Source organism: Sceloporus occidentalis, unplaced genomic scaffold (genome assembly GCF_023333645.1).
Source record: "Sceloporus occidentalis isolate IW3139 unplaced genomic scaffold, rSceOcc1.0.p SCAF_2, whole genome shotgun sequence".
Lineage (NCBI taxonomy): Eukaryota > Metazoa > Chordata > Lepidosauria > Squamata > Phrynosomatidae > Sceloporus > Sceloporus occidentalis.
This window is the reverse complement of record NW_028316982.1, coordinates 271,674,007-271,961,110: the sequence shown is the minus strand read 5'-3', so window position 1 is coordinate 271,961,110 and position 287,104 is coordinate 271,674,007. Positions and strand designations below refer to the sequence as shown.

General features: G+C 43.1%; 3 protein-coding genes across 17 annotated transcripts; 1 reads left to right on the top strand and 2 right to left on the bottom strand.

Annotated features, from left to right (window-relative positions):
* Nucleotides 1-6,618: 6,618 nt before the first annotated feature.
* ATG16L2 (autophagy related 16 like 2) lies at nucleotides 6,619-67,222 on the bottom strand. 4 transcript variants are annotated; one of them, XM_089513110.1, is made up of 18 exons: nucleotides 67,100-67,222; nucleotides 54,112-54,205; nucleotides 49,885-49,993; nucleotides 48,488-48,561; nucleotides 47,409-47,651; nucleotides 43,938-44,003; nucleotides 42,639-42,734; nucleotides 41,067-41,129; nucleotides 35,125-35,233; nucleotides 29,690-29,795; nucleotides 28,964-29,034; nucleotides 25,867-25,938; nucleotides 16,824-16,944; nucleotides 16,570-16,675; nucleotides 15,607-15,756; nucleotides 13,100-13,147; nucleotides 10,844-10,945; nucleotides 6,619-8,143 (listed from the first exon to the last, which is right to left on the bottom strand). In XM_089513110.1, exons 1-18 carry the CDS (start codon nucleotides 67,206-67,208, stop codon nucleotides 8,056-8,058), a joined length of 1,827 nt encoding a protein of 608 aa, XP_089369236.1. In that variant the 5' UTR covers nucleotides 67,209-67,222; the 3' UTR covers nucleotides 6,619-8,055. The 4 variants fall into 4 exon arrangements, with proteins under 4 accessions (XP_089369236.1, XP_089369237.1, XP_089369240.1 ...); XM_089513111.1 differs by lacking the exon at nucleotides 67,100-67,222 and adding an exon at nucleotides 59,124-59,193; XM_089513114.1 differs by lacking the exon at nucleotides 67,100-67,222 and adding an exon at nucleotides 58,890-59,006.
* Nucleotides 67,223-72,808: 5,586 nt separating this feature from the next.
* On the bottom strand, nucleotides 72,809-130,517 carry LOC149320191 (disintegrin and metalloproteinase domain-containing protein 21-like). Of its 6 annotated transcripts, none has more exons than XM_089513099.1 (24): nucleotides 130,477-130,517; nucleotides 126,563-126,648; nucleotides 125,641-125,702; nucleotides 124,459-124,537; nucleotides 121,879-121,955; nucleotides 119,104-119,305; nucleotides 117,379-117,447; nucleotides 116,611-116,682; nucleotides 115,235-115,407; nucleotides 112,912-112,990; nucleotides 106,089-106,246; nucleotides 103,246-103,411; nucleotides 100,928-101,005; nucleotides 96,451-96,513; nucleotides 95,410-95,478; nucleotides 93,526-93,615; nucleotides 88,665-88,857; nucleotides 82,953-83,058; nucleotides 81,464-81,647; nucleotides 78,952-79,029; nucleotides 77,138-77,249; nucleotides 75,215-75,314; nucleotides 75,006-75,054; nucleotides 72,809-73,027 (listed from the first exon to the last, which is right to left on the bottom strand). In XM_089513099.1, exons 3-24 carry the CDS (start codon nucleotides 125,676-125,678, stop codon nucleotides 72,956-72,958), a joined length of 2,307 nt encoding a protein of 768 aa, XP_089369225.1. In that variant the 5' UTR covers nucleotides 125,679-125,702; nucleotides 126,563-126,648; nucleotides 130,477-130,517; the 3' UTR covers nucleotides 72,809-72,955. The 6 variants fall into 6 exon arrangements, with proteins under 6 accessions (XP_089369225.1, XP_089369222.1, XP_089369227.1 ...); XM_089513096.1 differs by lacking the exon at nucleotides 130,477-130,517 and adding an exon at nucleotides 128,105-128,248; XM_089513101.1 differs by lacking the exons at nucleotides 88,665-88,857; nucleotides 93,526-93,615; nucleotides 130,477-130,517 and adding exons at nucleotides 95,024-95,066; nucleotides 128,105-128,248.
* A 107-nt stretch (nucleotides 130,518-130,624) lies between these two features.
* LOC149320190 (solute carrier organic anion transporter family member 2B1-like) lies at nucleotides 130,625-274,914 on the top strand. Of its 7 annotated transcripts, none has more exons than XM_089513104.1 (16): nucleotides 130,625-130,914; nucleotides 133,297-133,602; nucleotides 187,332-187,417; nucleotides 194,830-194,967; nucleotides 195,099-195,261; nucleotides 212,827-213,039; nucleotides 217,681-217,779; nucleotides 224,261-224,391; nucleotides 247,791-247,902; nucleotides 254,403-254,567; nucleotides 262,353-262,542; nucleotides 264,247-264,406; nucleotides 267,016-267,185; nucleotides 268,629-268,693; nucleotides 272,737-272,857; nucleotides 274,506-274,734. In XM_089513104.1, the coding sequence occupies exons 3-16, from the start codon at nucleotides 187,355-187,357 to the stop codon at nucleotides 274,651-274,653; spliced, it is 1,938 nt and encodes a 645-aa protein (XP_089369230.1). In that variant the 5' UTR covers nucleotides 130,625-130,914; nucleotides 133,297-133,602; nucleotides 187,332-187,354; the 3' UTR covers nucleotides 274,654-274,734. The 7 variants fall into 7 exon arrangements, with proteins under 7 accessions (XP_089369230.1, XP_089369233.1, XP_089369229.1 ...); XM_089513107.1 differs by having other exon boundaries at nucleotides 133,291-133,602; nucleotides 267,079-267,185; XM_089513103.1 differs by having other exon boundaries at nucleotides 133,291-133,602.
* The last annotated feature ends 12,190 nt before the right edge of the window (nucleotides 274,915-287,104 follow it).

The following is a 287,104-nucleotide window of genomic DNA, read 5'->3' as shown; positions in this document are numbered from 1 at the left end:
TCCCTCCCTCATTCTATTCCCTCCTCCATAGAACTATAGAATGATAGAGTTGGGAGAGACCCCAAGGGCCCTGATCCTGTCCAACCCCCTTCTGCCATGCAGGAACTCTCCACCAAAGCATCCCCAACAGATGGCCATCCAGCATCTCTCTGCTTAAAGCCCTCCAAAGAAGGAGACTCCACCAAAATCTCTGAGTGTTCCTCTGTCCAACAGCCCTTACTCTCAGGAAGTTCCTCCTAATGTTGAGCTGGAATCTCTTTTCCTGGAGCTTGCATCTATTGTTCCGGGTCCTGTTCTCTGGAGCAGCAGAAAACAAGCTTGCTCCCTCCTCAATATGGCATCCCTTCAACTATTTAAACAGGGCTATCATATCACCTCTTTGATGCTTTGATTGAGATTTCCTGCATGGCAGGAAAGGGTTGGACTAGATGGCCCTTAGGGTCTCCTCCAACTCTATGATTCTGTGATTCATGGCATTCCTACTTTTGTGGAACTGTTGCACTCCTAACCCCAACAAAAACTGAGGTCTGACTTTATGCCCAAATACGTGGCTGCCCCTGAACGCATAGCGCCAAAATGAATGAGCTGTTAAGTCGCTAGCCCTCATTGCTACTCGCATGGAGCATTGGGCAGACAGTGTCTCTTGTGAATGTCTGCAATTGCAGATTCCTGCTGAGAATGCAGGAAAACGTGTCTCAAGGCCCAGCTGCAGGGTCTGTCTCAGGATTTCTTCATCTGTCAGCTCTTCTGGGAAGACTTCCAAGTGAAGAGCTGGGTAAAAAAGCTTTAAATAAATAAGATATAAGAGAATTGTCCCTGGAGGCTCTTCAGGGGGTTAGGAGATCAATGGACAGCTCCTGGAGGGTTGATTCAGTCTGTAAATGGGGCTGTTCTGTGATTTAAACCTCTCGATCATCAGTCACTGGGCTCCAAAGAGAATCCCAAGCCAAAAATGGAGAAGGGGAAATAAAACAGGTCTTTGCCCCAAGAGGCTTACAATCCAGATTTCTCATGCCAGGGATACAGCAGAGAGAGATGATGGGAGGAACAAGTCGAGAGGTAAATACGGTGGCAATGCGTAGAGGGGTCACATTTCAGTTCAATATTTCAATGTTAGTGGGAGTGTGAAGTCAAAGGCTTTCATGGCCAGCATCCATAGATTTATGTGGGTTTTTGGGGCTCTGTGGCCATGTTCTAGAAGAGTTTATTCCTGACGTTTCACCTGCATCTCTGGCTGGCATCTTCATGGAAGAGAGTTGGGTGTATGTGTATGTGTCTACACACACACACACACTGTGTGACCCAACTTTCTTCCATGCCAGCATTCTCTGAAGATGCCAGCCAGAAATGCAGGCAAAATGTCAGGAATAAATTCTTCTAAAACATGGCCACAGAGCCCCAAAAACCCACATAAATCTTTAGTGGGGGTGGATTTTAAAGAGAAAAGACAATGGTCCAAGCATGGAAGGCCACAAGGGAGATGAGATGCTCTACAGCTCCACATATTAGCCCTCATGTGATTTTTACATGCTTTGTTTTAAGCAATTTCATTAGGTTTTGATTCACTTGAAGTCCTCAGGAAAGGCTTTTCAACCAAACAACAGGACAATCCACACTGCACACTTACAGGAGTTTGATTCCACTTTAAATGCCATGGCTCCATCCTATGGAACCCTGGCATGTGTAGTTTGGTGAGGAACTACAGCATTAAAGGCTGTTTGGTGAGAATTCTAAGTTCCACACGAAACTACACATCCCATGATTCTATAGAAGGATAATAGACTCCTAGAATTAGAAGAGACCCCAATGACCATCCTAGTCCAATCCCACTGTGCCATTCAGGAACTCACAATTGAAGCACCTGAGAGGTGGCCATCCAGCCTCTGTTTAAAGGCCTCCAAAGGAGAATCCAGCATCCTCTGAGGGAGTGTGTTCCACAGTCCAATAGTTTTTACCATCAGGAAGTTCTTCCTAAGGTTTAGGTGGAACCTCTTTTTCTGTAGCTTGCATCCATTGTTCCAGGTCCTATTCTCTGGAGCAGCAGAAAACAAGCTTGCTCCATCTTCAGTGTGACACCCTTTCAAATACTTAAACAGGGCTACCATATCACCTTTTGACTTTCTCCTCTCCCAACTAAACCTACCCACCTCCCTAAGTCTCTCCTCAAAGGTCTTGGCAATTTCCAGACCTTCCACCATGTTGGCCACCCTCCTTTGGCCACCCTCCAACTTGTCCACATCCTTCTTGGATGATGGTGCCCACAACTGGACACATAGGATGGCGCCACGGTGATTAAAGTGGTATCAGTGTGCAGTAACTGCAGTGTGGGTTTTCCTTCGGACCTCAAAATCCCTTTGTAGTTCCTCAGACCTCTACTGGGGCCCATTCTTGACTAATGCTGCCCTCCCAATGGTACAGTTCCACCATGGTGGCTTTCACTCATCTACTCAGAGCTTCTTCTATGCTGCCTTCCACTAGGTTGCTTAGAACTTCCACATCACCAGTGTCTGCTCAACTAGCTGGATCTGGGTGACACAATTTAAAAAAGATGTTGAGAAACTGGAGCCATGTGTCCAAAGGAGGGCGACCAAAACCATGCACTATGAGGAAAGACTTAGGCAGAAGAGACGGTTAAGAGGTGATATGGCAGCCCTGTTTAAGTATTTGAAGGGATGTCAAACTGAGGAGGGAGCAAGCTTGTTTTCTGCTGCCCTGGAGACTAGGTCACAGAAGAATTGAGTAAAGCTACAGGGAAAGAGATTCCACCTCAACATTAGGAGGAACCTGCTGACAGTAAGAGTTGTTCAACATTGGAAGGAACTCTTGGAGAATAGTGGCGTCTCCTTTGGAGGTCTTTAAACAGAGGCTAGATGGCCATCTGTCGGCTATGCTTTGATTGAGAGTTCCTGCATGGCAGAATGGGGTTGGACTGGATGGCCCTTGAGGTCTCTTCCAACTCTATGATTCTATGATCTGGATCTTAAAACTAATGCTTTGTGCCAGTCACCTCCATTTCCAAAAAAACCCCTGTGCCATTCTCTGGGCTCTCAATTGCGTAGGTACAGCTCACTGGATGTCTCTGATGTGCCTATGCTCCTTTACCCCAGCATTATCCCTATATATCCAGAATGCACATATCAGACTAAGCAAATCTCTATCTAGACACTTTTCCTTTAGAGACGGTGCCTTATTCTTTTGCTTGTTTGATTCGGCCTTCTTTGCATCCGCACACTCCATTTCAGTTTATGCTGATGTCAAAGCAGGCAGGGAAAGAGGCGTGTATTATGATCTATGAATTAGCTCAAAGGCTACGGGAAAAGCTTGGCCTCTTGATGCCACGGGGGAAGTGCTGATGTGGTGCTGACCCCCGCCATAGGAAAACTTAATTGCAGAGAAAAAGCTATGACTTCATGCCAAGACAAGGAGCGGTAAGAGCCCTCTGGGTACCAAGGTGACTCATAACCAATAACTATTGTGTTAGACAATCTATGCCCTGCTTCCCCTGCCTCTGTCTGTAGGCTGTGGATGAAATCTCATTTGCAAATGTGTTCTTAATGTGTTCACCCTAAATCTGGCTATTAGTGGACCAGCAAAACTGGAGACACCATATAAATGTCTGACATATATAATGCCTTCTTGGCATGCTACACATATTAGAACACTGGTTAACACACCAGCCTCATGAGGATGCTCTTAGCCAGTTTATCACATCTCTTTTCAGGTTCCCAGCCTGCAAACACTATGTTTGAAAACTCTTTCTAGTATTCATCCTTCACCTGGCCTTAGGCAACTTCCCTCAATGACCATTGTTCAAACTGAATTTGTCACCTTATCAGCAGACCCACAGGTTTTGCATTTCCATGGCTATTTATCCAGCTTGATTATAAAAGTCCTTCTTGGGTACCAGTTCACTCCATGTATCTGAGGAAGTAGACTTAGGGGCTGGACAGATCTTCTCTAAAAGGGGGCTCTGTGCCTCCCATGGAAGCGCTGGCTTGAGGATGAGGCAACTGCATGCCACACCCCCAACCCAGCAGGTCCGCAGCGCAAAAAGAAGCCACAAAAAGCAGCTTCTTTTTGCGTCGCAGAAAGGGCGCCATAGCCGTCCCTGCCATGGCTCTTTGGTGCAACCATCTTCACAATGCGACAAACACGTGGTGTGATGCTGCTCACCATGTGGTGGGGTGCATGGCGTGATGCCGACATGACGCTGGGATGGGGGTGGGTGGCATGCAGTCGCCATGCCCCCACTCTGCCCTCATGCCAGTGTTACTTGCTAGTCTGTTGAGGGCCTCAGGGGCTCAATAGATGGCCTCTAAGAGGCAGCTCCATGCCGCCTCTTTCCTTGCTGGATTGGGGCCGCAGCAACCACACAATGCAGCTCCAATCTGGCCTTTCTGCAGTGCCAAAAAGAAGCCACAAAAAGCAGCTCCTTTTTGCGCTATGGAAAGGGCGCCCTAGCTACCATATGTAAGCACATGTAAGCGCTGCGCCAAAGATGGGTGTGACGCCGGCCGCCATCTGTTTGTTAGAACACCACTATATTAAATGAAACCACAACAATAGTTACAACTCATCCAGAGTGGTCTAAAGGATGAGTTCTTGCAATACAACTATTTGGATTTTGCTGGTTGTTGCCTCAACTCATTCCCTTCTTTCTGTTGGCTGTTTGTAGCAATTTCTTGCTTCTCACCTGGGCTTTTTCAAAATTGTTTATTGTTTTAATACTGTGGGATTTTCCCTTTTTTCCTTAAGAGTGTAAAAGTGTCATTGCACTGATGCATGGCCAGGGGTTGGACTGGATGGCCCTTGTGGTCTCTTCCAACTTTACAATTCTATGATTCGATGAACTATAATGCTATTTAAAAACAGAGAGAGGGGGCAGGAGATAGTAGGGTACCTTTCTGAGCTGAAATGTCTTGGAATTATAAAAACATCTACTCCAGAGCGGCAGTAAAATGTTGCAGCCAGTGCTGGGATTCATCAGGAAATCATAGAATCATAGAATTGTAGAGTTGGAAGAGACCACTAGGGCCATCCAGTCCAGCCCCCTGCCATGCAGGAAATCCAAATCAAAGCATCCCTGACAGATGGCCATGTTCCTCCATAGCAGGGAGTTGGGCAGCATAAACTTTGTGGTCTCTTCCAACTCTATGATTCTAAGGGACAATAGAAATATCATTTGGAATTTTGTTTTTAAATTCTCAAGTACTACAGCAACAAATATTGCAACCTTCAGCAACTTCCATTATATTTGCCTGTTTGGGGAAAGTATATATGTTTCCCAAACATACTTCACCAGTGTATTCACTGGCATCTTGCTGACTTCATTAGCTAAAAAATCTCAACCGCTCTTTTTATTAGTTTCATAGGTGCTGAGCAGGCTGCCCCTTTCAGCGCTGGATTGGGGCCGCGGCAACTACATGCCGTGGCCCCAATCTGGCATTTCTGTGGCACAGAGGAGCTGCAAAAAGTGCTTCCTTTTTGCACTGTGGAAAGGGTTCCTTTGCCGCCACAGCAGCACCTTCTGGCACTCATTTTGGATGAAGCACCAAAGGAGCGCTGTGACGCCCCCCCCCATGCAGTTGAGCACACAGCGTGACGGTGGCATCAGGGCAACATTGGAGCATCCGTCATGTGGACACCATGCCCACATTCTGCCCTGAGGCTGGCGTCTAATGCTGGTCTGTACAACCCTAGTCTCTAAGGAGTTTAACAGACAAGGGAAATTGGAAGTATAATCCAATGGCAATCTGAATGCAATCATGGGGTTTAACGTTATTGCGTGATAACCCACTACAGGTAAATTTGGGCAATGGGAAGTCAGTCCAAACACAATCATGGGGTTTCACATTATTGTGTGATAGACTGCCACATGCAAATTTGGGCAATAGCATGCTATTTTTGGGCAATGGGAAGTCAGTTTGAACGCAATACACATTCACGTAATTGCGTTAAACTAGCGACTTTAAGTGAATGCGTTCTGGCCCCACTTTCTTTTCATTCAAATTTAAGAGAAATTCCTGCCATTTGATAAACTCCTAAGAATACAGGTTTGGAGGGATGTAGCAGATCATGGTGCAATTTCAGAAACCAAAAGGGTCCTTAGCAAGCTTTCCATGAGATCACAGAGCAGAGTGTTAGAACTGGTTTCACTTCACTGGAACTAGCAGGTTAGATTAGGTGAAATACACCCAGATGACAGAGCTTGGCTCTCCATGCTCAGGGGGTTTTGACTCACTACTCTCAAGCAGATCATACATTGCAGCTGCCATGGTTGAAAAGGTTGAAAAGAATTAAGATACAGTACAGAACACCTGGAACACAAACCTTGCAGGGAAAGCTCAAAAGAACTGGATTTCCTTGCAAAAAGGCTAAGGAGGAACAGATCTGCTAGATTTACATTTCGGACTACAGCTCCAGTGGGTTGGCTTGGGGGTCCTAAGAGCTATAACTTTTCCAAGTTCCCAGGAGGAAACCACTTTTGGGAGAAAGTGAAGCACAGTAAGTCTACTTTGGCGTTCATAGGGAGAATGTGGCCAGTCAGCAATGGTCAGCAAAGAGGAAATGCAAAATGACACGAGGAACTTTGTATCACGCTCTTTCCCAGTGGTCAGCCTGTGGTCAACAGAGTGTCCTCCACCCCCAAATAATGATGTTGGCCAAGCCCAGACCAAAGGATATCTTCCTTTATTAAAAACATGGCATTGTGACCATTGTATGTGCCACATTTTCTAAAACACCTGGGTGGAGCACACAGTCCAAACAGGTTTAAAGTTATATATAAAAAGAAGTCATCGCAGCTCCTTGCATAGGCCTGCTGGGTGCACTGAAAGATCAGCCAACCATTTGGAAAAAAGACCAGCTGTGCCCACAAAACAGAGTTTCAGAACAAATCCAGAACATCCCTTTTGTCTTCCTCACCTAAAAAATGGGAACTTGATCAAGAATTGGAGAAATGCTCACCCTTCAAGGAACTTGGCTTCTTGGAGAAGACACAGGACCTTCTGTCGTGGCACTTGAACTATGATCTATTGCCACAGATGGTATCTCGAGTCTATAACCATGCAGGATGAACAAGGCATGCAGAGCAGAGGAAGAGAGACTGAGGGTTTGATAAAACAGAACCATGAGCCAAAACTGGCCCATAAATTTGGGGGGGAGGGGGTCTCTTCCCATACATGGGCTGGATTCCTAGGGGTTAGTCCTAATTAGAGCAGATCCCTTACATCCATTGTACATCATTGTTCATCAAAATTGATGCAACAGGTCTGATTTAATCCACATTATCTCCTCCTCCCTCCCTCCCTCCCATTCTGGTTAGGCTGCAAGTGTGACTGGCCTATAAACACCCCAAGAGTGTTTCCTGGCAAACCAGGAATCTGAATGTGAGCCTTTCATCTCCAAGTGCCTGGTTCTAACCACTGCACAACACTGTTTCCAGCTACATTCCCTTGGGCTGATAATGAGGAAAAGTAGGAGGCAGTCAGAAAAATACAATACAGGTGTATATGATTCAGTCAAGAAGGCCATGCCTGCCCTGAGTCTGCAAGACCCAAGCAGGGTTGTTAATAACAGTCTTTGGGAGCTTTCTCACTCAGAGGGGCACTTTCAGTCAAAATTGACTAGACAGCAATAAACAACAACATGACAGCCTGTCACTCCTGAATTTGTCTAGTTCTCTTGCAAAAGGATCTAAGCTGCCATACAATGCTTGAGAGATTCCCTGTGGTTAAAGACCCCAAACTATTTTCTGCTTTGTAAGCAGTCCTTCTGCATTGGTGGAGGCCTCTTCTGACTAGGTTCCAGTCTGCAAGGCCCTGCACCAGAGAGCTCTGTCCATATTTTGGGGGGGTACCAACATGAGGACCAAAATCTACGTCCAATTGCCTACAAGACGACTCAGCTTCTCCTGCAACCGCAAGTTTCTGATGTTCATTGACACCTACAGTGCTGAGCACAGCAAAAGACACTGACAGGCCAGTCTGGAGAGGCAAAAGCCTGTGAGGAAGGAAGCCTGGAAACCTCGTCCATTCGGAGTCTGTAAAGTTGGTGCTATCTCCACAAAACCACCTTCCTGCAACGGTCCACACTCCCCACGTATGTTCCAGAGGAACCCCAAGCCACAGCATTCACAGGAGACCTGCAGTGGAAGGAAGAGAGAAGAGGGAAGAGGCATAATCCGTGGTGTAGGACTGTCAAACTTTCTGCAAAATTCATACTCCTCTTGTGAATCTGATTGGCCACCATATGAACAGACTGATGCTTTTTCAGGGAGCTGGAGCATGTTCAAAGGAGGGCCACCAAAATAGTGGTCTGGAAACCATGCCCTATATGGAACAACTTAGGAAGCTAGATATGTTTAGCCTGGAGAAGAGAAGGTTAAGAGGTATATGATAGCCCTGTTTAAATACTTGAAGGGATGTCACATTGAGGAGGGAGCAAGCTTGTTTTCTGCTGCTCCAGAGAACAGGACCCAATAGAGCAATGGATGCAAGCTACAGGAAAAGAGATTCCAGCTCAGGATTAGGTAGAACTTCCTGATAGTAGGGGCTATTTGACAGTGGAAGACATTCCCTCAGAGAGTAGTGGAGTCTCCTTCTTTGGAGGTCTTTAAGCAGAGGCTGGATGGCCATCTGTTGGGTATGCTTTGATTGAGAGTTCCTGCATGGCAGGGGGCTGGACTGGATGGCCCTTGTGATCTCTTCCAACTTTAGGATTCTATGATTCTATGACTATTTCATTCTTGGAACAAAGACAAATCAGGACAGTAACTTTCACTCCAATACAAAACAGCAACTATTTTGCTACAGTATTCACCTCTCATTTGACTGTCCCAAAGTGTTGTTGGATCATAGAGTAGGAAGGGTTCCTAAGAGCCATCCAGTCCAACCCTCTACCTTTCAATTTACACAGCTAAAACTCTCTTGATAGATATGCCCATCCAACCTGTTGGACCTCCAAAGATGGAAAGACCATCATCCACGGAGGCAGTCTGCTCCACTGTTGAACAGCTCTTACCATCAAAATGATCTTTCCAATACATAGGTGGAATCTCTTTTCTTGTAATTAGAATCCATTGGCTTCTATCCTTGCCTCTGGAGCAGTACAAAATAAGCAGGCTCCACCTTCTACATGGCATTCCTTTTGATACTTAAAGATGGTTGAATCATTTCACTTATCAGCCTTCCTATATTCATGCTAAACATATACAGCTCCCTTAGTTGTTCCTCATAAAGCTTGTTTTCCAGATCTTGGATCAACTTGGTCGCTCTTGTCTGGACACCTTCCAGCTTGTCAATATCCTTCTTGAATGGTGATTCCCAGACGTGGGCACATTAATCCAGGTGATGTCTGACCAAAGCAGAAGACAGTACAGTCGGCCCTTCTTATACACGGATTTTTTACACACGGATTTAAGCATACACGGTTTGAAAATGTTCCAAAAAAGTATAAATTTACCTTGATGTTCCATTTTTTTATTAGGGACACCATTTTGCTATGTCATTATACTTAATGGGACTTGAGCATACACGGATTTTGTTATACACGGGGGATCTTGGAACCAAACCCCAGCGTATAACAAGGATCCACTGTATCTCCACTCCTTCGCCTAATCTAGACACAGTGCTCCTATTGATACAGCCTAGAATTGCAATGGCTTTTTTAGCCACTGCATCACATGGAAGAATTATTCTGCACAGAAAAGCATGGTGTTGTTTGGCTTTTTTTGCTGTTGTTGTTGCAAAATCTCCATTTTCTGCAGGGGAGAGACGTTTTCTGTGCAGGGAACCCATTACCTGTGCAGAAAATAGAAGGGTCACCCCCATGGAATAATTGCTTTGCAACACTTTGGGATATTCAAATTCCAGGAGAAACCTATGTAAAATTCTCCCTGGTCTATGTCTCCTCCTCACTGGGTTTCTGTCTGGCTTCCTGTTGGGAAACTTGTTTTTAAAGGTTGGAACAAAAAATTATTAATATTCTTTCCATCCCTAAGGCTGGACTAAATGAATCTTGAGGTCCCAAAAGTACAACTCTGTGATTCATGCATCTTCTCTTTGTTTTTCTGCTTCTCCTGCACTACTCAGATTCCTTGGGCAGGCCTAAGACAGGGTGATGTGCACCCAGTTCCCCTCCCAATAGAGCGAGATGCTTGTTCTACATTATAAGGAACATTATAAAAGACAATTAGGTATCCATTTAAGTTCTTCCTCTGGCACTGCAATCAATGATTTCCAGAGCTTTGAACTGCATTATAGTTAAATTAACAATGGTAAGATATACAGTAGTGTTTTGTACTCGTCAATAGTGCAGTAACTATTGGTGACATATGCCAGCACTGCTTAAAAATAAGGAACTGAAAGTCAGCTGACAGGCAATCAAAACTCTCTCTCTCTCTCTCTCTCTCTCTCTCTCTGTGTATGTGTGTGTGTACGTCAGAGACAAAAGGTGGGTTGTCTTGACATATTTCACAACTCTCTGACCCAAACACGGTTTTGACCTGTTCTGGCAAGTTTGTTAATTTTGAAGGGGTGTCACACTGAGGATGGAGCAAGCTTGTTTTCTGCTTCTCCAGAGACTAGAACACGGAACAATGGATACAAGCTACAGGAAAAGAGATTCCAGCTCAACATTCGGAGGAACCTCCTGAGAGTAAGGGCTGTTCAACAGAGGAACACAGTCCCTTGGAGAGTGGTGGAGTCCTTGGAGGTCTTTAAACAGAGACTGGATGACCATCTGTCGAGGATGCTTTGATTGTGAGTTCCTGCATGGTAGGGGGTTGGACTGGATGGCCCTTGGGGTCTTTTCCAACTCTTCAATTCTATGATTCTATGATTACCTATGCACTCCAGCCAAAGTGGTCTCCAGCTTGCCCGTTTCCATGTTCCAGATGAAGAGGGTACCATCTGCAGATCCAACCATGGCGTAGCTCTTATCAGGGCTGGAACCAGAGAAAATAATAATAATAATAATAATAATTTTTATTTCTATCTTCCCGCCTCTCCCCATGGATCGAAGCGGGATCACAACAAGGTTAAAATCACAAAGTTAAAAATTACAACAACATTAAAACCACAATAAAATAAAAACATAAACCTAAAAAACATCAAATCTAAAAACAATAGCATCCATCAATCAAGGGGTCAGCTGGACTTTTTCCATACTAATGATCTTCATAGGATCATTATGAAGGACAGGACATTAGCCAGGAATCCAATCCAGGCCTCAGATGGACAAGCAACCCCAACTGTAGCCTTTTGGGGAAAACTATGGAAACACAAGAACCTACAATAACATTGCAGAGTACTCAGAATGCCCGAGGTCCAGTCCCTGACATCAAGTGCACCAGATGATGGGGAAAAAACCTCTCTCACTCCACCTAAGTCCGTAAAGAGCCAATACCACCCACAGCAAATGATGAGCTAGCCTTTTGGAGCTGAACATCTCCTGAAACATCTGGGAGACCAAAGTTGGAGTGGTTAAGCAGAAGAGGAGCAACTATTCTCCTTGCTGCATCCATTCCCATGATGGGAATTGTAGCCCAATGAATCCAGGGGGCACCTAGATGGGAGAAGCTGATTTAGATATAGTTGGGGAATGCTGATTTGGTACAGTTGGGAAAAGCTGATTTAGATACAGCTGATGTAGATGCCCTTAGCCATGGTTTTGCTCTCTAGGGTTTCAGTTACCCACAGTCAATCATGGTCTGAAAACATTATTATCATAGATTTCAGTACTATCTGCAGTTTCAGTCATCCATTGAGGGTCTTGGAATATATCTCCCGCAGATAAAGGACAATTGTATGATTGGCTCTCCAGATCCACAGAATCCTTATCCACGGATTCAATCACCCACAGCTTGAAAATGTTTTTTTTTAAATATATAAATTTCAAAAAGCAAACCTTGATTTTGCCATTTTATATAAGAGACACCATTTTACTCTGCCATTGTATTTAATGGGATGTGAGCATCCACAGATTTTGGTTTCCTTGGGAGACAAGGAACCAAACCCCAGAAGATACCAAGGGCCTATTGTATTAGCATAACTTGTTCTCTATGGAGTTTGTCACACGGGGGACAATGGGAAGTATAAATGGCGATTAACCTACTATAATCTTGCAACTGTGCTAATAGTTTTCACACAATGTCGAAGCAAAACATGATTAAAGTGCCATTAACCCATGAATAACCAGGCAAGAAACAGCAGCAAATCATTCACAGGATTTTCCTGTGAATGACTTTTTGCTGTTTATTGCCTGGTTATTCCCTGGTTATTCATAGGATAATGGCTCTTATATTAATCTCACTTTAATCACATTTTAATGTCAATTGCATGATTTTCTCGGGTTAATCATAGAATCATAGAGTCGGAAGAGATCCCAAGGGCCATCCAGTCCAACCCCCTTCTGCCATGCAGGAACTCTCAACCAAAGTATCCCCGACAGATGGCTATCTAGCCTTTGCTTAAAGACCTCCAAAGGAGGAGACTCCACTGTTCTCCAAGGGAGTGTCTTCCACTGTCGAACAGCTCTTACTGTCAGGAAGTTCCTCCTAATGTTGAGGTGGAGTCTCTTTTCCTGGAGCTTGCATCCATTGTTCCGTCTTCTAGTCTCTGGAGCAGCAGAAAACAAGCTTGCTCCCTCCTCAATATGGCATCCCTTCAAGTATTTAAACAGGGCTATCATATCACCTCCTAACTTTCTCTTCTCCAGGCTAAACATCCCCAGCTCCCTAAGTCGTTCCTCATAGGACTTTATGGTTTCCAGACCCTTCATCATTTTAGTCGCCCTCCTTTGGACACACTCCCATTTCTCAATGCCTTTTTTGAATTCTGGTGCCCAGAACTGGACACAATATACCAGATGGGGCCTGACCAGAGCAGAATAGAGTGGCACTATTACTTCTCTTGACCTAGACACTATACTTTTATTGATGCAGCCTAAAATTGCATTGGCCTTTTTAGCTGCCGCATCACACTGTTGAATCACTGTTTAAACTCCACGTTTTCCCCCGTGTGATAAACTCCTATGATGGAAAAGGATCTTGTAGCACCTTTGAGACTACCACGTTTTCCATGAGTTGTCAGACCCTCACCTGAACACTGCTTTGGTCCCATCTGAACCGCACTTGAATCCCTCAGCCCTGTGGAAAAAGGGACAGTGAGCCAAGAAAGTGCTTCAATCAAAGCGTGGGAAAGTTACTTTTTTGGATGGCAACTCCCCAGTCACAAGAACCTCTGCTCCAAAGAATAATTTTTAGAAATTCTAGAAAAAAATCAAACAATCAAAACAGAAAATGCTTTAAAAAACAAAACAAAAACCCTGCCTCATAAATCATGCCCAGCAAGACAAATTATTTTTCTTCTTTTTGCATTGAGAATAGAATTTTTTAAAAATTACAGTCCTTACAGCACTACAAAAAGCTTGGGTCCAACTCATTACATTCTTTATTAGATTCAGACTTTTAAAATCTGGAGAAGATTTTCCAGATCTTAGTTTAAAAAAAATAACTGGAGGTAAAACAATCTAGTTCACTCAGCTCTCCCAAGTAGGAGAGAAAGGATATTTGAAAATATTTTAAAATGGTTGAAAAATGTGTTTCCTAAGCATCAGGAAACTCTGGCGAAGAGAATCCTGGAATGATGGAATCTTTCTTTCAGATTCAGTCCCCACTCTGATCCTAGGTGACTTTAATATCCACTTTGATGATTCCAATAACCCTACAACGTCTCGCTTCAACTCTCTCCTGGCTTCTTTTAGCCTCCAACCACATTCCAACTCTTCAACTCATTCTCTCGGTCACTGTCTTGACCTGGTTCTTGCTGCAAACTGCGCCATTTCTGACTACCTGGCACTTGACTTTCCACTATCTGATCATCATTTAATCTCCTTTGCTCTCACTTATACTCCACCTCCTCATCACACTGTTCAACGCTATCTTCGGTCTGTTAACTCTAACCATCTTGGTCAGACCCTGGATTCATCTCTCTCTTCCCTAAATCTTGGGGACTCTGCTGACTCAGCAATGTCTTTATTTAACTACACTCTTTCCTCGACTCTTGACCACTTTGCCCCTGTCTCTGTACGCACTTCTTCCTCTAAGACTAGGCCTCAGCCCTGGCTTACCCCCATCATTAAGTTTCTCCAGTCCTGCTCTAGAGCAGCCGAACGTCTTTGGAGAAAGTCCAAACAGTGGGCTGACTTTATTCATTACAAATTTGTTCTTTCTTCCTTCTCATGCGCCCTCTCTATGGCAAAACAAAATTATTACAAATCATTGATCTCTGCCAATGAGAGGCGCCCGCAGTGTTTGTTCTCCACCTTCAACTCTTTGCTTAAACCTCCCTCTCCTCCTGTCTCTTCATCATTCTCTCCTAATGACTTTGCTAATTATTTCATCTCAAAGATTACCACTATTCGCTCTGAGATAGTCCCTCCTGATTCTTCTTCTGCTCATAATCTTCTATTGCCCTCGCCTAACAAATTTTCTGTGTTTCCTCCTGCTTCCTTGGATGAACTCTCTACACTTCTGAACTCTTCCAAACCTGCAACTTGTTCTCTTGACCCAATTCCTACTCGTCTTCTAATCTCTATAGCTCCTTCTTTTCTGCCCTCGCTTCTCCATATCTTCAATCTCTCTCTCTCTACAGGCTCCTTCCCTTTGGACTTCAAACATGCTCTCATTTCCCCAATTCTGAAAAAACCTTCTCTTGACCCCTTCTCTCTGTCTAGCTATCGTCCGATTTCTCTTCTTCCCTTTCTTTCTAAAGTTTTGGAATGGGTTGTTTATTCTCGCTGTCTTGAGTTTCTTGAAGCCAACTCCATTCTTGATCCCTTTCAGTCTGGTTTCCGCCCAAGGCATTCTACAGAGACAACTCTCACTAAGATCTCAAATGACCTTTTACAGGCCAAGGCTAATGGCCTTTACTCTTTTCTCATCCTTCTTGATCTGTCTGCAGCCTTTGACACCGTTGATCACTGTCTCCTAGTTGACATAGTTTCTGACCTTGGGTTCTCAGACTCTGTTCTCGACTGGTTTAGATCTTATTTGTCTGGCAGATCTTTTGCAGTGGTAACAGGTGGTCAGACTTCTTCTCCTGTTCCCTTATCTGTTGGAGTTCCCCAGGGCTCTGTTCTGGGTCCCCTTCTGTTTTCTCTCTACACACTGTCCTTAGGAAAACTCATTAGCTCTTTTGGTTTTTCCTACCATCTGTATGCCGATGACACTCAGTTGTATCTTTCCACCCCCGACCTTTCTCCAAGGCTTGAACAGCAAGTTTCGTCTTGCCTCACAGCTGTCTCGCAGTGGATGCGCCATCGGCGTTTGAAGCTCAACATGTCCAAGATGGAGCTTCTTGTCTTTCCTCCTAAGTCCACCCTTCAACACTTCTTTTCTGTCTCTGTGGACAACATTTCTATTCGATTTTGCTATCCATGTGGGGTCCTTGAACCAAACCCCAGCAGATACTGAGGTCCCACTGTATTTGCTTTGTGCAGGAATGCTATTAGTAAAAAGATTACAGCCCTACCCTCAAGGCAAAACCCAACTGGCTGCTGGTCTACCTCAGTGGCTCAACAATGCAACAGCTCCCAGCTCATCACCTGAACACTTGTCGGATGTTGTGCATGCGGAGGTCAATGACTTTAAGGGCGTTATCTCGGGAGCAGCTCAGGAGGTGCATTTGGTCAGGACTGATGCTCAGGGAGGTGACTGTGCCTTCCACAGGGATCACCTGGGTACAGCGGACATCCCTGGAGAAGGAGATAGGAGGAGAAACGTCATGCTTTATTAAGTTGGTAAAAGAAACAGCAATACAACAACAACATTCATTCATGAAACCTCTATACATTTTGTAATTTTTTGGAACCCGCCTCGATCCGAATGGGAGAGGTGGGCTAAAATTATTATTATTATTATTATTATTGAACAAATAAACAGAGAAACTAAAAAACAAAACAAAAAACAACAGTAGAGACAAAGGCAAAAAAAAATTGAAGCATACATACGCACATCTATAACGCGACTGTGACAATATTTAACATGCTACTTAACAAACTAAAAAATAGACTTCCTTTGTTCTTGGTTTTTTCACAACACCACCAAACATGATAGAAATATCCTATTTCTTTCCCACATTTCCAGCATTCATTACCTGTTTTTTTACACATTTTAGATAACTTTAGACAACTGTGAAACTTAATGCTTTAGGAGGAGAGAAACTTTATGCATTAAAATATTTATATCTTATTTTTGCTTCCCAAGATCTCATGGTGAAACATAATAACATCAGTTTAAGAGAATCATATAATCTTAGAGCCACAGAGGACTCTAATAGCCATCTAATCCAGCCGCAAGCCACAAAGGAATCCACAGATAAAGTCTGCCTGCAAGACGCCCATCCAACTTCTGCTGAAACACCTCCAAAAATGGAGAGTCCATTCCACAGTCAAACAACTATTATAATAAAAAGTTCTTCTAAACATTTGGGTGAGATCTCTTTTCTTCAAGTCTGAATCCACTGGTTTGAGCAACACATATCTATGTCCAGCAGCTTGTTGGCTCACCTGCTGTCCCAGAAACGGATTGTCTTGTCATGATGTCCACTGACAATGATGGTATCACAGCACACAAGGTCATTGCAGTACGAGAGGACATCAATGGTTCGGGAGCCTGCCAGAAGGACAGGGACACATGTGTCAGGGAGAGGAAATGGGTCTATAAGGAACGTTTAGCACTATGCTATAATTCTGCCTTACAGTGTGGCTGCCTTGCCAGATCAGGGTCCCCTTCCCACCTTAGAGGCAGCCCTGCCACTTACAAGCCCCCTTGCTCAGATCCCACTCCTTCACAGTCCTGTCTCGGCTGCCTGTCACAGCCTGGTGCCGGGTGGACCTGAACTTGGCAGCCGTCACTTTGTCCGTGTGGCCGGTGAGAATCTCCTAGACAAACAATCAGAGATATTAAGAAAAGGCTCCTTTTTCATTTAAGAAGCAGAATCATAGAATCATAGAATCATAGAGTTGGAAGAGACCACAAGGGCCATCCAGTCCAACCCCCTGCCATGCAGGAAATCCAAATCAAAGCATCCCCAACAGATAGCCATCTAGCCTCTGCTTAAAGACCTCCGGGGGAGTTTGTTCCACTGTCGAACAGCCCTTACTGTTCTTCCTAATGTTGAGGTGGAATCTCTTTTCCTGTAGCTTGCATCCATTGTTCCGGGTCCTGTTCTCTGGAGCAGCAGAAAACAAGCTTGCTCCCTCCTCAATGTGACATCCTTTCAAATATTTAAACAGGGCTATCATATCACCTCTTAACCTTCTTTTCTCCAGGCTAAACATCCCCAGCTCCCTGAGTCGTTCCTCATAGGGCATGGTTTCCAGACCTTTCACCATTTTAGTCGCCCTCCTCTGGACACATGGCTCCAGTTTCTCAATGTCCTTTTTGAATTGTGGTGCCCAGAACTGGACACAATATTCCAGGTGGGGCCTGACCAAAGCAGAATACAGTGGCACTATTACTTCTCTTGATCTAGACACTATACTTTTATTGATGCAGCCTAGAATTGCATTGGCCTTTTTAGCTGCCGCATCACACTGTTGACTCATGTTCAACTTATGGTCTACTTGGACTCCTAGATCTCTTTCACATGTACTTTCATTCAGCAATGTGTCTCCCATCCTATATCTGTGCATTTCATTTTTCTGCCCTAAGTGCAGTACCTTACATTTCTCTGTGTTGAATTTCATTTTGTTAGCTTTTGCCCAGCTTTCTAGTCTATTCAGGTCATTTTGAATCTTGATCCTGTCCTCTGGGGTATTAGCTATTCCCCCTAATTTGGTGTAATCTGCAAATTTGATAAGTATGCTCCCAATTCTGTCATCCAGGTCATTGATAAAGATGTTGAATAGCACTGGTCCCAGGACAGAGCCCTGTGGGACCCCACTGGTCACTTCTCTCCAGGATGAAAAGGAGCCATTGTTGAGCACCCTTTGGGTTCGGCCGGTCAACCAATTACAGATCCATTTAACAGTTACTTTGTCTAGCCCACATTTTACAAGCTTGTTTGCAAGAATATCATGGGAAACCTTGTCAAAGGCCTTACTGAAATCAAGATATACTATATCCACAGCATTCCCTTCATCTACCAAGATGGTAATTTTATCAGAGAAAGAGATTAGATTTGTCTGGCATGACTTCTTTCTCTGAAACCCATGTTGACTTTTTGTGATTATGGCATTGCTTTCTAGATGTTCACAGACTCTCTGTTTAATGATCTGCTCTAGAATCTTTCCTTGTATTGATGTCAGACTGACTGGATGATAATTGTTGGGATCCTTTTTCTTCCCCTTTTTGAAGATGGGGACAACGTTTGCCCTCCTCCAGTCTGCTGGGACTTCTCCTGTTCTCTAGGAGTTCTCAAAGATTATTGCCAATGGCTCCGATATTACATTTGCCAGTTCCTTTAGTACCCTTGGATGTAGTTCATCTGGTCCTGGAGACTTAAATTCATTTAGATTAACAAGGTTTTCCTCTACTATCTCTTTACTTATTCTGTGCTGAAATTCCCGTATTCTGTCCTCTGCTCCATTATCCTCAGGTTGAGCACCCTTTGCCTTTTCTGAGAAGACTGAGGCAAAGAAGGTGTTGAGTAATTCTGCCTTTTCTCTGTCTTCTGTTAGCATTTTGCCATCTTCTCCATGCAGTGGCCCTATCGTTTCCTTCTTCTTCCTTTTGCTGCGGACATATCCAAAAAGCCCTTTTTGTTGTTCTTAACCTCTCTAGCAAGCCTGAGTTCATTCTGCGCTTTAGCTTTTCTGACTTTACCCCTACACATGCCTGCTATTTCTTTGAATTCCTTTTTTGTGATTTCCCCCTTTTTCCATTTCTTATACATGTTCCGTTTCAAACTTAGCTCGGTTGAAAGTTCCTTAGTCATCCATCCTGGTTTCTTGAGACTTCTCCCATTTTTCTTTCTCACTGGAACTGTTTGAAATTGTGCCTTCAGTATCTCTCTTTTGAGAAACTCCCATCCGGCCTGAACTCCCTTCCCTTTAGTATTTCTGACCACGGGATCACCCTTAATACTTCTCTAAGTTTACTGAAATCCGCTCTCCTAAAGTCTAGGATGCGTGTCTGACTCTGCCTGGCTTCTCCTCTCCATTGTATAACAAACTCCAGGACAACATGGTCACTTCCACCTAAGGATCCCACCACTTGCACCCCATTAACCAAGTCATCCTTGTTGGTTAGGATCAGATCCAAAATAGCTGACCCCCTTGTTGCCTCTTCCACCTTTTGGACCATGAAATAGTCTTCCAGGCAAGTGAGGAATTTGCTAGACCTTGAGGATCTGGCTGAGTTTGACTTCCAAGAAATATCAGGGTAGCTGAAGTCGCCCATCACTACTACATCTCTCTTTTCTGACTGTGTGGTCAGAAGGTGGCAAACATCCATTGGAACCTAGAAAAGAAACTGGAGACACATCTGAAGATTATCAAAAGCATACCCTCCAACCATCCCAGTTGAGCAGAGTCACTCCCAATTAATCCTCTGTCATTCCACTTTTTAGCTGTTTTTTAAACGTCTCAGTTTCTCCCTCTTCCTCCCACTTTCCCTCTTTGTTCTCTGTTTACTTCAGTTGCTGCAGACTAAGCTCAAAATGCAAAAGGAGTTTGCACTCAATTGACTCAGCAGAGGAGAGGAGGGAACAGAATTTTTTCCTATCCTGGAAGCTCAAGCAAAAGCAAACCGCTGCAGCCTTTCCTAGCCTAATTCATTAAAATTGGTTAAAACAGCCAAAGTGGTTTCAAGGACTGAATATCTTATGAGCCATGAGGGATGTGACAAAAGCTCATTGTGCTTCATTAAACATATGTGATTTTGGTTTTCTCAATGCTATTTACAAGCTCCGAAATTTGGCACCTGCTCAACCAAGGTGTGAGAATTTGCAGATATTTCATTTGCAAAAGAAGTAATGAGGCAGGCACTTCATGGGAAAATCAATGTTCAAACATTTTTTGTTTATGCAATAAAAGTGTCAGTGCCTCAGCCATTCATTTTAATTGTGTGAGTCTCAGTCAAAGCAATCTGAATTACTTCACTGGGCTGCAGGAGGGGAGAGGGAGAAGAAGGAATTTCTAAAGATAAACACAGACCATTTTTCCTTGTTTGATACTGTGGAAAGGTAAGACAGCTGAGTGTTTTATGGCCCTCTCCAGCCACCACACAAAAAAATCATTATAACTTCAGATCATAGAGGTTTATGTATTCCTGGAAACCATGTCTTTCTTAGGGAGCTGGGGATGTTTAGCTTGGAAAAGAGATGGTTAAGAGGTGATATGACAGCCTTGATTAAATATTTGAAGGGCTGCCATATTGAGGATGGAGCAAGCTGGTTTTCTACTGCTCCAGAGAATAGGACCCGGAGCAATGGATGCAAGTTGCAGGAAAAGAGATTCCAGCTCAACATTAGGAGGAACTTCCTGACAGTAAGGGCTGTTCGAGAGTGGAACATACTCCCTCAGAGATTTTGATGGAGTCTATTTCTTTGGAGGTCTTTAAGCGGAGGCTGGGTGGCCATCTGCCGGGAATGCTTTGATTGAGAGTTCCTGCATAGCATGGGGTTGGACTGGATGGCCCTTGGGGTCTCTGCCAAGTCTATGATTCTATGTGTGTTTCAAGTGCAGCTGACATTATACATAAGCATGCACAGCAACAGCAGTATCACCTAGATAATGTGATATTCCCTATTTTAATTGTATTAGTCTCAGGGCTGAAACAGATGGTCCTTTTGCATCACCATCCGGGCAGCTTCAGTGTGCAGCGTTTATATGCTGTACATCTTGAAGCTGCCCTGAAGCCACCTTTGCTTACGTGTGGGTGGCTTCAACACACTCCACCAGCACACCATTTATGTGCCACACGCCACTGGAGCATCTTAAAACTGGCTTCCGGCCATGGTAGGGTGGGAAAAGCCGGCTTTGCCGCTCTTTTTTTGGCCAGGGAAAAGGTGGATTGGGGCTGTGGCATATGTTTGCCATGTCTCCTATCAGTCTTTGAAAGCTGCCCTTTCTGCCAGTCTGCTTTGTCCCTCAGTCATGAAAATTTGAATTACTTCACTGGGCTGAAGGAGGGGAGAGGGAATTCCATTCTAAAGATAAACACAGGCAATTGTTCCCTGTTAGACACTGCAGAGTTTTATGGTCCACACCACTAATTGCAAGAAGAGTTAGCGAGGGAAAGACAACAGAGTTTTTTATAGCCCTCATTCTTTGGGAATTTGTTCTCTGTGAGGGGTGACCCTGTTAAAATATCTTGCTCTCCACATGAGCAAGAAGAGTAATAAAAATTCCCCTGTCAGGAATGAGAAGAGCTCTCTGAAAATGCCAGCCACAGATGCAGGTGAAACATCTGGAATAAATTCTTCTAGAACATGGCTTCACAGCCCGGAAAACCTGCAAAAACCTATAGAACCTTTGGAAAGTTTGCAAGCTATTTATAAACGTAAAAGATGGACAGCAACAAAAAAAGTCAAGAGTGTGAAAAAACAACTTATTTAAAATGCAGTGCTGGACAAGTAAATAATAGACAAATAAATGGGTCTCGCGAGCAAATCAAACCTGAACTTTCAATAAAAACCAAAAAGACTAAACTGAGTCAATCATATTTGGACATATCATGAGATGATGCAACTTACTGCCAAGTAAAGTGGAAGGCAGTAAGAAAAGAGGAAAACTGTATTATAGGTGGATTGACTCCATGAAAGAAGCCATAGCATGTCGAAATGCATCTGAGGAAGTAGATTCTAGTTTGCAGAAGTTAATGCTACCAACTTCTTTTCTCCTGTTAGTATCAAAGGCGCTGCTGGGTCCCTTTGCATACTTATTTTTCAGATATGGCTATGTCTTTGAAAGGCTGCGCTGAGTTTGCAAGACCTGAACATGGTTGTTAATACCACAGTCTCTCGGAGGTCTCTCATTCCTTGTGTTTTTAATAAATGTTTTAATTGTAATTTGTTTAATCCTGTTTTAAGGGGGGGAATTTGGGACATAAATTTGTAAATGTGGATTTTAACATGTTGTAGCCGCTTTGATTGTCTTGTCACAGAAAAGCGGGATATAAATAAAAGTTTTATTTATTTATTTTTATTTCCTAGGGTTGTCCTACATTGAAGCCAACTTGGCAGCACATAACAAAAACCAGGCAGTTTCTGGGGATGTCTCAATGTACAAGAAAAGCAAGAACAAAAGGAGGGGGGAATAAAAGAAGAGAGAATGAAAGAGAAAGGGCACACACTTGACACATTCCAAGTTTGGGAACTTTACTTGGTTCACACAAACAAGAACACTTGAAGTTGAAAGGGCAGAATTCCAGGGACAAGAATGTAAACTATTTCAAAGACAGGGGTAAGCAGAAGCTCAGAGCGGGTAAGGATTGCAATTAAGTCTGCCAAATGTGATGGTCCGGGAATGTTGTCCAACTTGGGGCACTGCCAAGAGCAAACTTCATCATGACCCAATGTTTGATCTGGCCCCAGTAAACACATATACAAATCTGCCTTCTTTCATCTGATTCTTAACACTCCAGCACCCACAGTCTTCTATAAGATATTTCTCAGCATACAAAAGGCCCTGGTTATTTCTTATCTGACTAATCTTTTAAACAGGCTTGGGAAGAACCCAGCTTGGCTCCAAAGTCTAATCAGAGCTTGGGAAAGTTATTATTCTTATTAAGCAAGCAAAAGATCCTTGCAAATGGCTGCAAGAGAGAAATGAATGCCCAGCTCCACAACAAATGATTGCAAGAGTTCAGGCCTGGTTATGGGGCAGAAACAGCCTCGGTCAATCTGCTGGATGAGCTACACTGGGAGCTGGACAGGAAAGTGGGGCTTTGATAGTGCAGTTGGATCTCTCAATGTTATCACAGTATCTTGTTGGGCTGTTTAGCTGATAAGGGGCACTGTGATGCAGTGGTTCCAGTTCTTTTTTGGCTGGATATCCCCAGATGATGGGGCTGGGGGGGGGGGGGAATCTGTTCTTTTGTGTTTTGACCATTAGCCTGTGGGGTTCTACAGAACTCAGTACTGTCTCCTATGCTTTCTATCATCTTCATGAAGCTACTGGGGGTTACTATCCAGAATTTGGGAGCCAGGTGTCATCAGTATCCTGTTGACAGCAGTGCTCCCTCTTTCTTATAACAGATACTGACTCTTATCTCTGTTTTATACGCCAAGGAAACTGTGGATTTCCTGGATTGCTGTCTAGGTGCAACAAAAGGACTGGATGAGGATGAACAAACTGAGCTTTAGTCCAGACTTCATCTGGAATCCACTGTCCAGTTCTGGGCACAACAATTCAAGAGGGATGTGGACAAGCTGGAGTGTGTCCACAGGGCGGCAACCAAAATGATGAAAGGTCTGGAAACCATCAAACCTATGACAAGTGGCTTAGGGAGCTGGGTATGTTTAGCGTGGAAAAGAGAAGGTTAAGGATTGCCATGATAGCCCTGTTTAAATATTTGAAGGGATGTCATACTGAAGATGGAGCAAGCTTATTTTCTGCTGCTCCAGAGAATAGGTCAAGGAACAATGGATTCAAACTACAAGAAAAGAGAAAAGAGATTCCATCTCAGCATTAAGAGGAACTTCCTACAGTAAGAGCTGTTTGACAGGAATATATAATCTTGGAGAGTGGTGGAGTCTCCTTCTTTGGAGGTCTTTAAACAGAAGCTGGATGTCCATTTATCGGGTGTACTTTGATGGTGAGTTCCTGCATGGCAGAAGGAGAGGTAGGACTGGATATCCCTTGAGGTCTCTTTCAAGTCTGTAATTCTATGATTCTATGAAATATTTGAAGGGATGTCATACTGAAGATGGAGCAAGCTTATTTTCTGCTGCTCCAGAGAATAGGTCAAGGAACAATGGATTCAAACTACAAGAAAAGAGAAAAGAGATTCCATCTCAGCATTAAGAGGAACTTCCTACAGTAAGAGCTGTTTGACAGGAATATATAATCTTGGAGAGTGGTGGAGTCTCCTTCTTTGGAGGTCTTTAAACAGAAGCTGGATGTCCATTTATCGGGTGTACTTTGATGGTGAGTTCCTGCATGGCAGAAGGAGAGGTAGGACTGGATATCCCTTGAGGTCTCTTTCAAGTCTGTAATTCTATGATTCTATGAAATATTTGAAGGGATGTCATACTGAGGATGCAGGAAGCTTGTTTTCTGCTAGGAACACAGGGGAATGGATTCAAACTACAGGAAGAGATTCCACCTAAACATTAGGAAGAACTTCTTGATGGTAAGAGCTGCTTGCCAATAGAACATGTTGCCTTGGAGAGTGATGGAGTCTTCTTTTTGGGAGGTTTCTAATAAAGGCTGGATAGCCATTTGTCCAGAGTGCTTTAATGGTATCTTCCTGCATGGCAGAATGCAGTTGGACTGGGTGACCCTTTGGGTCTTATCCAACTCTTAAGATTTTCTGATTATGATCCAGGCAAGTGCTATTGGTCATTAGGAAAGCTAATCTAGGACTGACAATGCATTCTGTTTTTCATAGGCGTGCATTCCCTCTGAAATACCAGCTTCATATATTGCCATGCTCTTGGATTCCAGGAAGACCAAGTGGCTTCAGTGGTCCAGGAATGCCTTTGCCTGTCTTCAGTTGGCACACCAGCTGTGCCCTTTCCTAGGGAAGGCAGACCTGGATAAAGTGGTTCATGCCAGTCAGATTACTGTAATTCACTCAATGTATAACTGCCTTTGAAGACTGCTTGGAAGCTACAGCTAGGGCAAAATGCTGCAGCCACGTGTGCAATTCAGAGACCACATAATGCTGGTCTTACAAGAATGGAACTGGCTTCCCTCTTGCTTCTGAGGTCAATTTAAGGTGCTGATCTTGATCTGTACAGCCCTACATGACTTGGGGGCCAGGGTATCTTAAAGACTACCTCCTCCCACATGAGCCTGCCCAAATTCTAAGATCATAGCTGAAGCCCTGTTATGTATCCCACCATCTCATGAGGCTAGGTAAAGGTAAAGGTAAAGGTAAAGGTTTCCCTTGACATGAATGTCTAGTTGTAACTGACTGTAGAGGTCGGTGCTCATCTCCGTTACTAAGCTGAAGAATCAGCATTGCCTGAGAACTACTCCAGTGATCATGTGGAACACTGTTACCTTCCCACTGAAGTGGTACCTATTTATCTACTTGTATTTGAATGCTTTCGAAATGCTAGGTTGGCAGAATCTGGGACTAGTGGTGAGAGCTCATCCCATCATGTGGCACTTGGGCCTCAAACTGCCAGCCTTCCGATCATCACAATTGGCATCTTAACCACTAAGCCACTGCATCCCTATCATGAGGCTAGGCTGGTAAGAATCCATGACAGGGCTTTCCCTGTGCCAGCATCCCAACGGTGGAACTCCCTTCTAAGGGAGGTCAGTTTGGCTCCATCCCTTCTGAGTTTCTGCTGGTCAGGGAAACTGCACTGTTTTGCAGCGTCTTAGCCTCTTTAAATCAGGGGTGTCTGCTCTGGCTGTGGGTTTTTTTTTTTAAAGTTTGTCTGGTTTTATGAACTGCTTTTAGTTGGTCTCTACATTAAATATGTCTTTAAATACCTATTTAAAGACATTAAATATGTTTTTATGGTTTTTACCTATTTAAAGACATTAAATAGGTCTTTTTAATCTATGGTGCACTGCCTCAAGGTCCACAATGGGTTGAGACACAGTGAAGGAATAAAGAAATAAAACAAATAAAAGAGAATTTGATGTCCAATTCCCTGAGGCAACATATCAAACTAGTCCCTTCTCACTCTCATCTTCCTCCACACCCCTCACCAAATTGATAATCCTGGATGAACTCACCTTGAATTGGCAATCGCCCATCTTCCACAGCTGAGCAGCATTGTTGTACGTAGCAGCCAAGACGTGACAACCCTGGCAGGGGGACAAGAGACTACCGTAAATGAGTCATGAAGCAGACCAGTGCTGGTGGTGATCCACTCTGCCTTGCCTTATCATGGGAACTGTGCCTTCCAAGCCCTTATAGTTTTAAAACTGGTCCTAACTGGGAGCAAGAGGATGGGGAGTTTGGGGCAAGGGAGGGTGAAAGAGGTGTGGTTCCTCCACCTCTGGCTCTAAGGCCCTACCTGCATGGGCCAAATAAACCAGCCCCCCCCCTCCCCAATCCTCTTGGCAGGGAGTGCCCAAAGCCTGAGTCTGGTGAAAACAGATAGAAAAATGTCCAGCCCATTCAGTGCCAAACCTGGAGAATACTCCACTTGGAATACATTTAAAAACTAATTTGCTGGATGTTCCTGGAAGATCCAAATCCTTCCATTCCAATGCCAGGGAGGTGTTTGAAATGTGGTGCACTTGCCACATAGAATCATAGAATCCTAGATTTGGAAGAGACCACAGGGGTCATCCAGTGCAACCACCAGAGAAGGAGATTTCACCACATTCAAAGGCAGCATCTTCCACCATCAAACAGCTTTTACCATTAGGAAGTTCTTCCAAATGTTGAGGTGGACTATCTTTTCCTGAACCCATTACTCCATGTACTAGTCTCTAGAGCAGCAGAAAACAAGCTTGATCCATCCTCACTATGACCTCCCTTTCAAATATTTAAACATGGGTATCATGTCAATACTTAGCCTTCTTTTTTCCAGGCTAAACATACCCAGCTCCCTAAGCCACTCCTCATAGTGCTTGTTGGCTTTTGGACTTTTCACCATTTTGGCTGCCCTCCTCTGGACACTCTCCAGCTTGTCCACATCCTTCTAGAATTGTGGTGCCCAGAAATGGACATATTATTCCAGGTGATGTCCAACCAAAGCAGAATGGAGTAGTACTATTCCTTCCCTCAGTCTAGACACTATACTCCTATTGAGGACAGAATGAGGTGCCCAGCCATGTCACCAATGCTGGGTGCCTCATTCTGAGGTCAGGAGGAATGAGAGACTCACCAGCCCTCTCCCAGGTGACATAGTGGGATGTGCATGCGAACAGCCATCCAGTGTCACAACAAGGGAAGATCAGGGCAGATCCAGGGCTAGCATACTCTGGGCTGCCCCTCTCTCATAACTGAAATTAGCTCTTATCTCTGTTTTACAGCTGATGCCAAGGAGGTTGTGGATGTCCTGAGCTACTGTCTGGACACAACAAAGGAATGAATGTGGACGCATACACTGAGGCTCAGTTCAGACATCATGGGGGCGCTGCTGGTCAGTAGGAAAGCTAACTTGGGACTGAGATCACAGCCTGTTCTGCATTGCATTTCACTCCCTCTGAAAGATTAAGTTCATACCTTGGGGTGCTCTTCGACTCCTAGAAGGCCAACTGGCTTCGGTGGCAAAGGCAAGCCTTTACCTGGCTTCTGTTGGCACACCAGTTTTGCTGTTTACTAGGAAGGGCAGACTTGGCTACAGTGATTCATGCCTTAAAATTACCTCCCAATTAGATTACTGTGGTGATGATGATGATGATGATGATGATGATGATGATGATGATGATGATATATTTATATTCTGCCTTTTCCCAAGGCAACCAAGGTGGATTACAACTCTATGTGTTGCTTCCCTTGACGACTGCTTGGAAGCTACCGAGATAATGCAGCAGCCAGACTGTTGTCATGTGTGTGGGACTAAGGGTCTGAAAGTTCAGTGGCTTAGGCTTGTTAATCTGTGTTTAGCTAGAGTTCCTTCCAATTCATTGTTTGGTCACCTTAGGTTCTCAAGGTTGTAAACAAGTGTATTGTATAACACAGTATTATGCAGCAAAGTGCAGGCCCTGCGTATTTTTTGAGGCTTTCGAGGAAGGAACATGTACACACACACACACACACACACAATTTTCAAGACAGTGCTCTCTTCCTGAGATTCCTCCTCCGTCTCTGAGGAGCAGAGAAGAAATCAAGGCCAGTCCCTGACATCTGGAAACTTGACCAGCAATAAATCCTTGCAACAGGACCAGAGGTGGGGAGCAACTAGGCTGTTCCTAAATTCTGCTTGTGAGGAAAATTACCTTTTTGGACTATTCCTCAGCCAAAAGATTCTGGGAGGTACAGTCCAAAAGAACATCACATTGAGCTGACATAAACAATAGACAGGTTTCCAAACCAGGAACTGACCCTCTCAATCAAGTTATCAAAACATATCATGTATGGACGCCCTCCACTTAGGGATGGATGGGTGATGGAAAGTTTCCTTTCTGCCTTTCCTCCAATTGCCTCCACTATTTTGTTTAACTTTTCAAGACCTCGGATCGTCCTGCTAATGAGCTCCGGATGTTCACAAGTTTAGCCTCCAGCCTTTCTCCTGCCAGGTGGCTGCAGCTGCTTAGCAAACCATCACCACACTGGTTCCTCTTCTTTCCAGCCTCACTGTGGAAGGAGAAACAGAGTGTGTGTGTTGTGTGATGTTCACTGCAAAGAGCCAGTGTTGTGTTGATCTGGTAATGACTTTTGGGTACAGCTCTGCACTGACCTCTGGTGCCCACATAGAGGAAACGTCGCTTCCAAACTTGCTCTCCGAGGTCATGTACATACCAGACATGTATAGCACTTATTACGATTTTAGCTCCAGGGGAATAGCAGGCCACACTCTCTTAGCTTCAGAGAAAGGTCATGGCAGACCTTTTCTAAACAAATCTACCCAAGAAAACCCATTTTTAGATTCATCTTAAGGTTTCTGTATGTGGGAAACGACTCAAAGACACACAACAACATGTGGTGGTAGGACCAGACCTCCCAAGTCACCTTCTAGCATCCCATAGTTGTGCACTCCTGGTATAAACAAAGATATAATGGAATAGGCAGCATCAGGTATTCATATGAACAGAGGTTTCCTCCCTCTGCCAAGGAAATCCTTTCCACACCTCCCACCATGAGCAGAGTGTGCATCTCCTCCTAGTTGGCCTAAGCAGTGTTCACAAACAGCACTGACCCTCCTCTCACACTCACCGATGGGTCAAACTCCACACTGGTGATGCTTCCATTGGCCCCTTCCAAGCTCTGCATGTTTTCCAGGTGACCTGAAGGAGGACATCAAACAGAAGACCTAGGGTGAGCCCACCAACTGCCTTCTCCAACCCCAATAAAAGCAGCAGAAGTTATAAATGAGTCCTTGAAGGGCAATGAGTACCACTCAATCCTTAAATGTCAGCCAAGATTGGTATTGTTTTATTGTTATCGTTTACAATTATGTTTACAATTATGATCGGAGTGTGGTGGTGCCTCTATGAACGAGAGGCCTCTAAGAGACCTGGTCACCAACAGCCAATTTGCAAACCCAGGGTTGTGGCTTCCTTGGCTGAGTCTATACACCTGTAATGTAGCCTTGCCTTTTTTCCTCCTCCCTTCTAACTTTCCAAGCATCATTGCTTTTTCTACTGAGTCATGACATGAGGAAGGTAATGGCAAACTTCATCTGAATGAATTTTGCCAAGTGAAAACTATTTTTTATAACCAGCATAGTGTACTGGTTTGAGTATACATTAGGACTTCAAGAGACTAAGAAAGTCCTCTGATAGAGTTTGCCATAAGTCAGAAGAAATCTGAAAGTTCGTAACAAGAACATAGGTGGAAGATAGCTGGGGAAAACTCTCAATGCTTTTAGACATTCAAAGCTTCCTTCTGCTGTTGTGAGTTAAGGCAAAGAGCAGGTCGTATCTTAGGGCATGAGCTTACCTGCAACCACATTCCAGAGTCTGATGCGTCTGTCCGTCCCACCAGTCGCCAGCATGCCTGAATTGGGACTGAACTTGATGGCATTGATCTCAGATGCATGAGCTTCCTAGAGAGGGAAGAGAAGAAGAAGGAAGGGATGCTATGGTCAGTCCAGGAGTTTCAGCTCCTGAAGACTCATACAGTTGGAAGACATCCCAAAGGGCTATCCAGTACAACCCCTGCCATGCAGGAAGACAAAACCAAAGCACCCCGGACAAATGGCCATCCTCTAAAGAAGATTCCACCACGAAGGAAGCATCTTCCACTGTTGGACAGCTCTTTACTCTCGGGAGGTTCTTCCTAAGGTTTGGGTGGAATCTCTTTTCCTGTAGCTTACATCCATTGCTCTATGTCCTAGTCTCTGGGCAGCAGAAAACAAGCCTGCCCCATCCTCAATATGACATCCCCTCAAATATTTAAACATGGTCATCATGTCTCCTCTTAACTTCCTCTTTACCAGGCAAAACATATCCAGCTCCCTAAACTGCTCCTCAGAGGGCTTGGGGGTTTCCAGACCTTTTGCCATTTGGTTACCCTCCTCTGGACATGTTCCAGCTTCAAAACATCCTTCTTGAATTGTAGTGTCCAGAATTGGACACAGTATTCCTGGTGAGGTCTGACAAAGCAGAATAGAGGTAGTATCGCTTCCCTCAATCTAGATATGATATTCCTATGAAGTTTTGAATTACATTGGCTTTTTTAGCTGTCACATCACACTGATGACTCATGTTCAGCTTAAGGTCTCTTAAGACTCCTAGAATCCCTTTCGCATGTACTGTAGTTCTGCTAGTGTGAACCATTATCCCAAACCCCATCTTCCCAACTATTCTTTTCTTTCTTTCTTTCTTTCTTTCTTTCTTTCTTTTGTTAGAGATGCAATTCTTCATTAATTTTATTCTTGAAGGAAGCACCAAGTCAGCAATTTTCTTTCTGGTGTGAGAAAGTCTTTGAAAACTGCAGTTTTTGAGGACTATTTGCAGTTAATGATTTATTCTGTGCAAAAATGTTTCTTTGTTTTTGCACAGGAAACAATATTTACTGCACAGAATCAACTGTTTCTTGCTCAGAAATTGCTGTTGATCAGTAAAACCATGTAGGAATTTAGCACAGAAATAATTCTTACACAGCAAAGATTCTTGACAGTCAACGTTCTCTCTCTTCAGGGTTTTCCAACATTTGATAAACATGATTTTTGGTTATTTTTATATATATACTTTTTATTCCTATTCTGTTCCCAGAATGTTTGGAGAAAACAACCAGGAAAGGACTAGATGTTCAAATTCTTGTGCAAGATGGCTAATAGGTGTAGAATGAAGATCTACAACCAGCATCCTGTTAGTGACACACATGGTTGCACTATGCAAGGAGATTTTGTACACAATGATACAACAGTCATAACCACCTGCCAGCAACACAAACAGGGTTCCACATATGGATTTATCATACATGGGGTACAGGTTGAGTCTCTCTTAATTAAAATTCTGAAAGGTGAAATATTCCAAAAACCCAAACTTTTTTCATGGGTGGCTGAGAGAGTGACACCTTTGCTTTCTGACAGTTCAGTGTACACAAACTTTGTTTCATGCACAAAACTATTATAAAATATTGTGTAAAATTACCTTTAGGCTATGTGTATAAGGTGTATAGGAAACATAAATGAATTTCATGCTTAGACTTGGGTCCCATCTCCAAGGAATCTCATTATGTATATGCCAATATTCCAAAATCTAAAACATATCTGGTCCTAAGCATTTCAAATAAGGGAGACTTAACCTGTAGTACAATAAAATACAAAAAGCAGCTTGCGCCATGAAGGCACAGTACACATTGCAATTGTGCAATGGGATCTCAGCCATGCGCACTGACCATTCATCCACTTATGTTGCATATTGTTGGTATTTAGTAAAAGTGTTATGTTATCCAAGCGCAACGTAACTCTGCCGGTGGATATTTATGCTACACTGAAGAGATGGAGGATCTCAAACTGTGCCAGAATTGTGCAACCGCTGAAAATGAGATTGGGTTCAGACTAACGGAAGCAATGTGCACTTAGATGCACAGTAATTTATGTAAGATATTTATACCATGCCTTTCCCCATAATGGTATAAAACAGCTGGTGAACAAGAAACACAACAGATGATTAAAAAATACATATCCACAGTAACCAAGCAGAGCAGCAGGCAGAGAAATAAACATAGTGAAATGAGCACAAACATATCATAAAAGAACTTATAAATAAACCACCCAAAGGAATAACACTGGACAAAGGGTAACAAACAGGCATTTTAAAGCCTTTCTCAACAGAAGGTTTTCAGATTATGGAGGAAGGCGAAGATGGAGAGGGATGCTAGATCTCGCAAGGGGAGGAACTCTCAAAGTACGGCTGAATCTGCCAACAAGGCTTCTCCCTTGCTCTATTCAGATCAAACCTGAGTGAGTCTGGACTTGAAGGCTGAGGTCTATCAATTGGATAAACAAAACAACAAAAGGGTTCTGGCAAAAACTATAAGGGAACAACAGCACCCTGGAGCAAAAAAACAATGTAATGTCTAAAAGGGTAAAATTACCCCACTGAAAGATCTAAAAATGCTAAGGGTGAATAGAATATTAAAAATACAAAACCAGAGAAACTAAACCCTGGTGAAAAGCCAATAAAACCACCGAAAGGGTGAAGAAAAGCCCCCTCTATTTTTTTCTTTTGGCAATTATAAACAATACTAATAATAAAAACCAAAAGGCCAGAGGCGTTTCGACCGACGTCTTCTTCAGTGGAAGAAGCTTTTGAATTCAGCAAAGTCACTTTGTACATAGCTTCACAGCAATAAATGGTATCTATCCATTCAAGCCCCCAAAACACACATCTTGGAAGCTTTAATTTTGAGGTACTCATTCCCCCATAAATTCCTAGGCAATGAGACTATCTTGGCTGAAGGACTCAGGGAATTGTAGTCTAAATAATAACTTCTCCAAGTTCTTGACTGGACTAGGCAGCCAATAAGATGCCCCACTTCTTACTCTGTGACTATATAACACACTGGTGGGAATTGTGTAACCTTCCAGATGTTGTTGGACTGCTATTCCTAGCATTCCTTTCCAGGAGTGGGCAACCATTGAGGGCTTGGCATTAAAAAAATAAAAGATCGTTTTTCATATATACTTGAACAAATTTTGGAGTGCATCCGTTTTTATGCCTATGGGGCCCTGTGTTGTTGCTGTTATTGTGGGCCTTCAAGTTGTTTCTGACTTATGATAAACCTAAGGCAAACCTATCATGGGGCTGAGAGTGCGTGATTCACTCCAGTTCACCCATTGAGTTTCCATGACCGAGCAGGGATTCAAACCCTGCTCTCCAGAGTCAGTCCAACACTCAAACCACTACACTATGCTGGCTCTCCACATGTGGCCCATCCCTGCTTTATGGACTAGGGCTGGGCTCTGTAATATTCTCAGCCACAATAAAATATAACTTCCAAGGGAGTAAGTCACATTAGTTTGTTGCAGCAAAGACAATAATGAGCCTTGTGTCACCTTAAGGCGGAACAGATTTACAGAGGTGTCTCCTTTTCTGAACTGGGGTTCTCTTCATGAGATGCATAAATTATTGTCCTTTATTGACCGGTGAACATATATGTGGGCATCCAAATTCAGAAAAGATCATTCAATTAGGACTCAATTAGGATTCAATTAGGAGATATTCCCAAATGGTTTCTGTTGTTTGTTGTTGTGTGCCTCCAAGACATTTTTGACTAACAGTAACTCTAAGGTCCTGACAGTAAGGGCTGTTTGACAGCAGAAGATGCTCCCTTGGAGAGTGGTGGAGTCTCCTTCTTTGGCGGTCTTTAAATAGAGGCTAGATGGCTGTCTGTCAGGGATGCTTTGATTGAGAGTTCCTGCATGGCAGAATGGGGTTGGACTGGGTGGCCCTTGGGGTCTCTTCCAACTCTGTGATTCTAAGGTGAACCGATCATAGGGTTTACTAGACAAGACTCATTCAGAGGGGGTTTGCCATTACCTTCGCCTGTGGTAGAGAGTGTTTCTTGCCTAAGGACTCCAAGGGGGCTTCTATGGCTCAACAGGTATTCGAGTCCTGCTCTCTGAAGTCCAATGCTCAAACCACTATGCCACACTGGCTCTCTCATTTACAACTTATAGCAAACCTAAGACGAACCTGTCAAGAGATTTTCTTGACAACATTTGTTAAGAAAGCAGTTTGCCTTTGCCTTCTTCTTAGGCTGAGAGAATGCGACTTGGGTTTCCATGGCCAAGAAGGGATTTGAACCCTATTCTCTAGAGTCGAAAATTCAAACCATTACACCATGTTGGCTCTTGAAGCTGTTGTTCTCTCTCTTGAAGTCAACTCTGACTTGTTGGCAGTGAACCATCCCCACCACAAGGCTGAAAGAGTGTGACCTGGGTTTCCATGGCTCAGTGGGGATTCGAACCCTGCTCTCCCAGACTCCTTGTCCTACACTCAAACCTTGTGGGCTCTTTTTCCTAGTTAACTGATCACTCACTCAGCAAGTGGCAAATTTTAAAACCTGGCAATTTTAAACCAGACTTCTCATCTATGCAGTTTTAATATGAGTTCTCAAGTTTACGAGTTTACAAGTTTCTTTATTGCTAAAAGCTTGAAGCCATCAGAATTCAATATAGTTAAGGTAAAATACAAACAAACTACAATAACAGCAGTAAATTTAAAATAGAACACAGGTAACAAGAAAGCGACACAAATATATGTATATATACAAGTACCAAAATACAAAATCATCTTAATAGAATCTATCTATCTATCTATCTATCTATCTATCTATCTATCTATCTATCATCTATGTATCTGCTTCCTTTCTCCCACAAGGGACCTAAAAGCTCCCAGATCAGGTAACATGTGTTAAAAGATATACTATGTATTAATAGATGCAATTTTAATATATTTATTCCATCATACTATAGTGATATTTTATGACTAACAGTTTGATTTAATGTGAAGTCAAAGGCTTTTATGGCCAGCATCCATAGATTTTTGTGGGGTTTTCAGGGTATGTGGCCATGTTCAATAAGAGTTTGTTCCTGACATTTTGCCAGCATCTGTGGCTGGCATCTTCACAGAAATTTCTCTGAAGATGCCAGCCAGAGATGCTGGCGAAACATCAGGAACAAACTCTTCTAGAACATGGCCACAGAACCAGAAAAACCCACATTTTTTATTTAAGTATTTATGTGGCCCATTTGCGTAGTTTTAACATGCATTCAACATGCTGGAATGGTCTGTTGACTGCAATAAAGTACCAGTTTGAAAGCTCTGGGAAATAACGGCCACTATTAGAATCTTAGGAAATACAAGAAGGACATCAAAGAGTGAACAGTTGAGGCGGCAGTTCTGGAATCTCTGATTTACCTGTACGTCACTCACTCCGGAAGGGAGGCAGGCCGCCATGCAACAGGGAAGGCTGCAATACCGGTCCTCCGACACGCTGCTGATGGAGTTCCCCCGTTTCAGCCTGAAACTAGCCAGAGCAAGGGAAAAGCTTGGTAATACAGTCATGCCTCAGGAATATAATTATTGGTCTGCTTTTGGACTTCTTGGTTTGATCCTTGGTGCTTGCTCATAACCACACACACACACTCCTTTCTGTCCCAGTTCCTTCCATTGCTTCTTGATTCAATGGAATTATTTTATTTATTTATTTATTTACCCATATATACATACATACTTATATACTATAAGTTGACCTCATGTATAAGTCGAAGGCATATTTTGGGGCCAAAATGATGGATTCTGCTATGACCCCTGGATAAGTCAAGGGTAAAACTTAGGGGCATGTAACAAAGGATCTAAAGGATGAAGCAAAGCAAAACAATGTCAAAGAACTTACAAAATTCCAGCAGACATAACTCTTTGTGCTTATTCTTATGGCTGGATGGATGAGAGAGTAGAAGGGGTCAGTGCTTCACATATTATACTCTTGCTTTTCACCAGGAGATGGTTCCGTCTTTTAAATAAGAGTTACGATACAATATTTACACTGACGATGGATAAGTCAACTCAAGTTATTTTTGGTCAAATTTTTGACCTAAATTTCTAGACTTGTACATGAGTATATACAGTATTTATTTTTATATGCCACCTTTCTCCCAGAGTGGAACTCAAGGAGGCTCACCATTATACTTATGCTTAAGAGCAATTAAGGGTTTTTTTATTATTTTTTTACCTTTATTTTGGTATAAAAAATCCATCACATAAAACATTTACACAAACATGTATAGGTCTAAACATTTTAGACAAAAAAATTGACCCAAGAACCCTGCATCAAGTTATCTACTGGTCAAAGTACTGTATTTAACCATTCCCTGGTGAAAAGCAAGAGTGTAATTTGTATTGGAAGCCCCATCTATTCTCTCACCCATCCAGCCTTTAGGATGAGCATAAACAGTTGTGCCTGCTGGAATCTTGTAAGTTTCTTTAGCATTGTTTTCCTTTGCTTCATCCTTTAGATCAGCGTGTTTTGGACTCTCAAAACCCTCAGCCAGCTTGGCCAACAGTCAGGAATTCTGGGAGCTGAAGTCCAAAACATCTGGAAGACCAAAGGTTGGGAATCATTATTTTTGGCCCAGTACAGACCGCCAGTTTGCGGCAGCCTGGGGCCAATTCTAGGGTTCCGGAACGTATGGATGGCGCCATCTTTACGCAGCGCTGTCCATACGGGGTTGCGTGCAGGTCGCAAGCGGGCACTGCATCCGCACCTCTTGGCGCCGCATTTGCATCCTGGACACATCACAGTGCGCCAATAGCGCACTGATGACAGTGTTCCTGCGCTCCCAGAAGAACCCGTTATTTCCAGGTTCTTTTTGGTCCGGAGGGACACTGCGCGGTTTGAGTGCTGCAGTGTCCTTCTGCAGGAAAACTGGGTGCCTCCAGCCCACCCTTTTGAGGCGGTCTGGAGAGCCCCATAATTCTTTTTACATGCCCCTAAGTTTTCTCTTTGACCTATCCAGAGGTCATATCAAAATCCCTAATTTTGCCCCCAAAACCTGCCCTCGACATATACATGAGGTCGACTTATAGTAAATTTCCAACGTTCTTGTTCAATATTATTTAGTATAATGTAATAAATTCTTTTTGTATAAGTATCATCATCCTTATCTTCCCTTATTAACTACCTTTATTCCTTACCTTTACACTTCCCTTTGTAATCTAGTGTGCAAAATAAAACATTTCTAATTGTTTCCATTTATGACTTCAAATTTCTAAAACCCAAAGATTTTTTTTCTTTTTCATTTGTCAGATTATAGCTCATACATTTCCTTATCTAGACCAAAAAAATACAATCACACTTATTACAGGGAAGGTTTTTAATGAAGATGTATGTTTTTTCTGTTGTTAACTTTGGTATGTTTTCAAATCAGTTTTACGGTGTTTTAAATGTGGTGTTTTTACAATATGTCTTCAATTGTTTGCTGCCTTGGATCTCGTTCTGGGAGAACGGTGGCATATTAATAAAGTAAAGTAAGTAAGTATATTTTGCTGGGATTTCAGAATCAAGCAACCTTATGGCTATTAATAATATTGTTGCTCTTGTCAGTATTAGCAGCAGCTTTATTTACAAGACTCCATCCTCCTCTTCCAAATTAAATGCTTACAATATAATTAAAAATATACAAAGGCACAACATTAAAACAGAACCAAGCTGTTGGGGATGTTAAAAACTATTTAAAACATGAACTTGTTTAAAAGGATTTTTTTAAAAAGCAGTGGAAAAACAGTCCAGTTTAAAGCCACACAGCAGCCTCTTCAAGCCCTTACTTTAAAAACCTTTTAGTTTTTAAAAACGTTCACAATAAAGAAGCCTTTGCTTGCAATGCCAACAGAAGGACAGCAAGGAAAGGGCCATTCTGGCCGTTCTAGGCTCAGTCTGCATTGCAGAATTAATGTAGTTTGATGCTGCTTTTTTTTCCCTCATGAAATAATTTACATTCGCTCCAGATCACCTTAGTATACATATAATTTGCTTCATTCCATTCACATAACCGTTATGAGCTTTTAAATTGTCTCCAACTTTGACTTAAGATCTGCTTCACCTATTCGTGGTCTTTTCTTATTATCGCACAATTTCGCAACCTCCTTCCATTTACCTTCATATTGTTGGACTGTTTTATTATTTACATGCATTGATAGAGTATCTAGAATTCCTAAGTCGTTCAGTTTTAAGATCCATTCATCTACTGTTGGTATTGCGTTTAATTTCCGATATTTCGCATAGATCATCCAGACGGCAGTGATCATATAAAACAAAACACTCATTTTGTCCTGTATCAAGTTATCAGATATTACGTCTGTTATATTTAACAGGAAGAGTTCGGGTCTTAATGGTATTTTTTTTAAGTGAATATAACGTTCCTATGAATTTCTTCCCAAATTCTTTTTTGCTTATCTCACTGTCACCACAAATGATATAATGTTTACATTTCCAACAATTTTTTTAGCATGTTTACCTATATTTGCTATCTTAACTGGAGTTAGGTACTATCTATAAAAATTTTGTAGTAATTCTCCTTTAGATTACTACATTTTGTAAAGTGTAGATTCCTCTTCCAAACATTTTCCCAACTGGAAAGGGGTATTTCATTGCCTATATTTTGTGCCCATTTAATTATGCTTGTCTTAACTGTTTCTTCATGTACTTCCTATTCTAGCATATGAAATTTTCTTGATTAGTCTTCTTCTATCCCCCATTGTTATTTTGTCAAATCTGGTCTTTTCGATGTAAAGTCGAAGGCTTTCATGGCCGGCATCCATAGTGTTTTGTGGGATTTTTGGGCTCTGTGGCCATGTTCCAGCAGAGTTTCCTTCTGACGTTTGTCTTGAGGATGCCAGTTGCCACAGATGCTGGCGAAACGTCAGAAGGAAACTCTGCTGGAACATGGCCACAGAGCCTGAAAAGCCCACAAAAAACTTTGGTCTTTTCACTTTCTATACCTTGATCTCCGATGTCTTTTATTCAATCCTCTTTTATTTGCCAATATTGTAACCAGTTGAGTCCTGGGTCTTCTTTCAAGATTTCATTACTTGCTTTAAGTTTATCTATCCCTTCTGGTCTTGTTAGGATCTTTTCATAACTTAGCCATTTTCCTGTAGTATCTTTTTCTTTTTTATGAAAAGCCCATCTTGGAACTTTCCTGTATAAATATTTCTTATATGTGTTCCAAATGATTAAGAGTGCTCTTCTTATGAAGTTTTGATTAAAGCCTTTATTGTATTTGCTAGTTTCCTAACCAGAATAGGCATGCCAGCCTTGTTCCATCTTGCAACTTTCTATTTCTAGATTCTTATTATTATCTAGGTTAATCCAGTCTCTTATCCAGATCATTGCAGAAGCATTGTGGTATATTTCTAGATTGGGCAGTCCCAGGCCTCCTCTTGCCATAAACCTCTGCATAGCTTTGTATTTTATCCTGGGTCTCTTCCCTTGTCAAACAAAATTAGAGATGTCTTTTCTCCAGCAGTTGCATGGATGTTTATTAGTTATAATGGGAAGTGTTTGGAAAAGAAATAGCATCCAGGGTAACACATTCATTTTTCTTGTTGCAATTCTTCCTAGTAATGTTAACTGTTGTTTCTTCCACCTTCCCAAGTCAATCTTAATAGATTTTCAAACTTCTCTATAGTAATTCTTATACAAATCCACGTTGTTCTTTGTCAAATCCTAGATATTTAATTTTGTCTACCAATTGGAAATCTGTTATATTTTCTAATTCTTCTTCCCCTCTCCTAGAAAGATTTTTAGTTAGGATGCCACTCTTATTTTTGTTGACACTAAATCCTGCTAAACTCCCAAATTTCTCCAACATTTCTTCTAATCTATGTATAGTTTTCTTTGGATTCTCCAGGAAGACTACCAGGTCGTCCGCAAAGGCCCAAATCTTGTAACTGAATTTACCTATTTCTAAACCTTGAAGTTTAGAATCATTCCTTATTTGGTTATTTAAGTACTTCGATCACCAATATAAACAGTAAAGGCAATAGAGGACAACCCTGATGTGTACCTTTATTGATTTAATTAGATTAGTTTTTCCCCATTCACAATTATTCCTGTGTATTGTTTGTTGTAGATATTGTTTATCCAATTTGCAAGTCTTCCTCTGATTCCACACACCTTTATCAATATCTCTAGAAAATCCCAATTTACGTTGTCGAATGTCCAAGGATACCATCCCTAGCTTCCTTACTTTATTAATTTTGAAAACATCCATCACATTTAACACCAGCCTAATGCTATCCTTTAGATGTCTCCCTGGAAGGAATCCAGCTTGGTCCTCTTGAATCAATACAGAAATATAGAAAGCACTTTCTTTAGTTGTTCTGCTAGCATAGAAGTGTAAAACTTATAATCCAGATTTAGAAGTGAAACTGGACAGTAAAATTCCTATTTGTTCCAAATCTTTGTTTTCTTTTGGGATTAGAGTTGTTGTTGAGTGGTTCCAACATAATCAATTGCTTGTATTGTTGTTAAGAGTGGTGGAAAGAGTTCTTCTTTAAACGTCTTATAGATTTTTGCCATTAAACCATCAGGTCCGGGCGCTTTGTTGTTCTTTACCTTATTTATTGTTCTATCTGGTTCCTCCGATGTTACTGGAGAGTTTCAATTCTTTAATTATTGTTCTGTAATTAGAAGTCCCACTTCCTTCTTTATATATTCCTTCTTATTTACTCTCTTCTCTTGTGTTGATTCTTCTGATATATATAATCTCTGAAAGTATTCTGTAACCATCTGTTTTATTCTTTCTTGTTGCGTAAATTCTATGTTATTGTCTTTTAATTTCAATATCATCTTTTTTTCTTTTTCTCTTCTGAGTGAGCCATCTTCCTACTTTATTCGCGTTTTCAAAGTCGTGATATCTTGGTATTTGTAATTATATCTAAGACTTCTTGTATCATGTTTTCGTTAATCTTGTTCTTGATTAATTGAAGATCTTTGAATGCCTTAGGATCATTGGGTTTACTTTTGAAGTTTGATGTGCTTTGACTGTCATGGCACAATGCTATGGAATTCTGGGACTTGTAGTTCTCTCTGATATTTATCCTTCTCTGTCGGAGAACTCTGGGGCCACAGTAAACTACAAATCCCAGGATTCCATAGGATGGAGCCATGACAATTAAAGCGGTGTCAAACAGCATTAATTCTGCAGTATGGCAGCAACCTCAGAGACCTTTGTTCCCTCATCACATTCCTGAAAAGGGAGGAAAGCCAGCTCACACAGCAAACTTCAAGCAAAAGAAAAAGAGAGATCCAAACCATGCTGAGGCAACTAACTGACTACAAAGCTGAACAACCGACTTACTCAAACAAACCCTTGAAAACATCCACATATCTGGTGAGGGTCATGGAGGTGGCGGATGCGGATCTAGATGAGAAGGCAAATGGAAAAGACGGTGAAAACATGAATGGAAAAATGAAAGGAGGGGGAGGAGGTGGAGGAATTGTGGTGGAGGGTGAGGACAGGGGCACAGTCAGTGTGTTAGCGGATCTGGAGGGTGACCATCAGTGCTTTGCTACAGGTATAGGTTGAGCCTCCCTTATCTGGATAGTGACCCCTTTGCTTTCTGATGGTTCAGCATGCACAAACATAGGATCTTATCACACGGGGGAAATCAGGGGTTTAAACACCAATTATCCCGTGCAAAATGTGATATCGCAATTAAGATTTTCACACACATTGCTATTAAACAGGCAATAAACGGCAACAAATCATTTTCAGGATTTCCCCGTGAATTATTTGTTGCTGTTTATTGCCTGTTTAATAGCGACGCCTTGTGGAACACATTGTGATATCGTGTTTTGCATGAGATAATCATTGCTCAAACCCCTAATTTTGCCTGATTTCCCCAGTGTGGTAAGGTCCTTAGTTTCACACACAAAATCGTTAAAAATATTGTGTATAAAATTACCTTCAGGCTATTTGTACAAGGTGTATGTGAAACGGAAATGAGTTTCATGTTTACACTTGGGTCCCATCCCCAAGAAATTTCATTGTGTATATGCAAATATTAAAAAATCTGAAAGAATCCCAAAAGCTTTTGTTCCTGAGAATTTGGGATAAGGGAGATTCAACATGAACAAATAATGGACCCTTCTGAACATTATGGATTCTAGATGAACCACTTTGCAGGCCAGAAAGCAAATAATTCTATCTCTGCACTGAAGCTGAAAATTAAGACGCACATTGCTGGAGTCTCAGTCTGTGGGAGAAAGGCAGGGTTTACAGTGATGACAATTACACCCAAAATCCATTTGGACCAGTTATCTTATTGCCCTGTGTGGTCAACCATTTGCATCTGGGATGCCTACCAGCAGGGTACAGATGTAGTATCTCCCTCCCTTGTCACCTGCATTCACAGATGCTCCCTTGCCACTGTCATCTGCAGACAGACGTCACTGAATATGGAGGTTCCATAAAACCATCATGACCAATAACCACAGATTGTCCACCTCTTTCTCCTCTAACTCCTCCTAACCACTTAAATGTTGGCCAAAAACCTTTACTGTGCTTGAGTAGTGTAAATCTGTGTTTATGTAGTCATGTAGTGGTTGCAATGCACCCCATCTTCTGCTGAACCGCAACATTATGCAACCAATTGCGTATCTGCTTTTTGTCCTATTTTGTAATGGGAAATACACAGTGGCTGCTTCTGATTCCACAACCTCATCATGCATACGAGAGGACAGGTACCATTTGACCATTCACCATTATGTGACCCTGATTCCCAGTGATGGGCAACTACAGAAGAGGGCAATTCAGAATCTACAGGAAGAAAACCATGAGATTAAGAAGAGAAAACAATCAATTCTGAAGGCAACTTTCCAATCTAGGACAGCCACAAATATTCTTCTCCCTCTTTGGTTAGCATCTTACCTAAAGGGTCTTTTCCTTAACCTTTCACCATTCTGCTCTTCAGGAACATCTGTGGTTTCCATCTTCTGCTTATCTGCCTTCACAACTTCTGGATATCTACCAGGGAGAAAACACAAAGTAGATTTGAAAGTGCAGCAACAGAGCACTGTATAAATATCTACCCACCCAATGACTTTCCCACTGGTTAAACAGCAATTGAATAGTGTGATCCTAAGGCAAAGGTATCACCTATGATAATCCTAAGGCAAAGTTATCACTGGGTTTACTGGACAGTATTTCTTCAGAGGGGCTTCCTCTGGGGCTGAGAAAGTGTGACCCAAGCTCACCCAAGCAATTTCCATGGGCAGGTGGGAATTTGAACCCTAATCTCTAGAGCTGTAGTCCAATGCTGAAACCACCTACTTGTTTGAGCATTAGACTACAGCTCTGGAGACCAGGGTTCAAATCCCCACTTGGAAATGGAAACTGATTGGGTGAGCTTGGGTCAAACTTTCTCAACCTCAGAGGAAGGTCATGGCAAACCTCCTCTGAACAAATTCTGCCCAATAACCCCTGTGATAGCATTGCCTTAGGATTGTCCTAAGTCAGTAGGGCCACTCCTTTGTGCTTTGATCAGGCCTTATTTGCAGGAGTCCTGTGTCCACTTCTGAACTCCACAGGTCAAGAGGATATTAAAAGCCAGAATGTGTCCATAAAAAAGCAACTAAGATGGTGAAAGGTCTGGAAGCCAAGACTTATGAGGAATGACTTAGGGAGCTGGGTATGCTTAGCCTGGACAGGAAAAGACAAGTGACATGATAGCCTTCTTTAAATATCTGAGGTGTGGTCAAGTAGAAGATGAAACAAGTTTATTTTCTGCTTCTCCAGAGACTAAACATACCCAGCATTTTAAGTCACTCCTCTGAGGGATTTATGTTTTCCAGACGCTTCACCATTTTGGTCATCCTCCTCTGGACTAGCTCTAGCTTCTCAACATACTTCTTGAATCATGGTGCCTAGAACTGGGTACAATATTCCAGGTTACACATACAAACATCTTTGTGGCCAAGCCCCCAAAAAACCTAGCTTCAGTTTTCCCTTCGTTGTTGCTGTTATCATTGTTGTCATGTGCTGTTGAATTAGCTTGACTCATGGGGACCCTATGAAAGAAAGACTTCCAAGAGATCATGTTCTTAATAGGCTACAGTTGTCCCTTTGCTCAAAGGGGAGTAGGAGAGTGAAGCAAAGAACAAGGGGAGGACGGGGGAGAACCAAACACCAGCCCTTTGCTGTTCATCCAGGCCTGAGTGTGGGACTTACACCTTCACGCTGACCCTCGTCTTGGTTGCCTTCTTCAGCTCCTGGGAGACCCTGGCGTGCTTTGCTCTGCAAGAAGAGGAAGAAGATTGTGAGAAAGACTTGCTTTCCATCCACCCTCTGTTTGGTCGGCTCACGCAGGTCCTTTGCAGGATGACTGTAGCCGTGCATATTGCTTAATAATAATAATAATAATAATAATAATAATAATAATAATAATAATATTAATAATAATAATACTGATAAAGAATAATGAAACATCATTACGATAGTCATTATCAACTTCAAAGTCTACCAGAGCAGCAAAAGGTAGGACACAGCTTAGGTCCAGACTATGTGAAAGGCCCATCTCCTTGTACCTCCATATTCTCTATTCTCTGATATTTGCGGATTTGATTATTCACGGATTTGATTAATATGTTCTCTCTAGGAATATCTAGGTCCTCCAGTACAACTCTATGGTCAACTTTAACTAAAAGTTGCACTGAAAGACTTAAGAGATTCCTATAGAGAATACTCTACTAGAGAGAATACTAGAGAGGCATTTGTAGCTCCTCCAGAGCAGTTCTATGGTCAGTGTGTGTTGGACACTGACCATAGAGTTGCACTGGAGGACCTAGAGATTCCTAGACAGGTGTCCTGTCAGGTAAAAACATTTGTCTTATTTGCAGTTTTTCCAGATTCACAGGGGTCTTGTGCCCCTAATCCTAGTGAATATGGAGGAACAAGTGTAGTCTCTTTTGATACTGACAGGCTGTTGTCACAAATAGCCAGCAGGGGTCACTGCAGCCAATGACTTCAGCCATTTTAGGCTCACTTTTACTCAAATCCTCCTCTAGAGTATTGGGAAAGTTACATTTTTGGAGTACAGCTCCCAGAAATCCCCCCCCCAGCTGGGGCGTCTGACAGCTGTGGTCCAAAAAAGTAACTTTTTCAAGCTCTACATTCCTCCACTTGCTTGGCACTCAAATTCAGGACCACTTCCCAGAGATTTAGAATAAGCAACCTTGGGGTCCCTTGAACCGTTTTCAGAATTCTTCCCAGGGTCACCAGATGCCCTCCTTTTCCAGGACACGTCCTACATTTCAACCTTCTATCCAAGAGGAATTTCAAAATATCCTCCATTTTCAGCCTGACTCAGAAGCATCCATTTACATTTATATGAGTGCTTTTAGCTTTTACTTAGTGAGTGAGGTCCTACATTTTTTCTTGAATGTCCTACAACCTTGTCCTGGGTGCGTGTAGGAATGCTGAAATGCAATAGTGCAAGAGACTGCAATTCAAAAATCTTAATGTGCAATTCCATTTTGAGCCCTGGCACTCTAGCCTGTCAAAACAACCAGGCTGCTGCCACAATGCAGAATTAATGCATTTTGGCACTGCTTTAACAGCCATGGCTCCATCCTATTGACTCCTGGGATTTGTAGTTTGTTGCAGCACCCAAAGCTCTCTGATAGTATGCTTCTGCCAGAACATTGACCACAGAGTCATAAATAAATAAATAAATAAATAAATAAATAAAAGTTTTATTTTTATACCGCCCTTCTTGCAATCAGGGCGGTGTACAACACCATAAAAAACATAATACAAAGCACACACCATATAAACATTTACAATTAAAATCACATTAAAAACCAATTCTGGCCAGCTTGCCACTGCTGTCAGAGGGGGGAAGACTAACTGGAGCCTGTGTCCGGGAATGCTATTTTGAACAAGAAGGTCTTTAATTCCTTCTTGAACTGGGCCAGGGAGGTGGCCGAACGTAGCTCTCCGGGCAGCGAATTCCAGAGGGTCGGGGCCGAGGTGGTGAAGGTCCTCCTAGATGTGGAGACCAGTCTTGCCCCTGGGACCCTCAATAGCTGCTGCCCGGATGTTCTGAGTGTGCGGGGCGGATTATATGGGGAGAGGCGGTCCTCTAGGTATCCTGGGCCCAAGCCATTTAGGGCTTTATAGGTTATAACCAACACCTTGTATTGTGCCCGGAAACGAATAGGCAGCCAGTGCAGATCTTTAAGCACTGGTGTTATATGACTGGCCCTGGGTATGCCAGTGACCAGTCTGGCTGCCATATTCTGCACCAGTTGTAGCTTCCAGGTTTGGTACAAGGGTTGCCCCATGTAGAGCGCGTTGCAGAAGTCCAATCGAGAGATTACCAGAGCATGTACTACCGTTTCAAGGTCCCTCTGGCCCAGGTAGGGACGCAGCTGGCGAATCAGCTGAAGCTGATAACAGGTGCTCCTGACCGTCGCATCCACCTGAGATGTAAGGTGGAGCGACGGACGAGTCAAGGAGCACCCCCAGACTGCGTACCGAGTCCTTCACGGGAAGCGTGATCCCGTTCAGGACAGGTGGAACCACCGCCATCCCCGGGCCAGGAGAACCTATCACGAGTACCTCCGTTTTCTCTGGATTCAGACTGAGTTGGTTTTCCCTCATCCAGCCCATTACCGACTCCAGACAGGCCACGAGAGGAGAGTCATGCTGGAGAACCTAGAGATGCCTAGAGAAGTTTTCTTCCCAGGCATTTTTCTTAGGTTCTCCGGTGCAACTCTATGGTCAACTTCTGGCATAAAGTGCCTGGGACGCTGTGCAAACGCAACTAAGGATTCCAGCTCACCATTATAGGAATAATATGAACTAGCATAATGCGGGGTCCTACTATGGTATACTGTGCTTTTATAACGTACGACGTTTGAAAGGTAATTAAACTGTTTCAAAAGCTATAAAAATAGTTCATTAAAAAATATACAGCCTCCAATCTGGAGATTATATAGAATGATAGAATCTTAGAGTTGGAAGAAACCTCAAAAGTCATCCAGTCCAAGCCAGTTCTGCCATACAAGAAGACACACTCCCTGTGACAGATGGCCATCCAGGATCTGTTAAAAAACCTCCAAAGAAGCTCCAAAAAACCTCCATTGAGGAAGTGTGTTCCACTGTCGAACAGCCCTTACTGTCAGGAAGGTCCTCCTAATGTTGAGGCGGAATCTCTTTTCCTGTAGCTTGCATCCATTGTTCTCTGTTCTAGTCTCTGGAGCAGCAGAAAACAAGCATGCTCCCTCCTCAATACAATGCCCCTTCAAATACTTTAACAGAGCGATCATATCACCTCTTAACCTTCTCTTCTACAAGCTAAACATCCCCAGCTCCCTAAGTCTTTCTTCATAAGGCTTCATGGTTTACACACCCTTCACCATTTTAGTCACCCTCTGGATACACTCCAGCTTCTCAACATCCTTTTTGAATTGTGGTACTCACAACTGAACAAAGGATTATTCTAGGTGAGGCCTGACCAAAGCTGAATAGTCTGGGATTGTGACTTCCCTTGATCAAAAAACTGTACTTCTATTGATGCAGCCAAGGATCATATTGGCTTTTTTAGCTGCTGCATCACTTTTGACTCATGTTCAACTTGTTTCTACCAAGGCAGGTTGTCTCTGCCTTCCCCTTTTGTGCTCAGGAGAGACCACCTACCTCTCAATCCTCTCGTTTTCGTGTTGGGCAGCATCTGCCTTCCCTTGCATGAGGCATCTGAGTAGCTCTACGCTTCTCTCGGCCGCCCGACGAAATTCCCCCTCTTGGTGCCCGTAATGCTGGCGCAGCGTATCGTACTCCTCTTTCAGGGTGGCGTTCTTGCGGTTCAGCTCCTCCACTTGGCCCCGGAGATGATACTGCTTGGCCTCCAGGTCACTGAGCTCTCCTTCCAAGTAGGCCAACCTGAAACAGATCAAACCAAGGGTTTTAGCCTTCCCAGTCTGGTTCTGTCTGGTTCCCACTGGCCATGCTGGCTGAGGGCGTCTGGGAAATGTTGTCTCAAAAAGTAATGTTTCTAAGCTTTGCCTTAAGCTCATCTTGTGTTCATATCAGAGTGTGAGAATTTGGGTTTGTTTTTTGTTGTTGTTGTTAAATTCCTCTAAACATTCTGTAGACTGCTTCGTCTCTAATAGCTTCTAAATCTTGATTGAAAACTCGCTTTCCAAAGCATTTGGAATTACAGTTAAATATTGCAAGCATGTTGTAAAACTCTAGAGACCAGAATTCAAATCTCTGCTTGGCCACAGAAACCCACTGGGTGACCTTGGGTGGGTCGCACTCTCTCAGCCTCAGAGGAATGCAAAAGCAAACCCCTCTGAACAAATCATGGCAAGAAAACCTTGTGATAGGGTCGCCTGAGAGTCTCTGTAAGTGGGAAACGATTTGAAGGCAAACAACAACATGTTTTATTTTATAATCTTGTTTTATAATCTTGAATATTTTGATATATGTATTTACCAGCTTACTTTATATACTATTGCATTCTCTTGAAAAAACAAGGTACATAAAATATGTTTTCTACACAGGCATTTTTGCTCCACACAATCATTCCTCCACGACACTTCGGGGTGTTTGAATACAGGAAGAAAACTGTGAAAAAAGCCTCACAGTTCTATGATTCTTCTGTACAGGGTTCCTGGATTCTTGGAAAACCTGTTTTTCAATGCAGAAACAAATAATTGCAAATGTTCTTTCCGTCTCTGTCGTGAGGTCACACTAACCACACAGAGAAACTTTACCTGTCCTGCTGCTCCTCCAAGGTGGCATCTTTTGCTCTGAGGAGCATGTTCCGCTCATAGATCTTGTACGCCAGCTGAAAAAGAACAGAGAAATTTCACCTCAGTCATTTTTAGGTAATGGGATTGTTGTTCATGACAGAACTGCAGAATGTTTTGAGGCATTTTAAAAATGGTTCTGGAAAACATGAAGGCAACAGGGCAAAAATAGTGATTTTTTTTCTCTCTCTCATGCACAAGGGGAAATCCCCAAAATGCATCCATAGTGTTCAATTAAGTGAAGTTTGAAGTGGTCCAGGGCAGTGGCAGTAGGGTCACTGAGTATCACCCAGCACAGGGGATGGGGCTTCTGTGGGATAGGACCAAAAGAGCATGCCCCCTCATCTCACTGCTACATGGCGCTCTACTCATGAATAGAATGGCACACGGCAGGGGTGCATCGTGCACTCTCCCTCTCATGAGTACAACAATGCATGGCAGAAGGGGGTGCGCTGAGCTGGGTGTCATCCCTCTTCTGCAGTGTCACCTGGTGCAGTCCATCCTCCCCACACTCACCTTATGATGCCACTGTTTTTGGATATGACTTCTTTAACAGAAAATTTGGTATCAGAGGAAAAAATAACACGGAAAGAATATGGATAGGTTCCAAGCAGTTCAACATGTTGCAGCAAAATTTTTAAGCAAAAGAAGCATAGAATCATAGATTTTGAAAAGACCTCAAGTGCCATCCAATGCAACCCCATTGTGCCATGCAGAATCCAAGCACTCCCGACAGATGTCCATCCAGCCTCTGTTTAAAGACCTCCAAAGAAGGAGATTCCACCACTCTCTGGGGGACAGTGTTTCACTGTTGAACAGCTCTTACTGTCAGAAGGTTCCCTAATATTGAGACGGAATCTCTTTTCCTGTAACTTGCATCCATTGTTCTGGGTCATATTCTCTGGAGCAGCAGAAAAAAAGCTTGCTCCCTCCTCAATGTGATACCCCTTCAAATATTTAAACAGGGCAATCATCGACTGGGTGTCGCCCGGTGCTATACACACCCACACTTATGATGTCACTGTTCCTGGATATGACTTCTTTAATGGAAAATTTGGTATCAGAGGAAGAAATAACAAGGAAAGAATATGGATAGGTTCCAAACAATTCAATATGTTTCTGAAAATATTTTATTCAAAAGAAAGATGAACACATTCAATGCAATAACATGATCAAATAAGGCTTGCATAGGTAAAGAAAAGTGTTTAAAACTTCTAGAGACAGCCAGGGGTGGTGGGTGAGGCAGGCACACCTATCTGCTTTCCCCTTTTCTCTTTTGATGTCCCCACATGCTCAATAAGGGATTTTGGAATGTACCTTGCCTGTTGTAGTTAAACAGGCAAAACTATAGTCCAGCTCACCTCTCCATTGATGCTCTCCATTTGCAACCTGTGGCCCTCATGGCTCCTCTTCAGGCTCACCAGCACTTCCGTCGAGCCCAAGGGGCCACCGGAAAACTCTTCCGCAACTCTGCAAGCGAAGCAGCAAATTTCAGAGCAGCAATCAGAAGGCTTCTGAGTCACAAATGGAAAGGATGTTCAAAAATATTTAGGCAATTGTTGAAAAACATTCATGCATCCATTCAATTAAAATTTAAGCATATGCCCTGGGCCATTGCTATCTGCTCGGCTTTGGTTCCACGATGCCCCCATGGATACCAAAATCCATGGATGCTCAAGTCCCATTTCATATAATGCACAGTAAACTGGTGTCCCTTATACAAAATGGGAAAACTGTGGTTTGCTTTTCAGAAATAATGTGTTTTTGGAATATTTTCAAGCCGTGGATGCTTGAATCCATGGATAGGAAATCCATGGATATGGAGGGCTGGCTGTATTTTTACTCTCGAGAAGCCCAGACAAGATGAATCTAAGGGCTCATTCCCATTTACATTTAAACTGTCTTGGGATTCGCCTTTGCTCCGTGTTGGTAAATCGAGTCCAAACGGTCAGTCGTTCCCACTATGAAAGCAAATCTTTTTTCATTATGTCCTTGTAATCACTTATTTTTTGCCACGATTGTCATCCCCACCAGTTTGTGCTGCTTCAAAATGCACGTCAATCATCTCTGCGTCATTAGTGACATAAACGACAGCCGGGGCTCTGGGTGGGAAGAGGGTGCTCTCAGGCACTGGGCCTCTTGGCTGGGCATCACTCAGGAGGTGCTTCCCCCAAAGAGGTGCTCAGGAGCACAGTACTAAAACCCTCAATGGGCTCCATGGCATTTATAGATTTTTAATAAATAAATAAATTGATTGAAGATTTGATTCATTGGCCTTTGCAAGTAGTTGCAAAATCAATCGAATCGTCCATTAATTTAATTTTTTAAAAAAATGCACCCATAGGTCTTAGCACAAGCACAAAGACAGTGGTGAGAGAGGGGGCAAATGGTGGATCTCCCAAAAACTGAGGAGGGATGGTAAACAGCCCTCTGCCATTAGTACCTCCCTTCCAGAATGATGCAATTCAGATCCGTCATTCCCACTTGTTGAACACGCTTCAGAATCAATTATTTTCAAAAGAACCACCAAAGAACTAGTGTCAGGAAGGAGCGGGTTTTTTGAATTGCCTCGCTTCATTGCGATTGAAACCGATCACAGTAGGATCAGAACTGGTTTCAAATGGGAACGGCAATCATATAAACCGACTGGCAATTCGCTTTAAAGCATAGTGGGAACGAGTCCTAGAACTGATGAGAATCTTGACAGGTTTGGAGACATGGTGAAACATTATAAAAAGGGACAAGATGCAATTTGGGGCAAAACCATTAGGAGTTTTTTTAAAAAAAATATGGGGCACAAAAATAGCCATAGGACCCCACTTTCTCCATAGAGTTTCATAGAATCATAGAATCAGAGTTGGAAGAGACCGCAAGGGCCATCCAGTCCAACCCCCTGCCATGCAGGAACTCATAATCAAAGCATCTCTAACAGATGGCCATCCAGCCTCTGTTTAAGGACCTCCAAAGAAGGAGACTCCACTACATTCTGAGGAAAGAGTGTGTTCCACTGTCGAACAGCTCTTACTCTCAGGAAGGTCCTCCTAATGTTGAGGTGGAATCTCTTTTCCTGCAGCTTGCATCCATTGTTTGGGTGAATCCCTGGTAGCTACCACTGATGCTTGCCAATTCTATGGACTATTTAGTGGACTATGGATTTTGTATTCCATTTTAGGGAAAATGGAGAACTTGTATGGCAATTTGAGTTTCCTAAGGCATCAGCCTTTGCATAGGGGAAAAAATATTTAAATATCAAAAAAAATTAAAGCCAAGCCTGTTAGAGTCCAGCTTTAAATCAGCAGAGTAGCAGAAAACATTTCCTTGTCTAACTATGCTTCCGTATGAACTGAGTCTCACTCAAAACCAACACAAGCAACTTGTAGTTCAAACAAAAGTTTACTAATGGCTTTCATCTCTATATACATAGAGGCTATATCCTAATTTAGCTAATGAATAGTTCAAGTTGAGAACAAATATTTATCTCATAGAATCATAGAGTTGGAAGAGACCACAAGGGCCATCCAGTCCAACCCTCTGCCATGCAGGAACTCTCAATCAAAGCATCCCCAACCAGACCACCATCTTCTCAAAGAAAGTTGATGGAGAAAGAAGATAGGGGACCAACAGGCCAGGAGAAAATCTTTGGAAGTGTGCGTCCCAAAAGAGAGAGTGACCTAAGTCACATGGTTAGTTTGAATGAGGGGGCAGTTACATGCAGGAAATCCCTATCTATATAAAGAGGGGGAGAAATACAAAACTCATCCAACAGAATTTTACGAAAGACCCCAATTCTCCTGTATGAAATCATGAAAAACTCTGGGAAATATAGCCTTATGAACAGCCTGATCCCAAGCCAGGATGTCAAGATGTTCAACAACAATGTCAGGAGTTATTTTTCCCCAAGGGAAGAAGGGGAAATGGCTTTTCAGCCTCAGCTGAGTAGCCACTGCAAAAAGAATGAAATCAGTAGTTGTGTAAGAAGGCTATGCAAAGGCTAAAACAAGCACTAGAATACCATGAACTGTGAAAAACAATGTGAAACACAGAAGCATGAGTTATTTGCCAGAATACGAAGCAGTAATATTTTTCATAGCCTAGGGAGGAGTGGCAGGAAGACTGGCATAAAATTAATTTAGACCCTGAAACTCATGTGATGAACGTTTGACAAACTTCTCCAAATGTGGAACTGGTTGCCTGGGTGGAGTTAAGGAGGCATGCCACCTTATAACTTTCACTAGAGTTCCCAAATGCCCTAATCCTGCTCTTCCTCCTCCTTTTCCTCCTTCAGCCAATTTTAAAATAAAGACTGGAATCCTGCTGGTATCCTAACCCTGTGTAAGTCTCTTTTCAGGTGCTGTTTTGGGCCATTATGCAATGGACATATTCACATCATGATTGCATAAGTGGAATTCCAGAGGTCTAAACGTTTTCTTGTATTGTTAACACAATTTTATTTATTAACAATTTAATTTAATTAAAAATTAACAATTTTATTGTTAACCCATTTGACACCGAGTTGGCTTTGACATATGGTGACCCTATGAATGAAAGAACTCCAAAAGTCCTGGTCAGTTCTGGTCAACAAAATTCAAAAATGATGTTGACAAATTGGACCATGTCCAAAGGAGGACCATCAAAATGATGAAGGGTCTGGAAACCATGCCTTATAAGGAAAGACTTAGGGAGTTGGGTACATTTAGCTTGGAGAAGAGATGGTTAAGAGGTGATATGATAGCACTGTTTAAATTGATGTGAAGGGACATCACATTGCGGATTGAGCAAGCTTGTTTTCTGCTGCTCCAGAGAATAGGACCTGCAACAATTGATTCAAGATGCAGGAAAAACAATTCCACCTAAATATTAGGACAATAACAGCTGCTAGACAGTGGAATCCACTTCTTTGGAGAATGGTGGAGTCTCCTTCTTTGGAGGTTTTTAAACAGAGGCTGGATGGCCTTGCAGTGTTTTTTGACTGTGAGTTCCTGCATGGCAGATTCGGGTTGGACTGGATGGCCCTTGCAGTCTCTTCCAGCTCTGTGATTCTACAATTCTATGAAAAAAAATCATCTGAAGGACAATGCACATAGGGCATGGTTTCCAGACTCTTCATCATTTTAGTCGCCCTCCTTTGGACATGCTCCAGTTTCTCAACATCCTTTTTGAATTATGGTGTCCAAAACTGGACATAGTGTTATTCCAAGTTAGGCCTGACTAAGGCAGAATACAGTGGCACTATTTCTTCCCTTGATTTAGACACTATACTTCTGATGCAGCCTAGAATCGCATTGGCCTTGTTAGCTGCTGCTGTTGACTCATGTTCAACTTGTAGTCTACTAGGACATCTAGATCCCTTTCACACATCGTCTCCTTAAGCCAGGTGTCCCCCATTCTATATCTGTGCATTTCATTTTCGTGGCATTTCTCTGTGTTGAAATTCATTTTGTTAGCTTTGGCCCACTGTTCTAATCCATTGAGGTCATTTTGAATCTTGATCCTGTCCTCTGGGGTATTAGCTACTCCTCCTGTAGCTAATAGCTCCTGGTTTTCCTTTGAGCATCTAGAGAGGGAGAAAATCTGTATTTTTTTAATACCTGGGAAGGGAGGGTCCTGCCTGGTTTTCCAAAGATTTGGCTTGTAGCTTTGCAGTAAAATTGTCCCAGCTGGATGTTTCCAAGAGTTTGTTATCTGCAAGGAAAGAAAGACAGCAGAGGCTAAACAGCAGAAGGCACAATGAAATATCCTCAGATCAGCTAATTCTACTCATCTACTGCTGACATGTCTGACTGAGTCTCCTTTATCCAGAATTCCAAAATTCAAAATATTCCAAAAACCAAAACTTTTTGCATGGGCCACTGAGATACTGACACTTTTGCTTCCTTCCACAGACTTTGTTTCATGCACAAAATTATTTAAAATATTGTATAAAATTGCATTCATGCGAGGTGTATACGGCTGCCTCCACACTGCAGGAATAATCCAGTTTTACACCACATTAACTGTCATGGCTCAAAAACTACTGAATTCTGGGAATTGTGGTTTGTTGTGGCACCAGAGCTCTCTGACAGAGAAAACTAAATATTTCACAAAACTACATTTCCCCAAATTCCACAGCATGGAGCCATAGCTATTAAAGTGGTGTCAAACTAGATTATTTCTGCAGTGTGGATGCAGCCTAAGAAACATAAATGAATTTCATGTTTTGGGCCCCATCTCCAAGATATTTCATTCTGTACGGATAATGAATGCTGTGGCCCCATGCTATGGAATCCTGGGATTTGTAGTCTGTTGAGACACCAGAGCTCTCTGACAGAAATGCCTCCCACAACTACAATTCCCAGAATTCCATCACACAGAGCCATGGCAGTTAAAGCGGTGTCAAACTTCTAAAACGTTTGCCCCTTTAATCATACATTCTTTTATAGTCTCTTGTTCCAATTCATATTTTAGTAACATCTGATATAGTTTGGAAATTCCGTAATTATTATCTTTACAAATTCATCTTCTGCTTTCCCTGTTCCTAATATTTTCGTATCTTGATCAAATCTTTCTTTTAAACGTCAGTATAAAAACCATTTACAGTGTTGCCATTCATCAATCAATTCTGTTTCTGTCTTCATTATCCTTTGATCATGTACAATTTTAGTTATGTCAGTAGGCCATTTGTCACAGTGCATCTTTTCATTTTTAAAGAGAGCTCCATTTACGGATGCCCACACTGGCATTTTATTACAACACTACACTGTTTTTATCTCCATCCATACTCTTAATAAAGATTGTCTTACAAAGTGACTGCCGAATTCTTTGTAACTTTTAACTTGTCATAAAACATGTATCCATGAAATGCATATATGAGTCCTGTACTTTCCAAATTTAATATTTTATTCTTCTTCAGTATTATCCAATTCAGTGCGGATGCAGCAAAAGGGTAGAAATGTTTGAAACGCCTTGCACTAGATTTCATCTTTTGGGGGACACAACTCTAATTTTATTTCAGATATAGGATGGGGGACCTGGCTTAACAAAACAACATGTGAAAGGGATCTAGGAGTCTTGTAGACCACAAATTGAACATGAGTCAACAGTGCGATGCGGCAGCTAAAAAGACCATTGTGATACTAGGCTGCATCAATAGAAGTATAGTGTCTAGATCAAGAGAAGTAATAGTGCCGCTCTATTCTGCTTTGGTCAGGGCCCAGGGCCCACCTGGAATAATGTGTACAGTTCTGGGCACCACAATTCAAAAAGGATGTGGGCGAATTGGAACATGTCCAAAGGAGGGTGATCAAAATGGTGAAGGGTCTAGAAACCATGCCTTATGGGGAGAGACATAGGGAGCTGGGTATGTTTAGCCTGGAGGAGAGACGGTTAAGGGGTGATATGACAGCCCTATTCAAACATTTGAAGGGATATCGTATTGGGGATGAAGCTTGTTTTCTGCTGCTGTAGAGAATAGGATCCAGAGCAATGGATGCAAACTACAGGAAAAAAGATTCCACTTCAACATTAGGAGGAACTTCCTGACAGTAAGAGCTGCTGAACAGTGGAAGACATTCCCTTGGAGAGCGGTGGCGTCTGCGTCTTTGGAAACCTTTAGACAAGAGGCTGGATGGCCATCTGTCGGGGGTGCCTTGACTGTGTATTCCTGCATGGCAGAATGAGGTTGGAATGGATGGCCCTTGGAGTCTCTTCCAACTCTATAATGATACTGTTTCAATGATTTTCTAGCAGAGCCTTTCTTTGACACTAGTAGTTATTTCAGGCCTGCTGCGCAACCTTTCTCTATCACGGTTGCCATGGTGACACACACTCATCCCTTCCTAATCTAGAAGAGGGTTAAGTAGGCCGCACTGACTCCAGCCTTTCAGGCCCATAGTTGCCATGGCAACACACAGTCATCCTATTCTAGAAAAGGGTTGAGTAGGCCGCATTGACTCCAGCCTTTCAGGCCCACAGTTGCCATGGCAACACACACTCATCCTAATCTAGAAAAGGGTTGAGTAGGCCGCACTGATTCCAGCCTTTCAGGCCCACAGTTGCTATGGCAACACACACTCATCCTTTCCTAATCTATAAGAGGGTTGAGTAGGCTGCACTGATTCAAGACTTTCAAGCCCATGGTTGCCATCGCAACAAGGGCAGTCAGGCTCAAGGAGGAAAGGGAACAAGGGTTCTTAGTGAAGGAGGCATAGGCTGCAAAAGCATAAATCTGGGTTTTTGGAGGAGAAAAAGAGGAATTTAGCTTCTTAGGGTAGAAAAACAGACACAGAAATACACAAACAAAAGCATTTAAACAACAGTTTGATGGAGGGAACACATTTGTTGCAGATTGCAAGCCTGAGGGCAGGGAACCGTCCAATTAAAAAGATTGTATGTACAGCGCTGTGTAAATTTACAGCGCTTTATAAATAAAGGTTAATACACTCGTCCCCCGGGTTACGAAATTAATTCGTTCCGGCGCCATTTTCGTAACCCGGAAGTCTTTCGTTAGCCGAATCCCCATAGGCGCTAATGGGGAAAAGCCGCGTTTTGGTGCGAAATAGCGCCGAAAAGCACCAAAACTTTTTTCGCAAGCCGGGGAAACCTTCGTAACCCGGAAATAATTAATTAATGATTTTTTTTCGTAACCCGAAAAATTCGTAACGCGGCGCGTTCGTATCCCGGGGGACGAGTGTAATAATAATAATGATCCCTGCTGAAAAAAGTAGACACAACATGGCATTAAAACTGACAACGCAACAGACCTAAGAAATAAAAATATATATATGACACATTTATGTACGAACTGATATTTCCTAGAGCTTTTTCTGCAATGGCTTAAATATGAGTCCCTATACAGAGAGGGGAGGGTATGGCTGCATCTGCATTGCAGAATTAATGAAGTTTGATACCGCTTTAACTGCCATGACTCTATGTCAATGGCATCTTTGGATTTGTAGTTTATTGTGGCCACAGAGCTCTCCGACAGAGAAGGCTCAAAGTCTCACTGAACTATTGTTCCCAGAATCCCCTAGCTGCATCGAGCCAGAGCAGTTAAAGCGGTCTAAAACTGGATTATTTTTGCAGTGTGTTTTGGACCATAATACACATTCTAGGGGCTTTAATGTCAGATTCCTGCACTAACTGGGGTTAAGCTAGATAATAAAATAATAAAATAATAATAAAAAGATGGCCCTTAGGGTCCCTATGAAGGCGGAAGAGGAGAGCAATCTCTGGCATACAAATTTTCAGAAAAGATAGTCTAGGACTGAAACCGATTAGAACAAACTAATCAGTATCTCTAAATCCGCTCAAAGGCGAAATCAGCACATAAATCCCCCCGGAGTTGTTTGCTGTGGCTTTTGTTTTCACAAAATAGTCCTTTCACGCGGTTTAATTTCTTGACAAAGTTCCTTTCATTGATCTGCAAATTTGTCCAGCACAAATTAGGGTTGCTCTGAATTGGCAGGAAAAGAAAGAGGCTCACATTGTCCTTTTTTCATCAGCTGGGAGGGAGAAAAATAACATTTTGGATGTGAATGCAAGTCCGATTTCATGCTTTTAAATTAATTGCTGTTTTCAGAGTTTGAGAATTATACAGAAGAGCCAAGGAAATGGAAGGAGGACGGAAAGGAAACAAGAATATGCATCCTTTCCAAGTGTCCTGATTTGGCAAAGAATGTCCCAATTAATCCTCTGCCATCCCACTTTTCTAACTGCCTTTAAAATGTCCCACTTTCTCCTCCTCCCACGTTCCCCTTTTGTCTTAGGCTTACTTCCATTGCTGCAAACGGAGTTCAAAATGCAAAAGTAGCTTGCAGTCAAAAAAAACGGAGAGGGGGGAAAAGATGCAGACCTTTCCCTTCCCCTTTCCATTTTGTTCACCCTCCTCTGGACACGCTCCAGTTTGTTAGCATTTATTTTGAATTCTGGTGATGAGAACTAGACACAGGAATATTCTAGGTGAAGGCTGACCAAAGCAGAATAGAGTGGGACTAATACTTCCCTTGATCTAGACACTATACAGTTGTCTCTCCCAATTCACCCAGTATTGGAAAACTGCAAATATTCAAGCCCCCATTGAAAATAATGGCACTGCGCTCCCGTGTGGCCTCCCCCCATGCACACCATGGGCACTTGCATCATTTTGTCCCTCTGGGCCTCCTCTCCTGTCTGTGGAAATTCAAGACTGTGAATGGGAGGATGACTGTACTTCTATTGATGCAGCCTAAAATTGCATTGGCCTTTTTAGTTGCCACATCACACTGTTGACTCATGTTCAACTTGTGGTCTACTTGGACTCCCAGATCCCTTTCCAAGCCATCTTGTTAAGCCAGGTGTCCCCCCATCCTATAGCTGTGCATTTCATTTTTTTTCTCCCTAAGTGTAGTACCTTGCATTTCTCATCTGAAGACAAACTGGATCTGAAAGGCGGGATTGTGCCTTGCTAGTGGGATTTAAAATTTATGTCCTGGACTGAATCTCCCTGTACCCACATGGCCAGAAGGAGGTATGAAATACCCTCCATTCCATCTGAACTGAGGGCAATAAGCACAACATCTTGACAAAATGCACACCTCTGACTAACATGGTTATATGTTTCCCCCTTCTGTATGATTTGTAATACCTTTGCCTAATGAAGAAGCCAGTGGAACTTCGAAAGCTTGCAACATATGAGTTTTGTACATTTTGGCTGGTCCAATAAAGGTATCACTCTTTTCTGGATTTTGGATATTATTGTACTTTGCATTTCTCCCACCTGAAAGTCGTTTTTTGGCTTAGGGTCATATTTCTCTTCCTCTTAGTTTTTACAAAAAATAAAACCTTACATAATCAAATAAAACGTTAACCAGACTCTAAGGCTTGGCCGTGGGTAGGTAAGAGGGAGAACCTTATGCCAGATCATGACCAACAGTATTTTTTCAGAAACAAAAACGCATTTCGTATCTTCAACCCAAAGCAAACCAAAGTCCTTAAACTGCCTTCCCATAAAGACAAATAAAATACAAGAAAAGCCTCAGCAACAAACAAGGACTCTGTTCGCAGTCTGGGGGTGCTCCTGGACTCGTTGCTCCACCTTATATCTCAGGTGGATGTGATGGTCAGGAGCACTTGTTATCAGCTTCGGCTGATACGCCAGCTGCAACCCTACCTGGGCCGGGGGGACCTTGAAACGGTGGTACATGCTCTGCTAACCTCTCGGTTGGATTTCTGTAATGCGCTCTACATGGGGCAACCTTTGTACCAAACCGGGAAGCTTCAATTAGTGCACTATATGGCAGCAAGGCTGGTCACTGGTAGCTCCAGGACCAGCCATATAACACCTATTTTGCAAGATCTAAATTGGCATTCACTTCCATTCACTTCCGGGCGCAATACAAGGTGTTGGTTATCACCTATAAAGCCCTAAATGGCTTGGGCCCAGGGTACTTGGAGGACCGCCTCTCCCCATATAATCCGCCCTGCACTCTTAGATCGGTCGGGAAGCAATTGCTAAGGGTTCCCAAGACGAGATATATCTCGTCTTCTCAAAGGGCATTTTCTGTCTCGGCCCCACAGACCTGGAACTCCCTTCCCGACAACCTCCACTCTGTCACCTCCCTTGACCAGTTCAGGAAGGAACTTAAGACCTATCTCTTCCAACAAGCTTTCCCCCATGTGTCTTGACATCTGTTTTCTCCCCCGTTATACAGTTGCTATTCGGCTAGTTTGTTTCTCTGGTTTTATTTTTGGAAATTGTATATGTTTTATTTGGGATGCTTTTTATGATGTTTTTAACTTGGTATGTTTTATATTGTATACTGTTTGATGTATCCATGTTGTAACCCGCTTTGATCTTTGGAAAAGCGGGCTAGAAATAAACAGTATTATTGTTGTTGTTGTTATTATTATTATTATTATTATTATTATTATTAAGCTCCAGCTCACTGTAACCACAAAAACCAAAGAAAGATTACTACATCGTCCGAAAGTGAAACCTGGCCATTTTAATACAAGTAGGGAGTGCATATTCTGTACTGTACAAATAATGCAGTTGGACATCAGTTTAAGTGCTGCAACTCCATCCTTTGGGATCCTGGGATTTGCAGTTTTACAAGATCTTCAGTCTTCTCTGCCAAAGCATGCATCCATAGGATGGAAATAATTCCCAAAAGCACCATTCTGAGTGTGACTAAGGAGCAGGATTTTATATTTATATGAGAGTTTTTGGCCTTTTAAGCTTTTATTTGGTGGTTCCTACATTTTTTTTCATGTTGTACATATTGTTGTGTCCTCTTTTGCAGCCATCTGGTCACCCTGACCTTGCCTTCCTCTGAAGCTGAGAGAGAATGCGACTTGCCCAGAGTCACCAAGTGGTTTTCAAGGCTGAGCGAGGATTCAAATCCTGGCCTCCTAGAATCCTAGTCCAACACTAAAACCGCTGGGCCATGCTGACTGGAAGTTGTGTTGCCAGGTCACAAACTGGAGGAGGACTTCTATAACTATAATTTCTGTGTCGTTGTTGGGTGCCTTCCAGTTGCTTCTGACATATGGCGACCCTAAGTCAAATCTGTCATGGGGCTTTCTGGGGCCAAGAAAGTGGAACTTGCCCAAGGTCACCCTGTCGGTTTCATGTCTGAGCCAATATTCGAACCCTGGTCTCCTGAGTCCTAGTCTGCCAACCACTACACCACACTATTGCTTTTTAGCTGGCTGTGAAAAACAAGCAAGTGTGGTGTAGTGACTTCAGCATTGGACTAGGACTCTGGAGACCAGGGTTTGAATCCCGGCCTGGCTATGCAAACCCACTGGGTGACCCTGGGCAAGTTACACTCTCTCAGCCTCAAAGGAATGCAATGGCAAACCCCCTCTGAAGAAACTTTCCAATAAAATAGGCTCACCGTAAGTCAGAAATGACTTGAAGGCATACAACAACACAAGGCACACCTGCTAAAATTCTCTCTCATGCAGAACCCTTAGAGGCAGAGGAGCCCCCTCCAAGCATTAATGGGACATTCCCATTGCCATGTATTGTCCCCTGTTGCCCACTCATTCTTTTGCTTAGCTTTGACTTTACTCCAGCTGACCTCATGCATTAATACTCATAAGAAACCCCCGCAGATCCAATCAATGCACTAATTGCAGAAGCGATAATGTCATTTGCGGGACTTTCGGCGCATGTAATCTTTTCCATGTTGGCAGAACAAAGAGGCCTTTGAAGATGTGCATTACTGAACACAAGAGAGTCAAGAAGAGCCAACCAGATCAGAGCCAGAGCAAAGATTTTAATCACAGACCTCCTGCGGTTTCACTTTGGCTAATTAGCAGCAGCCTCTTTGGGAAAGCGGTGCTTTTGGAGAACAGGGGGGCACCTCTTTCTTGACGTTACTTGCTTCCCTCTTGACACTTCAGCCTTTTTTCCCAGCAAGGAGGCAACAAGAGCAGAATGCCATCTACACTGCAAGAAGGAGGATGCCAAGCTTGGGAAATTTACCCTATATGCTATACATTGACCTCATGTATAAGTCGAGGGCAAGTTTGGGGGCAAAATTATGGATTTTGCTAGGACCTGTGAATTGGTCAAGGGTAAAGTTTAGGGGCATATAGCAAAGGATCTAAAGGATGAAGCAAAGCAAAACAATGTAATAGACTTACAAAATCCCAGCAGACCTAACTCTTTGTGCTCACTCTTTAAGGCTGGATGGATCGGTGCTTTCGGGACAGATTATACTCTTGCTTTTCACCAAGGAACGGTTCCTTCTTATACATAAGAGTTAAGACAAAGTACTTGCATTGACCCATGGATAAGTTGACTCAAATTTTTGGGGTCAATTTTTTGACCTAAATTTCTAGATATATACATGAGTATATACAGAACCTTTGGGGGCTACACCTCTCAAAATCCCCTCTCCATGTACATTTACAGGGGGTTGGACTGGATAGCCCTTGCTGTCTCTTCCAACTCTATGATTCTATGATACTTTGTGGTCATTATTTACGGTCAAGCCGAGTTTGACTTATAGCAGCCCTATGAATGAGAAACCTCCGAGAGCCCCCTTCTCATCACTGCCTTTACTCAGGTCTTGCAAACTGAAGGTAGTGACCATGCATCATTCACTGAATCCTCCATCTGTCCTCCTCTTTTCCCATTGGCATCACCCAGTGCAACAATTCATGATGCCATCCTCCCACTGATTTCCTCCCACACAACACCATACAGGATCCTTACTCATAGAATCATAGAATCATAGAGTTGGAAGAGACCGCAAGGGCCATCCAGTCCAAGCCCATTCTGCCATGCAGGAACTCTCAATCAAAGCATCCCTGACAGGTGGCCATCCAGCCTCTGCTTAAAGACTTCCAAGGAGGGACACTCCACCACTCTCTGAGAAAGTGTGTTCCACTGTCGAACAGCCCTTACTGTCAGGAAGTTCCTCTTAATGTTGAGGTGGAATCTCTTTTCCTGGAGCTTGCATCCCTTGTTCCAGGTCCTGTTCTCTGGAGCAGCAGAAAACAAGCTTGCTCCCTCTTCAATATGACATCCCTTTAAATATTTAAACAAGGCTATCATATCACCTCTTTACCTTCTCTTCTCCAGGCTAAACATCCCCAGCTCCCTAAGTAATTCCTCATAGGGCATGGTTTCCAGACCTTTCACCATTCTAGTCGCGCTCCTTTGGACACGCTCCAGTTTATCAACATCCTTTTTAAATTGTGGTGCCCAGAACTGGACACAATATTCCAGGTGAGGACTGACCAGAGCAGAATACAGTGGCACTATTACTTCTCTTGATCTAGACACTATACTTTTATTGATGCAGCCTAAAATTGCATTGGCCTTGTTAGCTGCTGCATCACACTGTTGACTCATGTTCAATTTGTGATCCACTATCACTCCCAGATTCCCTTCACACGTATAAGTCTCCTTAAGCGAGGTGTTCCCCATCCTATATTTGTGCATTTCATTTTTCCGCCCTAAGTGCAGTACCTTACATTTCTCTGCATTGAATTTAATTTTGTTAGCTTTGGCCCAACTTTCCTATCTATTAAGGTCATTTTGAATTTTGATCCTGTCCTCTGGGATATTAGCTATTCCTCCTAATTTGGTGTCATCTGCAAATTTGATAAGTATGCCCCATTGTGTCCTCCAAGTCATTGATAAAGATGTTGAAGAGCACTGGGCCCAGGACCGACCCCTGTGGGACCCCAATGGATGGGACCCACTTCTTTCCAGGATGAAGAAGAACCATTGCTGAACACCCTTTGGGTTCGGCCGGTCAATGAATTACGTACTATTCCACCTAACAGCTGCATTGTCTAGCCCACATTCTACTAGCTTGTTTGCAAGAATAATTCATTTTGTTAGTTTTGGCCCAGCTTTCTAATTTATTAAGGTCACTTCGAATTCTGATCCTGTCCTCTGGAGTATTAGCTATTCTTCCTAATGTGGTGTCATCTGCAAATTTGATAAGCATGCCTTTGATTCCTTCACCCATGTCATTGATAAAGATGTTAAGCAACTGAACCTGCACTGGGTGCTGCGTGTCCAGTGACTTTGCCTTCAGTGTGACTGAGCTCCTCACAAGATTATACATGACATATTTGTCTCAAAACGGAGTGCCGCTTCCTTCCTACTTTGGGGAAGGTGCTCAAACAAAGCTGTTGTGGTTTTTACCAGCCCTGCAACTCTATTTGCATCGTGCCGTGGAAAGTTTCCAGATCACATAGTTTAGAGTTTCTACAGCTTGGGAAATATTACTTTTAGATAGTACATCTCCCAGATTCCTGCACCCAGTGTCACCCAATTTCTTCTACAAAGGTTGGGCTTCCTTTATTATTATTATTATTCCTTTGAGCTCTTCCTCCTGAGCCGAGGTTGAGATTCTACCTCAACATTTGGACGAACTTCCTGACAGTAAGAGCTGTTTGACAGTGGAACATACTTCCTCAGTGGAGTGGTGGAGTCTCCTTGCTTGGAGGTCTTTAAGCAGAGGCTGGATGGCCATCTGTCAATGGAGATGCTTTGATTGGGATTTCCTGCATGGCAGAACAATGGGGTTGGACTGGATGGCCATTGGGGTCTCTTCCAACTCTAGGATTCTATGGCTTTAGGCAAGTCACACACTCTCAGCCTCAGGAGAAGGCAATGGCAAACCCCCTCTTAACAAACCATGCCCTGTGAGGAGAGGCTTAGGGAGCTGGGTATGTTTAGCCTGGAGAAGAGAAAATTAAGGGAGGACATGATCATCATATTTGAAGAGATACCATATTGAGGATCATAGGTGCGTTACAGACCACCCAGAAGGGGCAGTCTCGCGCCGCTGCTGTGTTGCAGCGTTCGGGAACCGCAGCAGCCAAACGGCACGGTTCCCGGACGCTGCAAAGGAGCACGAAAATCGCGCTCCTTCCTGCATCCCGGAAGAGACGCCGCAAGTGATGAAGCGCACACTCGCGGTGTCATTTCCGGGGTGCAACGTGCAGACGCAGTGCATCCGCTACGTCAAGATGGCGGTGGCTGTGTGGAACGGCCGCCGCCATTTCGTACGGACTTAGTCAGGGTTAGGGGCATCTGGAAAAGACACCCCTTTCTAACCCTAGCACGGACTGAGTCCATCCTAGGGTGCCCATCTGTAACGGGCCATAGAATCATAGAGTTGGAAGAGATCACAAGGACCATCCAGTCCAACCCTATTCTGCCATGCAGGAATTCACAATCAAAGCATGTGGCCATCCAGCCTCTGTTTGAAGACCTCTAAGGAAGGAGACTCCACTACACTCCGAGGGAGTTTGTTCCACTGTCGAAAAGCCCTTACTGTCAGGAAGTTCCTCCTAATGTTGAGGTGGAATCTCTTTTCCTGGAGCTTGCATCCATTGTTCCAGATCCTGTTCTCTGGAGCAGCAGAAAACAAGCTTGCTCCCTCCTCAATGTGACATCCTTTCAAATATTTAAACAGGGCTATCAAATCACCTCTTAACCTTCTCTTCTCCAAGCTAAACATCCCCAACTCCCTAAGTCGTTCCTCACAGGGCATGGAGCAAGCTTGTTTTCTGCTGCTCCAGAGAACAGGACCCAGAACAATGGATGCAAGCTGCAGGAAAAGAGATTCTACCTAAACCTAAGAAGGAGCTTTGTGACAGTAAGGGATGTTCGACAGTGGAAGATGCTTCCTCAGAGTGTTTTGGGGTCTCTTTGTTTGTAGGTCTTTAAGCAGAGGCTGGATGGCCATCTGTCACAGGGAATGCTTTGATTGAAAGTTCCTGCATGGCAGAATGGGATTGGACTGGATGGACCTTGGGGTCTCTTCCAACTCTATGATTCCATGATCCTGACTCAAAAACCAATGTATCTGGTGTTATTTGCATTACCTTAGATGACTGATATCAGAGTGTGGTGGAATTGCCTTCTTTGGAGGTTTTTCAACAGATGCGAGATGGCCATCTTTCGGGAGGGCTTGGGAGGTGCCTTCCTGCATGGCAGAAGAGGGTCGGTCTGGGTGACCTTTGGGGGTCCCTTCTAACTCTATGATTCTAAGTGAGAAAACAAGTGTGGAGCTCAGGAGCAAGAGGTCAAAGAGAAGTCCAAACTATTCATTTCTAAAGGATCAGCAATGTCCCCAAGAGCCCTACAAACTCCCTCGCCGAGAGTCCGGAGAGGCCAAACAGGACAGACTGCATTCAATGACAGGAACACAGAAACCTGGTCTTTAATACACATTCATCTTTAGGGTGCCTCAGAACTGCTCTTGTTGGCTGCAACTGTCGTCCTCATCATCATCATCATCATCATCATTTCTTCCCAACTTTTCCTCAGTCTAAGACTCCAGACATCTTGTTGTTGTTGTTGTTGTTGTGTGCCTTCAAGTCATTTCTGACTCATGGTGACCCCAAGGCAAACCTATCCTGGGGTTTACTTGTCAAGGTTTGTTCAGAGGGGTTTTTCCATTGCCTTTTACAAGGCTGAGAGAGTGTGACTTGCCCAAGAGAATTGTACCCTGGCCTCCAGAGTCACAGTCCAATGCTCAAACCATTATGCCACTATGCCACTATGGCTTCCAATAAAATAAAATGGCATAACAAGTCACCCCCCCCCCCCCAAGATCTATGGGAAAGCTTTCAATAAGAAATCAATATTATTAATTAATAATAATAATAATAAACCAATAAGACTGTCAGAAGAAATAACACTCTTAAAGGGGATGCCCTTAAGGGTCTTTCTTCCCTCCAGACCCTCACAAGTGCCCCCTAAGGTCTGTGGGAAAACTTTCAATAAGAAATCAGTATTATTAAAATGATAATAATAAACTGATATGACTGTTGGAAGAAATAACACTCTTAAAGGGGATACCTTTAAGTGTCTTTCTTCCCTCACAGACTCCCCCCCAGTTCTATGGGAAAGCCTTCCATAAGAAATCAATATTAATTAATTAATGTATATGATTTTCAGAGGAAGCAATGCCCTTAAAGGGGACCCTCTGGAGTGCCTTGCCTCCAGTCCCTGCAAAGGAGTCACCAGCCAGCCAGGGCTTGGGAGGCTTCCCCAGCAGCAGCAAGGCCTCCCTCCCTTTGGGCCTGGGGTCCGTGGTGCCTCTGGGCCTGTGCAGAGTGCCCTGCTGCTGTACTCACAGGCCTCCATCAGCTGCTGGAAAAGGCCCTTCTGGCTCCGGTCGCGGCGCTGCAGTTCCCTGGCAATGTGCTCCCTCCAGCAGCAGCCCCTTCTGCTCCCTCCAGCCATGGCTCCTGCTGCTGCTGCTGCCGCTGCCTGGAGGACAAAGGGCGGGCACAAGGGAGGGGACTCCCCGTGACGTCACGGGAGGGGAGGGGCCCGGAGAGGGGATTCCCCGGGGGGCGGGGCCTCGCCAGCAACAGGGAAATAGGTACTTGGAATTAAAGGCTATGGGGTTTTGCATTGGGTTTTCTTTGGGAAGGGATACCCTGGTTTGGCCAATTCTTTCCTCTGAAATATTGCCTAACAGCCCCTGGGTTCCCTTGGCGGTCTCCCATCCGGGGACTAACCAGGACTGGCCCTGCTTAGCTTCCAAAATCAGATGGGGCCTAGTTCCTTGTATGTGTATGTCTTTCTGCCTTCAAGTCACCTGTTGATCTTATAGGACTTTCTTAGGGAAGGGGTCCTCAGAGGGGCTTTGGCCAGTTCTTTCCTCTGAAATAATGCCTAACAGCCCCGGGATCCCTTGGGGGACTCCCATCCAAGGACTAACCAGGACTGACCTTGCTTAGCTTTAGTTCCTTGTATCTGTATGTCTTTCTACCTTCAAGTCACCTGTTCACTTATAGAGACCCCATTAATGTCATCGGGTTTTCTTAGGGAAGAAAAGGTGGTTTTGCCAGCTCCTTCCCCTGAAACAAAGACCGGTCTCCCATCTCAGGACTAACTATGGCTGAGCCTGCTTATCTTCCAAACTGAAATGGGGCCTAGTTCCTTGTAGGTGTGTGACTTTGTACCTCCACATCACCTGTTGATCTCATAGGATTTTCTTAGAGAAGGGATCTTTAGAGGTGACTTTGCCAGTTCTTTCCTCTGAAATATTGCCCAACAGCACCTGGGATCCCTTGACATTCTCCCATCTGAGGACTAAGCACGGCTGACCCTGCTTAGCTTCGAAACTCAGATAGGACTTAGTTCCTTGTATGTCTTTGTACCTTCAAGTCACCTGTCGGCCCCATAAATCTCATAGGGTTTTCTTAGGGAAGGGATGCTCAGAGGTGGATTGGCCAGATCCTTCTTCTGGAATAGAGCTCACAGTACTTGGTGTTCCTTGGTGGTCTCCCATCTCAGGATCCACCAGGACTGACCTTGTTTAGCTTCCAAGATCCGACAGGAATGGATACGATGGAACCTTTAGAATCATAGCATCATAGAGTTGGAAGAGACCACAAGGGCCATCCAGTCCAACCCCCTTCAGCCATGCAGGAACTCTCAGTCAAAGCATCTCTGAAACATTGCAATCCAGCTTCTGCTTTAACACCTCCAAGGAAGGAGACTCTACCAAAACCTCCTTTGAGGGAGTGTATTCCACTGTCAAACAGCCCTTACTGTCAGGAAGTTCCTCCTAATGTTGAGGTGGAATCTCTTTTCCTGGAGCTTGCATCCATTGCTCTGGGTCCTGGTCTCTGGAGCAGCAGAAAATAAGCTTGCTCCCTGCTCAGTATGACATCCATTCATATATTTAAGCAGGACTTTCATATCACCTCTTAGCCTTCTCTTCTCCAGGTTAAACATCCCCAGCTCCCTAAGGCATTCCTCATAGGGCTTCATGGTTTCATGTCCTTCATCATTTGAGTGGCCCTCCTTTGGACACATGGCCCCACTTTCTCAATGTCCTTTTTGAATTGTGGTGCCTAGAACTGGACACAATATTCCAGGTGGGGTCTGGCCAAAGCAGAATAGAGAGGCACTTCCCTTGATCTAGACACTATACTTCTATTGATGCAGCCTAAAATTGCATTGACCTTGTTAGCTGCCGCATCACACTTGTAATGTTGAAGGCTTTCATGGCTGGCATCCATAGTTTTTTGTGGTTTTTTCGGGCTATGTGGCCATGTTCTAGAAGAGTTTATTCTTGATGTTTCACCAGCATCTGTGGCTGGCATCTTCAGAGAAACAGATGCTGGCGAAATGTCAGGAATAAACCCTTTTAGAACATGGCCACATAGCCTGAAAAACCCACAAAAAACTATGTACCTTTAGGATATTTAGACCCTATATTCTACGTGTCTGTGCCTTCGAGGTGCAGGATGTATGTTTAGCATGGATAAGAGAAGGTTAAGAGGTGATATGATAGACCTGTTTAAGTATTTGAAGGGATGTCATGTTGAGGAGGGAGCAAGCTTGTTTTCTGCTGCTCCAGGGAATAGGAGACAATGGAACAATGGATGCAAGCTCCAGGAAAAGAGATTCCAGCTCAACATTAGGAAGAACCTCCTGATGGTAAGAGATGTTCAACAGTGGATGACACTTCCCCCTTGGAGAGTAGTGGAGTCTCCTTCTTTGGAGGTCTTTAAACAGAGGCTGGATGTCCATCTGTCTCAGGGAGGGCTTGGTTTGGGTCTTCCTGCATGGCCAAAGTGGGGTGGACTGGATGTCCATTGGGGTCTTTTCCAATTCTAGGGTTCTACGGAACTTTTTTGAAAGGTTCTTTCTGATGCACTCATTGCACACAAGCACACAGAGTCTACTTTTGGGCTCTAGAAAGGCTTTCAAAGCAGTTGTGCGTGGCAACACTGACACCTGGTGGCCAACAGAGGCCACATCACACTACACAGTTAATGCTCCATAGAATCATAATAAAGTTGGAAGAGACTGCAAGGACCATCCAGTCCAAACCCCTTCTGCCATGCAGGAACTCTCAGTCAAAGCATCCCCAACAGATGGCCATCCAGCCTCTGCTTAAAGACCTCCAAGGAAGGAGACTCCACTACACTCCGAGGAAGGAGTGTGTTCCACTGTCAAACAGCCCTTACTGTCAGGAAGTTCCTCCTAATGTTGAGCTGTAATATCCATGATTTCACTTTAAATGTCAAATTAGATCTTTCTTGGGGAATCTTGGGATTTGCAGTTGGGAGGCACTGAGGATTCTCACCCAGAAGAATTCCCACTCTACAAGCCTCAGGATCCCACAGGATGCAGTCATGGCAGTTAAGGTGGAATGTAACACTATACTTGTGTAGTGTGATGGGACCCCTTGACAAATGCTCCAGGGTCTTTTTTTTTTGGGGGGGGGGTGTTGTTTTAATTTTGTCCTGTTAGTCCTTTTCAAGGACAATCGCTACTCTGAATGTATACAAGCTGGAGCATTTCCAGAGGAGGGTGACTAGAATGGTGGAGGGTCTTGAAGCCATTCCTTATGAGGAAAGACGTGGGGAGCTGGGTATGTTTAGCCTGGGGAAGAGACGGCTAAGAGGTGATACAATAGCCCTGTTAAAATACCTGAAGGTATGTCATATTCAGGAGGGAGCAAGCTTGTTTTCTGCTGCTCCAGAGAATAGTACCTGGAACAATGGATGCAAGCTTCAGGAAAGGAGATTCCACCTCAACATCAGTAGGAAATTCCTGACATTAAGAGCTGTTAGACAGTGGAATACAGTTACTCAATGGAGAATGATGGAGTCTCCTTCTTTGGGGGACTTTAAACAGAGGTTGGATGGCCATCAGTTGGGGATGCTTTGATTGAGAGTTCCTGCATGGCAGAATGGGGTTGGACTGGATGGCCCTTGTGGCCTCTTCCAACTCTACGATTCTATCCATTGAGTAAAATGTGAATCATTAAGTCTTCAGCAGGACCAAGAGCCTTGTCATATGAGAAAAGAAAGTCGAGATGGAGCAGGAGAGCACCAGTTTTCTCTGTGCCTCTTTCTATGTTGTTGTAGCACTTCTCTTCCCAAGGGAGACAGTCATGATAGCATGTCTTTTGTTGCACTGGAAAAATCAGTTTGTCAAAAGGCACACTTTTACAAGCATCTCCTTCAGGAAGAGGATAGAAGTGCAACATCATTGTCATGCAGACAGGCACAGAGTAAGCCAGTTTGGGCTTTCCCCCCCCTCATGTGATAGGCTCCAAAAGTGCTATATGCCAATTCTTAGCACTGGAATTATGGGAGAAGGAGCCATTTGGGAAGTCACTTACCCAACCTTGTGCCCAGGCAGCAACATATCAACGAACCCCTGCCTACTACGAGGGGCTTCAAAACATCCTGGGATGTGGCTGAAGGGCATGAATGATGGGTGATGGGGGCCGGGTGGGCAGTTGCTCCACTTTGCACACAAGAGGAAAGCTGAGATCCAACTTACCTACAAGGTTGCCTTCTTTGTACAGTCAGGTCCTCTCTGGCGGACATTTACTCCGGTCAGCCAGGACTGTTGACAGGTTGGCAACTGTCAACCAAAGGAGTTTTATTTCAGCCGCCCCTAGACTGTGGAATGACCTGTCGGAAGAGATTTGACAGATGAATTCGCTGAATTTGAATTTAAAAGGGCATTAAAGACTAGTCTCTTCTGGCAGGCTTATCTTGACATTTTAAAATTTTAGATGTGGATTGTCTTAATATGTGTACATTTTAAATTGATGTGTGTTTTAACTGATGTATTTTAACTGATGTTGTTTGTTAATGGTTATTGTCCCCAGCCTCGATCCATGGGGAGAGGTGGATAAGAAGACTCATTCCTTATTCTTCCGCTAGATTCAGAAAAAAGGGCTTGTCTTAATGTACATTAAAATCCAGGATGTCCTGGATTTTCCAGATTCACAACAACCCTTGGGCTTGTTTATGCTACCGTATGTACTTGACTATAAGTCAACCTCATGTATAGGTCAAGGGCAAGTTTGGGGGGCAAAACTATGGATTTTGATATGCCCTGTGGATAAGTCAAGGGCAAAACATAGGGGCAGGTGACAAAGGATGCAAATGGTGAAGCAAAGAAAAACGATGCCAAAGAAGTTACGAATTCCAGCAGGCATAAATCTAAAGAGGGTTAGTGATTCTTTTCTGTGCTCCAAGGAGGGAATAAGATCTCACCTTTCACCACCCTGGTTCCTTTATTTTTCTTTTTTCATTTGATTTAAGTACAATACTTACATTGATAAATAACCCAGGTTTTTGGGTCAATTTTTTGTCTAAAATTTCTAGACTTATATACATGAGTATATACAGTATTAAAAATGACAGTGAGGCTATTTGCAGCAAATTTGGATTAAGCAGCCACACGTTCCCCACATTCAGAGGTTGCATCGGTGTAAAACCAGCAGCCTTCCATGCATTATTTCCGGCTTCAGGACACCCATATTTTTTCTTACCTTTCAGTCAAGGATGTGAGATGTGGAAAGTGCCAGTAAAGGCAAACACATACACTTATATGTGTATAAATACAGCAACCTTTAAAACAAAAAAGTCCTGTCTTAGGGATTCATCACTTCCTATTCCTCCCCTGCTGCCAACATGGATCCACCGGTCATTATTGCACATCTGGATTTTCCTGGAATATCTGGAGAAAACCATGCCCCCCCCCCCCCAAACTATTCACAAAGTAAGCCCTCAGGTGCCAAAACACCCGGCTAATTCCTGATATGGACAAGAACATTGTATGTCCAAATCATTGCCAATTCATAGTGAGTGAGGCTTCTTCAAACAGTGTAGACAAACCCAAAGTAGGGGAAATTGGTTTTAAAAACAAGCCAACCTCTGTGAATCCTGAAACCTGGGTGGAAGATAAAATAGGTATCTTCCTACAAGTCACACTGGGAGCTCCTACCTGGGAACTCTGAAAACAGAAGAGGCCCATGAAAAAGGCAAACAAGTGCAGCGGTTCAAGGAGGAAGAGTGTTTTATTGGGAAACAGGAGAGACAAAGCAAGGAAACAGAATGCTTTTTAAAAGAGTACCACAGGGAAACAGAAAAGCCATAGGTGGGACTGAATGCCTTCTGCTTGGAAGCTCTGGTTGTGATTATTCAGGTATCAAAAGCGTTCTATTTTGTTGTGGGAGAAGTCAAGTCCAGTTTCCCCTCCTTGGGTTTCAGTGATGGGGCCCCAATGGACTCCTGGAAGAGAAGAAATTCAGCTCTTAGCCTCTCGCAGGGGGCACTCAGAGGGTACCTTATATACTTGGCTATAAGTCAACCTCATGTATAAGTCAAGGACAGGTTTGGGGGCCAAAATTATGGATTCTGATATGACTCATGGATATGTCGAGGGTAACACTTAGGGGCATGAAATGAAGAATGTAAAGGAAAGGAAAACAATACCAAAAACCCTACAGACAGAACTATTTATGCTTGTAGTAAAGGCTGGATGGATGAGAGTGTAGAAGAGGGTCAGTGCTTCCACAGCAGATTAAACTTTTTTTGTTCACCTGGGGATAGTTGCATATACAGATATATATGTGTACACACACACACATGAGTAAAAGTATAGTACTTACATTGACCCGTAGATAAGTTGACTCAGTTTTTTGGGGTCAGTTTTTTAATCTAAATGTTTAGACTTATACATGAGTATATACAGTAATTTAGTGGGCAACAAATTGCCTTCTTAAGTGTTGGAAGCATCGTCTGCACTGCTGGGATTTCCCCCTCCCCACTTTGTCTCCTCCCAAAAGAACTTGCATTTCTTGTTGCATAACACTGAGAATCTGCAGAGCCGCATTGCGCATGGCATAATAGGAGTGCACCTCCATTCTGTTTGATTAACTTTTCTCTGATCTGGTTTGTTCTTTATTCCTCTCATTAAATTACTTAGGTGGGTATTTTAGCAATGCTAAAATTAAACTCTGGATTAAGAGTGGGCACAATTTGCCTTAAGACTGTAAGAACAAAAAACAGCACTTCTGGATCATTTCACAGGTGGCCTCTAGTCCACCATTCTGTTTAGAGTCGCTTCCTCATTTAAGGCTCTATCTGCATGGGCCAAATAAAAAAATCCCCCCACCTCTGTTTCCAGAGGGATGAGTCTGGGCAACTCAGGGCCCAAACTGCAGTTCTGGTGTGAACTCTCTGGGTGACATCTGGCCAGCTCAGCACTGAACCTGCCATATACACATTTTAAAAATCACCGTTTTGCTCTGGATCTCCCCAGAAGATCCAGAGCCCTTCACTGCGACACCAGGTGGCTGTTTATCCCATAGTTCCTGGACATCGGTTCCCTGCATGCAACTGAGGAAGTAGACCAAGTCTACAAAAGCTTTGGTCCTTCCTGGGCACCAGCTCACTACATGCCTCTGAGAAAGCAGACAAAGGGGCTTAACAGACCACTCCTAAGGAGTGGCCTGCAGCTGCCCCTTTTAGCGTCAGATCGGGGCCGTGGCAACTACATGCCGCAGCCCTGACCTGGCTTTTTCGCAGTGCAAAAAGGAGCCGCAAAAACAGCTCCTTTTTGCGCCACAGAAAGGGTACCATAGCTGTCGCTGCTGTGGCTTTTTGGCACTCCTTTGGCACTGCATCATCTGGATGCAATGCCAGAGCAGTGCCATGATGCCACCCACCAAACAAAACAAACAAGCTTCATTTATATACCGCTTCATACCGCCTAAGCAGTGTCTAAGCAGTTTACAACTGTAAGCTAATTTCCCCCCAACTATCTTGGTACTCATTTTAGCTCCCTCCTCGGAAGGATGCAAGCCTGAGTCAAGCTTGAGCCCTTTTGCTGGTCTTGAACTCGCAACCTTGTGGTTTTGAGTGAGTGGCTGCAGGACAGGCATTTAATCACTGTGCCACCAGGGCTCCTATTTAACCACTGCGCCACCCACTGGCACGGGGAAGGAGTTGGGGTGTGCGTTGTGTGTACACCACTGCCCCATTCCGCTCCAATGCCAGCCTTAATGGCTGGTCTGTCGAGACTGCAAGTCTACAAAAGCTTAGACTACAACATCTTTTACTCAGTTAGTCTCAAAGGTACTACTACAAGATCCCTTTGTAGACTGATATTCCAGACTAATACAGCTATGTCCTGTAATCTACCCTCATGGTTTGGAAGTGACATAGAATTAAGACCTTCTACAATAAAAGGCTTTCTGCAACTTACTGTATTGGCTGAATCTGCTGACATTTTTTTCTGGGTCACTTCAGCAAACCTATCGGTGCAAAGTGCAAAGATGTTAGAAGACCTTCAGTGTGGTTCAGCCTTCCAGGCAAGGCCTGAATCATTGCCATCCCTTATCCAGGGGTCTAAAACAAGGGATGCCATCAATGACTTGATCGTCGGATATCCTGGTGAAGGGGAAGTTGACTTACCAAGCCCCCAACTGCTTTTTCTTAAAGGTGGCAGCAAGGCCCAGCATGAAAACCACCAACCCAGCCAGAGTGACAAATCCAATGATGCGGCTTATAGGATCTGGAGGGCGAGAAAGGGAAGTAACAGTTTTGCACCCAGAACCTGAAGGTATAAAGTAGTGTCAGGATGCCAGGCAGTCATTATCTCATGCACAAAAATGCTATGGTGAGGAGTGGGTGGCAGGTCCTGTTGGCTCTCTTCTGTCCTGCCTGATGTACAGTGACAAAAACAAAAACTTTAGGCCCACCAGAGATGCCAACTTACAGCACTGTCTGAGGTAAACACTCTCAGAAGTATTGTATATACTCGATTATAAATTGACCTCATGTATAAATCAAGGTCAGGTTTTGGGGCTAGAATGATGAATTTTGATATGACCCATATATAAGTCTAGGGTAAAATTTAGGAACATGTGACAAAGAATCTATAGGATGTTGCAAAGGAAAATGATGCCAAAGAACTTAACAAAGTTCCAGCACTGTTGATTCATGTTCAACTTGTAGTCTACCAGGACTCCTAGATCCCTTTCACACGTATAAGTCTTCGTAAGCCAGGTGTCCCCCATCCTATATCTATGCATTTCATTTTTTGCCCTAAGTGCAGTACATGTGCCCTGTGTCTCGGTGCACTTATAAAGAAGGTGCCTAAAGGGTATCATCTGCTGCCACTTATCATGATGCAATCTCTACTGCAAGCCTTTGCATCATGTCCAGTGCTGTGACTTAGCAATGTCAGCCATACAAAATATTTTAACCACTGTTTAAGAGAACATTGTTCCAACAGATCCTCCATGTCTTTTTTGAAATTTGGCTCCTCTCCTGCCCTCTTAGGGGAGCTTATGGCTTTTGGAGAAACCATGCAAACTGTTGAGGTGACTTGGTGAAGAAATGGAGGAAGGAAGAAGGAATGCCCTGGACACAAAACATCACTGTAGCGTAAAGCAGATGTTTCAAAATTTGCACACACACACACAATAACTGTACATCTTAAAAACTTGGAGAAATATTTGTAATTATTTAAAAATATTACCCATACTTACTATATCCTGGATGCTCAAAAAATTACAATTATACAATTATAAATGTTTATTATAAGCCTAATCCATCCTGCTTAGATACTGGATGACTCTTTGGTAATAGGATAATTACTCTTGGTCATCACAGGTATATTTGTTTGATTATTATTTTACAATATGGTGTGTTCATATGTGAATTAGATACTCATTTTACTATATTCTCAATTTTTAGCTTCGCTTTACCACTGAGGAAGATGTATGTTGAAACGTGTTTGGATGTTAAGATATTTTCTCTTTTCCATGCATATTTGCACAGTGTATTGCATTGTTTATACACTGTATATTTTGATATAAGGAAATTCTTTGTCATTGCAATATTTGAATGTATTTTAGACGTTAAAATTATTTTTATTTTGTTAACGATTTTTCCTAGACCTTTCTGTTTCTTTTGTTGATTTATTTTAGGTTTAGGTTATCGCCTTGTTGTTTTGATCGGGATATAAATAAAGACAGCCAATATGTTGACATGGTTTGCATGTGGAACTAGGACTCTGGGAAGTCAGGGTTCAAACCCTGCTCTGCCACAGAAACCCACTGGATGACTTTGGGCAAGTCATACTCTCTCAGCCTTACAGGAAGGCACTGACAAACCTCCTCTGAAGAAATCTGGCCAAGAAAACCCTAAGAGAAGGTTGAAGACATATCGATAATAAAGATAAATAATAATAATGGCTCATCAACCATTGAAGCACAAGGCAGAGAGTCCTCGGATCTGACAAGGGCATTGCCCCAAGATACAGAGCTAAATTACCAGGACAGCAGCTGGCAAAGCCCAGTGGAGGCAATGCCAACGGGGGATACAACTTACCCCCATAAGCGGAAGGGGGGCCGCTGTCAATGCTTCCTCCATATCCCTTGCCAGCACAGAAAGGAGGGGCCCATCCATAAGTGCAATGGCAGTTTCCGTTGTTATTACATACCTGCAAAAACACCAAACAGGACAGCAAATAACTTAGAGCAGCAAAGTGTCAGACAAGACCTTGGTGAGAATGGTAAGCGGCAGATGGAGATTAGAAGGGAGCCAAACATGCTAGGTAGTTATTCCTCTCCACTCTCCAAGTAGAAAGAGGTGAAACCTTTGAGAACTGCTGAGAACAAAACAGGACTTTTGGTGGATGGTTCTACCTCCTTTGAATGGTTCCTGAAGCATCTTTAATCTGCCACTGCAGGTGGAAAGAGAAATACAGCTGGGATGACACTCTGTATGTCTGTATTTCTTTTAAAAAACAAACAAACAAGAAATCTGCAAATAAACTGAAGGCACTAGACCTTGTCTGATCTTGGAAGCTGAGCAGTCAGACCTGGTTAGTACTTGGATAGGTGATTGCCAGGGAATCCCTGGTGCTGTAGGCTCTGTTTCTGAGGAAGGAACTGTTTAAATACTTGAAGGGATGTCACAATGAGGAGGGAGCTAACTTGTTTTCTGCCGCTCCAGAGAACAAGACTTGGGACAATGGATGCAAGCTACAGCAAAAGAGATTCCAGCTCAACATTAGGAGGAAATTCCTTATAGTAAGAACTGTTCAACAGGGGAAGATGCTCCCTCAGAGAGTGATGGAATCTCCTTCTTTGGGGGTCTTTAAACAGAGGCTGGGTGGCCATCTGCTGGGTATGCTTTGACTGAGATTTCCTGCATGGCAGAATGGGGTTGGACTGGATGGCCCTTGGGGTCTCTTCCAACTCTATGGTTCTATGAACTGGCAAAACCATCTCTGAGGATTTCTTGCCTAAAAAAACCCTAGGAAACTAATGGGGTCATCATAAATTAACAAGTGGCTTGAAGGCACATACATGCAGCCTAAATACCCTAAAAGTGCCAGTTTGCCTCTGATCTTGGAAGCTAAGCAGGGTCAGTCCTGGTCAGTACTTGGATGGGAGACTGCCAACAAATAGCAGGACTTGTAGGCTGTATTTCAGAGGAAGGAACTGGCCAAACTACCTTTGAGTATTCCTGGCCTAAGAAAACTTTAGGAAATTCATGTGATCACTATAGGTCAACAGGCAATTTGAAGGTGTGCGCACAGACACACACACACAGCACAATGCAACAGCTATGCCAAATTCATTCATTCATTTGTTTATTTATTCATTCATTTATTCATAGGGAGCCCTAGTCCTGCAGCCAGAAGGTTGTGAGTTCAATCCCAGACTAGGCTCCAAGGTGGACTCAGCCTTCCATCCTTTGGTAGGTTGGTCAAATGAGTCTCCAGCTTCTTGGGGGCAGTTGGCTTACACACATTGTAAACCGCTTCGGGAGTGCTAGTTCATTGATAAGTGGTATAGAAATGTACTTGCTATTCCTACTGCTGTTGATTCATCCATCCATACATTCATCCTGCTTTTCTCCCAAGACAGGATTCAAGGTGGCTTACAATAATTTTAAAAAGATTAGCCTAAAACATTAGTTTACAAAAGTTAAAAGAAGAATTAACCAATGATATATTTTTTAAAAGAAAATTATTAAAAACAGTTAAAAACACTTAAAACATGTGTGAATCCTTTCACACCAGTCACAGAATCAAACTCTCTGTGCCTAATCTCAGTGACTACCCTCCTGAGCCAAAGGCCAATGCTACACTGACCCTTCCAGGTCTCAAGGGTTGGCATCCTTTCATTGCTTACCCCATGGTTGTTGCATTTTGAGAAATCGCAATTGTAATCCAGAACTGCCAGGTCAACGCAGGATCGGTTTAAACATATCTAGAGGAAGAGGCACAAGACATTAATTGTGTACAGTGCATTGGCAGTGGGCAAAGCCCGAATCCTAATAATTTGCAAAATGCCAGCTCTGGTAAATACTCCCAGGCCGAGTTCAGGCAAGTATTATCCCCTGCCTGAATGGGAGGGGGTTTTCTGGATGCAGGATAACTTTGTTTCTCTTGGGCTTTGCCTCAGAAATGACATACTGTATATACTCAGCTATAAGTCAACCTCATGTATAAGTTGAGGGCAGGTTTTGGGATCAAAATTAATAGATTTTTCATATGACCTGTTGTTAAGTTGATGGTAAAACCTGGAGGCATACAACAAAGGATCTAAATGATGAAGCAAAGGAAAATGATGCCAAAGAAATCTGGCAGGCATAACTGTTTGGGCTTGCCTTAAAGCCTGGATGGAAGAGAGAGTAAAGGGGTCAGTGCTTCCAAGACACATCTCACTCTTCTCTTTCACCAGCGGATGGTTAGTTTTTTAAAATAAGAGTTAAAATACAGTATTTACATTGACCCATCAATGCGCTTGTAGAAAGTGTGGGATGAGTCCTTCCTGAATCGTTGTTCGTGAAGAAAAGCCAGAGAGACATTGACCCATGGATAAGTCGACCCAGGTTTTGGGGAGGGGTGTCAATTTTTTTACTACAATGTGTAGACTTATACATGAGTGTATACAGTAGTTACAGCTTCAGACTGCCCCACACTAGGAATATAAAAACACAATTTTTCCAATCCTTAATTTAAAAAAAACCAAATATTTATTATGTATTACAAATATTATTTATTTATTTATTTATTTTGAAAAAAGGTATCTTGACCTATCAATGACAGAATTCAGATACATAGCCATGATAGCCTGCAATATCAGTATGCAAAAGGACAATGCATACACACAAAAAAGGCATCTAAGGAAACAGATCTACGGTAAGTCTACAAAAGGTTATGCTACCACTTCTTTCACAGTTAGTTTCAAAGGCGATGCAAGATTCCTTTGCATATTGTCCTGTCAGGTCACTCTGTTGAAAAAATAGTCAACTGCTCTGTGACTTTTAACCTTTCGGGAATTTTGTCTGTGAAAAATTCATTCAAAAACAGTGCCTTTTACACAAAATGCATGTTTTGTGCAAAAAAGGTCATTGTATGCAAAAGACGAAGATGAAAGAGAAGGAAAGAAAGAGCACAGAAGCTGTTATCATTTGGCTGGGAAAGGAGAAAATGTTCATTTTATTTTATTTTTACCCCACCTTTCCCCTTGTAGAACATCCAAGGTGTCTTACAAGCATTTAAAAAATGGGATACAGCTAAAACATTATTTATACAAAAGTAGAAAAAATAATAATTAAAGAACAGTTCAGTTAAAACTTGATAATTAAAACAATATAAAAAAGCACAGGTAAGCACAGCTAAGATGTAATTTTTAACCATACCCTGTTTTTTAAATGCTGAGGGCCACCTTGGATCCTGTATAGAGGAAGGCGAGATACAACATGCAAGTTGAGAAAGGAAGCTAAAAACGCAACCGCATTAAAACCCAAAAGGGCTGGCAAAAGGAAAGGGGAAAGGGGGCTAACCAAACCTCCTGCGGGAGAGAATTCCCCAATTGGGGAGCAGTCACTGAGAATGGCCTGCCTCCTGTGTCCTCACCAAGATGGTGGTGGGATCGAGAGTGAGCCTTCCCTTGAAGATCTTAAAACTCAAGCATTCTCATACAGAGAGATACAGCCTTTTAGATAGTGTAGAATCAAGCTGGATAAGGCCATAAAGGTTTATAACCAGCACTCTGAATTCTGCCCAATGAAGTTGTTCCCATGAAGTGGTGACCAGCCCCAGTCAACAGCCTGGCTGGAGCACTTGGCACCTGGCAGCTCCGCATAGAGTACGTTACAGTACTCCAACCGAGATGTAACCAAGGCCTTTGTTACCGTAGCCAGGTCTTTTAACACATTTTGTTCCAGCACATGAGAACAAATAGTGTAGATTTATACCCCTACCTCAGAAGCCATATCATCTGCCCCATACACTCAGGTCCTTCAAGGGGCATTTACTTTAACTGGCCAGAGCTAGAGGGGTACCCAGAGGAGCTTTTCATCAGCCGCCCCTAGACCGAGGAGTGACCTGCCAGAAGAGATTGGACAGCTAAATACGCTGTTTGGATTTAAAACGGCGTTAAAGACCTATCTCCTCTGGCAGGCCTACCCAGTCGATTTTAAACCATGAATTTTAAATGGATATATTTTAAACTTTTTGTCTGGATGATTTTAAGGTGTCCGAGGTCTATGTGTTTTAATCTATGCTGTACCCTGCATCAAGTCTTGGGTAAAAAATGATGATGATGATGATGATGATGATGATGAGTATTAATAATTAGCTTTAGATGCCACAATCATGTGGCATAGCTGCCTGCAGGCAAGGAATCCAGTTACCTTGTCCGCACCGCAGGTGGTTCCATCTTTCACGGCTCCCAGGTCATAAGAATCCTGACCGAGGTGAAATTCTGTCCCCCAGCACAAGGTACCTTCCACTGGAGTCTGGACTACTCCCTGTCCGGTTGACATTTTTGGAATTCTTTTAATATTAATGCATTGCAGCCGTCCGCAAAGGACATCTCTGAAGAGAAGAACAAAGAGATAAAAACGTGTATCTCCTTCATTCTATCTTGACAGCTGCTGGAGGCTACGTAGGGATCCAAATGGGGAAGAAGCATGGCTTGGCTAATTCACAATTGTCAAATCAACAATGAGAATTGTGGTTCTGGGCACCATAATTCAAGAGGGATGTTGACAAGCTGCAGCATGTCTAGAGGAGGGTAACTGAAAAGGGGCAAGGTCTGGAAACTGCCAAGCCCTAAGGGGAGCGACTTAGGGAGCTGGATATGTTTAGTTTGGGAAAGAGGAGTTTAAGGGGTGACATGATAGTCCTGTTAAAATATTTGAACAGGTGTCATATTGAGGATGGAGCAAGCTTGTTTTCTGCTGCTCCAGAGAATAAGGCACAGAGCAATGGATGCAAAATACAAGAAAAGAGATTCCACCAAAACATTAGGAAGAACGTCTTGAAAATAAGAGCTTTTTGATAATGAGATATGCAGCCTCTGAGTATAGCTGAGTCTCTTTCTTTGGAGGTTTTTAAACAAAGGCTGGACAGCCATCTGTCACAGGGAGCACTTGGATTGTGTCTTCTGCATGGCAGAATATTACTAGGGAGAGGTGGCTGATTCCAGGTTAACTGTGAAGCTATGTCCATTGCTTCTTAACTAGACTGGGGATATCATTTGCCTTGTATGTTCTGAATTACAGGTTGAGTCTCTCTTATCCAAAATCCAAAATGGTCTACATGGATGACTGAGATGGTGACTCCTTTGCTTTCTCATGGTTCAATGTACACAAACATGGTTTCATGCACAAAATTATTAAAAATATTATATGTAAAATTACCTTCAGGCTATCTTTAGTGGAAGTATATGGATCAAAAATTTGTGGATGCTCAAGTCTCATTACAGACAGTCAGCTTTCTATATTCACGGATTTTTTTTATCCACGGATTCAAGCATCCATGGCTGGAAAATATTTTTAAAAATATATAAATTCCAAAAAGCAAAACATGGTTTTGCCAATTTATATAAAGCACACCATTTTATTATGCCATTTCATTTAATGGGATGTGAATATCCATGCGTTTTTGTATCCACAGGAGAGTTCTGGAACCAAACCCCAGCAGATACCAAGGGTCCACTGTAGATGCGGGTATGATAGTAACTGGCTGCTTAGCCAGATGTCTCCAGTACTCAACAGGCAGACAGACATGAAGCACAGCAACCCCCAGTCCTTCTCTCTTTTGCAAGCCAGTTTGTCCCAGTCCTCTGAGAAATGAGGCGCTTAAGCAAGTGGATGAGGCACCCCAGGCCCAACCTACTCTTCATTGCACTTTCTGTATGTCTCGCCGTCCCCACCGCAGTTGCCACTCTGATCTCCTCGCATGTTCAGCTCTTTGAAGCAGCTCAATGGGGCTTGTTGGGCATCTGGTGAGAGAAAGATGAGGAGGAAGGAATGAAAAAGAGAAGTGGGCAAGGAAAAAATAAATATAGATGGCCCTCCCTATTCACAGATTCTCCATCCACAGATTCCACCATCCACGGCTTGAAAATATTTAAAAACAATAATTCTAGAAAGCAGACCTTGATTTTGCCATTTCATATAAGGGACGCTATTTTATGACCCCATCGTATTTAATGGGACTTGAGCATCCACAGATTTTGGTATCCATGGGGGGTCCTGGAACCAAACCTCGGCGGATACTGAGGGACCGCGGCACATGGATTTTGGTAAATTCTTATCACAACTGCACTGAGTTCTCAGTTCATCTGGACTGTCCAAATTGGATAGCTTTGGTTTGGAGAGGGCCGATTGTAAAATAAAGGCATGTGAAAAAATTGTACTGGGAGAAAGGCAGGATATAGAATGAATTAATGAATGCAGAGCATTCAGGTCTACTGGGTGCAGACAAATCATTAAAACAACCGGTTGGCTGACACTGTGCCTCTGGCTTGAGAAATCTCTGCTTTTCCTGATCCTTGAGGCCATATAAGTTGTATTTTTCAGCTTTTCTTTCTTTCTTTCTTTCCCTGTAAAGCAGAGGGTTAGGTAATGCACATTAGCCAGACATCTCCAGAATAATTACATGCCTAATGTGATGAAAGCAAAAAATGTATTTCAGCACTTAAGCCAGAATGGCTTACAAGTTAATAATAATAATAATAATAATAATAATAATAATATTTGTTTGTATACCGCCCTATGGGAAACCAATCCGGGCGGTTGACAACAGTAAAGTATAAAATACAACAATTAAAAACACTTTATCCCTCCCCCTTTAAGACAGTATTAAACAGTATAACATATTAAAAACACAATATCAAAGCATAAAAACAACAATTAAAAACTAAAACCCCTGATATCCCTCTGTTGATCCTCAACCATCACTAAGATGGGGCCACGGGAGGAATGAGGGAATCAGGGAACCTGGGCTGGGATGGTTAATCTGGAAAGGCCTGCCGGAAGAGATCCGTCTTGACAGCTTTTTTAAAGCTGTCTAATGATGTCAACTGACGGATCTCATCTGGCAGGTCGTTCCAGAGTTTGGGGGCGACAGCAGAGAACGCCCTCTGGGAGGTTGCTGCAAGCCTAGATTTTAGAGGCTGCAGTAAGTTCTTCCCAGAGGACCGGAGAGCGCGGGGAGGATTGTACGGGAGGAGGCGGTCCCTGAGATAGCTTGGACCCAAGCCATTTAGGGCTTTAAAGGTGATAACCAACACCTTGTACTGGGCCCGGAAGCTGATAGGCAGCCAGTGGAGGGACCTCAAAACCGGAGTAATGTGGTCCCTCCTAGATGTTCCTGAGACAAGCCTGGCTGCCATGTTTTGAACCAGCTGTAATTTCCGAGTCAAGCACAGGGGTAGCCCCATGTAGAGTGCATTACAGAAGTCAAGGCGTGAGGTTACCAGCGCGTGCACAACCGTCTCGAGATCCCTTACTTCCAGAAAAGGGCGCAGCTGGCGTATCCGCCGAAGCTGATAACAGGCACTCCTGACCGTCGCATTTTCCTGATTTGTCATCAGGAGCGACGAGTCAAGAAGTACCCCCAGACTGTGAACACAGTCGCTGGAGGAGAGTGTGACCCCATCCAGGACTGGAGGTTGCAACCCAATTCTTGGTTTTAGGGCCACTACCATGAGCACCTCCGTCTTGTCTGGATTCAGTTTCAATCTGTTTTTCCTCATCCAGCCCATTACCACCTGAAGACATTCATTGAGAGAAGAGATGCCATCAGAATTCGAGGCCGAGGAACGAGATACGGAGAAATAGATTTGGGTGTCATCAGCGTACTGATAACACCCAGCACCATGACTCCGTATTATCTCACCCAGCGGCTTCATATAGATGTTAAATAACATCGAGGACAAAATAGCCCCCTGAGGAACCCCACAAGTGAGGTACCTCTTACTGGAGCTACAGTCCCCGAGTAGCACCCTCTGAGACCTGCCCGAGAGGAAGGACCGGAACCACTGCAAAGCAGTGCCCCCGATACCTAACCCTCTCAGGTGGTCTAAGAGGATGCCGTGATCTATAGTATCGAAAGCCGCTGAGAGGTCTAAGAGCACCAACAGGGTCACACTCCCCCTGTCAATGCTCAGACGCAGATCGTCGGTCAAGGCAACCATGGCAGTCTCAACCCCAAAGCCTGTCCTAAAGCCGGTTTGAAATGGGTCTAGATAATCGGTTTCATCCGAGACAGCTTGGAGCTGAAGGGCAACCGTCCTCTCGATCACCTTGCTCAAAAATGGCAGCAATGACACCGGCCTATAATTTCTCATATCCAGGGGGTCTAGGGAAGGTTTTTTCAGGAGTGGCCTAACCGCCGCTTCCTTTAAACAAGATGGAATATGTCCTTCCCTGAAGGATGCACCGATGATATCCGTAAGGAATCTCATCAATGCATCCCCCCCCCCCCCGGACGGCCAGACATGATGGGCAAGGGTCGAGAGGGCAAGTTGTCTTCCTCACCTTACCAAGCAGCTTGTCCACGTCATCAGTACTCACAGATTGGAACTGATCCAGTATGACTACATCACTGGACGCCTCACCTGTCGACTCTGTTTCAACGGTGGCATCTAGGTCGACTCTTATCTGAGAGATTTTGTCTGCAAAGAAGTTGTTAAACACGTCACAGCAGGCCGTCGTTGGGTTAAGTAAGGGATTTGGCGCAGGGGGCACCTGCGTCATTTCCCTCACCACCTTAAACAGCTCTGCTGGACAGGACTCTGCAGACGCAATACATGCAGAGGAGAAGGCTCTCTTCGCTGCACGTATTGCCTCCTGATAGGAACGAAGAAAGTTCCTATGGCGAGTTCTGTCGGATAAGAGTCGAGTCTTCTGCCACCTGCACTCTAGCCGTCGTCCAAACCACTTCATCTTCCTCAGCTCTGGCGTGAACCAGGGCCTCCGATTTGGGGCGGGGTGGCAAGGGCGCTTGGGAGCGATCGTGTCGATAGCCCTGTTAAGATCGGTGTTCCAGGTATTGACCAGAGCATCGACAGGATCACCGGCATTCCCAACCAGTAAACCCTCTAAGGCTGTCTGGAATCCAATGGGCTCCATCAGCCTTCAAGGGCGGACCATTCTAATGGGTCCGCCACCCCCGGTGGGGCAGATATTGGCTCTAAGTTTCGTCTTGACCAGGAAATGATCCGTCCATGACAATGCGGAGGTACTTACCACCTCCGCCCACGGATATTCCTGTTCCGTACTGAAGACCGCATCGAGTGTATGACCTGCACAATGTGTGGGCCCTTTGACCAATTGGGATAGGCCCATGTTTGTCATGGTCTCCATGAACTCCCGAGCTGCACCTGTTAAACTGGTCTCGAGCGGGATGTTGAAGTCCCCCAAAACTAAAAGTCTGGGGGTCTCCAACAACAGCTCAGAGACCAGCTGTGTCAGCTCGGTCAGGGAGTCTGCCAGACAACAGGGTGGCCGGTAGACTAGCAAAATCCCCAAACTATCCCTGGTCTTCAGGCTAAGGCCCAGCTGGATGCCATTGGAGTTACATGAATGTGTGCAAGCACAGTTTTCATTAGGTAAACAGCCACAAGTGAGGCTAAGCAGATGAGGACCACAAAGGCCACAGCAAATAGGGTGGGGAAGCTTAAATCTCTTCCTTCCTAACCTGAGCCAAACAAAAATTGTCCCTTTAAGTGAGAGAAGGAAAGACTATTTGCAAAATAGTAGAAAAAATGTGTTGTTTGAATGCTGAGAAACCCTAATGAGAAGACTCTTCGACTGATGAGAACCGCTGTAGTATGGGGTTCATTCTGCACAAAATGTGCATGTGGCTCTTTTGTGAAGAAAATATTTTATCTGCAGGAAGCAGTATTTTCTGTACGGAAACTAATATTTCAGCACAGAAATATAAATTTCTGAACACAAAATGTAACTTCCTATGCAAAAAATGTTATAATTGGAGATTTGTTCTATGTAAAATTGGCACGTGGTTAATTTGCATAGAAAACAGTATTTTCTTTGCAGAAAGCAGCATTTTCTGCACAGGAATTGATATTTCTGCATTGGAATATTATTTTCCATGCAGAAAATTCTGTTTGCTGCACAAAACAACGACATGCAAATTTTGCGTAGAATACATCCCAAATTGTAATTAGCCTGTGAAAACTGCACAGTTTTCAAAGATTCTCCCAATAGGAAGGAAATTGCTGAATTTACTCATTGCTACACTGGAGGAGAAATTTAATGAAGAATTACATCCCTACTTCGAAGTTGGTACCCCATTGAAAGACCCTGTTTGTTGGATTGGAACAGAAGCCACAAAGAAATCATTTTTATTGGCACCCCAGCAGGAAAAGTATGACTTAAACTTCCCTTCCTCTCTCAGTTCTGAGGTTCCTTATGTTTCCACACAAGTGTCTGCTCAAGACAACAATAACACATAAATGTTGTCCAACTAAATTCAAAAAATTAATGTCTAGCATGCTCAGCCAGCATGGTGTACTGGTTTGAACATTGGACTAGGACTCTGGAGACTAGGGTTTGAATCCGGGTTTGGCCATGTAAATATACTGAGTGACCTTAGGTAAGTCACACTTTCTCACCTTCTGAGGATAGATATGGCAAACCCCCTCTGACAAAACTTGCCAAGAAAACGCCATGATAGGTTCAGCTTGGGGTCACCTATGTCAGAAATGAACTGAAGGTACACAACAACAACAACAACATGGTCCTTTAAATGATAGGATCACCTAATCTGCTTGACCACTGACCCATGTTCTGACTTTCATGCTGGACAGCTGGGGTGGGAATCATGCCACCTTCCAGATGTTATCAGACTTCAAATCCCCAGCATTATTATTATTAAGATGATTATGATTATGATTATGATTTTATTTATATATCACTGTACATTCCTCACCTCCAGCTTTTCTGGTTGAAGTAGATGGGGCCTGCAGTCCAACAGCATCTGGAAGGCTACATGTGTCCCACTCTTGGTTTACATTAATCTTACTCTACCCGCAAGATGAGCTGGAAGGTGGCTGGACCTAAGGAGAGACCACACTCCAGGATCTTTCTGAGGAGCTACAGATACAGTGGGGCCTTGTTATTCACTGTTGTTTTGGTTCCAGGAGCCCCCATGGATACCACAATTAGTGGATGTTGCAGTCCCCTTAAATACATTGGATAATAAATGGTGCCCCTTTTCTTAAAATCACAAAACCAAGGTTTGCATTTTGGAATTTATCATTTTTTTGAATATTTACAAGCTATGGATGCTTGAATCAGTGGGCACAGAGGGCCCACAGCACTGGATCCCATGGGAAGGGGAAAGGCCCCCTCAAAGATCTCAGGCCAAAGGTATCTACAGTAGGTCAAGGAGTCCTCCTAATGGAGCGATGCTTCTTCACTTAGATATCAAGAGCACAAGCTAACCTTATTCACTGTGGGATGGGATATGCTAAAACTGGATACGGGGTTCCCAAGGTGCTCTTTGCGTTAGGTGAGACCCCACAGGAGTTAGGAATGGCAGACTATATAGTTTTATAAAGAGAGATGCCAGTCCTGCCTTTGCCAAAGAGAGCAATGCAGTGCTTGTGGAGGTTCAGGCAGTCCCCAAGGAAACAACTGTTGCCATCACTGCAGGGCATCCCATCCTGCTTATACAGATCCGGCGGACACTCGGCAGAAGTCCCATTGCAATACTCAGGAAGGTCACACTCCGACATGGCTTCTCGGCACACCGTTCCCTCTTCGGAAAACTGCAAGGGGAAACCAACAACAGAGACCATGATTCTGAGCGCTCTCAAACAGCAAAATGCAACAGTTGATGATTTTTAGGTGGTGCTAGGAATATCCCCACACACATACACTTTAACACGGCAGCCCCCAAGGCCCCTATGGTTCCACCTTGCCCCCCATGAAACCAAAGTGGGCTCTGAAAAAGTGCAAGTCCTTGTAATATTGCGTCTTGCTGGTTGTTATTGCCTCTGCACCCACTCATCCTGTTTGTTGGGGGAGGGGAGGCATATGTAGAGAGTTTTTGGATTTGCACCCAGATTTTTTCAAACACACGCGCACACGCGCGTGTTTCTGTGTGTAGGCCTAGTTTGCTAAGGTGTTCCTGTAGTTGGAAGGGCAGCTTTTCTCCTTCCCAATTTTTCAAATTGTATTTCTCAGGGGTTATTCACACGCTGTTGTTTTTTAGCATGACTATGTGAATAGTCTCACTTGCACTGTCAGGTTCTCCTTGATGTTCTGTTGTTTGCTATATTTTGTTTCTATAGAGGTATAGTGAATACTGATGTTGTCCCTCCACATTTGCGGCTTTGACTTTTGCGGATTTATTTGCGGTTTTGATTAATGCATTCTCTCTAGGAATCTCTAGGTCCTACAGAGGAACTCTGCCAGAGATTGATCATAGAGTTGGAGTGGAGAACCTAGAAGTGCCTAGAGAAAACACTTCTCTAGGCATTTGTAGTTACTCCAGCATGATTCTATGGTCAGTTCTGACAGATGTTGACCATAGAGTTGCACTGGAGGACTTAGAGATTCCTAGAGTGATGTTCTCTCGGGCAAAAGGAATAGTGGGTTTTTTTATTTGCAGTTTTCCCACATTCACGGGGGTAAAAAATTTGAGAACCACTGCTAGACTGCATCAATGAGATGGCACCCAGCGGTTGTGGAGGGACCACTGTAGTTGAATTTATTATTGTTCTTGTTGAAATGGTTTTGGTGCTGGAATGGGAATGGGAGGCAGGGCTGGTGGATGGAAAGAGATAGACAAGCTTCAAGGTTGCTCTCTTGGGAACGTTATAAGGAGAAGGGAATATGAGAAGCGGGAGGGGGGGGTAGGTTATAGGCTTGTTGGTAGGTCTTTGAAACCAGTTCTGGCAAACACTTGTCTATCATGCTGAGCTGCTCAATAAATCCTTTCTGGTTTACCCATGAAGCCTGGTTATTGAGTAAAGGGGTGTACAGACCGGCACTTTATGCCAGCAAGCTCCCGACCTAGGGCTGCAGTAGGGCTGAATGTTCACATGTTCAGAGCCCTACTGCCACCTTCTGGCCGCCATCTTGGCACACGCCTGTCCAGACGGGGCACGCCATGATGACATCCCTTGTGTGCAGCACCCAAACTTTGCTGCGCATAAGGGGCATAATAGCGCCCCTTGTATGGCACTAGGGAACTTATGGCACCCCTTGTATGGCACAAATAGAAGCTGCATTTCATGGGTCCTTTTTACACGGGGTTGGGGATGTGGCATGTGGTTGCTGCGTCCCCAACTCAGTGTTTCCAGGGGCGGCATAGAGCCACCCAAACCGGGCTGTCTGTACAGCCCCTAGGTTAGAGACGGGGCCATCACATACTCATTCCAGGTTGTTATTCACACTATGGGACTCCTTCTCTCTGAGTTCTGTTGCTCACATGCATCAGCACTCAAATAAAGATGGAGTAGATGATGCGAATGCATTCAAAGCACATTCAAGGCATCCAGAGTTTTATCCCGGTTTCACTCGGGTCTATTCCCATCAGTTATTCACACAGCTGAAAATCCTAATCTTTTAGGAAAACTCGGGAACAAATCCGATATTGATTATCCTGGGTGAAGTGGGGTTTTTGGCAGCCCCCCTCAAACTTAATCAGATGCATCTGAAGTGCATGTGAAAAACAAAAGTTCAGCCCTGATTTTACCTGGATTATTTTCACCATCTGAATAACCCCTTACAGTTACAGTTTTATAGTTCATAATTGCCATCTCACTGATGCACTGTTGCAGTGGTTCTCAAACTATTTACCCTTGTGACCCTCTTTACATCTACATAATAATAATAATAATAATAATAATAATAATAATAGTTTATTCTTATATACCGCTATTCCTTATACAAGATCATAGCGGTGTACAGTTAAAAACAACATTAAAACAAGAAGAATAACGATAAAAACATCAATATCAACATCTAAGACCATATAAAAACATCAATTCCCGCAAAATACCAAGTCAATAAAACAACAGAATAATACAACTCAACTCATTGGGGAAAAGCTTGGCGGAAGAGGAAAGTTTTTAACATCTTCTTAAATCCCTCAAGGGAGGTGAGGGTGCGGAGCTCGATGGGCAGGGTATTCCATAGTCTAGGGGCTGAGGTAGAAAACGCCCTCTGTGTTGCACTATAATGTGCACTCGGAATAGACAGAAGATGTTTCCCGCCCGACCTGAGAGTGCGGGGCGGATTATACGGGGAGAGGCGGTCCTCCAAGTACCCTGGGCCCAAGCCATTTAGGGCTTTATAGGCAATAACCAACATCTTGTATTGCGCTCGGTAGCGAATGGGCAGCCAATGGAGGTCTTTCAACACAGGTGTTATATGACTGGCCCTGGGGCATCCAGTGACCAGTCTAGCAGCCATATTCTGCACCAATTGTAGCTTCCGAGTTTAGTACAAGGGTTGCCCCATGTAGAGCGCATTACAGAAATCCAAACGAGAGGTTACCAGAGCATGTACCACGGTTTCAAGGTCAGCCCAGCCCAGGTAGGGACGCAGCTGGCGTATCAGCTGAAGCTGATAACAGGAGCTCCTGACCGTCATGTCCACCTGAGATGTAAGGTGGAGCGACGAGTCCAGAAGCACCCCCAGACTGCGAACTGTGTCCTTCATGGGGAGCGTGACCCCATTCAGGACAGGTGGAACAATTTCCTTCCCCGGACCAGGAGAACCTATCACCAGTACTTCCATTTTCTCCGGATTCAAACTGAGTCTGTTTTCCCTCATCCAGCCCATTACTGACTCCAAACAGGCATTTAGAGGAGAGATGCCATCCTTAGTCACTGCATCAGTCGGAGACACAGAGAAGACTATTTGGGTGTCATCAGCGTACTGATAACACCGCGCCCCGTGTCTCCGGATGATCTCTCCCAGCAGCTTCATGTAAATGTTGAATAGCATGGGGAACAAAATCGCTCCTTGAGGGACCCCAGATGTAAGGGCCCTCTTTTCGGAGTGACAGTCCCCCAGTTCCACCATCTGGAATCTACCCGAGAGGTAGGAACGGAACCACTGCAAAGCAGTGCCCCCGATACCCAATTCCCTCAGGCGATCCAGAAGGATACCATGGTTGATGGTATCGAAGGCCGCTGAGATGTCTAAGAGCACTAACAGGGACACGCTACCCCTGTCCATGCCCAGACGGAGGTCATCGACTAAGGCGACCATGTCAGTCTCAACTCCATAGCCCGCCCAGAAGCCAGTTTGAAATGGGTCCAGAAAATCAGCCTCATCCAAGATCCCCTGGAGCTGGAAGGCAACTGCCCTCTCGATCACCTTCCCCAGAAATGGTAACAGCGAGACAGGCCGATAATTGTTCCGAATTAGGGGGTCTAGGGAGGGCTTTTTCAACAAAGGTTTTACTATGGCCGTCTTCAGAGTAGATGGAAACTTCCCTTCCCTAAGAGATGAATTAATGATGCGGTGTAACATCTCTGTAACAACCGCTCCCCCTTGAGTTGTTAACCATGAAGGGCAGGGATCAAGAGAACAAGTCGTCTTCCTAACGCTCCGAAGGATCTTGTCCACATCCTCAGTACTAACAGACTCAAATTGATCCAGTATAACCAAGTCCACGGAAGCTCTGGATGCCTCTACTCTAGGATCTGAACTAACACTGGCGGCGAGATCAGCTCTTATCCGAGAGATTTTATCCGCGAAGAAGTTGTTAAACTCGTCACAGCAGGCCTTGGATGGTTCCAAAATATGGTTCAGGGCGGGAGGGAGTTGAGTGAGCAGGCATCCCCCCCCCCCCCGGCTTGGCATAAGAACATGAATAAAAATACACTTGTCCCTCCATACTCACTAGGGTTAGGGTCACAAGACCCCCATGAACATGGAAAAACTGCAAATAACAAAACACCATGTTTTTACCTGAGAGGACACCTTTCTAGGAATCTCTAGGTCCTCCAGTACATCTCTGTGGTCAATGTCTGACAGACACTGACCATAGAATTGCGCTGGAGGAGCTACAAAGGCCTAGTAGAATAGTCTCTCTAGGAATCTCAGTGCAACTTTTAGTTAAAGTTGACCACAGAGTTGCACTGAAGGACCTAGATATTTCTAGAGAACATATTAATCAAATCTGTGAATAATCAAATCCGTGAATAATCAAATCTGCAAATGTGTATTTTCTTGTTTAGTGTGCATATTTTTGTTCACCCATTAATGTATATTCATATACAGTATTAATAGGGAAATTGTATTTTTATAAGGAAATGGTTCTCCTTCTCCTCCTCCTCCTTTTCCCTCAGACAGAGGTTCCAAGCACCTTCCTTGCCTTTCCCTTCCCCACCAGGACAGAAACAAATTGGGAAGTGTAGGAGGAGGAGAAGGGATCAGGGCCTCCAGTTCTTGCTTCTACCCCCCTTTTATCATACCTTACATTTCTCACAGCAAGATCCGTAAAGGCAGTCAATGTCTGGTTTACTTTTACAGTTCTCTTGGCAACAACCATTCCTTCTGCAGTCCTGCGGATGAAGAGAGTGTCATGGTACAAATACCTGACCTATGAATGCTGCCATGTAAATAACATTTCTAGCATTAAAAGCGAAGCACAGAGTTGGAAGGAATTTCAGAGGTTTTTTAGTCCGGTGTGAAAATCCACTGTGTAAAATCAGAGAGGGAAAGGATCTCAAAAATGGCATTAGCACTGCCACTATGTCTGTAGGTTTACTACAATCACTACGAAGTTTATTGCACCCATTTTCCCCACCATTATGGGCACGGGAAGGTGATGCTTGTGGGTGCGTGCAGCCAAGAAAAAACAGATTTTATCGCACACCAAAGAGATCTCAAAAAGGCCCCATTCCGGCGCCCAGCACCAGGCCGTCCCCATTCAGTGCTGAGGAGCACCATTTTTTTCTGGTGGACAACCTTTGTGAAGCAACTCTTTTATAGGAATGATGCCAGCTCTCCATGCTAGCATTGATCATTGCCTGCAACAGTATGATAATGAGATGTAGATTATGCACCTCCGCCTTCTCAAAGATTAATTTCCTACCTGGGGTCTTCTAGGAGAAAGTAAATGGGAAGCTGAAAACAGTAACAAAAATTTTACAGTTTTAAAGCCCTGGTGGCGCAATAGTTAAATGCCGGTCCTGCAGCCAAAATGTTGTGAGTTCGATCCTGAGGGTCTCCAAGGTTGACTCAGCCTTCCATCCTTTCGTAGGTTGGTAAAATGAGTCCCCAGCTTGTTGGGGACAATTAGCTTACAGATTGTAAACCACTTAGAGAGTGCTGAGTTCCCTATGAAGTGGAATAGGAATGTAAGGTGCTATTGCTATTGCTATTGCTAAAGCGCTATGTTTACTTGGGCTGCAGGCTAGGCGCTTTTGGCCTCATCGCATTTTTGGATATTTGCTTCCAACGTTTTGTGAAAAACTGTGCAGAGATTTTGGTGTTACATGCCAGCCGTTCATCCCTCTAGGCAGAGTGAATGCTTCGTTCTGACAAGTCTGGTTTTGAATCCATATGCATTTAGCCATCTCTGTAGTGCTGAAGTAGTTGCCGCCTCTTGTTTTGTTTTTTCCTTAGGGGCTCTCATCTTTTAACAGCTGCATGACAAATGGTAGTTTTCAAAGCTCATGCAAAAATAATAACAAGGAAGTCTTAAGGGTGCTTCCACGTTTCTTTTTTCTTTCCTCCTTTTATGGCAAATGGTGTCAACCTCTCCAAACTAAATTTATTTATAAAATAGCAAAATCAAGGTTTGGTTTTTGGATATATTTTAAAAATATTTTCATGCAGTGGATGATTGAGTCCGTGGATATGGAGGGCTGGCTGGATTTCTCTGTAAAGTTGACAGAATTTGAGAATTTTTAATTTTTTTTTAAAAAAAACCCTGAATGGTAGAAAGTGAAACCAAGAAATACCTACCCGTAATGTACTCTGTGGCTTCATTCTTACTGGTTACTCCTGACTATAACAGAGATGCTGAATCAGACAGAGGGATGTCCCATGCATTCAGTGAGTCTATTCTAATTGGGACAAATAATAGGGTTCCAGCCTGTATGATTCTCAGGGCAGGGACCTGTAATTTTACTCCCAAAGGTCAGGATAAGAAAGTGAAAGTGGTTGTGGCCCACATTATTTATATCCGCCTCTTTTGCAGATCATATTTTAATATCATATAATATTATAATCATTTTTAATTGAGGAACAGTAAAAGGCTTGACTAAGCTTACATTTCTAGTAAGAGATATTCTACATTTTAAAATTATACTCGTAATCAAGAGTTATTTTTAATTTAATCCATAACTTACACTGAGCTGCCGGAGTGTGTGGGTTTTGACATTTCTTAATGTACCACTATCCCTTGGTTCACCTTGTGCCTGTTCAAGAAAGAAAGCAAAGAAAGATGGATGTACAGCATTTTCCATATCACCTACTTTTACAATTAATCATAACAAAGGTTATTCTTTTGTATGTGAAAATTTCATTTGCACAAAATTCAATTTTTTTTGCACAAAATCCATTTTTGTACAAAACTATGTTGGTGCAAGATGCAATGTGCAAAACCTATTTTGTACAAATCCACTTTTTGCACAAAACATATTTTTGCACAAGAAACATTACATTTTGTGCATTTTTTCTTCAAAAAAAACCTTTTTGCAATTTTTTTTTGCACAAATGAAATTTCCAGAAAAATTTCCCTCACAATAAAAAAAATCATTGAAATTCATGAAAATGTCTGAAAACATTTAGTCCCTTGGAAATGCTGGAGACAAGTGTTAGTCAGTGCCGACAATTCAGAGTGAGATGGACCAAGGTTCAGATTCAGTATAAGGCAGCTTCCTCTGTATAGTTTCTATAAATCAAAATAGTGCACTTGCTCTTAAAAAGCGGGGAAGGATACAGAGGTCAAGTTGTGATTTAAGTGATATTTTACTCCTTAATGATCAAAGTTTTAAAGTTTTCATAATGCTGCATGCAAGATATATTCAGCTGGAACTAACTAGTGACTGTTTACAGACCAAATGGAAAATTAAAGCTGTAACTATATGTACAATACTTTGTAATATATAAATTATGCTGTTGGTATACATGAAAAACAACAGTTGATTTTAGTTAGGAGACAATACAAGATGCACCAGTTTGTGATGGGATCCCTCACAGCCATGATTGGTAGCATCACAACAGTTCTGGAATGGAAGGTTAGTCCAGCTTGGTAATATATTAAAATGTATAAAGAAACAAATACAGTTATAGAGTTAGATGAGTTGAAAAGAGCAGCAAGCATCCCCCAAAAGCATCCAATTAAATACAAAATATACCATTTTAACAGTATTTTATTAACAACTTACAGCCATGTCTTCAGAGTTTGAGCTGTCTGAAAACAAATATTTTTCCTCACTTCCTTGGAGCACCTGTTTTAAATGTAATAAAAACATTAAAAAAAATTTCCTTTGCTTGATCCCCACATTAACCACTGCTGCTAGCAGTTTAATGCCTACCTAACTCGTGTCTGTCTTCTAACCATTCAGTAATTCTATATACAAGTTGAAGCTCCTTTATCCAGAATTTTGAAATGCTCCAAAATCCAAAATTGTCCACATTGGTGGCTGAGATAGGGATGCCGCTGTTTTCTTCTTTGGGATCTTTGTGACTCACACAAATGGGAACCCTGCACCTGCACAGTGCACCGTTTGGAAACTTCTAGGGTGTTATAGAAGCATTTGGGATTTTTTTATTTACAGTATTTAGCCTATACCTGCCCACCTCCCGCAGCCTTATACAGAGGGCTTCCCACTGAAACCACCAATTCCTTTTCGTTCTCTGATGCAGCAGCATTGATGTCCAGTGTACATAAACTTTGTCTCATGCACAAAATTATTATAAACATTATGTATAAAACTGTGGGCCTGAGGCATACGTCCTACTCTCTCTTCGTTGTAAAAGATTACTCTACAAGGAAAGGTATGCTGTTTCTATGATTTTCACAATGGTTGTGGAGCAACATCTAAAACATGTGCCACGGTTGTATTTTTATCTAGTTACCATAGGCCCCTCATACGACACATTTATAATACTATGAGCCCACTTTAACTGCCTTGGCTGCCTCTTCTGGAATCTTGGGTTCTCCAGTTTGATGAGGGACCAAATTCTGACTATCCCTCCCTGAACTGCAAATCCCAGGATCCACAAGATGTTGCCGTGGCAGTTAAAGTGGAATCATGGAGCTCTAACTCTGCAATGTGAAAATAGCCTACCTTTTCAAACTGTCAAAAAGCCGAGCTTTATAGCTTGTGTATACATGAAAAATAAAAAGCACAACATGCCAATAAAACAATGGCAATAAAACAGGTCAGTTCAAAGTCAAATAAAGCCACTGACAAGTGGAAAAGAATAAACCTCTAAAAGCAGTCTCAAAAATGCCTGCAGAAATAAAACAAAGTTTGTTTGCCTTAACTCTTCTAAGGAGACCATCAGCACTTAAAAGATATGCTAGCAGAGTCACAAGCAGCTCTGAAGACCTTTTCACAAGTAAGATCACAGAACTGTCAAGTGGGAAGGGGTCCCAGAGGCCATCCAATCCAACCCCCTGCTCATTGCAGGGTCACCAGCAAAAGCATTCCCAGCAGGGAGCTGGCCAGCTTCTTTTTGAAGACACCCAGAGAAGGAGACTTCCACACTTAGGATGGGAAAATGAAATGGATATAGGATGGGGGACACACGTTGAACATGAGTCAAGAGTGCGGTGCAGCAGCTAAAAAAGCCAATGAAATTTTAGGCTGCATCAATAGAAGTAATGTGTATAGAGCAAGAGAAGTAATACTAGTGCTACTGCATTCTGCCTTGGTCAGGCCTCACCTGGAATAATCCTTTATCCAGTTCTGGCCAAAACAATTCAAAAAGGATGTTGAGAAACTGGAGCATGTCCAAAGGAGGGCCACCAAAATGGTGAAGGTCCTGGGAACTATGCCTTATGAGGAAAGACTTATTTATGTTTAGCCTGGGAAAGAGACGGTTAAGAGGTGATATGATAGCCCTGTTTAAGTATTTGAAGGAGTGTCACATTGAGGAGGGAGCAAGCTTGTTTTCTGGTGCTCCAGATACTAGGTCCCAGAACAATGGGTACAAGCTCAACATTAGGAGGAACGTCCTGACAGTAAGGGCTGTTCGACAGTGGAACACACTCCCTCAGAGATTTTGGTGGAGTCTCCTTCTTTGGAGGTCTTTAAGCAGAGGCTGGATGGCCATCTGGCAATGGAGATGCTTTGATTTGGATTTCCTGCATGGCAGAATGGGGTTGGACTGGATGGCCCCTGTGGTCTCTTCCAATTCTATGATACTATGATTCTATGAGACCTTACCATCTCTCTAGTCCAGGGGTAGGCAACCCTTTTGAGCCGGGGGCTGGGTTGCTGTCCCTCAGACAACTGGGGGGCCGAAGCCAAAAAATAAATAATTAAATATTTTTTAAAAAATCAAATAAATAAATAAACCGGGACAAATGTAGGACAACATTTTCAAATGGAGGGCACTTTTTAAATAAAAAATAGAGGACACGCGAAAAAATTTGCTAATTTTTAAAAAAATGTTAAGATAAATGCATGTTTCTGAGGCTTCTATAGACAATTGACCCACCATGCCCCTCGCGCGAGACGCCAAAGGCCCCGGTGGCAATCGGCAGCAGGACCAGGCTGGGGCCGGTCCCAAGGCCTCGCCAGGCCGCATCCGGCCCGCGGGCCGGAGGTTGCCTACCCCTGCTCTAGTCAATTGGTTCCCCTGAGCAACTATCCTCACTCTCAAGACGTTCCTTCTAATGTTCAATCGAAACTCACCCTCTGGTAACTTCACACCATTAGGCTGGGTCCTACCCTCCGGGGCAGCAGAGAATAAACCTCCTCTTGAGGTATTTAGAATATAGAAATAGCAAAATGCTGGAAAACAAGAATCTTATGAACAGATGACTGCTGGAAAAGACTATGGCATATCTGATTGTTGGAAAAGCTATCATATAACATTAGGTTCTGTGATAGACAGAAAAAACCCAATACTTTTGAAGAGGATTGGTCTATCTTCATTGAATACGTTAACAGCAAAATACAACAGCTGAGACCTCCACCTCACCAAGCCGTCTTTTGGAAAGATGTGCCGGATCTTGGCCCTTCGCCTCCTGGAGATGAAAACCTCATAGATCTCCCAAGGCACTGTCCCCTTAGTAGAACTGGATAAATTCTTTTTGCTCATTTTAAGAGTATCACAGACAGTGATTACTCACAGAGGCTTGCTAATTTGCACCCAAAACCTGTTGTTTGCTTGTACACATGTTTTGTTGTTTACTTTGTTATTATGAAATGTCTTCAATAAAATATAATTAGGGGAAAAAGAAGAGGATGTAAATACAGTTTGCCCTTTCTTTATGCGGGGGATCTGTTCCGGATTCCCCTGCGTAAAACAAATACCGCCTATGCTCGAGCCCCATTTAAATGAATGGAGCTCATGCACGTGGCGGCGTGGTGGCGTGGCGCACACCCCATTTGTTTCTATGGGATGCGCTGCCCCTTCTCCCCACGCGGCGTTCAGATATACTGAGTTCTCTTTCTTTGGGTCCTCCCTTTTTGGTCATGTTTGAGGCAGAGGAATCCTTAGTTGAGTTTACAAACAAAATTAAATTTACAAAAAAACTGAATAACCCTATCCACAGATTATTACATCATAAGATTTTTATTTTACTTTGCTCCACAAGTTCATAAAGACTTTTATTGAATTATTAGCTTCATGGTATTTCCCCAGACATGTGCTTTGCTGTAGTGACTTGAAAACCACAGCAGACTGTGGCTGCATCTACACTACACATAAAATGGATACAAGACAATTAATGTGGTCTCAAACTGCATTATTTCTGAATTGTGGCAGCAGCCTAATTATTGTATAAGTTTGAATCCCATTGAGGAAGAAAGGAGGGATACAAATCTTTGAAATAAATAAATAGAAATAAATTGTGGCTCAGGGCTCCCAGAGACTCTGGTCTGTCAGAGTAGGAGACAGAAATGTTTTTCTCTTTCGAAATAAGGTTGGATCTGTGATTCATAGAATCATAGAATAGAATCACAGAATCAGAGTTGGAAGAGACCACAAGGCCATCCAGTCCAATCCCATTCTGCCATGCAGGAACTCACAATCAAAGCACCATCCAGCCTCTGTTTAAAGACCTCCAAAGATGGAGACTCCACCAAAATCTCTGTGGGAGTGTGTTCCCATCTCGAACAGCTCTTATGATCAGGAAGGTTCTCCTAATGTTTAGGTAGAATCTATTCTCCTGTAGCTTTCATCTATTGTTCTGGGTCCTATTCTGTGGAGCAGCAGAAAACAAGCTTGCTCCATCCTCAATATGACATTCTTTCAAATATTTAAACAGGGCTATCATATCACCTCTTAACCTTCTCTTCTCCAGGCTACACATCCCCAACTCCCTAAATCTTTCCTCATAAAGCCTGGTTTCCAGACTCTTCATCATCTTAGTCGCCCTCCTCTGGACATGCTCCAGTTTCTCAACATCCCTTTTGAATTGTGGTGCCCAGAACTGGACCCAGGATTATTCCAGGTGAGGCCTGACCAAAGCAGAATAGAGTGGCACTATGACTTTGATCACAGTATACCTCTATTGATGCAGCCTAGATTCATCATGCCTGGCTTTCTAATCTTTCCTGATATGGCTAGAAGAAGCAACTCCACCTCACATCCCTCACCACCACCACCGCCACCAGAACACATGTTATTCTGAAAGCCTACTTTGAGAGGAGTGCAGGTCTCACAATTCTTTTATCCACTTACTTGATTCTGTTGACTTTTGTGTGAAAGTTTTGCACCGGGTAGCAAGAATAAACTTAGGATGCCTGCTCCTTCTATATCCTGATAAAGCGAAGGGAAAAAAATAGGTTGAGTGCCCTACTTACCAGTTCCTTAGTGGTTTCCTAACAGCCCTGAGCAACTTGTTAAAATATAATATTGTGGCTGAGGGAGACATTTTATGCCTGTGATTTTCTAAAGTCTTACTTCTTGGAAACACAGGCAGCATGAAAGAGCAGCAGGTTGTGGCCTCAACCAGGTGAATAAATGAGAGGATCTGTGCCTGTGGCAGGGCTGAATGCTGGTGCTTTTCCATTTGATGAAGAGATGGTTAGGGAATGACATGAAAGCCCTGTTTAAATATACAAAAGGACATCATATTGGGGGTGGAGGAAGGTTGAGACTAAGAGACTAAGACATGGAGCAATGGATTCATACTACAGGAAAAGAGATTCCACCTAAACATTAGGAAGAACTTTCTGATGATAAGAGCTGTTCAACAGTGGAAGACGTTGCTGCCTTAAGAGTGGTGGACTCTCCTTCTTTGGAGGTTTCTAAACAAATGTTGGATGGCCATCTGTCAGGGGTGCTTTGATTGTATCTCTTTGCATGGCAGAATGGGGTTAGACTGGATGGCCCTTGTGGTCTCTTCCAACTCTAGGATTCTGTGAGTCTATGGTCACTGTTTACGAACCTAACAAAATCAAAAGTAATGACCATGGAGAATCTAAACAAATTCAGCCTAGACAATGAAGAAATAGAAATAGTAAAAGAGTTCTCATACCTGGAATCAAACATTATAGCAATAACAAGTACCGCTTATCACTTATCAGTGCATTTAAGCACTCCCTAAGCTAATTGCCCCCAACAAACTGGGTTCTCATTTTAGCAACCTCAGAAGGATGCCAGGCTGAGTCGAGCCTGAGCCCCTGGATGGGATTGAAATCACAACCTTATGGTTTGTGAGTGAGTGCCTGCAGTACAACAATTGTGCCCCCAGGAATCAAAAATTGATAGGAATGGGGATTGTAACCAGAAAATCAGAAGAAGATTAAGAATGGGGGGGGGGGGGGGGGAGGGAGGCGTGAAAGAACTAGAAAGCATTCTAAAATGCAAAGATATACAACTGAGCATAAAAGTTAGGATCACACAAGCTATTATATTCCCTATTGCCATGTCTGGATGTGAGAACTGGAGAGTTAAAAAACAAGATGTGAGGCTGGAGGAAAGTGCTGAGGATATCATGGATGGGCAAAAAAACCAACAAATGGATCCTAGAGTCAATTAAGCCAAAAATCTCCCTGGAAGCTAAGATGACAAAACTCAGGCTGTCATACTTTGGCCACATCATGAGAAGCCATGACTCACTGGAGAAAACAATAATGCTAGAAAATGTGGAGGGAAGCAGAAAGAGAGGAAGGCCACATGCCAGATGGATGGACTCTATTAAGGAGGTCACAATATGTGTTTGAAGGAACTAAGCAGAGCAATGGAAAATAGGGAGTCTTGGAGATGTCTCACCCACAGGGTTACCATAGGTTGAGATCAACTTGAGGTATTTAACAAAAACAAATATGGTCACTGGCAGTGAGTGTTTGCCAAACAGCCAGGACAGCAGTGCAAACTCAACTACTTTGGCTGCTGCCTCTGTTACTAACTGACTGCATAATGAATGAATGAATCCACCTCATCATCTATGGGGATCCCAGAGCCTCCCTGATCTACTTGCTTGGAAATCTTCAGACTCTCAAACTGGGGAGCGTTTGGAAATGAGCTCCTTCTGCTTTTATCTCCCAATACGGGAACCAAAATGGAGAGGAGTTATTTAAAGCCTTAGAAGATTTTGCAGGAAACTATGATATTTCTGCATGATACAGGAGCTCAGACAGGGATTATTTTGCATTCCAAACAAATAGCTGAGAGCAGTTGCATGCCCTCCAACTGTCCTGGTTTGGCAGGGACAATCCCAATTTTTAATCCTGTCATCCCACTTTTTCAGCTGCTTTAAAAGTGTCCCAGTTCCTCTCTCCTCCCATTTCCCTGCTTTGTTCTCAGCTTCCTTCAACTGCTACAAATTGATTTAAAAGTGCAAGAGCTGTTTGCACTTAACTCTGCGGGGGAAGAGGAAAGGCAGGGTGGGATCTTGCCCTTCCTAGGAGGCCCAGGCAAAAGTAATCTGCTACAACCTATCTCAACGTATTCTTCCTCATTCATAACTTTTGCCATCTTGACCACATTCTGATTTTCCCCAGCCACAGGAGACCCAGTTTTTACATATGAAATGTTGGAAGATATGTAATCACCTCAGCAACACCACAGTCGCAGTCCTCATCCTCTTCGGTGATTCCATTTCCGCACACCTTTCCCTTGAATATTTTGGTAGGCATGTCAAGCAAACATTCTTTTCCTGGCTTTCGTATCATCTCATAATATACCTCCTGGCTGCAGTTGCTCAGTCTTGCACATTGTCTGAAACACGATAAATTATTATTCAACACAGTGCAATTGTTTAGGGTTTTTAAAAATTTATTACAGCCATTACCTTGTAGGATAGAAATCCTTCTAAGGGGGCGTACAACAAAGCATAAAAACAACAATAAATAGATTATTCGGGAGAACATAACTATAAATAACATTAAAACATTTGATAAAATGCATAAAACTTTTCTCTACTTGTATTCTCTGTTCTTAACAGCATGCGGTAGCTTGTGGTTGGCACCAATACCACTAGTCAAAGACAAGGGGTTTGTTCACACTGTAAAAACAATGCAGTTTGGCACCACTTTTAAGTGCTGTAGCTCCATCCTATTGAATCCTGGGATTTGTAGTTTTACAAGGGCTTTAGTCTTCTCTGCCAAAGCATGCTGGTGCCTCACAAAACTCACAAATCCCAGGATTCTGTAGGATGGAGCTGTGGCAGTTATAGGGGTGTCAAACTGTATTATTTCTACAGTGTAGATGTACCCAAATACAGTCTGACTCCTGAGCCATAGGATTCTAGCTCAGCAGCCAAATGCATGCTCTACACCCAGAATTCCAGGGCTGGGAAAGATTCCCTCTCTAAAACATTGCAGAAGTGCTGCAGCCACTGAGTGAGAAGGACTAAGGTTCTGAATTAGCAGAAGGCATCTCTCCCCCCCCCCCCCCCAATTCCTAATGACTGTCCCTGCCTTTACTTGTTACAGAGAAATAAGAGATTTGGGATATGTTGATGGATCTGTTAGCTCCCATCTGAACTTGGAAGCTAAGCAGGTTCACACCTGGTTAGTACTTGGGTAGGAGATTGTCAATGACTCTCAGGTTCTGTAGGCTACATTTCAGAGGAAGGAACTGGTAAAACCACCTCTTGAGTACTTTTCACTTAATACCCTAGAAATTCATAGGATCACCAAAAGTCAACAGACAATTTGAAGGCATGCACACAAGTGCACACATACAAAGGATCTGTTCAGCCCATCTTATGTACACAAATGTTCAGGCAGTCATAAATCTGTTAGTCTTAAAGGTGTCATACGACTCTTTGCTGTTCATCTAATGAGGTATCAGAACTCCTGCTTGCAGCCTGTCCTCTGGTTACTTCAAATGCTAATGCTGTGACTTCTCTGTGTTTTAAAACTGTCACTTGTTGAAGTCCTCTGCCATTTACAATTATTTCTTTAAAATGATTTAATAACTTATATGATTAATAATGGGACTTTTTGGTTTGGTCCTCCCCCAAAGATAACCTGCAATGGAGCTTAGGGCTGTCAGGGGCTCCTCATTGAGGCTAGATCAGTATCCACATCCCTATACCTGCTTGAGTTGAAAGAGGGAAACGTACAATAAGAGCAGATAATTATCAAAAAGTGATCTTACCCCAAGTCTAGCCCTGTAGATAACCTTTGATGTCAATTTAATATTAAAAAGGGATGTTTGAGGCAGGTAGTTGAGAGGACACCTCTAGTGCAGGAAGCTAGCCATGCAATAGATCCATGCCATAGATCCTGTTGGCTCACCATAGGGGAAGCTCACAGGCACTTAGCTAGGATAGATCATAATCCCTTTACATAGGAGTGTGATGTGAAGGGTACTTGCCAGAAAGATGGGAATCAAAGGACACTTCCCCCAGGAGAAGACACCTCTTTGTGTGAAACACATACATTGAGTGCCCTGTCATTTTCACCCATCTCTGACCTGAATAGACTTGAAAGCTGGGCCAAAGCTAACAAAATGAAATTCAACACGGAGAAATGTAAGGTACTGCATGTTGGGCAGAAAAATAAAATGCACAGATATAGGATTATGGGGGACACCTGGCTGAATGAAACTACATGTGAAAGGGATCTAGGAGTCCAAGTAGACCACAAGTTGAACATGAGTCAACAGTGCGATGTGGCAGCTAAAAAGTTCAATGCAATTTTAGGCTGCATCAATAGAAGTATAGTGTCTAGATCAAAAGAAGTAATAGTGCCACTCTATTCTGCTTTGGTCAGGCCCCACCTAGAATATTGTGTCCAGTTCTGGGCACCACAATTTAAAAAGGATGTTGAAAAACTGGAGCGTGTCCAAAGGAGGGCGACTAAAATGATGACGGGTCTGGAAACCATGCCCTATGAGGAACGACTCAGGGAGCTGGGGATGTTTAGCCTGGAGAAAAGATGATTAAGAGGTGATACGATAGCCCTGTTTAAATATTTGAAGGGATGTCATATTGAGGAGGGAGCAAGCTTGTTTTCTGCTGCTCCAGAGAACAGGACCTGGAGAAATGGATGCAAGTTACAGGAAAAGAGATTCCACCTCAACATTAGGAAGAACTTCCTGACAGTAAGGGCTGTTCAACAGTGGAACAAACTCCCTTGGAGTGTAGTGGAGTCTCCTTCTTTGGAGGTCTTTAAACAGAGGCTAGATGGCCATCTGTCAGGGATGCTTTGATCTGGATTTCCTGCATGGCAGGGGATTGGACTGGATGGCCCTTGTGGTCTTTTCCAACTCTATGATTCTATGAAATTAATTTCCCCACTGAATACAATTTGTGGGTGCCCTCCTGGGCCCCTGGCATTTATGACAACAAGAAGTTACCATTTGAAGGCCAGAATGCAATCCATGTTCATCCATTGCCTTCCCAAAACTCAGTAGAATTTAAAAATCAAAATAGACCTGTACTCACCGAGTATCTTTGCTCACCATAAGACAGCTGCCACGCCTGCTGCAGTTACAATCGCAGCCCTGGGCTAAATTGCTTGGGGTATCATCATGGGGAAAGCCAAGTGAATGACCCAGCTGATGTGCCATGACTTCAGCATCATTTCTCAGGTCAAGATACGTCTGCATGCAAGGAGACAAAGGAAAAAAGGCATTCGGGTGAAAAGAATGTTAACTATCTGGTATACTTTCAACAAATGCATACTTGTGATTCCAGGGTGGTGAGAAAACACAAACTGAAAAGACTGCTGGAGAGCACCACTCACAGTCATCCAGTTCTTATATACCACTTCATAAAAGAAGACCTCAGAGGCTGGGGTCCTATAAACACACTGTGCTTGGACCAATAGCTGGGCATTTTTGTTGTAAGCAGCAGAAAGGGAGCTGAACAAGGGCAGGCAAAAAGTGGGGCAACCATGGGGCACATGCTCCTGACAGAGACCAGAGCTGCTTATAACTTCAGTGCCAACCTTTGTGGGGATTCTTGGAGTTCAGCATGTTGGAAATGATGACTTGGGACATTGCCCACTCCTGATTTAAAACCTTCCCCTCTGCCAATTTACTGAGTTAAATAATACTTCCCTGTCACCAAGCTATCACCCTACCAATGGAAGAAGGAGACAACAACAACAACAACAATGCATAACTCCCCCAGGAAGCTTGGCCTGGCAGAAGCAATTTAGACCAAGAAAAATGATGGCCTCCCTTGCAGGGCCCTGTGGCATTTCAGCTGGGCAATTTGGCTCAGGTTTCCTGATCAAGATGCCTCAAAGTACTTTTGCAATGACTGAAAAAATAATCTACAACCTAGCTCTTATTTTAGTTTTTTATTTATTTTGTGATTTGTTTCCTCAATTTATATATAGATGAATGTTCAAGCCAGCAAAGAGGAATCTATCACTGTCATTCTTGCTGAATTTTGCTGTTTCTAAGCTGCATTCTTGGTCTGTTTCAATTGTGCAACTTATTGTGAGTTTACTTTTGTTCGGTTATGTGCATTTCAGGATGCATTTCCAAGTGTAGCCCCCTTTTTGTATGCATTTTCTAACATTCACATCCCTCTATGCTTTTTTTTTTTTTTTTGCACTAAATAATGGGTGTCTGTGCACAATTTTCAAATATATGCATTTTTAGTTGTGTGTATTCCTGAAACGTACAAATGGTTTGGTATGCTCTCCCTCCCTTCCTTTCTTCTGCGAACCTCACAAATGCAAAGGTTCCCAAGGCAAGATGCATTATGCTCTACTGTTAGTCTTAGGAAATCGAATTTTTTGTTTACAACTATATAGCTAAGAAATTTCTCTTCCATCCCTAGTGACTGATAAATACTGTGCAAGCAATGCCACTGGATAAAAAGTCCTCTGGCATACCAATTATATATATATACACACACACACACACACACACACACACACACACACAAATGTATATTTGGCACAGTGAGTACCGCAGTCCCATGACTGTAGTTCGTGGATACAGTCATACTGATGTAACACCTAGCAGCTTTTGTGCAGCTTGAATACATAATGATATGTACTCTAGCCATGGATTCAGAAAGACAGAGGCTACGTTCTATAATAAATAATAAAGGAGTTGCAGGATATCTTGCAACTGTCCCTGGTCAACATTCTAAACTTCTTGATCTAGAATGTGGACTGGGCACAGTTACAGGTCATTATATTATTCTTTTGTTATAGAAGCTCCCCTGGTTGATAATCTGCTTCCCAGAACCACTAAAAGTGCATGTTATGACATATAAAGTCCTCTCTGACTTGGGACCAAGCTGTCTAAACAAGAGCAACCCCCCAAGAAAACCTGCCTGGGTTAAACCATATTGATGGAAAGACCCTTCTCTGCTCCCACCATCATTGGATGGAAACATGTCTGCTGGGAATCCAGGAAAGGATTTTCATGGCATCTCATTCCTCTTCTTATTCAAACAGGCCTTTGGCAGGTAAGCTAGGTTGCTCTTGGGAAAGGAGTTGACTAATTGGGTGTTGTTATTTCTTTTTATTGGCATCTTTTAAACCGCGTTTTCTCTTTTTCTGTTCTAATTGTACTTCTTAGGGAGCTGGGCATGTTTAGCCTGAGGAAGAGAAGGTTCAGGGATGACATCTGAAAGGATGTCAAGTAAGGTTGGAGTAGGCTTGTTTTCTGCTGCTCCAGAGACTAGGACACAGAGAAATGGGTTCAAGTGACAGGAAAAGAGATTCCACCTAAACATTATGAAGAACTTCCTGATGGTAGGAGCTGTTTGACAGTGGAATATGCTGCCTCAGAGGCTAGTGGAGTCTCTTTCTTTATAGGTTTTTAAACAGTGTCTGGACAGCCATCTGTCCCAGGGAGGGCTTGGATGGTGTCTTCTTGCATGGACAAAGAGGGTTGGATTAGATGGCCTTTGGGATCTCTTCCCACTCCATGATTCTATTCTGATGCATGTTGCACATCTGCATACAAAATCCAGTCTGGTAAGATTATAAGATGGTCAAGACAAAATCCTCATCGCTATGTGCATGAGTGGGTCTGTGCCAGGCTCTTCCTATACTTCTCTACACTCACTTCTCTCACAGCAAAGACCAAGAAAAAGGGCTTCAAAATAAACCACATGATATGTGCATGAGTGAGTCTAGCTTGTTCCTGACCACAGATTCATCAAAAATCAGTTGAACACGACTGCATAGATTGGCTCAAAATTTTGAAATATAGGGATGTGTTTATTTCACCTGTCACAAAGCTAAGTGACAATGTTGTTGTTGTTGTTGTTATTATTATTAACCTTTATTTATAAAGCGCTGTAAATTTACACAGCGCTGTACATACAATCTTTTAATTAGACAGTTCCCTGCCCTGAGGCTTACAATCTAAAAAGACACAACACAAAAGGAGAAGGGAGTGGTGGAGGGGAAGGGGATCAGGTCAAGCAGTTCTTCTCTACCTCCGAAGCCTGGACCAAGGCAGATGGACTGGAGGGACCAAGGCAGATGTTGGCATGGATGTGGAATGAAGGGTATTTATATACACATGTGGTGGGAATGCTCCTTTGTTCAGGAGTTTTGGACAGAAATTAAGAAGCAGGTAAATATAATAACAGGAACAGAGGTACAATTAAATAAAGAAAATGGTGTAACTCTTAATTTAGAGGAAATGAACTTGAAGAGGAATGAAAGATATGTGTTATAACAAATATTAAAAGCTGCCCATGCAGTTTTCAGCGAGTTACACACTGCCATTTCGTACGTAATGAATACGTACTAGGGTTAGGAAAGGGCGGTGCTTCCGCACCCCCCTAACCCTAGTACGTATTCTGTACGTACAATATGGCGGTGGCCGTTCCACACGGCCACCGCCATATTTATGTATTGGACGCTGTGCGTCCACACGTGTCGCGGCATCTATGACGTCACGAGTGCGCCCCAGCGCCTCGCGACATCATAGAGGCGCCGCTTAAAGAAGCTCCATTTTGGAGCTTCTTTTTCGGTCCATGCGGGAGCCGCGCGGTGTGGCTGCTGCGGCTCCCGCACGGAGCAAGCGGCGGCGGTGGCAGACCGCCGCAAAGCGGTGGTCTGTAACCCGCCTTCGTTTTAGAGTGAAAAAAGAAATCAAATTGGGACAAGATTTATTTGTTAAAGTATGCAAAAGAATATATATTGGTTGATTTCCTTAGAGAAAGACGATTAAAATATAGTGCACAAAGTAATAAAGTGAAGTTGAAGGCTTTAATGGCTGGCATCCATGGTTTTTTGTTGTTTTTTCGGGCTCTGTGGCCATATTCTAGCAGAGATTCTTTCTGATGTTTCACCAACATCTGTGGCTGTCATCTTCAGAGAATGCTTTGCCTGGAAAAATTGGGTGTATATATACTGTGTGAGCCTGGGAATGCAGGAGTGGTTTGCCTGTGTCTTGTTCTGTGCTGATGGCTGGCCTCAGCCTGGGAGGCTAATGCAAATGAGGTTTAATGTCTGCTAATTGGTGATCATTATCTGCTGGGAAAGCCCCGGACTCTGAATGGTTTCCCATTTGCATTTGCTGAGTCCTGATTTTGCTGTTCCTCAGGACTGGTAGTCAAATTTTGTTGACTTTAAGGGTTTCTTCTTTTCAGTTGAAATTATCCAGATGTTGAAAACCAAAGTAATAAGGGATCATGGAAAGATAAAAATGGAGAATTGTGACTGTGAACATAAATGGGCAAACTGGGTATGAAGATGTGCAAAATATGACTAATGAGATATTCCATATCTCTTAACCAGGTGATAAACTTCTGTTTCCCATTTGTGCAGGGGGATTAAAACATAAATAAATGTATATTATTACCATGTATTAAGATTTTATAAAAAAGGTTATTATAATCATGCACACTAATTCAGCAAGCCCTTCCCACATATTTTTGGAATGGACACTGAAATTGCTTTATGTGCATGCCTAAAATGTAATGCATAAAGACACTATCATACCAGGGAGTTCCGATTAATCCTCTGGCATCCCACTTTTTGTCTGCTTTTTAAATGGCCCCAGTCCTCTTTCCTTCTCCCACTTTCCCCTTTGTCCTCAGCTTACATCAGTTGACACAATCTGACTTCAAGTTGCCAAAGTCATTTGCACTCATTTAAGCCAGCAGAGGTAAAAGAAGAAGAGAGAGTGGAATCTTGCCTTTCTCAGTAGGGTAAGGCAAAAGCAAACTGCTGCAGACTTTTCTACCCTGTATGCTCTTCATTGTTAATAATTTTTACCATCTTTATTATACTTTTATTTTGCTTGGCCACATATGTCTCAATTTTCATATCTGAAATTTGGAGGTGCTAGCACACCCAGCATATCCTGCATTATTTTGGCATACAAATATTTTGTTATATTTTGTTATAACAGCAGTTACATAGAGGCCCAAAAGCATCAAACTGGAAAGGTCATAATAATGACCTTTAAGTGAACTTCTCATTAGTGGTCACACAGATCTGAGGGCATGTGGAAAAGACCCATGCAACTTAATGGCTATGAGTATTGCTGCTTCCCCACCCCATGCTATGTGCATTTCCTCTTGAAGGTCAAAGACAAAATAAATCTGTTAGCCTAAAACAGTAAGCCAATCTCCCTGTTAGCCTCCATTGTATTTCTCAACACCTCTTGCCCCAAACTCCCTGGCGTTGTCCTGATTTTATTACTGCTTGATTAAATCAATGCCACTTCTATCAACCAAAAATATTCCTCTTGCAACTCTGAAGCTAAAAGCATCAGCCAGCTGGGAATCCATTGTTTCCAGAATTTCTGAAAATCAATTCAATTTGGCTGAAGAGCGGGGTATAAGTAAATAAATATTATTATTATTAAATTCAGCCCATAAATATGCCCACATGGGAACTCCCGCTTTGGTCTAGTTTGGAATCAGACAGAAACTCAGTACAGTTCAGACTTGTCCTCTCAGTATTGCTGTCTTTAAAAAAAAAAGGGTAAAGATTCATAGAGTTGGAAGAGACCACAAAGGCCATCCAGTCCAACCCCCTGCCATGCAGAATGTAATTGACAGGGAGCTAGGACTTATTAAGATCACGGATCAAGGATGCAATACTGAAAAGGTATTATTGTACCACACAGCAGCCAACTGAGTCCCATTAACTTCCAGCTTTCCCCCAGATTGGAGCCTGGCTTCTGGAACTGGTAAGCATTGCCCACTGTAATCCTTTAATTTGCTATCCACTTTGTTGTTGTAAACCACGTTTGAGTCAATCTCGACTCATGGCAACCCTGTGGATGAGACATCTGCTATCCACTACCATCTTTTATATCTTAGTTCGTGTGTGTGTGTGTGTGTGTGTGTCTAAATAAATAAATAAATAAATAAATAAATATATCCCGCCTCTCCCTTCTGGGATCTAGGAGGGTAACAACAGTCCAATGAAACAGATATACAGACAATAATAAAATTTCCCTAATCCCCTTAACCCTCCCTCCTTCTGCTAGAATTACACATAAACATCAAGATACAATACAATATCCCTAGTACAGTGTACTTAATTACAAATTTGACACAGGTCGAATTATTCCAAGAGACCATCAGGAGAGGATCAATTTGGTTAATTCAGCTGAAGGTTAGTCTGGAAAGGCCCGCCTGTAAGCACTTTATGTGAATGTTGACATGCCACTAGTTGTTCAGGTAATAAAACTGAGTTGTACTTAGCACTCTGGAGTTCTTGTTTTTCGGAACTGTATCCTGGCTAGAGGTACCATGGCCCTCTCGCTGCTGAATTACTGCACTAAATTAATTTCCCCATTGCATACAATTAGCGGGTACCCTCCTGGGACGCTAGGTTTTTGGGTAACAGAGGGCATGCAATCACTTCTAAAATCACTTCCACATTTCCTTAGCTCAAACACCCTCTCTGGAACTGGCATTTGCCCCATGTGGAAAATTTACTGGCTCACTAGTGGTACATCTAATTTTGCCTTTATGTATGGGAGAAGAGGAACAAAACAGAAAAAGATTTTTAATGGGGAAAAGAGGTACAAAAATACCTCCTCAGGACTGCATCCTTGATTTTCATCAGTCCCTGGTCCCTCTCAATTACATTATTTGCCTTTTTTTTAAGTGAGCCAATATCAGTTTCCATTTCCCAAGGTGATATATAGTTTTACCCAGCTAGGAACACAGCTCTGGAGGGTCTGCAGCTTAAGAATATATTTGACATGGTCATAATTATACAGGTATACCCTCAAAATATTTACACAGAGCCCCTCCAAGCAGTCAAGTAATTCTTAACATTACTGACAAACGTATAAATAGACTGATAATCACCTACACGCATAGCAGACACGGAAAGATGATTGTAATGGCAAATGCGGTCTCCCCATGACAGTCCAGAAGGATGTCCTTTAGCCCTACAGGAATAAAGAGAAGATACTACAAGTTAGGTTTCATGGCAATAAATAAATAGGTATGGAAATATTTAGTTGATCTGCACATCTTTGTTGTTATATATGTTCTTATCTGTACAGGTAAACTAAATTGTGGTTTAGTGAAAATGGACTGGGAATCCTAGAAAACAAACAAAAAAAGCAAAAACTGGAGAGCGTTCAGTGGCATCCACAGAAGGAACAAAAGAAAAAGGCCTTAAAGTTCCACACTTATCAAATCTGGGCTGACAGCCCCCCAGTCCCCCCCCATGCCATTTCTTTTGCTTCTTAAAATGTTCTCAGCTCTTTCTACAAATCCATAATGGAAACTATGCATGATAAACACAGCTTCTCCAACCACCTTGGCTTGACAACAGTAGATGTGAAAGGGATTTAGGAGTCTTAGGCGGGTTACAAACGTGCACAAAGTACACGCTCTATGCGTACTAGGGTTAGAAAGGGACGTGCTAGGGTTAGGAAGGGTCTTACCTTCCTAACCGGCCCTGTCCCTAGTATGCGCGGAGCGCGTAGTAAATGGCGGCGCCTGTCCACACGGGGCTGCCATGTTGTCATCTCGGATGCACAGCGTCCGGACGTCGCGCGGTGGAAGTGATGCCGTGAGTGCGCACCTCACAGCACCACTTCTGGGTGCCAAGAAGAAGCGCCATTTCGACGCTTCTTTTTAGCTGCACCAGGAAGCCTCGCGGTCTGGACGCTGGGGCTTCTCAGCGCAGTTAATGACGGCGGCAGCAAACCGCCCACTTTAGGGCGGTCTGTAACGCACCACAATAGACCACTAGCTGATGAGGGTCAAGAGTGTGATACACAAGCTAAAAAAGCCAATATGATTCTAGGGTGCATGAATAGGAGTGTAGGGAAGTAATAGTGCTACTGTATTCTGCTTTAGTCAGGGCCTCACCTGGAATAATATTGTGTCCAGTTCTGGGCCAAGAAGGATGTGGACAAGATGCAGGGTGTCCAGAGGAGGACGACCAAAATAGTGAAAGGTCTAGAAACCACCAAGCTCTATGAGAAGCAGCTGAGAATGTTTAGTTGGGGAAGAGAAGGTTAAGAGGGGACATGATAGCCATGTTTAAATATTGGAAGGGATGTCACATTGAGGATGGATAAAGCTTGTTTTCTGCTGCTCCAGAGAATAGCACTCGGAGCAATGGATTCAAGCTACAGGAAAAGAGATTCCACCTCAACCTTAGGAGGAACTTCCTGACAATAAGAGCTGTTTAACAGTGGAAGATGCTGCCTGGGAGAGTGGTGGAGTCTTCTTCTCTGGAGGTTTCCAAACAGAGGCTGGATAGTCATCTGTCACAGTGGCCCAGTGCATACTGACAATAAGGGCCAATTCTAGGGTTAGGGTCCGTGTGGCAACCACACGGTCCCTAACCCTAGAACGTAATGGTGGCATAACAATGGCGGGGCCCTGTGTACACAGGTGCCACCATTGTTACATAAGCGCTGCGTGCTGTCTGCACGTTGCTGCACAGCACTTTTATAACAAGTGCACTAGTGGCGCATTTCTTACGCTGTCCCTGGGCTTTAAAAGAACCTGCTTTTTGTGGGTTCATTTTCCTCCACAGGGAAGCCACGTGGTTAGGCAGTTGCGGCTTCCCTCCAGAGGAAAAACCCTCGGTGGTCTGTACTAGTGAATGCTTTGATTGTGCCTTTTTGCATAGCAGAATGGTGATGGATCGTATGGCCCTTGGGGTCTCTTCTAGCAATGATTCTATGAGTCTCCTGGGCATGCACATTGTGTCATTTCTGGCTGTGCTATAGTGCTACAATCATAGAGTGGTTCTGGGAAGGACTGTGTCCCAGTAATCGTAATAAGCTATTTTAATATGGTTTAATGGTGTTAAATGCCAGTTCTGATGCAGAAATTGGTGGACAAGTCCTCAGTTACTGTGAATATTTCCTTGCAACATAAGGATGAAGTCTCTTGCCTGATCTGCCTCTATACATCAGGAGCTGGTTCTGACTGCAACCATAGACTTCAATATTAACATCTGGAGCTTAAAAGGCCTGGGAGTGACCCCCTCCCCTGTTTTTCATAGAGACTGGGTACTTTGAGACTGAGCATTGGTGGTGAGAAAAAAGCTCATCTTGGGGTGTCACCAACCCTTAAGCCTGCCAAATTCTCACGATGTACAGAGAAACAAAACTAAACCAAGGAAGAAAGCTATTTCTTTCAAAAGGGAAATTCTGGAGTCTTACGTAATTATGCCAGCATGGTCAAAATGTACATGATGCTGAAGCTGGTTACGGGCAAATTTGTAAAATGCATCCAAAGTTATGGCAAGGCTTTTAGTACCAATTGTTATGTAGTCTCTCTCGCTCCACAGCTCCAGGCCTACCAAATAAACATGAAGGTCTATTGGCAAATATATCTGAAAAGAGAAACATACACAATTATCTACTTACAAAGCACAGGTCTGTTGTCAGGGTGCTCTCATTTTGTTCTAGCGTGTTCATTTTCTCTATATGGTAGACATATTGCAGGCACAGGAAACTGCAATGCAGTATTGGTACAACATCAACTTTGAAATGATGACAAGAATGTCCCAAGAACCAGGTGGTGTCTGCCTAGGAAGCAAATCCCCTATTCAGGTGCCAACTGTATTCACAACATAAGGCTGTTCCACACCAAATCTGTCCTATCCTTCCCTTAAACTGGGTTTTAAAAAGTTATCTTTTGCTCCGGATTTTATGGAAAAACCAAGAACAGTTCGTAGCAATGCTGGACAGCTGTCTACACCTGCATCCCTGCTGTATCACCCAGAGCCAGTGCTGCTGGCACAAGATGCTCCCTCTCAGGTCACAAAAAGGTGGTCAACCATGTAATAGAAGCTGGGCACCTTGTTTTTGACCTCAGAGGGAGCGGCTTCCTCCAGCAGCAGCACCGGACGAAACAGTGTGGGCATGTGTGTAGACAGCTGCCTGGCATTGCTACAAAGTGCCCAGGTAATGCCAGGACGTCATGGCAGCTCTGGGGTAGACAAGCCCTAAGATTCTATGAACTGTGCCTTATAACCTGCTGGGAAAATGTCCAAACTAGTAAGGGTTCCACCGCCCAGTAGCATCACTGGAGGGGTGCACGGCGGTGCAGACCGTAGCAGATTTGTTCAGCTGAGGTTTGCCATTGCTTTCCCCTGAGGCTGAGAGAGTATGACTCACCCAGGGTGATCCAGTGGGTTTCATGGCCAAGCGAGGATCAAACCCTGGTCTCCAGCGTTGTAGTCCAACACTCAAACCACTGCACCACACTGGGCCTACCCATTTTGTGAGCCTCCTTGGGTCCCTTTTGGGACAAATGTGGCAAACAAATTAAAACAAACAAACAAACAAACAAACAAACGAATGAATAACTATCCAGTGCACCCTCCCCCCCAAAAATAGTTGGGGCAAAGGGTAACTATCCATCACTGTCTATTTATCTATCTGTCTAGGAGAGGCACAACAAATAGGCTAATCTCCATCTGTGGCGATGTTAAATCAACTACACTGCAATCAAACCCATTTTAAATGGGTTCCAGTAGTCATTTTTGTGTCCTTTTTTCCAAAACAACCTTCATAAAGGGTCTCATACTCACAGCATGAACGGCTGACATCATATTGAGGATTATCAACACCAACAGCGTCTCATTGTGCCCATGGGCAATAAACTAGGGGGAAGGAAAATAAAGACTATCAGTTCGGTCTGAAATAGTACAGAAGTAGCCCAATATACAGTGCATTGCAAAAGTCTATCCTAGAGGTCACCAGCACGTTCACTACTGTCTTTAGGTCTTCCTACTTAAGGGAGAGGCACATCTGGCATATCAGCCAAACCACTGCATAAAACATGAATTGCTTTTAGGTCAGAACGTGGTGCCCAGTCTCAGTCATATGGCTGGAAACCTCCTTCTGACCTCACAGCAAATGATTCGTCATGGCACCAGCCATGTTAGAAGCCACAGTGGGACAACTTGTAAACAGCTGCCTGGCATTGCTATGGAGGGGTCTGGATCTTCCAGGAAGATCAGGAGAAAAGGTGAGTTATTTTACTCCATGCGAAAGGTAGGGTATACCCCAGGCTTGGTGTTGAATTGGCTGGACATTGTCTGGACCATTCGTACCAGAACCGGGGGTTGGGCTCTGCCTTGTCCAATTCCCCGCTGAGGATATTTTATTTGGCACATACAGACAGAGCCCAAGTAACAGCAACAGAACAGTAATACTGTGTAAAACATCTGATTGCTCTTAGTTTGTCAAGGAGAATTTATTTGTATCCAAATCTAAAAAAACAGATTTCTAACTGCCAATATGTTATATTCTCACTTCAAGCTAGAAGTTTGATTGCTTATGTGCATTACATTTACCGTGCTTTTGTCAACAACAAGATAATACTCCAGATATCTGGTCTCTGTAGCGGGTTCAAGGCCACCTGCCTGGAACAAAGCACACGTAAAATAGAAGTTCATAGAACAGGTCATGTTAGAAATGGACCATAAAGTACAGTGCATCCTTGCCTTATGCGGGGATCCATTCTGGACCCCTCCACGTAAGGCAAATCGCACATATGCCTGAGCCCCATTGAAAATAACGGGGCTCATGTGTGACACGCACATGCCCCGTAAAAGGTGCTCGCGTACGATGCAGACGCAGTGTACTCTTTTCTAGTACACGCTATGCCAACCCACAAAAAAATTAAACCTATACTTGTTGTTTGTTATTGTTAACTTCCTCAGGTTGCCTCCGACCCATAGCAAACCCTTGGATGAGACATCTCCAAGACCCCCCTGTCCTTCACTGCCCTGATTAGTTCTTGCAGTCTTATTATTTATTATTATTTATGTATGGTATTTATACCCCGCCCTTCAGCCCTAATGGCTCTCAGAGCGGCTTGCAATTATTATTTTTAATTAGACGGTTCCCTGCCCTCAGGCTTACAATCTAAAAGACACGATACAAAAGGAGAAGGGAATGGTGGTGGGAAAGGGGATGAAGTCCAGTGGTTCTTCTCTCCCTCTGATACCTGGACCAAGGCAGATGGACTGGAGGGAGGGCTCTTCTTCTTCAGGCTAGCCCTGATGGGGCTGGGCCTGCCTGGTCATTCCCTCTCAGGTCAGAGGATGGCAGTTATGGAGGGAGGTTATATCTTATGCCAGTGTCCTCCCTATTGAGCCTATCCTTCTGGCATGTGGTCTTCCTTTCCTTCTGCCTTCTATCTTTCCTAGGCCTCATACCCACTACCTTTTAAACTGGATCGCAATTCGGTTTGAACCGGTTCAAATGACCCTGGTTCCCACTTAAATTGATTCACTGAAGCGATTCACTGAGGTTGTCCATGCACCAGACCCATTTAACCTACGTCTTTTTTCCACATTTTTTTTCACCAAATCAATTCAACGCAAGTGTGAACCAGAAGTGGATTGTAAAAGATTCAAATTTGCCCTTCAGCCGACTGGAGCCAAATCATTTTGAATTGATTCATTCGTGAATGCGAACCACAAGTGAGTTATTTTGATGCAAGAAAATGACAGAAAATGGGACTGGGGCAAGTGTAATATAAACTACATCACTAATGACCTCAGAACTAGCAAGCCATAGTGGCAGTGGACATGTCACGTGGCCCAGCAGGATGCCCATGCAGACAGATGCCATACCACAGAAACAGAAGGCCAGGGGGAAAACAAAGGGTAAAGTGGAGAAAAACAGGGCAGCTATGGGGACAGGATATTCTGGACTACCCCTAGAGCAGGGGTTCCCAACCTGTGCTCCCTTAGTGCTCCATGTGCATTTCCTAGGTGTTCCATGGCCGCTCCAAGAAAATTACAATCTATCCCACCTTCCCCTTCCCTCCCTCTGTCCTCCATGTAACACTACTCCTAAACACCATTAACTTGTAAGGCATAGGGTAGGCCTCTTAGGGACTTTGCCATAGAAACTGATTCTTAAAAAGGACTCCGTGAGTCAAAAAGGTGGGGAGCCCCTGCCCTAGAGTATCTTGGCAAATGCAGACAAGGCCCTGGACTCTTTGACAAATCTCAGTAGCACCTTAAATTCTGGATTCAGCAAAGACAACCAGAAAAGCCGCTACTTACTCCCCTGTTGGAAGGAAGCGGGCTGTCAGGATTCACCATTCTCACTTGGCCATCTTCACTTGTCAAATTGGCACCGTCTTCCACGACGCCTTGGCAGGGTTGGTGCTCCCTCGGGGTCTTTCGATAAATATGGTGTTGAAATGTGGGAGAATTCTCAATAGGTTCAATTTCATATCTTAGAGTCCCGATTTGCACATGTCCCCTAGGAGGTGGAAAAGCCAAAACACGGACTTATGGACAACCAGATGGTAAATGCAATCACCCAAGGCCACTGCATGAGCCCGCTCCCCCAGACTGAACCTCTTCCAAATACATTGCAATCCACTTGCTTCTAGCCCAAGCTAAATAACTTGGTGTCACTGGCAAATTTGGCCACCTGAGTGCCCACTTTAAAATTTGGTGTCTTACAAAAACATTGAACAGCACTGATTTCAGTGCAAATCCTGGAGGGTCCCCAGTGCTCACACCCCTGTGGTCCAAGAACTGGCCATTTATTTCTCCTCTCTGCTTCTTCTTCTTTTTCATCCCAAAGAGGACCTCTCCTCTTATCCCATAACTCAAGGCGGGCAACTGGGGAAGGGGAGCTGCATTTGTTATTTATCAATTTGTTATTATTTTATATATATAATTCCAAAAGGGCAGCGAGGCAGGATTTACCTTGGCAGGATGCAAGTTTATTTTTTTCAGGAAGGCCTTATCCTTCTTTAAGTCTGATAAACCTGTCTTTAATAACACTTTTATCTGTCATAATAACTTGCATTATTGTTTTATTTTCAGAAACTGGGGGGCGATTCTTGTTGTTGTTTAGATAATTATGCTTCAATAAAAATAGCAAAGGAAACTTTAATAATGACAACTTGTCAATCGTAACTGTATTTTCCCCCAAATATATCTAAATATTCATTAGCTTGTGGAAACTGCCTCTGCCTGTTATTTCAATTATCTGACCCACATTTTTTCCTCTGCCATTCCTTCTAATTTTATTTGTACTTTCATGTACTTTCCCTCTAGCCTTGTTAGCATTTCATTTATTTCCCTTGATCTTCATAAAATTATAACTATGTTCTTGTTAATTGCATCAAATGTTCCTTCTGCTTTTTAACTCCCCTCTCTCCTTTCTTGCAGCCCAATTTTTTATGTTTATATGTCTTATTCTTATATTTACACTCATGAAGAAAAATGTATTCTTTATTTAGTCTTCTTTTTTTATCTGCATATGACAACTATATTTATCCTTAATATGCTTTCTCATTTCTACATGTGTCATTTAGTCTTCCTTTGGGCTACTTGGAATGAGCTTTTAATTTTCCTAGAAAGGCAGAAGATATGTTTTAATAAATGGAAACAACATATGATTTCATGCAAAAGCCAAGGGCAGTACAGAACAGAGAAGTTAACCTCAAAATAAATATTGCTCCTACCTTCAGATCATATGGCTTTTGGCCCTTTGGCCACTCATAATTCCTCCTTAATGCACAGAATCTAAAGAACTGGAAATAGACTCTTGTTTGGAGCAGCAAAGGTAAGAAAATGGCATGTAAAGAAACAGAAGAATATCATCTGCACGGTGCCAACTGGGCAAACCATGGGTGATTTGATAAGGCAGGATAGAATCTGATTAAGGTTGGCCAAGCCCTCTTGGATGCCTTGCCAATGTTGAGGGATTATTTTATGATGGGTTGTTTTGCATTTATCAAGACTGGAAATCCCAGTCTGAATCTTCGACATGCACCAGCCCTAGAAGGAGCTTGCTCTTTTCATTGCAACACCAGTTCTCAAGCCTATGATAACAAAGCAAGAAAAGAGCAGATCTGGGTATGCACAGAGAAGAAGACTTATCCATTGAATCTGGTCTTGAGATCTAGAACCTGTCTGCTCTGCTGAAATACTTAACTATCTGTTTATGTCCTCTCAACTTCATGGGAGGGTTGGTGGTACAGTCCACTGAGAATTTATTTTAAAACACGGTCCTGTAAACTAAGGGCATAAATGAAGCACATGTTGTTGTCTCTAAACATGCATGCTTCCCACAGTTCTTTAAAATTACTGTGTTTACATATCTGCTTTGGTCAGACCACATCTAGTATATTATGTCCAGTTTTGGGGAACAGAGTTCAAGAAGGATATTGACAAGCTTGAAGATATCCAGAGAAGGGTGACCAAGATGGTCAAAGGTCTGGAAAACAAGCCTTATTAGGAATGATCTGGGGAGCAGGGTTTAACCTGGAGAAGATGGAGAAGTGATATGATAGCTATCTTTTAATTTCTGAAAGAACGTAATGTAAAAGATGGAGCCAGCTTGCTTTCTGCTTTTCCAGAAGCAAGAACATGAACCAATGAGTTCAAATTACAATAAAAGAGATTCCTCCTAAACATTAGGAAGAACATCTTTACTGTAAGAGCTGTCAAACAGTGGAAGGGACTGCCTCAGAGGGAGATGGACTCTCTCCATCTTTGGAGGTCTTTAAACAAGGATTGGAGGGACATTTTTCAGGAGTGATTTAGTTATATATTCCTGCATAGCAAGAAGTTACACTAGATGGCCCTTGGGATCCCTTTGAACTAAGATTCTATGTTTCTGTGTATTTAAGTTGCAACTTCAGCTGCAGAGATCCCACAGAGATGTGGATTCAGTAGAAAATCTGCACTGAGAATAGCTTAAGAGGCACAAATGTTCATATGTCTCACGTTATCCATACCTCTGTTTTATATATGTATATATATATATGTGTGTGTGTGTATATATTTTCAGTTCTTACACAAAGCCTTTATTACCAAAGCCCAGTGCAGGTAGAGAGGACGACCTGAGAATCTAAGGCACCTTCCACATATCCACTGTAATAGCAGTCATCCTGCAAGGACCAAAAATGTCAAAAGAACAGTGCTAAACATTTAGTAGGCACACTTCACAATTAAGTATCTTAAACATTCTGCACATATCCTAATTCATGTAGAAGAAAAAATAATATCCTTCCCTGCAGTGGTGAACTCAGGTGGTGAATATCTACAGAAACAAAATAGAAGAAGTCTACCAAGAAACAGAAGAAGTATCCATGGGCTTAGGGGAACTCTGAGGACTTTATCACACAAGGCTAGAAAAGCAGAATTTCAACAGAGGAAAGCATCTGTCGTTGGTACCATGAGCCCTTGGGGTTTGGTTCTAGGACCCTTCGTGGACATGAAAATCCATGGCTGCTCAAGTCTCATTAAATACAATGACACAGTAGAATGGTGTTCCATATTTAAATGGCAGAATCAAGGTTTGCTTTTTAGATCATACATATTTGAATATTTTCAAGCTGTGGATAGAAGTATCCATCAATAAAGCATCCATAGCTACAGAGGGCTGACTGTACCTATTACACAAAATCCTGCTGCTGCCTTGCATTCCATTCATTATTGTTGTGCACCTTTTCATCGATGGGCAAAACCCATCAATCTACTGCCAAGATCCTGGTCCATGCCCTAGTGATCTCACGACTTGATTCCTGTAACGTCCTCCTGGCTGGGCTTCCTCTTTCTCACCTCCGTCCTTTAATCTCTGTTCAGCATTCAGCTGCACGCATTATCACTTCCACCCACCGCTCTGACCATATCTCTCCTGTCTTGGCATCCCTTCACTGGCTCCCACTCCCTTTCCGCATTCAGTATAAGCTCCTGCTGTCAACGTCTAAAGCCCTCCATGGACTGGCCCCTCCCTACTTATCAGACCTTATTTCCCCTCACCAGGGCCCTCCGTTCTGGTAGTCAAGGTCTACTGTCTCAGCCCAGGATTTCCTCTGCCCCATCCCGGATTCGCCCCTTTTCACTTGCTGCCCCTCACTCCTGGAACCTTCTTCCCCCACAAGCAAGAGCCATCACTTCTTTAACCAGCTTCAAAACGGAGTTGAAAACCATCCTGTTCAGAGAAGCCTTCCCAGGCATTGCATAATTGTCGCTTACTATTTGATGTTCTTTTGGTGCCTGTTTATCAAACCATTTCCTGTATTGCTATGTACTGTATATGCATTATCCTACTTGAGAGTATGTATTTTCCCTGGAAAATGATTAACCATCCATAATGAAGCCAAGCCCTCCCTCCAGTCCATCTGCCTTGGTCCAGGCCTTGGAGGTAGAGAGGAACTGCTGGACCTCTTACCCTTTCCCTCCACCACTCCCTTCTCCTTCTGTGTCATGTCTTTTTAGATTGTAAGCCTGAGGGCAGGGAACCGTCTAACTAAAAAGATTGCATGTACAGCGCTGTGTAAATTTACAGCGCTTCATAAATAAAGGTTAATAATAATAATAATAATAATAATAATAATAATAATAGGCTCTCAATCTCACTGCTACTCCATTACTGCCTTCCACTGCAGTTCCGCTTCTCAAGCGATCACACAGTGTGAGTGGGTGTAATTCTGCTCATCTCAACAGATAGCTTTGAGAAGTAGCCGGCAACCCCAACTGCTTGCCACTAAAGCACAGAGCTGTTGTGTAAATGTGCATGCAGAAACCCTGCGATATGGAAGGGGTTGAAGCAGCAATTACGGCTGCCAACACCTTCCTGAGGCTGGTTGTCGTGTGCACATTCTCACAGTAGCCAGCGTCGGGATGCAGCTGGCAGCCCCGATGGCTTACCCTGCCTGTCTTCCGGAAATCAACATTCGGCAGGTCTGAAAACAGATCACATGACAATGGATCACCAAAGCACTATCTTGGGGGAAAGTGTTCTAAGAAATTATGCCAGACTGGTATGCTTTCATTCTAAAACTAGCGTGCTTGTGACAGGACAGTAGGCTGCTGTGATAAAGTCCTGAGATATTGTCTGAGAGGCTCCCAGCCTCCATCCTAAAATGGTCTTGTTGGCAAGAACTAACCATTCAGGACAAACATGCTGGGTAATAATGACTGCCTGTCACCATCTGTTTATAGAGAAAAGAATGCCCTGCGGAGGATCCACACTGGCAGACTTTAGCAGTCTGATACCATTTTAACTACCATGGTGTTATTGTATGGAATCTGGAGGTCCCTAGTTTGGTGAGAGGGATGGCAAACTAGGGCTTTCTAGCAGAGCAGTCCATGTTCCCCGTTGAACTACAAATAATGATGATAATAATAATAATTTTAAAATGTATTTCTTGCCTCTCCTCAAGGCTTGGGGTGAGGTACAGCACATTAAAATGCAAAACAAATTAAAAATGCATAAACCCACAGTTAAAATACATTAAATTGTTTAAAATCATTAAAATACAAACTCATAGGAGTTCACATACAGATTAAAAAGTCATGCTTTCAGAGTGACAGGATAGGCCTGCCGAGTGGAGCTACACCTGGCTTTAGCAATCTGGATTCATAGATACAAAAGAGAAGGAATACCTGAATATATGGGTAATCTGCAATCAGATCTCCCTTCATATTATAAGAATAGACAGGCATATTTGAAGCTATAAAGGATCTGAAAAAGATCAATACAGAGGGAGATATAAATGACAGAACTTGCAGTCTTTGATGCCTATCAGGTGTTTTGCTTTTGTCAGTTTATATTAATATGATTAATATGATTCTAATATAATTCTGGAACTGTGCCTCATTAGGAAAATAAATACTTTGGTGTAATAGTGCCTTTAATTTTTCCACATCGATCCTTTGTCAACCTGTTTCTTGCTGTCAAAGGTCAGATATCCAAAGCACTCTACTGATACTATTCATTATTTTTTGTGGCTAGGGCACATAATAGATCTGTTAATTCACAAACATGTTAAAAATTCTGTACTCCTTACCTTTAAATAAAACACTGAAAAATACAAAAATAGCCACACAAAAAACCCATAGAACACTCCACCCTGGAAACAGTTGAGAATAATGGATGTTATGCAATAAACATGCACACAATATACACTCATCCCTCCACATTCGCTGGGGTTAGGGACACAGGACTCCTGTGAATGTGGGAAAATCGCAAATAACAAAAACACTATGTTTTTTGCCTGAGAGAACACCTCTCTAGGAATCTCTAGGTCCTCCAGTACAACTCGATGGTCAACATCTGCCAGACATTAACCACAGAATTGCACCAGAGGAGCTACAGATGCCTAGTGGAGTGTTCTCTCTTGGAATTTCTAGGTCCTTCTGTGCAACTTTTGGTTAAAGACAACCATAGAGTTGCGCTGGAGGACCTAGATATTCCTAGAGAGAACATATTAATAAAATCCACGAATAATCAAATTCACAGAAGTCAAAGCCGCAGATCTGGAGGGACAGGTGCATATGTTTTGGATAGTTTACTTAATATTTTTAAAACAAGTTTTTCCAACATTGTTTTAGTTGTACTTAAAATTAGTGGGTTTCTAACAGGATAGTTTATTTTATTGTTTTTAAACATTTGTAATCATGATTGCTGGTGTTTGGTTGTACTGAACCAAAACAACAACATCTTGACAATAATAACAATGTCAACAACATCTAAAGGGCCACAGGTGGTCCCCAGTGGTTGTGAAGTCTATTGTACAACTATTTAGTTGCATTTAAAAACAAACAAACAAATAAGCAGTCCCTTACATTCGTCTCAGGTGAACAACTCTGTAATCATCTTCCATTTTAATTATATATGAGATTTTTTCCTAGAACAAGATGAGAAAAACCACAGAAACATTCATTAATAAACAGTCATTTCTTGACCCACCCAAGAAAAGCTATTGACTGTGTCTGCTGCCACATTGCAGAATTAATGCAGTTTGACACTGCTCTAACTGTCATGGCTCCATCTCATTTTTGCATGCTTTTTACTATTTTTAAATTTGTAAGCTGCTTTGTATCCCACTTTTTTGGGAAAGATGGATATAAATATCATCATCATCATCATCGGATTTGTACTCTGTTGTGGCACCAGCACTCTGACAGAGAAGGCTAAATATCTTCAGAACTACAAATCCCAAAATGCCATTCAAGAAAAATGTAGGACATTACAAAGTAAAAAAAACCCCACTGATGTTAAATATAACTTCATGGTTCTTAGTCTTGCTCAAAGCGCAGGGCATTCTTGGACAGATGATTGAAATGTAGGACATGTCCTTAGAAAAGGTCACCCTGAAAAATCTGAAAAAATTCAAAATACTTCTGATCCCAATCATTTTGGATAAGTAAGACTGAACATATATACAGTTCACCAAGTCTGAATCTAAGCTCGCCAGAGTAGAAAACTGGGGTGAGCTCCTACCCTTTCAAGGTTGTGTAGAAAAGAGTATTTCAGCACAGCTTGGTACTTGGTTGCCTAAGAAGCAACACCTGACGGCATTTCTTCCTCCATGCAGCCATTAAAGGCACAAGAGCATCCCCCAGTTTCCAATCTGGCAGCTCTAAGTACGTACAGAAAAAGTTGTGGCTCATTAATTGTATCCACTTTAAGAACACATCCAATGCTAGGTTTGGAAATCCCTTCCGATCCGAACAATTCTATCCTTGCAACTAAATGGACAATTACTTTGGTGTCAAAGGTAGTCCTTGATTCCACTTCTCTTGGTTCTATTACTTCTGAGTAGAGGAATGTCGAGGAAGACTGGAGAAAACCTATGGAGAAAGATATCAAACAGTGAGCTCCACATTTGCATTACACAGACACGGACGGAGACAGCATCCACACTGAAGAAATAATGCAGCTTGGTGCTCTGAGCAAGACAAATGCTTAAACGTGTACTCTATTAGCAAGAAATCCTTGACTGAGGATGTATCCGCACTGCTGAAATAATCCAGTTTGATGCCACTTTAACTGCCATGGCTGAATGTTATAGAAGTTTGGAGATTGTAGTTTGTTGTGGCACCAAAGCTCTCAGATATAGAAGGCTGAATGTCTCACAAAAGTGCTGCTATTCCCCTTTTACTGCTCTGGCTGCCTCCTGCGGCATTCCTGTTGTTTCCGACTTATGGCAACCCTAAGACACCCACCCATCATGGGGCTTTCTTGGCCAGTTCCTTCCGAGTGGAATAGCAGCACTATTTGTTTATTTACTGTATTTATACCCCGCTCTTCAGCCCTAAAGGCTCTCAGATACCCTATATACTCGACTATAAGTCAAGAGATTTACGCCCCCAAATTGACCCTTAGAGATGTCCTAAAGCAAGCAGGCCGGATGCCCCAATCTCCATTGAACACCAATTCCTTGCCCCTACAGTCCATTTTGCAAGCCTTTGCTTCCTATGGAAAAACTTCTCCATTTAAATCCACTTTCTTCTTTCTCTAGTCCGTTTTGCAAGACCTGGCTTCCTATTGGGGAAAAAAAATCTCCATTTAAAACCATGTCTCCAGTTCCTTTTGCAAGACCTTGCTTCCTGTGGGACAAACTCTCCATTTAAATAATAAATAAATAAATAAATAAATAAATAAATAAATAAATAAATAAATAAATAAAATGTTTATTTATATCCCGCCTCTCCCTTCCAGGATCTACTTGCTTCTCTCTCTGGTCCCTTTTGCAAGCCCTGGCTTCCCATGGGAAAAAACTCTCCATTTAAATCCACTTGCTTCCTTTCTCAATCTGATGTTAAAACCTCTCTTCCAGCCGCTGGGAATCGGTTGGGAGAGGTCCAGAGAAGGAGAAAGGGAGACGAAAGTGGTATTTCTCCCTTTCCATCCGTCCTTATAGGCCCCTAAGTTTTGCCCTTGACTTATCCACGGGTCATAGCAAAACCCAGGATTTTGGCCCTGAAACCTTCCCTCGACTGATACATGAGGCCAACCTGTACGCGAGGATATACAGTACTTATTCAGACGGTTCCCAATAAATAAATATTCCCCATAAGTGCGGCAAATCTCCATTGCGCGCCTCCCAAATCGTTTCTGACTTATGGCAGCAACCCTCAGGTGGACCGATAGCATGGCAAGTTTCCTCAGAGCGGGGTTTGCCATGGCCGCCCCCTGCGGCTGAGAGAGTGTGACTTGACCAAAGGAGGGTTTACGAGGCTGAGTCAGGATTTGAACCCCGCTCTCCAGAGTTGTAGTGCTATCTTCCTCCTATTTTACACACACCGGGAGTGAGGAGGAGCAGGAATAGCAGGCTGCCCAGGACGGTGCCATCGGCGCGTGGCGCTCCTAGCCTTGGCCAGGGGCTCCCCTTGGCGGCCATTTTGCCCCTTTGGGCCAAGCGGCTTCAACTGCCACTGCCTTCCAGGCCCTTTCTGCCCCTTCCAGCGTTCCAGCCGCCCTGCCGCCACTCAGCCCTTAGCCCCGCCTCCTCGGCCTTCCCATTGCGCCATTCAAAATCTCAACTGCCGCCTCGAATCCGAAGCCCCACCCTCCTTCAGAACTCCCAATACAAATGGCTGCCTGTCAGTCATTCCTCTCCACTTTCCTATTGGCTGCTTCAGAAACAGCCGCGTTCTTCTATGGCTGCATCTGCACTATAGAATTAACGTAATTTGACAGCGCTTTAACTGCTGTGGAATTCTGGGATTTGTGAGACATTTAGCCTTCTCAGTCAGAGGGTTCTGGTGCCCTGTAAAAGTGCAAGTCCCAGGATTCCATAGCAGGGAGCCACACCACATACAGTGGCGTCAAACCATTTTAACCGTCACATGGCTCCATGGCTATGGAATTCTGGGAATTGTAGATTTTTGACATATTTAGTCTTTTCTCTCAGAGATCCCTGGCGTACAAATCCCAGGATTCCATAACATTCAGCCCTGCCGGTTACAAAGCGGTGTCAAACTGCATTAATTCTGCAGTGAAGATTAGCCCCAGAGTGCATCCAAACTGCAGAATTAATGCAGTTTGACACCAATTTAAATGCCATGGCTCTTTTGTTGGCTATGGAATTCTGGGATTTGTAGATTTGTGTGCTATTTAGCCTTCTCTGCCGCAGAGTTCTGGTGCCACAAACAAACTACAAATTCCAGGTTTCCATAGGACGTCTTTATGGCAGTTAAAGCGGTGTCAATCTGCATTATTTTAGACACATAGGACTGGCCTTCGGGTCGTTTCTGACTCAGTGGCGACCCAAAGGCAAACCTGCCATAGGCGGCTTCCAATGAGAACAAAATACAATACAGAGTACAATAAAAGATTGAATAAAACACATTGTCCCTTCCTCCAACGCAACACTTACAATTCCCAATTAATAATCATAATGATAAATAATATCCAATGATAAAATAACAGTCAGACAATGGGAATCCTGGGATGTGATACATGGGGGTCCAGTGTTAATCAGGAAAGTCAGTCAAGGAAGGCTTTGTCGGAAGAGATCTGTCTTGACTGCCTTTTTGAAGCTGCCAAGATTATCGATGCCCTGGATCTCTTCTGACAAGTTGTTCTATAGTTTGGGAGCGGCAGACGGAGGGTCTTCCCAGAGGACCTAAGTGCGTGGGGTGGATTGGACGGAAGAAGGCGATCCCACAAATACATTGGACCCAAGCCATGAAGGGCTTTATAGGTCATCACCAATACCTGGCACTGGGCCCGGAAATGTAGATTATTCAGCCAGAGAGCTCTTAGGCCTCACTGAACTACGAACCCCAGAATGCAACAGGAGGCAGCCAGAGCTGTTAAACTGGAATAGAGTGTATAATAATATAATATATTTGATATAATATAGTTGTGTGTGTGTGTGTGTATTATAATATGATAATATATAGAGTTGCCCCTCCAAGTCCGTGGACTTGGAAATCCATGGAGGGGCAACCAGCATTAACCCCAATGGGGCCCCCCTGCCACGCACCGCACCCCACATGCACATGCCCCATTCAAGCCTATAGGGCTTGAATATGCGCATGTTCCAAGGGACAACTGTATATTATATTATATTATGTTATAATATAATACTGTATACATATTATATTAATTATATATATTATACATAATTTAATATATTATATTATTATAATATAATTTATAATATATATAACATAATTTATATTATATATTATATATTATACAATAGTATATTATATTATAGATCATATAATAATAATAAAAATTATTTATATCTGGCCTCTCTGTGAAACACAACCGGGCCGTTTACATGTTAAAAATCCCAGTATTCCACCCTCCTTAAAATACAATTGAACAATGCGTAATTTAAAACATACCTGTAAATAACAACAAACAAACAAATATTATATTATATATGTTATATTATAATATAGATCTCAGGGGTTGATGGCAGTTGCCCTTTCATGGATTTCCAAGTCCATGGATCACTCTATTCCACTTTAACAGCTCTGGCTGCCTCCTGTTGCATTCTGGGGTTTGTAGTTCAGTGAGGCCTAAGAGCTCTCTGGCTGAATATTCTATAGATCATATTATAATATATATTAGAATATATATAAAATAATATATAATATAATATAATATGTATTATTTATAATGATATAATGTAATATTATAATGTCATAAGTGTATACTAAGTCTATAAGAGCGTAGTGCGACGTGTCACGCGATCCCTGCCCTTCCTCCCAGCATCCTCTCTGCCTTGGACTTGAGGCCCCGCCCCTTTGTCCACTCTAGTCCCCGCCCCCAGAACAATGGAGCAGCATCCCTCTTCCTGGCCTGGCCGTTGCCCTTGGCAACCGAGGGACTGCGAAGAGGGGCTGAGGAGCCAACTAGGCCTCTGGGGTGCAAAACCAGAAAGCTAGTGGCCTGACCCTTTTGCCTCAAGCCCTCCACGCCTTCTTCCGGCTTTATCACTGTGGCAGCAGGAATATATAGATATATATATATAAATATATAAATAGAGATAGATAGATGCTTATGATGCCAAGTGTCTCTGCCCAAGGATAAGCCCTGGTTGTTGTCTGTTCCTCCTCCCCAAATCCCTTCCAATGTTGGGGCGCCATTTACAGGTGATTTTGAAGAAGCAGAACCATTGACTTTTGCGTCCAGGGTGACCAGAGGTCCTGACCGCCATAAAATGTAGGACAGACGAGGAAAAGGGAGGACGTGACCCAATATAAAAGCAAAAAGACACTCTCTTGCTTCTTCGTTGGGCTCCAAATGGAGGACCATTTGGAATTCCTCCTGGACAGAGAGTTGAAATGGAGGACATGTCCTGGAAAAGGAGGACCCCTGGTCACCCTCCTTGGGGGAGATTGGGGAATCATAGCTCTGGGGCGTGTGCAGATTTGCATGTTTAGCAGAGCGACTAGCAAACCACTATTTAAATGTACGAGCAAAACTTCTGTTTCTGTCTTCTTGCTTAAAATGAAGCTAAGGCTTAGAAAGTTTTTGGTTTATCATATATATATATAAAGTATATACACACATACACACATATACTGTATATACTCATGTATAAGTCTAGAGGTTTCAGGCAAATAATTGACCCACAAAACCTGAGTCGACTCATCCATGTGTCGATAGCCCTGCTATAATTTTAACTCACAGAAAGGGAACCATTCCCTGGTGAAAGACCAAAGTATAATCTGTCCTGGAAGCAGTGACCCTCTTCTATTCTCACATCCATCCAGCCTTTAGGATGAGGAAAAACAGTTACGCCTGCTGGGATTTTGTAAGTTCTTTGGCATCATTTTCTTTTGCGTCATCCTTTAGATCCTTTGTTATATGCCCCTAAATTTTTCCCTCGACTTATCCATGGGTCATATCAAAATCCATAATTTTGGCCCCAAAATCTGTCCTCGACTTATCCATGAGGCCGACTTATAGTCGAGTATATACAGTATATATATATATAGTATGTGTGTGAATAGATAGATAGATAGATAGAGAGAGAGAGTGTGTATAGTATGTATGTGTACACACACACACACACTCATCCCCCCATATTTGCGGATTTGATATTTGCGGATGTGATTATTCACGGATTTGATTAATATGTTCTCTCTGGAAATATCTAGGTCCTCCAGTGCAACTCTGTGGTCTACTTTAACTAAATGTTGCACTGAAATACCTAGAGATTCCTAGAGAGAATGCTCTACTAGGCATTTGACTGAGAGTTCCTGCATGGCAGGGGGTTGGACTGGATGGCCCTCGTGGTTTCTTCCAACTCTATGATTCTAGCTCCTCCATTGCAGTTCTAAAGTCAGTGTCTGTCGGATGTTGACCACAGAGTTGCGCTGGAGGACCTAGAGATGCCTAGAGAGGTGTCCTGTCAGGTAAACAAGCATGGTGTTTTTGTTATTTGCAGCTTTTCCATATTCATGAGGGTCTTGTGCCCCTAACCCTAGCGAACATGGAGGGATAAGTGTGTGTGTGTGTGTGTGTGTGTGTATACAGTCAGCCCTCCTTATCCAAGATTTAAGCATCCACGGCTTGAAAATATTCCAGAAAGTATAATTTCCAAATAGCAAACTTTGATTTTCCATTTTCCATAAGGGATATCTTTTTACTATGCCATTGTATTTAATGGGACTTGAGCATCCACAGATTTTGTTATCCATGGGGAGCCCTGGAACCAAACCCCAGCAGATAACAAGAACCCACTGTATATACAGTGGACCCTTGCTTTACGCGGGGGATCCATTCCGGATCTCCCATACATAAAACGAATTCTGTGCATGCTGAAGCCCTATTTAGATGAATGGGGCACACTCCCGTGCGTAGCGCAGTGCAGCGCAGTGTGCCATTAATCTAAATGGAGCTTCCCATCTGTGTGACCTCAGGTCCGCATATGGGGAGCCCACGTATGGGGTAGGCCGACTGTATATACATACTGATTTTTTATCCACCGATTTTTTATGCAGGGATCCAACCACCCATGGCTTGAAAATATTCAAAAATATTACAAATTACAAAAGCAAACCTTATTTTTGCCACTTTATACTGTATAACGGATACCATTTCACTGTGCCATTGTGTTTAATGGGATTTGAGCATCCACAGATTTTGATATCCATGGGGGGTTCTGGAACCAAACCAAACCTCAGCGGATACCAAAGGTCTCTCTCTGTCTTGACTGTCTTTCTGTCTGTCTGTCCATCCATCTATATCATATATTTTTGTTGTTATGTGCCTTCAAGTTGTTTCCAACTTAATGACTACTCCCAAGACCACCTGAGCATCTTTAAGCCTAAGGAGGCACACATACACAACCATTTTTTTGCATTATCCCACTCTTTCCCCTTTATTATTGTTAATAATAATAATAATAATAATAATAATAATAATAATAATAATATCCCACCCTTTGTTAAGGAAGGATCTTGATAAGGAAGAGTATGCCAAATCTAACTCTTTGGGGGTCTTTTTCTTCTTCTTTTCAGGTCCAGCTTCCCTTTCCTTCATTGTGGATTAAACAAAAAATGCTGAATGGCAAAGGTGGGACCTACATCTGAAATCGGGGTCAGCTGCCAAGAGAGTGTGTTCCCTCTCGCCACCCTAAAAACCCACTGGCACACGTCAGAATTCCTCCTTTGCTTCCGGACTTGAGCCATTCTGCTCAGTGGCTCAAAGAAGGGATTACAACCTTGAAAAACTTTGGAAAAGGTACCCATGGATGCTTGGCACAAGGACATGCCTCACCATCCAAAGCGTAGACCTAAGTAGCTACAACAGCTGAGGAAACACAGTTACAGGTAGGTGACATCTGACTTTTCCTATGCATTAGAGTCTTCCAAAAAATGTTTTCTGGGCATCAGAGTCTTCCTTTAGCTCTTGAGTGGGCAAAATGACTTTTCCAAGGCATAAGAGTTTTCTAAATGCCCCTTTGTGGACATTAGAGTGTCTCAAGGAGTGACTAAGGAGCCTTGGTAGCGCAGTGGTTAAATGCCAGTCCTGCAGCCACAACGTTGTAAATTCGATCTTAGAAGAGAGCTCCAAGGTTGACTTAGCCTTCCATCATTTCGTCGGTCAGTAAAATGAGTCCCCAGCTTGTTGGGGGCAATTGGCTTACACATTGTAAACTGCTTAGAGAGTGCTGAATTCACACATAAGCAGTATAGAAATGTTCTTGCTATTGCTATATAGAGTCTTCCTTTATCTTGAGATGGGCAAACTGTGGTCCTGGAGGCCCAACAACCTCTCCAGATACCCCAGACTGCCTTTTCCCCCTCCTGCACCTCCTCCTCCTCTTCTTCTTCTTTAATGTATTGTTATACAGGTAATATATTATTTGACAATGCTGGCTCATCAATTTAGTAACGGAGATGAACACCACCCCCTAAATCGGTTACAACTAGAGATTCATGTCAAAGGAAAACCTTTACCTTCACCTATATGAATAATCTCACTCATGCATTCCAGTTTTGTTGTTCACACTATTTTTTATAAGAACCGCATCTACGGTATACACATCTCTGTGAGTCCTGTTGCTCACAGATAAATAAAGATAGATGGATTCAACGATGTGAATGCATTTGAAAAATGTTCTAGGCATACAGAGTTTTATTCCAAATTATCCCAAGTCAATTCGCATTGGTTGTCCACAATGGGAATCCTTTAGGGAAACTTGGAAAAAACCCAAGATCAATTATCCTGGGTTAAGTGGGGTTTTGGCAGCCCTCACCCCAAACTTAGGCTGCATCCACACTAGAGAAATAATCCGGTTTAAGTGCCATGGGTCAATGCTGTGAAATTCTGGGAATTGTAGTTTGTTGAGGCCCCAGAGCGGAACGGAGCCGTGAGGCCACAACAAACTACAATTCCCAAAATTTCACAGCACTGACCCATGGCACTTAAACCAGATTATTTCTCCAGTGTGGATGCAGCCTCTATCAGATGCATTCGATATGCATGTGAACAACAAAGGCTCAACCCAGATTGTACCAGGATTATTTTCACCATCTGCATTACCTGCATTACCAGGGCTGCATTACCAGGAAGATAGATCACCAGGAAGCGGGGATGTTCAACCACAAGGGTGCAGTGGATTCTGCATCTCTTGGACATGATTTCTACTACTCAATTGCATAGCGCATAAACTCTTGCAAAATGAGGGCATTGCCCTCCACCCATGAATTTTTCCATCAGTGTCCAAATTTTTAGCATTTTACAGTGTGTGAGACCTTGAAAATCTTCCACATGTAGAATTCTTCCATTTGCCATGTTCACATTCCATAGGTCACTTTGCCAACCCCTTTTCTTCAGATGCTTGAACTCTGTTTCTAAATGTTTAACTGTAATTTTATGTTATGACAATGCTAGAAACTTGGGGACAGAAGAAAAAATTCATGAGGAGGAGAATCTCCTAATTTGGCTCCCTAGTCCAAAACGCACTGCAGAAATAATCCAGTTTCAGACTGCTTTAACTGCCCTGCCTCAGTGCTAGGTTATCCTGGGAATTGTAGTTTATTGTGCCACCAGAGCTCTCTGACAGAGAAGGCAAAATGTCTCACAAACTATGGTTCCCAGAATCCCCTAGCATTGAGCCAAGGCGGTTAAAGTGGTCTCAAACTGGATTGTTTCTGCAGTGTACTTTGGACCTATGGTGTTTTATCTGTCCTCTGTTGTTAAAACACATAAGAAAAAGTGGGACTGTGATTCACCAGTGTTAGTATAAAATCACATCCAGGGCTTTTGTGTGTTGTGTTGTTTTTTAAATCAATGCACATATGCATTAGTAAAGTATCCCCTGTGAGTAAGCTAGGTTGAGAGAAAACGATTGACCCATATTGACTGACATCTGAACCCAGGGCTGCTAGGCCAAGTTAGCCCCAGTATCTCCTTTATTTCCCTGGGCCAAATCGTGGATGAAGTAGTGTTTCTTCTTCCTAAGCCCAGTCCAGTTGTAGAGATGCAAAATTGTTTTTCAAAATGACATTCTCTCAGAGTGTGTTGATGCATGCACACACTTCTAATGGCATATACATCTTATATGATGGCGTTTTAACTTTAGTGCTGCATGCTCCAAGAATTACAGCCACATGAGCACTTCTCTTCTTGTCATTTTAAATAAATATGTGCCTTCCTCCTACGTTGGAAAGGATGCTGTAAAAAACACTGGAGGCATTTATTTATATAGCTTTGTGGCTGATTTGTGGAGATTTCTGGTCTCTAAGACTTGGGAAGCTGAGCATCGATTTTTTATTTCATTCCTTCTTTCCATAAGCTGGAAATACAAGTCACTTGGGTAGCTGTTTTAACAAACTGGAGGTGGGCATCTAGAGGCAAAAGGGGTGGCAGCAGGATCCATGCAACTTTAATAGTTATGTTAAAAGAGAGGCTTTCAGCATGTGCTGTAGTTTGTCATGCAGTTAAGTCCCCCAATCTGCACAGCTGGAAAATAAAGGTACAAAGGTTATGTCTGCTTTTGTATTTGGCTACTTCATCCAAATCTGGATCCAACTTGTTTGCTTGCTTTTCTTTTTGGAAGAACTCTATCCAAACTCCTCAGCCAAGGTGATGTTCAAGAGAAAGGAGATCTATAGATTTCACTAAAGAATTGAAGGGCTTCCCTTGGGCCGTAGGCAAAGTGATTTAAGAGTGACCCCATTAGACTTTGTATGTAGGAAGCATTTGTACAATTTCGTATGATTTAGTCATAATTGATTTTGTCCATGCCATGATTTAGTCATTACTGGTTGTTGGTTTTATCCACTGTTGTTGTTGTTAGCTGCCCTTGAATCAGTTCAGACTCACGGTGACCCTGTGGATGAGACATCTCCAAGAATCCCTCTCCTCCACTGCAGCCTTGCCCATAATAACCTCCCTGATTGAGTCTCTCCATCTGGTTTGTGGTTTTCCTCTCTTTCTTCTACCCTCTCCCTTTCCTAGCATTATTGTTTTTTCTAGTGATCCAAGTCTTCTTTTATTTGGCCAAAGTATGATAGTTTCAACTTGATCATCTTTACTTCCAAGGAGTGCCCTGGTCTGATCTGTTCAAGAACCCATTGGTTTGTCTTCTTGGCTGTCCATGGGATCCGAAGTACTCTTCTCCAGCACCACATTTCAAAGGAGATGATTTTCTTTCTGTCTGTTTCCTTCTCTATCCAGCTCTCACATCCGTACATGGGGATGATGGGGAATACAGTGGCCTGGACCATTCTGACTTTAGTGCTCAATTCTATGTCTTTACTCTTCAGTATCTCTTCCAGTTCCTTCATAGCTGCCCTTCCCATTCCTAGTCTTCTTCTTATTTTTTTACTGCAGTCTCCATTCTGGTCAATGTTTGATCATAGACAGGCAAATTCTTTAACTGTTTCAATTTCCTTGTTGTCTTGATTGAATTTGTGCATTTCTTCTGTGGTCATTTATTTTCTTTATGTTCAGCATCAGACCTGCCTTTGCACTTTCATCTTTGACCTTCCTTATTAACTGTTCCAATTCTTGAATGTCAACGATTTAATTCTTTTCTATGATTTATATCATTTAGTCCATTAGGTTTCACATGTAGGAAACATTTAGTGTGCAGTAAACATTAGATATAGATATAGTATATAGGAAAAAGTGGAATAAGACAGCAAGGTATAGTCTTTTGAGTGCTGGACTCTAGGAGATGATGGTTAAAATCCCCATTCAGACATGGAAACCCACTGGGAGACCTTGGGCATGTCACAGCTTCTCACTTAAAGAGGAAGGCAATGCCATACCCCCTCTGAAGAAATTTTGCCAAGACAACCCTATGAAACATCACCATACATTGGAGTCAACGTGAAGCCACATAACAACAAAAATAACAAACAAACACTTGGGAAGTCTCATAAAACTATCTTCACCATGGTTAAAATTGCAAAATTTGCCCAGCTAGCTCAAACCAGTTGTCCAATTAGTCCATCACCCCCCTTTCTGTAGTGTCCAACTATGTGCCACAGAGAATCTATGAACAGAACATTAAAGCAGTAGTCCTCCAATGTTGTTAATTCCTCAGTGTCTGGTATTAAGAAGTAACCTATTTCTGTACTTATAGATTCCGCTTAGTTCGCATGTCTAATAGTTACTGAGATCTATCTTTTAGAGGCCAGCAACCATGACACCATCTTGTATCCACCAGTTCCATGAGCAAATGATGTGTAGTAATTTTGTTCAGCAGTTTTCCACTTGTAGAAACATGCATCATTCAAACTGATTTGCAGTTTGGCAAGAGGCCTTTTTTTTAGAGATTTGTTGATGCACAGACTGGTTTCCCATCTTTATTGCACTTCTGGATTGGGCATATTCTGCAGGCTTTGATTATTCTCTAGGTTTTAATTTTCTTTCCTGCATTTTATTGTGTAAATTGAATTTTATGTAAGCTGCTTTAAGAGTTTATGGTAGCAATTGGCAATCTGCAAATAATTTTATCTGGACTATATCTTCAGCTACACAATTATTATAGGTTATAAAAATGAAAGAAACTTTTCAGCTTTTAGCAAACTGCTGCAAGCAACAACAACAACAACACAACAACAACAACAACAACAACAACAACAACAACAAAATGTGATGATGACTATTGCTGGACTGCTTAGCCTTCCTATTAGTTTTTCCTCTCTTCTTTGGATCTTATTGAAACACAGACAAAATAACATGCAACTTGGTGTGGTCCCTTTATCCTGCATTACATGGGGAGAAATATAAGCCTCTTAGGAAATGGGTGGTTTGCAGTAAACCAGATTTGTGAAAGGATTATTTGCTATATTATGGATATTCTCACTTGTAAACTAAAGTGGTGAAAAAGTTTTTGTGCTTTTCTTATCCGTGGATATAAATTTCAGCAACATTACCACTGCGAAAGCATGTCTGCAAAATCTGCATTAACCCTTTGTAAGGAAAATAGTGCCACGCACACACCCAACCCCAACACACAATCCCTGTAGACTTGGGGGCTTGACAGACATGTGGCTCTGTGCCTCTCGTCTTTGCCCCGCATCATTGCCGCAGCCACCAAACAGTGTGGCAGTGATGCGCTGCCAAAAAGAAGCTGCCTAGAGTGGTTTCTTTTTAGCAGTGCCGGAAACGGGAAAGCGTGCTGCCATGATGCCACTTCCTGCCAGTGATGTTTGCATGCTGCACAGCGGTGGCATCATCATGGTGGCCTCCATGTGTATGGGGCCAAGCCATGATGGCACCAGCATCGTGTACTAGGGTTCGGGAGCGTGTGGTCCTTCCATTCTCCCGAACCCTAATTTTGCCCCCAGACCGCCGCAAAACGGCGGTCTGTACCAGGCCATAGTCTTTTTTCCTCTTTTCTTAATAATCCCTGCTACCTAACATCATGGCTCCCCAAGAAGAATGCGCAGTAGTTGAAAAATTGTACAACTAACTTCTTCAGTTAAAAATATAAAACCTTATTTTTACTCACGTTAAAACTGAAGTGTCATTAATGTGAGTTGTTTTAGTTGTTTAGTTGTTTTAGATCCGTTGTGTAGTTATATATATTTATATGCTCGAAATGAAATAAATACATATTGATGAGTTGATGAAGAAGATGAAGCCAGCTTGTTGTCTGTTGCTGCAGACTGGCTTTCCCCTTCTTTTCTCTCCCTTCAGTATTTTGGATGCCACATTCTTTCTCTCCCAAAAGCTATAAGCTCTCAGTTGGGGTGAACGCAGGCCTCTGACTGCCTCACTAAGGTTATGTGTGGACATACTCCCCTTCTGAAGAGGCTTCTAGACCTTGCTTGAATCTTCGCATGAAGACCTTAAAAGCTGAGCTAGGCTGAGTGGAAGCTCACAAACCTTGCTTTGAAAACCAATTGGACTTTGATCTTGGACAATAGTGAAACATGTTATACCAAAACTGATTTCAGACACAAGTATCAGGCATGGAAGTCCACCATAGATGGAGGATACAGCAGCACATTCGTCGCAGACAGAAGGTTCCAGTTTCTCACTGACTCATCTGAGAAGTTGGAGAGCTCCTGCTGGTCAGTGTAGGCAATACTGAGCAACTTTGGAGCCACGATCTCTCTCAGGATAAGGCAGATTCCTGTGTCCATATCAACAGTCAACAGACAAGGCACCATTGGTCTTTCGTACGCCTTTTGCACAGTGAATCACTCTTAGTGCATCATGTGTGAATGCACTTGGCTGTGTTAGTAGACAGACAGTAGTTCCTAACAGAACCTGAAAACAGTATGAGAGTAACACCACAATTTCCAAAGGCCTTGGTTTCTTTTGCTACACTGCTCTCTCTGGTCTAAGAGGTTTGCGGGTTTTTAAAGCATTACACAAGCCTGCAAAACCTACAAGGAGTGATGTTAATGGGATGAATTCAGAGATGCAGGCTTGCTAGTCTGCAGAATCAGTATGTAGAGAGGTCTTGTAGCACCTTTGAGAGTAACTGAAAGAAAAAAGTTGGCAGCAGGAGCTTTCCTATACTAAAGTCTACTTCCTTGGATGCATTTATCCAAATGCATCTGAAGAAGTAGACCAGGGGTAGGCAACCCTTTTGAGCCAGGGGCCGGGTTGCTGTCCCTCAGACAACTGGGGGCCCGAAGCCAATAAATAAATAAATAAATATTTTTAAAAATAAATAAATAAATAAATAAATAAATAAATAAATAAATAAATAAACTGGGACAAATGTAGGAGAAAATTTTCAAATGGAGGGCACTTTTTAAATAAAAAAATGGAGGACACACAAAAAAAAATGCTGATTTTTTTAAAAAATGTTAAGATAAATGCATGTTTCTGAGGCTTCTATAGACAATTGCCCCACCATGCCCCTCGCACGAGACGCCGAAGGCCCCGGCGGCAATTGGCAGCAGGACCGAGCTGGGGCCGGTTCCAAGGCCTTGCCGGGCCGCATCTGGCCCGCGGGCCGCAGGTTGCCTACCCCTGAAGTAGACTTTAGTCTGGGAAAGCTCCTGCTGCCAAGTTCTTTATTTCAGTTACTCCCAAAGGTGCTACAAGATCTCTCTACATATTGACAATGGGATGAGTGTACACATCACAAGGCAGTAGTACTTCTTGAATAAGAGCCGTTGCCTGTCTTCATTATTCTATCTGTCCGCCCAACAACTATTTAAGCAGAAACTAAATGTGACCCTTTCACAATTGAAGAAACAATTTTCCCTGTGATTACATCTCTAGGCTTACCTTCTGTCAGAGACATATCCCTTCGTATAATGTCATGGCTTAGGAGTACACTGATTTCCAATCTTCAAATTGCATGTTATTTTGGGGAAACAAAACACATTTGCAATTCTTTGAATCAGAAACACAGACACAAAAAAAGAACATCTCGGGGACAGAGGGATAAATCTTGTCAGTTGAAAAACTGGCAGGAGTAACTCATCTGGCTGCCTCATCAAATATTCTCCATCTTGTTTGTTGTTTCTATATTTTCCCCAGAACAATGTGAAAAGGTAACAGAAGGCTGGTTTTAAAACTCTTATGTAATTGCAGAATAGAATTCAAAATAATTTGCATATATATAAGGAAATAATAAAAGCAAAGATAATACCTTACTTCATTATTTCAGGATTAAATAAAAAGTAGGAGACAAAATCCAATCACATTTTTTGAATATCAAAGGGCATTATTACCATACAAAGATAGAATCTTCTTTTATATTATATTTTATAATAGGTGACAAGAATTCAAACGTGTCCCATCCCCAATCCAACTGGAAATCGGTGGCATGAACGTCACTTAAACTTGTAACAAAACCAGAATATTTTACTCTTGAGTACTTGGAAGGAACATATATGAAGAGTACACAGACTTTAACACTGTCCAACTGATAAGAGGGAGAAAAGCAAAGAAAGACTGCACCTCTCCTAATACCACAAATGGCTACTAAAATCTGGTGCTACAGTTCAAGAAGGACACAGACATACTGCTTTCAGGCAAAACCTGGAAGAGGTTTTATGGGAGAGAAAGAAAGATCTGTACAAGTTTAGAAAATAAGACATATGAGAATAGATTGTAGGAAATTGTGTATTTCACCTGGAAAGGGGGAAACCAAGAAGGTACATGGTAGCACTTTTCAAATATCTAAGGGCAATTGTAAAAAAAGATGCCCTGCAATCTTAAAATCATAGAGTTGAAAGATAACTCAAGGGCCATCGAATCCAACTCCCTTCTGCCATGCAAGAAGACACTGTCCAAGCGCTCCCTGAAAGAGATGGCCATCCAGCCTCTGTTTAAAAACCTCCAAAGAAGGAAACTCCACCAGACTTTGTCAAACAGCTGTCAGGAAGTTCTTTCCAATGTTTAGGTGGAATGTCTTTTCCTGTAGCTTGAATCCATTACTCCGTGTCCCAGGCTCTGCAACAGCAGAAAACAAGCTTGCTCCATCCTCAATATGACATTCCTTCAGATATTTAAACATGATTATCATGTCACTTCTTAGCCCTATTTAAACACTTGAAGGGATATTTTAAGACTTTTCCATTGGTCGTGGTGACTGGGGAATTCTAAGAGTTGTGCTCCAAAATGTACCTTTTCCAAGCTCTGTAATTAAGATGTCAACATCAGAATGTTTTTCAGTCACCACTACTTTGTGAATCATCTTTTCAGCACTCCTTGACTGACAAAATTTTTCTGTAGGCACAAGTAGGGTTTGATGCAACCTTTCTGGGGTGAAAAAGTACTAGTTATATCACAGAGTGGTAGAATTTAAAGACATCTCCATGTTAGTCTGGAAAATCAGCCTGCAAAGGGATCTTGTAACAGCTTTGAGACCAACGGAAAGAAAGAAGTTGGTAGCATATGCTTTCATGCATCTATGGAAGTAGGCTCAAGTCAAGGAAAGCTCATGCTACCAACTCCTTTCTTTCAGTTAGTCTAAAAGGTGCTACAAGATCCCTTTGCATACTAGTTAAATCACAGTTCCTTGCTTGTCATGAAATGTTCACTTAGGCTGACAGCTGGTAGCAGGGTTGCCAGGTCAAGTTTATGCCAGACCCTGAGATTTCAGGTCTAGAACCTGAGGCTGAGGGACATCTCCTTGTGATGTCTCACTGGAAGGACCCTAGTGGTGCCATTAAGCATGATAAACAACACATCAACCACAGTTGATGCAGAAAGTATGCTGTTCAGATCAAAAAATGCCAGGTTTAACAAATGAGGAGAAAACATGCATAGATAGACTTTTCAAGTCAGCACTCTTGCCCTGAGATTCCTTTTCCTAGTTCAAAAGAGCCATGCTGAAAAAGCACTGGGCAGGCTCTGTGATCTGGCAACCCTACCTAGCATGGCAGCAGCTCTGTTTCCATGGGCCTACTAGGAAGGAACGATCTGACAGCCCTGTTTGCAGGGATGTTACATTGAGGCTGGAGGAAACTTGTTTTCTGCTACTCCAGAGAATAGGATACAGAACAATGGATGCAAACTACAGGAAAAGAGATTCTACCTAAACATTAGGAGGAACTTCCTGACACTAAGAGCTGATCAAGAGTGCAACACACACAGGTGGAGTCTCCTTCTTTGGAGGTTTTTAAACAGAGGTTGGATGGCCATCTGTCAATGGGAATGCTTTGACTGTGAGCTCCTGCATGGCAGAATGGGGTTAGACTGCATGGCCCTTGGGATGTCTATGATTCTATGATTGTCTTGGGAAAGCATCCAGCTACAAACAGTAACCCAGCAGAAGACCACGCAGAGGTGGTGGGGTAGAAGTATGAGTATATAACACTCTTAGTACCTTCTATACCTTTTCTGCATTAATTTCCCTTTGAGTTAGCCACCTCCTTTGCACCAGCTTTTCCACCAGCTGTGGAATACCTCCTATCTGTGAGCTTTGCACTGGGGCAACTGGTTTGGCTCTGAAGCAGGATACTGGATTAGATGGAATTTTCTCCTGTGCTTAGATACTTTGCTGCAACCTTGTAATAAAGGCATTTAATATGGGATACAGCAGTAGAGGCTGCTTTGAAAGTGCTAACTGAATTGTCAATTAAAATGTATTGTTCTATGATGACAGGAGATGCATATACACAGCGGTGGGGTGAAGAGTTAAACTATTGTATATTTGTCAGTCTCTCCCAAGTTTTGAGGAATTTATAGCACAATCTTCTAATTTCAGCTGAGCTTTGGTCATTAATTCTCAGAAACTTTTCAGTCTCCTTTATAAATCAGATGGAGATTAATGAAGAGAAGAGTAATAAAAGAGCAGTATTAGGGTATATGAATTATGTATGTCCAACTTTAAACCTGGAGTTCATAAAAATTACATTGAACATCTTGATGGTTGAAATATATCTCAGTTCCTCAATCTGTAGCTGGAGGGGTGCAAGTAGAAGGCATGAAAGAATAGTTGGGTAGGGACTTAGCAGCATGAATTGGCCATCCAGAAAAATGACCTACTCTTGATTTCCAGAGCATAACTGGAACCAGGTTTTTTCTGGTCTTCTCCTGAGAACCCATCTTCCACACCAGATCCAACCATGAAAAACATCTTATAAGGATTAAAAATGGCTTTTTCACTGGAGTGCCTGATCTTCCAAACTAAAAACTAGCCCAGTTTTCTGCAGAAGGGACTGCACAGCGCTGTGAGGGAGGGACTGGGTTTTGATGGCCTCCAATGGAAGGAGACCAGAATCTTTCACAGCTGGCGCAAATGCACCATGTAACATATGGCAAGGGCAAGTCACAGGGAATATAAGGACTGACCACCCCTCCATGTGTTGCTTTTTGAGCATGGCATGTAGCGAGACCCATCCTAGGTAGATTGTGTGTATTGTTAGTCGGTTTGGGCTGGACAGGGATTTTCTCCCATTTGTTGTTGTTGTCATTAGCTGCCTTTGAGTCAACCCCAACTCATGGCAACCCTGTGAATGAGATATCTTCAAGCCCCCCTGTCCTCTATTTCTCTGCCCAGGTCCTGTAGGCTCAGGTCCATGGCCTTCCTGATTGAGTCTATCCATCTGGCATGTGGTCTTCCTCTCTTTCTCCTTCTCTCCACATTTCCCATCATCATTGTCTTTTCCAGTTATCCATCCCTTCTCATGATGTGGTCAAAGTACGACAGCCTCAATTTAGTCATCTTGGCTTCCAGGGAGACTTCAGCCTTGATTTATTCAAGGACCCAAATGTTGTCTTTTTGGGCATCCACAGTATCCTCAGCACTCTTCTCCAGCACTACATCTCAAATGAATTAATTGTCTTCCTATCTGCTTTCTTCACTGTCCAGCTCTCACGTTTCTAACATGGTAATGGGGAATACAATAGCTTGGACAATTCCAACTTTATCCTAGATAACAATAAACAGAATCCCTCTCCTGTCTCCGCTGCCACTCTTTGGGGAGTACAGGATGAAGCAAAAGCTGGAACAAAAAGCTTCAGTTAAAAAGCCTCTTGTCGTGGGTACACACACGGAAGGAGCCTCAAAGTTTTACTTTCAACGTATCCACAGGTCATATCAAAATCTTTATTTTTGGCCCCAAACCTGCCCTCGACTTATACATGAGGTCGACTTGTAGTTGAGTATATATGGTAATTCTTTCATAGTTGCCCTTCTCATTCCTACTCTTTTTCTGGTTTCTTAACAGTAGTCTCTGTTGTGATACATTTTTGATTCAAAGTATGGGAAATTTTAACTACAATTGGCCCTCCATTTTCATGGGGGATCTGTTCCAGACCCCCCCGCCCAAAACATACATATTCAGGCCTCATAGACTTGAATTGGGTGCGCCCCTGTGCGTGCGGCCTGGGCGTGTGCGTCAGGTGCACACGCCATTGGAAATAGTGGAGGTCGCCCCTCCATGGATATTCAAAGGTGCGGATTCCAGATCCGCCAATTAGGAGGGGTGACTGTACATCCTCTATGGTCATTATTTTTGTTTTCTTTATGTTTAACTATAAGCCTGCCTTTGCACTTTCTTCCTTGATCTTTCTTAGTAGTTGTTCCAGGTCTGTGATGTTTTCCGCTAGTAGTATGGTGTAGTCTTCATATGTTAGATAGTTGATTTCCCCTCCCCTTTCTTCTGTGTCCAAGCCTACTTTCTGTATAATATGTTCTGCATACAGCTTGAACAGATAAGGTGAAAGGATGCATCCTTGCCTATCCCCTTTCCTAATTGGGAACCATTCGGTTTCTTCATATTCTGTTCTAACAGTAGCCTTTTGTCTTAAGTACAGATTTCTCATAGGACTATCAGATATGTTGGCACTCCCATGTCTTTAAGTCCATTCCGTAGCCTATCATGATCGATGCAGTCAAAGGCTTGGTTATAAAGCACATGCTGATTTTCCTTTGGAATTTCTTGGTGCACTCCATTATCCATTGCATGTTTGAGATGTGGTCCCTTGGTGCCTCTTCCTTTCCTGAACCCCACTTGGACATCTGTCAATTCTCTCTCCATATATGATTGGAGTCTCTGCTGCAGAATTTTGAGCATAATTTTGCTTGCGTAGGAAAGGGTAATTTTGCCTCTCCCAAGCCACATCTGGGGAAGTTGGGACAGTTGGCTAATTGTTGCAGTAATAAATAGGCTTCGACCAGGCAGGCAGTGTGGGAGAAGGTAAGAGTGCTGGCATACACTTTGGCACCCCTTTGGTGTCAGATAGAGCTCTTGCTAGGGTCATGCAACCCAAGGTGCCCTTGAGGTGGGACTTGGGTTTGCTCTCACTTGTAAAGTATGGAGTATATGGAGTATATCACACGGAGCTTTTTGGTGGTTTTGTGGCTCAGTTCCAGCTCACTTCCGAAGTGATTGCACTTCCAATGATGTGGTTTCACATCATAAAGGGACTGTTTTATCAGACGCCATTGATTTCTATGGGAGCTGCTTGTGAATTGCTTCAGCAGTGTTTCTGAAGTCACCCCTCATTTTGGTAAAAACGGGGAAAAAGCGACTTCAGAGAATTCGCTTCCAGGCTGCCTTCGATTGCACTGCGATTTGGTCTGGTGTGGAAAAGCACTCTGATGCCACCCCCCTTGGCCCCTGTGTCCTGCTCCGTCATCCCCCTTCTCCTCCTTCATGCCATCTCCTCCTCTCTGCCAACCAGCCGATCCCATCATCCCCTGCGTCCCCTGCGTCCTCCTAGACCCCGATCTGCTCCCCTCCTTCAGCCTGCCACCAATGCCATCATCCCCTGCCTTCTCCTAGACCCTGATCTGCTCCCCTCCTTCAGCCTGCCACTAATCCCATCATCCCCTGCCTTCTCCTAGACCCTGATCTGCTCCCCTCCTTCAGCCTCCCACCAATCCCATCATCCCCTGACTGCTCCTGCATCCCGATCCTGGCCCCAGGGACCCCCAGCGAGCTAACCCATCATCCCCTGATTGCTCCTGCATCCCAATCCTGGCCCCAGGGACCCCCAGCAACCTATCCCATCATCCCCTGCCTTCTCCTGCATCCCGATCCTGGCCCCAGGGACCCCCAGCGAGCTATCCCATCATTCCCTGACTGCTCCTGCATCCCGATCCTGGCCCCAGGGACCCCCAGGGACCTATCCCATCATCTCCTGCCTTCTCCTAGACCCCGATGAAGGATGACAGCTAAGGAGGGGGCAGGGAAGGAGGGCAGTGTCCAGAGCCCCACTGAGCATGCCCAAGGGTGCCGATTCGAATCGTTGAACCCTCAAAGTATGCTCTGGTGTAATACAATGTGCACTCACTCCCCTTTGCTTGAGTCCGCATCACGTGACTTGCTTGGAATCAAACTGACTTTGCTTGCCCCTCACTTTGGAAGGACAACAGAAAGGCAACCAGGTGTGGAAAAACATGACGTTTTAACCTCAATCCGAATTGCAAGAGAGGAGTGACTCTGGATCTGGTGTGGAAAAACATCACACTTTGCATTTCTAGAACAGGAGTGACTGCGGATCTGAGCTGTAACACCCCCCCCCCCCCCAATGTGTGATAAGGTCCTATGGGAATGCCTAAGTCTGCCTTCCAGCAGATGGCTGGCTGGAGAACAACCCGGGATAATGCCCTCCAGGGCCAGATATATTCACCCAAAGGAAGGCTGGGGCAGTAGTCAAGGGATGATACCTGCCTTCAGCTGAGCCTGCATCAGATTACTCCCCCTCTTGTTGTCTTCCATGACTGGCACAGTGTTAATAACTAGATCTATAAAGTGGCCCTTGTTTAACCCAGTTTGTTTTATCTGTTTCCATTAATCCATGGTAACTCCCCAAAGACTCTTAGGCCACAGGTTGTGACAATGAGTCAAATATGTGCTCTCTGATACCTCTCATTGAAGCTCTGGCTCTCTAGTTTTCCCTGTAGAGAGATTTGTTTTATGTTGGTCTCTGGATATTTCACACCGAGGTCCCACTTACATTGGATGTGTGATGAATGGCACCACAGAGCAGCCACCTCTCTAGAGATGCTCAGTCTTGATGGAGATGTTGTGCTGTCATAAATGGAATAGGTAACTGGGGAGATATAATCACAATCTTGCCAGGCTGTAATACGTAGCTATAATGAAAAATGGTTCTTGTGCTGTCAAAATGTCCTGTAGTCTTTTTTGAATTAAATTCCAGCTCAAGAAAACTTTTTCTTGCAAGTTCTTGTGCAAGGGTAAAGTGCTTGGTGCAATGTCAAGAGAGTAACTCTGTTCTTTTGCCATCAGCAACAAAAGCAAAAGCATGCTTAGGGTGTCCAAAAGGGCTAATTCATTTCTAAGAAAGCTTCTTCAGATCCTTGTCAAGAAAAACTCTCCTTGCAGCCCCTCGAAAGGAGAGGAGGATTCTAGGAATGAAAGAGGATCTTATTTTTTGTTGCTGTTGGGAAAACTACTGGTCTTGTAGGAAGGAACGTCATGCAACCCCTCACCTCAGAGCTTTGCTATAGGCTATCATAATCATCTCTAAACATCCATGTGTTTACACAGTGGCAGTGTATATAAATATATAAAAGCAACAGAGAGAGAGAGAGAGAGAGAGAGAGAGAGAGAGAGAAGGGGGGGGGGGTCATGTCTATACTGGATCAGGTCTATTCCTGGCCCTGGTGATGTTACAAGGAGAAACCCCAGTGATGCCATTAAAAACATCAATTAAAATACATATAAATTTAAAAGATCATGCATGCAATTTAAAAGGACAAGATATACACAAATTAAAACAATTGTCATTTAAAATTCACAGTTTAAAAATCATCTGGGTAAGCTTGCCAGAAGACACCCGTCTTTGATGCTGTTTTGAGTTTAGACAGCATATTCAGCTGTTGAATCACATCTGGCGGGTCATTCCACAATTTTGGGGTGGCTGAAGAAAAAGACCTCTGGCTGACAGTTGCCAAACAAATTCTGGCTGACTGGAGTAAATGTCCGCCAGAGGACCTGAGCATATAGGGCAGATTGTATGGGAGGGGGCAATCCTGTAGATAACCTGGATCCAAACCATGTAGGGCTTTAAAGGTCCATAAGATAATCTTACAGGTTTTGGTTTAAGATCCACTTCAGGTCTAATAGATCTGGTCTTTTATGGTACCTTCTATCTGACTTTTACTATGCCAGATGGGCTAAATTTTACAAAAGTAAAGTAATATCTATGGCTTTAAATTTTGATTCCCTCCTTTTACTAACCGAAAAGGAGTGTCTTGAATCTATTAGGGTCTGCCTTGCAGAGAGAGGATACCAGCTGTCATATCCAACACCTCCTAGAGAGTGTTCTCCATCGATGTTCAGTATCCCCCCCCCTTTTTTTTTTTTTTTGCAGGTAGGATTCTGGGTTATTTTCAAACTCTTTTGCTGGTGTTGGGGAAGGCCTTTTTATTTGCAAAGCTGAATGTACACCCCTCAAATGTAATCAGGGGCAGATATTTACAGATCCCAGTTTTGAACCATGTATGTCATTGTGGCCAAGCTCCTGATGTTCTCCATCATTTTGTATTGCTTTGTCCATTGTATATAATTCCTAGGGGGAAATTGTTAAGGAGGGTTGGATGAGCTATCAATGGAATACTTATTGGAAGATCGGAACCTGCATATTACCAGGCTAATGGCCAATTTTCTGGTGGAGGCAACAAGCTTATGGCATAAATTTCATTATAATGATCTTGAAGTTCTATTGTAAATGTATGTTGTTGTATACCCAATAAAGGTTGAATGAATGAATGAATGAATGAATGAATGAATGAAGGTCATAACCAACACTTTGTACCTTGCTGGGAAACTAATTGGCAGCCAGTGGAGTGATTTTAATACTGATGTAATGTGATCATGCCTAGATGTCCCAGTAATCAATCTGGCTGCCATGTTTTGAACTAGCTGAAGTTTCCAAACTTGGTACAGAGGTAGCCCAATGTACAGTGTATTGCAGAAGTCCAACCTTGAGGTTACCAATGTGTGCACTACCATCTTTAGGTCCTCCAGCTTTAGGAATAAGCAAAGAAGTGGGGAGGATGAGAGAGAAGCCAGGACATTTTAAAAGCAGCTGAAAAAGTGAGATGACAGAGGTTTAATTGGGACTGTCCCTACTAAACTGGGACAGTGAAAGGGTTTGGCATCACAGTTGGTATGCTGGAAAGAAACTGGCCTGGGCAGCAATGGCTTGAACCCTTTGCCCTTCTTAGCTATTCTGAGATGGTACTAGTTGAAAAGAGTGGATACTATACATGAACCTGTCCCCATCCCAAATCATGGCAGGCAATTCATTCTGGTCCCAGCCCACATAGAGTAAAAAGGTTACCTAATCTTTCCTGGGTTAAATAGCAAAAGGTGACTAAGTAGCTCCCCCTTCAATATAGTGAATTGTTCATATCTATATTTATTAACATTTTGTTATTGTTTTGAGATTTAAAAATCACAGTTGCTTACTAGAACATTCAGCCAAAGAAAATCAGGACATTTTAAAAAATATCTAATCCAGTGCAGGTGCTTATGATTTATCATTCCAAGTCTTAAGATAAGCATAAGTCATGATTTAATGCAGCCAAAACCAATTTAGAGCAGAAACTGAAAGAATGGGAAACCTTTAAAAGAGAAAACCCCTTTTAAAATTGCACCAGGAGTGTATTAAGGACCCCGTGAGCCTTCTGATGCCCATTGTTTAGGAATGATGGGAGTTGCAATGCATTAGTGTCCTAAAAGCTCACAGTCTCTAATTCTAAACCAGATACAGAAAAATGGGAGAATTAGTGGAGTTGGCCCTTGAGACCATTTTCTTTCCTCTTCATGGCATTCTTCCTGAAGGATGGTGAAGGATGGTTGCTGTGTTAAGCTGTCATAGTAAAAACAAACAAGAGGAATGAGATAAGTGAAATGCATTGTAGTCCATCGCACAGCAACGGACCGATTACGTGCCACAAGACTTTTTGGTGTTCTTACAAGTAGGGCGGGATGATAATGGATGTCCAGAACCAGCTACAGATGGTCCCCATCAGCGTCTCATGACTGAATAGCTGTAAATATAATAAAAGTCTTGAGATATTTTACAAATGAACACATTAATAATAGCATGAGGTTCTGCGGACTATAGCTCAAGTGGACTACAGTCTGTGAAAGCTCAAAGTGTAATACATTTGTCTTCTGTCTGTAACACAACATTACTCTTTAAGTTGCCACAGGACTCTTGTTGTTTTTTGCTGCAAAAGACCAACACATCTACCCCTTTCAAAGCTGTAAATATGACTTTTGTTCCTTAGATGGCAGCATCAGCAAAAGGAACTTGGATGCAAACTGATTTTGCAGTTCTTTCTCTACAATTTTTTTGTTGTTGGCTTGTTGAACGGATGTCTCTCGCTCCTCATTATAATCCATTGTTTCCAGTTTTGATTTAGAAGGTTTCCTGTTCGTTTTCTGTGTGGTTTGTCAAATTTACAATCCAGTAAATCCGTTATGACTTTGATGACCTTAGATGAAATCCTTTGCTATATGCATCTTTTTTTCCTTTCCTTTTCCTGAACCTTTGGAAAGGCTGCATAGTCTCAACCTAAAGAGACAGAAACCATGCAGAGAAATGGTGAGAAAGTAAGGCAGGTGGTTACTGGAGTCCCATTGTGGTCATTGTGAAAAATCTGCACTTTTCCAGGCTCAATGGGTGCAACAATATTCCTGCCTGCCTACTTTTAATCATTTAGTTGGGGCAGGGGGAAAGAGGAGCCTTTTCCTCCGACATCAAATGCGAATTCTAGGTGTTAGTTGAAGCAGATATAAAGGAACTGCATCTAGTGTTTTTAGTATTATAGTACTATTTTATACTAAGGAGACCAGACATCATAACCTCAAAGGAAGACAAAGCACTGCAGAATGTAGAACATTCAAGAAAAATGTAAGATGTTACAAAATAGAACCTAAACACTAATATACATAAATATAAAGTAATTTAATATGGTTTATTTACAGCTATACTATATGGACTCAACCATATATTTCAGATGAACCTCTCCTGTGTCCAAAACACACTCTCTAGATCCTATAGCTGTATGACTTTGCCTAGACACCCAGCATGGTCTGGAGCTAAAATAATACCATGAACTCCCATCTTATGCTTCACCTGTATATTTGTGTAGGTAAACCTTACATCACAGAAATGCCATAAGCCTCCAGCAGCTTCATTCCAAGGAAACTGCATTTTAGGTAACTGTTGAGCCCCTGAAATTTCTTGCTGCTTGGACATTTGAATGGTGGAATCCCATTTTGGGAGAAAGGTGGGATATAAATCCAATGAATGAAGGAACGAATAAATTTCACAATCTTTTAAAAAGGAATCATGAACCAAGCATGCCTGAGCAAGGATGAAGAAGAAAATAGTGACATTCCTGGATCAGATGAATAGAAGTCTAGGGACAATAGAACCTACAATGGATAGACGCTTCAAAGCTGCAAACAGAAGCCTTGAGGCAATGAATGGAAGCCTTGAGGGAGCAAAGACATGGAATTAACTGTGAATGAAGGTCACTGCGGAGGCCTCCTATTTGCAACTGATGAAGACTGATCTCCTCCTTGAGAAAGAGCACACTTTGTTTGATTAGCTGCCACAAGGCGATGAGGTTGGCCCAGAAGCCCAGTTGCAGAGTGCCCAGTTGAGGGAGACTGGGGAGATCCAGGGAATGGGTGGGCAGCTGGAGAACTTGGTACAGTCAATGGCAGGGAGACAGGAGGCTCTGTTGGTCAAGGAACTTGACAGCTTTGGTGAGAAGCAGGAACTGGAGGACAAAAACCTCAGGATGGGAAACGTTCTGTGAGAAGAAAACTGTAAGAGCTGAAGCTGGCCAAAGTGGAGTTTGAGATGGGCAAAGATAGGTTCAATGGAGGAAGACAACCTGCAGCCCAGGGATGGGCACATTCTTGAAGCTCTATCTGCCTCAACTGCAGCACCTGGGAAGGAAAAGGATTTGGAGGATTAGCTCCATCCATCAGCCAGTTGGCCAACCACTTTATTTACACTTTACCTTTCTCCCAGGTTTGGGGCTCCCAAAAAAAGAGACAGGAGAAGGAAGTAGTACAAATCTGTAAAGGCTTGAAAATGAAGTAGTGATTTTGCAAGAAAAACCACATTTGGGACGACCCCGTGTTCCCTGTTGGCTTTGCTTCCTTAATTCTCAGAGACCAAGGCCAGCAATGCCTTTCTCGAGAAAGACATGTCCCACTTTTATGCAGTTGTGGGTTTTGGGGTGAAACAGCTTGGAATGATACTTAGCTGGGTGGGAAGGTCTGTCTGATAAGTAGAAATACTAAATACCATTAATATTTAGACATGTTACAGATTCACAGCAAGATAAAAACTTTGACTTGGAGTGCAACAACAAACAGACAACATCCACCCCAAATTTAAGGGAGAATCAGCATGGTATAATGCTTTAAATATTGGACTAGGAGCTTAGAATCATAGAATCATAGAATCGTAGAGTTGGAAGAGACCACTAAGGCCATCCAGTCCAACCCCCTGCCATGCAGGAAATCCAAATCAAAGCATCCCTGACAGATGGCCATCCAACCTCTGTTTAAAGACCTCCAAGGAAGGAGACTCTATCACCCTCCGAGGGAGTGCATTCCACTGCCGAACAGCCCTTACTGTCAAGAAGTTCCTCCTAATGTTCAGGTGGAATCTCTTTTCCTGTAGCTTGCATCCATTGTTCCGGGTCCTGTTCTCTGGAGCAGCAGAAAACAAGCTTGCTCCCTCTTCAACATGACATCCTTTCAAATATTTAAACAGGGCTATCATATCACCTCTTAACCTTCTTTTCTCCAGGCTAAACATCCCCAGTTCCCTGAGTTGTTCCTCATAGGGCATGGTTTCCAGACCTTTCACCATTTTAGTCGCCCTCCTTTGGACACGCTCCAGTTTCTCAATGTCCTTTCTGAATTGTGGCGCCCAGAACTGGACACAATATTCCAGGTGGGGCCTGACCAGAGCAGAATACAGTGGCATTATTACTTCTCTTGATCTAGACACTATACTTTTATTGATGCAGCCTAAAATTGCATTGGCCTTTTTAGCTGCTGCATCACACTGTTGACTCATGTTCAACTTATGGTCTACTTGGACTCCTAGATCCCTTTCACACGTACTTTCATTCAGCAATGTGTCTCCCATCCTATATCTGTGCATTTTATTTTTCCGCCCTAAGTGCAATACCTTACATTTCTCTGTGTTGAATTTCATTTTGTTAACTTTGGCCCAGCTTTCTAGTCTATTCAGGTCGTTTTGAATCTTGATCCTGTCCTCTGGGGTATTAGCTATTCCCCCTAATTTGGTGTCATCTGCAAATTTGATAAGTATGCTCCCAATTCTGTCATCAAGGTCATTGATAAAGATATTAAATAGCCCTGGGCCCAGGACAGAGCCCTGTGGGACCCCACTGGTCACTTCTCTCCAGGATGAAAAGGAGCCATTGTTGAGCACCCTTTGGGTTCGGCCGGTCAACCAATTACAGATCCACTTAACAGTTACCTTGTCTAGCCCACGTTTTACAAGCTTGTTTGCAAGAATATCATAGGAAACCTTGTCAAAGGCCTTACTGAAATCAAGATATACTATATCCACAGCATTCCCTTCATCTACCAAGCTGGTCATTTTATCAAAGAAAGAGATTAGAATTGTCTGGCATGACTTGTTTCTCTGAAACCCGTGTTGACTTTTTGTGATTATGGCATTGCCTTCTAGATGTTCACAGACTCTCTGTTTAATGATCTGCTCCAGAATCTTTCCTGGTATTGATGTCAGACTAACTGGACGATAATTGTTGGGATCCTCTTTTTTCCCCTTTTTGAAGATGGGGACAACGTTTGCCCTCCTCCAGTCTGCTGGGATCTCTCCTGTTTTCCAGGAGTTTTCAAAGACTATTATTGCCAATGGCTCCGATATTACATTTGCCAGTTCTTTTAATACCCTTGGATGGAGTTCATCTGGTCCCGGAGACTTAAATTCATTTAGATTAACAAGGTTTTCCTCTACTATCTCTTTACTTATTCTGTGCTGAAATTCCCCTATTCTGTCCTCTGCTCCATTATCCTCAGGTTGAGCACCCTTTGCATTTTCTGAGAAGACTGAGGCAAAGAAGGTGTTGAGTAATTCTGCCTTTTCTCTGTCTTCTGTTAGCATTTTGCCATCTTCTCCACGCAGTGACCCTACCGTTTCCTTCTTCTTCCTCTTGCTGCGGACATATCCAAAAAAGCCCTTTTTATTGTTCTTAACCTCTCTAGCAAGCCTGAGTTCATTCTGCGCTTTAGCTTTTCTGACTTTACCCCTACACATGCCTGCTATTTCTTTGAATTCCTTTTTCGTGATTTCCCTCTTTTTCCATTTCTTATACATCTTCCGTTTCAAACTTAACTCGGTTGAAAGTTCCTTAGTCATCCATCCTGGTTTCTTGACTTGGGAGACAAGGGTTCAAATTCCCATGGAGTGGTGGAAACCTGCTGGGTGACCTGGGGGCAAGTTACCCCCCCCCCCCAGCCTTAAGGGACCGCCGTGTCAAATACTCTCTGAACATTTTTTTCCAAGAAAACCATGTGATAGGTTTGCCTTAAGGCCATGATAAGTTGTTAATACACACAAGAGCAAAAAACTTTACAGACTTTTCAGAAGCTTCTGCTGTAACTTTCCCCCCTCCCATATCTTGCCATTTTCCCCCTGATCAGGCATTTCTAATCTGGAGAAGCTCAGAATGTCTCCTCTGGAGGCTGAGAATGAAGAACTGAACATCATGTTCCAGCAGAAAGCGATAGGGCAGCCACCCTCCACCCTGTGGGCTCCTTAAGAAGGAAAGGCAAGAGTCTGCTGGCAATAGGCGTGTTAATGCAAGGAAACACGAAGTTCAGCACTTGGGAGTCAGCAGGTAGCTAGCAAAGCACTTCTAAAGAAGTGAAAATGAAAAGTGCTTCATGATCTTTTAACCTGACAAGCGAGAGAATAGGTGATGGGTTTGACTGTCCCTTCTACAGCATCTTAAGACTGCAAGTTTGGCTCTAAGCTTATTGTAACTATGGCTGCAAGAATTGAGGCCCAGAAGATTCTGTTTTCCATGTAGACAGTTGCAGCTCTTCTGAGGATGTTCAGCTGGAAGAAGGAGAAGCTTTGAATTTCTGATGATCTTAGCCAAATTCAGGGAGGTATCAAAATCGGATGAGGTGCTGTGGTACCGTAAAAGAGTAATAAGTGATGTAAAAAGTTTAGTTCCAAACTTATCACAGTCCAAGAAGGAGGTGCAGTAGCCTGTGACAGGAAAGGGAGCAGGATCTCACCTTACTTTAGGAGGAGGAGGGTCTTGGATATGGCTTTGATTCATGCTGACTAGCCTGTCTAAAGGAAGCCTTCAGCTATGTTGAAATGAAAGGGTGGAAAAATGACTAGATATAGCATGGGGATCTAGGAGTCCTAGTAGACCACAAGTTGAACATGAGTCAACAGTGTAATGCGAAAGCTAAAAAGCACAATGCAATTCTGGACTGCATCAATAGAAGTTTAGTGTCTATATCAAGAGAAGTGATAGTGCCACTCTATTCTGCTTTGGTCAGGCCTCACCTGGAATAATCCTGTGTCCAGTTCTGGGCACCACAATTCAAAATGGATGTTGAGAAACTGGAGCGTGTCCAAAATGGTGAAGGGTTTGGAAACCATGCTTTATGAGAAGAGACTTAGAACTTTATCGCACCCATCCCCCCCCCATTACGGGTATGGGAAGAGGATGCTCATGTGCGCGCGTGCAACCAGCCAAAAACAGATTTTATCGCATGCCAAAGCATCCTCCAAAAGGCCCCGTTCTGTCCCCTGGCGTCAAGCTGCCCCCATTCAGTGCTGAGGGGTGTTAAATTTTCTGGTCGGAAGTTTTCCGAGCGTGGAAAATGGTGCTATACATGGAAGCTATACAGGGCCCAGCAGGGGCTGGGGCTTCCAACTCTAAAATGGTCTTTTGGCTGCCACAGAGCATCCCACAAGAAAAGCAGAAAATGGCTTCATGTCCTCACCAGAGGGAGCATGGCCTCTGCCACCCACTTCTAAACAGAGGCTGGAGGGCCATCTATCGGGTATGCTTTGATTGAGAGTTCCTGCATGGCAGAATGGGATTGAACTGGATGGCCCTTGCGGTCTTTTCCAACTCTAGGATTCTATGATTTTCTGAGAGAGCACATGGATACAAATCCTCCTGCGTTCCCTCTCCAAATATAACAAAAAAGAGGGGTGGAACCACTTGTGTATAACATGGGTAGAGAGTTCCCTTCACCCCCAATTGTGTTTGGCTGCCTCAAACTATGGCACTCTTGAGGGAGCAGTTGGAGAGCTTGGTCTCTCTTTTCCATCAGAGATTATCCTTTCTCAGGATACAGACATAACTCAGGTAAATGAGGAGCCATGTCCGACACCAGCCCCCTCTGCCCTTCCCAGCTACAGTACTTATGCAAGTGGGAAGGGAGTTGAGGACCAAGCCAGCTTCTGTAATGCAGCCAGGTTACTATAAAACCTGCCTGAGATTGAAAGGGCTAAGCTTCTGAACCCCAGCTTGAAGTTGGGGCTGTCTCAAACATAAATAAAACAAAATGCCCTGTGAATATCAGGGCTACACTTCAGGCCATATGCAGCTATTTACCCATGATTAGCAATGGTCTTACTGCTAACTTAAGAGAAGTTTCCTCAGTGCCTGGAAGAAGCTACTGCCCAAGCAGTCTCCCTTGATGGGGCAGAGAGCCTTGATCAGCTGCCACAAGAGTGGTCTCTGACCACAGGCTGCCTTGCTCTGATTACATATTAGCTTACTACTGAGATGACCTAAATGCTTTTCCTACCCACATCTTGCCTTCCTCCTACTCTACAGGAGTAGCAGCACTGAATAATGTAGATGGAGGGGGTTATCCTGCATCCATCACAATGCTTGACCTGAAAGAAGGTTCATGGAAACAGCCTGGGACATTCCACAGCACACACTGCGTCTTCTTGCTTTAAGAGACTGTCTGGCTTGGACAAAATAGAGGGATACCAGTATGAGTAGATGAGCAACTGAGCAGCAAAGAGTGAAAAGGAAAACAAGGCTCATAGTAGAGACTCCGTGTAAGATGTAAAGATAATCTGGGGATCTGCTGCTTGGGAGAGAGATGGAAAAGATTGGAGTTGGGAAAGGAACCAATATCAACCTCAGAAATTTCAATACAGGATCATCAAAAGGGATAGAGGAAGTAAGACAGAACATGCAGGTGGACCCAAGGAGGGGAATGCTCTGATCCTGTCTGTTACTACACAGAATAATAATAATAATAATAATAATAATAATAATAATTTCTATACCACTTTTCCATATTGATCAAAGCGGTGTACAAAACAGAAGAATACAATACAGTAATATAGAAGAAAAACACAATATATACATAACGATAAAACTATATAAAAAGTTACAGATACTATTTAAAAACTATTAAACCAGATCAAAGCCAGCTGAGCTGATGATCCATGATGCAAAAAACATATGGGGGGAGTCACATGATATCAAAGCACATTGGGAAAAGCCTGATAGAAGAAAAAGGTCTTAAGTTTCTTTTAAAAGAGATCCAGGGAGGTGATGGAGCGGAGCTCATCGGGAGGGGTTTTCCAAATTTTTTGGGCTGAGATAGAAAAGGCCCTTTGCGAGGTCGACACATATTTCTCAGTCGGAACCCTCAACAGGTTCTTCCTGGCTGACCTGAGTGTGGGAGGCGGATTATATGGGGAGAGGTGGTCCTCCAAGTAACCTGGGCCCAAGCCATTTAGGGCTTTATAGGTAATTACCAACACCTTGTATTGCGTCCGGAAGTGAATAGGCAGCCAATGGAGATCTTGTAAAATAGGTGTTATATGGTCAGCCCTGGAACAACCAGCGACCAATCTCGCAGCCATATTCTGAACTAGTTGAAGCTTCCGGGTTTGGTACAAGGGTTGCCCCACGTAGAGCACATTACAGAAATCCAATCGAGAGGTTACCAGAGCATGTACCACGGTTTCAAGGTCCCCCCGGCCTAGGTAGGGTCGCAGCTGGTGTATCAGCCGAAGCTGATAACAGGCACCTCTGACCGTCGCATCCACTTGAGATGTCAATATGCCATTCAACATAGTACAACACACAAACTAACTCCACCATTAACATCTAAATCACTTCCTCCCAAACAAGGGTCCCACAGGTATATATACCCTACACACTTCCATGCCACCAACCTCTGAAGATGCCAGCCAGAGACCCAGGCAAATAAATTCTTCCAGAATGCGGCTATACAGCCCGAAAACCCCACAGAAAAATATGGATGCCGGCCGTGAAATCCTTCGACTTCACATTGTTTTACCTTTGTTAGAGTTAGAAACCTAAAATCCTAATCCATTGGCTTTCTCTTTAGGATTTCCCTAAAGGCAGTTTAAAAGGCAGTTAAAATATAACAATGGTGATTTTAAAAAATACAGCACAGTGTAATTAAAAGACCATCTGCAATGACCAGTTCAGAGTCAAAGGCCTGCCTAAATGAGACAATCTCTGTTTGCAGGTGGAAAGAGGGCAATCCAGTCTCCCATGAGAAGAAACTACACGGTCTGTTGTGGAAAATAGATTTTTCTTCTTATTTCCTTTACAAGATAGTTTTCTGCCATATGAGCAGCCCCCCATCCTAACCTCAAATGAAGAGAGAGAGCCGAGACCCAGGCTGAGAATTAGCCAAGACTAATTCTCATTCAGAATTATCCTAGAAATTCTCCATTAAAGAATAGCAGAAAGACCGTTTCTTCTTTGGAGGCTGTTTCCTCTTCGATTCATCCGTACGTGCCATTCTACGCTTGCGCAGAGACCCTTGAAATTGCTAGAGTTTTGTTTTGGTGGCTGCTTCACCCTCTTCAACACAGCAATATGCTGTACATTCCTGGTCAAACTCAAGATGAACACTTGAAGAATCACAGGGACAAATAAACAACTTGTTCTTCAAATGTACACCTAAAAATGCAAAGTATGAATGCAAGAAACATCGGTATCACTTAGATATACCCTGAAGGCACCAGATCCTGTCTGATCTTGAAATCTAAGCAGGATCAGTCTTAGCCAGTCCTTGGATGAGAGACCCTCAATGAATACCAGGTGCTGGGAAAGCCACCTCTGGGATTTCATTGTCTAAGAAAACCCTAAGAAGTTCACAGTGTTGCCGTACTGACCTGTGTCACTATTGCATCCTACTCTGTTCCATATTAATCTGCAAATTATTAAAACCATATTCTCAAAACTCATCTTTATCTACATATTGTCATACTCCAACTCCCATACATAGGTGCTGTAGGCTGTGTTTCAGAGAAAGGAACTAGCAAAATCACCTCTGAGTATATCTTAACTAAGAAAACTCTGTGAAATTCGTAGAGCAGCCATAAGTCATCAGGCAACTGGAAGGCGCACACACACACACACACATCATAATACATGTTTAAATATATATTTTGGTGTATTTAAACAGTTGAGATCTGTGTCACAAGACAGCCAGATAAAATGGTCATTTGTCTAAAAGCTATGGATCAGTACAGGAATTCACAAAGACCCAATTTGCCAAGCAGTCCTACCTGCAAGGTGTTAAAACATTTTTAAAAATGAACAGCAAAGCCAGTCCAGAAAGAGAAACCCTGCTCCTGCTGCCATTCTCAGCAGATTGTGCTTGACGGACATACATTTTTATAATTAATTTCTGCTGCATACACATTTCTCACTCTTTATTGAATGTGATAGCAATTTAAAAACCTTAACAGATGTAACATTACATAAATGAATGCTCCAAATCATAAATTCAAAACCAGCGTGGCAGCCCCAAAAGCTGCCAAATTAGAAACATAAAATGGGTCTTGGGGGCGGATTCTGGCAGAAGTCACCAGCAAAGCATGGGCTGGATCCAAGAGCTGAAAAAAAGAGTTAGGTATTTGTAAAAAGTAATACAAGCTATGACAAGGATATTGAAAATGTATATCTAATATTCAGATTGCTATAAGACAATTATATACCATGAACGAAGCATGTTGCTGGAGCCAAGATCTGTCATTTGTGGATGGAAGAGCTCTGCTCATGGAAGGTGCTTCAGCGTGATTTGGGGAGCGCATAGCTCCCCTCATTTAGTAGGAGGGTTGCCAGACCTCAGGACCTGTCCTTGAGTCTCCAGTTTCATGGGTTATGTCCCGGCAGGAAACAAAATGAGGATATAAATTCTCCAGTTTTGGTGAGCACACCTCTAGCAAATCCCCAGTTTGGTAAGTAGAACAATAGCTTGCTACCGTTTCCAGAGATTAATTGATTTGTTGCTACAACTTGAAAAAGACTTTCTCTCCCTCTCTCTCTTTCTCTGGTGTTTATCACACGTGAGACTGGGACTCTAAATGTAAGCGCTTCCATAGCGGAGTCACTTCGAATCTAAGGCAATTCACGTGATGAGCTATCACACGTGAAGAATGAAATTGTGGTAATTACAGGGTCAAAGTGGAGTGAGTGCACATTGTATTACCACACCAGTACATACCATGCAGATTCAGCGATTCGAATCGGCACCCTTGCGCATGCTCAATGAGTGTCTGAACGCATCGTGAAACTTTGCACTTCCGGGGTGAAGAAGGGCCACTTCCTGGTTCCAGTTTCACGTGAATGACAGCTTCACGTTTCCTCTTCCCTTCTATTTTATTTCTCCTGAAACATCCAAATGTGCCCTCCTTGACAGTCCTCCATTCCTCCCTGAAACATCCAGCACTCTTTCTATGGGGTTTGGAGTCCGTTTTTTTCCTCCTAAGCAGCAGCCATTTCTATGGGCTTTGAATTCAGATTTCCCGCCATGCTCCTGGGTCCTCTCTGTCAGATTTCCCTTCATGCCCCCTTGCTTCCTAAGAATGTGCCCCGGGAGGGATGGAAGAAAAACTGTGAGAAAATATAGAATCCTAGGGTTGAAAGAGACCCTAAGGGCCATCCAGTCCAACCTGCTGCCATGCAGGAAAACAAAATCAAAACATCCCTGGCAGATGACCATTCAGCCTCTGTTTAAAAACCTCCAAAGGAACAGACCTCAACACACTCAGAAGCAACATATTCTACTGTTGAACAGCTCTTACTGTCAGGAAGTTCCTCCTAATGTTGAGATGGAATCTCTTTTCCTGCAGTTGAAATCCACTGTTCCAGGTTCTAGTCTCTGAAGCTTATAGTTGGTACATAATTTTGTTGTTGTTAACTGTCCTCGAGTCAATCTCAACTCATGGTGACCCTATGAATGAAACATCTCCAAGACCTCTGTCCTCCCCTGCTCTGCTTAGTTCCTGCAACCCCATAAAACCCATAGTGACCTCCTTCATAGAGTCCATCCTCCATCTGGCCTGTGGCCTTCCTCTCTTCCTCCTTCCCTCCACCTTTCCCAGCATTATGGTCTTTTCCTTTGAGTCCTTCCGTCTCATGATGTCTTCAAAGTACGACAGCCTCAGTTTAGTGGCTTCCAGAGAGGTTTCTGGCTTGATCTGCTCTAGGACCCATTTGTTTGTCTTCTTGTCCATCCATGGGATCCTCAGCACTCTTCTCCAGCCCCACATGTCAAATGAATGGATTTTCTTCCTATCATCTTTCTTAACTGCCCAGCTCTCACATCCATACATGGCAATAGGGAATACAGTGGCTTAGATGATTCTGACTTTTGTGCGAAATTGTGTATCTTTGCATTTTAAAATCGTTTCTAGTTCTTTCATAGTCACCCTCCCCCTTCTTAATGTTCTTCTGATTTCCTGACTGCATTCCCCATTTCTATCAATGTTTGATCACAGGTATGGGAATTCTTTTACTATTTCTGTTCAATGGCATCACCAGTGGATGCCCCAAAGTCTCAGGTGAATGCGACGGTCCTTTATTCTGGATGTTTCACCAGCATCTTCTTTCTCTGAAGGCGCCAGCCACAGATGCTGGCGAAACATCAGGAATAAACTCTTCCAGAACACAGCCACATAGCCCAAAAAACCCACAAAAAACTATGGATGCTGGCCATGAAAGCCTATGACTCCATAGGGTTTTCTTTTGCAGGGAATACTCAAAGGTGGTTTTGCCAGTTCTTTCCTCTGAAATATAGCCTCCAGCACCTGGTATCTATTGGCATGCTCCCATCCAAATGCTAACCAGGGCTGACCCTGCTTAGTTTCCAGGATCAGATAGGATCTGGGGTCTTTAGGAACTAAAATAACCATAAAACTGAGGCATAGCTACACTGGCCCACTGGTCTAAGGAGGCTTAGACAATTTGTCAGCTATTGCTTCTGGAAGCTCAAGGGTCTGAAAACCAGAACATTCAGAACAGCCTCAGTAACTCCACTTTTCTGAGTTTGGATCCAAAATGTTGCATGAGGGGGGAGTTATTTTAGGCTAATGAAAATGCTCAAAAGCAGGGTGGAAAATGGGAGGGAACTGGCTCTGTGTACATTGAGGGGCAAAGCAGTGCTAGGTCCTTACTAAAGTGAGCTAATCTGAGCATCCAGCTGCTGCAGGACACAAGGGCTGTGGTGACCACAGAGGAGTCAAAAGCAACAGTAAGTATTCCAGATGTTATTCAGTTTGCTGGGCTGGTTCTGAACTTAAGATTTTGGCTTCCCTCAGTGAAAAGTAAGCACATTCTAAGAAATCTTTCTGTTCTCTTGTCTCCTTTGCTGTTCTTTCTTTCCAACTTTTGCTGTTCAAGGTTTGCAATTCTTTGCTGCCTATATGAAAGGATGTTTCTCCTGCTCCCTTCTTTTCTGGTTACCCCACCACAGAGTTAACAGGATAGATCCCTCTCCAAAAAATTTTCCCCTCCTGCCTTGCTTAACACACCTGGAGCAAGCCCCATATTATTGTACAATAAAACTCCTGTTTCATTTCCTTGCCTCTAATATTTGCTTGAAGAAGTTCCAACAAACAAAAGACTCCTCTTCCATATCATTTGTAAACATGAAGGAGTTCTGAAAGGTGTAAGATGGGATCATAAAGGGGGATTTTAATGGTGCTTGACTATTTCTGTTTAATCCTTGTAAGTTGCGTGCGGTGAGGTTGCCTTGTACTGACCCAGAGCCCTGGTCACTCTGGCCCTGTCCTGTCTGTTTTAACTGACAATAGCTCCAATATCTCAGACAGAAGCTTTTCTTTGACAGCCTTTATTTGATGGGCTTGCCTTTGTTCACAGCATCCCTGTGAGTGAGGGCAGAGCCATAACATTGCTTCTAAGAAGACGGAGGATAAAGACACGCTGGAGCCAGTCTTAACAGACCAATGGCAGAGCCGTACATTGAGATAGCTTTAGCTCTTGATCATATTCATTCCTCTCAGAAATAACTTTCTAAGACCTGAGAGGCCAAACCAGACTTTGGGCTTTATTGCATGAGCCCTGTTCTTACCGCAGTTGCGCTTGTCAATGGAAACAGAATGATACCTGTTTGCATTCAACACATGACCACAAATCTTCACAATCGCATGACTGTCACCATCATGCTCTTTTCCCGACTCCCCCTTAACCCCACCTGTTTGCCCTAAGCCCTGCCCATTTTTTCATTTTATTTTATTTTTTTTCATTTTCATTTGTTGCCCAATTCTGTAGCTTTGCTACTGCAATTTAAAAGCTGTGTGTAGTAATCCCCAGTAAGAAATAGGCTACAACTATTCTCATTTTGCAGCTTGGACAGCGAAGTTGTGTGAGTGTGGCGTGAGCATCATTGATGGAGGAGAGGCAGGGCTTTAACCCAAGTCTTCCAGACCTCCGTGGGCCTGAGCTGTCCACTGCATGACTGGCCTTCTTTGGAGAGCAGGTCTCAGTCTCGGGGTAAGCAGTGGTCATGTGAACTCTTTTGTGCTCAGAGGGTTATGCTTTTGAGACAGAGCCGTGGATGTGGGTGTGAACAGGACAGATGGCCTTAATGTCTAAGTACATGGCAGGGCCCTGCCAGAACAGGTCTGTGTCACACAGGTAAAACATATGTAAGACATTGGGAAACTCTTAGGTAATACATATGTAACTCAGTGCCCTGTTGTTAAGGGGGATAAATAGGACATCCATGGGACAATGAGAATTGGATCATTCCTCTAGAAGAAATCTGGGCGGTAGTGAGGATTTATGGATACCTGTACAATACCTGTCAGTAGCAGGGGTTTTTTGGGGTGGTGGTGGTCAGGAAAACAACATTAAGGGGGAAAAGTAACTTACCTCTCCAGCGTATTAGTCCTAGTCTATTTTTTTTTTTGCCTCTCATGACTATTATTATTATTATTATTCCACCTCCTGTTATGAACAGGTAGCTGGATTATACCATTTCCAGCTGCAAATGGTGGGGAATTCACATGACAAAATTCAAAATAGTTTGCTCCCACATAGCATGTCAGAAAAAAAAGTCTAGCATAAAACTCTTCTGCCCAAAAAACACCAATTTTCTATTTGTTTTGTCCATGCCTGTATTCTCAAGCGGTGCAGTCCAAGGAGAGGTTCAGTACCTCAGGGAGTGTCTTGCTTTGTATGTATGTGTACCTTCACACAACTCGGAGGACTATCTTGTACCCTGATACTGCTAGGATTATTATTATTATTATTATCATTATTATCATTATCATTATCATTATTATTATTGCTCACATAACATTCAATATCCCTTTTGGGAAACAGGAAGAATCCATTCCACACACCCCAGCATTTCATCTATAAAAGCCAGGATACTTGTGTGGCAAAGCAACATCAGAGTGTGGTCAAGATGGGGAAAGTTATGAATGATGACAAACAGACATGCTAGGAGAGGCTGCAGCAGTTTGCTTTTGCCTGAGCTGACTGGGAAGAGATAGAGTCATCCTTTCTTTTTTCCTCTCTCTTCTGCTGAGTTAACTGAGTGCAAACTCCTTTTGCACTTTGAACTCAGTTTGCAGCAATGGAAGTAAGCTGAAGACAAGGGGGGAAATAGTTGAATGGCAGAGGATCAATCATGATTGTTCCTGTTAAATCAGGATAGTTGGAAGGTATGAGAATCCCAAATAAAGTAGACAGATAAATGCTGAATGACCTTTGGGTAGAGCTGAATAGATCAAATATTTCTGTAATTCCACAAAAACGGTATGCCTTTGCATATTTGTTTGATGCCCTTAGTTGCTCAGCAAAATGCCACCACCAACCAACCCCCCAGAGGAGACCCAAAAGTGGCTGCTTGTCAGAGAAAACAGAAATAAGCAAATACAGCAAAACCTCCAGCACCGGTTTTGCTAAACTTAGGTTGTGGTGGGAGAGCTGTGTCAGCAAAAGAGGGCAGCTGTGCGAATAGACTTCCCTCCACTTGTGAAAAAGGAATCTATGCTGTCCACATTTCCTTCTGCTTCAGCCTCCCCAGGAAGACAGCCCTGATTTAAAGCCAATTATTCCAAGAGCTTGTGACATAATTATTTTGTGTTCTTTTTTTAATGGGTAAGGATCAGGCTTCTGGTTACACTTTATAAAAAACAGACATCTATTTTTACATGTGTTTTATACCCAGGAATTCACACCCTTGGTGGCTTGAATTGTTGAAATGCCAAATTTCAGCCTCTCCAGAAGCAAGAAGTCTGGGGTTTTGCTTCTTCTTTGAGTACAGGGGAAGGATTCATCCTGCCTTTAATATGCATGCAGGTGGATTCATGTGTATGGCCACCAAGGCACCACACAGTGCCTAGCCTTTTATTTTACAGACTGCAGCTGCTGACGTCTATTTTGAATAGAGACGTCCAAAGATATCTGTTTGTTCTATATTTTTAAGCAAACCACTGCTGCGTTCCTCTTGCTGTAATACTCAAGACTGGAATGCAAATTTCAGACTTTTCAGAATGCTATCATACAGTTCTCAGCGCCAAACAAACCCAAACCCTTGTAAGATGCATATTTTAGGTTAAAATGTACATTACAGTGGCTATTTGAGGCTATTTGAGGCTATTTATGCAGAGCTGGTACAGACTTAGTAGTATACTGTGAAAATGACACAGACCAGAAATGGACTGATTCATCCATCCCGATTTTGGAAGAGTTGATTATATATTGTAGGACAACTGTCTGTTCCAAGTATTCCTTTAACAGAAAGAAAATAACGTTATCTTTGCCTTGAAATGAGTTTGGATGGTAATAGGGGAGCACAGAAACAGGCAACTTTATACCATGTCAGAATATAGGTCCATTTAGTTCAGCACCGACAAAAGGGCCAATATCTTTACTGGCCAGCCAAAATGCACAAAACTCATAATGCAAGCTTTCAAAGCACCACTGGCTTCTTCATCAGGCAGAAAGAAAAAGTGACAGGTGTTGGAATCACAGGGCTACATTTTATATAAATGTTGTCTCTGCTATAGTTCAGTTGCTTTGGAGGGATCTCAGTATGTTTTTTGGCTGGCCAGTAAAGGTATCACCCTTTTGTGGATTGCGGATTTTGTTTTACTTTGCTATATGGCCAGCATGGCTGTCACAAGAGTGAGGTTCTTTGCCCAACAGAGAGGGCCCAAATTTGCGAGAAAGGTGTGTGTAGATGTGGGAGTTTATTTCTGCAGCAGAAACAGGTCCACCTGAAAAGGTCCAAAGTGAGACACTGAGTGGTTCTCCGAGTCTAGCTTTTATACCCTTTTACATCTTGGAAACATTAACATCATAGATCAAAACATATCCTCTCTGTCTACTATTCATCCACATCTTTGGGCTGTTCAGACATGACTACCTTGGTTCTAATCTGTTTAACAAAACAAATAGTATGTGAAATTCTTTGGAGGAACCTTGGATGTTTACAAGGAGTGTGTCACGTAAACAAGGAATTTCTTAATTAACATTTGTAAAACATGCAAGAGGTTCCCCTTCTTATCTTTATGGTAAACACAAGACAAAGTGTGAGGAGGGAAGAGTCACCAATTGCTTGCCTGAGGCTCCTGTTTCCAAATGATGGTGATTTCTGGCTCATGAGTCCAGCTTGGAAATAGGGAATTTATAAAGTGAGGTTTTCATTTTTATTATTTTTATCACACAGCTACCCCTGAATATAGTTCAGTGTTGGTTTCACTGACTGACAGTGCCTCTCTAGTTTTCCTGGAGAGCCCAGGGGTTGAACCCAGGACCCTATCCATGTAAAGCACATGCTCTGTCAATGAGCTAGACCTCTCCCCCAAAGTATAATAGCATGTGGGGCTCAGGCAGTGAGCTTAAACAAGCATATTCCTATTTCTAGCTATGAAATGTTCAAAAAGATTAGAACGCAGTTATCAGAGGGTAAGTCCTGGTGAAACAGTAACAACAAGCTCAAGTAAATATGCATTGAATGGGCTGTAACATCTAAGTATGTTGTAGAAAAACTTGGCAAGTCTGGAGAGCCCATGTTGATTCCCTGGTACCTGGCTGAAAAGGGGGTTCTCACTGTTTGTTTCAAAAGTGCAAATTATTAGTAGTTTACACCTCACTTTGAAAAGAAACTGGTGCTGCCTTTACAACAAAGCAGGTCACCCTGAGGTATATCACACAGAGCTTTTGGTTGTTTTCGGGCTCAGTTCTGGCTCACTTCCAACTATGCGGTTTCACGTCGTAAAGTGACTGTGTTATCAGACACCATTGATTTCTATAGGAGCTCCTTGCGAAGTGCTTCAGCAGTGTTTCTGAAGTCACCCCTCATTTTGGTAAAACCGGAAAAAAAGGGACTTCACAGAATCCGCATTGAAGCTCAATTCAATGGCACTGTGAATTGATCTGGGGTGGAAAAGCACTCCGATGCCACCCCCCTTGGCGCCTGCGTCCTGATCCATCATTCCACTCCTCCTCCTTCATGCAATCTCCTCCTCTCTGCCAACCAGCTGATCCCATCATCCCCTGCGTCCCCTGCATCCTCCTAGACCCCGGTCTGTTCCCCTCCTTCAGCCTCCCACCAATCCCATCATCCCCTGCCTTCTCCTAGACCCCCATCTGCTCCCCTCTTTCAGCCTGCCACCAATCCCATCATCCCCTGCCTTCTCCTAGACCCTGATCTGCTCCCCTCCTTCACTTGACACCTATCCCATCATCCCCTGCTGCTCCTGCATCCCCATCTCACCCCCTCTGCCACCTAACCCATCATCCTCTGACTGCTCCTGCATCCCCATATTGCCCCCTCTGCCACCTAACCCATCATCCCCTGACTGCTCCTGCATCACTATCTCGTCCCCTCTGCCACCTAACCCATCATCCCCTGACTGCTCCTGCATCCCCATCTCACCCCTCTGCCACCTAACCCATCATCCCCTGACTGCTCCTGCATCCCCATCTTGCCCCCTCTACCACCTATCCCATCATCCCTGTTCCTGGGTGCTTCCAGAAGCATGATTCTCCTTATTTTGAAGCAGTGATGAGGATGACAATGAAGAATCATAGAATAATAGAGCTGGAAGAGACCACAAGGGCCATCCAGTCCAACCCCCTGCCATGCAGGAAATCCAAATCAAAGCATCCCCGACAGATGGCCATCCAGCCTCTGTTTCAAGACCTCCAAGGAGGGAGATTCCACTACACTCCGAGGAAGGAGTGGGTTCCAGTGTCGGACAGCCCTTACTGATGATGATGATGATGAGTGTAGTGGAGTCTCTTCCCCTGTAGGTTTTCCTTGGTACACCACTGGAAAAGATTATGTATTGCTATAATTCATCCTTTGCAAGCAACATATGTTTCAGAACACGCAGGCACCATACCTCTGAAAACTCCCATGCAGTAGTGTGGTTTTGCATTCATGTCCTTGGTGTGGGCTTCCCACAGGCAATGGTTGGCCACTATAGGGACTGAATTTGTGTTGGATGGAGAGGGCATTAAACAGAGAGTGTGTGAACATCTAGAAGGCAATTCCATAATCACAAAAAGTCAACTTGGGTTTCAGAAAAACATGTCATGCCAGACAAATCTGATCTCTTTCTTTGATAAAATGACCAGCTTGGTAGATGAAGGGAATGCTGTGGATATAGTAGATCTTGATTTCAGTAAGGCCTTTGACAAGGTTTCCCATGACATTCTTGCAAACAAGCTTGCTAAATGTGGGCTAGACAAGGTAACCGTTACATGGATTTGTAATTGGTTGACTGAACGAACGCAAAGGGTGCTCAACAATGGCTCCTTTTCATCCTGGAGAGAAGTGACCAGTGGGGTCCCACAGGGCTCTGTCCTGGGCCCAGGGCTATTCAACATCTTTATCAATGACTTGGATGACAGAATTGGGAGCATACTAATCAAATGTATAGGATGGGGGATGCCTGGCTGAACGAGACTACATGTGAAAGGGATCTGGGAGTCCAAGTAGATCACAAGTTGAACATGAGTCAACAGTGCAATGCGGCAGGTAAAAAGGTCAATGTGATTCTAGGCTGCATCAACAAAAATATAGTGTCTACAAGGGAAGTAAGAGTGCCACTGTATTCTGCTCTGGTCAGGCACCACCTGGAATATTGTGTCCAGTCCTGGGCGCCACAATTTAAAAAGGATGTTGAGAAACTGGAGCCATGCGCCCAAAGGAGGGCGACTAAAATGGTGAAGGGTCTGGAAATTATGCCCTATAGAATCAAAGAATCATAGAGTTGGAAGAGACCGCAAGGGCCATCCAGTCCAACCCCCTGCCAGGCAGGAAATCACAATCAAAGCATCCTCAATAGCTGGCCATCCAGCCTCTGTTTAAAGACCTCAAAGGAAGGAGTCTCCACTACACTCCGAGAGAGTTTGTTCCACTCTTGAACAGCCCTTGTTGTCAGGAAATTCCTCCTAATGTTGAGGTGGCATGATAGGGCATGGTTCCTGAGATCAGGTCCTCACAGTTCAAAATGCATTTTGGGAAGGGGTGTATTCTAAACTGAGGGGAAGATGGCATTGATTTTGATTTTTAAAGCAGAGCTTAATAATAGACTTTGGTGGACTGTAAGGGCAAAACATACATAGACCAGACATTGAATCAGAACCATAGAGTTTGAAGAGACCACAATGGCCATTCAGTCCAAGCCCCTTCTGCCATGCAAGAATGTAGAATCAAAGCACTCCCTGTGCAAGATGGTCATCCAGTGTCTGTGTAAAAACCTCCAAAGAAGAATCTCTACCCTTCTCCGAGGGAGTGTGTGCCACTGTTGAACAGCTCTTACCATCAGGAAGTTTTTCCTAATGTTTAGGTGGAATCTATTTACCTGTAGTTTGAATCGATTGTTCAGTGTTCTGTTCTCTGGAGCAGCAGAAAACAAGCTCTCTCCATCCTCAATATGAGATCCATTCAAACATTTAACCATGGCTATCATGTCTCCTCTTAACCTTCTCTTCCCTAGGCTAAACATACAAGCTCCCTAAGCTGCTCCTCAGATGGCTTCATGGTTTCCAGACCCATCACCATTTTGATTGACTTTCTCTGGGCACGCTCTATCTTGTCAACATCCCTCTTGAATTGTGGTGCCCAGAATGACACAGTATTATTCTAGGTGAGGCCTGACCAAAGCAGAATAGAGTGGCACTATTACTTACTTCCCTCGATCTAATTTACCAGGCCAGCCCTTTACCTGCTCTCACATTTATGCTGAGACCAAAGTTCTGCTAGGTATTTAGGACACCACTAAGAAAAGCTTTTTTAGTGTGTCTATGTGTGTGTCTCTGCGTGTGTTAACAGCATCTATACATAATACAAGAGCATTTTATGCATGGTATTAATATTGAATAATGGTAGGCGGACACCTACTTGCTGTATGAATTAATTATGCTCCTTCCCAGGAGACAAACAAATTATTTTGCAGAAGCTGCACAATATTGCTACTACAAGCTATGGCATGCCTCCCTATCATTCATCCAGATGTCACCAAGATCAGATGGTAGAGCAAACATTTTAGATTAAACTGTCAGCTTCAAAAAATTGTTACAGGTTTTTAACTCCTGCCCAAGCAGTGAATGGATCTGCCTGTTGAAAACATAAGTGGCTTGTGGATCAAAGTCATTGGCCAGAGGTTTCTGGATCTCCCAGGGACCTTGTGCCTTACTGGTGTGGTTCAGTGTGGAAAACATCCAACAGTACCGATGAACCCTCTGTCATCCCACTTTTCCAGCTGCTTTAAAAATGTCCCACTTTCTCTCACCTACTCCCACTTTTTCCCTTTATCCTCAGTTTACTTCCATTGCTGCAAATAGAGTAGTTTCCACCCTGTTAACTCATAGCGGGGAGAGGAGCAGGCAGTATCTTGCCCTTGCATGTAGGCTCAGGTGATAGCAAACTGCTGCAGCCTGCCCTCACTTGTGTATTCATCTTCATTAATAACTTTTGCCATCTTGACTACACTCCGATGTTGCTTGACTACATAGCCTGCAGCAATGGAAGTATAGTGTCTAGATCAAGGGAAGTCATACTGCTGCTCTATTCTGCTTTGGTCAGGCCTCACCTGGAATAATCCTGTGTCCAGTTCAGGGCACCACAATTCAAAAAGGACGTTCAGAAACTGGAGGGTGTCCAGAGGAGGGTGACCAAAATGGTGGAAGGTCTGGGAATCACCAAGCACAAAGCGTCTTAGGGGGCTGGGTATGTTTAGCCTGGAGAAGGTTAAAGGGTGATATGATAGCCCTGTTTAAATGACAGAGGGGATGTCATACTGAGGATGTAGCAAGCTTTTTTTCTGCTGCTCCAGAGAATAAAACACAGGGCAATGGATACAAACTACAGAAGAAGAGTTTCCACCTCCTTGTAGTAAGAATTGTTTAACACTGGAATATGCTCCCTTGGAGTGCGGTGGAGTCTCCTTTGGAGATTTTTAAACAGAGGCCGGATGGCCATCAGTTGGGGATGCTGGTTTTGAGTTCCTGCATGGCAGAATGGGGTTGTACTGAATGGCCCTTTGAGGTCTCTTCCAACTCTGTGATTCATGTGTCCAAGTTTTTATCTGTGAAATGTAGAAGGGTATGAAAGTATTGGCTTTCAACTCAGAAGCCTGAAGTTCAAATAATCTCTGTCCCCTTCTCCTCTCCCCATGCCCCTTTGTATTAACTGTGGCTGCCAACAATTTCCCAAAACCTACTGCTTTGTGCACCGCTAGTTCAGCTGTGATTGGTCACATTTGGGAGTGCCATGGATCGCCAAAGCTCCATCATAGGGAAAAGTGTGATAAGAAATGATGCCAAACTGGTATGCTTCCATTCTTTAGTTGACGCAATTGTGGTGGGATGGGAGGCTGGTGTGATAAAGTCCTTGGTTTCATTTCTGTAGAAGTGGAAGAAGAGGTGGCGAGATCCCTGAGGATATCTTTCTGTATCTCAGAGAGATTAAGCTAGGTAGATAAAGACACGGGGATAGTTTGAGTTATGGAAACAGTATTTAACCCTATCAGTCCTGCTCTCTCTAGGGCACATTTAAGCCTTTCAATGCTGAGTGTCTGTCAGATGTCCAACCAGTGCTATGGCTACCCTACTTGCCTCCCATCCTTCACAGACCTGATCAAAACCTGGAGCAATCCAAGAGCTTCAGTATCTTGGCAAACAACATTCCTGGTTCATACCTTTTAGTTCATTAGATACCACACATGATTCTCACCAACGTACACAACAATGGCAATGCAGTTCCTGAATGAATTATGGATGGCTTGCAGAGTCTAAAATGGACAATTCCTTGGAATTCACATAATGGTTTACTTGCAGAGCAGGAATCCTTGAAAATTCCATACTATTCATTTTATTCTCCTGGTTTTCAACAGTGTAAATAAAAAATTCCTCTTGTCTCTGTAGAGAACATGACTTCGGACTGATTTGGGAGAAAAAATGGATTCCTGTTTGCTAGTGATAAAACCATTTATTGCTACAAACAATGGCCTTTGCTTTGGCAATAGCAGAGCAGTGTCAGTTGCAGTTTAATACCAGAATTGCTGTCATCTCGATAAATGAGTTTACATGAGTTCTGCAAAATGTTGTTGTTTTTGTTACCTAGGTAAATTAATTTGATTGCAATAGGATGCACAAAGCCAGTTGTGAGGAAGTCAGATTTAAAATGGTTGAAACTTCATTACTGTGTTATTGACTTTGATTTTTAATTGCTGTTATGGTTTGTGGTCAAAGAAACGATTGCAAATCTGCAGATTAGTTCATTATGGATTGAAGTTATTTTGCATTTCTGTTCTTTCCATGGATGCTTTTACTTATTGCAGAGACTTTGGTTTCAAAGAGTGTAAAATAGAAATCCCTTGCTTGTGCCCTCGACAGGGAAAACATTGTTCTGTGGGCGGCTTGAAGGTTGCTCTCGGGAAACCGAATCTGATTACCCTTTTGTTCTTATTTATTTTGTTTATTTGTTTTGGAATGTTACTTTTCTTTGGCTGTTGTTGTGTGCCTTTCTGATTTATAGCAACCTTAAGGCAAACCTATAATGGCCAGATTTTTTCAGAAGGAATTTGCCCCTGCCCTCCTTTGAGGCTAAGTGAGTCTGGCTTGCCCAAAATCGCCCAGGACTTTTTCACATGGGGCAAATGTCTCATCATCCTGAAAAAGGAAGAAAGTGGTAGCATCCCGGAAATGCTTGAAGTTGTGTGACTTCTTATCACATGCAGGAGCAATACTGTGTGCACCCAAGGTGGGGAAGGAGCGCAAATGCAAATTTAGTTATCACACAAATATGTACCCATCATGTTCGTGATTTCGAATGCGAATTCAAGATGAAAATGTAGTTGCAAATTTGGTAGTTTTGCAAAAGAAGCTATTTCCAGGATCTCACACATTTCTGTTTGGGATGCGACCCATTTGCATGTGATGTTGTGTGAAAGTCTTTTGCAAAATTATGTGCAATACATTGGATGACCCCAGATTCTCATTCGGTTAACCTTTCAATTTTCCCCATGTGATAAAGTCCCCAGGGGGCTTCCATGGCTGAGTGAGGATTTAACCTCACGACACACTGAGAGAAACAGAGTGATATCATGGCTTAAATGTTGGTTTATGATGATGGAGACCAGACTTCGGATCCCCATTCAGCCATGGAAACCCACTGGGTGACCTTGGACATGTCACACTCTCACAGCCTCAGGAGAAGGCAATGGCAAACCCCTCTGAACAAATCATGGCAAGAAAACCCAGTGATAGCATCGCCATAAGTTAGAAACAAGTTGAAGGTCATCACACAAAGCACTACACCACACCGATGCTCTACTTTTCTTTAATATCTCTCTGTTATGCCCCTTTGCCAATATTGCAGAAAGTCCTTTTTAATTCTCATGGCAGCTGGACTTGTCTTTCCAAGATCTCCACAGCTGACTTCTAATCAAGCCTGGGATGAGCAAACAGCTTTCAGCATCTCTTGGATCTCTTTTCAGCTTGAAAGGGTTCTGCAATAGGGTCAATGACATCATTTCAAAAGATTGATCCGGCGGCTGCTTATCCGGTATCTCTTGCTGCCCGAGTTTCTTCCAGATTGTATTTTCAGCATGATGCAAAGGGATGCAGCAGCCCTATATCTATGTAGGTAGATGAGACAAGCCATTTTGACCATTGCGATATTTGGTCCTTGTTAGGGAAGTAAAATTTGTAAAGAATTAATTTTATTTATTTATTTTATTTTATTTCTGGGTTTTCCTCCTCGCTGTGAGAAAATCTCTGAAAACTGTGGGCTTCCATGGCTGAATGGGGATTTAAACTCTGGTCTCCCTGAGAGAGACAGAGGGGGAGTACAGACAGACCCCTGAGAAACATTGGTCTTCAGGTGCCTGTTTTTACTCCGGAGGGACAGTGCAGCCCCCAAACCGCACACTGTCACTCCAGATTAAAAAGAACCTGTAAAACCCGGGTTTTTTTTTGCGCTGCCATTGTTACGTTGCGAGTGCGCCAATGGTGCACTTGTGATGTAATGGATGAGCCGCAATGTGCGGTCCCAATGCATCCGCTACATCAAAATGGCAGTGCCCGTGTACACAGGATGCCGTAATTATTGCGTCGCTGGCACATACTAGGGTTAGGGACTGTGCGGTGGTGCGCGGTCCCTAACCCTAAAATTGGCATCGGCATGGTGCGTTTTAATCGTCTGTTCCAGGCCAGAGTGGTGTAATGGTTGAAGTGATGGTTTATGACTCCGGAGACCAGAGTTTGGATCCCCATTCAGCTATGAAAAACCACTGGGTGACCCTAGGCAAGTCACACTCTCACAGCCTCTGTGAAACAGAGGGGTGTGTGATGAACTGCTCAAGAGTGCCTTCATGAGGATGGTGGTTAGTTACTGTTGAAATGTGTGTAAGGTGCCAGGAAATTATTCTCTAGATCAGTTCATCCCAATATTCATTTGTATGGTTATCTACTCTCCTAGGCTTTAGGCAACATCCTTCCTTCTGCCTTTCTCCCCAATGACCATCATTAAAACTGAATCATAGAATCACAGAGTTGGCAGAGACCCCAAGGGCCATCCAGTCCAACCCCATTCTGCCATGCAGAAACTCAAAATCAAACCATCCCTGACAGATGGCCATCCAGCCTCTCTTTAAAGAGCTCCAAGGAAAGAAACTCCACTTCCCTTCATTGAGGAAGTGTCTTCCACTGTCGAACAGCTCTTACTGTTAGAACGTTCTTCCTAATGTTTGTGTGGAATCTCTTTTCCTGTAGCTTGCATCCATTGTTCTAGTCTCTGAAGCAGCAGAAAACAAGCTTCCTCCATCCTCAATGTGACACTGCTTCAAATTCTTAAGCAGGACTATCATATCACCTCCTAACCACCTCTTTTCCAAGTTTAACATCCCCAGTTCGCTAAGTTTCTCCTCAGAGGGCTTCATGGTTTCCAGGCCCTTCACCATTTTGGTGGCCCTTGTTTGGACACACTTCAGTTTCTCTGCATCCTTTTTGAATTGTGGTGCCTAGAACTGGACATCGTATTCCAGGTGAGGCGTGACCAATGTAATTCTAGGCTGCATCAATCGAAGTATAGTGTCTACAGGGACGTAGCCAGGATTTTAGGAAGGGGGGGGGTCCAGACTAAGTGCCACCATTATAATGGGACTTGGGTGCAGCGGCGCAGCAGCACATACCATTCATTTTTCTAATGGAAGGGGGGGGTCCAGACCCCAAGATCCCCCCCTTGGCTACGTCCCTGGTGTCTAGATCAAGGGATGTCATAGTGCCACTCTATTTTGGTTTGGTCAGGCCTCACCTAGAATCCAGTGTCCAGTTCTGGGCACAATTCAAAAAGCATGTTGACAAACAAGAGCATGTCCAGAGGAGGGCGACTAAAATGGTGAAGGGCCTGGAAAGGAAACCATGGCCTATGAAGAACGACTTAGGGAGCTGGGTACGTTTGGCCTGGAGAAGAGAAGGTTAAGAGGTGATATGATAGCCCTGTTTAAATACTTGAAGGGATGTCACATTGAGGAGGGAGCAAGCTTGTTTCCTGCTGCTCCAGAGACTAGGAGACAATGGAGCAATGGATGCAAGTTACAAGAAAAGAGATTCCAGCTCAACAACAGGAGGAACTTCTCATGACAGTAAGAGCTATTTGACAGTGCAAGACGCTGCTACCTCAAAGAGTTGTGGAGTCTCCTTCTTTGGATGTCTTTAAACAGAGGCTGGATGGCTTTCTATCAATGGAGATGCTTTGATTGTGAATTCCTGCATGGCAGAATGGGTTGGACTGGATGGGCCTTGGGGTCTCTTCCAACTCTGTGATTCTATGATTCTAGGTTGTCAGGGAGTTATAGGTAATAACCAGCTGGTCCATCTATACGCAGAAATAAACTGTTGCTCCTTCCCTTCTCATTATGTCTGTGCAGCTTCCACACAGTTGCTGCAGGAGCAAAATACTGTAAAGTGACAATTATTGCTTCTCAAAAAAATAGATCTGCAAAAGCCCTGAAGATTTATGTTCAGTTCTAAGGGAGAAGCCAAAGCTTAGAGCCAAGATAAATTTGCAGTGCTCTTTGGAGAGCGTTCTCCATCTGAGTCCTGCAAAGTAATTTATGTACAAACAGTAGGTAATTAAGCCTCCCTGTGAGCATTTGCCCTCCCCCTCCTTGTAATGAGCTTCATGCGAGTAATTTGTTGATGTTTGCACAGTCAATTTAATGACATTAATGAGTCAGAGTTTGCCTGGCGTTATGACACGGAAAGGCAGCCCTTGGGAAACGCCCTCCCAAAGATGTCAGTGTATGAAAATGCTTTGAGAATACCTCAGATGTGTGTGTGTGTGTGTGTGTGTGTGTGTGTGTGTAGAAAGGCAAAGAGAGAAAGCTGAACATCATTCAGTGAAAAATTGTCCGCATGTGCATGTGTGCGCACTCACACACCTCACATAAATTCAAACCACATGCTATTTTTTCTCAGGGGTTTTTATATTCCTTTTCACCCTTGCAGGGATCAGCTTTCTGCAAAAATAGAAACAGTAAAGTGAAACAATATACTAAATTCCTTTATTCCTGTTATGGGGGTCAAATTTGCATTAATCTTATTCTGTGAAGCCTACAGATGCAACCAGATACCCTCAAAGGGTTGCTGCCAGACAAAATTAGTTAAATCCTAGATCCCATTGAAATTTGTGAGGAAAGTCAGTCTTCCATGGTATAAATCCATCTCCTGAAAATCACCCTTTTTATACAGATGATTCTTGAGTATATGAGGAGAGAGCTTTAATTCCTCACCAACATTGCTGCAGCAATATCTTTTTGCACCGAACATAATCTGCAAAGGATACTTCCGAAGAGAGAACATGAGCTTCCCCAAGGCCATCTACTGAACCCAAATCACAACATCTCTACCTCTGCTCCATTTATAGGTGGCCTGAAAGGTTTCAGAAAGCTTTCCTTTCTTCAGGAAAAAAAGCTTGGATTCTGACAACACAAATAGGCTGAAAAGCATTTTACCATCCTGGCCCAGGCCAACACTATCAAAAGTTAATTCTCATGCATTGGAGAGAAAAATTGTGTTTTGTTTTGTTTCGTTTTGTAGCAGAACTTCTTCAGCAGCCAGGAGTCAGGTACAGAAGGGCATGTCTACATGGGCCATATATATCAATTCTGCCCCCCCCCCCCCGCACACATGTTGCCCCAGTCCAGACAATACATGACCGAAACTGATTCAAGTGCAGACTGTCTTCAGGCTCATTCCCACTTACATTTAAACTGGTTTCTGATTCGCCTTCACTCTGAGCTTTATCGCATTAGGCTTTAGGGCCGCTCTGAGAACGGCCCGGCAGGAAACGGAACAAGTGGGGGACTGATTTTACCGCACACACCCGTCCCTCACTCGTTCTGTTCCCCCTCTCTTCCCTTCTCATTCCGTTCCAGAGGGAATGCTTTTTGAGAACTGTTCAGAACAGTTCTCAAAAATTTCCCCCTCTGGAACGAATTAAGAACGGAGAGAGGGGGAATGGAACGAATGAGGGACGGGTGCGTGTGGTAAAATCCGTCCCCCACTCATTCTGCACTCGTCCCTGCTCCTTCCGTTCTGTGCTCAGAACGGAATGGAAGGAGCCAAATGCGATAAAGTTCTCTGTGTTGGTAAATCGATTCCAAAAGATCCATCTTTCCCACTATGAAAGCAGATCTTTTCATTATCCCCTTGTGATTGCTTGTTTTTTGGCACGATTTTCATCCCCACTTGCTTGCGCCGCTTCAAAATGTATATCAATCATCTGTGATATAAGCGACAGCTCAGGCAGCCTGGCTTGGGAACTACACACACACACACACACACACACACACACACTAAATTGATAGAAGATTTGATTCAGTGGTTTTGCAACTACTTGCCTCACTATGAGCTGCAAAACCAATGAATCAAATCTATCAATTTTTTAAACAAATTGATAGAATAATTTTGCAACTACTTGCCTCACTGATGGCAAGTAGATGCAAAATCAGTGCATTGAATCTTCTGTTAATTTTATTTTATTTATTTTTTAAAAAACCCAATCGCCCATAGGTCACCCCACAAGTACAAAGGCAGCACTGAGAGGGAGAAAATGGTGGATCTACCACAAACTGAGGAGGGATAGTAAGCACCCCTCTGCCATTAATCCCTCCCCTCCGGAATGATGCGATTCAGATTCGCCATTACCACTTGTTAAACACACTTCGGAATCGATTATTTTCAAAAGAACTGTTAGGAAACTAGTTTCTGGGGAAAAACACTTTTTTAAAAAATTACTTTTTGTTGGTTTTTCACAAAACATACATAACAAAACATAAACTTAACATAATTACATACATACATATATGCATACATACATACAAACAAAGTACTCATTCCCGTCACTAAACATGTTTACATATTTGCCTACTCTTTCTTCATATCTTCATATTCTAACACGTCTTTTCTGATTTCTGTATCTTAGTTGTCTAATTTCTTTACTAACATATATTGTCTCTCTTGACAGTTACCATAAAAAACATTTAACACGTAGGATCTACTTCCTGCAACTTATATTGGTCCTAACCGGTCCTATCTCTCGGGAAGGTTCCAGATGGTGAGGCTGGGGGACAGCTGCTCTCGGAAAAGAGAGCTTACATCGGGCGTCCCTCAAGGCGCCATTCTGTCCCCCATGCTATTTAATATTTACATGAAGCTGCTGGGAGAGATCATCCGGAGCCATGGAGCTCGGTGTTATCAGTATGCTGATGACACCCAGATCTATCTCTCTATGTCTCCGACTGACACAGTGACTAAGAATGGCATCTCTCCTCTGGACGCCTGCCTGGGGGCAGTAATGGGTTGGATGAGGAAAAACAAACTCAGATTGAATCCAGAGAAAACAGAGGTACTCAGGATAGGTTCGCCTGGCCCGGGCAGGGAAATTTGTCATCCTGTCCTTGATGGGATTAAACTTCCCCTGAAGGACAAAGTACGTAGTTTGGGAGTACTCCTGGATCCATCCCTATGTTTATCATCTCAAATAGATGCGATGGCCAGGAGTGCTTGGTATCAGCTTCGGCTGATACACCAACTGCGTCCCTGTCTGGACCGAGGGAACCTAGAAAAAGTAGTACATGCGCTGGTAACCTCTCGTTTGGATTTCTGCAATGCGCTCTACATGGGACTACCTTTGTATCAGGTTCGGAAACTTCAAGTGATCCAAAATGCAGCAGCCAGGCTAATTACGGGCACAACGAGATTTGATCATATAACACATATTTTAAAATCTCTACACTGGCTGCCAATTCGTTTCCGGTCCCAGTACAAAGTGTTGGTTATTACCTTTAAAGCCCTAAATGGCTTGGGCCCGGGTCACTTGAGGGAACGCCTCTCCCTGCATAATCCTCCCTACACACTCAGAATTTCTGGAAAACTGTCTCTTAACCAACCTAAGATGAGGTTGGTGTCCACTCAACAAAGGGCCTTTTCGGCCGTGGCGCCCTCTCTATGGAATGCCTTACCTGAAGGGATCCGTCTTAGTGGATCAGTGGAAGCCTTTAAGAAGGCTTTAAAAACTCATCTCTTCCTTCAAGCCTTCCCTCCTAATTCCATTTAAGAATATATTCCCCTATCGATGTATAGTATCTATGATTCTTGATTTTAATAATGTCATTGGATGCTTTTAAATTTTGGTTGCATTTAATCCATTTTAATTATGTACTTTTAAGATGTGGTTTCTACTGATTTTATTGTCTGTTTTTAACAATTTCTGTACACCGCTTTGATCATTGGAAAAGCGGTTAATAAATGAACAATTTATTATTATTATTATTATTATTATTATATTTTTCTTATATTCCTGGGGGGTTTTTTGTTTTGTTTTATCTTAACCATTTGCTATACGTTCCCCTCACCTTAATTGGTTAACTTTCCTCTACAAATTAATCCATTTTACATAGTTTCTTGGTCAGATATTTCTCATTTAACTAGCCTAGCTTTTGTTTCTTATTCATTAAGTAAACTTTCATTCAACTTTAAAAAAAGACGTTCGTTAATGTAATTGTGCACTGCGTCTTTTTTAAACAAACTTTCAAGCGTTTGTCTTATCTTTTTTACAACATAAACTCTCTGTAACCTTTTATTATCATATTTCTTCCTTTGTTTTAGCAAAAAATAACATTGTTCCATCTTTCCTTTAAAAAAATATTAAAAAGGTCCCATTCTTTTTTAACCTGTTCTTCACTCTTTTCTCTCATCCAACATGTCATCTTATCCATCTCTGCCACCTCAAATACTTTATTTAACCATTGTTCTATAGACGGAATTTGTTTTGTCTTCCATAGTTTTGCGTAGACAATTCTTGCACAGGATAAAAGATGAAGCAATAATTTCCCATATTTCTTATTCAGCTCATCATTTAACATGCCTAACAGGAATGTTTCAGGTGCGAAAACCATTTGGATTTTCAGTTCCAGTGTTATTACCTTATACACCTCTACCCAATATTGATTTGCCTTCTTGCATGTCCACCACATGTGGTAGTAAGTTCCAATCTTACTATCGCATTTCCAACAATATGGATTATTATTTTTATACATATATGTGATTTTTTGTGGGAACAAATGCCATCTATGCGTCATTTTGTACGTATTTTCTTTTAGCTCTTGGTTAACTGTGTATTTTGTACCTCTCCAAATGTTTTCCCAATTCTGATATTCCAAATTTTTCCCTATGTTTTGGGCCCAGCGAATCATGCTTATCACTTCTTCCTCCATATCCCATGTTAATATCATTTTATAATATTTAGTAATCATCTTTTTCTTGCCCTTTTCTATTATTTCCTCCCATTCAGATGTTTGATTATTAATTCCTATTAGCTTTTGATCCATTTTCCATCTTTCTCTTAGCTGTCTGTATAGGTACCAATGACACTCAATTCCCGCTAATTTCAATTCCTCTTGGGATTTTATCTCAATGTTCTCCTTACCAAATTTTAACAAGTCTGTATATCTGATCTATCTTACTCTGGGATTACTCTCCTTTCCAAAAAAACGCCTCATGAGGGGAGCATTTTTGAGGATTTTTTTTACATAACCTTAGTTTTAGTTTCTCCCATACTTTCAGTAGGCCCTTGTGGAAAAAAAACAAAACACTTTTGTGTGTGTGTATGCCTTGCTTTATCGTAACAGCAATCAATCAAAATAGGATAAGGACCGGTTTCAAATGGGAAAGATGGTCATACAACTCAATCAGCGATTTGCTTTAAATCTTAGTGGGAATGCACCCTTCAAGTGCAAAGGCCAAATCCTCACTGAATCCTGACCATCCTTGCCTTTAATGCAAATTTTAAAAACCTACCACTTGCTCCAGCTGTTCCAGGAAAATCCAGGACACTGCAAAGTGATGCTGGGTGGCTGTTCACAGTGATCTTGTAATGCATGTTGTTGGTGCAGCTTGCTCCCCCTGAAGTCACAACAAGGTGCCCTGCCATGTGATTGATGCTGGCTGCCTGGTTTTTGACCCGTGGCAGTGGCAATGATGCCAGGAGGTACAGCAGGATGCTATGTAAAGAGCTGCCCATCATTGCTTCAGAATACGGAGGTACCAGGGAAATTTGGGGCTGCTTTGAGACTGCAATACTCCAGGTGAGGCCTAGAGTATTCCACCCAGTGTAGACCTGCATGCATTCACACTTTCTACAGCTACTGCTCCTCTGCTGAATCTCATGCATTTGCGGGGGGGGGGGGGGGGGAGATTCATTTTTTGGAGCAGAACTTCCTCAGGAGCCAGCATTCAGGAGCTGCAGGGCATGTCCACACGGGCCATTTACACTGGTTCCCCCAACCCTCACATTAACCCTTCGGTCAAGACAACCCGGGCCAAGCCCCAATGTGAGTGCAGGCTGTCTTCACATGGGAAGGCCAGTTCCGTACTGAATCCAGGCCATCCCTGCTTTAAAACAAATCCATGGATTCCAAATTTTTGTAGCAGAATGTTTTTTGTTTCTCCTTGAAGAGTCCATATAGGAGAACATACTTACAGTTCTGGGGAGGAGCCCACAGCTCTGTGGTAGAGGATGCACTTTCATAGAACCATAGCATCACAGAATCCTAGAGTTTGAAGAGACCGCAAGGGCCACCCAGTCCTACCCCATTCTGCCATGCAGGAACTCTCAATCAAAGCATACCCAACAGATGGCCATCCAGCCTCTGCTTAAAGACCTCCAAGGAAGGAGACTCCACCACTCTCCAAGCGAGTGTGTTCCACTGTCCAACCACTCTTACTGTGAGGTGGAATCTCTTTTCCTGGAGCTTGCATTCAGTGCTCTGTGTTCTAGTCTCTGAAGCAGCAAAAAACAAGCTTGCTCTATCCTTGTTTTCTGCTGCTTTAGAGAACAGGACCCGGAACAATGAATGGAAGCTACAGGAAAAGAGATCCCACCTAAACATTAGAAGGAACTTCCTGACGGTAAGAGCTGTTTGTCAGTGTAATATACTCCCTCGGAGAGCGGTGGAGTCTCTCTCCCTGAATGACTTTAAACGGAGGCTGGATGACCATTTGTCGGGTATGCTTTCATTGAGAATTCCTGCATGGGAGGGGATTGGACTGGATGGCACTTAGGGTCTCTTCCAATTCAAGGATTTATTATTCTATGTTTGTATGATCCTCAATATGACACCCCTTCGAATACTTAAACAAGGCTATCATATTACCCCTTAACCTTCTCTTCTTCAGGCTAAACATACCCAGCTCCCTAAGTCTTTCCGCATAAAGCATTTCTTTTTCAGATAGTCTCAACAGTGCTGCAAGTTCCCTCTGTGTACCTTTTCCAGACTAACACAACTGCATCCACACTGCAGAAATAATCCAGTTTGACACTATTTTAACTGCTATGGCTCAGTACTATGGAATTAAGGGAATTGTAGTTTTGTGAGACATTTAGAACTTTATCGCATTGGCTCCTTCCGTTCTGTTTTGAGCACGGAACGGAAGGAGCAGGGACGAGTGAGGAATGAGTAGGGGACGGATTTTACCGCACGCACCCGTCCCTCATTCGTTCCGTTTCCCCTCTCTTCCGTTCTTAATCTGTTCCAGAGGGGAAAATTTTTGAGAACTGTTCTGAACAGTTCTCAAAAAGCGTTCCCTCTGGAACAGAATGGGCAGGGAAGAGAGGGGGAACGGAACGAGTGAGGGACGGGCGTGTGCGGTAAAATCCGTCCCCCACTCGTTTCCGTTTCCTGCCAGGCCGGGCCGAGAACCCAGTGCGATAAACTTCTATGTCTTCTCTGTCAGAGAGCTTTGGTGCCACAATAAGTTACAATTCCCAGGATTCCTGCCCGCTGAGCCAGGGCAATTAAAACAGTGTCAAACTGGATTATTTCTGCAGTGCGGATTGGATATCTTTGAATTCTGTAAGCTAGGAGGAGTTGATTTGGGGCTAAAATGAGCACTTATGGGTGTTGGAAGACAATAATAATAATAATAATAATAATAATTTAATTTATTTCTATACCGCTATTCCAGGGATCACAGTGGTGTACAACAGCAAGTAAAACATACATCATATCATAAAAATACAACAATTAACAATTAAAAACAATTAAAACCCTACAAAACAACCCCATACAAATGGCTGGATAGATGGAATCTGCCAATTACATTGCCAGGGGAGAAAAGATGACAACAGGCTCATGGGGGGAAAGCCTGGCGAAATAAAAAGGTCTTCAGAACGGTTCTTCTTAAAACCATCAAGGGTGGTGACTGTACGGAGCTCATGGGGGAGAGAGTTCCAGAGCTGAGGGGCCGAAACTGAAAATGCCCTCCGAGATGAACTAAATCGAGCATCTGGAACTCTCAAAAGATGTTTCCCACCTGACCTGAGAGTGCGGGGCGGACTGTATGGGGAGAGGCGGTCCTCCAGGTACCCTGGGCCCAAGCCATTTAGGTGTATGCTGTCTTGTATGTTTTTTCTGGGGTGGGTGGGGGGAAAGGATATAGCCATGCATCAAATAGAATAAACAGATGGACTAGTGGTTTGACTGAGTGTAAGAAGGCCATCAGTTTGCTGGAGGTAGTTTGTGTTGGGGGGGGGGGGGGCAGGTGATTACTGAACATTATCTCCATTTGAGTCTCTTGGGTGAATTGTTGTTGTTGTGTGCCTCCAAGTTGTTTCAGCCTGTGGCAAACCTTTGGCAACCCTATCATGGGGTTATCATGGCAAGACTTGCTCAGAGGGTTGCCTTTGCCTTCCTCTGAGTGCAACTTGCCTAAGATCACCCAGTGGGCTTCCATGGCCAATCAGAGATTCAAACCTTGTTTTCATTGGCATAATAGTCCAATGCGGAAACTACTACATTGTGATAATGCTACTGAACCAATAAAATTTTTAGTGTCAATGCAATACTGAAAAAGGAACGACACAGGGATGTTAAAAATGCTGTCTACTGTATGTGATCCACACTGAATAAAGCAAACAATCCTCTCAATAAAAAGCTAGGACTAAGAGAGCACCCTCCGCTTGTTCTGCAGGAGCCACAGAAACTATTTACAAGTGTCAGCTGATACTTTGGATTTATGCCTCCCGCTTATTTTTTGTTCTCCCTCCTTAAGTGCTATAGAAACATAATGGTTTAATGTTCTTCTGCTTGTCTTGACAAGATCTAGCTTGACAACAGAAAGGTGGTCCAAATTGTATTGGCCTCAACAATTTTGCTAGCCTGAATTTAAAACAGGAGAGAATGAAGCAGAATCTATCAAATATACTAACCCCCTCCCCATTAATATTTGTGCTTGGAGTGATGTCTCTTCTTAAACAGTTTTTTGTGGGTTTTTCGGGCTATGTGGCCATGTTCTAGAACACTTTATTCCTGACGTTTTGCCTGCATCTGTGGCTGGCATCTTCAGAGAAATCGCTTCTTAAAGTTACTGGGGGTGCGGGGATTGGGCTTTGGAGTTTTGAAATTATAACCATGATGCAAACTGAGGATTCATCCTCTTAGGAAAAGAATAGGCAAAGAGTAACACATGCCGTTCAGGATTGCATTTTATGGTCCTGGAGGCCCTCCAAGCCCTCTGGCCACTCAGTTAAATTTTCCCTTTGGTGACTTGTTTTTGTACACCCCCAAATGACTGAAAACTATTGCAAAATGCCGCAGTTTTGCTCCCCATTCGCCACCTCTTCAAAAAACCTCCCAAAAGGCAGACAGAAGTCAAAACCTGAAAAGTGATGCAGGCAGCTCAAATAAGACTTGCTGTTTGCATTTTCCAACCAAACAGCATCACATTCTGCAAACCCAAGTTGAAACCCCCTGTACGTTTAATGCCACGATTTTTCTTTTGCAGAGTCACAAAGCACAGATGAGAAAATGTCAGACAGCGATGGCATGCACAAAAGACTCCCCTGCAAGAATCCATTTCGCACTGTCAGAGTAAGTTCCTTGAGCACATCCTAAACGAATTGCCCCAACTTTGCAGGACAAAAAAAAAAGTGAAAGAAAGGCATTTTCATTTTGGACAGGTGGCTTCTAGCTGCCGCCTTTCTTTTCCCAGACATGCTCTTTGAAAAACTGGCTGCTTTTTGGAGAGGTTCAAGGAGGCCAAATACAGGTTTATAGGCAGAGAAAGCTCTGCCAAAATGGTATGAAGACTCAGCGGTAAAGGGCACTCCATTTGTGCCTTCTAAAGTTCAGCTGAATGTGCTGGGACTGCCATTTATAGAGGCTCCGATTCAGACACTGAGAATTTATATGGAGTGCTGTAGGTATTTTTTTTATTCAAGTGGGCAGACTCCAGGATGGGTTTAAATGCTTCACAACAACTGTATTTTTGGAAGTAGCTTCGTGAGCCTGTAAGAGTTTATGTCCTTTCTACAGAGTGACATATGCAGAGAGGACATTTGTATCGCCTTTAAGCAATCACAACTGACCCCATCTATCCAGAGCTGGTCTCAGTTGCTGCCACACTGCAAAATTAATGCAGTTTATAGCACTTTAACTGCCATGGCTGAATGCTGTGGAATCCTGAAATCTGTGGCATCTTTTAGCACCAGAGCCCTCTAACAGAGAAGTCTAAATATCTCACAAAACTACAAATCCCAGAATTCCATAGCATTGGGCCATGGCAATTAAAGCAGAGTCAAACCACGTTAATTTTTGCAGTGTGGATCCAACCCTTAACCCATGCTGCCTTTACATCTCTTTCCTATTTATTTGTGTTGAAGCAAGAAAGGCAATTTTCAACATGCTTCTGTCAAAAAGTTAAACCAACCAACAGCTAAAGAGTCCGCTGCACTTAGAATTGTATTTCCCACTGTTCTTGGGTTTCTTGTTCTTAATCTGTGATGGATGCAGTCTATCTGAAATGCATTTTCATCTTCTATTCACTAATTTCCCATATAGTGCTACATATTTGAGAACCACCTTAGATTTAGATTGGACTACTGAGGTCTGAGATTTCAGTGGGCTGGGACCAAAAGGAGCCCACAAACTCCTTGTAAAATGGGGGGAAAGAAATATTCCTAGTTACTTTGTGGTGTGTATCATAACTCACCCACTGGACTCTGAGAATTCAGACAGTGAGGAGGAGGCAAATAGAAATCTGTTTGTATAACTGGATCAAACATTGATCAGAGCGGAGAAAGCAGTGAAGAAATCAGAGGACTAAGAACGGGGAGGGCAGCTATGAAAGAACTAGAAACGCTCCTAAAGAGAAAAGATAATACAACTAGGCACGAAAGTTAGAATTGTACAAGCAATTGTATTCCCCATTACCATGTATGGATGCGAGAGCTGGCCAGTTGAGGAAATGGACAAAAAGAGAATAAATTCATTTGAGAAGTGGTGCTGGAGAAGAGTGCTGAGGATACCATGGACAGCAAAAAGAACAGATAAATGGGTCATAGAACATATATTTTACTGTTCTATTTTAACATGAACCCTTATTATTGTTTACTTTAGATTGTACGCCTCAGGAGGGTCTTTATTTTAACTCAACTGATTATGTACAGCACTGTGTAAACTTATGGCGCTTTGTAAAAAAACTGAGGAAGTAGACTGAAGTCGACAAAAGCTCCTGCTGCCAATTTCTTTCTTTCAGTGAGTCTCAAAGGTGCTACAAGATCTCTCTACATACCAATTCTACAGACTAACACAACTAACTAACAGACTAACATAACACAGTTATATCTTTCAATTCTATAAAAAAAAAAACTTGTAACAACAACAGATCAAGCCTGAATTTTCCCTGGAGGCAAAGCTAACTAAACTGAGGCTGTCATACTTTGGCCACATCATGAGAAGCCATGAATCATTAGAAAAGACAACAATTCTAGGAAAGATGGAGGGAGCTAGAAAGAAAGGAAGACATTGGCTGCATTCTCACTTACAAATAAATCGCTTTGCGATCTGAATCGATGGATTGGTTTGGCAGCAGAGCGTAGTTCGCACTACATTTGTCCCGATCGCATTTTCTTGATGCAAAATAAAATAAAATAACCCACTTGTGGTTCACACTGACGAATGAATAAATGCAAATTGGACCCCCTCCAGCCAGCCAAAGGGCAAATTTGAATCGAATCCGATCCGCATCTGGTTCACACTTGCGCGGAATCGATTTATCCAAAAAGACACAGAAAAAAATCAGTATCAAAAAGACATGGGTTAAATGGGTCTAGTGCATGGTCCTCCTTTCCGAATCGCTTCAGTGATTCAGTTCAAGTGCGAACCATGGTCATTTAAACGGCTTCAAACTGATTTGCAAACTGGTTTAAAATGTAGTGGGAATGAGGCCCACATGTTGGATGGATGGACTCAATTAAGGAGGTCCAAAGTATGAATCTGCAAGAGCTTAGAAGAATAGTGGAGGATAGGAGTCTTGGAGCTGTCTCATCCACAGGGTCACTGTGAGTCAAGATCTACTTGACGGAGATTAACAACAACAACAAAGCTCCTGATAATGAGGCTCTGTTTGACTCCCAAGAACTGAGAGTTGAGGCATATTAAAAAGGTTCCAGAAATAAGGGCTGAGAGCTGATTGCTATATGCAGGAGAAGGCAGTTTCCTCATGTACTGTGGCCAGTTTTAAGTTTACTTTCAATCTTCTGAAAGAAAGGGGAGAAGAGAACAAGCCGTTCAAGCAGCAGGCTTTTCCACCCGAGCTCTCAGAGCACCATCTGCTAATACCTGCTGGCTCCTTTGACCCAAAACGCTCCTCACGCTCTTGCACTTGTATACCTAGAACTGGCTGGCAGGCGTTTCAAAACCATCTGCCCACCTGACTCCTTCTTGGGTCAAAGAAGCATCAAGCGCTTCAGTCCCAGCAAGCTTGGCTGGACTTCCAGCTGCTCCGCTCCTTCCTCCTTTGTAGCATGCAGACATCACAGGCAGGGCAGAATATAAAAATAGATATTCAGGGCATGGTGAAGAATGTGGAAGCTCCAGGTGTGGGATCTCTCCCTCTCTTCTTCAACAAGCAAGCAAACAAACAACAAAGGAGGACAAAGAAAACACTGAGGGAAATGGAAATTTTGAGCACTTTACAATACTGATTATTAATCTCCAAATCACTCTGCTTCAATATTCAAAGTATTTCATATTATCCCCATAACCCCCACAGCAGCCTGGGGTGTAACTATATATGTATGTATATGTAGGGCCTCATTCCCACTACCTTTTAAACCAGATCACAATTCGGTTTGAACCAGTTCAAACGACCCTGGTTCCCACTTAAATCAATTTGCTGCAGCGATTCGGTGTGGAGGGCCATGCACTAGACCCGTTTAACCCATATCTTTTTTAGGTTGCTTTGTTCCACATCTTTTTCACCAAATTGATTCAACGCAAGTGTGAACCACAAATGGGTCAGAATCAATTCAAATTTGCCCTTCGACCGGCTGGAACCAAATTATTTTGAATCGATTCATACATGAATGGGAATCACAAGTGGTCTATTTTGATGACAGAAAATAACAGAAAACGGAATCGGGGCAAATGTAGTGGAAACCATGCTCCAATGTCGAATCGATCCTTCGATTCGGATCACACAACAATTTATCTGTAAGTGGGAATGAGGCCTAGGTATATGTATGCATGCAAAATGAACGCATTGTCTCCCCCACAAGAATTCTCAACACATACCCCATGATTGTCTCCACTACAAGAATTTTTGACACATTTGTTGTTAACTGCCCTTGAGTTAATCTCGACTCATGGCAACCCTATGGATGAGACATATCCAAGAGCTTCTGTCCTCCCCTGGTCTTCTTAATTCCTGAAATCACATAAAACCCAGGCCTAGAGTACATTTAGGGCAAAAAGTATTGTTGATTTTTAAATTGTGAATTTCTTCACCCATGGAGGCCCAGAGGTCTTCCAAACATAGTGAAAAGGATCATAGAATCATAGAGTTGGAAGAGACCGCACGGGCCATCCAGTCCAACCCCCTGCCATGAAGGAAATCCAAATCAAAGCATCCCCAGCAGATGGCCTTCTAGCCTCTGCTTAAAGACCTCCAAGGAAGGAGACTCCACTACACTCCGAGGAAGGAGTGTGTTCCACTGTCAAACAGCCCTTACTCTCAGGAAGGTCCTCCTAATGTTGAATGGAACCTCCTTTCCTGCAGCTTGCATCCATTGTTCCAGGTCCTGTTCTCTGGAGCAGCAGAAAACAAGCTTGCTCCCTCTTCAACATGACATCCTTTCAAATATTTAAACAGGGCTATCATATCACCTCTTAACCTTCTCTTCTCCAGGCTAAACATCCCCAGCTCCCTGAGTCATTCCTCATAGGGCAAGGTTTCCAGACCTTTCACCATTTTAGTCGCCCTCCTCTGGACACGCTCCAGTTTCTCAATGTCCTTTCTGAATTGTGGCGCCCAGAACTGGACACAATATTCCAGGTGGGGCCTGACCAGAGCAGAATACAGTGGCACTATTACTTCTCTTGATCTAGACACTATACTTTTATTGATGCAGCCTAAAATAGCATTGGCCTTTTTAGCTGCCGCATCACACTGTTCACTCATGTTCAACTTGTGGTCTACTTGGACTCCCAGATCCCTTTCACATGTAGTTTCATTCAGCCAGGTGTCCCCCATCCTATATCTGTGCATTTCATTTTTCTGCCCTAAGTGCAGTACCTTACATTTCTCTGTATTGAATTTCATTTTGTTAGCTTTGGCCCAGCTTTCTAGTCTATTCAGATCATTTTGAAAGTTGATCCTGTCCTCTGGAGTATTAGCTATTCCTCCTAATTTGGTGTAATCTGCAAATTTGATAAGTATGCTCCCAATTCTGTCATCCAGGTCATTGATAAAGATGTTGAATAGCACTGGGCCCAGGACAGAGCCATGTGGGACCCCACTGGTCACTTCTCTCCAGGATGAAAAGGAGCCATTGTTGAGCACCCTTTGGGTTCGGCCGGTCAACCAATAAAAGATCCATTTAACAGTTCCTTTGTCTAGCCCACATTTTACAAGCTTGTTTGCAAGAATATCATAGGAAACCTTGTCAAAGGCCTTACTGAAATCAAGATATACTATATCCACAGCATTCCCTTCATCTACCAAGCTGGTAATTTTATCAAAGAAAGAGATTAGATTTGTCTGGCATGACTTGTTTCTCTGAAACCCGTGTTGACTTTTTGTGATTATGGAATTGCCATCTAGATGTTCACAGACTCTCTGTTTAATGATCTGCTCTAGAATCTTTCCTTGTTTTGATGTCAGACTAACTGGACAATAATTCTTGGGATCCTCTTTCTTCCCCTTTTTGAAGATGGGGACAACGTTTGCCCTCCTCCAGTCTGCTGGGACTTTTCCTGTTTTCCAGGAGTTTTCAAATATGATTGCCAATGGCTCCGATATTACATTTGCCAGTTCTTTTAGTACCCTTGGATGCAGTTCATCTGGTCCTGGAGACTTAAATTCATTTAGATTAACAAGGTGTTCCTCTACTATCTCTTTACTTATTCTGTGCTGAAATTCCCCTATTCTGTCCTCTGCTCCATTATCCTCAGATTGAGCAACCTTTTCCTTTTCTGAGAAGACTGAGGCAAAGAAGGTGTTGAGTAATTCTGCCTTTTCTCTGTCTTCTGTTAGCATTTTGCCATCTTCTCCACACAGTGGCCCTACCATTTCCTTCTTCTTCTTTTTGCTGCGGACATATCCAAAAAAGCCCTTTTTATTGTTCTTAACCTCTCTAGCAAGCCTGAGTTCATTCTGTGCTTTAGCTTTTCTGATCTTATCTCTTCACTTGCTAGCTATTTGTTTGAATTCCTCTTTAGTGATTTCCCCATTTTTCCATTTCTTATACATCTTCCGTTTCAAACTTAGCTCCGTTGAAAGTTCCTTAGTCATCCATCCTGGTTTCTTGGGACACCTCCGATTTTTCTTTCTCACTGGAACTGTTTGAAATTGTGCCTTCAGTATCTCTCTTTTGAGAAACTCCCATCCATCCTGAACTCCCTTATCTTTTAGTATTTCTCACCACAGGATCACCCTCAATACTTCTCTAAGTTTACTGAAATCCGCTCTCCTAAAGTCTAGAATGTGTGTTTGACTATGCCTGGCTTCTCCTTTCCACTGTATTACAAACTCCAGGAGAACATGGTCACTTCCACCTAAAGATCCCACCACTTGCACCCCATTAACCAAGTCATCCTTGTTGGTTAGGATGAGATCCAAAATAGCTGACTCCCTTGTTGCCTCTTCCACCTTTTGGACCATGAAATTGTCTTCCAGGAAAGTGAGGAATGTGCAAGACCTTGAGGATTTGGCTGAGTTTGACTTCCAGCAAATATCAGGATAGTTGAAGTCGCCCATCACTACTACATCTCTCTTTTCTGAGTGTATGGTCATCTGTTCTAGAAAGATATCATCCAATTCCTCAGTCTGACTTGGGGGTCTGTAGTAGACTCCCACCATAACATCCTTGTTGTTTCCCTCCCCTTTAATTCTTATCCAGATGCTCTCCACCTGGCTTCCATGATTGATGTCCTGGATCTCTTCACTGGTGTAAATATCTCTGACATATAGTGCTATTCCTCCTCCTTTCCTGTTTGGCCTATTTCTCTTAAAAAGGTTATACCCCTCTATTTCCACATTCCAATCATGAGACTCATCCCATGAGACTCATCCCATGATGGTGATTATGTTTATTTATAATACCCTTTCCACCAAAGGGCGGTCTATCCAAACATATACAATGAAAAGCGAATGATAAAACACCACACTACAAAATACTAAAATAATATACTAATATGCAACAAACAAAACAAAACAGACAAACAAATGCCCAGCACAACCATTAAGCTCATTTCGGGGTATTCTGGAGCAAAAAAAATTTGCAAAAATATACAACCACTGGAGGCCACAAACAGGTCCAGGGCCACATGTAGCCTGTCCCTGGTATTGATGGTGGTGGAAAGAGGAAAGACAGAGGCAGAAGGACTTAGAAGAAAGCAGCTGCTGTGCCTTCAGTAGACTATCTAGTGAGGAGCACAGGTGTAAAACAGAGCCAGCATGGTGCAGTGGTTTGGGTGCTGGACTAGGACTCTAGAGACCAGGGTTTGAATCCCTGCTCAGCCATGGATCCCCCTGTGTCATTTTAGGCAAGTTATACTCTCTCAGCCTCAGAGGGAGGCATTGGCAAAAACCCCTCTGATCAAATCTTGCTAAGAAAATCCTGTGACAGGCTTGTCTTAGGGTCACTATAAGTCAGAAACAACTTGCAGTCAGAAACAACATGATGTAACAACAGATGTAGTAGAAGATCCCTAAGTTATTGTGACAGGAGTCTGTTCTAAACCCCACTGATATTTTCTTCTTCTCATTTTAATACCCACAGTTCTTTGTTGTCTGTCAAGGGTTCCTGCAACTCACACAGCTGCTGACATCTGGCTATATGAAAAGCACTATCTCAACCATCGAGAAGCGCTTTGGATTCTCCAGCCAGACATCTGGACTGGTGGCCTCCTTCAATGAGGTACCACATTTGGTGGTTGCATCTCCCCCCCCCCCCCCAATTTTCTTTCTTCTTTTCCTTTTCAACTTTCCTGAGGATTCAGCCTCTCCAGCATTTTAAGTAGCTTCTCAAACTCTCATCTCACTACCCAGGTGGGAAACACGATGCTGATCATCTTTGTGAGTTACTTTGGCAGCAGAGTCCATCGGCCCCGTTTCATCGGCTATGGGGCCATCCTCGTCGCCCTGTCTGGATTTGTTACCGCTCTTCCTCACTTCATCACGGGACCCTATGAATATGATCGCTCCATTGCAGGTAAGGGTGTTCTTTTTATATTCTTCATGAACAGGAAAATCTTCCTTTTTCTTTTTTCATATAGACAGTTAGTTGGGGAAAGCAAAGAAATTTGGGGAAAGCAATGATCCTATCCCACCCACCCCATTTCGTGAATATAAAAATATAGGAAGAGCCACACAGTCCAGCATTCTATTTTTGTTGATGTTGTTATGTGTCTTCAGGTTATTTCTGACTTATGGCATCCCTAAGGTGAACCTAGAGTCAGCATGCTTTAGTGGTTCGAGTGTTGGGCTATGATTCTGGAGATCAGGGTTCAGTTCCCAACTTGGACATGGAAACCCACTGGTTGACCTTGGGCAAGTCACATGCTCTCAGCCTCAGGGGAAGGCAATGGCAAACCTCCTCTCAAGAAATCTTGCCAGAAAATCCATGATACGTTTGCCTTCAGGTAGCCATAAGTCAGAAATACAAGGTGAACTTATCATGGATTTTTCTTGGCAAGATTTGCCCAATGGCAAATCAGGTGCCCCATAAGTCACTAGTGTTGTTGTCACCCAGTGTGGGTGCCAGAAAGGGTTGCTGGCGGGGACTGTCCTGTCCTCCCTCCCATGATGATGATGATGATGATGATGATGATAATAATAATAATAATTATTATTATTATTTATATCCTGCCTCTCTACAAAAAGCAATCAAGGCGGCTTACAAAGTTAAAATACACAGTCCAAACCCTCAACCCACTCCCACCTCCTTAAAATACAATTAAACAGTGTGGAATTAAAAACATAAAACATACTTTAAAAAAATACAATAACTGTGGTGAAGTCGGAGGTCAGCAGTTAGATTTTCCTTCCGATGGCTGGAGAACTATTCAGGAAAGGCCTGCCGGAAGAGATCCATCTTTATAGCCTTTTTAAAGTTGTTTAGAGTGGTAATATGACGGATCTCGTCCGGCAGCCATTCCACAGTCTGGGAGCAACAGCTGAGAAGGTCCTCTGGGAGGTCGTTGACAGCCTTGTTTTACAGGGCTGTAACAAAATTTTCCCTGAGGATCTAAGTGTGTGGGGAGGATTATATGCAAGGAGGCGGTCCTGAAGATAGGTTGGACCCAAGCCATTTAGGGCTTTAAAGGTAATAACCAACACCTTGTACTGGGCCCAGAAACTGATGGGCAGCCAGTGAAGTGATCTTAAGATCGGTGTTATATGGTCTCTCCTGGATGTATCAGAGACCAATCTGGCTGCCATGTTCTGAACTAAGTGAAGTTTCCGGACCAAGCACAAGGGTAGCCCCATGTAGAGTGCATTACAGAAATCAAGGCGTGAGGTTACCAGCGCATGTACTACGGTCTCAAAGTCCCTGACTTCCAGGAAAGGGCGCAGCTGGTGTATCAGCCGAAGCTGATAACAGGCACTCCTGACCATCGCATTCACCTGATTTGCCATGTGAAGTGACGAATCTAGGAGCACCCCCAGACTGCGAACACAGTCTTTTGAGGAGAGTGCGACCCCTTGAAGGACTGGAGGTTGTATCCCGATGCCTGGGTTTGGAGCCGATATAAGTATCTCCGTTTTGTCTGGATTCAGCTTCAATTTGTTTTCCCTCATCCAATCCATTACTGCCTTAAGACAGTCATTGAGAGGCGAGACGCCATTTGAAGTCACAGCTGAAGACTGAGACATAGAGAAATATATCTGGGTGTCATCAGTGTACTGATAACACCCCGGCCCATGCCTCTGGATGATCTCTCCCAGCGGTTTCATGTAAATGTTGAAAAGCATCGGGGACAGATGGCACCTTGAGGGACGCCACAATTAAGCTCCTTTCTCGCCAAGCAACTGTCCCTGAGCACCATCCTCTGGAATCTGCCTGAGAGGAAGGAACGGAACCACTGAAATGCAGTGCGATTCAAGAGGATGTCATGATCTATAGTGTCAAATGCCGCTGAGAGGTCCAGAAGCACCAACAGGGTCACACTACCCCTGTCGATGCCCAGATGTAGGTCATCAGCCAGAGCAACCATGGTGGTCTCAACTCCAAATCCCGTCCTGCCTCACTCACCCAGCTGCCCCACCACCACACTTGGAGGGTTCACTAGAGGGTGAACATACAGCCAGTCAAGCATGTCAGTGAGAAAGGAGGGAAGGGAAAGGGGGGGGCACAGTTTCTCATTCAGGCTTCTCTATAGCCTGAGCTTTCTCAGCCAAGGCAGTGGAGAAGAGGGGGCCACTGCTGGCGGATGCTGTTGCAAGCTCATGCCAACCACTGGCTCTCACCCATTCAGGCTTCTCCATGGCTGTGTTTCTTGGGGGCAAAAGAGCCAAGGGAGCAGAGAAGAACAGGCAGGTGGCAGAGGCATGGCTGCAAGCTCACTGCCCATTCAGGGTCCTTTGCAGCCATGGCTCCCTCGGCCAGGCCAAGGCAGAAGAGGAGAAGGGGCAGATGCTGGCAATTGCAGTTGCAAGCAATGATAGCAGGAAGGGGAAAAGTCTGTGGTGTCACTACTGCTGCTGCCACTGCTACCTCGCTTTCTCAGCTGCTCAGCAGCCCCACCAGACCTGGAAGGGGCTGACCGCTCTCCCCCAGCAGCCGCAGTGGCCAGAGAGCCTGACTAGGTTTCATTCCCCTGAGGTGTCATCCGGTGAGGGCTGCATTCCCTGCACCCCCTAGTGATGCCCCTGCCCACAAGAAGGATCTGAGTGCACTAGCAATTAAAATTGCTGTTGAAAATGTTGGACATTTCTGGACTAGAACTCCAGAAGTCCAGGATTTGAATCCCCATTCACCCATGGAACCCCCTCCAGAGGGTGATCTTAGGTAAGATTCCCACTGTCTCTCAGCCTCAAAGGAAGCAATTGGGGAAATCTCTTCTGAAGAAATCCAACCAAGAAAATTCTAGGATATGATTGCTAGAGTCAGCATGATGCACTGTTGGACTGGGACTCTGGGAGCCTAGGGGACCATTCAGACTACCTTTTACCCCGATTCCCAAACCAGATTAAAAGTGGGAAGTTCCCACTTGCACCGGGTTTTGCACACCTGGACCGGAGTTTTGCACATTCAATCCGGGGCAAATCCTTCTCAACCTGGGTTTTCTGAAAGCGGGGTATTCCCCATTTCTTTTAGAAAAACCTGGTGCAAGCGAATGTGAACTTGAGCCTGATCATGATTGGGTCAAGTTCAGGGGGAGGGATAAAGGTCAGAGGGTGGGCTTTTTAAAAAAATAATTGCTGACAGTTTATGCAAATGAAATGCTCTCAGTTTAAACTAATGGGGGACTTTCCCCGCCAGGAGAGGTTCCGTTCTGGGTTGGGCTTCTGCCTGACTGCCTCCTTCGCTCCCTGACAGACAAGCCCCTTCCTTCCTTCCTTCCTTCCTTCCTTCCTTCCTTCCTTCCTTCCTTTTCCTTCCCTTGAAGAGCCCCAGCAACCCCAGGGAGGACATTTTGGGGTTAACCTTGGACATAGATCCCAGGGAGAATGTTTGGGGGTTAACCCTGGGCATAGAGCTGGAAGGAGGATCTCAATGGAGGACATTTTGGAATTCCTTTTGGGCATAAAGCTGGAATGGAGGACCTCTGGTCACCCCACCCTCATAGAAAGGCCTTTTTTTTTGTTAACTTCACAATTTGACAAAATATGTGAAGATTGCCACTAGATTTTTAAAAGGGGGGGGGGGAAGCATTCATGCCATTGCCGCTGGATTTTTTTTTTAAAAAAGACACTAATGGCACTATTTTTGAAAGGCACTACAGGAAAAGGTGCCCCAATGGCCAAGGTTCCCTCTCTCTCTCTCTCTTCTTATGTGCCAAATTGACAGAATGTGCGAACTTTGCTGCCAGATTTGTTTTTTTTTTTTAAAGGAAGGGGGAAAGCACCCATGTCATTGGCGAATGGCTACATGACACATCATGAATGGCAAGAGCGGAAGTGATTTAGAAATCATTTGATTGACAACAAGGAGGCTCCATTTTAAAGCGCTACTTTTTGAAATGTGAACGTCAGCAGGGCAAATTGCACTGAGGGGGTTTGATTGGGGTAAAGGTAATGAGAACTTCTTTCCGTGGAGATTTGGTACTGGCTTAGTGAATCCAGACCAGATCTACCCAGGGCAAAGGAGCTAGTGGAAATGGAGCCTAGGGTTCAAATACCCACTCATCTGTAGAAATCTACTGGATGGCTTTGGTCATGTCACACTCTCTCAACCTCAGGTAATGGCAAGCCTCCTCTGAAGAAATGGGACCAGGGAAACCCTTGGATAGGGTTACGATAAATCAGAGTCAACTTGAAGATATGTAACCACCAGAAGGATGGAAAAATAGAATAGGAAAAAATTTCAAATATTTTTTAAAGACTTTATTTTGTGTAAGCTATCATTGACTGCAGTCTGCTTCATCAAATGCCTGAAGTGGGCTGCAATCCCTGGAAGCTAATGCTGCTAAAACCTGTTAATCTATAAGAACTAACTCACTCCTTCTTTTGTTTGTTTGGGTCCTCCTGGAAATTTCTATTGAAATCAGTGATTTAAATAGCTGTTAATTAAAATTGTTAATTGAAAACTAAGAGTGATTAGGCCAAGAGCCAGTTTGCACTGTTTAAAAGCCAGTGTACTATGGAAAGATGGATAGTGAGTTGTGGGGAATGGAGGGGAAAGATGTGCATTTAGATTAAGACTACACTCCTTCGTCTAGTAGATTTTTGGGGACTGATGATCTTTGTATGTAATTGTGAAGGCAATTAAGACATTATGTCCTATAGGCCAGCCTTGCACACATGAAGTCCAAATTTTAATCCATAGACTCTCCGGGTACCCAAAGGGCTGGGAAAGGCCCCAACCATTACCTGTATGGATGGATAAGATGGACCAATGTCTTGACACCCCCCAAGTCTGCTTCATATTAGGATGAAGGTTTTGTTTGCATATTTTTAAAATAAGGACTCTTCACATTTTGTATATATCTTCATTAACACAACATACAATATTTTTTAAAATTCATGTGAAGAAAAAAATAAAATTAGCAGATTTGCCTGTCCAGGCAGAGAGGGCTTTGAGCACTTAGCTCTTAAAAATCTGGCTTTGCGTCCCTTTGTATTCAGCCATTAGCTTTGTGCCTGTTTGTTCTTGCAAGCGGTGTGCAAGGGGTGCTGAGTTCATGTTGTGCCACCCCATTTTCAGACCAGTTGTTCATCTTAACATGATAGGCAGGCACACTGTGGTCCACTCTGTGCTGTGAGTAGTTTACTGTTGCTGGTATAGGCAATTGGGAATTTTAGTTCATTTTTAGGAAGCACTTACCACAGTCTGCAAATCTCTTCCTGAACAGGAGGAAAGTAGTGGACTGTTTTGTTTTGTTTTGAAAGGATGTGGGAGAAAGCGAAACTCAGATTCATTCCTCCCAACTTCATCTATCGAGAAAGTTGAGGACAGTCTGACAGGGGCGTTGATGCCTGGAGGTGTGTGCACTCCTTTTTATTTTTATGTTCCTCCTGTCATTTCTGGCCAGACAGGTTGTTCTGAGGCATTTTTAAAATTTGCAAAATCTCCAAAAAGAGGCAGTTGTGGTATGAGGGTGCGCATTATGGGCAAGACACTACTTGGAGAAATATCTCTTGTCTACCTCCCTCAGCCAAAGAGAAGTAAGCAGTTGGCTTTAAGAAAGACATAGTATTGGTACATTGAAAGGGACCCATTCAGAATCAGCTTCAGGAGTGGGTGCCCCACTGGTAGAGACTAAGGCTTTGTCTCCATGTTCTGTTTGTCTGTTCAAATGGTGCACGACCCATCTCCAGTTCTGGTGTAGGCAGTCCGGACAATGTCTGGCACATTCCACTGCAGAAACAGGATTTAACAATGTTAACACGGAGTAAAAAAGACAGCTGTGGTGATGCAGAAATAGAGTCCAAGGTAACAGGGGCAGGTTGGGGCAGTTGTGGGGCCAGAATAAACTGCCCTGTGCCCAGAATATCCTGGCCAATGCAGACATGGCCCCAGTTATGTGGTACCCATTCATAAGGTCCATGTGGAAGAAATCTATTCTCATGGCAAAGACTAGGGATGGAAAGAACATTTGAAAAATTGCAGGGGGATTTTCAGAAAAGGTACTTCTCACTTGCTATGTATGGTTGTGAAAGCTGGACAGGGAAGAAAGCAGATAGAAAGAGAATCAACTCATCTGAGATGTGGTGTTGGAGGAGAGTGCTGCAGATACCCTGGACTGTTCAAAAGACAAATGAATGGATGCTAGAGCATATCAAGACTGAACTCTCCCTAGGAGCAAAGATGACTAAACTGAGACTCTTATACATTGAACACATCATGAGAAGACAGGACTCATAAAACCATAGAATCACAGAGCTGGAAGAGACCTCAAGGGCCATCCAGTCCAACCCCCTGCTTTGCAGGAATTCACAATCAAAGCATCCCCGGCAGATGGCCATCTAGCCTCTGTTTAAAGACTTCCAAGGAAGGAGACTCCATCATCTTCTGAGGGAGTGTGTTGCCCTGTCGAACAGCTCTTACCATCAGGAAGGTCTTCCTAATGTTTAGGTGCAATCTCTTTTCCTGTAGTTTGCATCTATTGTTCCATGTCCTAATCTCTGGAGCAGCACAAAACAAGCTTGCTCCATCCTCAATATGACATCCCTTCAGATATTTAAACAGGGCTATCATACCTTCAGGCTGAACATACTCAGCTCCCTAGGTCGCTCCACACAGGGCTTTCTGGTTTCAAGAACCTTCAGCATTTTGGTTGCCCTTCTCTGGACACACTCCAGCTTCTCCAGAACTGGATCCGGTATTCCAGGTGAGGTCTGACCAAAGCAGAATAGAGTGGTACTATTACTTCCCTTGATCTAGACATTAGAAACCCCATTAGAAAAAACAAGACAGTAATGTTTGGCAAGGTGGAAGCCACTGGAAGGAGAAGACCACCTTACAGGTGGACCAGCGACGTAGCCAGGATTTTGGGAAAGGGGGGGGGGGGTCCAGACTAATTGCCACCATTATAATGGGGCTTGGGTGCAGTGGCACAGCAGCACCATTCATTATATCTAACGGAAGGAGGGTCCGGACCCCATGGACCCCCCCCCCCCTTTGGCTATGTCCCTGGGTGGACGGACTCAGTCAAGGAATCCACATGGATGAGTTGCAAGACCCGAGTAGAATACTTGGCAGTCTCTTATTCATAGAGTCACTATAATGTTAAGGAAAAAGCAACATGGGACATACAATGAAAGAAATAAAACATGTATGTGAGAGTCAGGATGACTCAGCAAAAGCAATTAGAAGCCACACAGGCGTAAAAGGTAATGCAATTAACAAGTCCTGAATGCCAAGGACAGAAATGCAAAGTGGATAATTGAACACACCTGAGAATTGTTAAAGTGGACAAGGTGAGATGATGAAATCATTAATTATGGGATGAACCAAGAGAACCAATGAAAATGGATGTACACGCCCACTGGGTGGAAACTGACAAGAGTGGGTGGTGTTTTCCAATGACTATAATAATGGCTATGAATCCCAATGTATTTTGTGGGTAGTAGTTGGGTAGTAGTGAGGAGTATTGGATAGTTTTGGAGCTGTATATAGTAGAATAAAGTAGATCTTTTATATAAGACTACTGAGTTGTCTGGTGTCTTGGGTGAAGATACAAGAGCCAGCTGGATCCTGAAGAAGTGTGAAGACTTCTGTGGAAGCAAGAGTGAGAAGGCTTGGAGAGTTTGTCAGGGTCTTCAGCCTATTCTCTGTAACTCTGCTGCTTTAGAGCAAAGCTTTAACCACTGACCAAAACTGGTCAGCGCCGGTGCGTAACAAGGTGGTGAGTTCGAGCCAGAGGTGAAGAGCTACAACTCCCATCATCCCTGACAAGGGTTATGGGCCCAGTTACTGCAGCACCCAGCATCCACAGAAGCTGAAAGTTCCAGAGAGTGGAAGACAGTTTTGTGGAAGACAGATCAGAGCAAGCTGTTTGCGCTGCACTGATAAGCTCCGTGAGTAACTCCTCCTGTGTTTTGATTAAGCCCGAAAGGGGTCAGCTGTGCATACTCAGAAGGACTGTGTCAATTGAGTCACTGCACAAATTAAGATGGAGATTTTGAAGTTTAGCAAATTGAATAGAAGCAACTACTCCACCTGGAAGATTTATGCCCAGTCTCTACTAGTAAAAGAAAGTTTGTGGGCCACAGTTGAAGCCGGGCTGCCAGCTGATGCAAATGCAGCCACGAAAGAGAAAGATAACAAAACCAAAGCCTGTCTTTTTCTAATGCTGGAAGAAGACTTGATTAATGTTGTCAGAGATAAGGAAACCGCCAAAGATGTGTGAGACACCCTGCAAAGACTACACACTCCTTCGACTGCCTTTGCAAAAATGCTATTGTCTAAGAGAATTTATAGGCAGAAGATGGCAAAAGGGCAGTGTGTGATAGAACATTTAAAAACAATGCAAAACTTGTTTGTGCAGACTGAGCTAAGAGGAGTAGAAATAAGTAGAGAATAGCAATGCTATATATTGATTGAATCATTAGACCCTTCTTGGGGAAACATTACCAACAGTTTGCAAAACTTACCGGAAGCAGAGTTGACTAGAGACTTAATTGTGGCCAGGATTCTGGAAGAAAACCAGAGGAGACTGTCTGAGAGGAATGACGCAGCAACTTCTAAGAGCGTGCCAAGTGAGCAAGCCAAGCCTGATGTGCGTGGGCTGGACCAGGCAGCTTCTTCGAGGGAGCAACGGAAATGTTTCTACTGCAAGAAGATTGGACATCTGCAGAGGCATTGCAAGCAGTTGGCTGCTGAGAGAAGCAAGCAAGAGAGCAGATGGCAACCACGGCACTATCAGAGGCAGAAGCAGTCCAAGCCGCCATTTTTGAAGGACAATAGTAATAATAATAAGGGGTTTGCGACCATGATTAAGGAAAAACAAAATGCAAACTCTAAATGGCTTGTAGATTCAGGAGCTTCGTCCTCCATGTGTAATAACATTAATTTAATTAGTGAAAGAAAGCCAGCCAATGTAAATGCTGTAGTTTTGGCTGATGGGAATGAGCTCAGTGCTGTAAATCAAATGGGGACAGTTTACATTCCAGGGCTGAAAGAAAACTTTACTGATGTTTTGCATGTAAAAGAATTAGAAAACAATTTATTATCTGTGAGCAGATTAACAGACAGAGACTACATAGTCACTTTTGAAAAGAATTTGTGTAAAATAACATTGAATGGGGAACTGCGTGGCATAGGCTTGAAAAAGGATAAGCTTTATTTCCTGGAGGAAAATGTTGATAGTTATAAGGTTGAGAATGCTAACAATATTGATAATGTTCCAATGCACAAAGATTGCATACATGAGCTCCACAGAAAATTTGGCCATGCTAGTTTCAAGTGTTTAAAGAATTTAATAAGCATGTGTCCAGATCTAAAAGTAGCAGAATGCAAAAATCATTTAGACTGTACTGTTTGTAATCAAGTGAAGGTCAGAGCTTTTCCAGTTGCTAAGAAATCCAAAAGAATTGCTCAAAGACCATTTCAATTTGTCCATGCTGATGTAGCCCAAGCAAATTGTTTGTCTTTAGGAGGAAGCAGGTATTTCCTAGTAATTGTGGATAGATATTCAAGGTATGCTTTTGTAAGAATATTGAAAAATAAGTCTGATGCTGGGCAAAGTTTAAAAGCATGGGTAAGAATGGTGGAAAGGCAATTTGATAGCAGAGTTGGAACAATTGTTACAGATAGAGGGGGAGAATTTTTAAACAACCAGCTGTATAATTGGTTTCAGAAGGTGGGGATAAGACATGAAACCACTAACCCTGCTTGTCCAAGTGAGGATGGTTTAGCAGAAAGAAAAATCCAGGACATTAAAAGGATTTCTGCTTGCTTGATGGCAGATGCCGGAGTAAAAGACAGCTTTTGGGGTGAAGCAACTCTGACTGCCATACACATAAGCAACAAGTTGTTTCATTCTGAGATTGAAGACATTCCCTACAGGGTCTTGTATGGGAGAGTGCCAAATTTCAAATATTTAAGAGTTTTTGGACAATATGCACATGTGTACATACCTGCTTGTTTTAGGAGAAAAGGAGAACCAAAAAGCAAAAGGCTTATGTTTTTGGGATATTCAGGGAACAGCTACAAATTTCATTTAGGAGGCAGAGAAGTACAGTACTCCAGGTCTGCAAATTTTGAAAGACATGCTGGCTGGGACAAGCTGCATGCCAATAAAGAAGTGTTCTTGAGGTTAGGTAGCTCAAGTGAGCAGGAAGCCCAGACTGAACCAACTTCAGGAAACGGAGGGGTTTCAGTCAAGCCAGAAGCCTCTACTAGCAGTAGTGGTAGTACCTCTGATGGGGAGACATAAACAAGACCAGTAACCACTAGGATGACGGAAGACAAGAGATTTAGCAGAAAGACAACAACTTCTAGTGCAGACAGTGATGAAGAGAGAGGCAGAACGGCAGAATTCGTACCCAGGCGTAGTCACAGAGTTAGAAAGTCACCAGATAGATTTGTTGTGACACAGGCAAGAGCTTGTACAGTAATAGAAGAGCCTGAGAGTTTTGAAGAGTTGGAAACCTTTTCTAGGGAAGAACAAGAAAGATGGTGTGAAGCAATGGATAGTGAATTTAGTTGCTTGGTGAACAAAAATGTTTTTGAAGTTGTGGATAGACCCAGAGATAAGAAAGTGATTGGTTGTAAATGGGTATACAAGAGAAAGGAAATGCCTGATGGAAGCATTAAGTACAAAGCTAGATTGGTAGCTAAGGGTTTTGCTCAACAGCAGTATGAGAATTTTGACAAGACTTATTCTCCAACAGCAAAGCCAGAAAGTTTGAGAATGGTATTAGCTGTAGCAGCAAGAAGGAATTTAGTTGTTGAACATTTTGATTTTGAAACAGCTTATTTAAATGCAACTTTGGATGAAGAAATTTTTATGGAACAGCCACAAGGTTTTGAAGAAAATGGAAGTCAGAAAGTTTATAGATTGAAGAAGGCATTGTATGGTTTAAAACAGAGTGCCAGAGCTTGGAATTTGTGCATTAATGATGAGTTAGTTAAGTTAGGATACAAAAGAAGCGTTGCAGATGCTTGTGTTTATACAAAAGGAGATATAGTGTTAGTGATTTATGTGGATGACTTGTGTATATCAGCAAAGACAAAACAGGAAATTGAGTCAGTGAAAAGAGAGTTGTCAGAAAAATTCGTTTTAAAGGATTTAGGTTTGTTGAAGTCTTATTTAGGCATAAATGTTGAATGGACACAAGAAGGTCATTGTTTGCTAAGCCAGAGAAAGAAGATTGAAAATTTGATTGAAGAGTGTGGTCTACAGAATGCTAAAATAGTTAAAGCTCCAATGACAACTGGTTTCGTATCTGAACCAACAACCAGAGATTTTGAGGACAAGACTTTTTTCAGGAGCATAATAGGATCTCTACAATTCATTTCTTGCCACACTAGGCCAGACATTTCGTATGCCATGAACGTTTTATCCAGAAGACTTTGTGATCCTAAAGTTGAGGATTGGACAGCTGTAAAACACTTTTTGAGATATTTAAAAGGGACCCTAGACAAAAAGTTAATCATCAGAAGCAGTAATGCAGATTTAGATTGTTATGTAGACAGTTCATTTGCGTCAGAATTAGGAGACAAGAAATCAGTTACAGGAATGATCATTAAGATTTAGATTGTTATGTAGACAGTTCATTTGCGTCAGAATTAGGAGACAAGAAATCAGTTACAGGAATGATCATTAAGTATAGTGAAAGTCCCATAGTATGGAGAAGCAGAAAACAAACAAACGTAGCTTTAAGCACATCTGAAGCAGAATTTGCAGCTTTGAACGAAATAGTGAACGAGGTACAATGGCTTGAACAATTGTTAAATGACTTAAACGAAAATTTCAAAGTACCTGTAGAAATTCAGGAAGATTCGCAATCATGCATATCGATGGCTGAAACAGAAAGTTTAAAGAACAGAACCAAATATGTGGGTGTAAGATACCAAAATGTAAGAGACATGGTTCAAAAAGGAGAAATAGAGTTGAGATACATAGAAACACAAAATAACATAGCAGATTTGTTTACTAAAGCTTTAACAGTGGAAAAACATGAAAGGTTAACACAAATGGTTGGGATGACATTGTAAGCCACATACAATATTTTATTTCGGAGGGGATTGTTAAGGGAAAAGCAACATGGGATATACAGTCAAAGAAATAAAACATGTATGTGAGAGTCAGGATGACTCAGCAGAAGCAATTAGGAGCCACACAGGCGTAAATGGTAATGTAATTAGCAAGTCCTAAATGCCAAGGACAGAAATGCAAAGTGGATAATTGAACACACCTGAGAATTGTTAAGTGGACAAGGTGAAATGATGAAATCATTAATTGTGGGTTGAACCAAGAGAACCAATGAAAGTGGTTGTACACGCCCACTGGGTGGAAACTGACAAGAGTGGGTGGTGTTTTCCAAGGGCTATAATAATTGCTATGAATCCCAATGTATTTTGTGGGTAGTAGTGTGGGGTATTGGAGGAATATTGGAGTTGTGTTGGATAGTCTTGGAGCTGTATATAGTAGAATAAAGTAGATCTTTGATATAAGACTACTGAGTTGTCTGGTGTCTTGAGTGAAGATACAAGAGCCAGCTGGATCCTGAAGAAGTGGGAAGACTTCTGTGGAAGCAAGAGTGAGAAGGCTTGGAGAGTTTGTCAGGGTCTTCAGCCTATTCTCTGTAACTCTGCTGCTTTTGAAGCAAAGCTTTAACCACTGACCAAAACTGGTCAGCGCCGGTGTGTAACAAGGTGGTGAGTTTGAGCCAGAGGTGAAGAGCTACAACTCCCATCATCCCTGACATATAAGGCAAAGTCAACTTGATGGCAATTAACAACAAGGGATGCCAAACCCCTGTTCTTGACTCCAATGACAGGCTGCTTCTCCCTTCTTACATCCTGGAGCCAGGAACTATGGTTTCCTTTGAAAGTTTTATCTAGATATTGTGGCAGGAAGGACCTGCAGCGATGGCAAGAGGGCCAGGTGCTGTCCAAAGCAATCACTGGCAGCAGTCTTTACTCAGCTTTTGCTAACCCTTTCAACTGCCATTATGTGACCATGTCACATAGTGGCAGTTGCTTTCCCCCAGAATAATATCTTTGAAAAATTTACAGTTTTTGAAAACATTCTTGCAGCAGGGAGAAAGTGGATTGAATTGTTTGTTCTCCCCTACAGAGTGAATAATTTAAACGAGTACAGCACTGCTGGAGCTCTATTCATATGGTTTCTATCCCCACTATTAAACCAGAGTGTTAATATTAATATAATACTATCTTGTCTCCAGTATTAAACCAGAAAATTCTGTCCAGGAAAACTCCTCTGGATTCACTGGTTTCCCAGTGAAGGGAGGAGCTGCCTGGAGGAGCAGGAAGGGAAACCTGACCAGACCAAACTTGCAATGGGATTTGCCAGAAGTTTGTTCCAGGGAAGTGAAAAGCTGCAGTAATACAGGCCCAGTTGGTCTTAAGTTTCTGCTTTTGGAAAAGAGCAGAATCTGATCAACTGGTCTGAACGCAGACACTTCAGAAGTCTAAATAAATAAAATTCTGACACTCCCACCTCTTCATCAGTCTAGTTCGTGGAATAGTTTGCATTTATTTATTTATTCATTTGATTTCATTTTTCAAATTAATATCATCCTAAATCCAGTGGTTGGTCACCACTAGCATAAACCCACTGAATTAATTATGCAATGGTATGCTTCCTAACTGGCTGGTGCCATAATTCATTTTATATATATATATATATATATATATATATATATACACATACACACACACACACACACACACACACACACACAATTCAGTTATCACCGCTATGATCATTGCGGAATAGCAGTCTATAAATAAAACGTATTATTATTATTATTATTATTATTATTATTATTATTACAGAATTATAGAGTTGGAAAAGACCTCAAGGATCAACCAGTCCAACTCCATTCTGCCATGTAGAAAGGCACCATTAAAGCACCCCCAACAGATAGCCATCCAGCCTCTGTTTAAAGACCTCCAAGGAAGGAGATGTCAGGGATTTGAAGGGTTAAAACACAGCACACAGGGAAATGCTTGATGTGTGTGTGTTTGGCCATGAGCATTCAGCAGAGTGACAAGGCTGATCAGCACAGCTGAAGCTCATTGGCTCAAGGACACTTCAGTGTCCAAGTGCACGTAGCCATGGCTGATGAAACCATGTGTCTGGATTGCACAGGAGACACATGACATGGTTACACACCTGAACTCACTGGGTTTGGGAGACCACATGGTCTGGAGACTATATAAGCCCAGGGGTTGCAAGGGTGTGGTGTGGGTTTGAAGTAGGAGTTGGTTTGGTATGGTTTGGAGTTTTAGAGATCTAGTGTTGTATAAGACAAACCTAATCTCTTTCTTTGATAAAATTACCAGCTTGGTAGATGAAGGGAATGCTGTGGATATAGTATATCTGGATTTCAGTAAGGCCTTTGACAAGGTTTCCCATGACATTCTTGCAAACAAGCTTGTAAAATGTGGGCTAGACAAAGGAACTGTTAAATGGATCTGTAATTGGTTGACCGGCCGAACCCAAAGGGTGCTCAACAATGGCTCCTTTTCATCCTGGGCCCAGTGCTATTCAACATCTTTATCAATGACCTGGATGACAGAATTGGGAGCATACTTATCAAATTTGCAGATGACACCAAATTAGGGGGAATAGCTAATACCCCAGAGGACAGGATCAAGATTCAAAATCACCTGAATAGACTAGAAAGCTGGGCCAAAGCTAACAAAATGAAATTCAACACAGAGAAATGTAAGGTATTGCACTTAGGGCAGAAAAATAAAATGCACAGATATAGGATGGGTGACACCTGGCTGAATGAAACTACGTGTGAAAGGGATCTAGGAGTCCAAGTAGACCACAAGTTGAACATGAGTGAACAGTGTGATGCGGCAGCTAAAAAGGCCAATGCTATTTTAGGCTGCATCAATAGAAGTATAGTGTCTAGATCAAGAGAAGTAATAGTGCCACTGTATTCTGCTCTGGTCAGGCCCCACCTAGAATATTGTGTCCAGTTCTGGGCGCCACAATTCAGAAAGGACATTGAGAAACTGGAGCCATGTGTCCAAAGGAGGGCGACAAAAATGGTGAAGGGTCTGGAAACCATGCCCTATGAGGAACGACTTAGGGAGCTGGGGATGTTTAGCCTGGAGAAAAGAAGGTTAAGAGGTGATATGATAGCCCTGTTTAAATATTTGAAAGGATGTCATATTGAAGAGGGAACAAGCTTGTTCTCTGCTGCTCCAGAGAACAGGACCCGGAACAATGGATGCAAGCTACAGGAAAAGAGATTCCACCTGAACATTAGGAGGAACTTCTTGACAGTAAGGGCTGTTCGACAGTGGAATGCACTCCCTCGGAGGGTGATAGAGTCTCCTTCCTTGGAGGTCTTTAAACAGAGGCTGGATGGCCATCTGTCAGGGATGCTTTGAATTGGATTTCCTGCATGGCAGGGGGTTGGACTGGATGGCCCTAGTGGTCTCTTCCAACTCTATGATTCTATGATTCTATGATTCTATGAATAGCACTGTGAATAAAGAGCACTTTGGGAGACTTAGTTTCTCTGGTGGTTTATCAGAAGAAGCTATAGCACCGGTTTGCTGTGTGTCCCCGGAGGTTCCTGCATTGCTGCAGTTCCTGGAAGACATCCAGTTGCTGTCATCCCAACTTGGACTTTGGAGCCACGCTTCGGCTTCTGGAAATTTGCCAGCTCTGCTCCAAGGGTCTGATTTAACCCCAGGACTCGTTGGAGTTGCTGACAGTGGTTGTTGGACCCCAGCAGTTGCGCTGACAGGAGACTCCACCACTCTCCAAGGGATTGTGTTCCACTGCTGAACAGCTCTTACTGTCAAGAAGTTCCTCCTAATGTTGTTGTTGTTGTTGTTGTTGTTGTTATCCTTTATTTATAAAGTGCTGTAAATTTACACAGCGCTGTACATACAATCTTTTAGTCAGATGGTTCCCTGCCCTCAGGCTTACAATCTAAAAAGACACAACACAAAAGGAGAAGGGGGTGGTGGTGGGGAATAGGATCAGGTCCAGCAGATCTTCTCCACCTCCATGGCCTGGACCAAGGCAGATGGACTGGAGGAAGGGCTTGGCTTCTTAATGAATGGTTAAAAGGAGGCTTCCTGGGTTAGAGAGGGGCTCGCCTCTGGGAACGCTTCTCTAAACAATATAAACAATAATGTTGTAGTGAAACCTCTTTTCCTGCAGCTTGCATCCATCGTTCCGGTTCCTAGTCTCTGGAGCAGAAGAAAACAAGCTTGCTCCATCCTCAATGTGACACCCCTCCAAATACTTAAACAGGGCTATCATATCACCTCTTAACCATCTCTTCTCCAGGCTAAGCATCCCCAGCTCCCTAGGTCTCTCCTCATAGGGCATGGTTTCCAGACCCTTCACCATTTTAGTCGCCCTCCTTTGCACATGCTCCAGCTTCTCAGCATCCTTCTTGAATTGTGGGGTCCAGAACTGGACACAGGATTATTCCAGGTGCGGCCTGACCAAAGCAGAATAGAGTAGCACTGTTACTTCCTTTGATCTAGACACTATACTTCTGTTAATGCAGCCTAGATTCATATTGGCCTTTTTAGCTGCCACATCACACTCTTGACTCATGTTCAACTTGTGGTCTTCTAGGACTCTTAGATCCCTTTCACATGTAGTCTCCTTAAGCCAGGTGTCTCCCATCCTATATCTGTGCATTTCATTTTTTCTGCCTAAGTGCAGTACCTTACATTTTTCTCTGTTGAAATTCATTTTGTTTGTTTTGGCCCAGCTTTCTAAGGTCATTTTGCATTTTGAATTTCCTCTCCTCTGGGATATTAACAACTCCTAATTTGGTGTCATCTGCAAATTTGATAAGCATGCCCTCTATCCTTTTATCCAAGTTGTTGATAAAGATATCAAATAGCACTGGGACCAGTTCAGAACCCTGTGGCATCCCACTGGTCACTTCTTTCTAAGACAGAATTTTTGGATACAAATACAAAACAATAGTAATGAAATGACAGGATCAGAAATGTCTGTAGATCATTTGTTTATTGTTTTAGTCTGTTGGGAAGGGATAGGATCAGACAAATATACTGAATTAAGTTATCAGTAAGAGTTTCACTATAAAGGGAGGACAATTAGGGTTGCCAGGTCAGGAGCATCCCAGATCCTGAGATTTCAGGGCCAAAACATAAGAAGCATCATGCATCAACCACAGTTTCTTGAAGCATGTCATCCAAATAACAAGCAAGCAAGAAAAATGTTTCTGCAATTGGAAATTAAGTTCTCCATATATTGAAGGAGGAGAAAAATACCCATGCTTTTCTAAGCTCTTTTGTTAACACTGATACCTGAAAACTCCAGGGGCAATGGAGAGGTGCAGGGTTTCAGCTCCAGTATATACAGACACAGAGACACACATCTGTTTCACTCCATAACTCATCTTGCTGTGTCCCCCTGCCCATTAGTACAGAAGCCTTAAATGATTGTCTTTTGTTCATTAGGCAATAAGACGGATATGTGCCTTCCAGGCGAAAAAGACACATCTATTGTGCCTGAGGTATGCACGGAGAGCATGGAGAAGGAAGGCCAAGTGGTGCTGGCACTGCTATTGCTTGGACAGACCCTTCTGGGTGTTGGTGGGGTGCCCATCCAGCCCTTTGGCATTTCGTATATTGATGATTTTGCCAGTAGGAACAACTCACCTCTCTATATAGGTAAGTTACTAGAAACAAAGGCCAATGCTGTGTTCCTGTATGGGCCTTAGAGTGATTAAAGCTGTCAATGTGCTTCTGGTTTGAATTCAGGATGCTGGGGAAGACTATGATATAAAGGCTTGGGACCTTGATACTTGAAAGAGTACCTCTGCCTATAAATATCTACCCAAAGTCTGCTGTCACCTAGTGGTGGAATGTTCTCCCCTTTGAGGCCCGATTGGTGCTAACATTGGCTTCTTTCTGGTACCAAGGGAAAGGTGGGTAAGAAATAACAAAAACAACTGTTATTATAATTATTATTATGCTCCATAACATAATAGCACCCTCCTTCTCAGTTTTGACTTGCTGGGTAGGCAGCTATTCAGCCTTTGCCTAATGGGTGAGCTCAGGCCTATGCATCCTACTGTGTAATCTGGGGATCACACAACTAGGGAAGTTCAGTTGTAGATCAAGTAACTATACCAGCTTTTGGCTGCTGCTCTTCTGCTTATGTGCCTTCAAATCAACCCTCGCCACCTTATGCTAAGGCAGGGCAGGCAACTGGGGAGGCAAGGGGGCTGCGTTAGCCCCCGCCAAGACTGTGGAGGCCTGCATACCCCTACTTCACAATTCTTTTTAAGTTGTTGGTCCTCAGACACCCACTATGGGGCCTGGGGAGGATTTTCACTCTCCTAGGGCATTTTAGGCCCAGGAAAGACCCTTTTTTAAACAACTGGAAGTTTCTGTTCACTTTTTTTTTTTTAAGGCCTCTCCTGGGCCTAAAATGACCCAGAGGGCCCCTAAAACATGGAGAAAATGTTCCTCACTCTCAAGAGGACATTTGAAGGGGAAAATGTTTTAACTCTAGAAGACCCTGGGGCCACAAAAATGGCATGGGGGGGCCTTCTTCTGGCCCACAGACTACAGTTTGCCCACTCCTGTCTTTGAATTTTCATGGCATAATTTACATTCCCTTCTTCTGCGTATAGCCTACAGCATGCAATATTCTTTGGTGACCTCTCTTCCAAGTACTAACTGGGTCTGACCCTACTTAGCTTCTGAACTCAGATAGGATCTGGTGCCTTTGAGGTATTCACACTACACTGTTATAGTGCTATTATTCCACTTAAACTGCTATGGCTGCCTCCTGCAGAGTCTTGGGATTTGTAGTTTTAGGAAGGGGCATTTGGAAATTCCAACCTGAGAGCTATTAAACCTCATTAAACTACAAATCCCAGAATTCCACAGGATGCAGCCATAGCAGTTTAAGTGGAATAATATAACTCTGACAGTGTAGTGTGAATACTTCAAAGGCACCATATCCGGCATTGCCAATTTCTGGGGAATTTCCAGGAATCCGGGGAATTTCATTAATTTCTTTCCGGGGATTTTAACTGAATATTCTGGTAAATCTTGGGGAATTCCGGGGATTTTGGATTTTGGTAAAACATTCTGGGGAATATCTTCGAGGCTTGTTGGCAACACTGACCATATCCTATCCCATCTGACTTCAGAAGCTAAGCAAGTCAGGCCCAGTTAGTACTTGGAAGGGAAACCACCAAGGAATAGTGGGTGCTGTAGGCTATATTCAGAGGAGAGCAATGCACTATAACTGCGGTGTGATATTGTCTTTAGTCTTTACATGATGTTGAAAGTGTTTATGAGACCCATTATGTTTTTGTGGTTTGAGTGTTGGACTAGGATACCAGGGGACCAGGTTTTCAATCCTAGTTTAGCCATGGAAACCCTGGGTAACCTTGGGCAAGTCATAGGCAATTATCACGCAGAGCCTTACTGTCCCTGAAACGTGGCTAAATCGTCCGTAAAGTGTGCGGGTGTGATAGCCAATCGCACTTGCCTCCTGTAATTTGATTGTCATTGCGGTATCCTGCTCCTCTCCCGTCATCAAAGCGTTCACAGAGCAGCCGTTTTTCAACAACAGGAACTTCCGTTACTGGAGAAATGGCTGCTCTGCAAATGCTTTGATGACAGGAGAGGACCAAGACGCCTCAATGACAATTAAATCACAGGAGGCAAGCGCAATTGGCTATCACACCCGCATGCTGTACAGATGATTTAGCCATGTTTCAGGAACAGTATGTATGTATATATGTATGTATGTATGTATATTTATTTATTTATTTATTTATTTACAGTATACCCCGCTCTTCAGCCAAGGCTATCAGAGCAGCTCTGTATGATAATTGCCATACTTTCAAATTGTAGAAGGAGGCAATGGCAAACCTCCTCTGAAGGTATCTGGCCACAAAAACCCCAGGATAGGGTAGCCAAAAGCCAGAGTTAAGTAGAAGACACATAACAACAAGAAAAAAGATCTTGACCAAAAACTAGCCAACTAACTGGGTGCAGCGAGCCATTTAAAAATGCAGACAAATAGTCAGTCAGTACTGAACTAGATGGATTTTTTAGCTGGTATACCACAGCATTCTCACCAGCACATTGCTCTCAGCCATGCAGAATGTGGCTACGACACATTAGTTTGGCCACTGCAGAAGATTGATCCTGACCCCATGAGCACCCTGGATCCCAGCTCTCTCTCTCTCCTTGTGGCTGAAGTAGTCTGTTGAGCTGAGCAGTAGTCAGAGTTAGGAAACTACATTGTGGAGGGGAATCCTTGCTGAATTCCAAAGGTTCCCCCTACTGCCTGCCCAAACTCAGCAGCTTGAGGGCTATAATGAGAACTGGGATGTGAAAGAGCTGCCAAAGAGAGCAGATGGCCATACTTCACATACCAGAATCACCTAGCCTCACCAGTGTGGGAGGCCTCTGAAAAGGAGAGAATTCATGCTGACATATTTGGCATCAAACCTGAGTAGATGCCTGCAAGTGCCAGTGTATATCGAGGCAGGTGGTGGTGATGGTGGTGTATTTGCGTGTGCATAAACCAGTGCTTGGACATAAAATGAATACTTTTCAGTGTGTTCATCTTCTACAGCTACAGGACCAAGAGCTAAACACTATCAGCATGTACCCCAGGAATGAAGAGCAACCAAGGCTTTCTCTGTATTACTTATAAATCCCAAATTCCTCTTACTGGGCCCACTGTATTCTGTTTACATTGTTGTTGTTGTTGTTGTTGTTGTTGTTGTTGTTGTTGTGTCTTCAAGTCATTTCCAACTTGTGGCAACCCTAAGGTGTACCCATCATGGGGTTTTCTTGGCGAGTTTCTTCAGAGGCTGTTTTCCAATGCCATCTCTGAGTCTGAGAGAGTGTACCTTGCCCAGCGGGTTTTCATGGCTGAGCTAGGATTCAGATCCTGGTCTCCAGAGTCATAGTCCAGTGCTCAAACCACTACACCAGGCTGTTTACATAGCCGCCCCCCCCCCCCAAACCCTGTATCAGGTCCAGACTGTTTTCACAATGCCTGGATCTGATTTGGGGTTTCCACTCCGTGTCCCATATTAAAACAACTTACCTTTTACTCTTGTTCTTCAAGAAAGCCTGGAGCAAACCATGGAACAATGGATGGCTCTCTTCCCATGTGGTCCCTGCATGTTTCCCTGACCTGAAGGCTTGATGGCCTTTTTAAATTCAGTAAACAAGAAGCAAAAACATTCTTATAGTTGAATTATTACAGCCTTCTATTCCCTGTTACCCTGAAATCATAACATCATAGAGTTGGGAGAGACCCCAAGGGCCATCCAGTCCAATGCCTTTCTGCAATGCAGGAAGGCACCACCAAAGCACTCCTGACGGCTACCCATCCAGCCTCTGTTTAAGAACCTCCAAAGAAGGAGACTCCACCACACTCTGAGGAAGCATCTTCCACTGTTGGACGACTCTTACCCTCAGGAAGTTCTTCCTAATGTTTAGGTGGAACCTCTTTTCTTGTAGCTTGAATCTATTGCTCCATGCCCTAGTCTCTGGAACAGTAGAAAACAAGCTTGCTCCATCCCCAATACGACACTCCTTCCAATATTTAAACATGGCTATCATGTCACCCTTCAACCTTCCCCAGGCTAAACATACCCACTTCCTGAGATTCTCCTCATAACTTGCATCTTATAAGGTGGCATTCTATCGGCTTGTACGCTAGGCAAACATCTCTGCAGTGGGTATGATGCACTCTCCTAGGCAATATTACAGCATGGTGTCAGATGACCAGATCCCCCCTTTCCCATATTGAACCATTTGCAGCACTGGGATTATCCAAACATATCTAAACCAGAGACACCAGTGTTGTGTAGCAGCTTGAGTTTTGGGCTAGAACTCCATAAGATCAGGGTTCAAATGCTCAGCCCTGGAAACCACTGGGAGATCTGGGGAAAATCCCACTCTCTCAGCCTCAGAGGAAGACAATGTTGGCAAACCTCCTCTAGATAAATCTGGTCAGGAAAACCCTAGGATAGGATTCCCATAAACTGGAGTTCACTTGAAGGCAAGCAACAGCAACAACAAATCCAAACCAGGCTTACAGGAAATATTGGCCATTTTTGTAAACTGACTGAAAGGATGTACATGTGTGTGTGACTCTGCCTTGTTGTTGCATCTCACTCAGAGGAACTATTCTCAAATTATACAATGGGCTTCCGACTTAGAACAATTTTTTTTTAGTTTTTGTGTTGTGGAAGAGTTTATTCCTGATGCTTCACCAGCATCGGTGGCTGGCATCTTCAGAGAAATTCTGTTTTCTTTTTACAGGAATCCTCTTTGCTACAACTACCGTTGGTCCCGCCATAGCCTTCATCGTGGGCTCGATCATGTTACGCTTCTATGTTGACATTGACAAAGTTCCTGCATGTGAGTATACAGAGCTTCTATATGAGCATGTTTGTGGCAGAAGAAATCCCAGAGAAGCAAGATAAAGTCTGGGGATGAATTTTTGCTTCTGCTGTTATGGGTATTAGCACTGTTTCTGGTGACATGTGCAGGAGATGGGTCCAGTGGTGTTACTAGATCTTGTGTTACTTGGTGCAGAGACAGTGGCCCCACACCCCTTCCTTTTCTATGCCTTGCCTGCTTGCCTGGCCAGGTCCAGAAGGACCTGGATGGCTGGATGGCCAGGTGGGTGAGCCAGTGGATGGTCTCACCACCTTTCTTCCCTCCATCTCACCTGTTTCCCTGGCCAGACCCGGATGGGTGGACAGGTGGATGGGTGAGCCAGTGGGCAGCCTTCCCCCATCTTTCCCTCACTCCCTTGCCTGTCCAGACTTGGACAGCTGACTGGACAGATGGATGAGCAAGCTCCCCTACTCCATTTGCCCCTCTCTCCACCTTGCCTGCTTGCCCAGGCAACCACTGAAAAACCCAGATTTTATTTCAAAGGGACTAGGGGGGCGTTCCCACTTGGCAGATAAAATGGATTATATTGGCGTGATTCTGATTCGGATTATGTTCCAGGAATAATTTGATTTTTTCCCATCGTTTCCATTACCAAAAGGGGCAAATTACCTCGATTCATTTAGACCCTGTTTTCGTTCCCATTTATTTTAAATGACCCCTTGAGCGCTGCTCCTCCCATCTCCAGGTTCCCGAATCTGACACCCTTTCGTTCCCATTCGGATACAGCAAATCGTACCCCGCTTTCAAAAATAACCCGCGTTATAAACTACTATTATTTTAAACCGAATTATAGGCTGATAATCCGGTTTAAACATTTTAATTCGATTCTGATTCGAAACGTGGTGGGAACGAATGACGGGTAAGGGAGATTTGATATGGGCTTCTGTGGGAACGATGCACCCTAAATTCAGATCATGACCCGCTTTATAGGTAAGTGGGAACGACCCCTAGAGTTTATCATAGGAGCCTTGGTGGCGCAGTGGTTAAATGCCTGTACTGCAGCCATTCACTCAAAACCACAAGGTTGCGAGTTCAAGACCAGCAAAAGGGCCCAAGCTCGACTCAGGCTTGCATCCTTCTGAGGAGGGAGCTAAAATGAGTACCCAGACTGTTGGGGGCAAATTAGCTTACTTGCTAATTAGCTTACTTGCTGTTCACCGCTATGATCTTTGAAATAGCGGTATATAAATAAAACAAATTATTATTATTATCATTGGGGGAGCAATCCTTGGCAGTCTCAGGGGCCAGTTTTCAGTTCCCAGGAGCCTCAGTGTGCCATATCACTTTCCCTCCCCCCAAAAACAAAACATGGAATGGAATGGAAAGAATAGCAGAGCAGAGCAGAGCAAAGCAGGAAAACGAAATATAGGGAGGAAATATAACTTTTGAGCAAAACAGTGTGGAAAGCACCTGCAGTCTGTATAATAGCAAAATCACAATAATGTCCAGATACAGAAATAGCCGGTTTTACAAAGAATCCACCATCGTCACAGAAAGGTGATGTTTGGTGGGGAGTTGGGAAGGCCCTGGAGACCGAACAGCAAAAAAGTGTATGACATCCTTGACAGAGAAGGAATGGTGGGGCTCTAACCATGGTTTTAAAATGAAGACATTTCTAGCCTGGCATGGGCTTCTGCTTTGGACAAAATTCTAATTTTGCTGTACGTAATAACATTTTTCTTTTACATTTTCCCTCTTCTTTCCTCTCTTTCCCTCTCTCTTGATATGAATCCCTTTCTGTGGTGCACACTTGTGGCTATGGCAGGGGGTCATGTGTGCAAACCAGGGGCAGAGCTTATAAAGTTATTTTTTAAAAGCTATTCATTCCTGGTTCTTGTTGTGGTACTTAAGAAGCGAATCATTATCCCCATATATGGAAGAAGTCACATGTTGCATTGGTCTTACTGGTCCTTGAGGTTCCTTCCAGTTCCATGGGTTCCACATGGCATAGTAATAGCAGTATGATGCCACTATATCTCTTATAGCTCCATCCTGTGGAACCCTGGGAAATGTAGTGTTTTGGATCAAGGTACTGCAAGTCTCTCCACCAAACTACAAATCCCAGAATTCCATAGGATAGATTTACAGCACTTAAAATGGCAGCAAACTTGTAAAACTGTGCTGTGTGGATCTACCCTGTGACACTGTATTTCCCTGTACTGGCCATTGCTTTTTCCATTAAGTAGCAAGTAGGATTTATAATGGAGTGGCATAAAACCTGAACATTGCTGTCAGTGTGCCCCTAAACTTGCCTTAAAGGGGCCTTTAAAAGTAACTTTGGGCCCAAACAGACAGGCCAAAATAAAGCTGCTCTGAGTCACTTTGGAGGTATGCTGCTTAAATGACACATACATCTTAAGAGACCAGAAGCTGCGCCAATGCTGCACTCCAGTCCTTAAGACTGGAGCGTGGCTTTGGCATGGCTTCCAGCCTCTTAGGACGCAGCTTTATTATGGCCTGTCTGTTTGGGCCCTTAATGAAGCAACTATGCTATTCATTACGCCAACTGGAATAATTACATTCCCACTCACGGGAATATACCTTCTTAATACCATTATTCTCTACCCCTGTAACATGTTACAGGTAGAATGCTGTAGAATATAATGTAGAATGCAATGCTTTTAACTTGTTCCTTATGCCAGTAAGCTATGTCTGGGAGTCACTAAAGATTTTGAGTGTTCATCATAAGCCAGGAATCTAACTGACCACATCATTCCTGGGAAAGCTTTCCAATTTTGCTAAGCCATCTCAGACCTATAAACTGTCTAATAAAGGCAGGTTTTAGTACTGCAAGTTAATAGAGAAATGTGATACTAAATCAGCTTTGTGGCGGTGGTAAAATGGCAGCAATCATCCTTCAAGCTGTTTCACTTAGTTTCAAAAGTCATTTTAGTTCTCTGATTTTCCAGTAATTTTGAATGAAAAAAGGGATAGCCAAAGAGTCTTGTGGCACCCAACCATCTTACTTTGTAAGTTATTACAAAACTCTTCTTCAATGAAATGATAAAATCACAATGTGACTAGGGACTGGAGTGGATCATGGGCAAAGCAGGAGGGCACCCCATCCCAAAATAGTGGGGCAAGCCCTCCTGCTCTCAGTCCATCAGCTCCCCAAACTAGGAATCCCAAACAAAATATTATTTAGCTTTGCATCCCTAGATTTATAAATTTCATTCTCACAGGCAAGAACAAATTTGTTCTCCTTAATATGAAGAGTCATAGAAGACTTCACTGTTTTTAAAATCTAATTGCCATTCAGGAACAATTCGGTGCAAAAAAAAAAAAAATATTTCGGTGCAGAAAACAAGTTTCCTGTGCCAAGAACAGCATTTTCAGTGCAAAAACAATACTTCTGCACGGAAAATGCTGCTTCTCTCGGGGGAAAAACCACACACATGAATTTTCCATAAACTGTAAGTCCCAAATTGTGGAGGTTCTCAGCTGCCTGGGATTCTGTTTGTCAAGGTTCCCAACATTTGGGGGGGGGGGGGAGCTTTTTAACTTAAAAATGTTTTCAAATTTCTTTCCGTTGTTATTCACACACACCTGGATGTCTCTTAATCTAAATATAAGGTCCAGAACATACTATAGAAATAACCCAGTTTGAGACTACTTTAATTGTCCTGGCTCAGTGCTAGAGAATCCTGGGAATTGTAGTTCATTGTGGCACAGGTGCACACATAAGTAAGAGATCTGTCCATTTGCTTGTTGCAAATCTCCCACTCATTTCATTTCAGGTCAAATTTTCTGGAGTTTATTGCATTTTGAGGAAAACAGGTTTTGTCCCTTAAACAGATGCTATCTTACTGACTCCAGCCTCATAATTCCTTATTTACTGCATTATATCCCCAAACTGAGGACCTATCCACTCCAGAATATTTTTATAAATGGAGGCATATTTGGACCATGGCTGACCAATCCTTCTTCATGCCCATCCTTTGCAAAATTTTATTTCACCCTAGCTGAGATCCTTTTCTGCAGTAGAAACTGGCTTCTCCAACGGCTTGTGATCCCTTTCATTGAATTCTAATGCTCACTGGAGTTCAGCTTCATAGCTGGCCTGTTTGCCACAACTAGAACCTGTCTTGTATCCCTCTGTTAGTAGCACATCAAAAAACATATTTAATGGAAAAAGAAATTAATAACTCCTTTTCCCACTTTCCAATGGATTTTTGTTTCTTGATGCCATACTTTTTAATCTTTTCTGGAAGAAACTGGGACTTCCTCTTTAAAAAAAGACTCCATTTGTATATATACATGTTCTTGTTCCAAATGGTGCCTGGAGGCTTTTTGATTTGTCTTGTGAAAATGTTTCTTGGTCTTAATTGGGAAGAGAAAGGAGGTCGAGGGTTTTGGAGTTCATCTCACCCCATGAGAGAATCTGGGCACTTGATTGTGTATTCCTGCATGGCAGGACTGGGTGGCCCTTGTGGTCTCTTCCAACTCTATGATTCTACCTTCACTTGTGGCGCTGAAAGTAATTCGTATTATAGAAGATTAAGTTTTGTAGGTCACCTGTAAGAGAGCCAATATGTTCCAGTAGTTTGAGCCTTGGACTACAGTTCTAGAGATCAGGGTTCAATTCCTCACTCAAGCACTAAAAATAAAACATAACACTGAGTGACTTTGAGCAAGTCACACTCTCACAGTCTCAGGGGAAGGCAATGGCAAGCCTCTCTGAAGAACTTGCCAAGAAAACCCTATGATAGGTTTGCCTTAGGGTTGCCATAAGTAAAAAATGAATTGGAAGCACACAACAACAACAAACAACACATGGCAGCTGTAAACTGTGCAGTGGCCAAAATGTTACTTTGCATTTTAGATACCTCTGCCTATTTTCTCTTCTGATATGAACAGTGATTACTTGGAGGTTTATCAGACTCAAAGTTTTGGACCCTCAATTGCGCTAAGGAACTGTAAAGAACGTTGCGAAATGACTGTTTCGCGCGATGTCTTACCACATTGCTTGCTTTTCCGTCATTCCCCCGTAACATTATGTTAGCGCTACAATTGCGCGAAAGTTGCAATTTGCGTGATGCGAAACCATGTATAGCTGAACTTTTTACTACACCAGCGCCTTCCTTTTCTCTTTCACATTTCGCATCAACATATTTGCGCATGCTCCTTGGAGGTTTTGGTGGCATCCTGACCTTTGTGCTTCCGGGGGGGAGAGGGGAAAGGGGAGAAGCCCCTTCCAGTTTCCTGTTTCATGCAGGGCAGAAGAATGGGGCTGGAATGGATGACCCCTAGGGGCCCCTTCAATTCCTAGCCTCCTCTGAGTTCATGCGGGGCCGAGGAATGGTGCTGGAATGGATGACCCTTAGGGACCCCTTACATTTGCAGCCTCCTAGGTGTTCTTGCAGAGCAGAGGAATGGGGCTGGAATGGATGACCCTTGGGGACCCCTTACATTTGCAGCCTCCTAGGTGTTCTTGCAGGGCAGAGGAATGGGGCTGGAATGGATGACCCTTAGGGACCCCTTACATTTGCAGCCTCCTAGGTGTTCTTGCAGGGCAGAGGAATGGGGCTGGAATGGATGACCCTTAGGGACCCCTTACATTTGCAGCCTCCTAGGTGTTCTTGCAGGGCAGAGGAATGGGGCTGGAATGAATGACCCTCAGGGGCCCCTTACATTTGCAGCCTCCTAGGTGTTCTTGCAGGGCAGATGAATGGGGCTGGAATGGATGACCCTCAGGGGCCCCTTACATTTGCAGCCTGCTAGGGGTTCATGCAGGACAGAGCAACCCCACCCTCCCCCGGGGAAAAAGGAAGGCCACCGGAAGGGAATGGGGTGAAAAAGCAGCCCAGCATCATGGGAACTTTGCAATCAGTAACATTTGCGTCGCGTTGCATTGCTGACTACCACACCAAACCATTTCGCAATGCATTCGCAAGGATAATGGGAGACAAAGGCCTGACTTCCCTTTTTCCCCATAATGCCCAAAAAGGGGAGGAATGATGCTAAAACTACGGGAGCATTGCGCAACGGGCTTCCATAGAAATGAATGGCGTCTGGAAGAACATCGCGCTTTCACGTTATTTCACAACGTTCGTGACGCTAACATTGTGCGGTAGGCAGGAAAAATCGCCAAAAACTCGCGTCTGATAAACTCCTTGGTGACACAAAAGACTCATGGGTCTTTTAAGGCTAGCCTCCTATGTTGTTGTTGTTGTTGTTGTTGTTGTTGTGTATTCAGATCATTTCCAACTTTCCAAATACTTTGTTTTGTCTGCATTGCAAAGGATTCAGCCTACACCACCCAGACTAATGTAGGCTTCAAACAGTTGCCATTCCAATTGCTGATTTGCAAGAATATGGGGAGTTGTGATCCAAAAAATAACTTTTCCAAGTTCTAGAAAGGAGTTACTTTCACACCACCCTTGTAGATTATCAGATGGCAAGGATGCTCATGCTCACCCCAGAAAATCATGTGTTTCAGCGGAAATTAACATCGACAAGGATGACCCGCGATGGGTCGGAGCCTGGTGGCTCGGGTTCGTTGTTGCAGCCAGTGTGGTGGCCGTCTCTTCGATACCTTATTTCTTCTTTCCAAGAGAACTGCCCAAAGAGGTAAGTACCTGCCTGAGAACAGCGAAAGACACCATCGCTAAGTAATGTGTGTCTTTGCTTTCATGATCCAGGTCTGCTTTCATGATCCAAGCCTGGTTTCATGATCCAAGGCTGCCAGTGGAACAGGCACAGTGCAATCTTGTTAGCTGGGATGCATCATTCTGAAGTGGAAAGTAAGGGCACTCAACCAATGGACTGAGATGCAGAGTGGTGTAAAACTGGACTTGGATCAAAAAGGTGTGAATCCAGGGACCTGCTTGTTGTTGTTAACTTCCCTCGAATCAGGCCCAACTCATGGTAACCCTGTGGATGAGACATCTCCCAGACCCCTGTCCTCTGCTATTCTGCTTAGGTCCTGCAAATTCAGAACAATGACTTGATTTAGTCTCCCCATCAGGCAGGTGGTCTTCTTCTCTTTCTGTTGCCTACTGCTTCCCCTAGCATTATCATCTTTTCTAATGAATCCTGCCTTCTCATGATGTGGCGAAAGTATGACAACCTCAAGTTTGTTGTCTTGGCTTCTAGGGAAAGCTCAGGCCCTTGTGGTCTCTTCCAACTCTATGATTCTATGGCCCTGTACAGATAGGCCTTTTTGCACGTACTGAGTACGTGCTAGGGTTGCCTGGGAGAGTCCTTTACAGACGCTCCCTAACCCTAGCACTTACTCCGTATGTCAAAATGGTGCCACCCTATCTACATGGGCGCCGCCATTTTGACGTGACAGCCACGCTGCATCCAAACAGTGCAGTGCGGCTGTTCTGTGCTAGTACCGCTACAGGGTGCTTGGAGCGTCCTTTCAGTGACGCCAAAAGGAGCTCTGAAACAGAGCTCCTTTCACGGCACGTATTGCTGGCACAACCTTTACATGGCTGCACCAGAGATACAGAAGAGAAAGGGGCTAAGCGGCCCCTTTCTCTCTTTCCCCGCCACTTTTGGGGTGTCCTTGGGGCATGAAACCCCAAGGACACCCCTTTTCAGGCCACGGGGAAGCTGCGTTTTGCCCCTTCCCTGAGGCCAGGAAAAGCGGAGGATTGGGGCCTCCGGGGCTGCTGCTGTGGCAGCTCAGGCCCCAATCTATCGGGGAAAGGGGTGGTTTGTATCCCACCCATGATTCTAGGCTTAATCTGTTCAAGGACCGATTTGTTTGTGTTTTTGGCGTCCATAGTATCCTCTGCACTCAGTCTCCATTCTATTCAATGCCTGAACCAAGGTACAGAAAATCTTTAACTATTTTGATTTTTTCATTATCAAGGATGAATTGTGTAGATCTTCCATCGTCATTATTTTTGCTTTCCTTATATTCAGCAGTAAGCCTTGCAATTTCTTCCCTGACCTTCCTTAACAATTGTTCCAGGACTATGATGTTTTCTGCTAGTAGTATGGTGTCGCTGATGTTTCTTTCTCCTATTTTCCCTCCTCCTCTTGAATCTAGGCCTGCTATTCATATGATATTTTCTGCATACAAGTCAAACTAGTACGATGATAGAATGCATCCTTGCCTGACTCCTTTACTAACTGGGAACCATTCTGTTTCTCTATATTCCAGCTATTGTCCCATAAAATATTCTGGGATTTGTTGGGACAAACATTGTTTCAGCCTAGCTTACTTCCCACAGTTGTAGCAGACACAATAAGGAGGAGAGGGAATCAGGAATGCAGTCTAAACATCTTGGAAGAAGAGGAAAGGAGACATCTTTTAGGATACTGAAAGGCTGATATTTTATCAGCTAATACTCTGGGTGATGTTGGGACCATCACTGTCTCAAAGCTCCCTACCTCACTGGGTTATGGAGGAGACAAAAGAGGGAGGAGGAGCCAGGGATGTTCTCTGATCTTCTTGGAGGAATAGGACCATCTCAGGAGGATGAAAATAGAGTCCTTTATTAGCTAATAGAATGCTCTCTTTTTATCATCCTGAAATCTCCTTTTTCTCTTGTGGATTTCATTGGCTTCTCTCCAGTTTCTCTGTTTTTTGTGTATTCTCCTTGGAGGAAGGACTGGTGACAGAGAAAGGACAGGTGTGAGAAGTGAAAGGTGCTGTCAGAAGTGACTTGACCCAGGAAATGTGAGATCTGTCTTGTATACTCTTTGCCTTGTATAAACTGAAACCAGATACCAAACAACACACACACACAGAGTACATACACAAAACATACACAGAGGTCCCATCACCCAATCAGTCTTTGTGCCGTTTGTATGTAGAATAGTAGTGAACTACAGCAAAGTCCAAAAATAACCACCAGAAATACATAAGTAAAAGACCCAAGATATTAAAGAATATAGTAACACTTGTTAATGAAAACAAGATTTATAACAAGACACATAAATGAAATATTTTTGCAATGAAATACATAGGCAACAGATGTAATACAAACATGTAGAACTAAATGGAATACCACAGCTTACATCCAAAATGAAAACAGGCATGGAGCACTACCAAAAGTAATATTTTTTAAAATTACAGAAAAATAAAGATCGAAGGAACATTAGCTCAGAATGTAACATGATAAAGGCCTGTTACAGACTGCCAAAATAAAGCTGCTTCGGGTCTCTTTGGAGATATGCTATTTAAATGATGCATGGATCCTAAGAGTCTGGAGGTCGCACCAAAGCCACACTCCATTCCTAAGCACTGGAGGGCAGCTTTGGTGCAGCTTCCAGACTCTTAGGACCCATGCATCATTTAAATAGCATATCTCCAAAGAGACCCGAAGCAGCTTTATTTTGGCAGTCTGTAACAGGCCAAAGAAAGTCAGTGCAGAATAATTAAAGTCTATAACAACTTACCATCGCCGCCATGTAAACTCAAGTGTGTGACCTTTGGCAAGTCACACTTTCCTAACTTCAGAGTTCGGCAATTAACCCTCTGAAGAAACTTACCAAGAAAACCCTGGGATAGGGCTTGCCTTAGGCTGCCATAAGTCGGAATGACTTGAAGGCACACAATAACAACATAACCATTTGTAGACATACAGGGTCTAATCTGTGTCCTCTGAGAACAGACAAATTTAAGTTTTAGGCAAAATAGACTAGCTGCTGGAAAAACACATCTTGTAGTAGCTGGCAAACCTAAAACAGCCTAGTAATAATGGGCAACGAACATCTGATGCCTTGCACAGAGGGTCTTTTAGTCACTGGCGGCCAACCACCCCCAGGACCAATATGACCATTTCATAATAGACCTTCAGTAAGAACTTTCCATCATTAAATGTGCCAATATCATTGGCTAAAAACAAAGTGCAAGAGTTCTCTCCACTGGCAGCACCCTCCACTATTAGCAAACAGTCTTTTTTGGCTGTTGTATCTCTACTTGAGGCCCTTCCCTTCTTTATTTGTTGGAAATAGAGCAAAAGCCAAGATGCTAGCTCAGTGCCCCTTTGGAAATATCAGATGGAGTAAGGTCTGGCTGCAGTAACCAGAACAAAGGACATCAGTTGTGGATGTAGCATATCTGGATTTCAGTAAGGGCTTTGACCAGGTGTTCCAGGGAAACAGGTCCCATGCAATAGTAAATGAATTCTTAACGTCAGATCCATGGCAGGTCTGACAGTAGGGGAGACCAGATATGAACAATTGCTGACCTGAAACTGATGAGATCAAGAAGAACTGACTAAATTAGACATGTAGCCAGATATTTTTGATGATAACCTGCTTGCCAAGACCAAACCAGGACAGCCTCAGGTAGAAAAAGAAATCAATTATAGAAGACACCCCCCCCCCGGGGGGGAAAGCAGCACATCCACAAATGCTGAGTTTGCACAATGCTATCCCTTCCGTTTGCTTGAATGTTTTCTGCACTGGCGGTGTTCCACAAAAATGCACAGTGGAGCAAGGTGGAGTGGAGGCTTGCATTATGACAGACCTGAGGAGAAGCTGCTGAGTTCTCAAAAACCATGACATGGGTGAGCATCCAAGTGGGAGAGCACTCTATGGCGGTTGCCCAAATGTAGACCCAAATGAGATTTCCTTACGGCAGGAGCCTGGGAAACTTTAAGTTCTTTTAATGAGGGAAAAGTGCATGTGTGAGAGAACCAGTAAGTAGAGTGTGGGAGAGAGAAACAATAAGAAAAGGTGACAATTAATGGAAAGCTGGGAAGATGATTAAATCATGGCCTCATGTACAGTACTTTTCTATGGTCAATCACAGAATCATGGTTCTTGGAAGGGACCACAAGGCCCTCTATTCCAACCCCTTTGCCGTGCAAAAAGCCACAGCTCAAGCATCGCTGGGAGATGGCCACCTGACTTATTATTATTAAGCATTAAGCACTGTAAATTTACAAAGCGCTGTGCATACAATCAATTAAAATAGATAAAATAAACCTGCCTATGGTGTACATTCTACAAAAATAATTAAATACAGTGCATATTAATACATATTAGCATTCAAAAAATAAAATATAGCAGACAAAACATTTGACTGTTTCACAGAGGAGCAAAATTAATCTATGGGTGATGGTGGTGGTGGTGGTGGTGGTGATGTTGCACATTTAGATAAGGGCACATGAGCCATAGAAGAAAGCAGACTCATCAGTTTTCTGAACTGCATCTTTTTCTATGCGAGCCGTTTTCTTGAACGATCAGATCAGACATGTTCTTGTTCATCCTGACAAGGAAAGCACTTGTTCTCTCCAGCTTTGCAGAACAATTGCTGGCGCCTTGCCACAAGAAGCGTGAAGCAGCACCGCTTGAATGGAATTGCTTTTTTACCAGTGAGACATAAAGCCGAGACCCTGGTTGTGCCTGATTGTTAGCAATCTCTTGGCGTGCTTTGAAAAAGCAGCAGTGATCATTTTGATGTCCCAGGCTGCTCCCCAGGCTGAGAAATTGCTTTCTTCCTGCCTCTTTGCCTCTCCTGCATTTTTCAGTAGAAACTTTGGCCAAAGGGACTCTGCAGCCTGCTCTGGTGGAGGAGGCCCACAAAGAGCCTTGGGGACACGCCAGACACATTTCCAATAAATATGGCATTGTGTCTGTTGGCAGAAATGTGCAACCACCCTTGCGATGCGGCAACTAAAAAGGCCAATGCAATTTTAGGCTTCACCAATAGAAGTATAGCATCTAGATCAAGGGAAGTAATAGTGCCCCTCTATTTGGTTTTGGCCTCACCTGGAATAATGTGGCTAGTTCTGGGCACCACAGTTAAAAAAGGATATTGAAAAACTGAAGTCCAAAGGAGGGCAACTAAAATGGTGAAGGGTCTGGAAACCGTGCCTTATGAAAAACGACTTATGGAACTGGTGATATTTAGCCTGGAGAAGAGATGTTTAAGAGGTGATATGATAGCCCTGTTTAAATATTTGAAGGGATGTCATGTTAAGGAGGGAGCAAGCTTGCTTTCTGCTGCTCCATAGAACAGGGCCTGGAACAATGGATGCAAACTACTGGAAAAGAAATTCCACTTCAACATTAGGAGAAACTTCCTGACAGTAAGACCTGTTCAATGGTGAAAGACACTCCCTCGGAGAACAGTGGTGTCTCCTTCCTTGGAGGTCTTTAAACAGAGGCTGGATGGCCATCTGTCAGGGATGCCTTGATTGAGAGTTCCTGTATGGCAGGGGGTTGCACTGGATGGCCCTTGGGGTCTCTTCCAACTCTAGGATTCTGTGACTGGCAAAGCAATTATGTGCTTTTAGAAGTTAATGAAGGTGGAGACAAGAAGATTTGGGGTGGGGGTGGGGGTTCTCAAGAATCTATGTTGGCTGGAAGATTTTGGGAATTATTAACCAAGAAAGTAAACATTTCAAACTCTAGTTGGGGATCCCTGGAGTTTGCTTGCTTACTTAATTCACATTGATTGATTGATTGATTTCCTGCCTTTTTCTTGATACAGGACCCAAAGCAGGCTACAATAGATAAAAACAAAAGTATAGCTAAAACCTATTTCATGAGGAAAGTTCTCTTTTTTTAATTAAATAAAAAATTATATTAAAAATACTAAGTTAAAACAGTTTGAAAAACACATGGTGATAGGAAATATGATGGCCTGGATTATCCTAACTTTGGTATTCAGTTTAATATCTTTGCATTTTAAGATCTTGTCCGGTTCTTTCTCAATCCTAGTCTCCCCCTAATTTCTTGACTGCAATCTCTTGTCCTGGACTGCAGCCAGCACACACAAACACCACTGATAAGGATGGTAATTAGCAAAGCAAACAGTTGAAACAGTCCACAAACCTTGCCAGTAGTGAGAGAGAGAACAAGCCAAAAGCAGAAACACAGAGATCACCGTAGACAGTCCAGTCCAGGGTCAAGGCAGCCAGAAAGTAACAAGAGTCCAGTCCGTTCCAAAGTCACGGCAACAAGGAGTCAGGATACACGAAGCCAGTGCCAGCAGCAATCACACCAAAGGATCAGGCAATAAACTCTGACATTGAGTTGGCGTCTCTCTGCTTCCTAAATAGGGGACGCCCTCTCCCGTACCAGGTGAGGCTGGTTAGCTAATTGCCTTGCAGCAATTCTCTGGGATCTGCGTCTGCCAGCACTTTCAACCCTGCGCTGCCTGAAGGAGGGAACCTCCAATCCTGGTTCCTCCCCAGAGTCACCACTAGGCTGCTGTACCACCAGAGGAATCCCACCAGCACTAGGACCTGGCTGAGCCTCCTCCTCTGGGGCTGGGAGATCAGGGCTGGGCTCTGGCAGAGCAGGATTAACACCTGGTGTAGCCTCAATTACCTCTTGCACTGGAGGAACCCCATCCTGCTCCTCATCCTCTGAGATCTGCTCTTGGCTGGCCATGACATCTCTGTTCTGATCAATGATTGAAAAACTATTCCAATTTCTTCTTTGTCTATGTTGAATACCTGTAGCTCTTCCATGGTCATTCAGTGTGTCCTTCCCTTATGTTGGGATCCCCCCCACGTAAGGGAAATACCGCATGTGCTGGAGCCCCATTGAAAACAATTGGGCTCATGCGCATGGCATAGCTTGTGCACAATTGCCTCTTCCAGTGCGCGGCTTTCAGCATAAGCTGAAAACCATGTATGATGCGCCTGCATATGATGCAGGCACACTGTATTTTTGTTTTCTTTCTTCATCAACAAGCCTGCCTTGGCACTTTCCTCTTTGACTTTCTTTAGTAATTCTTTCACATCTTTGATGTTTTCTGCTAGTAATATAGTGTCATCTACATATCTGAGATTGTTGATATTCCTTCCTCTGATCTTCACTCCTCCTTCCTCTGTGTCTAGACCTGCTTTGCGTATGATATTTTCTGCATACAAGTTGAATAGATGGGAGATAGAATGCAGCCTTTTTGACCCCTTTACTGAAGTCTGGACATTGTCATGTAATGCATTGGGTTTCTCCAGACAGGGCAAAATGTTCTGGAAGGCTGTGGCACTCGTTGCTGTACTTTGAGAAGGTTGAATATCCAAATGACACTACGGTTGTCCTGAGCCATTTCCTCGTGATTCTCAACACCATCTGCAACATTTCATTCCATTTCATACAAGAGAAGTAGGCTTCTTTTTATTTCTAAGATAAATTAGGACAAAAAGGGCTCCTTCTCTCCTCTTTTCTCTTTTAATTCCACCAACTCTCCTCAGCATTATAGTGCTATAAAGCATCACTGCATTAGTGAAAAGGCACTCTGGCACTATAGCAATGTATCTTTAAGGAGAACAACCTAAATGGATGGAGAAGAAAATTTGTTCTACATATCGTAGGCCCATCTTAGCAAACCAAGGGCCAAATTTAGGGAGGAATGTCCATTAGAAGAGCCCTAACACAGATTGAAGAAACTGAGGCAAATAGCTTTCAAAAAGAATGGCTTGAGTAAATGCTCAGGCAATGACAAGGACTGGCAAAATCCAAGGAGCTATATTGTGAGAAAGGTCCATAATGAGAGAAATGTACTCCTCATAACCTGAGTCAGAATAGACCTTGCAAGTGCTATGAGGTTTCAGGGCCAGACTGGCTGAATGTTGCCAGAAGGACAAAGCAGACATTCACCTCCTCTTCTCCGGTGAGGATATTGAAATGGAGCTTTTCTTCCTTGAAGTGAAATGCTGACTTTGCTGCATCTGTTTGATTGTATGTGTTGCTTCCTCACAGAACAACACATTGATTTCCCCCTGGGCAGTCTCAGGGGAAAACGTCAGTTGTAATGAAACCTTCACAGAGGATCCAGTAGCTGGACTTGTTCAGAGAGACAGGAGAGATGTAACAGATGATGATCTTGTGATGTTCCTGCCAGGAATCAGCAGTGGAGACCTTTTCAAAATCTGCAAGTTCTGTAACGGACATTGAAAGAGAGTGAGAGGAGGACAGTACTCGCCTAGTCCTTTCTTCAGCAAGTTTGGGAAGAAACACACTAGAAAATACAGCAGCTCACAAGATATTTTGGTGTGGCTATCCTGGTGTAGTGGTTTGAGTGTTGGTCTACAACACTGAGACACCAGAGTTCAAACCCTTGCTCAGCCATGAAAATCCACTGGCTGACTTTGGGCAAGTCACATTCTCTAAGCCTCAGAGAAGTAGCCCCCTCTGAGCAAGAGCAAAAGCAACCCCTCTCAGAGCAAGACTGGCCAAAAAAACCCTTGGTAGGTTTGATAAACCTTGATAGGTTTGCCTTAGGGTCGCTAAAAGTCAGAAATGACTTGAAGGCACACAACAACAATAATCCTGGCTTAGGTCCACAACTTCCATATGGACATACTGAAACTGCAGCACTAATACTTGAACTCTGAATTCATATTCCAGTTTAGCCTAGGGGATGGTTGCATTGCTGCAGGAGGAGAGAAATGAAAATTTACAATTTTGTTCAGAACATCAAGTGCTTCCCAGACTTGAATCAGAGCTGGTCTTCGTCATTTTGACATCTGAGGGCCCATTCATGCTACATAGAGGATGTTCCCACTTAAGATTTGAAACGATTTAAAATACAACGTTTTTAATAAAATCAATTCAAAATAACACTGTTCTTATCCCGCTATCCGAATCGCTTTGTTCATCGTTCCCATCTGGTTGTTTAAATCGAAGTTTTTACCTGCAAGCGTTCCTACTTGGCATGAAATCGGTGTTTAAATAAAGCGGTTCTTCTCCTCCATACCTTATTTGGAGCTGTCAATCAATAGTACGTCAGAATGACGTAACGTTAATCCGGAATATTTGGAAGCGATTTATCTTTTGGCATCGTTTCCATTTCATTGACAGCCAGGGAGAATCCCTTCAGAGAGCACAGAGATCAATGAAGGAGGCTGCTGGCAAAAAGCGAAGCTCTTTCCAGAGGAACTATGGGATAGGTTTTGGAGGGCAGCATCCTGTCTCCCAAGACAGCCAGGGAGAATCCCTTCAGAGAGCACAGAGATCAATGAAGGAGGCTGCTGGAAAAGCAGGGAGGGAGCACTCTTCCCAAAGATTCTCTTTCCAGGGTTGGAGGAGAAGGCAGATTCCATTTGAGAAATGGAGGGAGAAAGGCTCTATCCCCCCCCCCCCCATTGATCAGAGCCCTTCCTTGCCTGGGCGAGATCAGATGGCTCCTCGCGAGGAGCTTTCCCTTCCCTGCCTGGGCGAGATCAGATGCCTCCTCGCGAGGAGCTTTCCCTTCCCTGCCTGGGTGAGATCAGATGCCTCCTCGCGAGGAGCTTTCCCTTCCCTGCCTGGGTGAGATCAGATGCCTCCTCGCGAGGAGCTTTCCCTTCCTTGCCTGGGTGAGATCAGATGCCTCCTCGCGAGGAGCTTTCCCTTCCTTGCCTGGGTGAGATCAGATGCCTCCTCGCGAGGAGCTTTCCCTTCCCTGCCTGGGTGAGATCACATGCCTCCTCGCGAGGAGCTTTCCCTTCCCTGCCTGGGTGAGATCAGATGCCTCCTCGCGAGGAGCCTTCCCTTCTCTGCCTGGGCGAGATCAGTGCCCAAGCGGGCAGGGAATGCCTCTTTGAGAGGAGCCTTCCCTTCCTGCCTCTCGTCCGTTAGAAATGGGCTCTCCCCACACAGAGGGGAGGTTGCAATCCACCGGGGGAAGCCTTGTACTCCTTTGGCAGATGCAGGCGCTTGAGCAGCCGGGACTTCAGGTGTTTAAAGCGCTGAAGAGATTAAGCGCCTGTAAACCATTAAAATAAAAAATAAAAATAATCCTTATCTCTTATTGAAAGACCACAGCGGACAAAGGGGTGAGGGAAGCAAAAATGGCGACAGCCAGACGGATGGGGACAGAAAGGGCAACTCCCCCAAGGACAGCCCCATCGCACTCCGCTCCTCCCATTCATCTAACGCAATTTCAAAGGCTGTCGTTCCTATTTAAATGCTCCGGTTCCTAAATCGAATCAATGGAAAAACGTAGGTCAGACCCTAGTGTTTTTTTAACACGCGTTAAATGAGGAAAACTTGAATCAAAATTTTATTCCGCTCTACAATTCGATTTGTAGTGGAGATGATTGCGGGTTGCTCTAGAACCGTTCTAGGTTTAAATCGGATCCTAATAGGAACGCCACTCCTTGGATTCGATTCAGAATGTGGGGTTTCACCTAGTGAGAACAACCCCATAGATACTATGCCATTCACTTTTCCTATGGGATTTGCAGTTTAGGAGGAGGATTTAGAATTCTCAACCAGAGAGCTCTACTGGTTCAACAGATTACAAATCCTAGATGATGCAGCACCAAAGGAGTGCAGAGAAGGCACACGCTGGCGGCTATGGCGCCCTTTCCAGGGCGCAAAAAGGAGCTGCTTTTTGCAGCTCCTTTTTGTGCCACAGAAAGGAGGGATCAGGGCTGCAGCCCTGATCCAGTGCTAAAAGGGTGGCCTGTCAAGCCCCTGTATCTCCCCATACGAACCTACTAGAGCCTTAAGATCTTATAACAATAGCAAGTACATTTCTATACTGCTTTTCAGTGCACTTAAGCACTCCCTAAGCGGTTTACAATGTGTAAGCCAATTGCCCCCCACAAGCTGGAGACTCATTTTAGTGACCTACAGAAAGATGAAAGGCTGAGGCGACCCTAAGGCCCGGGCTGGGATTGAATTCACAACCTTCTGGGGAAGGCTTTCTCTTAATCCCACCAAGATGCCAGGCTCACTTGGTAAGGACACGAGAGAGAGTCTTCTCATGGCTGCTCCCATTCTCTGGAATGCCTTTCCATGGGAGGCGAGACTGGCCCCCTCCCTGCTCTCCTTTCGCCGACAGGTAAAAATGTTTTTATGCAGGCAAACTTTTCAAAATCTTGAAAGAGTGGCTTTTATATGGGGTAGGTGTTTTAGATTATGCATTTTAACTTTTGTATGTTTTTAACCTTAATTTTACACAGTGAAGTCAAAGGCTTTCATGGCCGGCACCCATAGTTTTTGGTGGGTTTTTCGGGCTATGTGGCCATGTTCTAGAAGAGTTTATTGTTGAAGTTTGCCAGCAGTTGTGGCTGGCATCTTCAGCATTCACTGAAGATGCCAGCCACAGATGTTGGCAAAACGTCAAGAATAAACTCTTCTAGGACATGGCCACATAGCCCGAAAAACCCACCAAACCCCATTATTTTTATACTGTTTTAGCTGGGTAATTTTACTTGTGTGTGTGTGTGTGTGTGTGTGTGTGTGTTTTAATGTTTTTAAAGTGCTTTTGTCTTGTGAGCCCACTTGGGTCCCTTTGGGGGAGAAAAGCAGCATAATAAATAAATAAATACAAGCTTTTTCTGAAAAGGTAACATACGAAGTAATGTTAAAGAAAGGAGAAATAAAAGAAAATGTATTTGAGGCTATATGGAAACTCAGTTTCATGTGTGAGAGCAATAGCAGATTTAAACCAATCTCAGATCTGCTGAGATTCTGGATAAATGACTAGCAGAAGATATGATTAACATTAATTAAAATAGATAATTAAATAGAGTTAATTTTTAAGAGAATTTACAAGGAAGTGTTTTGTACAGCTGTATGATAGAGGGGGGTTGGGGTTAGATGAAATAAGAGGGGGGTTGGGGTTAGATGAAATTTAAGGAAGCTTTTAGATTATGACTTGTAATACCAGGGCTTAATTTTTCCCCAACAGACACAATATCCTCATCCAAAGGCATTAGACTCGGTTGCTTGTATCCCTTTCTGGAAAGCACCATCAGACTAAAGTCAAAAATATTCCAAAGATTCACAAGAGAACAATTTCCTTATCTTTCAGGTTGGAGTAAAATATATTTCAACCTGAATAATATTAAGTTCTGACACTTTGAATCTACGAATCTCATTCAGCTATTGCAGTTAGCAATGGAACAGCTGGCACTTGCATTAATAGTTGTTGGAACTGGTTAGAGTTTCCTCAGTGAAAACAAATCCAACATGGGAAGGCGGGGGGAAAGGGGAAGATAATACAGCTGTGTATGTTGCACCTCCAAAGCCCCAAGGTCAGTAGATTTGTAGCCTATGTATAAATTTCTTTACAGCAAAAGTGATACCACTGCTAACTTTTGGAGCTGACATTTGGGGCTTTGCAGATCTTTCAAAACATGAAAATATTCTAACTAGATTTCTGGACATAATTTTAGGAGTTTCTAAATCTACTCCATCTTATTTAACTAGAGCTGAATTGGGTATGGACAAGATTGCAGGGCTAATATATGTTAGGATGGCAAACTTTTGGTGCAGGATACATAATTTAATGAAAGAAAGGCTTCCTAAGATCTGCCTGGAGGAACAGAGAACACTACCCCAAGGAAATGTTTGGCATCAAAAAACTTAAAACTTACTACCAAACTTTGGATTCTCTGTAGTGTTTTGTGGGTTTTTCGGGCTCTGTGGCCATGTTGTAGAAGAGTTTATTCTTGACATTTTGCCTGCATCTGTGGCTGGCATCTTCAGAGAATGATGGAATGGAAGAGAGTTGCCCTTTTGAATTCGCGGGGATCCATTCCAGATTACCCCCTCCCCGCAAGTTTGAAATTTTGTGCATATTCAAGTCCATAGGCTTGAATGGGGTGCGTGCATGAGAGGCACGTGCTGTGGGTGCGCATCCCCATTCAGACTGATAGCGGTCGCCCCCTACGGATTTCCAAGTGCGCGCATTTCAAGTCCGTGGACTTGGAGGGATGACTGTATAAACATGCAAATTGCTTCCCCTTAACCAACAGTATATATAGCCCACTCCCTTCCCTGCCAGCGTTCTCTGAAGATGCCAACCACAGATGCTGGTGAAGCATCAGGAATAAACTCTTCCAGAACATGGCCATATAGCCCAAAAAAACCCACAAAAAACTACAGAAACCTAATTTCTTGCTACAATCAACAATCAATATGAGATCCAAAGGGCTGCTGCATTTGTAGTGAAGGCTACAAGACAATGAGAAAAGTTCTTGAAGACCATCATTAACTGTCATAGAAACTTGAAGATATGAGGGTATATAATGTTTTTTGTTACAACACCAATGGTTAATTAGTACTCTCTTGTTTTATAATACAAGGTATTTATCTTAAGCTTAGGCATGTATTTTATTAAGTTAATTTTAACTATGATCTTGCAATTGTGTGAAAGTTTGGATGTTTTGTTTGCAATAGTCCTTGGACTAAGCAATAAATGATGTGCATTACATAATTATATAGTATGTATTATAATTTTAATAAAATAATGAAAAAGATTTTTTTAAGTAAAGAAATTAAAGATTTAGGGATCCTGAACAACAAATTCTCAATACCAGAATACCAGTCTCAAAGTCTTTATGGGGGAAGCAGTGATAAAACTGGCAGAAAATACAGTTACTCAAGGAGGTTTTTATCATTAGGATCTGATGTTGTGGTTATGGCTTCTCCAAAAGCTGCTGGCTCTTCTCTATGGCATGACATTATGAGATTGTTAGAAATCTTTACTGGCTTGTAATAAATCCAAGAAGGAGATGAATGCCCAAACAGGGAGCACCATGCATGCATTTGTTGTCACGACTCCTGGCACTGAAGCCAATTGAAATGCTGCCTTTGCATTTTGGGATTAGTCACTTGGGTGATTCCATCCTTAAAGTCAGGAGCCCAAAGTGAATGGGATGATGTCACAAAATGATCTGACTAAACAGATATAGATTTGTGGGTAGCAGCGAGGACAAACGAGGAGAACAGTGTGTGTGCGTGTGCAGTTTTATGGGCAATGCCCCCCTCTCCCAATTTCCATTTGGCACCTCTGAAAATATCAGTGAAAACTTGTGAGTAGGCTTGGCACAGCCACAAAGAGAAAACAGTGCAACATTCAAGGATAAAATTATTTAATAATAATAATAATAATAATAATAATATTTATTTGTATTCCGCTTTTTCACAAAGGAATCAAAACGGAGTCCAACAGTATAATTAAAACATCAAACAATTAAAGATTACAGTTTAAAAACCCCAAAACCCCAATCCTCCCCCCAATCATAAAAGCAGTGATCAACCCATAAAAAGAGATTAAACATCCAAATTTAAAACTGTCCAATAGGAATACACTAAAATTTTGGGCAGATTAGCACAAGAAATGAGGGGGGATGGGGGGATGGTATCAATCAATTTTGATATCGGAACAATAGAGGAATCATTAGAGGGGGGAGGCAAGTCTAATGGATCTAACCTAGTCTGGAAAGGCCTGCCAGAAGAGGTCCGTCTTAATAGCCTTTTAAAAGGCTTCCAAGGTGGTAACATGGTGGATCTCGTCCGTCAGGTCATTCCAGAGCCTGGGAGCGGCGGATGAGAAGGACCTCTGAGTCATGGCTGAAAGTCTGGTCTTCTTAGGTTATAGCAGATTCTTCCCAGAGGACCGAAGTGTGCAGGGAGGATTGTATGGAAGGAGGCGCTCCCACAAGTAGTCAGGACCCAAGCCATGTAGGGCTTTAAAGGTTAGAACCAACACCTTGTACCTTGCCCAGAAACTGATAGGCAGCCAGTGGAACCAGCCAACTCACAACAGCAAGCCAAAACCCATGTTTAGTTTAGGCATTATTATTTATTTGATTTATATTCCATTATTCTCCCAAATGAGATTCAAAGCAATATATATTAAAATGGAATATCTAAAATGGAGTTATTGTTGTTAACTGCCACCAAGTTGACCTCAACTTATGATGACCCCTTGAACAAGAGCCCTCCAAGTCACCCTGCTGTTAACAGCCCCACTCAGGTCAGGGCAGCATGCATGGCTTCCTTCACTGAATCCACCCACCTGTAATGCAGTTTTCCTGCTGCCTTCTACCTTACCGTGCATTATTTATTGCATTTTCTAGTACCATATATACACAACTATAAGCCGGCCTCATGTATAAGTCGAGGGCAAGTTTTGGGGCCAAAATTATGGATTTTGCTATGACCTGCGGATAAGTTGAGGGTAAAACTTAGGGGCATATAGCAAAGGATCTAAAAGATGAAACAAAATCCATAATTTTGGCCCCAAAACTTGCCCTCGACTTATACATGAGGCTGACTTATAGTTGAGTATATATGGTCCCTAATCATCTTCATTTTGACATGTCTTTTCAGGCCCAATGTCAAAGAACGTACAAAATTCCAGCAGACATAACTCTTTGTGCTTACTCTTATGACTGGATGGATGAGAGAGTAGAGGGGGTCGGTACGTCACATATTGTACTCTTGCTTTTCACCAGGAGATGGTTCCGTCTTTTAAATAAGAGTTAAGATACAATATTTACACTGACCCATGCGTTCAGATTGCCATTGGATTATACTTCCAATTTCCCTTGTCTGATAAACTCCAAAGCATAATCAAAGACTGTAAGAAAATTTGGCCTAGGATCTAGAAATGAAGCAGGAGAGTGGCTGACTGAATTTTGCAAAACCAATAGCTTGTTTATCACAAACACATCAAGCAACCCAAGAAGCTTCTGTATATACGGATATCACCTGATGGCCAATATAGAAATCAAACAGACTACATAAATCAGGTTATTTTTGGTCAATTCTTTGACCTAAATTTCTAGACTTATACATGACTATATACAGTAAGTCATGTCTGCTCATTATATGGCCAAAGTATGACCCTCTCAGCTTAGTCACCTTGACTTCTAGGGAAAGTTCAGATCCTTTTATTTGTCTTTTTAGCAGTCCACAGTATTCACAGAACTCTTCTCCAGCACCACATTTCAAGCAAGCTGATTTTCTTCCCATCAGCTTTCTTCACACTGTTCACCTTTCAAATAATAATAATAATAATAATAATAATAATAATAATAATAATAATATAGTTTATTTATATACTGCTATTCCAAGGATCATAGCGGTGAACAGCAATAATAACAATACAACAGTAAAAACATCGTAAATCACAAAATACAACCCCCCATACAACATCATATACTAAAAACAGATAAAATCCATATAAACACATCCCCATACAAATGGCAGAATAGATGACATACACCAATTGCATAGCCAGGGGGGAAAGTATGGTCAGCAGGCTCATGGAGGAAATGCCTGGCGGAATAAAAAAGTCTTTAGATCTCTCTTAAAACCGTCATATCACAACAATACATAAAAATTGGGAATACTATGGTGTGGACAGGCCTAACTTTAGTATTTAATGATATATCATTTTCACTTCAGGATGTTGTTTAGTGCCTTCGTGTCCTACTCTTCTCCTGATTTCTTGGCTGCAGTCTCCCTTCTGATTAATAACTGAGCCAAAGTATGGGAAGTCTTGAAATGTTTCAGGCCTTCATCGTCTGCTTTAAAGCTATGTAAGTCATCTGTGGTCATTGTTTTTGTTTCTTCGCTGTGGACCTGCCTTTGCACATTCTTCCTTGACTTTCTTCAGTAATCATTCCAAATCTTTGCTATTTTCTGCTAGTAGTGTATGGTGTAAGCTGCATATATTAAATTTTGATGTTGCTTCCTCCAATTTTCATGCCTCCTTCCTCTGAGTTTAATCCTCCTTTAGGTACCATACATTCAGCATAAAAGTTGATCAGATAGGATGATAAAATGCAGCCCTGCCTGACAGCATTCCGCATTGGAAACCATTCAGTTCTTTTCATATTCTGTTCTGACAATAACCTGAGCATCCTGAGTACAGACTCCACATAAGGACAAAAAGATGTTCTTTAAGAGCAATCCTTATGAGGTTTTTTTAAAAAAGATCTACACAACCAAAGGCTTTACTATTATCTATAAAGCACAGGCTGATTTTCTCCTGAAATTATTTGATGCTTTCTATTATCCACTATGCAATACGATCCCTAGTGCCCCTTCCTTTCCTGAACCCAGCTTGGACGTCTGGCATTTCTTGCTCCATATATGGTAAAAGTCTTTGTTGTAAAATTTTGAGCATCACTTTACTTGCAAGCAAGATTAATGCAATGGTCTGGTAATTACGGAAACCCCTGCCATCCTCTTTTTGGGGGACTGGAATGTTTATTGAGTATTTCCAATCTGTGGGCCATTGTTTTGCTTTCCATATTCATTGACAGATTTTAGTTAGAACTAGAGAAGATCCTGTCTCAGTAGCTTGGAAGAGCTCTATCGGTATGCCATCTGTTCCTGGTAATTTTATTTCTCTGAGCGCAGCTTCCATTTCACATTCTAAAATTGTAGGTTCATATTCAAGTGATTCTTCCTTGAATGAATCTACCATCCTTTCACCTTTTTTATACAGTTCTTCTGTGTATTGCTTCTATTATTTTTATGTTTTAACTTGGTCATGTAATGTGTTCTCCTGCTGGTCATAGAGCATTCTCACTGCTGGTTTAAATTTTCTTTGATTTCTCAGATCTTGTAGAAGAGGCCTCTTGTTCATCCCCTTTTGTTGTTATCTTCTTTTTCTTCATTGATTATCATGGTAGTTCTCTTTGTCTTTGTGCAGAAATAACTGAACAGTTGCATTCAAGATTTTGGGTCCTACTTCTATCACCTTTTACTTTTGCTTCTCGTCTGTCCTTAACTGCTTGAAGAATTTCATATGTCATCTACTGAATCTTTTCTTTCTTTTTGACTACAGAGAGTGTCTTTTTTTGTATTCCTCCCTGACAATGTGGCTCATAGTCTGTGTCACAATATGTTCTTGGTCTTGTTTTTTTCAGAGAAAATCGACCTTCTCTACCTTCTGGTTCAGATTTATGTAGTCTGTTTGATTTCTATATTGGCCATCAGGTGATATCCATATATACAGAAGCTTCTTGGGTTGCTTGATGTGTTTGTGATAAACAAGCTGTTGGTTTTTGCAAAACTCAGTCAGCCACTCTCCTGCTTCATTTCTAGATCCTAGGCCAAATTTTCTTACAGTCTTTGATTATGCTTTGGAGTTTATCAGACAAGGGAAATTGGAAGTATAATCCAATGGCAATCTGAACGCAATCATGAGGTTTAACATTATTGCATGATAACCTACTACACACAAATCCGGGCAATGGGAAGTCAGTCTGAGCACAATCATGGGGTTTCATGTTATTGCATGATAGACTACCACATGCAAATTCAGGCAATGGCATGCTATTTTCGGGCAATGGGGAGCCAGTTCGAACGCAATTCGCATTCACGTAAATTCGCTGAACTAGCAAAGTCACGTGAATGCATTCTGGCCCCACTTTCTTTTCATTCGAAATTAAGAGAAATTCCTCACATGTGATAAAGTCCTTTGTTTCCTGCTTTTGCAATCTGATCTCCTGTGATTAACAAGTCCTCTTCTGGTGTGTGATCAATTTCCTCTTGGACTCATGCACAGAATCATTCAGTTTTCTTTTTCTGCCTCTGTTTGTTGTTGTTGGTAGCTGCCCTCGAGTCAACTCCAGTTCATGAGGATGAGATTTCTCCAAGAATCCCTATTCTCTACTGCATTCTTGCCCAGATCCTGCAAGCCCTTGCCCATAACCCCCCTGACTGAGTCTGTCTATCTGGTCTGTAGTCTTGCTCTCTTTCTTCTACCCTCTCCCTTTCCTAGCATTATTTTTTTTCATTATGTGGCCAAAGTGCAATAGTCTCAACTTGATCATCTTTGCTTCAAAGGAGAGCTCTTGTCTGATCTGTTCAAAAACCCATTTGTTTGTCATCTTGGCTGTCCGTGGGATCCTAAGTATTCTTCTCCACCTCCACATTTTGAATGAGGTGATTTTCTTTCTGTCTGCGTCCTTCACTATCCAGCTCTCTCATATGGTAACTGGGAGTACAATGGCCTAAACGATTCTGTACCTCTGTAGTTGGAACATAAACTTGGTTTATGGTTACTGTATATATTTGACTATAATTCAACCTCATGTATAAGTCAAGGGCAGATTTTGGGGACAAAATTATGGATTTTGATATGACCCGTGAATAAGTCAAGGGTAAAACTTAGGGGCATGTATCAAAAGATGTAAAGAATGAAGTAAAGGAAAGCAATGCCAAAAAGTAATACCAGCAGGCATTAACTGTTTGTGCTTATACTAAAGGCTGGATGGATGAGAGAGCAGAATCATAGAATCATAGAGTTGGAAGAGACCACAAAGGCCATCCAGTCCAACCCCATTCTGCCATGCAGGAACTCTCAGTCAGAGCATCCCTGACAGATGGCCATCCAGCCTCTGCCTAAAGACCTCCAAAGAAGGAGACCCATACATTATCAGGGAGAGTCTCTTCCACTGTCAAACAGCCCTTACTGTCAGGAAGTTCCTCCTAATGTTGAAGTGGAATCTCTTTTCCTGCAGTTTGCATCCATTGCTCCGGGTCCTAGTCTGTGGAGCAGCAGAAAATAAGTCAGCTCCCTCCTCAGTATGACATGCCTTCAAATACTTAAACAGGGCTATCATATCACCTCTTAACCTTATTTTCTCCAGGCTAAACATCCCCAGCTGACTAAGTCGTTCCTCATAGGGCATGGTTTCCAGACCCTTCACCATTTTAGTTGCCCTCCTTTGGACACATGGCTCCAGTTTCTCAATGTCCTTTTTGAATTGTGGGGCCCAGAACTGGACACAATATTCCAGGTGGGGCCTGACCAAAGCAGAATAGAGTGGCACTATTACTTCCCTTGATCCAGACACTATACTTCTATTGATGCAGCCTAAAATCACATTGGCCTTTTTAGCTGCCGCATCGCACTGTTGACTCATGTTCAACTTGTGGTTTACTTGGACTCCCAGATCCCTTTCACATGTACAGGGTCAGTGCTTCCAAAACAGATTATACTCACCAGGGGATGGTTCCTTTTTTTAAAATAAGAGTTAAATTTCCAGACCCATACATAAGTGTATACAGTATATCGAAGGGTTTTTCCTGAAGTCATATTGATAGTATCAGATGAGATTTTGGCCACATCTCTTTCCACTATAAATGCTACACCATTTCTTTTTATCTTTTCATTTCCTGAGTAAAACCTTGTATAATTATCTGATTCCAAATGTCCCAGTCCATTTTAGATCACAAACCCCAAGTATTGCAATGTTTATACCCTGTTTTCCCCAATATAAGACATACCCATAAAATAAGCCATAGCCAGATTTCTAAGCATTTGTGCAATATAAGCCATAAGACATAGTGATAGGCCCAGCGTGGAACAGAAGGGAGCAGGAAGGGAGTGGAAAGATTGAGGCCAATGGTTCTAAAGAAAATGGAATTACAAGAAATTCAGGATGGAATTCCGAGTTTGGAGAGTTATGACAATGTTCCGGAAGAAGACAATTTAACTATATTTGAGTAAACATAGATTGTTGTACCATACTTAACAAAAATAAGACATCCCCTGAAAATAAGTCATAGTGTGTCTCCTTGAGGAAAAATAAATATAAGACAGTGTCTTATTTTTGGGGAAACATGGTACATTCCATTTCTTGTTTTACTGTGTCTTGCTTCCCTTGACTCATGCTTTTCACATTCCATGTTCCTATAATATGCGTTGTGCAGCTTCAGACTTTCCTTTCACCTCTGAGCACATGAACAGCTGAATGTCTTTTCAGCTTGAGTCCAATTGCATCATTGGCCACAGCGCTACTTGTTCTTGTCCTCTGCTCTTCCCCAGTAGCTCACTGAGTGCCATCCGACCTGGGAGTGTCACCTTCTGGCACTATCTCTTATTTCATTTTTGATTTCTCATCATAGGGTTTTCATGATAAAAGACATTCAAAAGTTGTTTTCCATGCCTCCTTCTGCACAGTACTAACAAGCATTAGCTATGATGCCACTGCCGTTTTCTCTGAAAGATCCTCCACCAGTGTCACTATTGCTGCTGCCTAGTAGCAGCTTTATGAAGTACAAAAGTTTGAAAAGCATTAAAGCAGCCATTCAATTAAAACATAACTTTTAAAACATTACAGTCAAGCAATCAAAACATAGAAATACAATTGGCCCTCCATTTTTGCGGAGATCCGTTCCAGACCCCTCCGCGAAAACTGAGGTTTATGCATATTCAAGTGTCATAGGCTTGAATGGGACACACCCCTGGGCATGTGTGCCAGGCGTGCACGCCATTAGAAATAGCAGATGCTGCCCCTCTGTGGATATTCAAGGGCATGGATCTCAGATCCGTGAGTTAGGAGCGGCTTTAAAAAACAACAGTACATCCAATTGCACATAACTCACCCTGGTCAGCCAAGGCTGAAGGCTTGTTTACTCAAGAAGACCACTGCCTGACAATGAAGAGACAGCAAAGAAGGGGCATATGGAACCTCTCATGGGAGGAAGGCTCTCCCCAGTGTCTGCTACCAGTCGAGCCATATAGAACATGCATCGGCAACCTACGGCCCGCGGGCCGGATCCGGCCCAGGGAGGAGCCAGATCCGGCCCCCACACGGTCCTGCCGCAGGTGCCGCCACCGCCAAGGCCTTTGGGCCAGTCGGCAGCCTCCTCTGCCTCCTCCTCCTCTGCCTTTGTGCTCTCCTTCCCCCGGTCGGAGGCACCTCCTGCAAGTCCTTGTTTGCGCACGCGCACGCCTTGCAAAGAGCAGCTCCTTCTCTTCAGGGAGCCTGGCAGGGGCTGGCCAATAGAAAAATGGCGGGGGTGGTGCTGTTTCTAGCACCACTCTGCCATTGGCCAGCCTCAATGAGAAAGTGAAACTTGGGAAGAGCAGGAGGATGCGGAGGAGGAGGAGGACCTCTGGCCCAGAGGGAAGGGAAAGGAACGGCTGTTTCCCTTTGGCTCCAAAAATGATCAACAAGAGGAGGAGGAGGAGGAAGAAGGTGCCGTTTCTAATATGCATTTCCCCCTGGATGTAATTAATTATATTCCCATGCCCATTTTCCCCCTGGATGCAATTGTATTCCCATGCCCATTTTCCCCCTGGATGCAACTGTATTCCCATGCCCATTTTCCCCCTGGATGCAACTGTATTCCCATGCCCATTTTCCCCCTGGATGCAACTGTATTCCCATGCCCATTTTCCCCCTGGATGCAACTGTATTCCCATGCCCATTTTCCCCCTGGATGCAACTGTATTCCCATGCCCATTTTCCCCTTATTTATATATTTACCCCTTATTTATTGATATCAGTCAGCTTTTGTGATATGGGCCCACACTTTCTGAAGCCGAGAGAGTGTGACTTTCCAAATTGTCTTTCTGTGTGTTTTTTGTCCTTATAATGCTGCCTTGTTGTGACAATGATGGTGGTGGTGATGATGGTGATATTGATATCAGCCAGCTTCTGAGGCACGGCCAATGCAAGTTGCTCTGATTTTTACAAACTCATGCGCAGTGAAGAAAAACCAAAGTCCCTTGACCAAGTACACACTTCTGAGAAGTATAGTTGGTGCAAGACACATGAAACCGAGGGCAAATCACTTCTTGTTAAACCAGCTTTACATGTCAAATATGCATAGCCATGTGAACTCATGTTCAGTGTGAAACCCAAAGAGTTTGGTTATGCAGTAAGCCTCTGAAATATGCAAGAGGCCATGTTAAGTAAAGCCATGTTCAATGCCCAAATGTGCTGTTTGGAATGGGGGAGGGGGGTTGACCAAAAGGAAAGTACATTTCTGTCATCTGTCTAGGAACAATGCCCAAATGTCCTCTGTTTTGATCATGGCTAAGAAACATGCATTTATATTAACATTTTTTAAAAAGCATCAATTTTTTTTGCATGTCCTCCATTTAAAAAAATGTGTCCTACATTTGAAAATGTTGTCCTATATTATTTATTTATTTAATTATTTATTTTTTGGCTTCGGCCCCCCTGTTGTCTGAGGAACAGCAAGCCGGCCCCCGGGTCAAAAAGGTTGCCTACCCGTGATATAGAACATCAAAATTCTAGGCCTGCAGGGTTGCCTGGCCTATATAGACTTGGAGAGTTTATGATAAAGGATGTTTAGCCAAAGAGGTCACCAGACCATGATTCTGATTGAAGAAAACAAGATGAAATAAATGGTCTGGGAGGGGATGAATTTGTCTGAGCTTGGAAATGGGAAGAACTAAAGTGACCATGTGGAGTTCCATGGTGAGAGATCAGATCCTGGCTTCTCGGACTGTTGTCCTTGCTGGAGGATTCTTGTCTTTTGAGGACAGATTCAAGAGGCATCCTGGAAATACTGATGTATTCTTATGCCTTGCTTGATTCTAGGAGGAGGCTCCACGCAAGAGCATTGTAGAAATGAATAAGGCAGACATAAAGGATCAGCTGAAAAACAAACCTAAAGATCTAGAAGACTACACTCTGTGCCAGTTCATCAAAAGTAAGTCTGTGTGTATTCAGGGTGACCAGATGTCATAACCACAAAGGATGGCAAGGCACCACAAATGTAGGACATTCCAAAAAATGTAGGATGTTACAAAGTAAAAGCTACAACCAATAATATAAATTCATTTCATACGGTTTATTTACAGCTATATTACTTATACTGCCTTTTATTATGTACTCAATCACATTTTTCTGACTTATCTTCATTAAAATGCCTTGCTGTCTTGCAATATATTTAGAGAATTCTGAGCATGACAAATGCTTAAAATTATACCTTGCTAGCAACAAATCTTTGGCTGAATCTACATTTAAATTATGTTTTTTTTTTCTCCATGATGCTGAAATTAAGGGGGAAACCCCTTTCAAGATTTACATTGTGTCCTCAAGTAGCCTGTTGCCTAAGACATTTGCTGTCCTTTTCCCCTTGGAGAAACAAAGGATGGGAATGGCTAGTGCTGCTGAAATTTATCAGAGAAGATAAAAAGCCAGAGAGTGGGGGGGGGGGGGGGGGAGCCTATAACTTTCTCCACAACTTGTACTACACATGGTAGCTTTCAGGTCCAGTTGGGTCTGCTCCAGCATTCTAAAGCTTGATTTAGAGGCCTGTCATCAATCAAAATAATGCAGAGCGTTTGCTGTTCTGTGTAGTAACACCCCTTCGCCTCTGGATTATCCAAACACTCTGTTCTTGTTTCCAGCTCAGTCAGCTTTATTTCTGTCAGCTACCAATATACTTCCAATCTACCACTGCATTTCTAGAAGGCCAAGGAAATGCTAATCAATCAGAGGGATACATTTCGTATAACAGGATTGCTCTAAAACAGCAAAAATGGCATAGTATACAATGTGTTCCACAGGAGATGAAGCTAGCGGCTGTCCAACTTTCTTCCTACAGCAGTGTGTCTCGGCCTGAAAGGTGGCCTCAAAAGAGATGACATGTCAGGGATGATGGGAGTTGTAGCTCTTCACCTCTGGCTCGAACTCACCACCTTGTTATGCACCGGCGCTGACCAGTTTTGGCCAGTGGTTAAAGCTTTGCTCTAAAGCAGCAGAGTTACAGAGAATAGGCTGAAGACCCTGACAAACTCTCCAAGCCTTCTCACTCTTGCTTCCACAGAAGTCTTCACACTTCTTCAGGATCCAGCTGGCTCTTGTCTCTTGACTCAAGACACCAGACAACTCAGTAGTCTTATATAAAAGATCTACTTTATTCTACTATATACAGCTCCAAAACTATCCAACACAACTCCAATACTCCTCACTACTATCCACTGCTACTACCCACAAAATACATTGGGATTCATAGCAATTATTATAGCCCTTGGAAAACACCACCCACTCTTGTCAGTTTCCACCCAGTGGGCGTGTACAACCACTTTCATTGGTTCTCTTGGTTCAACCCACAATTAATGATTTCATCATCTCAGCCTTGTCCACTTAACAATTCTCAGGTGTGTTCAATTATCCACTTTGCATTTCTGTCCTTGGCATTTAGGACTTGCTAATTACATTACCATTTACGCCTGTGTGGCTCCTAATTGCTTCTGCTGAGTCATCCTGACTCTCACATACATGTTTTATTTCTTTGACTGTATATCCCATGTTGCTTTTCCCTTAACAATCCCCTCCGAAATAAAATATTGTATGTGGCTTACAATGTCATCCCAACCATTTGTGTTAACCTTTCATGTTTTTCCACTGTTAAAGCTTTAGTAAACAAATCTGCTATGTTATTTTGTGTTTCTATGTATCTCAACTCTATTTCTCCTTTTTGAACCATGTCTCTTACATTTTGGTATCTTACACCCACATATTTGGTTCTGTTCTTTAAACTTTCTGTTTCAGCCATCGATATGCATGATTGCGAATCTTCCTGAATTTCTACAGGTACTTTGAAATTTTCGTTTAAGTCATTTAACAATTGTTCAAGCCACTGTACCTCGTTCACTATTTCGTTCAAAGCTGCAAATTCTGCTTCAGATGTGCTTAAAGCTACGTTTGTTTGTTTTCTGCTTCTCCATACTGTTGGACTTTCACTATACTTAATGATCATTCCTGTAACTGATTTCTTGTCTCCTAATTCTGATGCAAATGAACTGTCTACAAAACAATCTAAATCTGCATTACTGCTTCTGATGATTAACTTTTTGTCTAGAGTCCCTTTCAAATATCTTAGTAAGTGTTTCACAGCTGTCCAATCCTCAACCTTAGGATCACAAAGTCTTCTAGATAAAACGTTCACAGCATACGAAATGTCTGGTCTAGTGTGGCAAGAAATGAATTGTAGAGATCCTATGATGCTCCTGAAAAATGTCTTGTCCCCAAAATCTCTGGTTGTTGGCTCAGAAACGAAACCAGTTGTCATTGGAGCTTTAACTATCTTAGCATTCTGTAGTCCACACTTTTCTATCAAATTTTCAATCTTCTTTCTCTGACTTAGCAAACAATGACCTTCTTGTGTCCATTCAACATTTATGCCTAAATAAGACTTCAACAAACCTAAATCCTTTAAAACGAATTTTTCTGACAACTCTCTTTTCACTGACTCAATTTCCTGTTTTGTCTTTGCTGATATACACAAGTCATCCACATAAATCACTAACACTATATCTCCTTTTGTATAAACACAAGCATCTGCAACGCTTCTTTTGTATCCTAACTTAACTAACTCATCATTAATGCACAAATTCCAAGCTCTGGCACTCTGTTTTAAACCATACAATGCCTTCTTCAACCTATAAACTTTCTGACTTCCATTCTCCTCAAAACCTTGTGGCTGTTCCATAAAAATTTCTTCATCCAAATTTGCATTTAAATAAGCTGTTTCAAAATCAAAATGTTCAACAACTAAATTCCTTCTTGCTGCTACAGCTAATACCATTCTCAAACTTTCTGGCTTTGCTGTTGGAGAATAAGTCTTGTCAAAATTCTCATATTGCTGCTGTGCAAAACCCTTAGCTACCAACCTAGCTTTGTACTTAATGCTTCCATCAGGCATTTCCTTTCTCTTGTACATACATTTACAGCCAATTACTTTCTTAAATTTGGCACTCTCCCATACAAGACCCTGTAGGGAATGTCTTCAATCTCTGAATGATACAACCTGTTGCTTATGTGTATGGCAGTCAGAGTTGCTTCACCCCAGAAGCTGTCTCCAACTCCCGCATCTGCCATCAAACAAGCAGAAATCCTTTTAATGTCCTGGATTTTTCTTTCTGCTAAACCATCCTCACTTGGACAAGCAGGGTTGGTGGTTTCATGTCTTATCCCCACCTTCTGAAACCAATTATACAGCTAGTTGTTTAAAAATTCACCACCTCTATCTGTAACAATAGTCCCAACTCTGCTATCAAATTGTCTTTCTACCATTCTTACCCATGCTTTCAAACTTTGCCCAGCATCAGACTTATTTTTCAATATTCTTACAAAAGCATACCTTGAATATCTATCCACAATTACTAGGAAATATTTGCTTCCTCCTAATGACAAACAATTTGCTTGGGCTACATCAGCATGGACAAATTGAAATGGTCTTTGAGCAATTCTTCTGGATTTCTTAGCTACTGGAAAAGCTCTGACCTTGACTTGATTACAAACAGTACAGTCTAAATGATTTTTACATTCTGCCACTTTTAGATCTGGACACATGCTTATTAAATTCTTTAAACACTTAAAACTTGCATGGCCAAATTTTCTGTGGAGCTCATGTATGCAGTCTTTGTGCATTGGAACATTATCAATATTGTTAGCATTCTCTACCTTGTAATTATCAACATTTTCCTCCAAGAAATAAAGCTTATCCTTTTTCAAGCCTATGCCACGCAGTTCCCCATTCAAGGTTATTTTACACAAGTTCTTTTCAAATGTGACTATGTAGTTTCTGTCTGTTAATCTGCTCACTGATAACAAATTGTTTTCTAATTCTTTTACATGCAAAACATCATTAAAGTTTTCTTTCAGCCCTGGAATGTAAACTGTCCCCATTTGATTTACAGTACTAAGCTCATTCCCATCAGCCAAAACTACAGCATTTACATTGGCTGGCTTTCTATCACTAATTAAGTTAATGTTATTACACATGGAGGTCGAGGCTCCTGAATCTACAAGCCATTTGGAGTTTGCATTTCGTTTTTCTTTGATCATGGTCGCAAACCCCTTATTATCATTTCTATTGTCCCTCAAAAATGGCGGCTTGGACTGCTTCTGCCTCTGGTCGTGTTGTGGTTGCCATCTGCTCTCTTGCTTGCTTCTCTCAGCAGCCAAAAGATTACAGTGCTTCTGCAGATGTCCAATCTTTTTGCAGTAAAAACATCTCCGTTGCTCCCTCGAAGAAGCTGCCTGGTCCAGCCCACGCACATCAGGCTTGGCTTGCTCACTTGGCACAGTCTTAGAAGTTGCTGCGTCATTCCTCTCAGACAACCTCCTCTGGTTCTCTTCCAGAATCCTGGCCACAATTAAGTCTCTAGTCAACTCTGCTTCCGGTAAGTTTTGCAAACTGTTGGTAATGTTCCCCCAAGAAGGGTCTAATGATTCAATCAATATATAGCATTGCTGTTCTCTACTTATTTCCACTCCTCTTAGCTCAGCCTGCACAAACAAGTCTTGCATTGTTTTTAAATGTTCTTTTACACACTGCCCTTTTGCCATCTTCTGCCTATAAATTCTCTTAGACCATAGCATTTTTGCAAAGGCAGTCGAAGGAGTGTGTAGTCTTTGAAGTGTTTCCCACACATCTTTCGCGGTCTGTTTATCCCTTACGTCATTAATCAAGTCTTCTTCCAACATTAGAAAAAGACAAGCCTTGGCTTTATTATCTTTTTCTTTCGTGGCTGCATTTGCTGCGGCTGGCAGCCCGGCTTCAACAGTGGCCCATAAACTTTCTTTTACAAGCAGTGACTGGGCATAAATCTTCCAGGTGGAGTAGTTGCTTCTGTTCAATTTACTAAACTTCAAAATCTCCATCTTAGTTTGTGCAGTGACTCAATTGACACAGTCCTTCTGAGTATGCACAGCTGACCCCTTTCGGGCTTAATCAAAACACAGGAGGAGTTACTCACGGAGCTTATCAGTGCAGCGCAAACAGCTTGCTCTGATCTGTCTTCCACTCTCTGGAACTTTCAGCTTCTGTGGATGCTGGGTGCTGCAGTAACTGGGCCCGTAACCCTTGTCAGGGATGATGGGAGTTGTAGCTCTTCACCTCTGGCTCGAACTCACCACCTTGTTACGCACCGGCGCTGACCAGTTTTGGCCAGTGGATAAAGCTTTGCTCTAAAGCAGCAGAGTTACAGAGAATAGGCTGAAGACCCTGACAAACTCTCCAAGCCTTCTCACTCTTGCTTCCACAGAAGTCTTCCCACTTCTTCAGGATCCAGCTGGCTCTTGTATCTTCACTCAAGACACCAGACAACTCAGTAGTCTTATATAAAAGATCTACTTTATTCTACTATATACAGCTCCAAAACTATCCAACACAACTCCAATACTCCTCACTACTATCCACTGCTACTACCCACAAAATACATTGGGATTCATAGCCATTATTATAGTCATTGGAAAATACCACCCACTCTTGTCAGTTTCCACCCAGTGGGCGTGTACAACCACTTTCATTGGTTCTCTTGGTTCAACCCACAATTAATGATTTCATCATCTCAGCCTTGACCACTTAACAATTCTCAGGTGTGTTCAATTATCCACTTTGCATTTCTGTCCTTGGCATTCAGGACTTGCTAATTACATTACCTTTTACACCTGTGTGGCTCTTAATTGCTTCTGCTGAGTCACCCTGACTCTCACATACATGTTTTATTTCATTCACTGTATATCCCATGTTGCTTTTTCCTTAACATGACAGTCACTCAAATGAGATTAAGAGGCCAAGGGCCTGGTTTGAGATAATGGTTCCAATGCCAGGGCCCACATCCTATGCTTGAATCATAGAATTGGAAGAGACCCCAAGGCCAAGGGCCATCCAGTCCAACCTTATTCTGCCATGCAGGAACTCTCAATCAAAGCATACCCAACAGATGACCATCCAGCCTCTGTTTAAACATCTCCAACTGTGGGCTACATCCAGTGCCCTGGGCCAGACGAAGCCTTTTTAAAAAACAGGAAGCAACTTTCCTGTTACCTTCTGTTGGAAAAAAGCCCCTCCTTGGCCTAAAATGGCCTGGGACTTTTAAAAAATCCTCTCTTTTCTCTCCAACTACTTTTGCGCTTTGAACTCAGGTTACAGCAATTGAAGTCAGCTAAGAACAAAGGGTGAAAGTGGGAGAAGGAAAGAGAAACCGGAACATTTAAATGGGGCAACAAAGGATTAATTGGGATTGTCCCTGGAACAGTGGGAGTGGAGTATATTTACCTTTGTATGGTGTGGATTCTACTCCTTTGCAACACCATGTTTGCATCCTTGTTTACAGGATATGTGCAGTACAAGTTATTATTATGTGAAAACACAAGTAGTATTTACTCCTCTTTCCTCTATCTCTGTTGCAGTGTTCCCTGTGGTTCTGATAAGAAATATCAAGAATCCCATCTTCGTCACTGTCATCTTTGCTTTGATCAACCTTTCTGGCATGATTGCTGGCTTAGCAACCTTCCTGGCCAAATTCCTGGAGCGGCAGTTCACCCTGTCAGCATCTGTGGCCAACATGATCATAGGTATGTGGCTTCCTTATCCCTGTTCCTAGACTGTACAACTTACCACCACCATCATCATCAATTCAAAGACATAGCTGGGTTAATCTGGATATACAAATGGATCTTGTAGTACCTTGGGACCAACTCAAAGAAGCTGGTAGCATAAGCTTTGGTAGCCTTGGTCTGCTTATCAGATGCATGGAGAAAAGTGCCTTTATAGTTATGAATGAGCAGGTTGTATGTGTGAATATCAATAGAGGTGCAAAAAATGTGGGTATAATGATGAGGTGACAATTTCAGTTTTGAAAATGGCTGTTTGGAATGAAAGGCAGGAGGAAGGATGTTGCCTAAAGCCAAAGTGAGTAGATAACCATGTGAATGGAGGAGGGAGTTCTTGGATTACAGTGTGATGCTGGCTGGGATCCAGAAAGGAGATGTGGTGAACTGGCCAAGAGCGTCCTGGTGAAGCTTGGGTGTTAACTAGTATTATAGTATGTGTACTGTGCCAGGAAACCTTTATCTCTGTTCAGCACACTATCAATGGGCTGGAATTTGCAGATATTATTCAGCTGTTTCTCCTTCTAATCTTCCTTTGTATGTATGTATGTATTTATTTATTTATTTATTTATTTAAGGAGTGCTTTCCTGTCTGCAACTGCGGTTTTGTGTATTCACATTCCTAATGTCTGATTTATATCCATTTATCCTCTGGTGTTTATCGAACCATTTCCTATATTGCTATGTACTGTATATGTATTATCCTACTTGAGAGTATGTATTTTCCCTGGAAGAAGATTGACCATCCACTATGAAGCCAATCCCTCCCTCCAGACCATCTGCCTTGGTCCAGGCCTCGGAGGTAGAGAGGAACTGCTGGACCTCTTACCCTTTCCCTCCACCACTCTCTTCTCCTTCTGTGTCATGTCTTTTTAGATTGTAAGCCCGAGGGCAGGGAACCGTCTAATTAAAAAGATTGTATGTACAGCGCTTCATAAATAAAGGTTAGTAATAATAATAATAATGGTGCAGAGACTGGCCAATGTAGAGTGCTGAAGGGCATTGTTGACAGAGGTTGGCATAGGTCATATTAGAGGATGAGCAAGTGAAAGTTATTATTATTATTATTAACCTTTATTTATAAAGCGCTGTAAATTTTTAATTAGACGGTTCCCTGCCCTCAGGCTTACAATCTAAAAGACACAACACAAAAGGAGAAGGGAGTGGTAGCGGGAAGGGGATGAGGTCCAGCAGTTCTTCTCTACCTCTGAGGCCTGGACCAAGGCAGATGGACTGGAGGGAGGACTTGGCTTCTTGGAGCTAGCCTGCCTCCCTCTCCCCCAAGATGGCGGCCGAAGGGAGTGCCCGTCCTCTTCCAGGCAGGCCTGTTGGAGCTAGTCTGCCTCCCCCCCCTCAAGATGGTGGCTGAAGGGAGGACTTGTCCTCTTCCAGACAGGTCTGTTGGAGCTAGCCTGCCCCCTCCCCACAAGATGGTGGCTGAAGGGAGGGCCCGTCCTCTTCCAGGCAGGCCCGTTGGAGTCAGCGTGCCTCCCTCTCCCCCAAGATGGTGGCTGAAGGGAGGGCTTGTCTTCTTCCAGGCAGGCCTGTTGGAGCTAGTCTGCCTCCCTCACCTTCAAGATGGTGGCTGAAGGGAGGGCCTGTCTCCTTCCAGGCAGACCTGCTGGAGCCAGCCTGCCACTCCCTTCCCCAAGATGGTGGCCGAAGGGAGGGCCCGTCCTCTTCCAGGCAGGCCCACTGGAGCCAGCCTGCCACCCCCTTTCAAGATGGCCGCCGAAGGGAGGGCCCGTCCTCTTCCAGGCTGGCCCGCTGGAGCCAGCCTGCCACCCCCCCTCAAGATGGCCGCCGAAGGGAGGGCCTGTCCTCTTCCAGGCTGGCCCGCTGGAGCCAGCCTGCCACCCCCCTCAAGATGGCCACCGAAGGGAGGGCCCGTCCTCTTCCAGGCAGGCCCGCTGGAGCCAGCCTGCCACCCCCCTCAAGATGGCCGCCGAAGGGAGGGCCCGTCCTCTTCCAGGCAGGCCCGCTGGAGCCAGCCTGCCACCCCCCTCAAGATGGCCGCCGAAGGGAGGGCCCGTCCTCTTCCAGGCAGACAGCCGGAGCCAGCCCGCCCCTCTCCCCCTCAAGATGGTGGCTGAAGGGAGAGCTTGTCCTCATCCAGGCAGACAGTTGGAGCTAGCCTGCCCCTCTCCCCCTCAAGATGGTGGCTGAAGGGAGGGCCTGCCTTCCTCCAGGCAGACCTTGTGGAGCTAGCCTGCCCCTCTCCCCCTCAAGATAGAGGCCGAAGGGAGGGCCCGTCTAAAGTGCCTCTAAATATTGTGGGTTAAGTGATTAAGTCGTGTGACGACATTCCCAAGTAGATGTGTGGGCAGAGTTGGCATCTGAGGTTGTGACAACATGGTGTACCTCTCTCCCCATCTGTGTTATGTGTCCTGCTAGAGGTAAGTAGCTATTTGAAAGTGGGAGGCAAAATACAGGGAAGTAAAGTCCTGCCACCAAGATTATTGTCCAGAATAGGTTGTAGTTCATTCCTGGAGCGTCTGAGTGGTTTCAATTGGGAGCTGTATGTGACCATTGTAGGGTTCTGCCACTTCCCACTCACCCTAAATTGACCCCCAAACCTTTGAGGGCCCCATGGGGAGCATTTGGGAGCAAAAGAAGCCAAATATTTCTCAGAGAGTGCAGCAGGGGGCATGGCCCTCCAGTGGCATGGGGGTGCCAACCCTTGACAGTTGCCCTAGCCCTAGATAGTGCCTAGCATTTAAAAAGAAGATTGTGTCCTCACCCGCATGCCTCTCTTTCTTGGGACAAAGCCCTTGCCAAGGCTAAGAGTTAAAAGGGAATGCAGAACCCCATATAGACTCCCTCTTTTAAAGAAACAGTAGCTGCTCTGAAGGAAAAAAGTTTGCAGCATGAGCTACACTCTTTCCCTTCACTTGGCAGGAAAGGATTGTGCCCTGATCCATGTTTTGAAGAAGGCAAATAGTCTTGGCTCCATTAGCATCCGCTCCTAATGATCCTGTCATAATTCACTTTGAGGAGAGTGAAGCCATGTGGGAAATTGGCAGTCCAGAGGTCAAGAAGCTGAAGAATAGCTGGAGAAACCCAGGCAGGCAGAAGGTCATGCAGGACTAGAGTAGCATATCCACCAAGTTTTCCAATTTGGCAGAGACAGTCCCAATGAATCGTACGTTGTCCCACTTTATCCGCAAGTTTTAAAACAACCTGGTTTCTCTCTCCTCCTCGCACTTTCCCCTTACTTCCATTGCTGTAAACTTGAGTTCAAAGGGTACAAGTAGTTTGCACTCAGTTGACTCAGCAGCAGGAGAGGAGGGGGCAAAATCTTGCCTTTCCCAGTGGGCTCAGGCAAAAGCAAACAGCTGCAGCCTCTCCTAGCTGGTGCATTCATTAATAACAGTTACTATCTTGAGCACACTGATTTTGCTTGGCCACATTTGCCCCGGTTTTTACCTGTGAAATGTTGGAGCATGTGGTGCCGTCAAGATCAGGTTCCAGGAAACAAGACATTGGTCGCTAAGCTGGCTTGGGTGTCTTTTGTGCAGAATGAGTGACCAATGTTGACAAGAGAGGATGATTGTTCAGTGAGAACAGTTGGGGCTGCTCCACCTGAACCAAAGGTGTGCTGAATCTGAGCCCTTCCCCAAACACACTTGCACTGATGATATCCCAGAGGGAAGCACAGCAAGTCCCAGCATTTGAACAATCCCTTTAAAATAAATGAGAAAGGCTCTATGAAATGCCACCTTGTGTCTTAATACTAGGAAAGAGGGCAGCAAGGAACTGGAGAGCAGCCTTGCTGGGTCAGACCCAAGACTTAGCGGGAAATATGAGGTCAATTGTAAATTAGCAAAATTATTTAAATCTAAATTATTATTTTTAAAATATTTTCTAAAAACGGGGGTTTAGGGTCTTTGGGATATCTGTGGAACACACTTTTCTGCCCTGGCCTAAATCCTGTTTTTAGTGCCATGAGCTACTGAACCCATTGGATTTCCCTAATTGATGACTCACCACATTCTCCAAAGGTGCCAGCCACAGATGCTGGTGAAACGTCAGGAAGAAACTCTTCTAGAACATGGCCACATAGCCAAAAAAACCCCACAAAAAACTCACTATTCAACCGTTGATCCAGTGGCTCTCCCCAGGGCACTGACACTGTCAAAGCAATGTTAGGAAGTGTCTGTTACAGTGATCAGGCTCTCCCTGGAACATCGTGATACAGGCCGGATGGTAATTTGAGTTACCAATTTGCCAATAAATAATGGATTTAAATGCAGAAAGCCAGATATGTGTGTAACAATAGGCTAATTCCAATTTTAAGCAAGGTAAGAGAGCCTCCACCAGGCATGTTGTTGTTACCTTTTATCAATCACTTGGATGAAGGAACAGAGGGCATACTTATCTAATATGGCACCAAATTAGATGGAGTAGCTAATACCCTAGAGGAGAGGATCAAAATTCAAAATGACCTGAACAGATTAGAAAACTGGGCCAAAACTAACAAAATGAACTGCAACAGGAAGAAATATAAGGTACTGTGCTTAGGCAGAAGAAATGAAATGCATAGATATAGGATGGGGAAAACCTGGCTTAACACGACAACATGGGAAAGAGATCTAGGAGTCCTAGTAGATCACAAGTTGAACATGAGTTGACAGTGAGATGTGGCAGCTAAAAAGGCCAATGTGATTCTAGGTTGCATCAATAGAGGTACTATATAGTGTCTAGATCAAGGGAAGTAATACTACCACTGTATTCTACTTTGGTCAAACCTCACCTGGAATATTGTGTGCACTTCTGGGCACCACAATTCAAAATAGAAGTTGAGAAGCTGGAGTGTGTCCAGAGGAGGGAAACCAAAATGGTGAAAGCCTGAAAACCATACAGCCCTATGAAGAACAACTTATGGAGCTGTGTATGTTTAGCTTGAGGAAGTGGATGATAAGAGGGTGACATGACAGCCCTGTTTAAATATCTGAAATGGTGTCATATTGAGGATGGAGCAAACTTGTTTTTTGCTGCTCCAGAGAGTAGGACCTGGAGCAATGGATGCAAAGTACAGGAAAAGAGATTCCATTTCAACATTAGGAGAAACTTCCTGACAATAAGAGCTGTTCGACAGTGGAACACATTTCCTCAGAGAGTGGTGGAATCTCCTTCTTTGGAGGTTTTTAAGCAGAGGCTGGATGGCCAACTGTCGGGGATACTTTGATTGTGAATTCCTGCATGGCAGAATGGGTTGGATTGGATGGCCCTTGAGATGTCTTCCAACTCTGTGATTCTACGATTTGTTATTGTTGTTGTGTGCACCTTCAAGTCATTTTTTTTAACTAATGGCAACCCTAAGGGAAACCTACTGTGGGATTTTCTTGGCAAGATTTATTTTGGAGTGCAGTTTGCCCTTGTCTCTTCTGACGCTGAGGGAGAGTATGACATATGTAAGGCCACCCAGTGGGTTTCAATGGCTGAGCCACCAGACATGTCTGAGAATAAATTCATAGCAGTTGCCATGGTGGTAGACACTATATGGACTATCTGATGCAGTCAGGTTGAGTGACAGCCAAAAGTCAATATTTAACTATGCAATGGTTATTTATATTATCACCAGCAGTCTGATTGGAGAAGATGATTGTTGACAAAAATAAGATGCAAGAGAAATCTCTTGTCTCATTGGACCAGATAGAACAGCTGATGATCTGGGTCGAGACTAAGAAGAGAATAAAAGGAGAGAAAAGGAGATTGCTATTAGACTGGTTCTGCCAGTCTTCACCATATGCAAAGGAGGCTACGATGTCGCCTTCAAGGTGGGCTGTTCCTGATAAACTGCCAAAGGACTCAAATGTGCTGAGAGATGTTAGGTGGATTTGTAATTGGTTGACCAGCCAAACCCAAAGGGTGCTCAACAATGGCTCCTTTTCATCCTGGAGAGAAGTGACCAGTGGGGTGTCCAGTGGGGCTCTGTCCTGGGCCCAGTGCTATTCAACATCTTTATCAATGACTTGGATGACAAAATTGGGAGCATACTTATCAAATTTGCAGACTAGAACACGGAACAATGGATGCAAGCTACAGGAAAAGCTCAACATTAAGAGGATCTTTCTGACTGTACGGGCTGTTCAACACTGGAAGACACTTCTTCCAGATTGTGGTGGAGTCTCCTTCTTTGGAGGTCTTTAAACAGAGGCTGGACGGTGATGTTTCAGGGATGCTTTGATTGAGATTTCCTGCATGGCAGAATGGGGTTGAACTGGATGGCCCTTGGGGTCTCTTCCAACTCTATGATTCTATGAGATGGCTATAGTTTCCATTATGGTGAAAGAGACAAGTATGTATGATATGTGGTTTAAGATTAATCTTATTTGTGTAATAAAATGTCTCACCTGTAATAAAATGGAATAGAATGGAATGCAAGCAAAGTCCCCGAACATTGATATGCCTGTGCTTCTCCCTGAGGGGAATGTGTGTGTGTTTGTGTGCATGATTCTCTCTAATAGCCTAAAAAATTACCAACCCACCCCCCCCTGCTCATTATCCCATATAAAATATCATGCCATTCCAAGACTTACGAATGCTTGAGAGAAATGTTGATGTTAACCCTACTTGCCAGGGTTTCATAACCATCATGATGTGGGTACTCGGTGGCCAGAAGGTGATAGCAGCTGATCTCAGACAGAATTCAGATTAGCTGACATGTTACAAGGGCCCTCAGTCTCTCAGTCTAAAGATATAGGGGTGGAGAACCACACAGCTGAATTAGGCACTGGCAGAGAAGCTTCAGGAATCATATTAGAGCTGTCTTTTGTTGTTGTTAACTGCCCTTGAGTTGATCTCAACTCATGGTGTTCCTGAGATGAAGCATCTCCAAGACCTCCTATCCTCCATTGCTCTCCTTAGGTCCTGCACATTCATACCTGCGACTTCCTTAATAGAGTCCATCATCTAGCATGAGGCCTTCCTATCTTTCTGCTTTCTTCCACCTTTCTGCTTTCTTCCACCATTACTGCATTTTCCAGTGAGTTGTGCCTTCTCATGATCTGACCAGAGGATGAGAGCCTCAGTTTAGTCAGCTTGGCTTCTGGGGACATTTCCGGCTTAATCTGTTCTAGGACCCATTTATTTGTCTTGTTAGATGTCCATGGGATCCTCAGCACTCTTCTCCAGCACCACGTCCCCAAATGATTTTCTCCTTATCTGCTTTCTTAACTGTCCAGCACTCACATCCTTACCTGGTAATAGGGAATACAGTGGCTTGTACAATTCTAACTTTCAGTTGTATATCTTTGCTATTTAGGAGTGCTGTCTAGAATATTTTTTTAAAAAAATCATGTATTTTGATATACTAAATAACAAATAATACTAAATGATAAACATAATAACAAAAACATAAAAATAGAAAGACAGGAGATAAAAAGATAAAAGATTAAGAGGCAGAAAATAAACAAAATCTACAATAAAAATATGTTTCATAGTCAGCATAGTGCCACACTTACTAAGTATCAATATGTACTATAGGATACAATTGACCATTCTTGGGGTTACATACATTAAATTTACTTTCTCCTGTCTTTTTGGCCCTAGGGCCCACTGAAATATCTTTCCAAAACTGCAAATGATGTTTTGGCAGATGACATATAGAATGCTGTTTGTTTACAAATGAAACTAATTTAATCAAAATTGTCCATATGTTTTTCTTCCTTCACAGATTCTTAAATCCAGCTGTTTCCCACCTTGTGCCCAGGCATTTGACTTTCCCTCTTTCCCTCTGCCCCACAGGTGCTGTCAACATCCCAGGAGCCCTGTTAGGCATCATCCTGGGAGGCGTCATCATGAAGAACTGCCAACTCAGCCTCAGGCAGGCCACCATCATGTGCATGCTTGGCATGGGCGTCTGCATCCTCTTTGACTTGCCCCTCCTGTTCATGGGTTGCCCTTCACCACCGGTTGCCGGCCTTGACACTGAAAGGTACAGAAACACTGGGTTGTATGCAAAGACTTGTTTGAAAAGAAAACACACAAAAAAAAAGGCTTTTGGGTTTAGGATCAGAAAGGTGTGTGATAACAGAGAGAGAAAATCTTTCAAGGATTCTCAAAAGAGATTTTATTAAATCCTATCTCCCCTGGTACCCTTCTCTTTGTTTGCTGTCTTCTTGTTCTATTTTGTGGCTAAACCTCAAGTTGGTTCTTCCATCTCGCATCCCCATCTATTCTGTCTCATTTCCCTCTGCCCTTGGACTATGTAAGGATGGAAAGACTATTCAAAAATATTCAAAGAAAACATGTTTGTTGAGTGTTGCAAAACCCTGACAAGACGAATCCTGGACTGCTGAGAATCTTCACTGTTCAGTACTTATTCTGCACAAAATTTGCACAAGGTTGTTTTGCTCAGAAACACATTTTCTCTGCCAGAAACAGACGTTTCTACAGTGGAAAATAATATCTCAACACAGAAAATAATATCTCAAAATAGAAATAATAATTCCTGCACAGAAAATGTTTTCTGTGCATATAAAAACATTGTAATTTGGTGGAATTGTTCTGTGTAAAATCCTGTATAAAATTGGCACTAGGTTGATCTGCCTAGAAAACAGTATTTTCTGCACAGGAATTAATATTTCTATGTTGAAATATTATTTTCCACACAGAAAATGCTGTTTCTTCTACAGAAACTGCTGTTTTCTGCACAAAACATCCACAATCGAATTTTGTACAGAATAGATCCTAAATTGTGACAAGCCTTTGAAAACTGGGTGGTTTTTTGAAGATTTTTTTTCACAGTGGGAAGAAAATTGCTAAAAATACTCATTTCAAGAAGAAATGTAGTAATAAGTTACATCCCTGGGAACCTTCCCTGAACCAAGGGCATCCCACCTGCAAACTGCATCTGAAACCATCTCTTCTCTCTTAAGCTGTTCTTCTTCTCTGTCGTATCTTATCCACCTTGTTCTCCTTATTCAGAAGTCTCTAACCCTGTACTTGTGGGCAAGTTTTGTTCTTTTTAATGGCTAACACGAACCATCTTACAATTGGCGTACCTCTTTATCCCCAGCAGGGAATACCTCTTGTGGGATAGTACCTGTTGTGACACATGTGTGCACCATCAAGAAAAATTGGGGAAGAGTGGGGTGATGGTGGTGTTTGGCTAAAGAATAGCTGTTGCATGTGTACAAAGACTGAATCAATCAAAGCTCATATGATCAATTGACTAAGATTTCTTTAACTGAAAGACAGTTTCATGGGCAAAGCAGACCATCCCAAAGGGTCAGTGTCACACCCCTGGGAAAGCCTGGGCACTGCAGCAACTGCACACCATGGCCCCACTCCAGCATTTTTCTGGCGCAAAAAGAAGTGGAAAAATGCTGCTCCTTTTTGCGCCTGAAAAATGTCACCCTTTCCTCTGCCACCACAGCTTTTTGGCACACCTGTGGCATGCGGCATCTAAATGCCATGTCTCCACAGCTCTGAAAAGCTGCCCCATGTGGCAGCAGGATGGTGTGACGTCAGTGTGAGGACATGCGCTGTGCGTATACCATGTCCCCACGCCGCTAGGAAGCCAGTGTATTGTGTCAGTCTGCATCGACCCATAGTAAGTGTCTATAGATGCTCAAGTACATTTAAGGGTACTCAAAGGCCATGCCTGGTTTAATAATATGCATTTTTCCTCCTCTAGTTCTGAAGGTCAACAGCTTGTTGCTGATTGTAACCAACAGTGTGACTGTTCGCCTTCAGCTTTTAACCCCGTATGTGGTGAGGATAACATTGAATACGTCTCCCCTTGTTATGCTGGCTGTTCAGATGTAATCTATAATTCCAAAACAAAGAAAGTCGATGTGAGTAGAAATTCTTTATCAGCATTTAACATTCTGGATGCAGGGAGGAAGGGATTGTGAGGGAGATTCTGAGGGAGAACAGCAAGGCAGTGGGTGTATACCTCTCTAGACCCTGCTGAAGCCACTGGCTTTAAAATGGCAGCCATTAGGTCTTCTTATCACATATTGTTTGGGTCTTAGATAACCACCACCGATCCTTTATCATATAGGATTCAAGGTCAGATGACAAAAGGGCAGGAGAGTCAGAAAAAACAAAAGAAAAAGAATATCCAAATTGTTGGTGTTTCTCAATTCTCACTTTTTTAGGTCCTCTGGGAAGAATCTCTTGCAGTTTAAGAAAACCACACTGGTAACAACTTCCCAGAGGAAGTTTTCTGTTGCCGCTCCAAAAATCTGGAATGATCTGCCGGAGGAGATCTGTCATAGAACATCTTTGGAGGCCTTTAAGAAGGCAATAAAAACTGATCTCTTCTGGCAGGCCTTCCCAAACTGACCTCCTTGGAATGTTTACTTTCCAATGGCATAGCTATTCCTCACCGGATGTGATCACGATTGATTTTATTGGGAGCATTTTATTGGGAATTGTTGTTTTAACTCTATTTTAGGGTGGGAGGGAGTTTTAGGATGTTTTGCTGTGTTTTTACTTGTGATTTGTTGTGTAGCATTTTTATTGTTCTCTTGTTTTGTTGTTACCCGCCTCGATCCAATACAGGGAGAGGCGGGATACAAATAAATATTATTATTAATAATATTATTGTTAAGGAAGTTTGGAAGGGCTATCATGCAAAACACACAGCAATGTTTGTAAGAGCTTTATCTCATTGTTAAACAAACTCAGGAGGCAAACAAAAAGATGCACCTTTTTATCTCCCTCTGCACGACACATTCTCTTTCATTGTCTTCCGGTTGCCAAACTGTGGGAGATGGTCGTAAAAGTGTCATAAAAGTGTCCCATTTGCCAAATTGAAACAATTCTTTTGGCAAAAGTTATGCATTTAGAACATTCTCCCACACTTTTACAGCCTGAAGAGAACAAGAATCGTGCTGAGCGAGAAGATTTATTTGCAGTTGCCCCTCCTAACTCGCAGATCTGGATCCGTGAACTCGAAAATTTGTTTTCACCGGGGGGGGGGGGTCCAGAATGGATCCCCCATGAAAACAGAGGGCCAGCTCTATTTATTTATTTATAAAACATGAAAAAAATTTTGCCTCCAGGGTTTGTTTAATAATATGATAAGGCTCTACATCTCTGGGCGTTTTGAGGAATAAGCAAGCTTTCTTTTGTACTCCTGCATAACACATTGTCTTAATCATTTTATGTGGGAGAGGAAATCAGAGCTCCCCTCCCTTGCACTAGAAAAGTGGTCCTCAAACTTTTTGGGGCTACCGCCCCCTTTCCTTTTGGGCAACAATCCTAGTGACAGCCAATGCCTATTTTTTAATATTAGATCTGCCATTCCCAGCAACCGATCTCAGTCACTGCTCCCTTTGCACCTGGTCACCCTAGGAGCAGCAACCAAGCAGCCAGTCGAGCAGCAACTGAGAAGTCTCTCCCCTCCACTGGCCTTGCTTCTCAAATGCATCTCCAGAGGTAACTGGATGCAAAGAGACAAGCTTCTCCCCAGTGAGGAATTCCTCACTCCAACCAGTTGGTCAACTCTTAACTCCTTTCTCCAGTCAGACTGTCTTAAAATGGTGCCACAGGAGTGAGTTTGCATTGGCAGGTGAAGGGTGGAAAATCCACCGCATGAAGTGATCAATAAGGCTGAGTAGTGGGTTTAAGGGACCTTGAAAACAGAAGTTTCATGCAGCCCTCATCCCCACCATGGTCCTGAAATCTGCTGGCAATACTTTGGCAATAGTTTGACTGAAGGCCCCCCTGCTGCCCCCTTTTTCCTCACTGGATTTTCCCACCGCCTCCAGGGGGCAATACTTCTCATTTTGGGAATCACTACACTAGGAAATCACTCGGAGAAATCCAAGAATCCACAGTTTCAAGTGAGTTGGCTGCTCCCACCTTACATGCTTCACACAAGCAGATGTGGATGTTGGGAACATGCAAAAGCATTAAAATATATAAACATAATTTTTTTTAAAAAAAAATTAAAATTAAAACAGTAATCCTTAAAAATGTGTTAACTCTAAACAACTCTTAAAATCTGAATTACACAGCATTTAGAGCACAACCCTTTCCAGTCTGAAAACCCCCAACTCCATCCTGTGGAATCCTATGGTGAGGTATTCAGCCTGTTCTGTCATAGAGGTCTGCTGCCTCGCCAAACTACAAATCCCAGGATTCTGTAGGACAGGTCCTTGGCAGTCAAAATGATGTCAAACTGCTTCATTTCTTCAGGGTAAATATATCCTTGGTTTCTTGCTTCCCCTCTGGCCTTCAGGCTTCTAGATTCTCAGCATTGTCATTTGCTACTTTGGGGACTTGAGGGTTTATTTACCTTTCTGTGCAATGGATGATCCAGCTAACATCTGGACATTTTCAAAGGGCAGAGAATGAGCAGAAAGAGAAAGAAGAAGGAAGTCAGTCTTACCATTTCCTTCTCCCCTACAAAGTTGGCCTAATGCCCTTCCTGCCACTGGTTCTTTCCCTTCAGAATTACACCATGTGTAACTGCATCGTTGTCAATGGAGGCTTAGGATATGCTTTCCCTGGACAGTGCCCTGCTCAGTGTTCCCAGTTCCTGCTGCCTTTTGTGATGATTGCCTGCATCTCTGGATTCATGGCGAGCCTCTCCCACACTCCAGCCTTTGTGATAATCCTAAGGTAGGTTCAGATATCAAACAACATCTAATAGGAGCATCTGAGGACTTATCTTCACTGGTAAGAAGACTCTGGGCTGCCCCTAGGGCATTCTGGCCTTGAATTCCTCCAAATTTCCCCCAATGCCCACTCTTTCTGCAGCAATGATGGGTGACTGCCTTCCCACGCAATCCCTGTTTGTTGCCTGGTGCTGCTGCTGAGTTCACAACAAGGTGCCAAGCCATGTTATCAACTCTGGGTGCTTCATTCATTTGCAGACAAAGTGGTAGCACTGGGCAGCTTGTAGAGGCTACATGAGAAGGCAGCCATCTGTGGTTGCTGCAGATAGAACCAAAAACCTGGAGCAAATGGTTTTTAAATTCGAGTTAGTGAGAGGAAAGGCTGAATCAGGTGCGGATGTCATGAAAAGAGTCCAAAATCAGATTCGGGGGGTTTGTTACCCTGCATCATGTAAACAGGATACAGGGGGTCTGGGGGGGATTCAGATTAAATAATCCTTGTAAATAAGCCCTTAGTATTGGTCATCCCTCTGTTGAAGAATGAAACTAGGAGGAATTTAGTGATTTCACACGACTGGCATTCAGAAAGGGGCAGGAAGACAAGATTCCATTTGGAAGTTTCGTTTGCCTGTATGGCAACGGGATGAGTGAGCCAGATGGTCCTTGCAGTCCTTTCTTTGATTCTGTGGGTCCAACATGTGTTCTTATGAATAGTAGGAGCAGGAACAGTTGCTAATAACAGGGTGACTTGGAGGTCTCTCATAAATTGCATGGCAGGGGATTGGATGGATGGCCCTTGTGGTCTCTTCCAACTCTATGATTCTATGATTCTATAAGTTGACTTGACAGCAGCTAACATCAACGAAGCAACAGTATCACATTGTTTTTGTGCAGACAAGTGCCCTTGACTCCAGGAAGTTTACAGCCTAATGGTAGACAGAGAAAAAGGTGATTCCTATAAGGTCAAAGGGAAGAAGAACAAAGATGTGTGGGTATAAACAGCTACAACTGGAGGCTTAGTTTCAGCAGGGAATAAGGAGCAAGACCTGAAGGCTGCACAGAAAAAAAAGTTTTTGTTTTGAGCAGAAATTTGTAGGAAAAGAAAACGTTGGAAGTGCAACTGCAAAGATGTTCTGAGAGAGTTCCAGGTTGCTAAAGAGTGTCTATTAAGAGAGCAGAAGACTACCCCTTCAAAATTTTGCTTAGTCTTAAAGCTATACTTCTTGTGGCAGCTTTTCCCTGTTTCTACAGTAGCCGATCCCTCCTGGCCCTTCCAAACAGCACAGAGAATCCCCAGATATTCACTGCTTTCCATTGATTACTTATTATTTTCCATCAGTTACATTTCTGCCCTGCCTTTCCTCCAGTGAGCTCAAGGTGATTTATGTTGTACCCTTGAGCCTTGGAGAGAGCTGGGTAAAAAATATTTTTATGCTTATTATTCCAGGAATGTGAAGCCTGAAGACAAGTCCTTTGCCATTGGAATACAGTTCCTGCTGCTAAGAGTTCTGGGTAAGTTAAAGCCAAGGGTTGCATTTCTGTTGGGGTAAGTAAACGGGATTTAGACAATTGCTCTGTTCAGCATCTGAGCTGGAAAATTCCCTTGAAAGACTTGAAAATTCAAAAAAAAAAAAGCAAGAAAGGAAAAAGGGAAAGCAAGAAAAATTAAGTAAGTAGAAGAGAAAATGTAAACATGAGGTAAGAGAAAGGACGGGATGAGAAAGATTGGAAGAGAGGTTAGATGTTCAATGAAGTTTAAACTATGTTATTATTATTATTATTATTATTATTAACCTTTATTTATGAAGCACTGTAAATTTACACAGCGCTGTACATGCAATCTTTTTAGTTAGACGGATCCCTGCCCTCGGGCTTACAATCTTAAAAAAAAAATGTCTAGATGTTTAAATGTTTAGTTTAAATGTTTAATGGTCATGTCATAAGTTCAAGTTCAAGTTCAGAGGATTGGGATAAATGTATATTATGTCTGTGATAGGTTGTGATTATTGTTTGCCTTGTGTTTCTTTTGTATATGCATATATATGTCTAATAAATATTTTTTTAAAAACCATATGTACACTGCAGAAATGAGTCTCCTGTTCACACATCTGTGTTAAACACAGCTACTGTAGGTCTCTGCCACTGTAACATTGAGAATTGGCCCTTGGAAGGTCACCCAAAAAAGGGACCATGAAATGTACCATTTAGCTGGTCAGAATAGTGAGGTTTGTGTAAGGTTTTCCTGCAGACAGATATCACTTTTTTCAGACACACTGACGTTCCTAATTTACATCCATTGTAGGAGTACACAGAAAGCCCTGAAAACACAGTCACTGGCAAAAAGAGGAATATCTAAACTATATTCAAATTCATTTCTATAATTTATTGCTGTCATTTTTGTTGCTGTTAACTGCCTTTGCAACGATCTCGACCCATGGCGCCCCTGCTGATGAGACATCTCCAAGACCCCTTTGTCCTCTACTACTCTGCCCAGCTCCTGCAAACTCATATTCACGATCCCTTTAATAGACCTGCATAAAAAGAGAGAGGACAATTTTGACCATAAGGTACATAAAACAGAATATCATAAAATACAATACACACATAAAATTCACATTGAATAATAATGTTAAAATACAGTTGGCCCTCAGTTTCTGCGGGAGATCTGTTCTGGACACCACCATCCCGCAGATACCAAAATCCACAGAGGCTCAAGTCCCATTGTCTATAATGACAGTGCGGCCATGTGGCCACACCACTATTCGAGACAAATGCACTGAAGTCCTCCTTCCCTCCTTCCCTTTTCCTTCCTTGGCTTTGGGGCGGTGGTGCAGAAGTGGAGGCTGGAGTCCCATTGGCTGGAGAGAGATGGAGCTGGAGCTAGGGCCAGAGCTTGGGACTTGGAGCCTCCAAACCCCAGCCCTGGCCCTAGCTTCCTCCAGTCAATGGGGCTCCAGCCTCTGACTCTGCACTGCTTCTGAAGCCAAGCCCAGGGCAGAAGCCTCTCAGGTGGAAGGAAGGAAGGAAGGAAGGAAGGAAGGAAGGAAGGAAGGAAGGAGAGAAAACAGAAGGAAGGAGAGAGGGAGGACTTCAGTGCAGATGCATGTACATGCCGCCATTGGGGACAACACGGGCTTGCCATCCACATATGCCCAAATCTGTGGTCCCACTGTAATAAGAAATCAAAAAGTAGGTCACAACTCTTTACCCAAGTCAAAGGTTGGTTATAATTCCACAGACCCCACCTAGCTCACATGGCTACCTGAATAGCTCAAAGAAAGTTCTTTGCTGTTGATACCTACTCCTGATTTATCATCTGTTTGTAGTTCACAAACGGCAGTCGCACAAAATCTGGCAACCTTATCAGTAACAGCTAAGTTCATTTCTTAGCTTGCAGTTGGGAATTTCAGCACCTTGGTCAGGTCACTGGCAGAGCACTCCAGCGACACAATGGCTGTGTTTTTCAGGGGTGTTTTTAAATGTGGGCAAGGATATCCAAATACAAAGTAGGCATGCTTCCCATCAACTGAAAATTTAAAAAATATATTATTTTATTAAAACTATGGTATATGTAGTATAATACAATGACAAGCCATAACCTAAAGCTTCCTTAAATCTCATCATCCTCCCCAAACCATACTCTTGTACAAAATACTTCCCTGTCAATCATATTTTAAAATTACTTCTATTTAATGATCTGTTTTCATTAATGTTAATTGTATCTTCCACTAGTCATTTATCCAAAATCTCAATTGATCTGATGGTGGTATACATCAGGTATTCTAGCAGTAATTGAGAATGTTGTGTGTATGTTTAAAGTCTTACTTTTTTCAGGGTAATACAGAGGAGGAGAAAAGAGAGAAAGCCATTTTGAAAAAGGGATCATAGTGTCACTAGGAGTCTAGCTATCAGGAAGTCCTTGCTGCCCAATAAGGATTCTCAACCCCGCATGAAATTTCCCCTCAACTCCCAAATTTCTAGCACTGCAGACAGTGAGATGTGGAAATTGGTTCATATCTAGAATTCTTTTATTTGCCATGTTCACTTTCCCTTGGGAACTTTGCTTTCCTCTTTTCTGTGGATACCTAAACTCTATTTCTAAATGCTCAATTGAAGTTTTGAGTTACTGCAATATTAGAAATTTGGGAACTGAAAGGAAATTTGGGGGCAGAATTCTTATTTGGAGGACAAGGATCTCATTTTGCTCCCTTTCTTCCATTGCCACACTCCTGATTGTTCAATAGTCTCTTAAGCAGCACTTGACTACTGCCTAAACAGAGATAAACAGAAGTTTATCTTAGTTGAAATGTGTCAGAAGAAAAACTTAGAAATGTTTACAAAGTTATTCTATCTCAATTTCTCTCCAGCTTTTTCAGAATGGTGACCATGTTTGTCTGTTGCAGCCAAAGCAACAGAACCTAGCAGCACTTTTAAACTTTGGCTGCATCTGCACTACAGAAATAATGTAGTTTGACACCGCTTTAACTTACAATGCTATGGGATTTGAGGATCTGTGGTTTGTTGTAACACCAGAACTTTCTGATAGAGAATATTAATAGCTCACCAAACTACCAGTCCCAGAATTCTATAGCATTGAACCATGGCAGTTAAAGCAGTGTCAAACTGCACTATTTCTGCAGTGCAGATGCAGGCCTTGATGCACTCATGTGCTCCTCTAATTGTGTGCTCTTGCGTTTATCTGTTTCCGCGATTGTCTCAACATGCATCTCTGAAGCATGTCTAGAGGAGGGTGACTAAAATGGTGGTCTGGAAACCATGTCTTATGAGGAGTGACTTTTAAGGAGCTGGGTATGCTTAGCTGGAGAAGAGAAGGTTAAGAGGTGATATGATAGCCCTGTTTTCAAGGGGTGTTATATTGAAGATGGAGAAAGCTTTTTTCCTGCTGCTCCAGAGAATAGGACATGAAACAATGGATGCAAGCTCCAGGAAAAGAGATTCCACCTCAACATTAGGAGGAACTTCCTGACAGTAGGAGTGGTTGGACAGTGGAACACACTTCCTTGGAGAGTTGTGGTGTCTTCTTCTTTGGAGGTTTTTTTAAGTGAGGCTGGATAGTCATCTCTCAGGGATGCTTTGTGTTTCCTGGATGGCAGGGGGATGGACTGGATGGCCCTTGAGGTCTCTTCCAACTCTGTCATTCTATGATTCTATATTTTGTATCCCATGACATGAAATAGAGAGCAAAGTGCAAATAGGCTGAAGCAGAGAATAAGTCAAAGCTTCTCTTTCTGTCTATTCTATACATGGTCATGTAGCATCTGCTGGGTTTATTCAGTCTGTTATGAAAATGGATGCAAGTGAGCTGAAGGCCATATACTATGTGGGCTGATATCTTTCCTTGGAATTCCTTTGTAAATGCCTCAGATCATTGCAAAACAGGACTATTCTTTATCTTCTTTTCTCTCTCCAAAATGTACAAAATGGCCAGTTGGGCTAGGGCTGAAATCCAGAAACAGGATGGTTGTGGGGCTCTCTCAGAAGATTTTTGTAGAGGTTGCCTTTTTCACAGCTTGGACCCTTGGCTTGTTTTTCAGCCTGGTTACCTGCACCGGTGCTCTACGGCAGTGCCATTGACACGTCCTGCCGTTTGTGGCAGGAGAAGTGTAATAAGAAAGCGGCCTGCAGATACTATGACAACACATTATTCCGGTATAGGTAAGCTTTCTTCTTTCTTTTCCTAATGGAACAGCAGGCCAATTGAGCTAAGACTGTGTCTGCCTTAGGAGGAACGTCCTGACAGTAAGAGCTGTTCGACAGTGGAACACACTCCTTCCTCAGAGAGTGATGGAGTCTCCTTCCTTGGAGGTCTTTGAGCAGAGGCTGGATGGCCATCTGTCGGGGATGCTTTGATTGAGATTTCCTGCATGGCAGAATAGGGTTGGACTGGATGGCCCTTCTTGGGGTCTCTTCCAACTCTACGATTCTATGATTCTATGCCCATAACTGCCTGAGGGACAGAAACAAATAGCAAAGATGGATCACTGGATTATTGGACAGATGTCAGAAAGGAAAGTGGGAAGGGAGCTACAAGGAGCTCTGGTGGCACAGTGGTTAAGAGATGGCATACACTTCCTTTTTGAGAGCTTTCATTTTTCCCTCCTTCTGCCACCAATGTGAAGACTTTCTCCTATCTCACAGCTGTAGCATCAAATGTGAGGACCTTCTAGATGCCCGCAGATTCACCTAATTTACCACCACCTTTGAATAACTGCTGCCACCAGTCCAATCCTATTCTGCTATGAAGGGGGACACAGTCCAAGCACTCCTGACAGCTGGTCATTCAGCCTTTGCTTGAAAACCCCCAAAGGAGACTCCACTACCCTCCAAGGCAGCAATGTCTTTTCAGAAATCCCAGCCATGTTGGCCAACTCTCGAATAGCTCTTACCTTCAGGAAGTTCCTCCTAATGTTTAGGTAGAATTTATTTTCCTGTAGCTTGAATCCTTTACTCTGTGTCTGGAGCAGCAGAAAACAAGCTTGCTCCATCCTCAATATGGCATTCCTTCAAGTATTTAAGCAGGGCTATCATATCACCTCTTAACCTTCTCTTCTCCAGGCTAAACATAACCAGCTCCCCAAGCCTCTCCTCAGAGGGCTTTATGGTTTCCAGCCCCTTCATTGTTTTGGTTACCCTCCTCTGGACAGCTTGTCAACATCCTTTTTGAATTGTGGCACCCAGAATTGGATGCAGTATTCCAGGTGAGGCCTGACCAAAGCAGAATAGAATGGGACTATTACTTCCCTTGATCTAGACACTATTCCTCTATTGATGTAGCCTAGAATCGCATTTTAGATGCTGCATCACACTGTTGACTCATGTTCAACTTGTAGTCTACTAGGAGTCCCAGCTCCTCAAAAGGCATGGTTTCCAGGTCTTTCAATCATTTTGGTTGCCCTCCTATGGACATGCTTGTTTAGCCATATGTATAGACTTGGTGATTGAAGGTTAAGAGGGAACATAGCAGCCATGTTTAAATATTTGAAAGGATGCCATATTGAAAATGGAGCCGACTTGTTTTCTGCTGCTCCAGAGACCAGGAGGACTTAAACTACAGGAAAAAAGGCTTCCTGACAGTAAGAGTGTAGCGGAGTCTCCTTCTTTGGAGGTTTTTAAACAGGCCATCAGTCACGGGTTGCTTCGATTGTGTCTTCCTGCGTGGCAGAAAGGGATTGGACTGGACAGCCCCTTGGGGTCTCTTCCAGCTGATTCTGTGACCTAAGGCAGGTGGCAGAAGACAGATGCTGTCTTGTGGCCAGTTCACACAGTCTTACCAGTTTGCTCTCTTTTCTTTCTGGTTCTTCAGGTTTGTTGGCATTCAGATCTTATACGAGTTCTGCTGCTTTGTCGCCTTTTTCATTCTGTACTTCCTTCTCGTTCGGCAAGAAAAACAAGAAGAAGAGGAAAGAAATCGTACCAGCTCTCCAGAGCCGATGGCCGAGTCCCGCGCTTGATCCCTGCTCAGGAACCTCAATTGAGGTTTGGCTGAATGAAGAAGCCAAGCTCTTTAAGTTGAGCCTGGCTTCCAGTTGTGATGGAACAGGCTGAGACTGAGGACAGAAAGAGCTGCCCCAAGACACATTCAGTTCTGGAACTTTTATCCATTGCCCCCCAGCCCTTTTTTGTACATTTTTATGTTAGCTGCCCTGCTGCCTTTTGGTAAATGGGCAATCTATATATTATTGTGAATAAATATATAATCTACCTGTCAGTAATCATGATATTACCAGTCTATCTCTACCTGTTAAATAGCTGCTTGGATGGAAAAATTTTTTAAATATCTTCCTTGAAAAAAGATGCAGAGCTTCTATTTTGGAGATCCTGTAGATGGGGGAAATCTAGAATTAAGGTAAAGATAGAGATTATGGCTAATTTTAACCCTCCTAGTGTTCTGACATTGGAGTTTATCACATGGAATGGATCCCATTTAGAAACTTGATTTAAAGTGCGAAACAATGCAAAAGCAGGTTGTTTTTCACACGATGTTCAGGATTAACCCGAACTGAAATTAGAAATAACTCACAAATGTGGGTAGTTTTTCAGATGACATTGGCGCCAATGAGAAATAACACAATATTAATCTGAATGCAAAGTCAACAAAACCCATTCCTTTTTACTTTCGGGAACTTCTCAAAAATAAAAGGGAATGTGTTTTGTCGACTCTGCATTTGGATTAATGTTGCATTAAAACAACCCGTAAAAGCAAGTGTCTTACAGGTTTTAAAATCCCGTATCTGCACAGGATTTAACCAATTTGCTTCCAATTTGTCTCCAGTTTACCTCGTGTGATAAAGTTCGTTCAGCTACCATCAGCTGCAATGGGCAATGATAAGAGATGATGGGACTTGTTATCCCAAATATCTGTGTGGTTAAAGTTTCCTATTTCCTCAACATCCCAATCTGAATGCCCTAAAGACACCAGATCCCATCTGATCTTGGAAGCTAAGCAGGTTCAGCCCTAGTTAGCGCTTTGATGTGAGAGCGCCAACAAGTACAAGGTGCTGTACGTTTTATTTGAGAGGAAGGATCTGGCAAAACTACCTATGAATATTCCTTGCCAAAGAAAACCCAGTGAAATTCATGGGGTCGCCATACGCTGACAGGCAATTTGAAGGCACTAACACAATCATAATAATAATAATAATTTGTTTTATTTATATACCGCTATTCCAAAGATCATAGCGGTGAACAGCAAGTAAGCTAATTAGCAAGTAAGCTAATTTGCCCCCAACAGTCTGGGTACTCATTTTAGCTCCCTCCTCGGAAGGATGCAAGCCTGAGTCGAGCTTGGGCCCTTTTGCTGGTCTTGAACTCGCAACCTTGTGGTTTTGAGTGAATGGCTGCAGTACAGGCATTTAACCACTGCGCCACCAGGGCTCCATGTCATCAACATGCTCTCTCCATGCATGCTCTTCTCTCATTGATTTATAAAGGGCAGTTCAAACAATGGGGCCCTCTCAGCTGGCTGGGGTTATGACAGCTTATCAAAGTCCACCTTCCATTTTGGAAGGTCTTTAAAGGGAAGAGGAAGAGGGAGAAATCAGGCAGTGTTAAAAAATAAATGAATAAAAGACAACCATTGCCTACTAAATCTGCTCTACACAGCTTTACACAGTGGTTCCAGAACTTCCAGGCAAGCCACACAGATCACCGTTGAGTTCAGATATGAAAGTATGGAAAGCATGAGAGTGATAGGATGGTCAAAAGCCAGGGAGAAGGGCTGGACAGAGGTATGGAGCGTCTTTCTACTGGGAGCTTATCTACATGTTAAATTTAGCATCACAATTATGTGAATAACCTCAGTTATGTATTCCTAGTATGTTGTTCTCACCATGTTTTTTCAGGAAAGAGCATCTCTGCAAGTTCAGCTATCCATGCATTCCAGCTTTTCAAATCAAGATGGAGTCAATGATGCAAGTATATCTGAAACATTTGAAACAAACATGGCCTCGTTCCCACTACATAATAAACCGGTATGCAAACGGATCTGAACCGGTCTAAATGACCCTTGTTCACACTTGCGCTGATTCCCAAATGTGGTTTGTGAAGGGGGCCCAGTGCGGAACTCATTCTTCTGGATTCTCTGAATTACCTGCGTCTTTTGCAATGAATCGATTCAACGCTAGTGTGAATGAGCTGCGGATCTGAATCAGTTTCCTGTGGCACAGTCAGCCCTGTGACATGAATCGATTCATTGATGAATGTGAGCACTAAGTGGATTAAATTGAAATGAGTAAGGTTTGATCGCTGCTTGAATAGTGTGAGCATCTATTTGGCACTAAAGCGCTTCAATTTGACTCAAAAACGTCTACTCTAATGTTGAGGTGGAATCTGTTTTCCTACTCTCTGGAGCAGCAGAAAACAAGCTTGCTTCATCCTCAATATGGCATCCCTTCTAATATTTAAACAGAGCTATCATATCTTCCACTGTCGAACAGCTCTTACCATCAGGAACTTCTTCCAAATGTTGAGATGGATCATGGCCATTATATTTTATTATAACATTCTTAACATTATAACATCTAGTGTGGTGAGAAAGAATTACGCAGTTGTCCAAGAATGCCCAACTGAATGGTGGGAATCTCAGTGAGTCAATCTTAGAATCACAAAGTTGGAAGAGACCCTCAAGAGGCATCCAGACCAACCATCTTCTGCCATGCAGGAACTCACAATCCAAGCCCTCCCTGTGAGAGATGACCATCCAGCTTCTGCTTAAAAATTTACAAAGAAGGAGACCTTCTAAGGCAGTGTCTTCCACTGTTGAACAGTTAGGAAGTTCTTCCTACTGTTTAGATGGAATCTCTTTTCTTGTAGTTTGAATCCATTGCTCCAGTAGCTCTTACTGTCCTAAAGTTTAGGTAGAATCTCCTACTGCTTAGGTGGGTCATGGCCATTATGTTTAATTATAATATTCTTAAGCTGCCCTTCACCCATGCAGATACTGCAGCAAGGCAGGAATTTAATGAAGACAATAGAATAACTGGGTTAACTGGAAACTCCAAATGGCTCAAGACTGAGAAAAGCAGCAAAACCAATAAGAGAGACTCACAGGTGTTATATATTTCTCTTGGCACATAGCATGCACATGTTCTGGTCTACGGGCAAATTAGGGTTCATGGCTCATGAATTCCTTCTAGTTTGAGGTTGAAAGAGAAATTTGCAAGTACCGATGGTCTTTTGAAACAGGAATTACCAGCCTCCTTGGGTTCTTGTAGAGTTAAAAAAATCTGCCCCTGTGCAACTCCCACAATCTCAGCTGAATCTCAGAGGATCTCTCTCCTTTTGTCTCATGATAGCTCAGAGGATTGAACGCCATCCTTTATGAGAGGCTTCCTGGGGTCCATCAAAGCCCTGCCACTTAAAATGCCAGAGTCCTGAATCCGCCAGGGACAAGGATGACCCTTGAAACAGGAGCCCTGGGACAAGGCAGGGCTGAATTGTCTTGCTTGTATCAATGGAGGCAGCTGCTCTTCAGCTTTGCCAATTACCAGGTTTCTGCAGAACATAAAGTCTGCCTAATGTTATTTGCAAAGATTCCATAGGAGTTTCTTAACACACGCTTCCCTCCCTTGAAAAAGGGCCGCTACTTCTTTTGTAGTAATTTTGCTACACTCTGCGGGATGCAGCGATAAAGAGCTGGCCCAATTACCTTCTCCCAAATTGGCAAAGTTATTTCTGACTAGGAAGGGCTGGAACAATTTCCTTGCCATTGACGCCAGAACAATGAGCAATCTTGCTTAGGCCTCACGAAGGGAAATATATGCATGTATATATGTATGTGGATATATATACATACGCACTGCTGCCAGTCCACAGAATTGGCCCAGTCAGCCTGGAAAAAGATGGGCCCATATTAATGTATTGCCTGCAGTGGGGTAAGGGCAGGGAAGAGTTGGGTTTTAGTTCCACCCTAAGTATGCAGATAAAGGGATTTTGTATTTTTACCTCACTTTTCCACTAAAAGACAAAGGCAGAAAAAAAGCTGTGGCTCAGTGCTATGGAATCCTGGGATTTGTAGCTTAATGGTGCACCAGATCTCTATGACAGTTAAGGCTATAAATATTTCACAAAATGACAAATCCCATAATCCCATAGCATTGAGCCATGGCAGTTAAAGTGTTCTCAGGTCCAAAACACACTGCAGAAATAATCCCATTTGAGACCGCTTTAATTCCCCTGACTCAGTGCTAGGGAATCCTGGGAATTGTGGTTTATTGTGGCACCACAGCTCTGCTGGAGAAAGCTAAATTTCTCACAGAACTACAGTTCCCAGAATTCACTAGCACTGAGCCAGGGCCGTTAAAGCTGTCTCAAACTGGATTATTTCGGCAGTGTCTTCTGGACCACCTATAACTACATTAATGTGTGCAGTGTGGCAGCAGGCAAATTGTACTCAAAGCCCCAGCATCATTCAAAACCATCTGAACAGCAAAACCTTCAGAATCATTGCCACAAAACAGTTTAAGAAACAGAAAGATTAAAACCAATGCTTTCAAGCAAACTTTGAAATTGGTCACTGTTTTCCTATGCCATTGTGTTTCATGGCACTTGAACACCCATGGGTTTCCGTATCCATGTTGGGGTCCTGGAACCAAACCCCAGCGGATACCAAAGGCCAAGTGCAATGCAAAGCCATTTTAAAACAGTACAGTTAAAAACAGTGCAGCTGCCTTTTAAAAAAAACCATTCAGTTCTTGAAATCCTGCTGGAATGAAAACAAAGACCTCTTTGCCTCCCAATGGAAGGAAAGTTGCATTCTCACCTCACTAGGAACTGAGTTCCAGAATGGCAACCACCGAGAAACCCTGGCTTCATTCCTACTACCTTTTAAACCGGATTGCAAATTGGTTTGAACCAGTATAAATGACCCTGGTTTGCTCTTGAACTGAATCACTGAAGCGATTCGGAGAGAGCTGCCATGCACTCGATCCATTTAACCACGTCTTTTTGACACTGCTTTTTTTGGATAAATCGAATCCACGCAAGTGTGAATCAGATGCGGATTGGAATCGATTTAAATTTGCCTTATGGCCGGCTGGAGTGGGCCCATTGTGAATCAATTCATTCGTGAATGTGAACCATAAGTGGGTTATTTTATTTTATTTTGCAGCAAGCAAATGCGATCGTGTGAACCGCGTTCCGCTGCTGAACCGATCCATCAATTTGGTTCACAAAGCAATTTATTTGTAAGTGGGAATGCATCCCCTTTCTCTTACCCTAACCACTTCTCCCACCATTTAAACGTTTGCTTTGACCTGCAACGTCTACCATTTTAGCCCTCCTTAAATGGATTCCTTCTCTGCCCCCTTCCAAAATCCAAGGAAAGGAGATTAAAATGCAAGGACAATGTGCATCACTCTTGCTTGCAAACATTCCCTGCTGTTTGGTGCCAGATTAGAAGAGAACAGAGACTACCAAGCGGGAGACGCAGCCTCGTTCCTTATCAGCTCCAAGGTTAGAGAGAGATGTGCATTTGCAGCTATAAATATAGACCCTTCACACAAACCAGAAAATGTTCACATCTTCCTTAAGAGGACAGGGAGATGGATGCCCTTTCTGAGAAACCTACATTGCTCAGTTGGCTGTCAAACACAGAAGGCAGCTCCAGATTTATGCTGCAGAGAAAGCCTGGTATCTCTGCATACCTTGAGACAGAGACCGTGAGTCATTCTGGATCTATGGCATGTCAGCACCTAAACTAGAGGAAGAAGGGGCAAGGAGTCTCCATGGCCCTATAGCCATTTGGTGGCCCACCAAGTTGGAGCTGGCCAAGGAGAGCATTTTCTCCAGCCAAGGGTTCAAATGAAGGAAGAGCAAAAGCTTCACTTCCCAGGAAAAGGAAAGATTTCCTGCTGTGCAAGTGTCACATTCGTGGCTGGAATCCTGTGGGTCAGCCCCAGCTAAAGTTAGGTCTAACACTGCAGAAATAATCCAGTTTGAGACCGCTTTAACTGCCCTGGCTCAAATGCTAGGGGATTCTGGGAACTGTTGTTTTGTGAGACATTTAGCCTTCTCTGTCAGAGAGCTCTGGTGGCACAATAAACTACAAATCCCAGGATTCCCTCACACCGAGCCAGGACAGTTAAAGTGGACTCAAACTGGATTATTTCTGCAGTGTGTTTTGGACCATTGGTCGATTCAATAAGTTGTTGAGGCAACATGTAGGTAAATCCAATGCTATTCTGCTAGGAATGGGGAAAAATATCCAATTTTTTTAAAGGGTAAAAAACTTATTTTTCTTTTTAGTGTTGGAAAAAAATTTCACAAGATTTTTCAACACTGATGAAAATTTTGGCAGCCCAGGCTTTATTCTGCATACGATTCGCACAGTGTTGGTTTCTACAGAAAACAAGATTTTCTAGAGATGCTGCTTCCTCTTCAGACAATGCTATTCTTGGGGACTCATTCTGCGTGAAATTTGCACATGACTGAATCACATAAGAAACATCACTTTCCGTACAGGAGAACTGCTTTTTCTACACAGAAAATAATATCCCTGCTTAGAATATTGTTTCCTGTAAAGAAAATGTGTTTTCTCTGCAAAACAACCACGTGCAAATTTTGTGCAGACTGAGTCCTGAATTACGAACAGGCTTCAAAAACTCTGTGTGTCGGTGTCTGTGTTTTACAACTTTCTTGCAATGGGTAGAAAATTGATAACATTATTCCTTGCTTACTTCAAGAAAAAACTTAGCGCAGAATTGCGTCCCTTGGTGAGGCTAACAATAGGATTTATGCCTCTGTTTTAGATGGTATCCTGCTTCTCCTAAGTTCCATAATAATAGTAATAGTAATAATATTTATTTATATCCCGCCTCTCCAATTGGATCGAGGCAGCTTACAACATTAAAAGAGCATTAAAATACATTAAAATACAAATAATAATATCATAAAAGCCCTATAATCTAAAAACCCACCCACCCTCAAATTTTACAAGACAATTCAAACCAAATGCCGATAAACAAGGTCAAGCAGGTGGGCAGTTGATGGAGCAGTCCAGTTAATCTGGGAAGGCCTGCCGGAAGAGGTCTGTCTTGAGTACCTTTTTGAAGCAGCCAAGGTTGGTAATATTCCGGATCAACTCCTGCAGGTCATTCTACAATTTAGGGGCAACAGAAGAAAAGGTCCTTTGAGAGACCATAGCAAGCCGAGTTTTTATTGGCTGCAACAAGTTTTTACCCAAGGATCTAAGCGTGTGGGTCAGATTATATGGAAGGAGGCGGATTATATGTAGATAGGCTGTGACCTATATGGCTGCCCAATTGAAGTCTCTGGACTAGGCACAAGGGTAGTTCCATGTAGAGTGCATTATAGAAATCAAGCTGTGAGGCTACCAGTGCGTGCACCACATTTTTTAGGTCCCCAGGCTCCAGGAAGGGGCGCAGTTGGCGTATCAGCCAAAGCTGGTAACAGGTACACCTGGCTATCTCATCTATCTGAGCAGACATCTGAAGCGACGGATCCAGGAGTACCCCCAAACTACAAACGCGGTCTTTTAGGGGAAGTGTGGCCCTGTCCAGGACCCCTATTCCTGGACTGGGGGCTCCAACAGTGAGTACCTCCATCTTATCTGGATTCAGCTTCAGTCTGTTTTTCCTCATCCAGTCCATTACCGCCTCAAGGCATTCATTCAGAAAGGAGATGCCATTCTTAGCTCGGGGCATGGAGAGAGATATCTGGGTGTCATCAGCGTATTGATAGCAGCCTGTTCTATGCCTTCGGATGATTTTCCCATTATGCATGCAGGCATACTTTTTGTTTGACAGTTGAGTAATGGACACACTCAGTTTACTCAGTGCATGTTTGCATAAGCAGACTCTCACAAGCGTACCCATTTCACATGGATTCTATCCTATTGATAGTGCTAACATGAGGAAAGTAGGTCCAGAAGCTTAAAAAGCCAATGCCATTCTAGGCTGCATCAATAGAAGTAGAGTGTCTAGATCTAGAGAAGTCATAGTACCACTCTATTCTGCCTTGGTCAGGACCCACCCGGAATAATAGTGTCCAGGTCTGGGCACCACAATTCAAGAAGGATGTTGAGAAGCTGGAATTTGTCCAGAGGAGGGCAGACAAAAGGAAGAAAGGTCTGGAAAAAGCTACCAAGACCTTCGAGCTGATCATGTTTCGCCTGAAGAAGAGACGGTTAAGAGCCTGCACAATGGTCCTGTTTAAATATTGGAAGGAATGTCATATTGAGAATGGAGCAAGCTTGTTTTCTGCTGCTCCAGAGAACAGGACCCGGGAACAATGGATGCAAGCTCCAGGAAAAGAGATTCCACCTGAACATTAGGAGGAACCTCCTGACGGTAAGAGTTGTTCGACAGTGGAACACACTCCTTCCTCCGAGAATAATGGAGTCTCCTTCTTTGGGGGTCTTTAAACAGAGGTTGGATGGCCCTCAGTTGGGGATGCTTTGATTGTGAGTTTCTGCATGGCAGAAGAGGTTTGGATTTAATGGCCCTTGGGGTCTCTGGAGACTAGGGTTCGATTCCCTGCTCAACCATGGAACGCCACTGGGAGACCTTGGGCATGTTATACTCTCTCAGCCTCAGAGGATGGCAATGGCAACCTCCCTCTGAACAAATCTTGCCAAGGAAACTCTGTCACAGAAACAACAACAAAGATAGTTTCTTCCATGCCAGCATTCTCTGAAGATGCCCGCCGCAGATGCTGGTGAAACGTCAGGAACAAACTCTTCTAGAACATGGCACATAGCCCCAAAAAGCGACAAAGAACTATTGTTTCATCTCTCTTGGCTTTCCGCCTCCTGTCTGCACCAAAATTGTTCATGAGGAGAAAATGGACAGACTTGCAGACAGTTGGCACATTATTACAGAAGAGTTGGGGGTTTTATTTCCTAGCTAATGTTGCAATGAATTATATTTACAAAGGGCAATGCATCATGCATGCACCTCCTGTCTTTTGACCTTTATGAGGTCCATAATAGTACAGGACTCTTATCAAAGGAAAACAGACGATCACAGCCTAGTGGGCCAAAAAAATAATAATCTCAGGGGCAGGGAGCCAAAGGGGTGGTGGGAAGATAGAGAAAACAACATTAATCCCCTCGGACCAAATTAGACTTGTCCAAGCTGTCATCCCCGATAACAAAGAATAATCAACTTTCCAGAAAGGATCTTCCCCTCCGCTCAGCCTGGCTAGAAGTTACTTAGAGAATATTTAAAATCACTGCGCCTTCCTTTGGCGCCAAGTTCCTAAAGGCGGGTAAACCCCATTAGCTGGCGAACAATTTGCCTTGAAGAAGATTAATCAAATTAATGCGAACGTCTAACTTTTGGATGACCACGGATGCAACAGAAGCGCCCTTTCGGTGATATTAAGGGAAGCTCATGATAATGTAATAAATTAAGCAGGAAAAGGTTGCTGCTGGGCGCTTGGTTGGGGGGGGGGACAGCATTGAGGCCCTTTTTTAATTATTTTAAATTAAAATAAATAAATACATTTTAGTTTCTTTTCTTCCTGAAGTTAGTTCATTAGAAATGCAAATGAGACGACATCCGGTTGCACCATGATTAGCACAGCCCTTGATGAATAACCCAAAAGTTTAATTGGCAAACCCATATATTAAATCTATTAATTAAACCTTGCCGCAACGCAATGCCCTCATGTACATCTCCCATTAAATATCTCCATGAGATTACAGCTGAATCGGTGCTTGGACAAGTTACGTTTCTGGACTACAACTCCCAGAATTAAACTGGTGGCCAAGCCAGGCTGTTTGGTGTGATTCTAAGACATCCATCCATCCATTTTTTAAGATTTATATTCCCTCTTTCTACCAAAATGAGATTCAAGGCAGCTTGTCCAAAAAAAAAAAGTAATCTTTGTGAAGTATATATGACTGCAGTCTTGTGTAGATTTCATTACGGTACCACCATCTTGAGGGGGAGAGAAGCAGGCCAGCAACAACAGGCCTCTGCCTGCAAAGAAGACAAGCCCTCCTCCTGACCACCATCTTGCTTGTCTTTATTGCATGTTGTTTGGTTTTTATTGGTTTTTGTGAGGTTGTTTTTATGATGTGTAAGTTTTTAAATGATTCTGTGAACCGCTTTGATCACCTCGGAAAAGCGGTATAAAAATAAAACATATTATTATTATATATGGCTTAAATGTTGGACTCGGATTTTGGGGGAGCAGGGTGCAAATCCCCACTCATCCATGGAAATGCAGTGTGCCCTGGATCAAGTCACACTCTCTCAGCCAGAGAGGAAGATAATGGCAAGGCTGCTAGACCCATTTAAAGTGCTTCTTCCAGATCCACTAAATTCCTTGCAACTTTTGCGATAAATCAGTTCAGCGCCAGTGTGAACGGGCTGCGGATCAGAATCGGTTCCTGTGGCGTGGTCACCCCTATGAAGCGACTCCATGTTAAAGCGATCCATCGTTGAATGAGAACACAAAGTGGATTAAACTGAAACAGGTAGGTAAATCAAAGGCTCAAATAGTGTGAACGAATGTCTATTCAGCGCTAAATCGCGTCATTGATTCGACTCCAAAAATGATTTATTTTGTAGAGGGAATGAGGCCTTGGTCATCTTTCTAGATCTCAAGCTTGGCAACCAAATGTAACAGGTCCTGTAATGGGTCTCTCTCTTTCTTTCTCTCAGTCCTCCCCTACGCTGCATGTAATGATGGATGCGTCATTTTGGGATTCATTATGATTTCAGGATATGACAAATTACATCCTTGCAAGCCCTGATTAATTACATTATCAGTTTCAAATATTGCTTGGGAGGGCATTGACTGCCTAATCTGTAACCACCTTTCCACCGTTCCTCTCACAGCAGCGAAGGAGAGACCTCCAAGGCGTCCAATCCTCAACAGCCCTGCTAAGGTTTTGCAAAATCAGGGCAGCCATGGCTTCCATGACAGAATCTACCCATTCTTACAAACTTTGCTGGTTATTATTAGCTGCCTTTGAGTCAAGCTTGACTCATGGAGAACCTGTGAATGAGACATCCAAGCCCCCCAACCCTCTTCCTCTCTGCTCAAGTCCTGCAAATTCAGTCCCATGATTTCCTTGATTGACTCTATCCATCTTGCATGTGGTCTTCCCTTCTTTTTTCTACATTCCACCTTTTCCAGCATCATGGTCTTTTCCAATGAGTCCTGCCTTCTCATGATGTCGCCAAAGTATGACAGCCTCAACTTGGCTTCCAGAAAGAGTTCAGCCTTGATCTGTTCAAGGACCTATTTGTTGGTCTTTTTGGCTGCCCTTGGTATCCTAAGCACTCTTCTCCAGCACCACATCTCAAATGAGCTGATGTTCTTCCTGTTGGCTTTCTTCACTGTTCATCTTTTACAACTATACATAAAAGTCAGAAATGCAATGGCTTGGGCGATTCTATCTTTAATAATAATTATAATAAATTTTATTTGTATACCGCTTTTCCATAGATCAAAGCAGTTTACAGACCATATAAAAACCATTAAAAACATCTCATAAAAATAGATAAAATCCACTAATACAAATTATACAAAATCTGAACACAATCATTCAACAGGGTAAGGCAGAGAATCGATGGGAACGGGAATACACAGCTTCATTTTCCAGGGGGGAAGGCTTGACAAAAGAGGGAGGTTTTGAGCCTCTTTTTAAATGTTACCAGGGAGGTCACAAGACGGAGCTCCTCGGGGAGACCATTCCACATTTGTGGGGCCGCCACTGAATAGGCCATCCGGGATGTAGAAACATGTTTGGAAGATGGAATTTCCAACAAGTTCTTCCCGGACGTCCTGAGAGTGCGGGGCGGATCATATGGGGAGATGCGGTCCCTCAAGTAACTTGGGCCCAAGCCATGTAGGGCTTTATAGGTAGTGACCGACACCTTGTATTGCGCTCGGAAGCAAATAGGCAGCCAGTGGAGATCTTTCAGAATAAGTGTTATATGGTCAAACCTGGATACACCGGTGACCAATCTGGCTGCCATGTTTTGTACTAGCTGAAGCTTCCAGGCTTGGTACAAGGGTAGCCCCATGTAGAGCACATTACAGAAATCTAGATGAGAGGTTACCAGAGCATGTACCACAGTTTCAAGGTCCCTTTGGCCCAGGAAGGGTCGCAGTTGGCGTATCAACCGAAGTTGATAGCAAGCACTTCTGACCGTCGCATCTACTTGAGATGTCAGCTGCAGAGACGAGTCCAGAAGTACTCCTAAACTGCCAACTTCATCCTTCAGGGGAAGTGTGACCCCATTCAGGACAGGTGGATAAACTTCCTTCCCCAGGCCTGGGGGACCAATAATAATAATAATAATAATAATAATAATAATAATAATAATAATAATAATAATATTTATTTGTATCCCGCCCCTCTGAGAACAATCGGGGCGGCTAACAAAGTTAGAAATACAAAACATATAAAATCCCTGGTACCCTCCC

Excerpts from the sequence above, each read along its gene's own strand:
- ATG16L2 (XM_089513110.1), bottom strand. The coding sequence starts at position 67,208 with ATGGCTGGAGGGAGCAGAAGGGGCTGCTGCTGGAGGGAGCACATTGCC. Across the intron at positions 49,994-54,111 it reads GCAGGACCCTCCCTTCCCAG|AGTTGCGGAAGAGTTTTCCG; the intron begins GTATTAAAAAAA and ends CTTCGCTTGCAG. Across the intron at positions 10,946-13,099 it reads GGGACCAAAGCAGTGTTCAG|CCCTGATAAGAGCTACGCCA; the intron begins GTGAGGGTCTGA and ends CTCTGGTTCCAG.
- LOC149320191 (XM_089513096.1), bottom strand. The coding sequence starts at position 128,201 with ATGGCCGCCAAGGGGAGCCCCTGGCCAAGGCTAGGAGCGCCACGCGCC. Across the intron at positions 112,991-115,234 it reads GACCATGCTGGCATAATTAC|GGCTAAAGGACATCCTTCTG; the intron begins GTAAGACTCCAG and ends TTATTCCTGTAG. Across the intron at positions 81,648-82,952 it reads TACAGAAAGTGCAATGAAGA|AGATGTCCTTTGCGGACGGC; the intron begins GTAGGTTGGGCC and ends TCTTCTCTTCAG.
- LOC149320190 (XM_089513104.1), top strand. The coding sequence starts at position 187,355 with ATGTCAGACAGCGATGGCATGCACAAAAGACTCCCCTGCAAGAATCCA. Across the intron at positions 187,418-194,829 it reads ATCCATTTCGCACTGTCAGA|TTCTTTGTTGTCTGTCAAGG; the intron begins GTAAGTTCCTTG and ends TAATACCCACAG. Across the intron at positions 267,186-268,628 it reads GCCTTTGTGATAATCCTAAG|GAATGTGAAGCCTGAAGACA; the intron begins GTAGGTTCAGAT and ends TTATTATTCCAG.